The sequence below is a fragment of the Microtus oregoni genome, unplaced genomic scaffold (genome assembly GCF_018167655.1).
Source record: "Microtus oregoni isolate MIOR12 unplaced genomic scaffold, Mior012 000005F_ref0000423, whole genome shotgun sequence".
In the NCBI taxonomy this organism is placed as follows: Eukaryota; Metazoa; Chordata; class Mammalia; order Rodentia; family Cricetidae; genus Microtus; species Microtus oregoni.
Window position 1 is genome coordinate 20958263 of NW_024543064.1, and position 234590 is coordinate 21192852.

The following is a 234590-nucleotide window of genomic DNA, read 5'->3' on the forward strand; positions in this document are numbered from 1 at the left end:
GGACGGGTCTCAGGACTGGGGTCCAGATGCAGTCATTCCCCACATGAGGAAACTGAGGCCCGAGTACTTAGCATTTCACCAAGTGGTTTATGCCTTGACCAATAGGCTCTATGGAACTTAAAGCTCTGGGTTCCAATCCAGCCCTTGTAGGGATCATGTGACTTGGGTTCAAGCCTCTTGGAAGCCCTCAGTATGCGCGCGCGCACACACACACACACACACACACACACACACACAAACGAACATTTGTAATGATATTTGTTTGTGTTTTTAACAAATAAACCTTACCTGAAGATCAGAATGCAGAGCTAAGTCACTAGAGGCCAGGCAGTGGTGGCACACACCTTTTATCCCAGAACACAGACAACAGAAGCAGAGGAATCTCTGTTAATTTAAGGCCACCCTGGGTTACATGAAATTGATCCAGTATAAAAGAGAAACAGAGCTCACACAAAGGTGATCCTAGCATTTGGGATCACATACCTATAATCCCAGCACTAGGGTGGTGGAGAGAGGAAGATGAGGCAGGAGGAGACAGGAGCAACAGCCAGCCTGAAGAGCTGTCTGAGGATCCGCAGAGACAGCATCGCCCCTTCAGACTGAGGATTCGGCAGAGGTAAGAGGCCTCTCTCGTAGCTGGCTGCTCTGCTTCTCTGATCTCTCAGCTTTCACCCACTATGACCTGACTCCTAGTTTTTAGTGTAAGACCGATTGGAATTCGTGCTGCAAACATTCTTGTGCTTATTGAGAACTTGCCACTCGTGTGGTGCTGCAGAGCTAACAGAAGTCTGACCCTCTGGGGCCAGGATTGCTCCTCTGAGCGAGGACCATGCCCTTCACAGAGTGCCTGCTGCTTTGGTAAAGATGTATAATTGTCTGTGGTCACCACTCAGTGCGAGACAAAATGCTGTGGGACTCAGGGGACTTTCAGTTTCTGTGTTCTGTGAATTCCCCATAAACCGTGCCTCTCTAACACTCTGGACCTCAGTCTCTTTTTGTTCAGGCAGAAGGAATGTGGTGCTGGGCGGTACCTGAGCTTGCTTTCCACGGCTGCCATTCCATGTGTCTGGTGACAGGATAGGAATACCAGGATTCCCGGCACTGTGGGATCCTGGTTCGATGCCAGACTGGCCCTTTGCAAGGACTGGGAGAGATCGACCAAAGGCAGGAAGTCAACTTTGGGGTGTCATCCAGCTCCCTGGTTTGCTTCAGGCCTAGGTCCCTGAGCACGCTCCGATGAGAGGGGCTGAGGAAGAAGCGAAGAGTGTCTTAGGAGGACCTGGATGACACGGTCAACAGCCAGCACTTCCTGTATATCTTGTGCGTTAGAGTGTGGACATCCGCTCCGGATGGAAGAAGGTAAGAAAGAGGGAAGGGTCTATCCCTTAGGACTCCAGCAGGGAAGACAGGAATCCCCAAAAGTGTCAGAGAGGGTCGGGAAGCCAAATGGGATCAACAAAGAAAGGGCGCAGAAAGGAAGAGAACTGATTTCTGTAGAAGAAAAACGACAGCTCGGCCAAAAAGCCAGGAGCCAGATGTGGGCTTTCAAAGCATGTTTCCCTCCACCCTCAGACTGTGCGCCTGCTGCCCCGGGAGGCTGTTAGGGGGACTTTAGCTACCGTTTTAAGGGAGAAATCTAGAGAAGGCTCTTTGCACACATGGCAGCTTGGCACCTAGACCTTCTTCACCCCAGAGGCCCCGAGAGTCACAGGGCTGGCAGGTCTGTGACCTATGCTCTAATCTCAGTCTGTCCCTTCGTTGGTCCTGTCACCCCTACACCAAACAAATGAGCCAACAGTCTGGAAGTTTGCTCCCTGTAGAGGGGTTTGCTGCCAAGTGTAATGATCAGGATCTGGTCCTGGAGAGCCACACGAGGGATGGAGGAACCGCCTCCTGCATGTCTTCTCGCTTCACACAGTACTCTGGCACTGACTCGCGAGCACACAGGCCCCCTCCTTCTCCAGGAAGGACTGCTGGGGAAACGGAGGTAAGCGGAGTGGCCTGGGAGACTGGGAGATGCTCTCTGACCCGGTGATTCGCCTGCAGTCACGCACAGAGTTCCAGTGATCTGGCCCTCGTGTGTCACTCATGCTGTGGGGTGGCTTTTAGTGACGTCTCCGTCTGCTCTGAGCTGTACCAGCGCGTGTAAGTAACCTTTCACCCTTATTCCCACCAGTAACCCCGACAAACTCACTGGTTCCCTGTCTGTCTGTTGCCTGTCTGAGGGGAAGTAGACGGTTGTTCACAGTATCCTCTGGAAAAGGGTCACCCATCAAAGGTAGAGAGAGGTGAAACCATGGGGGCCCTTGTAGTCAGGGACAACCTCACAGGCCACAAGACCTCAAGGCTGCACGCAGGGACAACAGCCACGTCAACAGTTTCAGCAAGACATGAAGGTTTACAGACAGGAGTTGGCAGCTGCTTGGTGGCGGAAACAGGCCTGGCGAGATGGCTCAGCAGGTGGAGGCCACTAAACCCGACAACCTGAGTTTGAATCCTGGGTCTCACACAATGGAAGGAAAGAACCAGTTCCCTCAAGTTGTCCTCTGACCTGGCACACACACGCACCATACATAAACTCATGCACACGCATGCACGCATGTACGCACACACACACACACACACAAATAAGATGTAATTAAAATACCTTTTTAAGATGGAAAAAGGGAGTATTAATCTTATTGCTGAAGAGATGGCTCAGAGGTTAAGAGCACTGGCTGGTCTCCCAGAGGACCTGGGTTCAATTCCCAACATGCACATAGTGAGTGGACCACAATTGTCTGTAGCTCAAGTTCCAGGGGGCCTGATGTCCTCTTCTGGCCTCCATTAGGCACCATGCATACATGTGCTGCACAGAAATGCATGCAGGTAAAACACCCATAAACATAAAATAATAATAATAAAATTTAAAGAAAAAAGAATTAGTCTTAGGGGCTGAAAGCATGACTCGGTGGTAGAGGGTGTGTTTGGTAGACTAGGGGCCCTGGATTCAATTCCCAGCACTAATAAAACAAAACAAGAAAGAATGAGCCTCGGTTTTGTTTTTAATGTAATATTTTTATTAATTCCTTGAGAATTTCATACACACAGCCTTGGCTCTTAATCGTATTCACCCCCTGAGTCTCAAATCCTACCATCAGCAACAGGACCGTGGGTGCCAATCCTCTTTTTCTCCATGGTTGGACGCCCTCAGGATCTTCTCTGGGTTCTGAAGATGTCTGTCTTTCTGGCTGTAAGATGGAATAAGGAAACCTGACCTCCGTGTCAGGGATGGCATCAAGAGAAGTTGTAGTCGCTCATCTGCAAGTGCTCTGGAAAGCCGAAAGTACTTTGCAAATGAAAGTGGTTATTAGTTTACGGTTGTCTTTGTGCTCTGCTTCCCTCCTGGGGCTCACAGATGGAGCTGGACTGAACGGCAGCCCAGGAGAGCTGCCAAGAGGCAAGCCAGCTGCCGGATTTTCCATCAGGCAGATCATCTCTCTGGCAGGTGGGAGCCACATTCCCACGTACTAAATTGCTAATAGCTTCCCTAGGGAGCCTCCTTTCTGCTCTGACTCCTCCCGTGATTTCTGTTGCTCTGTGGCTGACGCCTTCTGATGCCCCCGGGTAGCCCCGGATTTCCCAGTTTCAGTTTTTGCTCCTGAAGTCAGCGGTAGGGTTAAGCCAAACCTAAGCCAAATTCTCACTTGACATAGAGGGCTTAGTCTGCTCTACACTGTAGCAAGGTGGAGACAGGGTGACATTTATGCCTACATTCCCAGCACTTAGGAGGCCGAGGCAGGGGTCTCGTTCATTCGAGGCCAGCCTGGGCTACATAATAAGACATTCTCTCATTTCAACCCCCCAAAAAGGAGTGGGGCTAGACTCAAGAATTTCCTGATTTGCAAAAGGAATGGTCCCCAGAAAGAGGGTGGGCAGGTGACAAAGCTGGGGAACTTTCCATACTTTGCTCTGGGAGGCAGGAGACGAGGTATTGGCTCACACACACCTGGCCTCTCTGCTGAGCTGAGCTGAGCTGAGCTGAGCTGAGCTGAGCTGAGCTGAGGTTCCAAATCCAGCCAGCCTAATGGTGTCAAATTCCTCAGAGCCACTCAGGAAAACCTGGAGATGAGAAGAGTGGGTTCCCTCTGTCTCTCTCTCCCTCTTTCTTTCTTTCTTTCTTTCTTTCTTTCTTTCTTTCTTCCTGGTACAACTTAAGGCCTCATGCTTGACGTCCCTGAATATATCCACAGCTTAGGAACAAGATATACGTAAAAGCTGCCTGAGCAGTAAGGAGACATAACCTCTGCCAAATGGAATGATAGAGGTAGATGCTCATGTCTACAGGGCTGCTTGAGGACTGAGTGACACCACCCACAATGCACTTCTCCATAAACAGCAGCCAGGAGGATTGCACGAGTCTGTGACTACTGGCAGGAGCCTTGTGAGTTCTTCTGGGAGCAATGTTTCAGAATAGTCCAGATGGCTCTCCTTGTGGCAAGACCCTGGAGACCCCGGAGGACCTGTGGACAGTTTGTCGCATAGTGCTGGGTATGACCCCGGGAGTGTGGACGCTATGTGCTCTCCTTGCTTTCTCTATGCTAGCCATACTGCCGGCCTGAATGAGTCACGGCAGGTCATGAAGTGTTGTATTACATGTTTGTATAACTGTTCTGGAAAGAATGATTTCAACCATAAGAGCTTAAAGAAATGCTGTTAAGTAGATGCTATCTGGAGTTAATAACAGGAGGCTGGGTGGTGGTGGCACACGCCTTTAATCCTAGCACTTAGGGGCAGAGGCAGGCCAGTGAGGTTAAGGTCAGCCTGGTCTACAGAGTGAGTTCTAGGAGAGTCAGGATTACACAAAGAAACCCTGTCTCAAAAAACAATAAAACAAAATGAAAAAAAGAGTTAATGGGAACATTCGAGGAACAGGGAATGTGGCAGAATCATAGAAACCCACAGTTCCCTCATTTCTAATAACGGTGCCAGTGCTCTAAGAAGTTGAGAGGGATGGACATAAGACACAGACAAGCAGAGCCAGCTACTGAGAGTAAGTTTCCAAGCTATGTTGCCTATAGGATAAATGGAAAAACCTGGTATCCCAAGAGGACATAGAGTAGGACAAAATGTAGAATGGATTAATTTAGTGATTAATCCATTAATGAATTAATCCATTAATCACCATGGCTGATGAGTTGTTCATGAGAACCCAGACCCTCCCAGATGCAAATGTTAACCACAAGAGACAAAACTGTCTCTTATCCTGCATGACGCAGTAACTACATAGACTGCCAACTGGGCACACTGTTCTATCCGTAGGTGCGCCTAGTCAGAAATGTTTCTTTGTAGCTTGCAAAACTGCTTCTGCATCTGCTGGTAGAGATACAAGGTCAAAAGGTAGTGGCTACCAGTGGGGGAGTTGGAGACTGAAGAGGAGAGAGGCAAGGAACAAACTGGTAACTATTGTAACCAGTTTTAGAAACTTAGGAAGTAAAAACCGGTTATAAAACTATTCATGTGCCGGGCAGTGGTGGCGCATGCCTTTAATCCCAGCACTTGGGAGGCAGAGGCAGGCGGATCTCTGTGAGTTCGAGACCAGCCTGGTCTACAGAGCTAGTTCCAGGACAGGCTCCAAAACCACAGAGAAACCCTGTCTCGAAAAACCAAAAAAAAAAAAAAAAAAAAAAACTATTCATGCAAACCATTGAATTTGTATGAATAAAGTCAGCTCAGGCTCTCCAGGGCCACCTGTTTGAATGACAACAGTAGTCACAATTCCTTCTTGACACTGGCTTCACACATCCATCCCAGGTCACTGAAGCCGTCTAGAGCAGGGACTCCAGCAGAATACAAATATGAGACTACTCTTTGGTTTACTTTATTATTATTACATTTGAAATGTGTGTGTGTGTGTGTGTGTGTGTGTGTGTGTGTGTGTGTGTGTGTACATGAGTGTAGGTGCCTGTGGAGGCCAGAAGATGGCATCAGATCACCTGGGACTGGGTCACATGTGGTTGTGAGCCACTTATGTGGCTGCTGGAAACTTAAGTGGTACAGGCTCTTAAGTGCTTTTCCGTCTCTCCAGCCCTCGTTCATCTTATTTTTTTTTTCTGTTCTTTCCCAGAGTCTTTTTGGAATTTTTTTTTTTTTCGAGACAGGGTTTCTCTGTAGGTTTTGGTACCTGTCCTGGAACTAGCTCTTGTAGACCAGGCTGTCCTCAAACTAACAGAGATCTGCCTGCCTCTGCCTCCTGAGTGCTGGGATTAAAAACGTGCACCACCACCGCCCGGCTCTTTTTGGGATTTTGAAGGTCTTCCTCTCTTGTAAGTACTTTACCCACTGAGCCATCTCCCAGATTCCACTTTGTATTGTTTTGTTTTTGTTTTCCAAGGCAAGGTTTCTCTGTTTAACAGTTTTGGTTGGTTGAACTCACAGAGTTCCACCTAGCTCTGCCTGCTGAGTACTGGGATTAAAGGCAGGCAGCACCACCACCTGGCAATTCCTTTTTTTTTTTTTAAATTTTATTTTCGAGACAGGGTTTCTCCGTAGCTTTTTGGTTCCTGTCCTGGAACTAGCTCTTCTAGACCAGGCTGGCCTCGAACTCACAGAGATCCACCTGCCTCTGCCTCCCGAGTGCTGGGATTAAAGCCGTGCGCCACCACCGCCCGGCCCAATTCCGGTTTTTTTAAAGAAGAAAAGAACTTGGGGCTGAGGGATGGCTCAGTGGTTGAGAGTACACTGCAGATTCACAACTGCCTGGAACTCCAGCCCCAGGGATGTGGCGCCCTCTTCTGGTCTCTGTGGGCACCTGCACTCATGAGCATGTACTCATAGATGCATACATGTACATATAATTTCTTTTCGGGGGGCTTCTGGTTTCGGATGGTTCTGTTATTTTGGCCAAGCCTCACGGAGCAGTGGCGGTGATGGAACTCAAGGGGAACAAAGCTGCTCACCTCGTGGTGGCCAGGATGCAGAGAGAAATGACAGCAGCTAAGCTAGCGGGGACAAAAATCTCTCCTTTAGAGGCACATCCCCACCGACCCACTTCCTCCCACTAGCCCCTCCCCCATAGCCTATCATGCTATGACTTCACCATTGATGAGGTGACTCCCTCATAACTCAGTCACCTCCCAGAGGCCTCACGTGGAAACCTTTCTGCCCGGGAACTGAGTTTTCAACACATGGACTCTCAGAGGACAATCCAATCTGTAACACCACGTCTATTAAACAGAAAGTTCTGGCTCCTGAGAAGTCTTAGGTCTGTATCAAGCTGCATCTGCTTTGGCCCTTCCTCAAAATGAGTAGCTTCATCTATTACCAGGGAGCACCCGAGAGTCAGGGCAGGCTGAGGTGGAAGGCCAGCAATGATCAGGGCCTGCTGAATGCAGCAATCTCAGCCTATAGGAGACTGAGGCAGGAGGATCATAAGTTCAAGGCTAGTTCAAACTACACATTGAGTTCTGGGCCAGCCTGGGCTACACTGTAAGAGCTGTGAAGGTGTTCCACAGCAATACTCTGTTTTCCATGCTGACGATGAAGATATACATGGAGAAGTCACACAAAGAAAAGGTGTGGGATGCTAGGACCGATAAGAAGGCCCGTGTGATGGTTAGCTCTCATCAGCAACTTGACACAGTCTAGGATCATCGAGGGAAAGCCTCTCAGTGAAGGATTGTTCACGTCAAGTTGACCTGTCGGGGGTGTCTTGATTACCTTAATCGATGAGGTAAGTCCTACTCTAAGTGCAAGTGGTACTTTCTGGATGCGGAAGGAAGAAAGCTTTGCCTACTTGGCCTCCACTCTCCCTCGTGCTGGCGAGTTCATCTACCCTGTGGCTGAAGCTCATTCCACCTTTGCTGACAATGGAGCCAGCTTGTTCATGCTTTCAGCCTGTACTAGTGGTCTTTGGCACCGGATGAAGACTCCTGAGGCTTCCGGACAGAGTGAGCTCCCCATCACTTGTCTCTCTGACGTGAGACTGTCATTGTTAGGGTGTAGCGGTGATATGGTGTTAGCCAGTCAGATCAATATCCTTTAGTCTGTCAGTTGGTTTTCTTCCCCTAGAGAACCTTGACCAAAAGAGCCTGACCTTGTTGGGGTGTGTGGGGTTGTGGGAGTGTCAGCGAGGAGTCTACAAAGGAACTTGTATCATTTACTTGTTTATTTTGAGGTACTAGAGATCAAACCTTGGGCATACCTGCTAAGCACACATTCTATCACTGAATTATATACCCAACCCAGAAATCAAGCCATTAATTTGAATTTGAATTACACATTAAGAGTGCATATTAAGAGCCTAGAATAGTGACTTAACCTTTCAAGTGTTGGAAAATAATTTTTAAAAGTCCTGATGTTGGAGGGGGAGGAAAAGCATGGTTCATTGGATGAGTAGGGAGGAGCCTCAGAAGTCGGAAGAGCCCTTCTCTCCCGTGTCCCAGTTTTCCCCTTTGCACTAAATCTCCGAATGTACCAGGCTGTTGGAAATGAGGATGGTGATTAGCAGCATATAGGATCACAGAAAGCTCTTGTTTCACAAGTCCTCAGATGGCTGAGTGGGAAAGCCTGCGCGTGTGTGTGCATGAGGGGTGGGGTGTTCTCTAGTTGACGGTGGGGCAGAGATGGCTGCTGAGTACGCATGGAAGTGTGCATGCTCAGTACACATGGAAGTATGCATGGAAGTGTGCATGCTCAGTACACACGGAAGTATGCATGGAAGTGTGCATGCTCAGTATACACGGAAGTATGCATGGAAGTGTGCATGCTCAGTACACATGGAAGTATGCATGGAAGTGTGCATGCTCAGTATACACGGAAGTATGCATGGAAGTGTGCATGCTCAGTACATATGGAAGTATGCATGGAAGTGTGCATGCTCAGTATACACGGAAATATGCATGGAAGTGTGCATGCTCAGTACACATGGAAGTGTGAATGCTGAGTATACAGGGAAATATGCATGGAAAAGGCGTGCACCACCACACTGGGAGATCTTTTTTGTTTGTTGAATCTTTGCAGGAATTTATATGCACCATGTGTATACAATGTCCATGGAGGTCAGAAGAAGAGGGAGTCAGAACCTGTAGAATCAGCATGGAAGTGTGCATGCTGAGAAGTGTGCATGCTGAGTATGCATGGAAGTGTGCATGCTGAGTATGCATGGAAGTGTGCAAGCTGAATACGCATGGAAGTGTGCATGCTGAGTACGCATGGAAGTGTGCAAACTGAGTAAACATGGAAGTATGCATGGAAGTGTGCATGCTGAGAAGTGTGCATGCCGAGTATGCATGGAAGTGTGCATGCTGAGTATTCAGAGAATGAAGAGTGTGGCCTTGGGGGGCTTCTGATATGTTCATTAAAATATATATGGGAAGCATTTTAACAAATATTTCTTTCAGGTGTGTGTATGTGAGAGAGAGAGAGAGAGAGAGAGAGAGAGACAGAGACAGACAGAGACAGACAGAGAGAAAGAGACAGAGAGACCTTCAGTGTCTGAGTCTGAGTCTCCTGGGGTTGGAGTTACAGTCAGTTGTGAACTTCCCAACAAGGATGCTGGGAACCACATTTGGTTCTTTTTCAAGAACAATGCTGGCTTTTGACTGCTGAGCCATCTCTCTAGCCCCTGGCTCTGTTCTTTCTGGGAAAGAATAGATGCCTTGATAAATGACTCATGGGGGAGGGGGAGGAACTTTCCCTGCTAACTTCTTTTTTTTTAATTTCCTTTTTTTATATTTATTTATTATGTATACAATATTCTGTCTGTATGCCTGAAGGCCAGAAGAGGGCGCCAGACCTCTTTACAGATGGTTGTGAGCCACCATGTGGTTGCTGGGAATTGAACTCAGGACCTTTGGAAGAGCAGGCAATGCTCTTAACCACTGAGCCATCTCTCCAGCCCCCCTGCTAACTTCTCAGAGCCCAGGACATTACCCAAGAGCACAGAACCAAGAAGCCCCAATATGACCTTACTCCAATCTACCTCGGGATATTTATCATTTCAAATGACATTTCTTGAGCACCCAATATGACCAGCCCTTTCCTGGCTTCAGGAGATCAATCAGACTTGGTCATGATGGTGAAAAGATCATATAGCAAAGCTCCCATATGGGATAATTTAGTGTCAATCCTCAGTTTTCTTATCTGTAAAGTGGGACAATAATCAGACTCCACTGCTGAGTGGTGATGCCTGAATAAAGTACTCAGCACAGTACTTGGATCAAAGTAATGATGGTGTTGGGTCTTAGTCCCTGTTCTATGTGAAGAGACACAGTGATCATGGCAGCTCTTATAGAAGAAAGCTTCTCGTTAAAGCTGGCTTACAGTTTAGAGGTTTAGTCCATTTCATCATAGCATGGCAGCACACAGGCAGATATGGTGCTAGGGAAGGAGCTGAGCTCTGCATCTGGATCTGCAGGCAGTGGGAAGAGAGAGTCACTGTGCCTGGCTTGAGCTTCTGAAACTTCAAAGCCCATCCCTAGTGAAACACTTCTTCCAACAAGGCCACACCTCCTAATCCTTCTAAGTGGCGCCACTACTCCCTCATGAACCTATTTGGGCCATTCTTTTTAGTTGACTTGTTTGTGGTTTGAGACAGGGTTTCACTGGGTAGCCTTGGCTGTCCTGGAACTCACAATGTAGACCAGGCCTCAAACTCACAGAGATCTGGCTGCCTTTGCCTCCTGAGTGCTGGGATTAAAGGCGTGTGCCACCCTCCCACCCCCCAAGCATGGGCCACTCTTTTTCAGCCACTTCCAGGCTTTCTTTTGGGCCACCAACCAGATCCCAAATCATGACTTGGAGACTTATCATTAGTTATGAATGTGAGGCTCTATCTTATGCATGTCCCATTAACTCTTGTAACTTAATTGGGCCTGTTTTTCTTCATCTATATTTTGCCGAAGGGATTTTTACCTTTACTTCATTCTGTATGTCCTACTTTCCCTCCTCCTCCTCCTCCTCCTCCTTCTTCTTCTTCTTTTTTGGTTTTTCGAGACAGGGTTTCTTTGTGGCTTTGGAACCTGTCCTGGAACTAGCTCTGTAGACCAGGCTGGTCTCGAACTCACAGAGGTCCGCCTGCCTCTGCCTCCCGAGTGCTGGGATTAAAGGCGTGCGCCACCACCACCCGGCTCCCTGCTTCTTCTGTGTCTGCCTGGCTGGCCCCTGGTGTCTGCCTCTATTTCTCTCTTCTCTTATCTCTCATTCTTTCTCCAGCCTAAATTCTTCCTCCTATTTGTTCTCTCTGCCCACCAGTCCTGCCTAGCTACTGCCTAGCTATTGGCTCTTTGGCTTTTTATTAGGCCAATCAAGTGTCTTAAGCAGGCAAGATGAAACAGCAACACATCTTTACATAGTTAAACAAATGCAACACACTTTTACATAGGGTTTTTTTTTTTTTTTTTTTTTTTTTTTTTTTTTTTGGACAGGGTTTCTCTGTGTAACAGTCCTGGCTGTCCTGGAACTTGCTTTGTAGACCAGGCCGGCCTCGAACATGTTCACCTGCTTCTGCCTCCCAAGTGCTGCGGTTAAAGGCAAATGCCACCACTGCCTGACTTCTTGTTTTGTTTTTGACACCTTTACATAGTTAAAGTACTATTCCACTGCAGTTTGTATAGCCATTTCATCCTTCAAACCTTCCCTTGACTGCCAGGCACAGCGGCTCACATCTGTAATTCCAGCACTTGAGGGACACAGTCAGGAGGATTACCACAGCTTTGAGGCTAACCTAGTTTATATAGTGAATCCTAGGGCTATACAGTGTGACTTTATCTTTAAAAAAAAAAAAGCTGGACAGTGGTGGTACATCTTTAATCCCAGAACTTGGCAGACAGATCTCTGTGAGTTTGGGGCCAGCCTGGTTCTACAAAGCAAGTTCCAGGACAGCCAAGGCTACACACATAGGGAAACCCTGTGTCAAAAAACAAACAGGAAAACAAAAGCTGTCTCTTTGGAGGGTGTTGTGGAAAGGCTCATGAAACTCCCAAGAAATAAAAATGTAGGAAGCCCAGCAGACTTATGACAGACCCTGCGCTTCTTGGCTCAGGTCACGTAAACAGCAAAGAGTTGCTGGGGAGAGGAGATGTTTAGTGTTGTAGGTGCCTGAGAGCTGCACCAGGGATTTTCCTTAAGTTGTCATCCATGACTGGGTGGGGCTATTCTTGGTGATGTAACTGTCCTAGGCTTTCCTACTCCGGTAGGTAACCCTGCACCCAAGCTCCTGTAAGGAATTAAACAAATAACCAAACTAGATTTGGATAGATCTTGCTTTTTTGGTCTGTCCTTGCCCTCTCAGTCTGACTAGAAATAGACTTCCCAGGCATGCAATAGTTTGGTAGAGAGAATGTTCTGGAATGGCTGGAACTTTGAGGAAAAGGATGGCTTAGGATCTGGGTTGGAGAGTGAGTGTGTGAAGTCAGTTAAGACCCTGCCCCCTTCATTTGCTCTTATAGTAGCACAAAAGGTCCTTAAGTTGGTCTTGTTTTTAAGACAGGGTCTCACTGGACAGCCCTAGCTGGCCTGGAACTGGCTGTGCCGACCTGACTGGCTTTGGATTCATAGAGATCCACCTGCCTTTGCCTCCCAAGTGCTGGGATTAAAGGCGTGCACCACCACCCTGGGAGATCTCTTTTGTTTGTTGAATCTTTGCAGGAATTTCTATACTCCATGTGTATGCAATGTCCGTGGAGGCCAGAAGAGGTGGGGTCAGAACCCCTAGAATCAGAGTACAGACTGTTGAGCACCACCACATGGGTGTTGGGAAACTGAACCCCAGTCCTCTGCAGGAGCAGCAAGTGCTCTTAACGACCGAGCCGTCCGTCTCTCCAGCCCCACTCAAGTTGCTGGTCTTAGATAGGGTTTCGATTGTTGTGATAAGAAGCAAACAGACAAAAAAACCAAAACAACAACAGCAACGAAAACCAACCAGGACCAAAAGCAACTAGGGGAGGAAAGGGTTTAACTGGTTTGCCCTTCCATGTCAGTCACAGCCCCTCCTCTAAGGGACTCAAGGCAGGAACTTGGAGGCAGGAACTGAAGCAGAAGCCACAGAGGAAGCTGCTTACTGACTTGCTCAGCTTGCTTTCGAATACAACCCAGGGGTGGCACCCCGCCCCCACATCTTTCATCCATCAAGAGAATGGCCCACAGACCTGCCTACAGGCCAAATCTGATGAGTCATTTTCTCAATTAAGATTTCCTCTGCCCAGATATGGCTAGTCAAATCGAGGGCAACAAACAAACCAACCCAGCACAGGGTCTGTAATATCCGGCCCATCACGGAGCTCCATTTTCTCTCCAGCTCACTTCCTGCTGGTGTCCCCGGATGTCTTCAGTCCTTAGGACTGGAGGTCCTTTGTATTTGTGTTTCCCTTTTTTTTCTAGAACGCTCATCCTGATTTATTCCATAAATTAATCTCCCCCACTTCTAAATTCACACATCACCTCAAGTGTCAGTTCCTTAGGAAATCTATCCCGACCCCGCCTTTCACTGCCATGCCCCCTTTCTCAACTAGGGCCTCATTAAGTGTGAGGTTTAGAGTTAATGCAGGCTTCCCCTCTGCACTGTAAGCCCCTGGGAGCCGTCCTTCATCTGATTATGTACACCAGTGTGCCTGCCTCTTAGGTTAGGCACCCTCGGAGAATCTGGGAGCTAATGAACGGGGCATAAAAAGGCATGGCTGATAATGGATGTTTGTGGATCGCTTTCCCTCTCTCTTCAGTTTCCACTTATCGCTGAAGCATTCTGCTAGCTCAGAGCACAGATCCGGACAGGAAAGTCGTGTTTCTAGTAACTCACACCCGACTGTCTTGATAGTCGTCGTGATCTATTTAGCTTGACGGGGTGAGACGCCAGTGACCTTGAAGGGGTTACTGCCAACTCCTATGCAAGTCCTTCCAGACTCAGGTGGGCCCATTTCCAGTGTCTCCCCTGGAGTTGTAGCTGGTTTTATGAACTCATTAGGATCCGACCGGCTTTGTTTTTGCCTCTCGGTCAGGAATCACTTGAATTGTTTTGGGAGAAGACATGGCGAGGAGTAGAGCGCACACAACACCGAGTATCGGAAAAGAAATCTGAGTTTTCTTTATTCCGTTGTCTCCATCTCCCCCAAACCCTATGAAGGCACCAGGGAAATTTTCATCTTGCAGATACAGAGACTGAACCTGAGAGCGCTTAAGCGACTCGCTCAAGGTTACTTCCCTAGTCTGTGCAGAGGCGGGAGGTGGGATTCGCATCCAGGTTCTTCTGACTCCAAAGTGGCACGGGGGTGGGGCGCGAGGTCAGTCCGGACCGGGGCGCCTGGAGCCTGCAGAGCCCAGCGAGGGAGCGCGCGGGAGGCCTCTCCTGCCCAGCCCCCGTGCCGGTGGTGCAGCGCCCGCCCCCGATAGCGGGCGCAGACTGGCGGCCGCCTCCGAGCCACGTGGTGCGGCGGCTCGGGGCTCCCGGGGCTTGGGGCGAGCGAAGCGGGCGGCCAGCTGGGCGGAGGGGGCGGGAGCGAGCGCTGCAGCCTGCGGCGTCGGGGCCGTGGCCTCCGCTGTCCGCGCGCCACTCGCTGGGTCCCTGCGCCCAGGGCGCACGGTGGAGACGGACGCGGCGGCGTCATGGAGCCGGTGCCCTCTGCCCGTGCGGAGCTGCAGTCCCCGCTCCTCGCCAACACCTCGGACGCCTACCCCAGCGCCTTCCCCAGCGCGAGCGCCAACGCGTCGGGGCCGCCAGGCGCTCGGAGCGCCTCATCCCTCGCCCTAGCCATCGCCATCACCGCGCTCTACTCTGCTGTGTGCGCGGTGGGGCTGCTGGGCAACGTGCTTGTCATGTTTGGCATCGTCCGGTGAGTCAGCCGAGGGCGCTGCGGGTTTTGTCCCTGGGTCAGTGTGGACACTACGTTTTGCAGACCCGGATCCCCAACCCCGACTCCCGGGTTCCTGCCTGTCCCGCACACAGAGGCCAAGTCCTTTGAGGTGAGGACAGGGCTCGAGTGTGTGTGTGTGTGTGTGTGTGTGTGTGTGTGTGTGTGCGCGCTTGCACTAGCCTAACTACATTTAATCATCCTTGACATTCCTTTGCTTCTGCATCAGAGAAGTGGGGTAGAGATTAGCCACACTTTGTGACCGTGCAATTTGACAGGAGGAGTGTGTGTGTGTGTGTGTATTTGGTTCTCAGGGAAACCTCACAGGGAGTTCCACACCCTGCCTTGGGTCTTCAGAGCATACAGTAGGGTCAGGATCCATTTTGTAGGGACCCTTCCCAAACCACCTTTAGTAGTCATCTTTTGTGGTTGTTTTGGCAGTGTGGGCTTGTCCCAAACCATCCATTTGTAATTCTGTATGAGATCGTATTTGAATTGTTTCTTGTCAAACCTCTAAAGCTCCTAGGTGAGGGAGCCACCCGGGATGGCTTTGGGCGCCTGTCTTTGCCCTGTTTGGCCTCTAGTAGCCCCATGGTTCCTGCCAACTGGTCGTGGGTTCCCTCTTCCCTTTCCCAGAGGCCATGTGGTCAGGAACTTCGGCTATGATTCAGGGCAGGCTATCCTCTTTGAGGCCTGGGCTACAGAACGAGTTCAAGGCCAGCTAGAGAATATAGCAAGACCCTGAGAGAGGCAGGATGTGGCTCAGTTGACAGAGAGCTTGTGTAGCTTGCAGAAATCCCTGGGTTCAATGCCCAGCACACCATAAACTGGTGTGGTGGTCCAGGGCTGTAATCCCAGCCCCAGGGGCATGGAAGCAGAAGGCTCAGAAGCCAGAAGTCAGCTCTTGTTACACAGAGAGCTGGAAGCCAGCCTAGGATAACGGACTTGGAGTAAATGGACAGAGCGCTTGCCCACCAACACGCAACAAGGAATACGGCTAAGTTAACGAAGTAAACCATTTTTAAATCAGGGCACAGTGATGGCAGCATGCAGACGAAAGGTTTGGTTGACCCCTCTGTATGCTGCTAAAGTGCCAGGGGCTGCTGGGAAGAGTCCTCAGCCACACCTTTGAGACTTAGGAGCGCTAAAGCTTGTCTTGTTTAGAGAGGTTCAGTATGTGTTCCTTGCCTCTGTTCCCTGTCTTGCTCAGATTAGGGGTTCAGATCTTGTACTCCCAGTCAGAAGACATTCTAGAAAGAGGATACGGTGCTGAGGTAAAGGTCACAACTGTGGGTCAGGTGGTACCCAGTTTCTACTGCCTCTTCAACGTGTCCTACTGATGTGGCTGTGGCCAAATAGCTCAACTTTCCTGAGCCTCGTGTACCTCATTTGAGAAAGTACTGCTGTTGGGAAGATTAAGTGGAGCGATGCAGGGAATGGCCTAATGGCAGGTCCTGGAATGTACTAGGCCTTCAGTGTGTGCTGGGGGCTGGGATTAGCCAGCACATCAGCAGCTTCTGCAGTGAGCAGCTGCTGAGGCCTCGTTGTCTATGGTTTCCTTGTTGGTCCCTCTCTCCTGTCCTGCAAGGGTACACATTTAGTCAGTCATCAGATTGTTGATGTTAATCATTGCCATGCCTGTCCAGTCTCAGGTTCGTTTTGTTTTGTTTCTAACACAGCCTTGGCTGGTCTGAAAGTTAATGTGTAGAGCCAGGCTGGCCTTGAAATCATCTCGTAGAGTCGCACCTGCCTTGGTCTCCCAAGTGCTGGAATTAAAGGCGTGCACCACCACTCCTGGCCACTGGAGCTTCTGATGCCCAGACTCTGAGCCCAAGCCTCCGTTGGCCTCTAGCTCCTAACAGCCATACTCCAGGGTTCCCAGGTTAGATGCTACCCCAGGATCAAATGCAGCTTTCTAGGGCTGTGGGATCCAGGGCAGGGAGGTGATGCCTGGACTGAGTGGTGAAGGAGGAGCTGCATTTGGTTTAGGGTGAGGTAGGGTGGAGCATCTTAGGCCGAGGAACAGCAAAGACAGAGAGAGGTCCGGTAGGGAGCAGGGACTTTCACTGGGGTCTGGGTGATCAGAAAGTAGAGAAGCTGCAGGACAAAGGCATAAAAAGCCGCAACAGTAGTGTCCTTCTCCCTGGGGTTATTAGAAGTGTCTGCTGTGTTCTGAGCTTCAGTAGGGCCTAGGAGCCAGTGATGAATCTACCAGCCTAGTGTTTGTCTTCCAGAACGTCCAAGAGGGAGCAGATGCTGCAGGAGCTCCGTGGACCCTAGGCAATAGAAGGAGTTGACCTGGGGAGGGGGGTGTGGGGAGGAGGAGTGAGAACTTGAGGAGAGTCTCGGAGACAGACCAAGGTGGATGTGTTAGGGACAGACAGCGTGCTGGGGCTCTGGCTGCTAATCTGAATGTGGAATTGGAGTCTGGACAGGTTCTTGGGCCCATGCTAAGGCCAGCGATGCTTTGGAAGTCAGGGGGATGTCTGTGGAGGGGGAGATCCGTAAAGAATGCAAGAGGATGCATTTGGTAAAGGGGCACACTGAATGGTCAGACAGTGAGTGTCGGGGAATTGGAGCCTGGTGCCAGGCAATGGGAGGAGCCCTGTGACCCTGTACAGGTAACCCAAACCCCCGCCTCCCACTTCTAGGGCCTCTCTCTGAAACTCAAGCCTGCTGGACCTAACAGGAAGGCAGAAACTAGACTGATGACTTTGGATGAAACCAAACAGGAGGAGGGCAGAGTGAGCAGCAGCAAGAGCCTGCTGGCCTGGCTCAGATTCTGCCATTTCCTAGGTCTTAGGATCATTCCCTGGGGAGCCTGTGTGACTCACAGACACAGCTGAGTGAGTGGGCAGAGTCACCAAGGACACCAAAGTCTCTCCTGAGCTTCTCCTGGGCTCCAGGGATTCTCCAGCCTGCACACAGTTCTGCAGCGGGGCTTTCTATTCTCATTCATCACCCAGGACATGGGCGCGGAGGCAGCAAGCTCAGCTGTGACGGGGCCTCCTGTAGCCAAGGCTGGTCCCAATTTGCTATGTGGTTGAGGATGAACGTGAACTTCTCATCTTTCTGTCTCGGGCTCACCAAGTGCTGGGGTTACAGACAAACACACCCCGCGGAGACTCAGTTCTTTGTGAGCCCCCAAACCATCCTTAACCACTTTGCCTGTGCTAGGCTTGAGATGGCACAGAGAGGGGAGGTCAGGGTGTACAAATCTCCGAGGCCTCAGTGGGTGATACCAGAAGCCAAAGCCCAATATCAGGGCAGACTGACGTTTCCAAAGAGAGGGAGCTTTAACAATACATACATTATTTCTCTCTGCCTCAGGGCTCTCCTCTGTGGAAGGGGAGGATGGTAGACCCTTGAAGGATCTGACTGTGGAGGGGAGGGGTAAGGCTTTCCTCTCATTCACTGTGTTGATGTTTATTAAGTTTCAGAGGAGCTCAGGGTGGATGCTACAGGAAAAGCTTATCAGGTCAATATTAGAAGCTTTCATTTATAATAAAGATAACTAGATAGTTACTTCAGGACTTAAGGAGATGTTCTAGCAGAGCTTGATATTACCCACAATCCTACTGCAGAGAAAAGCTTAGTCATTTATGTGCATTTCTTTACCATCTCTGCTTCTGTACACACACACACACACACGAACTCACAGAGACACAAATCCACAGACACTTACAAACACACACACACATGAGCTCACACAGAGAGACACAAACGAACCCGCAGACACAAAAACACACACACAAAGAGATACAAACACGCGTGCACACACACAAACACGCATGTGCATGCACACACAAGCTCACACAGAGAGACACAACCCCACAGACACATACAGAAACACACACATGCGGGCACACACATCTCTGCAGGAACACACGCACACGCACATGAACTTCCACAGAGAGACACGGACACACAGACACATACATAAACACACACATACACACACATGTCTTCATGAAATTAGGATCACGAAGTAAAATTAGGATCCGGGTATATGGATTTTGTAAGATTGTGTGTGTGAAGGTAATAGAAGGTTTTTACTCTGTAGCCTACACTCGCCTTCTAAGAGTTATCTGCCTTCTAAGGAGCCTGAGATACAGAATTGAAACCTTGTTTCAAATTAACAAGACCAAAGGGAGAAGAGAAACAGTTTTTAAAAAGCTGCTATGGGACTGGAGAGATGGTTCAGTGTTAAGAGCACTGGCTGCTCTTCCAGAGGACCCAGGTTCCATTCCCAGCTCCCACATGGCAGCTCACAACTGTCTGTGACTCCAGTTCCAAAGGATTCAACTGACCCCTCTTCTGGCCTCTGAGGGTACTGCATGAGTATGGTGCACAGATAAACTAGCTGGCACAAAACCCACTCAAACACAAAAGATAGGGGGCTGGAGAGATGGCTCAGTGGTTAAGAGCATTGCCTGCTCTTCCTAAAGGTCCCGAGTTCAATTCCCAGCAACCACATGGTGGCTCACAACCATCTGTAATGGGGTCTGGTGCCGTCTTCTGGCCTGTAGGCATACACAGACAGAATATTGTATACATAATAAATAAATAAATATTAAAAAAACCCACAAAAGATAAAAACAAATATTTTCAAAAAGTCCATGGATTTTTTGGTTGTTGTTTTGGTTGAGACAGGGTTTCTCTGTGTAGCCCTGGACTCACTCTGTAGACCAGGTTGGCCTTGAATTCACTGAGATCTTCCAGCCTCTGCTTCCTGAGTGCTAGAATTAAAGGCAAATGCCACAACCACCCAGCTGCTATTTTTATTTTTTAAGGATCTATTTATTTTATTTTATTTTGTGGGTGTAAGTATTTGCCTTCGTGAATGTCTGTGTACCATGTGCATTCCTGGTGTCCAAGGGGGACAGAAGAGGATGTCAAATCTCTTGAAACTGGAATTAACAAATGGTTGTGAACCTCCATGTGGGTGCTGGGAACCGAACCTAGGTCCTCTGCAACACCAGCAAGTGCTTCTAACCTCAGGGCCGTCTTTCCGGTTCTGTCACTGTAATTTTCTTTCATTTTTTAATTAGATTTATTTATTTATTTATTTTTACATGTGGGTGCTTTGCTTGCATGTTTGTATGTGTGCCACGTCCATGCCTAGTACACGTGGAGGCCGGGAGAGGGTATCACATCATCTGAAACTGTAATTACAGATGGTTGAGAACCACCCAGTGGCTGCTGGGAATTGGGTCCGGGGCCTGCAGGAACAGGAGCTCTTCAATGCTGAGTCATCTGTCCAGTGTAGAGGCGGTTGGCTAGGAGCTTCTTTTTAATTTTTATTTTCTTAATTTCTGGTGTGTGTGTGTGTGTGTGTGTGTGTGTGTGCGCGCGCACATGTGCCCAAGGAGGCCAGGAGAGGGCATCAGATCCCCCTGGAGCTGGAGTTACAGGCAGTTGTGAGCTGCTTGATGTGGGTGGGCTGTGGGAACTGAACTTGGGTCCTCTGAAAGAGCAGCATGGGTTCCTTAACCACTGAGCTAGCTCTCCACCCCCTCCCTAATTTCTTCTACCATCATGGCAGTCTACATGGCGTTCCCATGAGTATTTGGAATATGTGTGATTTGTATACCCCTCCCACTGTTTCTGTATAGACCCCCCCCCCCCCCGTCAGAGCCCTTTAAGGATGAAGTGGCTGCTGTCCTGTGGCTGCTGCCCTCTAAGGGGCTTCCTGTGGCGGAAGGGATAAAGCAGACCCCAGAAAGCCGCTGGGTGCAAATATGGTGTCCGAGGTTCAGACAGATGGAGAACAAAAGGGAAGCAAAAATTCAGGCCTCGCCCACCGCAGCTGGGATTGCAAGAATGAGTCTTCACCAGCTGTGACCTAAGGGCTCATCCCCTGCACACACACACACACCCTTGCCAGATGTCTGGACTTTGAGAGGCTAGGGCAAAGCATGATTTCATTAGACTCAGGATCCTGGGACTTTGAAATCAAATTGGCTCCCCAGAATATCTTCACAGCACCGGAAGGAGGGTAATCGCAGGGTAGAACAGACAGCCTGGCTTAAATTAGCGAGTTACCAACGTGCAGGCTGTTCGGTCCCGTTTCCAGTTGGAGGCTATGGGGTGGGGTGGGGTGGTTGCCTGTGTTCCACTGATTTATAGCTTCCAGTGCAGCTGCAGAAATCAACGGCTTTGTCTCAGGCTGGGAAGGCTGTGTGAAGAAGAAGCGGCTTGTCCCCCACAGCCTTCTGAGTCTCTGTGATGAGCGAGGAGAAAGAACTTCAGCTTCAAAGTCCTAGGGCGTCAGAAGTCCTACTCAGGAGCTGCCAGAGGTTCAGTGGTTAAGAGCCCTTGCTGAGCGGGCCGTGGTGGCTCATGCCTTTAATCTTGGTACTCAGGAGGCAGAGGAAGATGGATCTCTGAGTTTGAGGCAGCCTGGTCTACAGAGAGAGTTCCAGGATAGTCAGGGATACACAGAGAAACCCTGTCTTGAAAAACAAACAACAACAACAAGAAGCCTCCCCCCAAACAAGCAAAAACCAGAAAGCAACAATAACAGTCGGGCAGTGGTGGCGCACACCTTTAATCTCAGTACTCAGAGGCAGGGACAGGTGGATCTCTGTGAGTTCGAGACTAGCCTGTTCTACAAGAGCAAGTTCCAGGACAGGCTCCAAAGCTACAGAGAAACCCTGTCTCAAAAAACAAAACAAAACATAACAAAACAACAATAACAACAACAAAAAAACCCTTGCTGCTTTTCCGGAGGACACTTTCGTTCTTAGCACCAAACCTGACAGCTCACAGTACCCTGTAACTCTAGCCCCAGGGAGTCTGCCATGTTCTTTTGACCTCTGCAGGCTCCTGTACACATGTGTGAACACACACATCCACAGATACATACACACCAATAATTTTTTATTCTTTTTTAGGATTTTATTGTTTTTATTTATGTGTTTGAATATTTGCCCCATGTGTGTTCACACCACTTGCCTGTCTGGTGACGTCAGAACTCAGAAGAGCATCAGATTTTCAGAAACCGGAAGCACAGATGATCGGCAAGCCATCTTTTGGGTGCTGGGAATCAAACCCAAGCCCTCTGGAAGAGCAACCAGTGCCTTTTTGTTTTTTGTTTTTAGAGACAGGGATTCTCTGTAGCTTTGGAGCCTGTCCTGGAACTCACTCTGAAGACCAGGCTGGGCTTTGAACTCACAGAGATCTGCCTGCCTCTGCCTCCCAAGTGCTGAGATTAAAAGTGTGCGCCACCACTGCCTGGTTTGCAGCCAGTGCTTTTAAACACTCGGCTGTCTCTCCAGCCCTATACCTCATTTTTAAAAAATCTTAAAAAAACGGTAACATAAACCTCAGCTGGACTCACGCCTTTGCTCTACTATTTGGGAGGCAGAGGCAGGTGAATCTCTGTTGAGTTCCAAGCCAGCCACAACTACATACAGAATGAGACCCTGCCCCACAGAACAGAACCCCAAACAACTGCAACAAAGGAAGGGCATGTCTCCTTCCTCTGCAGAAGTAACTCTGTCACCAAATGCAAAGCTTTGGAAAATGGAGGACTGTGGTGGAGCACTTTATTAATTTAAGAAATTTAAAACTATGTTTATGTTTATTCAGAGGTTGGAGAGATGTCTCAGTGATTAGGACTGCTTACTGCTAGAGTGGAGGACTCGGTTAGGTTCCCAGCATCCACATGGGGATTCCTAACTTCTGTAAGTTCAGTGCCAAGGGCTCTGATGCCCTTTTCAGGCCTCCACAGGCCGCTGCACACACATGGTGCACATAAATTCACACAGACACAACACATACATACACATAAATTCAAAATTTTTTAAAGTATATTTTTATTGTTTATCTTGCATAGGGGATAGCATGCATTAAAAAAAGGAAGAAAGAAAGAAAGAAAAGAAAAAGGAAGCGGTTTTTGAGATGGGGAAATGGCTCAGCAGTTCAGAGCACTGGCTGCTCTTCTAGAGGACACGGGTTCAATTCCCAGCACCCATATGGTGGCTCACAATTGTTTGTAATTGTTTCAGGAGATTGGATGCCCTCTTTGGCTTCCACGGGCACCAGGTATGTGTGTGGTGCGCAGACATACATGCAGGCAAAACACCCATATACAAAGAACAAAAATTAATAATTGTGTTAAAATTTTAAAAACAAGATTAAAAATGTAGAAGAAGTGAGTTCAGCCGGGTGGTGAACCTTTAATTCCAGCACTCGGGAGACAGAGGCAGGCGGATCTTTTTGTGTTCGAGGCCAGCCTGGTCTACAGAGCTAGTTCTAAATGGACAGCCAGGGCTGTTACACAGAGAAACCCTACCTTAAAAACAAACAAACAAACAAACAAAAAAAGTGAGTGAGTTTTTTTTTTTTAAATATTTATTTATTATGTATACAATAGTCTGTCTGCATGTATGCCTGAAGGCCAGAAGAGGGCGCCAGACCTCTTTACAGATGGTTGTGAGCCACCATGTGGTTGCTGGGAATTGAACTCAGGACCTTTGGAAGAGCAGGCAATGCTCTTAACCACTGAGCCATCTCTCCAGCTCCGAGTGAGTTCTTTTAAAAAAAATTTTTTTTTATTGCCCGCACGCATGCGCAGGAACGGGCGCTTGGCGCCAGAAGCGAGAGCCCCTCGGGGCTCGCGGCCCCCCCCCCCCTCACCGGGTCAGTGAAAAAACGATGAGAGTAGTGGTATTTCACCGGCGGGATCCCCGTCCCCGGAGGACCGGCCTCCCACTTATAAAATTTTTTTGAGACAGAGTCTCACTTAGGTCACACTGCCCTCTGACGCCCTATGTAATGGGATGGACCTGATTTTCCTCCTAAACCTCCCAAGTGGAAGTCCTGGGACTGTTGCTATGTACAGCACAGCAGTTTAAGCAGTGCTGGAATGTATAGGGCAGTTCTGGGGGCTGTTGACTCTATCACCCAGACAGGTAGAATTTTCCTGGGGCAGCGCCAGCAGCTGGAGAGGCAGATGAACGGGTTCGGATCCAAGTCTTTGTGTTCAGCTAGCTGAGCCTGTTTTCTCATCCATGAGCCGGGTACAACAGGACAATGTCTTCATTGCCAGCAGGTGGGACTTTCCCATCAGCCGCTCTTCCTGAGTCTAAAGCCCACCTCAGTGGGCAGTGACAGACACACCGCCCCTGTCCTCCAGGGAGCTACTGTTCTAGTAGAGAAAAGATAGACAATCAGTTAGCCAGCAAAAGACCAGACTCAGGGCTAGGGACGTAGTTTAGTTGGGAAAATGCTTGCCTAGTGTCCTGGGTTCAAATCCCAGGTTGTTACCAGTCATGAGTGGTGGTATATAGTTGCAGTCTCAGCCCTCGGGAAATAGAGGTTCAGAAGGTCAGGCTGTGGGGGCTAGGCAAACACCATCCACTGTAGTGACATTTTGTTTGTGATCTAACAAAGTTGTGCAGAGCTAAGCCACTAGTTAGCCATAGAAGCCAGCTCTCAGGAGATAGAGGCAGATGGATCTCTGTGAGTTCAAGGCCACCCTGGGCTACACGAGATTGAATCAGTTTCTAAGAGAAACAGAGCTCACACCTTTGACCCCAGCACTTGGGGTCACAGGCCTTTAATCCCAGCACTAGGGAGGTGGACACAGGTGTGATATGGCTGGACAGAGAGAGAGGAATGTAAGGCAGGAGACCGGGGCTCAGTGCAGAGAGAGGCAGTCTAAGGATTCATAGAGACAGATGCAGCCTGAAGTTATGTAGAGACAGCAGCAGTCTGGGGATTTGTAGAGATAGGATCGCCCCTCTGGGCTGAGCATTGGTAGAGGTAAGAACTCTCTAGTGGTTGGCTGTTCTGCTTCCCTGATTTTTCAGCATTAACCCTTATATCTGACTCTGGGGTTTTATTATGAAGAACAATTAGAATTCATGCCACAGTCCACAGGCAATGAATCAAGGAAGCTAAAAACAGGCATGGCAGATGCTGTGCTGGGGGTGCAGCAGGTGAGCAGAGGCCCGCGGCTGGGAGGGAGTGTGTTCCGGCAGAAGGCGGTAACAACGATGCTTGCATGCTTGCGTGACCTCAGCACCGGGCCTGACCCCTACGGGAAGACTTGGTTCTGTGATGCCGGTGGGCTGCTTGTCCAACACTTCGGATTCAGGGACAAAGATTAAGTAAAGAGAGAAGCTGCAGCTCCTGGCCAAGCCAGATGACCCTGCAGGACCTGTGGGGGAGCATCTGCTTCCCATGGTTACAAATGCTTATCTTGCCAGAGTCCTGTGTCTGGTGATTTTCCATTGCTCTCTGGGGGAACAAGCGGAGCCACTAGATGAGCAGGTAGCTATGAGGCACCCCTCCTACTTCCTTAGACCTGGTCACCCCGGGTCACCTAGGGCAGCCTAGCAAAGCCCAGCGTGGTGGCAAATGCATCCCAACTATGCTTTCCTGCTCAGATGCTGGCTTAGAAAACCCAAGACACTGATTCTCCCTTAACCTTCCCAACACTCCTGTTTAGCAGGAACAATTTTGTATGCCCTTCACAGGCAAGGAAGCTAAGACTCACAGAGGAGAGACATTTGTCCCAGGATACCCTGCCAGTGTCTGATGGCAGAGCCCCCTTACTCTTGACATTCTGTCATGATGCTTTTATAACCTTGACCCCCACAACACAGCCCATGTGTGAGGAGACCCTAATTCACTGGCCCTGAGGTTAGCCTGAGTCCTTACTAGTTCTGCTTCTATCATTGAAAAAGAACCCGTGGGCTACCGTTCTGGGGGGCTCCAGTGGTTGTGGGGTGCGGGTAGTTGAGTCTGGTAGAACAGTTGCCGGGTTGGAAACCCTCCAGCAAAGCTGCTGCATTCCACAGGAGACTGATTCTTCTTCTAGGGGAAGGAAGATCTCAGTGTTGTTCTAAAAAACCGTAAAAACCGTATTTAATTCAATTTATTTTTATGGGGGGGGCATCTTCCCCAACATGGGTCAGAGGTCAGCTTTGTGGAGTCAATTCTTCCACCTTTACCTGGGTTCCGAGAGTCGAACTGAGGTTGTCGGGCTTGCATTGTTGGGAGGAAGGCACCGTTATCCTCCGAGCCATCTCGGAGGCCCTCAGTGTTGTTCTGGTTGGGGGAGGGATTCTGGTGATCAAGGTTAACTTATCCTTCACTCGGCTCAGCTGATGATGAAGTCCTTGCCAGCCAAACCTGCAGTGTAGCTGAGCTGGGGCACAAAACGAAAGGTTAGATGGTGCTGTGTGGCCTTGGGCAAGTTCCTTTGCTTCTCTGAGCCCCAGTCTCCCAGCCGCCTAGTTCTGGGGCAGTGCTCACTACCATTGAGTTTTGTCAAGATTAAATGCAATGATGTCATTCAGGTACCTCCCAGTTATCACCACTTAGAAGAGGGCGATGGAGTGACAGTGGTGAAGAACTTTCTAGTCTTGTCAGACGATGCCTGGCATTTAGAAACACTGTTCCCCTTTTAAAAGAGGTTCAGAATTTGTAGCCGGGCAGTTGTGACAGACGCCTTTAATCCCAGGACTTGGGAGGCAGAGGCAGGTGGATCTCTGTGAGTTCAATGCCAACTTGGTCTATAGAGCAAGTACCAGGACAGGCTTCAAAGCTACACAAAGAAACCTTGTCTTGAGGAGGGGAAAAAGAATGTCCCACCTCGTACTTGTCCCTAAGATCAGGCAAATACTGTGACTTGGAACAAGACTCCTAGTTGCCCATGACTCCCAGGAAGTCCACTGAGCAGAGAAACCTTGGGTGAAGGCCTTATGGCATATATATGGCAAATCTCCATACACTTGGCTTTCTGAAAACTGGGATTAAAGGCATGCACCGCCACACCTGACTGGCCTCACACTCTTCTGGTACTATAGGTGGGTGCCACGTGTCCTCCGGGATCTATTTTGGACATTCCCTATGCCCCTATCTTACCCTGTCCACCTCATGAAGCCCCCCTGCCCCTCCCACCAGACACCGTATTTGGTCGTTTCCACCATCTAAACACCTCACTCACAATGGGAATTTTCAGCAGGTGGAGCCTTGGGAGACACCTTCAAACAATAGCAGAAACAGAGACAAAAACTTGTGCTTCCCAGGTTGGGGAGATGGTTCAGCACCCACACAAATGCTGGTTGTGACAGCATCTTCTGTAACCCTAGTGCTGGACAGAGGCAGACAGGCAGACCTAGCTGACCAGTGAACTCCAAGTTCATTGAGATACCCTGTCCCCAAAACTAAGATAGAGAGCAACAGAGAAAGATCCTGGAATTGACCTCTAACCTTCACACGCAGATGGTTACGTAGATGGCAAGATTTTATAGTGGTATCCACACTCTTTGTTTCCCTCTTTCTGGCACCTCCTCCCCTTATGGCCCCTTCTCTGTTTCTGATTCCTCCTCCCCTTATGGCCCCTCCTCCCTTTCTAGCTCCTTCTCCCTTTCTGGCTTCCCTCCCTCCCTCTTCTGGCTTCTTCTCTACCCTCCTCCCTCCCTCTGGCTTTTCCTCCCTCTGGCTTCTCCTACCTTTCAGGTTTCTCTTCCCTTTTTGGCTACTCCTTCTCACTGACTTCTCCTCCCTCTGGCTTCTCTTCCCTCCCTCTGGCTTCTCCTACCTTTCTGGCTTCTCCTCCCTTTCTGGCTACTCCTTCTCACTGTCTTCTCCTCCTTTTCCGGCTTCTTCTCCCTTTAACTTCTCCTCCCTTTCTCCCTTCCTGTAGCTTCTCCTCCCTTTCTCTCTGGCTTCCTGTAGAGAACAGAAACTGCTTCCTCCATTCCTGTTCCTAGCTAGGTCCCTGACCCTAAGAAGCCATCGTTAAATAGTTCTTACCTCTCTAACTGGCACTTGGTTCCCTCTGTAGCTGCTGAGCTCTACAATAGAAGCCCACAGTCTCCAGATAAAAGGGAAGTAAGCCATGCTAGACAAGCAGGCTGCTGTCCTCCAGGGCAGCCCGTCTTCTCACTCAGTAACTCTTCCCTCCGGGGAGTTTTCTCTGATGGTTGGCAACAGTGACCGCTATGTCACCCATCAAAGCAGGGACCACAGATTGTTCCTTCCTCCTCCTCTCCATCCTTCCTTCTGTGTGCTGGGTATCTAACCCTGGGTTTCAGAAACATGCTAGGCAGTTGTCCATCGAAGCACACCTCAGCCTCCACGCGCTGTCACAAACACCCAAGTACTCGCCCATCTGTCTCTCTGTCCCTGTGAGCGGGGAGCAGGGTGGGGGAGTCTGGCACAGGCGGTTTGTAGGAAGGTCATGCCCTGTTTCTGGATTACCTGATTAGTTGTTTACCGCACTGAAGATCTTTCTCTCTCCATCTCTCCACACTCACACACATACACATGCACACACTCACACATGCATGTGAGCGAATACACACACGCGCACACACACACACACACACACACACACATCAGCCTGATATCATAGCAGCAACCTGAGGACCCAGTCATCCTGTGTTTTGAGATGCTCCACTCACTGGAACCTGGAAGCTGGGGCCCATAACCATGGCCTGGGGAGCCTGGCTGCCCGGCCAGCAAGTCCCAGCAAATCTTGTCTGCATTACCCTGTCTCGAAAAACCAAAACAACAACAATAACAACTGTCTGTCTTGCCTCCTCAGCACCGCCACGCCTGGTTTGTTCTCATGGCTCCTGAGGATTGAACTCAGGTCCTCAAGCTTCACAGAAAGCTCTTTACCAACCGAGTTGTCTCCCCAGCCCCAGAGTCCGCTCCCTTGGAGCTCCCATGGTGTCTGCATCCAGTCTACCTCTTATGCCCAAATCCGCGAAGTCCCCCAAAAGCCAACAAGGACACCGAGTCCTGTATATAAAAGCAAAGAGCCTTTATTTTATGCAAGTCTGCAAACTCGGTCTCTCCACATGTCCAACATATTGGAATAAATGGAGAGCCCTGAGCTCAGTTAGAGTTGAGTTTTTCTAGTAGTTAAGGTAGGGGTGAGGGATTTCTAAGGTTCAGGACTCCTGATTGGCTGACATATGTCTAGGGTGTCCTGGTGAGTTGCTGACAGGTGATCCTATCTACAGCAGTTGGAACATTAGGCATTTCCTTTGGATGGTCTGTTCTTGGGTGGTGCTCAGGTAGTCTCAGTTTGTGGTCCTTCCTGCAACCAGGTATTGGCTTCAGGGTAAACTACTGAGACTCAGGCCTCCATTAAACTTATCGATGGCTGAGTCCTACTCTGGCAGGTGATAATGGTTGGAAGTAAAGACTTCCTCTGGGTGATCTGCTCATATTTAGCTTATCATGGCTGGCTCCTACACACCCCACAGCACAAATCCAGCCTTCCTTAAACAGAATCAAGGATCGGAATGGAGAGCCCTTTGAGTGTGCTCTGGGTCTCCAGTGGAAGCTGGGCCTTCGGCCTAGTTATGGCTAAGTATAGCCTGGCTGGTCTCACCACTCATGTTCAACCCAAGGGCCCTTTTATTTCCACGTCCCAGCCATAATCTTCTCCTCTGATAAGCTCACTGGGCTTCATTATAATTAACCACTTTCCTTCCCCCAGCTCTGCCAAAACTGAGACAGCTAATTAATTTCTGGCCAAGTGCCATCCCTCTTAAATGGCGGGTGGGGACACAGCTTGCAACCCTGCTGCCCAGCCAGGCTTGTTTTGTCCTTTGGGAGAGCAATCACCCTTTGTCTGCAAATAGAGGAAGCTCCAGCTGGACCCCTGGCTGCTGGGGTTGCAATGTTGACTTCTTTGTTTCTCCACAGTGTACCCAGCCTTTGGGATCTCTGCAGTAACAGGGCCTCAGAGCCTTCATCTGTAAAATAGAGGGCTTTGACTCCACCCCAGGGAGGCGGTTAGGGGTAGTGATTAGGGAGGTGAGATTTTGAACCCCAGGGGCTAGAAAGCTAATTCAAGGCCTGCTAGACAGCTTTACCTCTCTGCCCCTTGGTCTCCATGGGATCGTGATGCTGCCCTCTCTGTGGTTTTGCTGGGTCTGTGGGAGAATGAGGGACCTATATTCTCAGCAAGTAAGCCTGTCCCACAGTTAAGAGTTGGCAAGTGGCTGGGCCATGGTGGTACACACCTTTAATCCCAGCAGAGGCAGGCCGATCTCTGAGTTTGAGGCCAACCTGGTCTACAGAATGAGTCCTAGGATAGCCACATTACACAGGATGGCCCTGTCTCAAAAAAAAAAAACAAACAAAACAAAAAAAAAAAGGGAAAAAAATCTACATGTTAGACACACACCCAGGTAGCTTTCTGTTCTGTTAATGGTCTATATATATGCACAGGCTTGGAGGACTGCAAGGTCAAGGGTAGCCTGGGCTACCAGGTGAAACCCTGTCTCAGGCAACAATAGCACATCTGTGTGCCTGTAAAAACAAAACAAACAGCTGGGCAGTGGTGGTGCACGCCTTCAATTCCAGCACCCAGGAGGCAGAGACAGGCAGATCTCTGAGTTCAAGGCCAGCCTGGTCTACAGAGCGAGTTCTAGGATAGGCTCCAAAGCTACAAAGAAACCCTGTCTTGAAAAACCAAACCAAATCAAAAAGCCAAAAAGCCAAAAACCAAAACAAACAAAAAAGCCCTCATTTCAAAACTAAAATCAAAGCAAGAAGCTGTTATGCCCACATCATGAGCCCCCAGAGACCACCAGATGTCCGAGTCCATATGCAAAAGTAAAGAGCCTTTATTGCAAGCCCGAGCTCGGGTTCTCTGCTCTGACACAGCGGTTGGATCGGGGAGAGTATTGAGCTCAGCTGTGGCAGGGTTTTTAAGGAGTAATGGATGGTGTGTGTGTGTGAATTCTGGATTCAGATGGAGGTTGAACTCCTGTTTGGACAGGAGCGGGGTAGCAGAAGTCTTGTCAAGCAGGGATTGGTACTGGCCTTGCTGCAAGGAAAGTGACAGCCTATATACAGGTCAGGTCAGCTATCCTTAATGCTCTGGAGCTTCTAGTCCTTGTTTGTTTCAATTCTGGTTGGTCCCCTGCAAGTTACAGTCTGTGTTTTGTCCTGGTTATTGTAAGGGTGAGGCCCAATCCCAGTGTTGCTGGTCTGCGGCCTGTCATGGCTGCACTGATGTTAAGTTAGGCCTTCTCAAAGCCTCCAGAGTGTCTTCTTTCAGAAGGTTAGAGGCCCAAACTCAAGGCATGGTCTAGCTCTGGGAAGAATCCTTCCTTGACTGGGCTAGTCGCTGCCAGTACTCACCACCATCCCTTGCTTGTAACTGTCACTCCCGTTTCCCCCTCCATTTGCACAAGGGCTGGCTCCTTATTTCTCGTATTCATCTCTGCGTGTGTCCTCTCTTTGGCTTATAAGAAGAAGGGTGGGGTACGGCTCAGCTAGTGAAGGAGCTTGCTGCTAAACCCAATGATGTAAATCCAATCCTTGGGACCCAGTTGGTGGAAGGAGAGAACTCAGTTTTGAAAGCTGTCTTCTGACTTCAACATGCATGATGTGGTATGCATGTTCCTCCCCAAATAAATAAATAAATATTAAAAAAAAATAATAGCTCAAAAAAATAGTTCAGTGGTAGAGACTGAGCATGGTCAAGATCCTGGGTGTTTTGGAATCTACAGCTTGGAGCCCCATTCCAGACCCCGCCCTCAGCACCCCAAGCAGCCCCTCCCCTTTCCTGGCCTCTTCTGGTACCAGGTACGCATATGGTGCACAGTTATACATGCATTCAGGCAAAACATTCATACATTAAAAAAAGAAGGCAGTGGAATACAGGACAGAGAGTTAGTGGACTCCTAAAAATGAATATTGTTTATCTAATATTTATTCTCTGGCCCTGTGCAGAAAAACCTTGGTGGCCTCTGAGCTGTAAACCACCAAGAATTGTACTGCTTTGTATATGAACACAGAAAGATGGCCACCGCATATCACTAAGAGGGTTATAACAGTCTTGGAGCATGCTCCCTTTCATGGAATGTGGTGTTTGCGTGTTGGCATGGTGTCAGCATAAGGATCTCTGCGGTATTAACACTGGTTTTCATACCTTCCTTCGGATAGGATTCTGGGTGCGAATATTCTCCAGTAAACAGCGGTTATATCTGAGAGCTGAAAAAGCATCTAGGAGGAATATTCATTGTAAATACTTCAGTGACCCACAGCGGGTTTGGTTGGGGGCGGGGCTTCTTACAGGCTGAAGCCTCTACATCCCGAGGTTCCGCAAGGTCGACTGGATAGTTTATGTTTCTGTTGATTTTTGGTCTCGTGCCCCTGTTTTGGAGAAAAACAACATCATTACCACCTCCATTTAGCTAAAAGGGCTGAAGAAAGAAGAGACCTTGGTTTGAGCCTTTAGTCTGTGGCTTCTTCTGAAGATTAAGGTACCTTGATACCTTCCCATTGGTACTCATCAGTGAATACTGTGTGTCAACTCTACCTATCCTTACCCAGACTGCTGGGGTCAACAGGAAGAAGGTCACAGTGCCAGTCTGGTGTGGAAGACAGACATCCTTATATATACTTATTCCACAGATCTGGCCTAGGCGCCTGCTCTGTAGGTGTGAGGCTCTTAGTGAAGAGAGACAAATGCTGTCCTGTCTTGGGATCTCATATTTAATCGACACGGAACATGTGAGGGACATGCACAGCCCCCACTGAGTGCTCAGGGGAGAAGCTAAATCCTGAGTTCAGAGGGAGCACCAGTCTTGAGGTAGACCAGTAGGCTGTCGCCACACCTCTTCTTCCTGACTGTGACCTCGACAGGTTCATTACCCGGCTTGATAAATTGAGGTCTGTAATTGCTACCCCATGGAGTGCTGTGGAGATTAAGTGATGTAAATGGCTTGTCTGCGTGCCTGGCACACAGTAAATGTCTAATAGATGTTTAGCATCTACTGAAGCAAACCAAGGCAGAGGCACTCCCGCTGCCCAGAAACCTCAGACATAGCTGAGTGGTTTGTTCTTAGTGGACTTTGTCCTCCTGGCCCCCTGGACCTGTCACTGTGCCTGTGACATCATTAACAAGTCTGGTCATACCTAAGCAGCTGATCTGTGAGCAGATTATCTCCGATTATCCAGAGGGGCCTGGAACATGTGAACGCCACCCGAGTCTGGACCCATGACCAGAGCAGGGAAACCCTGACAAAGTGGGCGGCAGTGGAAAACTAGGGAGCTGTGGGGCAGGGGATTTGAGTTAGCACTCTGGGGACCGTCTAGGTCTGGGTCTGAGTTCTCTCACTGTCCCGCTCCTAAGCCACGCATCTTTGAGATCTGCACAGCTCATCATGTAGAAAGAGAATGTCTTCCTTCCTTCCTTCCTTCCTTTCTTTTTTCTTTTGGACAGGGTTTAACTCTCTAGCCCAGGCTGGCCTTGAACTCTTGACAGTCCTCCTGCTCCAGTCTCCTAAGTGCTGGAATTACAAGCATGTACTGCCAATCCAGTATGAGGGTATTAACCCAAGGTTACAGTGAGGTGGGACAGAGATCAGGCATTTGCTGCTTCTAGCATAGTGTCTGGCTCATGAAAGAAAGAAAAGACACTTCAAGAATTTTATATTATTTGTTCATTCATTTATTATTTATTTATTTTGAGGCAGGGTCTTGCTATGTTGCCTTGACTGGCCTGGAGTTTACTTTGTAACTCAGACTGGTTTCAAACTCATTGAGACCTACCTGCTTCTCCCTCTCAAGTGCTAGGATTAACAGCATGCACTACTGTGGCCCCATCACTCCAAGAATATTGCTTCAAGAAAGCACCAGTCAATGGTGGTGCACACTTTTGATCCCAGCACTCAGGAGGCAGAGGTAGGTGGATCTCTGTGAATTCAAGGCCAGCCTTGTCTACAGAGTGAGTTCCAGGACAGCCAAGGCTACACAAAGAAACCAAAATAAAAGAGAGAAAGAGACAGAAAGAATGCAAATAACCCACTAAGTGGTCAGACCAGTCCCAAGAATGCCTTGTACTAGGAGAGGAAGTTTCTCCCATCTCTGGGCTCCCAGGGTCAGGCTCTTGGCACTCTGACTGGCTACCCCGAATTTGCCTGGGGAGGAAATCCTTCTCTCGATTTAGTGTGCGTGAGGGCAGGTTTTGAGTTGAGGAAACCCAGTTCCCCAGACTCCACGGACCTTTATGAAGTCCCTGTGGCTCTGGTTGTATGGATGAGCAGAGAGGTTCCCTCACAGAGCACACCCAGTCTCCATCTGAAGAAGAAAAAATGAATAGATACCCATCCTCCCAAATTACAAATAGAAGTGGTACCCATCCTCCCGAGTTATGAAAAGATGTGGTACCCATCCTCCCAAGTTACGAATGGAAGTGGTACCCATCTTCCCAAATTACGAAAAGATGTGGTACCCATCCTCCTGAGTTAGGCTGGTTTGACAGAAGAATGAATGATTTCCGGGCTCAGGAGGGAAGGTGCTCAGGCCCTTGGTATTCTAAGAGGAAGAATGCCGCGGTGGCTGTTCCGGAGCAAGTGCCCAGGCAGCTATATAATTCAAGATCAGCTAATGGGGATTTTTGACTTGAGGGAAAAAGATTTCCTAAAAGCATCGAAGAGTCAATAGTGGTTCAGACAGAGCTTTCTCTGGGTCTGGTCCAGTGGGTGGTATTTTTTTTTTTCCAGTGCTGAGGATAAACCCAGGGCTCTGTGCATGCTAAGTAGGTGCTTTACCACTGAGCCACAACCCAGCACTACAATGAAAGATGTTCAACATCATCACTCTTCTATGGCAGACTCAGTGGCTTGAACCACGTGACCAGGGAGCTGGTTCAGCAATTAAGAGCCAGAGGACCCAAGTCCAGTTCCCAAACCTCTCAACTGCCTATAACTCTAACTCTGGGGATCTGATACCCTCTTCTGGCCTCCTCATGAAACACACATACACCTACACATAAGTTAAATCTTTTTTAAAAAGCCCAAGTGCGGCCAGGTGGTGATGGTGGTGCGTGCCATTAATCCCAGCACTCAGGAAGCAGAGGCAGGTGGATCACTGTGAGTTCGAGGTCAGCCTAGTCTACAGAGCAAGTTTTAGGACAGGTTCCAAAGCTACACACCCTGTCCGGGAGAAAAAACAAAACAAAACAAAACTCAAGTGTATAAACAGACTTCAGTTTGTAATAGGGAACAGAAGGGGTGGTGTGGTAAAGTGGTTAGCAGTGCCCGGGCTTGACTGCCAGAGTTAAATGCCCTCTTGATATGCTAACCGGACACACAATCGGGAAAAGTCACTTCATCTGTGTGCTTTAGTTTTTCTTCTCGGGAGGAGGTCAGTATGCGTTTTAGAAGGTTCTAAGTGACAGAGATGCAACTGAACAGGGTAAGGTATGGGATTGATGGGGTAGGAGATTGGCTGTCCACAAAGGTATTAAGACCCTTATTGCCCTCTCCACCCCACCTATGCCCCTTGCATGGCCAGGTGATTGTCCCCTCCCCCTACAGGAAAGCAGGGCTTTTGCCCTGGGGAGGACTGGACCCAGGGTCAGCAAACTCAGAGCCAGAATGAAATGCCAAATGGAACCAGGAGGAGCCCATCAGCCCCTTCCCCAGCTCTGTAATCGTAAGTCCCTACAGGGTCTCATGTAGCAGGCTGGCTTCATGCTCACTATATAGCAGAGGATGACCTTGAACTCCTGATCCTTCTGCCTCTACCTCCCAAGTACCAGTGTCATTGCCCTGTGCGTCTATGCCCAGCTCTAGAAACGGATGCTTACATGTCCTCGGTGTGGCAGTCCCTTAGAACCAGTCCCCACAGGGCTAGTTTTCAGGATCCTCCCATGAATCCTCAGGCTCACAGCTGCCAGCTCGTTATTCAGCTTCTGCTCAACGACCGAATTTTAATCCAATCTTACCAGACAGTTGAAGGGACTCTCCAGGATAAAAGAGAGGCCAAAGCAGACAGGCCAGCTACAACAGTGAAGCAGGCTGACAATGCAGAGCGGAAGAAAGCATAAACCAGAAATGACCAGTGTCCCCGGAGAGTTAAGAGCTGTCACTATGGCCATGACACAAGAAGCTGTAACTGTTAGGAGAGAAGGAATAACGAGAGAAGAAAGCACTGGGAAGATAAATCACCAGAGTCTAAAGTTTTAACAAGTAAACAGAAAGTTCGAGAGATAACAAAACTGTCATTCTCTGGAGGCTATACCAAAGAAAGACCTTATAAGAAAGTTAGAAGGCCAGGGTGGGAGGTGGTTGAGTGTGCAACAGCGCTTGCTGTATAAACTGGAGGACCTGAGTTCGCATCTCGGGTGCTCACGTCGGAGCAGGGTGCTGTGGCAAGTGTACTTAGGCGGGAGGGAGGCAGAGGCGGGCAGGTTCCAGGGGCTTTCTGGACAGCCTGTCTAGCGGAACTGTGAAGCTCCAGGTTCGGTGGGAAACCCTGTCTCCAAAAATAAGGTGGAGATTGGTAGAGAGGAACCCCCGAGGCCAACCTGTGGTCTCCACACAGACATACATGTGTGAGCACCCCTTGCTCTCACAAATATCAGGAAGGAAGGAAGAAAATAAGTCAGAAGATCAATGCATGAGGCCTGTTTTATACAACGGGATATGAATCTGCAGACTGCAAATGAAAACGAGTCCCCCAAAAGCACTACATCACCAACTGGCAGACGACTAGGCTTAAAGGGAACATTCTAGGAATTTTAGGGTAAAGGGGTCAGATCACATAAGGAATCAGAATGGTTCCAGTACTTCCAGATGCTGCAAGGCAGGCGATGAGCGGCCTATGTACTCAAAGTTCTGATGGGAAATGATTTCCACCCACGAACATATTTACATTCAAAGGAATTAGAAATCAATATAAAGGCAATAGCAGAGAAGGTGATAAAAACTTCGCCACCTATAAACCTTTCTCAGAAGGTGGCTACAGGATGTGCTCCCCCAAAATGAAGGCATGAACCCGATGCAGGGAGACTTTGGATCCAGGAAACCAGGATAGGTAGCTGGTCTGAGATAGCATCCAGCCTCAGGTGCAAACAGGAGGAGGAAGGGTCTAGAAGGGAGCTCACAGGAAAATAAAGCAATACATAGATGATATGGCTAAATAGAGAAGCATTTCGCAGGTCTGATGAAGTTTAGCAAGATGCACATAGAAATAAACGAAAGGGGCATTTGAAGCCTGGAGCAGAGGTGCAAGCCCGTCACCTCAGCACCCAGGAAGTGGAGGCAGGAGGATCAGGAGTTCAAGGTCATCCTCAGTTACATCGAGGTCCAGGCCAGCCTGGACCAAAATGGGCTTTCAAAAATTCAAACTAATAAAGCCAGTGATGAAAAGGAGGCCGCTGACTTTAGGGGGAAAATCTGCACAAGGATGTAAATGGGCATGTGATGTCCTCTTTGATACAGAAGCAGACAGTTGGGTGTAAGTGTATATGTGATGTCCTCTTTGATACAGAAGCAGACAGTTGGGTGTAAGTGTATATGTGATGTGCTCTTTGATACAGAAGCAGACAGTTGGGTGTAAGTGTATATGTGATGTGCTCTTTGATACAGAAGCAGACAGTTGGGTGTAAGTGTACACGTGATGTCCTCTTTGATACAGAAGCAGACAGTGGGTGTAAGTGGACACGTGATGTGCTCTTTGATACAGAAGCAGACAGTTAGCTGTAAGAAGAATGTCAGTCCTGGGCTGCTGAGGTGGCCCAGCAGGTAAGGTGGTGCTGCCAAGCCTGACAGCCTCCACGCAGGTGAAATTAGCCTGCACGCATGGGCGCACCTAGAGTCTCAGCAGCTGGGTGAGAAAGTCGTCTGAGTCTACAAATTAGAGACCAGCCTGGGCAACATAATGAGACTCTCTATATAAATATTAAAACATATGATAATTACACAAACACATACACATAATGAAAAAAGCAAACCCTGGATGTTTTTTTCAAATGCTTATCTGGTTCTCTGGGCATAGAGAAGACTGAGCCCCCTGCAGGTGGTGGGGTCGCGACTCCTGGCTTCAGGAAGGACTTGGGTTAAAATGACAGGGTTTGAAAAGTGGAGCAACCCAGGACTGCATCATAGAATGCGAGGTCTGCATCATAAAGCTGGGCAGACTGTGAGGTGAGACACGAACCTTTGGTGAGTACAGCCACTGAGATTCTGGGGTTGTCATTGTCTTGCTTAGTCACATGCAAAGTCCAAGAAGTATTGTCTAAAGATGACAAATGAGAACATCATCTAAGCATCTTCTTTTACACTTTTTATTTTTGTAATTTATTTATGTGTTTGAGTGTCTTGCCTGCATGTATTTGTGCCATATGTATGCAGTACCCATGGAGGCCGGAAGAGGGCATCAGATCCTCTTGAAACTGTAGTTCCAGACAGCTATGAGCCACCATGTGGGTGCTGGGAATTGAATCTCTTGAAGAGTAGTCAGTTTGCTGTACTGCTGAGCCTGAGAAAGTCAGAGGGCAACTTGTGCAAGCTGGTTTTTACCTTCTACTATGTGGGTCCTGGGGATGGACCTCAGGATTTGAGATCTAACAGTCGACAGGACAGATAAAGCCTTCGCCGTGGATGCTGGCGGGGAGCAGGACGGAGGAGAGAGAGGACAGAGGATGGTGTTTACACTCTGACACTCTGCACTTTGTGTTACATTGGCAGCAATATGATTTTATAATTTTTTGGTGCTTGTAGTTTGGAAATTGGTCCACCAGACAAATGGTTCACAGAGGTGTGTCCCAGGAAAAATAGCTTGCTAGACAGCCCCACGTGAGGAATCCACACGTGACAAGACATGGGAAGGCATGCCGGTCTGCGGGGCTGCTGGTGGGGACTATGGAAGTTCACATAGTGGGTCACGCAGATCTGCCTTTCAGGGGTGACACCCCGAGCCCTGGTATAAGACATGATACTTGTCTGAGGGAGCCTGCTGCTTCCAGGGAACAGAATGGTCCAAATCCTCTAACTTGGGGAACCTAGAGAGGCCAGAGTCCTGGGAGTAAAGAGAATTCTGTCAGGGAGAACATGAGACAGTGGCGTGTGCTAGAAAGACGGAAGCAGCCCAAGAGAAGGTGATTGGAGTGGAGTTAAGTGGAGTGGCAATACACTTCACTGATGAGGATGGCAGTAAGTCCAGAAGTCCTGAGGGGGCGCTGGGCTTGACATGTCTGAGGAATAGCAGAAAGGTCAGTGTGACCCAGGACATTCGTCAGATAGATCCGGAGAGCCTGGACCCCAGAGGTAAGGTTGGAGCCCACTTATGGAACATAGATGGTGTTTTGGGGAGATCCTGGGGGTTGAGAGCAGAAATGGGGTGCGATTTGTTGTCTGGCTGGAGCAGGAGCATAAGGAGGCCACCAGAGCAGGGCGTGGCTATGGAGGACAAGAGAGAAGGAGGCCCTTCAGCCCCACGTAGACCAGCCCAGCAGCCTCGGCTCTCACTCACCAGCAGCCCAGCCCCCTCTGGGGATGGAAGGATCCATCACAAATCAAAATAGCAGGCAAAGAACAGCCTCGAATTGTTCCGTGTAAGAGCAGAGAAATTAGACGAGTCAGCTGTGGGCTCGAGACCGCCTCCCACACAGCTGTGATCCACAGCCTGATGAAGACACTTCCGAGACTCACAATTCTCCGAGCGAAAAGATTCTCTGCTCCAGACCCAGAGCAAAGAGTAGTTATTTTGGGTCTTGGAGGACAATGAGGGGAGTCTTTTTTTTTTTTTAACTAAAAAAAAAAAAACAAAAAAACCCTTATCTGCTGCATCACAGATAAGTTTTAACAGAGGAAAGTTTGGTTAGCCCTTCAGAAACACCAAGTACCAAGCAGGGCCTGGTGAGTGCAATCCAGCCTTTAATCCCAGCACTTGGAAGGCAGAGGAAAGTGGATCTCTGTGAGTTCGAGGCCAGCATGGTCTATAGAGTGAGTTCCAGGACAGACAGGATTCAAAAAACAAACAAAAAGAGTTCAGTGGGGGCTGGAGAGATGGCTCAGTGGTTAAGAGCACTGACTGCTTTTTTTTTTTTTTTTTTTTTTTGGTTTTTTCGAGACAAGGTTTCTCTGTGGTTTTGGAGCCTGTCCTGGAACTAGCTCTTGTAGACCAGGCTGGTCTCGAACTCACAGAGATCCGCCTGCCTCTGCCTCCCGAGTGCTGGGATTACAGGCGTGCGCCACCACAGCCCGGCGCACTGACTGCTTTTACAGAGAACCTGGGTTCGATTCCTAGCACCCATGTGGCATCTCACACCTGTCTGTAACTCCAAGATCTGAAACTCTCACAGGCAAAACACCAATGCAAATAAAATTAAATTATTTAAAAAAAAAAGTTCAAGGTTATCCTTGGGTATATAATGAGCTAGAAGCCAACTGGGGCTACTTGAGTCCTTATCTCTTATCTTTCTGCCCCATCCCCCAAAAAAGGAAAAGGAAAAAGATTCAGAGACCAAGGACTCCCTTCACCATCTCCGGAGGAATCTAGACTCCTGAATCCCACCTCTGATCTGCTGGACTTTTTTTTCTTGTGGTACCAGGGATCCAAACAGACACTCACTGTCCCCAGTAAGCTCCCCTGCAGCCCAGGTCTGCTAATCTGAGTCTGGAGTTGGGGTTTTTAATTCTTAATTCATTCTTAATCAGCACACCTTTACTCCAAGCAGTTATTTCTGAATGCAAGCGTCAGAATCACTTTAGTCGAAGCTTAAAGCCCATTGTGGGACAGGGAAAAGGAAACACAAAGAAACATCCAAACCCATCACCTGAGGTCACACAACCAAGCATGGTGTCACAGTGAGAACCAAAGGCCTCCTGACCGCCGCCATGCTCTCCTGTCAAGTCTCCTGTTCTTCTCTTTCAGTGTGAGTGAGGATGTTCAGTGGTGTCTTTGATTTTGTTTTGTTGGGAGAGGGTCTCAGGTAGCCTAGGCTGGCCTTGAGCCCTCTGTGTACCCAAGGCTAACCTTGAACTCTTAATCTTTCTACTGGACCCTGTTTCCAAGTGCTGGAATCACAGGTGTGACACCACCATACCCAAAGGCTTTGTTTCTTTGTTTTTCCAAGACAGGGTCTTGCTATGAAGCCCATGCTAGTCTTGAATTTGTAATCCTCTTGCCTCAACTTCCTGATAATAGGATTACAATGATGGGTACTCACTTTCCCCACTCTCAGAGACTTCCAGCTATAACCTGAAACATGAGGAATCGCTAATCCCAGCCTGCCCTTCCCTTTCTTACCAGTCCAAGGTGTAAGGGCGATTCTTACCTTGCCCCAGTGTGACTGTGGCTTTGTTTGTTTTGTTTTTTTGGAAACAGGGTTTCTCTGTAGCTTAGGAGCCTATCCTGAAACTCCCTTTGTAGACCAGTTTGGCCTTGAACTCACAGATCCGCCTGTCTCTGCGGGGATTAAAGGTGTAAGCCACCACTGCCCAGCAAGTGGCTGGGTTTTTATGAAGCCGGTGCTGCTCCAGAACAGCCTCCTCCATACCACCCGGTACCCAGCCCAGGCCCTGTACCTAAAGGACCACGACTGTATATGCTGGTCATGCAAGGGCTTGCTGCATCGTGGACGGCTGTCTGCAGCCCAGAGCGTGAAGTATGCTGGGAGTGTTCAGGGCGTCTCACACCCTGGGTTACGACGTGTGACGGTGAAGGTGGCTCACCTTCCTCACAGCGCGGGGACAGGAAAGGGAATGAACCATGGTATTCACAGTGGGATGGGTCCAGTTGTGTGGGGTTAGGAGGCCTGAATGGAACCAAGAAAGAACCAGAAGCCCCAGGCTACCACAGAGGACACTTCAAGGTGTAAGATCCCAGCAGAACCCCTCACTCAAAGCTGAGCAATCATATTCCCCAAAGACTAGGAAAATGGTCTAATTCCCAACTGCGTTCTATACAGATGGATAACACCCTGGGGTGGGTAAGAATGGACCTTTGTAAGTTGTCCTCTGACCTCTGCTGGGCAAGGCCTCTGATAGCCGAGCTGCACCCTGCCTGTGTCCTGAGTGTATAAATCCCTGGACTCAGGGCTGCATTATATATCCATTCTATAGATTCTATTCTATACATCCCTGGACTCAGGGTTACATTATATATCCATTCTATACATTCCAGATTCTATAGATTCTATTCTATACATCCCTGGACTCAGGGCTACGTTATATATCCATTCTACACATTCCAGATTCTACAGATTCTATTCTATACATCCCTGGGCTCAGGGTTACATTATATATCCATTCTATACATTCCAGATTCTATAGATTCTATTCTATACATCCCTGGGCTCAGGGCTACATTGTCTATCATCTCACTAAATTCTCACAACCTTACATTCCCTGACCCCGACCCCCTTCCTTTTTTTTTTTTTGGAGGCAAGGTACCATTCATTATGAGATTCTCCCTGGAGCTGGCGTTATAGGCAGTTGTAAGCCACTTGATGTGGGTGTTGGGAATCAAACTCAGGTCCTCATGTCACATTCATTGTCATAGGTAGCTCAGGCTGGCCTTGAACACATCATCTTCCAGCTTCAGCCTCCCCAATGCTGGGATCGTAGGCTCCAGAGAGATCCTTACCCGTCTGCCTCTGGGAGAAGGAGTGATGGTCAGCTGGGTGGTGCAGGGCCCCAAGCCCACCTTGGCTCCCAACCTTTTTATTTATTTATTTATTTGTTTGTTTGTTTGTTTGTTTGTTTGTTTAGAAAGGGCCTCATGTAGCCCAGGCTGGTCCTGCACCCCCAGTCCTCATGGGTTAGCTTCCTGAGGTGTTGGGATTGCAGGCTTTGACACCACACTGGGCCAGCCCCTTGTGTATTTTTGATGAATTCCCTCTACTCCCCCGGAGTAATGAAAACCGAAATCCACGAGGTGGGTAGTCACCCGTGCTCTTCCTTCTAAGGTACACTAAGTTGAAGACCGCCACCAACATCTACATCTTCAACCTGGCCTTGGCTGATGCGCTGGCCACCAGCACGCTGCCCTTCCAGAGCGCCAAGTACCTGATGGAAACGTGGCCGTTCGGGGAGCTGCTGTGCAAGGCAGTGCTGTCCATTGACTACTACAACATGTTCACCAGCATCTTCACCCTTACCATGATGAGCGTGGACCGCTACATCGCCGTCTGCCACCCGGTCAAGGCCTTGGACTTCCGAACGCCTGCCAAGGCCAAGCTGATCAACATCTGCATCTGGGTCCTGGCTTCCGGTGTTGGGGTACCCATCATGGTCATGGCAGTGACCCGACCACGGGGTGAGTGCGTGTGCGCGAGGAAGCTGCAACCGAGGCCCGACCACCTGTTGACCTCTGTGGATTTCCAGGGCGTTTATTTGGGCAAGTGGGAGGGGTTACAGAGCAGCGAAAGGAGTGGATTGGCTAGTGGGGTGGAGAGTCAGCCAATGCGGAGTGTGGATGGTAGACTGCTGTGAAGAGGAACGACTGGTTGGTAGGTTGCTGGCCAAAAGGAATCTATAATAGATTTACAGACTGGCTGGCCAGGACTGTGAATAATACCAGCCAGGGAGATGCATAAATGGCCAAGGTATGATTGTCACTGGCCATTCAGCAGCAGAGGCTATGGACTCTGCAGGCCCATCCTAAACTCCCATTTATCCCACTTCTGAAAACCACTGGGGGGGCTGGAGAGATGACTCAGTGGTTAAGAACACACACTGCTCTTTCTGAGGACCCGAGTTTGATTCCTGGCACCCATATCAGATGGCTAACAATTGCCTGTAACCCCAGCTCCAGGGGGAATCTCACACCTCCCAACCTCTGTGGACACGTGCATTCATGTGCCCATCCCCTCCCCCATACACATAATTAAAAGAATAAAAATTTAAAAAGAAGACAGTTGGAAGTTGGGTATCTAATACATACAGGGCTCTAATCCTGGCTCTCAGGAGCTTGAGGCAGGAAGGTCTTGAGAGACCAGCCTGGGCTGTGTAGTAAGAACCTGGAGAGAGGGACTTCTGGGAGGATGTAGTTCAGTTTGTAGAGAGCTTGCCCAGGATGCACAGAGCCCCAGGATCAATCCCCAGCACAGATCAGGTGCTGCATACCCATAGACCTTGCAAGAAGATCAGGAGTTCTTGGCTAGCTTTAGCCCGCCCTGGGCTACCTAAAACCGTCTCAAAAACAAAGAAAGAAAAATAAGGAGGAAAAAAATACCATTGTCCAAATGACCAAAGCAAGACCTAGAGAGTGGTCCGCAGGGAGTGGCTGACAGTTGCATCTCCTGGGGTATCTGTACTCGTCTCTGTAGCTGCTGTAACAAACATCCCCAACCCATGGAAGTTTATTTCTCAGTCCACTACAATCCACTGGGTAGGAGGATAGTCTGGGGGTAACCCAGGCTCCCAGGGAAGGTGTCCAAGTCTTCCACGCTTGCTGTCTGGTCAGGGCATAAATAAGGAAATCAGGGGCTGGAGAGATGGCTCAGAGGTTAAGAGCACTGACTGCTCTACCGGAGGTCCTGAGTTCAATTCCCAGCAACCACATGGTGGCTCACAACCATCTGTAATGAGATCTGGTGCCCTCTACTGGCATGCAGGCATGAAGGCTGAACACTGTGTACATAATAAATAAATCTTTAAAACAAAAAAAAAAAAAAGGAAATCAGGAGAAGTCTTAACCACTCTTCAGTGTTCTTGTCCATCCCTTCCTAGTGCTGACTGCCCACATGGCCCCACCATGACGTAAGGAAGGAAGGGTGCCTATGCATTAGCAGCCAACCTCTGAGCCCTATCTCCTCATAGACAAGGCAGGAGATACCTCTCCCCTTTCCCCTTCCCCTCCCCCTCCTCTGACTGAGACACAACGTGGTGATACGTGCCCATAACCCCAGCACACAGGTGACTGAGAAAGACCCTGAATCCGAGGCCACTTTATATTATTTATCCAGACCCTAATTGAAAGAAAACAGAATCAAGTCAGGTGGTTTAGTTCCAGCCTCCCAGGCAGTCACTGGATGGAAGTTGACCTTTGACCTAAAGGCTCCTGCCCTCAGGTCTCTCCTTTCTTTTGGTCCCTGGGTAGAAGTCTGTAGAAGCTTGATCCTCATGGTAGGGAAAGGGAAGAGGATTCATGGGAGATGCCGTAGACACCTTGACGGCCACAAGGGCAGATCCCCAGCGCCATTATACAGCTTTTGAGCAATTGCTTTTAACTGAGCAGCAGGGCCCATTGCTCAACGTCAGCCTTCAGTTTACGCTTCATTAACTGCAGCCTTGCTGGAAGCCGAGGCAAAAGGACCTCACTCCTCCCTCTCGGAGCACCATCGCTCACACGACACACTGGTCCTCAGTCATCCCCGGGGCTCCTGACAGCCTGAAGGACTCCAGCCCCCTTCTCATGACTCTCGGGCTGCAAGTCCACTGTGTGGCTCCAAGAGATCTGGAGCATCCCTTGGGTCAGCTTCTGGCCTGCATCAGAACCCTAAGACATCCTCTGAGACGCTCGTGCGGCCCAAGCCTGTTCTCCAGGAGCAGGATGCTTCCCTTCCTCTTTCTACAGTGCTGGCTGTTGGGAAGGGCTCTACTGTCTTATTTTGCTTTTGGACATAGTCTCAGTATGTACCTTTCCCTACCCTTGCACTTGGGATGCTCCTGCCTCAGGATCCTGAGTCACCGGTGGGACTGGAGGCTTGAGCTACCTTGCCTGGTACAGGGTTATTGTTGACATTAACTGAGATCTGCACATTGTCCTATAACCTCCACATGTGTATGTGGCAGATACACACAGAGAACAAATATATCTAACCATTACTAAAGAAATGTGCCTTTGGTAGTTAGCCCCACCGTAAGGAAACTTGAAGACAGCGAGTAATCTGCCCAAGGCCATACACATCTGGGCTGGAGTTAGACTCCTAACCCAGGCTTTTTTTTTTTGGGGGGGGGCAGGAGGGAATCTTATATAGCTCAGGCTAGCCTAGAAGTTAATGTAGGCAAGGATGGCCTTGAACTTCTGCTCCTCCCTGCCTCTATCTCCTGAGTGCTTGGGTTGTAGGCCTGGGCCATCAGGTCAAGTTTATACAGTGCTGGGAACTGAACCCAGGGCGTAGTGCATGCTGGGCACTCTAGCAACTGAATTACATCTCCAGCCCTAACTCACACTCAGAATCAATCATCAGTACTAACCAACCCCACTGGAGCGATTTTGGAAATAGGTAGGAGGGGAGTTGATGAGTTATTATTAATGTCGTCCAAGGACATAGGGGCTTACATACAGCTGAGAGAAGACACAGAAGAGGACCTCCCAGATGAGGAACAATCCTGGGGTCTTTAAGCATAAGAAGGAGTTCAGCAAGTAAAGGGACAATCTAGGCATCAATCATCTTGAAAGGGAACAAGCAGACAGGGCCCCTTAGGCACACAGACCTCTGACCCTTGTCTTTCCTTGTTTCCCGGTCTCAGACGGAGCAGTGGTATGCATGCTCCAGTTCCCCAGCCCCAGCTGGTACTGGGACACGGTGACCAAGATCTGCGTGTTCCTCTTCGCCTTCGTGGTGCCGATCCTCATCATCACCGTGTGCTATGGCCTCATGCTGCTGCGCCTGCGCAGTGTGCGCCTGCTGTCGGGCTCCAAGGAGAAGGACCGCAGCCTGCGGCGAATCACACGCATGGTGCTGGTGGTGGTGGGCGCCTTCGTAGTGTGCTGGGCGCCCATCCACATCTTCGTCATCGTCTGGACGCTGGTGGACATCAATCGGCGCGACCCACTCGTGGTGGCCGCGCTGCACCTGTGCATTGCGCTGGGCTACGCCAACAGCAGCCTCAACCCCGTGCTCTATGCCTTCCTGGACGAGAACTTCAAGCGCTGCTTCCGCCAGCTTTGTCGCGGGCCCTGCGGCCGCCAGGAACCCGGCAGCCTCCGCCGTGGCCGCCAGAACACCGCGCGTGAGCGCGTCACCGCCTGTACCCCCTCCGATGGCCCTGGCGGTGGTGCTGCCGCCTGACCTCCCGCTAAGCACCCCACCCAAGTGAAGTGACCTGGCGGCCACACCGAGCCCCCTGGGAGGCCCTGGCCACCATCTGGGCAGCTGGAAAGGGGCCTGCACAGAGGGGTGGCCTCCGGCAGGGACAGGACCTGAGGGATCCAAGGCTATGGGTTGGAGGGGTGGGGGCAGAGCTGGCAACTCCAGAGAGAGAGTGACACCTGAGGCTCTAAACTGGATCCTTTAGTCAGGCCTTTCCAATGGGGCAGAGCTTCAAGACTTGGGACAGCCACAGGCTCTGGCCTTTTGAACACCCAGTTTCTGTCCAAGACCTGAGAATTCCAGCTCTAGAAACCAGGAGGGGCAGAAAGGATGGTGACAGCGAGACTCTGGGCTTTTGTATTATGGGGAGCAGCCTCTTCTTAGAGAAGGTGAAGGGACCCAACAGGCAGTCAGGAAGGGCACTTTAGGGTCAGGAGATAAACGCACCCCATGGGGCGGGGCGGAGGTGGGGGGCTCAGTTTGGAGAAGAGAACAGACTCTCACCGCGTTATAACTAACCGACCGACTAAACTCGCTGAGGCTAGGTTCTGTTTAATTCTTTATATAAAGAATACAAGCTGGCCTGATGGGGCAGTTTTGTGTAATCCCAGTCATGCTGGAGGCGCAGGCTGGAGAGTTAAAGGCCAGCCTGGGCACCTGAGTGTCTAAAAATTAAAAGTAAAGAGGGTTGGGGGTGTAGCTCAGTGGCAGGGTGTTTGTGTGAAGTTCTGGGATCAATGAGACAAAACAAACAAAAAACCCTCCAAACAACAGCAAAAACAAACAAAAAATAAACCGTATGGGTGACTCTGAATTGAATAGCATCCACGGCCTGGCGACCCCGTGGGGCTGGGGACAGGTCGTGGGGCAGAAGCAGTGGCTCCGTGGATACTGGAGCAAGGCCCCCAGAATCAAGTTCTAACGGGATCTTTGAGGCTCAGGAAGGAGCGAGAAGGTTCCGGGACTCCAAAACCCAGCAAGCCCTAGTGTCGAGAAACGGAAGTAGAGCTAGAACAGCGGCTCAGGGTTTAGGTGCATTTGTTATTCTCACAGAGGACACAGATTCAGTTCCGAGCCCCCGCCTGGTGGCTCACAACCATCTCCAGTCCCAGTATATCTGATGCTCTCTTCTGACCTCTGTGGGCACCAGGCACGAACATGGTGCACATACATACATGCAGGAAAAACACTCATAGACATAAAATAAGTCTTTAAAAAAACATGTGGCCAGGCAGTGGTGATGCATGCCTTTAATAACGGGAGGATGGGGCAGGCCAGCCCGGTCTACAGAGCTAATTCCAGGACAGCTAGGATGGAACGCTGTCTCAAAATATCAAAAAAAACAAAACAAAACAAAACAAAAACAAAATGGAGCTGGGCATGGTGGCACAGGCCTTTAATCCCAGAACCTTGGAGGTAGAGGCAGGAGCATCTCTGTAAGTTCGAGTCCAGCTTGATCTGCAGAGTGAGTTCCTGTCTCAGAAAACAAAAGTGTGTGTTGGGGGAGACTAGACAGAGAGGCAGGCTTCTGCTTCCAGGTTAGTTGTGGAGCCTGTGGGTGGATACTTTTGGAGTTCCCAGGGCCTTAGTGTCTGGATCAGTGCTGGAGCCCAAAGACCCCCCTTGTTTGAGCATACCATGTGTGGCACCTTAGCGTGAGTGGGGGTTATCAGAACTACCAAATACTTGGACCCTTGATAAGAACCTGGAAGAATTCCCTCCCTTTCCTCCCCTGCCCATCTGATGTCTGGTGTTAGTGGCTCTCAGGGACTGGAGCTGCCCAAGTAGGAGCCAACTTTGAAAGCACTGAGGTAAGAAGGTTTTTTTTTTATAGCAATGACATCGGCATGGCCCTTTGCTGCCTCTCTGTTTGCCCCCTGGGTCTCTCCTCTGCCCTCGCTGCCCCCTTCAAGCTGCTGAGGGTGGACAGAGGAACGCATCCAGGCACTCCTGGATCCCAGCTCCCCTGGATGTCATTGTTTTCCTTGTCCCCCGCGCCTCCCCCACTGCCTGAGCAACCTGCCTGACTCCGTATTGAAGCAGCCTGCTGACATCCTTGTAAAAACAAATTAAATTCTCTTCCTTTTTTGGGACAGATGGAAAGAAATTGACGCCTTTGTCTCAAACAAAAAAAAAAAAAAAGGAGAGAGACAATATACCTCTTTTCTTCTTGACAGCCATTTCTTTGGAACAAAAGCTGGAGGCTGTCACTCCAGCAAGGACTGAACCAGCCTCCAGGGAGGCAGGAGCCCATCCTTTACTCAGTGGGAAGTCCCTAAAAGCCCAGAACCTTGGGATCTCCGTACCGGGATGCGGTGTAAAGGTCACCACTGACATCAGGCTGGCTCAGCCACCATAGCCCGCAACCCAGCCACATAAATGACCCTTGCCACCCAAATGGACACTATGACCAGAGATTCTGTTTGAGTGTGGTGGTGGTGAGGTGGTTACCATGCAAAAGACTACACTCGCTACTGGAGAGTAGCAGGGGAAGGGGACAAATACGCAGGGGCAGACTCCAGAAGCAGGTGACACAGGAGTAAGGGCTGTGTGTCTTCCTTGCAAGGACTCTAGCCTTGTGTCCCACCCAGGGCAGGCTGTAGAGCCGCTCTAGTTCCCTCATTGTTCTTGCCTGTGGAAATGAGAACTCACTTTATCTGTCTGTCTGTCTGTCTGCTTATTGAGCTAGTGTCTCATGTAGCCCAGGCTGGTCTTGGACTCCTGGTCTCCCAGCTGGAACCTCCGGAGTGTAGGTTTTAAAATCGTTTAAGCATTGATTGATTGATTGTGTCTCTGTAGGGGCATTGCTCCTGCCACAGCGCAGATGTGGAGGTCAGAGGACAGTTTGGGAGAGGTCGCTCTCTCTTTCTACCACGTGGGTTTCTAGGGATTTGAACTCACGTCATGAGGCTTGCCAGCAAGGACCTTTATCCACTGAGCCCAATTTAATTTTTTTCTTTTTATTATTTGTTTGCATATGTGTGTGTGTTTGTGTCTGTACACACTGGCAAGCTGTGGCACCCCCCAAGTGCTTAGATTATAGGCATGCGTTACCACATCCAACAAGATCTGGCTGCTTTTTCCCCCTTTCGGTACTAACAGACATTTGTCCCGGAATCAGCTGATGCTGGCCCAGACCATGTGTGGTCAAGGTGACATAAGCACATTGAAGTCTTCCTTCACTGGGCACTCTGGGCGCTGAGACTCAGAAATCAGTCAGCCATGCCTCTTCTCTCGGAGAGCTCCAGCCAGTGCTGGGAGGCAAATCACTCACAGGGGATTGCATGCCGGGGTGACAAGTAGTGACAGCCCCAGAAGGGTGTCCCAGGGAAGTGCCTGTTTAACGAAACACGTGTTTGCAGCAATTCTCTAGGAGGTGGCAAAGGGCCAGGGGGTTTTAAAGGATGCATAGGAGTTGGCTACCAAGAAGGCAGACAGTGGGGGAAGCATGGGTCGGTCCACATGCATGGCAAAACCACATGCTTTGAGCGGGGGAAGCCGAGAACCAACCAAGTGCCATGGAGCACCAGGCTTGGTGCCAAGTGCTTTGTGCACAGTGACTCAGCTTATCCTCTCGACAGCAGAGGGGGCAGAAGTAGCATGACCCCCCATTTGTCTGTTTGGTTTTTGGTTTTTCGAGACAGGGTTTCTCTGTAGCTTTGGAGCCTGTCCTGGAACTAGCTCTTGTAGACCAGGCTGGCCTCAAACTCACAGAGATCCACCTGCCTCTGCCTCCTGAGTGCTGGGATTAAAGGTGTGTGCCACCACCACCCAGCTGTTTGTTTTTGAGGCAAGATCTCACTATGTAGCACCGGTTGTCTTGAACTTGCTATAGAGACCAGACTGGCTTTAAACTCAGAGATTGGTCTGCCTCTGCCTCCCGAGTGCTGGGATTAAAGGTGTGCACCTTTATTGGTTAGTATCCCTATTTGATGTGAACATTGGGCTCGGAGAGGTCACGCTGATATTTCCTGAGTCTTAGACTGTGTCAGGAGTGGCAGGACTCAGGCCAGAGGAACTGTAGAGAAAATTCCCAGGTCCAAGTTTGCTGTGAACTGTGGGCATCATTGAAGTAGGAAGACATCCCAGCTACTGCTGGAACTCCAGGATGAGGCTTTGGAAGACTTCACAAAATGGGAGAAAAGGGCAATTTCCCGTGAACTTTTGTTCCTCCGTAAGTTCTCCAAATCTCTGCTTTTCAAAATGTACCATGTGCGGTGGATTTTTAGAGCTGAAAACTGACAGTGTAATTCTAGACTATCACAGGGCGCTTCCTCCCTGAAATTTCCATTCCTTTCTCTCCAGGAGGTGGGAGGAAAGATTCTGCCTTTGGTTTAAAAATGCCCTACAGTTTCAGGCTCTTCTGGATGTCCTAGAACTCCCGATGAAGGCTAGAATCTGAAGTTGGCTCTCCCTATCGGAGCCTCAGTTTCCCTACCTGTAGAGTGGACTTTTGGAGACAGTCTGTGAGGACTGATTAGGTAATGTATATGTAGCCATAGGGCCTGCCACCCAGCAAGGTGCTGTGACTGGAAAAGCGGAGCTGGAGTGGAAGGTCAGAGCCCAGGACCCAGAGGGTGCATTCGTTTCGAGAGTGGAGAGAGGAGACCGGGAATCTGGCTGGGGGACCCCCTTTTCTCCTAGCTCTGGAGCCCCCATGGAGAGTAAGAAACTACTGGAGCAGCAGAAAGAATAAGGGGAGAATTGCTGTCATGGAAACAGGAGGAGGAGGGCGTTCCCAGAGAGAGGGAGAGATGGATAATGTCAAGTATAATAGAGAGGACGGGGGTGCAGAGGGCAGGAAGGTGATGAGAGTAAACCAGAGACCTCAAGTTTAGTTTCCTACATGTCCTGAGTGAACCCCAAACCTGGCTCCAAATCTCAGCCCTAACGTTAAATAGGCCCATGAACTAGCAAAGGATTTGCCCTCACCAAACTTCTGTTTTCCCCTACATCTAAGACAAGAGAATGAGTAATCCCTCATATGGTGGCTGGTGTCTAATCAGCCTCTTGGGTTGGTTGAATTCATGGCCACTTGTAGCAGCTGGGTCTTAGGCAAGTCACGTCACCTTCAAGAGTCCCTTCTGGGCATTTAGATACTGCAAACTGAGTGCCTGCAGAAGTTCCTGGCACATAGTGGACCCCAATACAGATTCTAGCGATTCTGTGGGTACCAGAGCTGCCTGTTGTAAGGAAGTTTGCTTGCCTTGGAATTTGAAATGCCTGGCAAGTTGGAGATGGGCGTTGGATACCTGGAGCATTGCTGGAGCAGCAAGTACCCCGGCCTAATACCTCCTGGTCCCAAAAGCCAGTCTCCAGCTCCCAACATCAGCAACAGATTCTGAACTTAGAACTGCAGAGCCATACAAAGCGAGGTCTGGAGACTCTAAACCTAGACAGTGAGGTGGGTCCTGGCCTCAGTGCTTACATACCAGCCGTCTACGGAACAGGGTAAGAGCAGATACTGCTCTTCTGGAGGACCTGAGTTCAGTTCCTGGCACCCAAATCAGACAGCTTACAATTGCCTGTAGTTTTAGGGACTCTGACCACTTCTGTCTTCTGCACGTATCCCCATATATGTAGTATACACTTACAGAGGCATATACATACATACATACATACACGAACTCTATGCATGTTCCCCCCACCTTCCTTCATTTATTTATTCATTTATTTTGAATCAGGATTCCATGTAGCCCAGGCTGGCATCAAACTCACGAAGTAGCTAAGGTTGACCTCTAATTTCTGATTCTCCTTCCTCCACCTCCCAAGTGCTGGAATTATAGGTGTGTCCAACCACGCTAGCTCTCATTGGTCTATTCACTTTTTATCCCGTGATGCTATACAAGGCACTAGGATTCATTGTTTATCCCATGGTGCTACGGGAGGCACTAGGCAGGTCATCCTAGCTGCTAGGAATGATGTGAGAAGCTGGGTGGTGGCGGCTCATGCCTTTAATCCTAGCACTCAGGAGGCAGAGGCAGGAGGATCTCTGTGAGTCTGAGGCCAGCCTGGTCTGCAGAGTAATTTCCAGGACAACCAGGGCTACTCAGAAAATCCCTGTGTGAAATAAATAATAAGACAAGCAAAACATAATAAAAAAGGAGGGGGCTGGAGAGATGGCTCAGAGGTTAAGAGCATTGCCTGCTCTTCCAAAGGTCCTGAGTTCAATTCCCAGCAACCACATGGTGGCTCACAACCTTCTGTAATGAGGTCTGGTGCCTCTTCTGGCCTGCAGGCATACACACAGACAGAATATTGTATACATAATAAATAAATAAATAAATAAATAAATAAACCCAACCCTGAAACAGACAATAACTATAAAAGAAGCTTCCTGGCAAGTGAAAGGAAAAAATGGGCTCAGGACCCCCCGGGACCACATTCTCAGAAGAAAGGAGATTTAGTCATCCTAGAGGGACAGAAGGCAGGGAATAAGAGACAAAGACAGGAGACAGAGGATGAGGGAGAAGGGGAAGGGAACAGGAGGCAGGGATATTTGTCCCAGAGGGACAAAGGACTGCTTCAGGATAGAGAGGAGACAGACGTGGCACTAGGGAAATGGCAGTTTATAGAGGTACAAGGATAAACCTGTGTTAGGATGAGGTGCTTAATTTTAATTGGGCATGTTAATTAGGGTGGCCAAAGGGGGCTTCTGATTGCTGGACTTCAAAACTTTGATAGCTGGACCTTGGTAGTCAACTCAGGAGGAGGAAGTGGCCAAATAAGGGAATAGACCTTGGTGACCAGCTTTAGGAATGTTATCTAACAGTTTTTTAGCAAGGCAGAAGGAATCTGGGAGAAGGGCAAGGCCTGCCAGAGCCATGTTTGCCACACTCGAGCTGGCCAGAGTCCCTTCAGTGAGGAATCGAGGCGATTTAAAAAGGTGTGAATGAGAAGCCTTGCATGATTTGGTCATGGAAGCTTCTAGCAATCATAAGCGGCAAACGCTCAACAAGTGGGTGTCTTTTACTACCTTATGTTTAAGAGTTTCTAGACCAACCCTTGCTTCTCTCCTTCTCTCCTCTCCACCCCCTTCTTTTCTTGATAAGATCTCTGTGTAGTTCAAGCTGGCCAGGATTCGAGATCCTCCCAAATTCTGGGATCACAGGCACGAGCCACCATGCCCTGCCACCTCTGTTTCTCAGTGCTGTGGGCAGGTTAGCAGCAAAGGGCTTTTACTTGTAACTGTGTCCTTGGGGAAGCAACTTCCAAAAGGATTTCCCCTCCTGTGCCTGTGTTCCTGTCCTCTTTTGTCCCTTCCTGAGACCCAAGAATGAGGAACAACCTAGAGGGAAGAGAGGTCGCTGGTGGCCTTTGGCTGAACAACTTAGTCACAGAGACGGAATCTCTTGTAGGCATCCATGCAGGAGGTGACACCCAAGATGGAGGGAGGGAAACATGGTTTTACCTCATTGTCCTCTACTTCCTTGCTGTTGGGCCTCTCTCTCTCTCTCTCTCTCTCTCTCTCTCTCTCTCTCTCTCTCAGGGCCTCTGCATGATGGAGCGGTAGAGATCGAAGTTAAAGGATTCCAAGGATTCCAGGACAGGCTCCAAAACCACAGAGAAACCCTGTCTTGAAAAACAAAAAAAAAACAAAAACAAACAAACAAACAAAAAAAACCCCAACAAAAAAAAAAAAGGATTCCAAGGAATCTGCCATCCTGAGAGAGAAATGAGATCCCCCCCTACCACTTGTTCCTTGACCCTCCCCCAAATCAGACAACTATTGGTAAAAATCCCGTATACTTGTCCAGAGATGGAAGAGCATGTGGGGGGTGGGATGGGGTGGTGTTTGTCATTGACATTGTCCCATTTGAGGGTGAAAGAGGCAGATATGGCAGAGACAGAACCTGCCTCATACTCTTGGTTTTCCATCTACCCCAGATACCATCCCAGTACTAACATCCAACTTCTGTTTTCCGAATAAAGTTCTCCACACTTGCGCCTCTGAATCTTCCTTTCTGTGCTTTGTGTTTCTGTGTGTGAGGTAAAGTCCCACTATGTAGTCCTGAATTCACAGGAACCTGCCTGTCTTTGCCTCCTGAGTGCTGTCTTTGTCTTGTTCTTTTTCTAGTTAGTGGTCTATTACTAGTGTTTGTGTATGTGGGGAGGGAGTTTGTGCCACGGTACACGGTCGACTTTCCAGCCAACCTGTGCAGATCTTGTCTGCGGGACCTGGGATCTGAGAACCTGAAAGGCTGAATAGTCTACTGCTGTCGGCAGCCTGACTTCAGTTCCAGTGCAGTTTATACACCGATGTAACAGAGAAAGCAATGGGCTAAGGGAGGTTGTTTGAGTTCAGAAAAACATGATCAGAAAGAACATGTAAACAAATGTCAGTTAGCACATACTAAATATTAACAGAGCAGCCCTTGCCCAGAACGTTCTCAGGACAGACAATTTAAACATAATTGCCTGGAAACAACCTAGATGCCCTTCAATGGAAGAATGGATGAAGACAGTATGGAATATATACATATTAGAGTACTACTCAGCAGTAAAAAACAAGGACTTTGTGAATTTTGCATGCAAATGGATGGAAATAGAAAACACCATCCTGAGTGAGGTAAGCCAGACCCAAAAAGAGGAACATGGGATGTATTCACTCATATTTGGTTTCTAGCCATAAACAAAGGACATTGAGCCTATAATTAGTGATCCTAGAGAAGCTAAATAAGGAGAACCCAAAGAAAAACATATAGGCATCCTCCTGAATATTAACCTTCATCAGGCGATGAAAGGAGACAAAGACAGAGTCCCACATTGGAGCACCGGACTGAAACCCCAAGGTCCAAATCAGGAGCAGAAGGAGAGAGAGCATGAGCAAGGAACTCAGGACCACGAGGGGTGCACCCACACACTGAGAGAATGGGGATGTTCTATCGGGAACTCACCAAGGCCAGCTGGCCTGGGTCTGAAAAAGCCTGGGATAAAACCGGACTCGCTGAACATAGCGGACAATGAGGACTACTGAGAACTCAAGAACAATGACAATGGGTTTTTGATCCTATTGCACGTGCTGGCTTTGTGGGAGCCTAGGCAGTTTGGATGCTCACCTTACTAGACGTGGATGGAGGTGGGGGTTCCTTGGACTCCCCACAGGGCAGGGACCCTGATTGCTCTTTGGGCTGACGAGGGAGGGGGACTTGATTGGGGGAGGGGGAGGGAAATGGGAGGTGGTGGCGGGAAAGAGACAGAAATCTTTAATAAATAAATAAATAAATAAAAAGAATACCAAGTGCTTACTGTGTTTTGCTGAGGAAGGATTTGGAATAGTCTGTCTTCTGTTGCAATGTTTTGTTTTATTTTAAAAATAAACACCATTTCTTTTTCTAGTAAAAAAAAATAAAAAATAAAAAATAAATAAACATAATTGCCTGGCATATACTATAGATATCTGGGAAAACATGAACACAAGACAGAAGGCCATATCAAGATTCAGGGTACACTGAACAGACTGGGTTCTATAGCTGTGTTCTCACATCCAACAAGAGTAAACATGTCTTATAAACTGAATGCAAATGTCACAGTAGGTGCGAAATCACACCCAAGAACAATCCAGGGAACAAAACCCTGAGGTAAAAGGCCCTCTGCCTTTTTTCCTGGAGTTTCTCTCACAGCTCCCCAAGTTGTTGTTCTTGTTGTTGTTGTTCTTCTTCTTCTTAAAGATTTATTTATTATGTGTACAACATTCTGCCTCCATGTATGCCCACACGCCAGAGGAGGGCGCCAGATCTCAGTACAGATGCTTGTGAGCCACCATGTGGTTGCTGGGAATTGAACTCAGGACCTCTGGAAGAGCAGCTAGTGCTCTTAACCACTGAGCCATCTCTCCAGCCCCTTCTTCCTCTTTTTTAGTTTTTCCAGACCGGGTTTTCTCTGTGTAACAGTCCTGGCTGTCCTGGAACTCTTTCTGTAGACAAGGTTGGCTTGAGCTCACAGAGAACCACCTGCCTCTGCCTTACAAGTGCTGGGATTAAAGACGTGCGCCCCCAGCACCCAGCTCCATGGGTCATTCTTATGACCGTGTTCTGACAGTACACGTGTAGAGATCAGAGGAAACTTGATGGGGTTTGTTTCTCTTTCTGCCCTTACATAGTGGCAGGGTTTTTTTTTTTTTTTTTTTTTTTTTTTTTTGTCAACTTTACATGAGTTAGTCGTCTGGGAAGAGGGAACGTCAAGTAGGCAAGGCTGTGGGTCATTTTCTTGATGTGGGAGAGCCCAGCCTACGGGTGGTGAGCAAGCCACGGGGAGCAAGACAGTAAGCAACAATCTTCATGACCTCTGCTTCAGTTCCTGCCTCTAGGTCCCAACCCTGACTTCCTTCCATGAGACACCAGCCCCCTGACACCCTATATCCAAGGACTCTGGGATGTTTGGGTTGGAAGCGTCACAATGGAGCAGGAATGGAGCAGGGAGCTCCGTTTCAAGTCCCCTCCCCTGGGAGTCGCGTTGGTCCAGACTCCACCTCCAGGAAAGCCCACCAAGCAGTGACCTCTCCTCAGGGAGGGTCAGGACCACTCCCACAGGCTATTTAGGCCACCACCTAAAAAAGGAACACATGGTCTCCGGGTTTTGCGTGGTCTCCCCTACTCTCTGTTCCTTGCCATGCTTTCCTGGGCCACCTGGGGGCGCTGCATTAAACGTGGGCATTTTTTTTTTTCAGTCTAATTTGGTCTAATTGGAATCATTTGCATCGGCAGAGGGGCTTGTCTTAAGAAAAATTCCTAATAGTAAGCAAAAAAAGGAAAAAACAAACAAACAAAAAAACCTTTCCTCTCCAAGCTGCCTTTGTCCCTGGTATTTATCACAGCCATTGAAAGCAAACCAGGGCACACGGGCTCTGGGGATTGAACTCGGGTGTCAGGCTTGTGTGGCAAGTGTCTTTGCCCACTGACAGTCTCTTGGTGGCCTCCTCTGACTCTCCTTTTATTCTCCTTCCATGGTCCCTTGTAGGAGTCAGCCATGATAAGCTAAATAGAAACAGACCACCCAAAGGAAGTTCTTTACTTCCAACCATTGTCACCTGCCAGAGTAGGACTCAGCCAAGTTTAATGGAGGCCTGAGTCTCAGTAGTTTACCCTGAAGCAATACCTGGTTGCAAGAAGAACCACAAACTGAGATTACCTGAGCACCACCCAAGAACAGATCTTCCAAAGGAAATGCCTAACGTTCCAACCTCTGTAGAAAGGATCACCTGCCAGCACACACTCACCAGGACACCCCTAGACAAATGTCAGCCAGTCAGGGGTCCTGAACCTCAGAAGCCCCTCACCACCACCTTTCCTTCTATAAAAACCCAATTCTAACTGAGCTCGGGGCTCTCCGATTATTCCAATACATTGGACACACGGAGAGACCGAGTTTGCAAACTTGTATAAAATAAAGGCTCTTTGCTTTTACATACGGGACTTGGTTTTCTTGTTGATTTTTGGGGGACTTCACGGATCTAGGCATAACAGCTTTATGACCAGGCTCTAGTGAGGTTGTGGCAGAGATGCCAGATAATGCCCGGGGATGCAGGGATGCCCCCAGGACCCTCCCTAGCCCGATGGAGGACAGAGACACCACAGGGGTCTCTGTAGGCACTCCCAAGAGCCTGACCCCGGCCCTGTTCCCACCCTTCTCTCCCATTCTAATCGAGGTCTCTTTCCCTAGAGCCCTGCCAAGCCCCCATAAGCTTCCAGGGCGTCCTTTCTCCCAAACTCCTCCCTTTCAGTCCCTTGGACACAGCACCCTCTGTGTGGCCAAGGCAGCCAGGGCAGCATGGGTACTGGAGACGTTAAACCTGAATACGCCAGGAGAAAGGCCAAATCCACGACTGTCCGATCAGAGCAAGCTTTATGTTAGAGATGGTCCTGGGACTGGCCTGCTGCCTGTCTCACCCTGAGTCAGGACTGCTTAGAGAGCAGCCCTGTAATAATAAGGGGCGGCAGGGCTGCGTCCCCCACACCCGGCCGCCCACATGGCTAGCTTATGCTCCGAAATAACAACACACAAACTGTATTCTTTTAATCACTGCTTGGCCCATTCTCTTCTAGGCTAATTCTCACATATTAATTTAGCCCATTCCTAATCATCTGTGTGTAGCACCCCAAGGTGCGCTTACCGGGGAGATTCTAGCCTAGTCCATCCTGGGTTGGAGCTTCATCCTGGGAGCAGGGCATGGCGTCTCTCTCAGGCTGCTCCCGAGAGGAGAGCTGTCGAGAGTCTGACCTCACTTCCTCTTCCTCCCAGCATTTTGATCTGTTTACTCCACCTACCTATGTCCTAACCAATAAAATGGGCCAGGGCAGTTCCTTTATTAGCCAATGACCTTCCTCCATCATTTCCCCTTTTTCGGTTTAAACAAAAAAAAAAGGCTTTAACATAGCAAAATTACATATAACAAAACAGTTATCAAGTAAAAGTTACAATAATCTTTATCATAACTAAGGAAAACTATAACTATAACTAACTATTCTTAACTCCATCAAAGACTCCAGAAAGATACAATACTACCTAAGCAAACAAGAAAAAAGCAACTTTTAAAACTCTAGACATGACAGAGACATCTTGCTGCCTGGACAGTCACCCAAGGTTCCTCTGTACTGTTGGGGCATCCATCTTCAGCCTTCAGGCCCATGGTATCCAGCAGACATTTCCATAAAGCAGGAAAATTCAAAGTCAGTTCAGTCACTATCTGTTGTGTCCTGCAGAATGTCTCGCAGACTCTTTCAAAATGAATCAGGAACCCCGAAAGATCATCTCACCTTAGGCAAGTTCAGTAGTCCTCTCTCTGCGGGTTCTCTGTGTCCAGTTTATGCAATAGTCCAAGCAAGAGCAGTTTCTTGCCCAAATGGCTATCAAAACTCCATAACGAGCCTCTTCGATGCCCATCTTCCTCTTGAAGTAGATTGGTGCTGCCAGGAGCAGAGTGTCTCATTGTCATGAAAAGTCCTCAGTTATTAAAACATTAAATGTCCTATTCTGTAATCTTTGAAAGACATGAAGAATGTCTATCTAAAATATATCTCTATATATCTAGAAAATCTAACTAACATGACTACAAGCTTTACTATTATCGATGATTATCCATTAACAACCTATATTTCTTAATTATACAGTACATATTTAAATGAACTACACAATCACAATACCTTAATCAAAATCAGAAACACTTATATATATAACAAAATTGACCTTAAATCTCTTATCAATAAAGCAAAATCTATACTAATGTAAATTATTCATATCTATATCATATCCCCCTTTAAATGTAAAAGGACGTTTATAAACCATATTTGGGAACATGGGCGCAGTTTTTTCTCTCCAAACTGCTTCCTGCTGAATGGGGGCGTCGTTAATTAGGTCTTTCATGGTATAACCTGTGTGCTAGTTTCATCTCAGTTGGCAGTTGAGCGAAGCAATTTTCTGAAGATGTTCACTGCAACCCTTCAGGAGGGCGTGGTCCATCATACCAAATCGGAATAGAAGAAATGAACAGCGTCTCATCCTCTGTGAAAACAAAATAAGAAACTCCTTTCCAAAGTATCATATCCTTAGATCCAAATTGAAAATATCTATGTTGGATTAGTTCAGCAGTATTTATAAATAAATATCTTTTAGTAGCTGTTGCTCCTTCCTCAGCATACAAACAATTCAAAGAGAGCATAATAGCATACAGTATCAAGATTCTCTGTGTATTTTCCATCTTTGTTCGTTTTATTTTAACCTCTATTTTGTTTATTTTTACTTTTAACTTTTTGCTTTTTGAGATAGGTTCTCTGTATCTTTGACCTGAAGTAACTCTGTAAACCAGGCTGTCTTTGAACTCTCAGAGATCTGCCTGTCTCTGCCTCCCAGGCATTCGGGATTAAAGGTGTACACTACTACACCTTGAACTCACAGAGATCTTTTTGCCTCTGCCTTCTAGGTACTGGGATTAAAGGCGTGTGCTACCACACACAACTCTCTTCCTTTTTTTTGTTTTTTACTTTAAGAACTTCAACTTTTAGTCTGCATATATTTTTAACACACTGTAAACCTTTTAAAAATTTTCTTTGTCTTTGAATCTCTCTTTACTGTATATCTCTCTTTTTCTGACCACATGAATCTTTAATTTACCAAGCAATCTCAGTAGGACTCAAGGCGTGGCTTTGCCAGCTGGATCCAGTCCATTCCTTAGCTTTCCAGCCTCATGGCGGATATACAGGCTGTAGCCATGTTTACTGTAACAACTGTATGGCATTTCAAGGTCCCTGCCAGCAAGTGAGCTACAACAGACAACACTCACGTCCTCTCTTGGTAGCCGGCCCTCCTGCCTTAAACAGTCAGAGTTTGCCCTGGCAGGACAGCCCAGAAAGCCAGCATTTTTAAACGGCACAGCTTTTTTCCTGCTACGGCTGAAAACCGAAAAGCATGCGTTCAGCTTTTCGTCAACACCATTTAAGTGTTTCGTGGCAGGACCTCTTAATGAGCTGCAGGCTTTGCAGCTAAAGCTGAGTCAGGAAGCCTCTCTTAGATGAGGCGCTTGCTTGCCTCTAGCAAGCAGAGTAGAACCGAGAAATTGCTGCTACCAAGAAACCAGGCACAATGCTTTCACTTTGTTCTAGAATTACTTCCCAAGCTGTCTCAGGCTTTATGTGGAAGCAGTTGTCCACGTGGGCGCCATATGTAATAATAAGGGGCGGCAGGGCTGCGTCCCCCACACCCGGCCGCCCACATGGCTAGCTTATGCTCCGAAATAACAACACACAAACTGTATTCTTTTAATCACTGCTTGGCCCATTCTCTTCTAGGCTAATTCTCACATATTAATTTAGCCCATTCCTAATCATCTGTGTGTAGCACCCCAAGGTGCGCTTACCGGGGAGATTCTAGCCTAGTCCATCCTGGGTTGGAGCTTCATCCTGGGAGCAGGGCATGGCGTCTCTCTCAGGCTGCTCCCGAGAGGAGAGCTGTCGAGAGTCTGACCTCACTTCCTCTTCCTCCCAGCATTTTGATCTGTTTACTCCACCTACCTATGTCCTAACCAATAAAATGGGCCAGGGCAGTTCCTTTATTAGCCAATGACCTTCCTCCATCACAGCCCCTTACTGGCTTTTTGAGGTCCCTTTTGTAGGGAAAGGTTGAGAAGAACGGAGAACAGCTGGAAGCTGTTTGCAGGGGCGGGATAACCGGCTGTTAGAAAAATCCAATGGAAGGTGAGGATAGAAGCAAGAACACACATCATGTGGAAGGGGAGTCGTGTGCTGTGGGACAGGTGGTCACGGGTGTAGATTAAGGTGTCTTGAGAACATATGTTGTAAGACAAAGGGCAGCCATACATCACGGGGTCATGAGTTCAGCATGGCAAAGGGTGGTCACACATAATGGGGTCACAAGTTCAGTGCAGGCTGAAAGACGTGCTTTGCAGAGTGCATTAGGTATAGGAAACAGAAACCTATTCTTGTAAGGTATGGAGACTTAACGATGTGGTTCCCGTTCTGGTTCACAGAAACCCTGCGGGAAGAGAGCAGTTCTCTTCTGCCCCCTTCCTAGTTCCCAGAGGACTGGTTGTTCCTACTGGTTACTAAGTAACTCTGGGACAGACTTCCTCCTTGACCCAGATCTGCCTCTCCATCACCCCTGACTCAGCCTTAGGGGCCTGGGTAATGATGTCAAGAGTCCTCAGTGCAGACTGCAGGGGAGCCAGCCCAGGGCGGGGTGGGGCTGTTTCCTTGGCCTCACCTTGCTCAAAGAGACACTCTGACCAAGGAGATGTCACAGAGTCCTGTGAGCTCTTCCTGGAGCCACCCCGTTCCCACCAAGGCTGGGAAGAATAGCTCCGAAGGTTCATGTGAATGTGTACGTTTGTGTGTGTGGCAAGTTTGAGAACATGTAGGTGCTTACGCAAGCGTGTGTGTGCAGTGATTTCTCTGTGTGCCCTGAGTGAGATCGTGGCTGTATGATGACTCTCGGATGAAATGATTACCTAGATTGTTCCAGTAGAATAAAAACTTGGGAGTCAGAAATTGAGATAAAAACCTGGTGAGTCCAAGAACAACAAAGAGTCCATTGGTAGACCCTCTCTCCATGTTTTTCCTGATCCACCAGCACTGGAAATTCCCCCGGAATACCTCTTCTCACTTCCTGTCCCTCTCTAGCTGACTTCCTCAGTCCTCCAGCAACTCCCTAAGGATCCTGGTCAGCCAACCGCTGACTTTGTCCTTCGATTCAAGATGGCTTTATTGGCACAGTGGAATGGCTTATGAACAATTCTGCAGCAACACCAGGCCTGTTTCTCTTCTGTAAAATAGAACAAATAAAACTTTCCTTTTTAATTAGACAGAAAAGGGGAGTTGATGTGGTGTGTCTTCCTGTATATGTGTTACTTTTATTGGATAATGAATAAAAACTGTTTTGGTCAATGGCTTAGCAGTATAAAGCCAGGCGGGAAATCTGAATAGATATATAGAGAGAGTAGGTGATGTCAGAGAGATGCATGTAACTGCTGAAGGAGACAGATGTCAGAACCTTACCCCGTAAGCCACAGCCTTGTAGTAAAACATAAAATAGAAATGGGTTAATTTAAGAGATAAGAGCTAGCTAGAAATATGCCTGAGCTGTTGGCCAAGCAGTGTTATGATTTATATAGTCTTTGTATGATTATTTGGGTCTGGGAGGCCAGGAATGAAAGAGCAGTCCCTGTTTACAAAAACCATGTCTCAAAATACCAATAAACAACAAATAAATATACAAAAAAAATAAACATGGTGTTCTGGAGAGATGACTTAGGTGTTAAGAACACTGGCTGTTCTTGCAGAGGATCCAGGCACAATTCCCAGCGCCCACACAGTGGCTCACAGACACCTCCATCTCCTGTTTCAGGAGATCTGATGCCTTCTTCTGACCTCCACAGGGACTAGGTACACAAGGAAAACAGACATACATGCAAAGCAAAACATTCTCATAATAAAAGTAGATAAAATATATTTATATATTTGCATATTTTATATAATGTGATTATATATGTAAATATACATATAACATTATTTAAAACCATGTGCTTATTATAGAAACTTGAGAAACCTGATTAAAAAAGGAAAATAGGAGAGGGACATATCAGTAATATTCACTATTCCATTAACATTTGGGTATGTTCCCTTACCAGAGACACCCAGGGGTTTCCAGGGGACCCTAGGACCTTCTGGAATGGGGCATGAACTGCATCTTACTGCAGGATTATGAACCTTCATCAGATGTTCCAAAGGCACAGACAGGGCCAAAACCATCCAAGAGGTGCTGCATCACACAGTCACATAAAAACGCACACACGTCCTGGACCATGCACACACATCCCCAGACTCTGCTCTCACACTAAGATTCACTCTTGGCCCCAGGTTGTGTTTTTGCTCATTGACACCTGCCCATGAGTGCTGACACTATAGACATGCCTATGCACTTTGTACCTCACCTCTCGCTGGGCACATGCTCACACACCTGTGTTGGTACACTTAAACAGTCCAACAGTCTTCAGTGACTAGAAGACGTGTGAACATTGCTGCCGGAGGACGACTAACTTCACAGGCACTGCTGCCACCTAGAGGCCACATCTTGCACTTGCACTCCTTTTTAGTTTTTCCATTCTGTCCATAAACTTTGCCTAATCTGCGCCTCATCCTGTTGGTTCCTAACAAACACATTAATTGAATGAACTAAAAACACTCTAGTTTTTCCTGTGTTTTTGGTAACAGGGTCTTGTGTCTCAGGCTGTTCTTCAATTAATTTACTGTGTAGCCTAGACTAGCCTTAAACTCCCGACCCTCCTGTCTTAGTGTCCTAAGTACTGGGATTATAGGCATGTATCACCACACTCAGCAAAGCACTATTTTAAATTATCTGTCCATCCATCCATCCATCCATCCATCCATCCATCCATCCATCCATGTGTGGATGTGGCTATAAACACGCTACATGGCATACATGCATGATGTTATAATGATGTCCCCTATTTTCGAGCTTTCTTCTGTAGCCCAGGCTGGCCTCAAATATTATATGTAGCTGAGAGTAGCCTTGAATTTTTGATCTTTCTGCCTCCATGTTCTTGGACCTGGGTCACAAGCAAGAACCATCATACCTGGCTTTGCATGGTGGCTAGAAATCAAACCTATGGCTCGTATCCAATGATAGGCAAGCATTCTGCGTATTGAACTACACTCCCATTCCAAACCTATGACTCGTACTCGATAGGCAAGCATTCTGCGAACTGAGCTACACTCCCATTCCTGGACCCCATTCTTTCATTTTAATTTATTTTTATCTTTATGTGTATGGGTGTTTCGGTTGTTTTTTTGTTTCTGTTTTTGCTTTGTTTTGTTTTGCCTGTATGTATGTTTGTGCATCATGCTTGGTGCCCTTGGGAGCCAGAACAGGGCATCAGATCCCCTGGAACTAGAGCTGTAGATGGTTGTGAGTCACCTTGTACTTGTGGGTGCTGGGAATTGAACCGGGTCCTCTGGTAGAGCAGTTGGTGCTTTTGTTTGTTTGTTTGTTTTTAAATTTTTTTTGAGATAGGGTTTCTCTCTGTAACAGCCCTGGCTGTCCTGGAACTCCCTTTGTAGACCAGGCTGGCCTCCAACCCACATAGATCCATCTCCTGAGTGCTGGGATTAAAGGCGTGTGCTGCCACCACAACCTGGCTGCAGCTGGTCCTTCCTTCCTTCCTTTCTTCCTTCCCCTTTCTTTCTTTCTTTCTTTCTTTTTCTTTTTTGGTTTTTTGAGACAGGGTTTCTCTGTTTAGCTTTGGAATCTGTCCTGGAACTTGCTCTGTAGACCAGGCTGGTCTCGAACTCACAGAGATCCACCTGCCTCTGCCTCCGGAGTGCTGGGATTAAAGGCAGCAGCTGGTGATTTTAACTGCTGAGCTCTCTCCAGCCTTCCAAAATCCATTATTTTGTATTCTACTTTAAGTGGAAATTTTGAAGGGGGAAAATTGTTGTTGTTGTTGTTGTTTGTAAGTAACTGAGGAGAGCCTTCAAGTCCTGATCCGCTTGCCTCTACCTCCTTAATTCTAAGATTCTAGACGTATCTCACCATGCCTGGTTTTATTTGGTCAATCGCGGAGTTTAGTGCCTCTGAGGCAAGCGTTCCGCCAACTGAGCCACATTCCTGGTCGCAAAGTGAGCATCTGCACCAAATGGGGAGATGGGGGAGGATGGTGCTCTGAGCAGAAGGAAGGGGCCAAGCTGAGAGTGTCTGCAGAGACACAGGAAGCTCAGCCAAGATCTCCTCCCCTAGGTCAGGAGGTACCCAGAGGAGGATGAGAGCGGCCAGGAGGGATGGTTTCCCTGGAAGGAAGCTGCTTCCTCCAGCTCATTCAGTCAACCACAGGCATAGCTTATGGCGAGCCAGGCGCTGCTCTCAGAGAGGGAAGCAGTGAATGAAGAATGAAGCCGACCAAGCCAAACCCCTGTCCTCCACCCAATGTTGGGGCTCCCAATGGGCTCCTTCCTTCATGCCCTAAGGACTTTGGGGGCCTCTTGAACTCTTTACCACCTGACTTTGCTGAAGGGATGGAGGATCCAGGAAAGAGAGTAGAGAGAGATGGGCCAGGGACTGCAGGGACGGTTTGATCCCCACCATCTGGGATGAAAGGTGAACAAAGAGAACCTTGGGCCTTAAGTCCAGCAGATGGAACCCAACCATGGTCCTGGCATGATCTATGAGCTTGGTCCAGTTTTTTTGCTCTTGCCTGGCCTTGCTGTTCTCATTAAATTTTTTTAAAGATTAATATTCATTTTACTTTATGTCCATCATGTGTGTGCTTAGTCCTTGAGGACATTGGATCTCCCAGGACTGGAGTTACAGATGACCTTGTTCCACCACGTGGGTGCTGGGAATTGAACCTGGGTCTGATGTAAGAGCAGCCAGCACTCAACAGCTGAGCCATCTCTCCAGTCCACTTTTCTCAATTGTTAAAACTAAGAGCTGATTTCTTTACTGGGGCAGGGAAGAAGAAAAGGGCAGGCAGAGGACATAGATGGCTTCCCTACCCACCCTTGCATGCCTGCCCTCCTCCTGCTCCCTCTGTTTCCTGCTAAGGCTTCTGTGGTTAAGAATTTGACAGGCTGGGCCAGTAAGATGGCACAGTGGACCGCCGGGTTGTAACGTTTAATCCCAACAGAGGCAGGCAGATCTCTGGGTTCAAGGCCAGCTTGGTGTACAGAGTAGGTTCCAGGACAGCCAGGACTACACAGAGAAACCCTGCCTCACAACAGCAACTGCACCAGCAACAACAATAACAAAAACCTTGGGTCCTGTGGCTGGAGAGGTGACTCAGCAGTTAAGAGCACGGGTTGCTCTTGCCGAGGACCCAGGTTCAATTCCCAGCCCCCTCATCAGGCCATTCACAACCACTCCAGCTGATCCAATGCTCTCTTCTGGATTCTGCTGGCATCGGACACACATGTACACGCATAATTAAAAGTTAAAAATAAAACTTAACAAAGCCCCTCAGGTCCTAAGTTTACAAGACAAGCACTGTACAGATCATGCAACCTCTTAGCCCCCCTATTTTTTTTTTTAGGACAGTCTTACCATGTAGGTCAGGCTGGCCTCAAGATCCTCCTGCCTCAGTGTTCTGAGTGCTAAGCAGTACAGGTCCGTGCCACCATGTCCAGTTGTACTCTTTCTTAGGGGGAGGAAGTGCAGGCGGGTTCAGGGTGTAGTTTAGACTGATATTAATATTAACTTGATGGCAGTCCTCCTGCCTCAGCATCCAGAAGTGCTGAGGTTACAGATCTGAGACACCATGTCTGGCTGTATTTTTTTTTCTCCTTTTTTTTTTTTTCTTATTTTAGACAGAGTCTCGCTGGCGTCCTATCTCTGCCTGGAACTCGCTGGGTAGACCAGGCTGGTTTTGAATTGGTAGTGATCCTCCTGTCTTTGCACCTGGCTGCATTGTTTTCCTTAAAGAGGCCCATAAACAAGCTGCCTGCTCCAGAGTCTGGGCTCCGCCTAGTGAGTCATCCCCAGCCCATCTCCTTCGGCCTCCTCGCTGTCTCTCTAGTACGTGACGAAGCCCAAACCTTAGGCCTCTTGCTTGCCAACCACGTGCTGTTCTCAAGCTAAATCCACCGAGGGCTCTTAGGGAGGAGCCGAGGAGCAGGATAATAAGCTTTGTTTGTCGAGATAGGGTTTCTCTGTGTAGCTCTGGCTATCTGGGGACTCGCTTTGTAGACTAGGCTGGCCTTGAACTCCGAGACCCACCTGCCTCTGCCTCCCTAGTGCTGAGGTTAAAGGCCTCTGTCCCCGTTGCCCGGCAGGATAATGACCTATATTTAACGACTCTTAGCAGGTTGTGTGATCTGGCTATGCAATCCAGGACAGTCTTGCTTGAAAACCACCTCCCCCATATAACCCGTACCTCTATTTTTATAAGGTTGAAATCACTGCCACTAATTCCTGGCAGCCCGGATGGCTCACCTCTGTACCTCGGCGGCATCTCGACTTGCTAACACTAGGTGGCGCCAAACACCGTCTTTCCTTCTCCTTGGATTTTTTTTTTTTTTTTTTTTAAGAGCCGGAATCGCAGCTGTTTCCCATGCACTATCAAATCTTTCCCACTCTCCCAACAAATCAAGATGCTGTCTTCCAGTTCTGCTCAGGCTTCTTACTGACTGTGTTGGGAAGAAGGTCACTTCGCTCCATTTATTCATCCATAAAACAAGGTGCCTCGTGGCACGAGGGGCTGAGGCACCGGGCATCTCCAAACCCCCAGGCTTGTTTCAACAGGAGGTGGTATCTTCCACCGACAGGGGTTTTCCTGGCAGTATTGGCACCAGCCCCACACTGCAACAAAGCCAGAGAAATTCTTGGACCGAGTGGCCTTTTAGAACCTTCAGTGTTGGGGCTGGAGAGGTGGCTCAGCAGTTAAGAGCACTGATTGTCCTTCCAAAGGACCCAGGTTCAATTCCCAGCACCCACATGGCAGCCCACACTTGTCTGTAACTCCAGTTCCAGGGGCTCTATAACCCTCATACATGCAGGCAAAACACCAATGAACATAAAATAAATATATAAAAAAAGAACCTTCAGTGTTTGGTGGTAGGGTGAGAGGTGCCCCAAACACAATTGCCTGGGGACACCCCCACTCTTCCATCCCTGCCTTCCCTATCCTAGCCCTAGGCTGGGGCAAAAAAAAAAAAAAAAACATGCTTAACTTTTTCTGTATTTACGTCATCTTCCATCTGCTTATCTGGAGTTTTGTCCTTCTGGAAGAGTTGACCCCATACCACGTCTCCCTTCCCCAATGGCGGTCACCCCCCCGCCACACACACACACACACACACAGAGTAGTCTGTGAGTGGTTTCACTTCAAGGACTGCCCAGCCATCTCCAAATCTGTCTTTCTGGGTCCGGACCTGGCATCTGAAACCTTCTCTACATTGGTCTCATGGTTTGTTCTGTTTTAAGGCTCTGCCAGCCTATGTTTTGTTCCGGGAACACATATTTTTACTACTGTCCTATCTTTGAGTCTGTGCAGGGTACTCCTCCCCGTGGAATGTACTTTTCCATCCCTATGTAGTAAATTCATCCTACAGAAAGCAGCGGGAAGGTCACCTCCTCCAGAAAATGTTCTTCATCCTACAGATGGGGCCACACTGCCTTCCCAGATCTGAATACACATTTGTTTAGGGCTGTCCTCTCTGGAGCCATGAATCACCGCAGGGTTGTGCTTCTCCCATAGAGAGTAACTTACAAAAGCTTTCTCTTCCAGTGGCTGCGGTTGGGAAAGACAAACAGGGTGTGAGCGCTGTTACCTCATTTGATGAAGAAACAGTCTAAGCAGAAGCCACAAGCCTGTGAGTGGCAGAGGCAGGATTCAAACAGCAGCTGATTGGAGCTGCTTGGCTGTCTCGGGCCTGCGGTTCCTCTTTCCCACCATGCATTTGGCCTGGTTGAGATCCTCTTTCTACCCTTGGACCAAGCAGGGTCAATATTTCTGCTTTTGAATTAGTGGGTTTTTGGAGACAGGATTTTCTGAAAGCTTTTCATCTTGAACTCAGTGTGTAGCTAAGCATGATCTTAAACTCCCGATTCTTCTGCCAGTGCCTCCTAAGTGCTAGGATTGTTTTTATGTGTGTGTGTGTGTGTGTGTGTGTGTGCTGGCCAGAGATTAACTTGAGGGGTTGGTTCTCTCTTTCCATCAGTGGGTCCTGGGCATCTACCTCAGGTTTGGTAGCTGGGGCCTTTACCCAATAAGACATCTTGTGAGTCCTTGTGGCAGGTTAAAATTTTGTTTATTTATTTGGGTTGTGGTTTTATTGTTTGTTTATGTTGAGACAGGGTAGAAGAGGCTTTTGAAATCCTTTCAGGTAATTCTCCTGCTTCAGCCTCTTGAGATACTATATGACTAGAGACCCAGGGCATGATAGCCACCCCCCCCCCCCTGTAAGGGATTAACTTTCTGTTTGTTTGCTATAGGACTTCATGTGCCACCCCAGGCTGGTCTTGAACAGATTCTCCTGTCTCAACCTCCCAAGTGCTGGGTACTGTAGACATGCTACCTTGTCTGTTTTGGTATGCGTGTGTGTGGGGGGGGGGGGCGCTAACTTTCAGTAAAATATTTAATGAAGTTCTATTGAAGAAACAGATGTTCCCATATATGTCCATCCACACTTTACCCCTCCCCCCTTTCCTGATCACTTTATCACCCAGCTCAAGCCCACTTGAAGCTGAGGACAGCACCCAGGCTCTGACAGGATAAGAAGGCTCACATATTCTCAGAAGGGGAGGGCGGCCGACACAAACAGGTCCCTTCTCCTCCCCCCAGCTTATCAGTTGCTCACAGGCCCCAGCAGACTGGGCACTCAGCCTCCTGGAGGAGGAAAATTGCCCCCTGCCTGTCACCGGCACAGTTATTTCAGAACTGTGTGACTTGACGCTGTCACTTCGGCTCTCTGAGCTCCAAGCACTTCTGACTGGAAGAATCTGATGCTGTAAAAGGAGCAGATGACATAAAATACCAGTGATGAGTAAATACGAGCTGTTCCTTCAGGAGATCGTCTCTCACGGGGAGCCTCTCTCTAGGAAGGCCGTGGAAGCTATGGATACCCTGGAAGAGGCCTTGACAGCAACTTCTACCCCCGCAGAGTTCCTGAGGAGGTCCTGGTTGTCTACACAGTGCCTCAACAGGAAACACACATGGATGGCTGGGTACAAAGGTCCCAGGGGCAGGACAAAGCTCTCCAGGGCCAGGCAACATAAAGAGTCGTCCCTTTGTGTATAAGCTCACACGCACCTGCCCCCAGTCCAGCCCCAGCCCCAGGACACTGACAGCCAACACAGAAGTTCACATTCTCCTCCGTGTTCCCCAAGTACAAACGCACACACTCGCTTATCAGGCCGGGGCAGATGCCGTCTGTGCTGAGTCACCCACTGGCAGCTTAACCCCACAGCGCTGGAGCCACGTGCCCCAGCCGAGAGGTGGGGCCTCTTGCAGCCCTTTAGAATAACTCCGGCCACCCCAAGGCTGGGGTTTTCCTCTCCTCGGCCCTTCGGTTGAGTCTGGGAGAGGAGGCAGTTGGCAGGGGAGCCCTTGTTTCCTGAGGCCAGATTAACGAATTCATAGCCTGTTTGCTCTTTCTGGCAAGCATGGATACACGTGAGAGCAATTAAAAAAACAGTACTGGATCCAAGATTGAATATTTACATACGTAGTTTTCACTCCCAATCAGCACAGTAATTCTACCTAAGGTTGGTGCTACAGCATATTTTGCCCCAGAGGGGAAGAGGTTTTACCAACACTCAATGCTGAGTTAAGCACGGAGTCTAGCCTCCACTGTCCGAGTTTCTAGCTTTGACCAATGGCCAGCACTGTCCTGCATAGGCAGGGGAGCGGAGTATCAGTCAGCTTTGGGGCCTGAGGGTATGTATGCCCCAGGTTTTCGTACAGCGTTCCTACAGCTGGGACTGAAACACATCTGGACTTCTGGTCAGAGGATTTCACAGGCTTCTCTGGTGCCCCAAGTGAGTTTCTTCCATGACAAAACATTCATGTCACCAAAACTCAGGAAGTTTTTTGCCCTTGGTGATCCCCAGTTTCCCAGTTTGCCCACACAACAGACTAACTCACCAGGGCCATGATTTTAGGATTCTCTGATTCCTCCACATAAAAGGGGGATTATGTTTGTCCTCTCCTAGGTGGGAATCCTAAGGCAGATTTGGCCTTAATCTCATGAACAGCAGCTTTTGAAACCCTGGGGTGGGTTAGTTTGGATGAATCCACGCTGGGAGCCAGCCAGCTTCCTGACCTTGGCACTATGTGAGCGAGGGCAGGTCTGAAGGGCAGGGGAGAAGAGGGTCTGAGGCCAGTGACCACTTAACCCTTCCAGGGTGGCAGGGGCAGATCGTTAGAAGAGGGTAGGTCCCTGGGAAGAGGGACAAGGTGGGCACAAGGGAAGCCAGAACTCCAGTTCACGAACACCTTCTTGGGCCCCAGGCTTGCGACTGGCATTTAGCAAATATCACTCATTCTCAAGAAAACATCCGAGGATTTTTAGTTGAGGAAATTCAGATTCAGAGAAGTGACTTGCTCGAGGGCACCCAGAATGGAATAGTGAGACCTGTGGTCCAGGTAAGTCTATGTCAAGGTCACTCTCCTAACTCCCTTAGAATAACCTCCAAGCCAACCTAGCAGCCTTAGGGTTAGCACCACGTTGCAAATTGCTTTATACTTTTGCCACATGACGTCAAGGACCGCAACAGCCAATCCAGGAACTCCATGCTTCCCCTCCCCTAACCGCTCTGGGTCTATCAGGAGCTGTCCTAGGCTGGGCGTCCCGGTCTGGCCGCACCTGCAGCCCCCGCCCCTTCCCGGTTGCGACAGCCGGGCTGTTTTGCTGGGGCCTGCCCGCCGCCCCAAGGATTGGCAGTTGTCTGCACCAATTAGAGGACCTCCCGAGGGGAGGGCGGGGCCTCGCATCAGAGTTGCCCTGTCAGTGCAGGTGGAGGCCCCCGGCGGGGCAAAGTGGCAGGAACCTCTTAAAGGGAGAGAGCCGCGGAGAGCGAGGACGCGGCCCGGCCCGGCCTGGCCAGGTCCCTGCCAGGTCTCTGCCTTACGCAGCTCAGGTGAGCCTGGACCGCCTTAGGGGGTGGCCCCCGGTGTCTGGGAGGGACAAGGTGCAGGACCCAGAAGCTCACTCCCAAGGGCCCGGGCCATCCCGGGAGCAGCGAGCCGAGGGTCACCGGATCCCCGGCGTGGGTGCTGGAGGTCCTGGACTCATGCTCCTAACTTGAGGTCCCCAGAGGTTCTGGAGTCTCAAAGTTGAGGGTACGCGGAGCTCGGGAGACGGCGTGCAGGAGCTCGCTCCGGAACTGGAGTCCTGTCGTGGGTGTCCGCTGCGGGTCTCTGCGCCGTGGCGCAGCCCCAGGCCGTCCGGCCAGCCCCGCCCTGCGCGCCCCGCGTGCTCCTGGCGGCCCAGAGGGCGGTGGGAGGGGAACCCCGGGAGCCCAGCTCGGGTTCTTACGTAACTAACTCTGAGTTTCCGGACCCCGGGACCCGCGAGGTGCGACCCTGGCTCCGCTGATCAGGGTGGCCCTCGGGTCGCCGCCCGGACGCACGTACTCGCGTCCAGGCTGGGACTTCCTCCGCCTCGGGTCTCCTAGTCTGCTCAGGGCCAGGCTCCTACGTTGCCGTCTCTGGGTTCTCTGTCTTTCATATTTCCCTGTCTGCTCTCCGTGTTTCCCTAAGAGTTGTGTTGCTCTCCAACCCGCACTTCCCCGCAGGCCCCACCTCTTTGGGGAGGACCGGACCCCTTCAGCCCTGCAGGCTGGAGGCGGGGACTTGCTCCGAAGGACCCTAGGTGGAATCTGCTGAGACAGACAAGGGAGGGTGGTGTAGTTAGTTGTTCCAGCGCCCTTGGAGTCCCCTGGGAGGGAATGACTGCATTTAAGCGATAGCCGCTTTTCTTCCTCTGGAACCTTCTCCTAAACGAAGAGGCTTTGGGAGAATGTCTGGTTGGGATGGGCTTTAGGGCAGCTGGGAGTCCGGCCATAGTTGCTTGGTGCCAAGTCAGAGTCGGGTCCTCAGCTACTGAAGGGGAGAGGGAGTGGCCAGAGCTCTGTCTCAGAACCCCTTCTCCCCCAACACGTTAGTAAGTTCTTGTCCCCACGTTCCCATCCGGGTCACAGGCCTGGAGGTGGATGCTGGCAGGAGGTTGGGGTGGGGAAGGGAGGCCATGGAGATTGGCTTGGGGATGGAGGAAGTAGAGAGGTAGAAAGAACAGGCTTGTTTAAGGAGCATTTGCTGGGGTTACTGCTTGCCCTCAAGGCCCTCCTAAGCCAGAGATCTCGGAAATAACTTTCAGTGTCAGCCTGTGGTACTTGCTGCTGTTGGGTGCACAGAAGCAAGGTGTGATAGCAGGTGTGAGGTGGGAGTGGGGGAGGGAGATTGTAGATGGAGGTGCAAGGTCGGGGAAGAAAGGGACCCGGAAACCATAGGGAACAGAGAGGGAGGGCAGCATCAGTACCACACGGATTTTACTTGCGGAAGAACTAGGTTTGAGTCCCAGTCCAGCTGTCACGTTGTGACCTTGCATAAGTCACTTCCCCTCTCCCAGCCCCCTTAGCCAATAATCTGGACCTTACAGGCATTAGCAGAGTCAAACGAATCAGAAGGTATGCAGGGCCAGATTGGTGGTTGGTATGAGAACACCCCAGTGTGGGGTGTTTTAAGAAAGGGATGGAGTGGGGATCCCTTAGGTTTCCCTGTGTACACAGGAGATTTAGTTAGTGCTTGCTAGGTCCCAGCAACATGGGACTTGGGTGGAGCGGCTGGTTGTGTGGGTGGCACCCCCACACCCCACTGTCTCCTGATCAACATGTCCCCGTACTGTCTAGACCAGGCTGACTTTCCTCTGTGTAGGCCCTGGGTGCCAGTAGAAGCTCCTAGGACCTGATTGCCCCACCTATAGGTCAGTGGGTGTGAGGGTCTGGTAGAGCCAGCACCCGCTCTGCAGAGTGGACCCTGGCCAGGAGCCTGGCTGGCTGGGTTGAACAGGAATATCCCAGGCTGGCTGGGAAGATGCTGACTCGGGGCAGGCCCAGCACTCTGTGAGCTGGAACTAGGCCCAGTTAATAGGACCCGGGTACAGGGTGAGACAGAGGCTATGGTGGGAGTCAGGAGAGAGGATACAAAGAGAGAGGCCTAACAGGGACCCTTAGCCTGAAGCCAGAAAACCTCATTGGCTTGTTTTCTAAGCCTCCTGAGTTCCTACTATGTGCCATACAGGTTTCCCAGCAACAGAACAGGAAAGGATACTCACATAGGCTTGGCTGCCAAGGTCGTAGTGACTGAGATCTGTTGGGTTTGCAGACTGGGTTCTTATGACAGGGATGTGTGTATGTATGTGTGTGTGCATGTTTGTGTTGTGTGTATGTGTTCAGAATTTCCCCGGGGCCTACAGTTTATCATAGGGCAGGATTCTATCCTTTCATGGCCTGTGGGTCAGGTGCTTTTCCTCCTGGATCTCAGTTTCCCTCTAGAATATGGAGATGGAAATGAGCCTAAAGTCTCTACATGTCTTCTAACACCATTGCTACTGTTTCCTGTACTCGTGACTTTTGACAATAGGAAACGATCGCACCCCATGAACTGGTTTAGAACATAGACTCATAACAGTGAGGAGATAGAATGGGGTTGGACTGAGGTTGTGTGTAGCGAGGCCACATACCCTGTTTTGGGCTTTGTTCTTTAGTTAAATAGGACCATTGCCTATTAGCTGTTCTAAGGGTGTCGCATGTAGCATTAACTCATTAAATCTTTAGCACCCCAGGAAGCATCACCCTTGTTTCCTAGGAGTTCATGGGGGCAAATTGATTTGACCAAAGCCACACAGCTGTGAAGTGGCTGACTTAGGGCCAACTGCAAAGCCCAATCCTCCCTCACACAGCAAGTCTTCACTTCTCAGTACTCCGTCCATACCGAGCTGCTGCCATTCCTCAGTCCTAACCTACTGAAACCCCTAATGGCTTCTGGATGGACCTCTGAGCTCTGGGATGTTTCAGCTGGGGAGCTGGAGAAAGAGAGAGGAGACACCTACATCTCAGGGTCTAGGGGTGTTTATTTAGAGGCCATATCTACTCAACTGTCTGCTGCAAGAGCTGGACATTGAAAAGTAATCTTGGGTCTATTTTTACCCCAATTTCCTCATCTATAAAATGTGGATTTGAGTGAATGCAGACATCCCTTGACGTATAGGTTAGTGGCCATGGTCAGCTATAGAGATAGACTGGGGACATGGGGCTAATGACTGAGCCTGGAGGATGGTTTCAGGAACAGTTTGCATCCTAAAGCTGGCTGTTTGACAATGACAGTTCCAGATCAAAGAGTTCCAAGGCTTGCCTGGGCCGTGCAGCTAGTTCTGCTGAGACCAAGCGGGAGAAGTCAGGGAAATATAGAGAACACAATCCAAGGAGACATGAGAGCTTGATCACTTCCATAGGCCGGGAGACCCATATGAGGCCACCAAGGGAGAAGGGGGGCCTTTCACCCTCTGTCCTTGTCTGTAAAATGGGAACAGTATCCAATTTCACTAGCACCGTGTTCTGGGTGACTGACCAAACTGGAACATCTGTAGAATTGGGAGCATATGGTGGCTGGTCATTTTTCAATCTGAAGTTGCAGTCCTGGGTGTGTTTGTGGGGAGGAGCACTTGCCACAGCCCTGATGGGACTTCTCGTGGTGGGGACATGCTGGAGAACACCCTACGATCAACTGCAGCGTTTACAGAGTCTTCGCAGCACCCAGGCATTGTGCCCAGACTTCACTTTTTGTTATCTCCCTCGTCCCCAACAGTAGCATTCCTCTTAGGGAGATGGTGGCCCCACCCACGCCAGGTTTCTCCAAAGCCCTTGTCCATAGCCCTTTGTAGTCATCGGAGCTACAAGTTATAAACAAATTGTATGCCAAGTATCGTTCGGAAAGTTTTTCAATATGTGAACTCTTAGATTCCTGCCTAGACCTAAGCAGGGGATCTGGGCTACCCTCTATGATTCAGGTAAGTAAAGGAGGTGTGGAGAAATTAGGAAACCCCCTGGATGACACCAGCATAGAGCTGTAAATGAGAGAGGCAGTATTTGACCCCAGGTCCTTAAGGTCTCCTCGATGCATGCATCACAGCAGGAATTTAGTAAACTTACACTTCCGTGCTGCACCGAAGGTTCACAGGGGTAAGACTCTGTCTGACCAGGCCCCATTCCCAATACCTGGCACCTGGTGCTGCTGTGGATACCCATAGGAGACTGGGCCCAGGGCGGCCTGATGAGCTCAGGGTGGGTTGTCACATAGTAGCTTCCTGGATAGTGTCTGGTCATCCAGAGGCACACTGGGGTTTGGGGGGCAGGTGCCGTGCTGGCCCGGGTCTAGCTGATCAGGACGGTTTGTTGTTTGTGCTGTGTCTCACTTCTGTCCTTTGATTCTATGTGCCGCTGTGACGATGGCTCCACTGTCTCTCCCCAACTGGCTGTGTGACCACAACGGCTACTTCTGGGTGAGTACTGCTTCTACATAACCGGCTGCACTGTGCCATTCTGATGCATGTATGTGCCTCTGAGGCCACTGGGAGGCAGAAGAGGCCAGGGCAGAAGTACAGAGAGAAGGTACTCTCTGGAGTATAAGATACCGAGTCGTTTCTTTCTTGATGCTTGACATAGTGCGTAGTGATTTGGGTGACTTGATGAAGACCTAGAGGGCTTTAGGGCAGATGGCTCAGAATAGAATCCTTATTCTGCCACTTACAAATGGATGGCTTTTGAATCACAGTTTCATTTCTGCAAAATGAGAATATTGATAGCCTTCTATGTCTATGTATTTGCTCCTATACACAGACCCCACCAGAGCAGGGGCTTGTTCATCTGTTCCATGCCTATGTTTCTAGCACCAAGGTCTGGGTGTAGTAGGTCTCAGTGGACATTTCTGAATAAATGAAGACATTTGTTGAGGCTCTACTACCACCCAGCCATGTGCTGTGTGTTGGACTAAATAGTTAATGGATACAAAATATTCACCTTCTTGGAGGCTCAGAAAGTTTAAGATGGATACAAAGTGTCCACTATCTTTGAGGCTCAGAGAATCTACGACCCTTATCTCATCACCACAATTGTGAGTTCCTTAGAGGCTGTGAAAAGCAACTGGACCTCCTGGGAGGGTGTGGCAGAGCCTTTAGATTTCCTCTGATGGGAAACTTCCCAAGGGGCAGTTGGGAAGACTTGGGTTGAAGGGAGGGGGGTGTGAAGAGAGATTCCAAGGTATTATCATTTTCCTTGTGGTGTACCCTTGGACAAGTGGTAAACATTTCTGGATCTTGTGGTTTCATCTGTGACAGACGTATTACAAGACTTTTCCCCCAGTGGCTTTGGGAAGGAGCAGCCAGAAGCAGCCCAGTATGGGGCTGATCAGTTATCTTTGGCTTCCTCTGCCTTAGGCTTCTTTCGGAGAAGGTTTCAAATAAGTGTTCATCCATTATTCTCCTTACTCCCTATTTTAACTCTTAGTAGCTGGACTAGAATCCAGGGGTCAGGAGTCCCTGAGTGCCCCTCCCCACCCCGAATACGGACTGGGCTCTGCCTGGTGTGATTCACTATGCAACTTGGCTCTGTGTGACTTGGCTCCATCACCCTTCTTATCCTTGGTTGCCTGGGCTCTTCCCTTGGAGAGCTGCTGGACTCAAACAGACAGGTAGATAAGCATTAAATTAGCATTACTGGCCATTTGGCTTTAGCTGGGGAAGGCTGTAGCAGACTTTCTTTTGGATCACCAACCAGTTCTCAAATCATGACATGGAGACTTATTATTAATCACGAATGTTCGGCCTTAGCTAATGCTTGTGCCACTAGCTTAGAACTTAAAATTAACCTGTTTCTCTTCATCTACATTTTGCCTCAGGGCTTTTTACTTTTCTTTCAGTCTGTATGTCCTACTCTGTGTCTGTCTGTCTGTCTGCCTGCTTCTTGGCCCCAGGTGTCTCTCTCTCTCTTTCCTTCACTCCTCTTGTTCTCTCTTGAGCCTAGACTCCTCCTCCTATTTATTCTTTCTGCCCACCAGTCCCATCTATCCCTCTACTGACTAGATATTGGCCATTCAGCTTTTTATTAGACCAATCAGGTGCCTTAGGCAGGCAAAACAGCACATCTTTACATTGTTAAACAAATGCGGCATGAACTAATGTAACACAATTTTACATTGTTAAAGTAATTTTCCACAACAAAGGGCCCTAGAGAATTTTGTTTCCCTAGGTGTAGGTGTCCTGAGAAGTTTAAGTTATCTGCATTACTGCCAATTGTCTGGTTATTTGCTGTTTTAGTTTAATCCTTTAATTTTATAGTTTTGGTATTGGTTTTTCGAAACAGGGTTGCTCTGTATCTTTGGAGTCTGTCCTAGAACTCGCTCTGTAGACCAAGCTGTCTCTACCTCCTGAGTGCTAGGATTTATTTTAATCTTTTTATTTTAACTTATTTTTTAAAATTTATTCCTAAATTTTAAGTTGTATTATTATCGTGTGTGTGTGTGTGTGTGTGTGTGTGTGTGTGAGAGAGAGAGAGAGAGAGAGAGAGAGAATATATGTGTGTGAATGAGGGAGTTTGGATGCTTCTGTACCACAGCACGCATGGGAAGTCAGAGGACAGGTTTTGGGAGTTGGTTTTCTTTCCTGTGGATTGAACTCAGTCCTTAGGCTAGTGCCTTACCAGCTTGAGCCATCTCTCTGACTGGCCCTATCTATTCTTCCAGACAACACAGTACCTCTTGTCTTCCTCCCAGTGACCCAGGACTGTAGAAATTAGCTTGATTCCGGAAATAACCAGGCTAGTTAAAGGATAAAACAATTTTATTTTTATTTATTATAATGGGAAAACTAAAGAAGCAGAAATGAGAAGTCCAAGCTCCGCTGTGCCTCGCGGGAATCACAGAGAGGGTGCACCTGGGCCTTGAGCCAAGCCTGTTTTTTCTCTGGTCCCAGAAAGTCACACCTTAACTTAGCCCCACCTCTTAAAGATAATTGGTTAACAAAGCCTCCCCATCATGTGACCCTTTTTTCCTACACAAAATATTGGTTTTTATTTTATGTGTATGCATGTTTTGTCTGCATGTATGTCCATGTACAACATGTGTGTCTGCTGCCCTCGGAGACCTGAAGAGCGTGTCGGCCATCTGGAACTGGGATTGCAGACAGTTGCTGGCTCCCATATGGGTGCTGGAAATCAAACCCAGGTCCTCTGAAAGAGCAGCCAGTGCTCTTACCCCCTGAGCCATCTCATTGCCCCTAAAGGATCAGTACTGTGTCTCTCTATCCGCTTCTGATGCCCAGCTCCGGGCTGGTGGGAGCAGAGCTGCTGCTTTAGGTTCTGAGAGGTGAGATTGTAGAAAGCAGGAGGCCATTGGGCAGCATGGGGCTGTGGGTCAGTCAGACAGACAGACCTGGTTGTGGGGGGGGGGCTGTAGGTTAGTCAGACAGACAGACCTGGCTGTGGGGGGCTGTGGGACAGTCAGATAGACCTGGCTGTGGGGGCTGTAGATCAGTCAGACAGACCTGGTTGGGGGGGGGCTGTAGGTTAGTCAGACAGACAGACCTGGCTGTGGGGGCTGTGGGACAGTCAGATAGACCTGGCTGTGGGGGCTGTGGGACAGTCAGATAGACCTGGCTGTGGGGGCTGTGGGACAGTCAGATAGACCTGGCTGTGGGGGCTGTGGGTCAGTCAGACAGACCTGGCTGCAGAGGGCAGGGGGCTGTAGGTCAGTCAGACAGACCTGACTGCAAACCCAGTACTGATTGCTTACTAGTTGTGTGACCTTAGGCAAGATAGCTTCTTGGAGCCTCAGTTTCCTTATCTGTTAAATGAGGACTATAAAACAGCTCCTTCCTTGTTAGGGTTCCTGTGAGGGTTAAATAACCAGGCACACAATGGGAACCCAATAAAAGGCGGTAATGGTTGTTATTATCACAGTTATGAGTCTGGGCATCCATTCCGGGAGTGTAAAGATGTCTTTCTTGGGACAGGAGAAATCGGGTCTGGGAGGGCACTGCTGGGAGCCAGTGGTTGGCAGTCTAGCTCGACAGGTTCCTAAAGGCGCTTGTAGGGTAAAGAGAAGGGGGTGGCTTCATAGAGGTAAGAATGTGCCTTCATGGCCGGGCGGTGGTGGCGCACGCCTTTAATCCCAGCACTCGGGAGGCAGAGGCAGGCGGATCTCTGTGAGTTCGAGACCAGCCTGGTCTACAAGGACAGGCTCCAAAACCACAGAGAAACCCTGTCTCGAAAAACCAAAAAAAAAAAAAAAAAAAAAAAAAAAGAATGTGCCGGGGCTGGAGAGATGGCTCAGAGGTTAAGAGCACTGGCTGCTCTTTCAGAGGTCCTGAGTTCAATTCCCAGCAACCACATGGTGGCTCACAACCATCTGTACTGAGATCTGGCGCCCTCCTCTGGCGTGCGGGCATACATTGAGGCAGAATGTTGTATACATAATAAATAAATAAATCTTTAAAAAAAAAAAAAAGAAAAAAAAAAGAAAAAAAAAAGAATGTGCCTTCATGTCCTTGCCACCTCGCACCAGCTTTTTCTGGTGCGTACTCTGTGCCAGGCCCTATGTTGGCATGGGGCCAGAACTGACTCCATGTGGATTCTTTCTCCGTTCCTGGGCAAGCTCAGCGTCTAGTTGGGCTGAAGTGCCCCAAAAGCGCCAGGTCCAGCCCTGACTGTCACTGAAGTGTGAATAGGTGTTCTTAGGCAGAGACTAGGAGGAAGAAGAAAGGCCATTCCTCCCGGCAGGAACTGTACATGCCAAGATGTGGAGCCAGGACCAGCACCTGGGGAAATGTCCCTCCAAAGACAGGCTCGGGAGAATTTGAGGCCTGAACTCAGGGCAGTGGGAGCCCTTGGATATTATACAGGGAGAAGAGAGGCAGGGCCATCTGTTTAGGGGAGGAAGGCTGAGATATTGGTCTGGGAACTGTGCCACGCAGCCGCGGGAGATGTCAGGTCTGTGTAGGAGGCAGGGGCGGGGGACGTAATGATGGACTACAGTGGACAGGCAAGTGAGGACTGAGGAGAGTGAGGCTTTGGGGTCTGGGGGTTGATTTGGATGCTTTGGCCGAGGGAGACAGGGCAGACAGAGCAGGGATAGGGAAGGAAGCCACTTACTTGTCTGGGTCTCAGCACCCTCCCTCTCCAGCGCTGTGTCTGAGCTGGACACAGAAGCTCAGTTTCCTGCCACCAGGACTTATCCTCCTATCTCGGGGAGTCCTTTGTATGATGCTGGTGGGGCTGGCAGGGATATGTGCTCTTGGGTGTCAGTGCCTGGCAAGCTCTGTGTGGTACAGAGAAGCCCTGGGTTTCTAGACTTGTCCACGCCACCCTGTCTCTTACCCTCCTTTTTCTCGAATGCAAACATATAAAAACCTATTTTGTGTGACTCTCAGAGACAATAAATCTCTGTGGTGCATGGGCTTGGGTTAGAGACTTGGGGCCCAGATGACTCCCATGAGTTTCTGTCCCTTGGGTGCACAGTGAGCCCAGAGCACCAGTGACTCCTTCTAGGAACCAGAGGAAGGAATGAAGAGCTAGACAATGAGTTCTCTAGGTGGGCGGTGGAGGGAACCATCATTTGGGTGCTGTGCACAGCGTGAATAAAAGGCTTCAGCCTGGAGAATGTGCTCAGGGTGGATAAACACTGTGTGTGGCTGGGGCAGAAAGGGACAGGTAGAGATGAAAGATGAAGCTAGGAAGGGAAATGGGGTCACGCTATGTGGGGTTTGGGGGCTGACTTCTGTCTCTCCACACCTTCCTGAACCCCCACTTGCTGAGACAGCCTAGGCCTTTTTTTTTTTTTTAACACTGTATTTTCATCTCTCTGCTTTCCCCCTTCCAATCTCCACCCTGAGTGACTCAGTGGTTCCCTTTGAGACCAATGGTTTGGGTTCTCTGCCAGCCCCGACACTGACGAGCTATGCGGGCTTCAGGCACTCTTGCCCTCTTTGCATCTTCGTGTCCTTGTCAGGGAAATGGGGACGTGCTGGCCTTCCTCAGAGAGCAGGTCAGACTTCAGTGGGTGACCCCTGAGAACTGGCTCCGTGTCTGTCCTGTGTCACCACACACAGGAGCTCGAGTAGAGTAATCATGGAACTTCTCCACCTCCTTGTCCCCACCCGTGGCTTCCCCTGTCTGCCTTGGCAGCCATGCTGCTCCCAAAGGAAGGAAAAGAGTAAGAAACAAGTTTAAGTCTCGGGGGGGGGGGGGGTCCTGGCCTCCTGCCGGGCTGGCTGCCTTCCTGCTCCTTGACCCCCTTTGGACTCAGGCCAAGGACTCTTAGTCCTGAGGCCTGGGCACCCTCTGTCCCTTACCCTAGATGACCCTCTCTGGTTGGAGGCCAAAGCCAGCAGTGGTCCGGAAACATGGACAAACATTTAGGAAATTTGTAGCTTTACTTTTTCCCCTGGAAGCTGATGACCAGGCTCCTTCTCTTCTGGCACGGGGACAGGAGTTAGGTGAGAGGTCTGTGTCTCTGAAGGTCATGGCCAGTGCAACCCTGGATCCTCCGACTGGTGTGGAGGTCAGTGTTCCTTGAAGGGTTTCAGCTCTCTGGAGTCCCTGCTCTGGTCCCCAATGCATATGTGTGCCCTGGCTCTGGCTTCATCTCTTTGAATCTCAGTTTCCGCTGCTGTGGAATGGGTCTGATCTTGCTTTGAGGATGGCTGATGGTGAAAAGGGAGGGAGCACCAGTAACTCCTTGAGAGTGGGCAGCTACTGTTGTTGTTGTTGTTGTTACAACTACTGCTTTGTCTATTTGAGGCATATTCTGACTATGTAGCCCAGGCTTCCCTTCAGCTCACAGCAATCCTCCTGCCTCAGCTTCTTGAGTTCTAGGATTACAGACTTTTACCTCTTAAACTTATACCCTATCCCATCTGGGGTTTAATATGGTTTCTTTTTTTCTTTTTAGATTTGATATGTGTATATCTGGTGTGTGTGTGTGTGTGTGTGTGTGTGTGTGTATGTATGTGGTATAAGTGCATGCCTGTATGTGTGTGTGTGAAGGACAGAGGAGGGTGTGGGGTATCCTATGTCACTCTCCATCTTGTACCTTTGAAGCAGGGTCTCTCTCTGAGTGCAATTGTTCATCTAGGCTGGCGACCAGCAAGCCCCAGCGATCCTCCTGTCTCTGTCCCATATCGCACAGGACTGGAGTTAGAGGAACACTCAGATCATGCCCGTCTTATTTTGTGGGTGCTGGATATGAACTCAGGTCCTCATGGCTGGGCAGCAGATGCTCTTAACCATTGAGCCATCTCTCCAGTCCCTCTTCTTAGGATTTTGAGACAGGGTCTTGATATGTATTCTAGGTTGATTGGTAATCTCTTCATAGCTTAGGCTATCCTTGAACTCACATATTTTCCCTTCAACCTCCTGAGATTACAAGCTTGTGCCACCGTGCCTGTCTGATGGGTTTCTTATTAAATAAATGGAACCCGATGAGCCAGTTTTGAAGCCAGAAACTCAGCATCTTAGCCTTCTCTCTCAATTGGCTGGGATATCATTGCTTCACCCACGACAGTTTCTCTTCTGCAGCCTCCCCTGATAGGATGCCACTGCTGCACACTCATTGGAAAGGCAGATAGTAGCAAGGGTCCTGCCCTGCCAGGTCTGGGCCAAAGGGACAGAGATAGACTGTGAGTTCCTTGGAACCAACCTCTGGGAGTAAGGATGACAGACTTCTGCAGAGGTTAGGAAGGCTCCAAAGAGAACATCTGGCCTGCAGGAGGGTGGAAGCAGCATCAGCTTTTGTAGCTCTTCCTCTGCCAGGATTTGGGGGTCACCAGCTTCTCTGCCTCTGCTTTGATTTCTACAAGAAAGGGTATGGAGTGATCACAGGTTCCTGATACATGATAGGTTTAAGAGTAGATTCCTGGGGGCTAGAGGTATAGCTCAGTTGGTAGGGTGCCTGCCCAGCATGCATGAGGGTTAGAGTTCCAGCATCTCCTGCATCACATGAGCCCAATGGGACACAGTGGCACAAGCCTGCGATCTCAGCACTCCAGAGGTAGAGGCAGGAGGATCAGAAGTTTAAGGTTAACTTCAACTACATAGTGAGTTTGAGACCAGTCAGAGCTACAGGTGACCTTGTTTAAGTCCCAGCCTAAGGCCTGAAGAGATGGCTCAGTGATTATGAGCTCTTTTTGCTCTTACAGAGGACCTGAATTCAAGATTTCCAGAACCCACAAGGTGGTTCGGAACCCTCTATAACTCCAGTTTCAGGGGATCCAATGCCCTTTCTGACCTCTATGGGCACCAGGACGTGGTACCCATTTATCCCTCCCTCCCACTCTCCCTCCCTCCCTCCCTGAAACCTTGCCTCAAAACAAACAGACAGACAGACAAACAAACAAACCAACCCCAGTTCCACCACTCACTTGCATGGGGCCTCATTGCTTGAATTCAGTGAGTCTCAGCTGTCCCTGTTATCAAAGGGAAGCAGATTAGCGCCTTCCCACAGACGGGTGTTTATGTAATCCATGTAAAGTGGCTAATCCAGGTTGACACACTGGGGTGGCTACTGTGGCTGTCCAATAACTAGCAGAAGAAAAGGCTACCCGGAAAGCAGTTCATGGAGTTTAGGGAGCATCCCCTTAGTGGCATTTCTCTATTCATTTTTAATTCTTTTTATTTTTTGGTTTTTCAAGACAGGGTTTCTCTGTGTATCTTTGGAGCCTGTCCTGGTCACTCTGTAGACCAGGCTGGCCTCGAACTCACAGAGATCCGCCTGCCTCTGCCTCCTGAGTGCTGGGATTAAAGGTGTGTGCACCACACTCACCTAAACACTGTTCTTTCTCTGAACCTTGACACCAGTTCCCTCCCTCCCATACCTGTTCTTCTCCATATCGCTTATCGCACTAATCTTTTATAGATTATTTACTTATTGCCTGTTTTCCTTCATTGGAATGTAAGCTTGCTGATGGGGCTGGCTTTGCCTACTCAGTGTTTTACCTTGTCCCTAAAAGAGCATGCGTGGCACATAGCCCGTGTTAATAACTGTCTGTGTATTGATGAGCAGATGAAGCCTTCCTTCTGTGTAAGTTTCAGATGCACCAGATGTGTAGTAGATTCTCAGTAAAGGACCACACGAGTGTTTATGACCCGAGGAAGGAGTGCCCATTCCCCTGTCCGTTTGCCAGGTGATACTTTGGCTCGGTCAACTCTGAGGCCCCTTTGCTCCTGATGTTTTCTGCCAGGGCATCAGTTTCAGTTGGCGTGTCCAAGTCTTTTGTTACTAAGTCTGAGCTATGCAGAATTTCTAGTTGGGGCTGTTTGCTGTTGGGCCCACAATGGTTATTATGTCATTATTGGTAATTAGCACGCAGGCCCACATGATGAAGTTTTTGTTTTTCAGCAGAAATCATAGCAGACAGCTGCGCTACAGAGTGGGGACCCAGCTCCCAGCTCTGAGCCATCAGCTTAGGGAGATGAAGATGGAGGTTTCCAAAGCGGGAGACTCATAGGTCACCAGCTCAGCTGCTGTCTCCCTGAACAGTATCCTGTACCTTTCTCCCCAGGACTCTCTGCTTCCTGGGCCTAGCCTGGTGTAGCGGGGGTTCTCACACTCCTATGGTACTGATTGGCTTAGGGCTTTCAGATATACATGTTCAGATGTTCGGGATTCAGCAGTTATGAGTGGAGAAAATACCACTAGGTTTAAAACCAGGAATGTGGAGCTAGGGGTGCAGCTCAGTGATGGAGCCCTTGTTGCGTAGACACAAGGCCCTGGCGTGGGTCCCCGGCACTGTAAAAAAAAAGGCTGGCACCTGTGGGTATCGCTTTGTGGTTGAGAATACATGCTAGTCTCATAGAGGATCCGAATTCAGTTCTTAGCACCCATTTCCAGCAGCTTATAACCTCCTGTGACTCCAGTTTCAGCTTCAGGGGATCTGCATCCTGTTCTGACCTCCAAAGGTACGAGCACACACGCACATGTGCACACACAAATCTAAAGAAACACAAAACTGGGGCTGGAGAGATGGCTCAGTGGTTAAGAGCACTGGCTGCTCTTCCAGAGGTCCTGAGTTCAATTCCCAGCAACCACATGGTGGCTCACAACCGTCTGTAATGAGATCTAGCGCCCTCTTCTGGTGTGCGGGCATACATGGAGGCAGAATGTTGTATACATAATAAATAGATAAATCTTTAAAAAAAAAAAAAAAACCCACAGCGCTAGGAGCCTAGTTAAGTCTTCTTAGCTGTTGACTTGCTGGGCCACCGCAGGCACAACGGTATTTCTTATGAGCTGGATCAGGGTGCCTGCTTGGCTTCACTGGGAGAGAGACAGGAGAGTAGCATGGACAAGGGACTGGATAAGTCATACAAGCAGTTACAGTCCTTCCTGCTGTGAGGATGAACCATCTGATTTCAGTTCCTGAAGTTAGAAAATAGGGTTATTTATGCCCTCTCCAGAGGTGGGTGGGAAGTTCCCTAAGCGTGTGAGCCCAGCACTGAGGCTTGTCTACCTTTGCTGGAGTTATTACAGAGCCCACCGTGGGAATGACTAGTGGACTAGTGGCAGGGCGGGGCTGAAGTGGCCTGACTAGCTGAGGGATCTTGGGCAAATTTCCTGCTTCTGCCTCGTCTATAAATGGGAGGAGGTAATCCTGCCTTCTTCAGGAGGTTGTTGTTGAGGCATAGTGACATTGCATATAACACTTTGACGCTGAGGTTGACACATGCCACCCCCAGTTTATAGATAAGGAGGTGTGGGAAGGTGACATAGCATGTTGATACTGCAACTTTGGTTTGAACCCAGTCTCCTTGCTCAGAACCCCACAATCTTTTTGCCTCTTTCTGCTGTCGTTGTCACCCACATGTGCGATGGTGCTGGTGGTTGTTACTGTAGTTCTAGGGGCTCAGCTTGCTCCTGCTGGCGTGCCCAGACCTGCATGGAAGAGGAGCTCAATGTGGGTTGCTCACTTCTGGAGTCTTTTGCCTTGACTGGAGGGTTCTTTCTGTGTGGTCTATAACAGGTTTAAATTAAAAGTCAAGCTGGGTTGATACCAGCCTTCAGGGCCCAGAGGCAGGTGGATCTCTGTGAGTTTGAGGCCAGTCTGATCTGGCCAGACAAAGCTATATATTGACACCTTGTTTTAAAAACTGACTCCCCCCCCCAAAAAAAAAATTCCCAAAATAAAAGTTCTGGGGCTGGAGAGATGGTTCATTGTTTGAGATTGCTTCCTTACTGTTCTTGTAGAGGACCAGGGTTTAGTTTCTAGCATCCACATCAGTTACCCCAAAGCTGCCTGTAACCCCAGTTCCAGGGGAGCTGACCCTCTTCTGACCTCTGTAGGCTTCCATGTGCATGTCATGTACATAAACTCATAGGGGTATACATACGTACATACATACACACACATAAATATATTTTAAATATTGTTTTTATTTATATGAACGTTTTGCCTGTATGCATGTTTGTGCACCATGTATGTGCTTGGTGTCAACAGAGTCCATAAGAAGGTGTTGGGTCCCTAGAACTGGAGTTACAGATGGTTGTGAGCTACCCTGTGGGTACTGGGAACTGAGCCAGGTCCTCAGTAAGAGCAGAAAATGTTTTTAACTGGTAAGCCATCTTTTCAGTCCCCTTAAAAATTTTTTTCTTTTAAAAAAGTCTTACTTAGGGCAAAGTGATAGTATATGCCTATAATTCTAGCACTTGGAAGGTGGAAGTAGGCAGATCAGAGTTTGAGGCTGGCAAGACCTTACCTCAAAAAAAAAAAAATCAGGTGTAGTGCAGGGTGGTGCATATTATAATCTGGAGACCTCCTGTACTCCTCATCTGATCCTCCCAGCCACCCTGTGAGACAGCCTGGTAAACAAACCCCCTCCATCTGACTGGGGAGGGAGCCAGAGATCTGAGGAGGTGGTACCGACTGAATATTTGTGTCCACAGAATTCTTAGGGATGGTGCTTGCAGATGTAGCTCTTGGATGGTAGGTTGAAGACCATGAAGGTCCCTCATGAGAACAAATGTCAGAAAAGTCACTCTGCCATGTGAGGACACAGGAAGAGGGTGTCTGCAAGCTAGAAAGAGGGCCTTCACCTATGCTGGCATCCTGATCTTGAACTTCTAGCTTCCTAATACTTGAGAAAATCCATCCAGTTGCTTTAACCATCTAGTTTATGCCTGTTCCCCCTCTTCTTTGGGGCTTGGTGTTGGGGATTGAACCCAGGGCCGTGATGTCCCTGACCAGTGCTCTGCCACTAAGTGACATTTCCAGCCCCATTCTTACTGCTTTTAATAATAAATTATCTTTAAGGCTTTTTCCCCTTGCTAAACATTTTTCTATTTCTTTATTACTTGTGCTTGCTGCTGGGGAGGTCAGAGGAAATTTTGTGGGAGTTGTTTCTCCACTTCCCCGATGGAGGTTCTGGGGATCCAACTCAGGATGTCAGGTTGTCTGTAGCATCTTTACCCGCAGAGCCGCCATCTTGGCGGCCTCAGGTTTGTCTGTAGCATCTTTACCCGCAGAGCCGCCATCTTGGCGGCCTCAGGTTTGTCTGTAGCATCTTTACCCGCAGAGCCGCCATCTTGGCGGCCTCAGGTTTGTCTGTAGCATCTTTACCCACAGAGCCGCCATCTTGGCAGCCTCAGGTTTGTCTGTAGCATCTTTACCCGCAGAGCCGCCATCTCGTTGGCTTCAGGTTTGTCTGTAGCTTCTTTACCTGCAGAGCTGCCATCTCATCGGCCTCGTCTCTAAGCTTCTTCCAGCTCAGGTATTTCTCAGCTTCATGGCTCTAGAATCGAGCTTGCTCTCCAGCTCTGAAGATGAGTAGAGGTGAACTTGGGAAGAAGTGGTGTGTGGAATGCTGCCGTAAGATGTCCTTTGAGTTCTGTTGCCACTGTGCCATGACGGCCAATACTTTAGAAGTGACTTACCCAGAGTCACGCAGTCAAATTCCAGCAGGTTGAGGTTGTAGGCCTTTCTAGGCTCTCTTATGGCTTCCGTCTCCCTCTCCGACACACCCCCAGTCACACCGTGGAATGGCTTGGAAACTGAAGTTAGCTGGATGCTCTCTTGGTGGCTCAGGGACCGTCCTGTACCTCAGTGCTGGAAACTCTTCGAGCAAGTCAAACAGCCCTTTCTGGATACCCAATCAATCCCTCCTGCTCCCTTTATCTTCTTCTTTCTCTCTTGTTCTTGTCTCAGTTGAGGGCTGGGCCAGGCCGACTTTACCAGTTTTAGAAGGGCCTCTGTGAGCAGGTGACACGTGGCCCTCTCTCTGTCCCCGGCAAACCTCTTAGGACAAGGGAGTTTCCTGCTCTTGGGAGAGATATACAGTGAGTTAAGCCTCAGGGAGCTGGAGGCTTTGCTGGATCAGGGTCACTGGGCTCTTTATGGCTTTGGGAGAAGAGGATTGGGAAGGGTCACGGGAGGTCAGACCCTCCCGGTTCCTTTTTCAGGTGTCTCAGAGCTTCAATCAGAAGCACAGCAACAGTCTTTCTCTAGGGGCTTGGTTAGATGTCGGTATTTCCCATTCACGTCATTGCTTTCTTTTGTTTTTCTTTGCGAGACAGGGTTTCTTTTGTGTAGCTCTGGCTGTCCTGGAACTCACTCTGTAGACCTTGAACTCACAGAGATCCACCTGCCTTTGCCTCTCAAGTGCTGGGATTAAAGACATTGTGCCACCACCACCTGGCTTAATGGCTTTCTTGAGGGCAATTTGAGGACGGTGGCATAAATTCTAAGCTGTAGTGTCTTCCCATGGAATCGACACTAATAATTCTTTGAAGGGTCGCGAGTAGCTAAATGCAGTAACGTACACACAACTTTCAGTATGCGTCTAATGCACTATAAACCCCTCATAAATGTAGTTGCTTTTTTATTTTTAGGTTTGGGGGATGTAGAGGAGTTGTGGCAAAGACTATATGGCACAGGCTGGCCTTGAACTCACTTTGTGCCCTCAGATTTACAACCCTTTGCAGGCGTGTGCCACTACGGTCGTTTGTTATTGTTTATGTGTGGCATTGGGGACCAAAGCCTTGTGCATGCTCAGCAAACATCCTGCCACTAAGCTACATCTCATCCCCAATTGTTATTTCTTTTCAGTGGTAAAATATTATTAGTATTATTTTTAGTAGTGTTAATTGAGCCAATGGCCTGTGCGTGTTGTGTAAGCACTTCATCACTAAGTTATTGCCCTAGTGCTGCTTTTGATCTTGAGAAAGGGTTTCTTTCATTAAGTAGCCCAGGAAGATCTTGCAATTTTGATCCTTCTGCCTTAGTTACCTGAGTAGCTGTGATTATGGACCTGCACTAGCAGTTCTTGCTTGAAAATAAATCACCTTTAAGGTCTCTTTCAGCTCAGCTATCCCTAGGTTTTCTGGTTGCAGAATTTTTACTTATAAATGTTTTGAGACAGTGCTCACTCTATAGCTCAGCTGGCCTCAAACTCATTATCTTCCTGCCTCAGCCTCCCCCGTGGCAGAATTACATGCAGATAACACCGTGCCTGGATGGCTGCAGAATTTAATTTGGTTTCCAGCTTTGTAGAGTAAATATAGCTAGACTTTTAAAGAAGCTGCCAGCAGAGACCTGTAGTAAGGGTTGGAAAATGTGAGTTCAAGCTTGGACTCCGTCATCATTGTGCCGTGTGACCTTGGGCAAGTGTGCTGTAGTCTTTGAGACCATTTCTCAAAATGCTCAAAAGTTAGCAGCTTGGGCTTGTAGTCTCTAAAGGCCTAATTAGCAATAGGTGTTGGTGAGCCAGCCCTGAGGTTGTGGCATGGGAGAGCTGCCCCCATTATTCATCTGTCTCGTGGTGGCATGGGGGGGGTGCCCCCCACTTCAATGCCTGAGGCAGATGGGAGAGCTGGCCCTGAGGTCATAAGAACAAGGGAACTGTTCCTTCCCCACATTGGCTGCAACAGTTGGGAGAGCAAGCCCTCCGCTATGCCTGGGCAGCACAGTAGAGCTGCCCTTGAAGGCATGGGAGAGCTGATCCCGAGGGCTGCCCCATGCTCATCACTGCAAGGGGTGAACTGGCCAGGGCAATGCTGGAGAGCCCGTCTTGGTGGTGAAGATGATGCGGGAGAGCTGGCGGGCTGACCAGCCCTGCAACTAACTACCCAGTCCCAGAACCAGGGTTATCTATCGGTCCCACAACAACCACCCCATCTGTGATCAACTGGAACCCAGGGCTACAGAATCTCCATGACACATAGGGCAGCAGTAGGATGTCCAGGGAGAGTCCCAGGGAGGACCCAGCATCAGTGGTGCAGCAGAGACAGGGGCCTTGAACAAGACCTTTGAGGCTTTTTGATAAACACCTGTGTGTAAAAAATATATGGATAAAGGGGAAGTAAACAATAGGGGAACCGCTGGGCCACCGGTGGTGGTGCACGCCTTTAATTCCAGCACTTGGGAGGCAGAGGCAGGCAGATCTCTGTGAGTTCGAGGCCAGCCAGGTCTACAAGAGCTAGTTCTAGGACAGGCTCCAAAAAAGCTACAGAGAAACCCTGTCCCAAAAAATGAAAACAAACAAACAAACAAACAAAAAACAATAGGGGAACCTAGAGCACAACCTTTTAAAATTCTGTTTATTTATGTGTGTGGTTGTATGTGTGTGTAGGGCAGAGGACAATTTCTGGGAGCTGCTTACTTCTACCATATGGGTCCTGGGAATCAAGCTCAGGTCATGAGACCTGGTGGCAAGCACCTGCATCTGCTAAGCCATCTTGTTGCCTCCTCTCCTTTTAGCGGGACTCCTAAAACTGGATTGTAATCCCAGTTATGATTGTGTGATTAAATAGGTGTCATGAAAAATTTGGCAATGTAGGAGATGTCTGAACCTTTAACAACCAAAAATCAGTTTCAAAATCAGATGTGCCAGGAATTGGAGCGTTGTTGGCATCACTTGCCCATGAGCCCGTGTTACAGTGTGTGACTTCACCCTGACCTTACTGTAGCCTTGGCTTTGAACATCTGACAGATTTACCGTGCCTATGCCATGCCGCTGAGTGTTGCCTAAGATGCCTGGGCTCAGACTTGAGACTTCAGTGTACAATAAACTGCAGTATTTTGAATTATCCATACTAAGTTTTCTGTTCTTATAGAAACATTCTGGTTTCATTACAGAAAGCAAAGGTTTTTAATATTTTCCCACATCACTCCTCAGGCTGTAAAAATCAAATTAGTATGTCCATATGCTTATAATTCCAGCACTCAGAGGCAAGAGGGGCCCTGCAAAGGCCAGTGTGGTCCCCCAACCTCCAAATCACTGTTTGGATTGGATTATGTTTTAAGGTGTGTGTGTGTGTGTGTGTGTTTTTCCTAGACAGGGTTTTTCTGTGTAGCCCTGGCTGTCCTGGAACTTGTTCTGTGGACCACATTGGCCTCAAACTCACAGAGATCCATCTGCTTCTGCTTCCCAAAGACTGGGATTAAAAGTGTGTCTTGCCATTCTTAGTGATAGAAAACTTTTAAAGATGTTTTTTATAAAGATTTATTGTATTTCTTAGATTTAAAAAAATTATATGTGTATAAGTGTTTTGCCTGTATGTATGTATGTATGCATGCATGCCTGGTATCTGAGGTGGTCAGAAGAGGGCGTCAGATCTGGAACTGGAGTTTTTGAGCTGCCATGTAGGTGCTGGCAACTAAATCCAAGACCTCTGTAAGAGCTACAAGTGCTCTTAGCTACAGAATCATCTCTCTAGTCCCAGATTCATTTCATTTCTAAAATTATGTGAGTGTGTGTGTACACATGGATGCAGGTACCTCCTGCAGAGGTCAGAAGAGGGCATTAGATCCCTTGAAGCTGAGTTACAGGGTTTGTGAGTCACCTGACATGGGTCCTGGGAACCAAATGCTGGTCATCTGCAAGAACAATAAATGCTCTTAACCACTTGAGCCATCTGTCCAGCTGCTTAAGAGAAGTTTTAATTAGAAAAGTACGTTCTGTCCAAGAGGTAAAAACAGGCTTTGTGTTTTTGAACATGAAAGACAAGGTATTGTAGAAAGTTACTGCATCTGATAGCTTCTTTTGTGTTCTTTCAGAAAAGATGGGAACAGGCAGTCTTGTATGCTTTAATTAAAAGAAGTAACATGCTATGTTTAATGTACCCTTAAAAAATAATTATAGCTATAATTTAAACAAAGGGACAGTTGTCAGGGATCATTTGTAAGAGGAGAAAACGGGAAACAAACCTAACTTTATCACAAGAGGGTTAAGTAAATTACAGAACACCTATAGCATTGTTAAAAAAAAGATGATGATTTGAATGTTTGCAATCTATTGTGAAGTAGAAAGTCAGCTCCAAACAATGCATTGTAAACAAGTAAACAAATAAAAATCAACCTTCGCTGCCCAGCACTCAGGAGGAAGAGCAGATCTCTGTGAGTTCTAGATCAGTCAGGGCTACATAGGGAGACCTATGTAGCACAAATTCTCGGTGTTTTGTTTTTTGTTTTTTGTTTTTTTTTTTTGGTTTTTCGAGACAGGGTTTCTCTGTGGCTTTGGAGCCTGTCCTGGAACTAGCTCTGTAGACCAGGCTGGTCTTGAACTCACAGAGATCCACCTGCCTCTGCCTCCCGAGTGCTGGGATTAAAGGCGTGCGCCACCATCGCCCGGCACAAATTCTGACAGTCCCCAGAGGGCTGGAGAGATGGCTCAGAGGTTAAGAGCATTGCCTGCTCTTCCAAAGGTCCTGAGTTCAATTCCCAGCAACCACATGGTGGCTCACAACCATCTGTAATGAGGTCTGGTGCCCTCTTCTGGCCTGCAGGCATACACACAGACAGAATATTGTATACATAATAAATAAATAAAATAAATTAAAAAAAAAACCCAGAGTCAGATATAGGAGTTAATGCTGAAAGATCAGAGAAGCAGAGCAGCCAGTCACTAGAGAGTTCTTACCTCTACCAATGCTCAGACGAAAGAGGTGATCCTATCCTTACGAATCCTCAGACTGCTGCTCTCTCTCCCCGAAACCACAGACTGCTTCTCAGACCGAATCCCCAGACTGCATTCTCAGACTGACTGCCTCAGACTGCACGGAGCTTCTGTCTCCTCCAGCCATATCACTCCTGTCTCCACCTCTCTAGTGCTGGGATTAAAGGCGTGGGATCCCAAGTGCTGTGGTCACCTTTGCCTGAGCTCTGTTTCTCTTTTAGACAGATTCAGTCTCATGTAGCACAAGATGGTCTTGAACTCACAGAGATCCATCTGCTTCTGGCCCCTGAGTGCTGGGATTAAAGGTGTGTGCCACCACTGCCTGGCCTCTAAGGCTAACCAGTGGCTTAGCTTTGCACTCTGATCTTCAGGCAAGCTTCATTTGCTAGATAACAAACAAAATGTCACTACAGAGACCCAGTCTCAGAAACACCAAAAACAAAAATACTTCAGGCTGAGGGACTGAGGAGATACTCAGTGGGTGGAGTGCTTGCCGTATTTGTGTATGCACCTGAGTTTGGTCTCCAGCACCCGTGTAAGAGCTGGTGTGTGTTTGGAGTCTCAGTGCTGAGGGTGAGGTGGGGGCTGTAGAGGCAGAGACAAGCAGATCCCAGGGGCTCCCTGGTCAGCCACTTTACCTAAAACAGTGAGCTCCAGGTTCAATGAGAGACCATGTCATAACAAAACCAAACAAAGATGGGAAGATAGAAGAAGACATCTGGCCTTCACAGGCACAAACAAGCATGCATAAATGCCACACACAAAGAAGAAAAGTGTACTAGGCTGAGGCATATGAAATTGGTGATACTTAATAATTTTTAACCTTGGGGCTGGAGAGATGGCTCAGAGGTTAAGAGCATTGCCTGCTCTTCCAAAGGTCCTGAGTTCAATTCCCAGCAACCACATGGTGGCTCACAACCATCTGTAATGGGGTCTGGTGCCCTCTTCTGGCCTGCAGGCATACACACAGAGAGAATATTGTATACATAATAAATAAATAAATATTTAAAAAAAATAATTTTTAATCTTAAAGTCAGCAGTTTCCTATTATTTAATTTAAGACGTATAAATAAAAATGTGTGTGTGTGTAAATATGTCTGTATGTGCCCATGTGTGAAAGGTATTCACAGGGAAAGTCTTACATCAGGACCTTGTGGTAGTTATATTTCTAATTGGTGACTTATGGTGATTTATATTTCTATTGATCCACACTTATTCTTAACTGTATTTTCTTTCTTTTTATTTTTTTTCCTAGACAGGGTTTCTCTGTGGCTTTGGAGCCTGTCCTGGAACTAGCTCTGTAGACCAGGCTGGTCTCGAACTCACAGAGATCCACCTGCCTCTGCCTCCCGAGTGCTGGGATTAAAGGCGTGCGCCACCATCGCCCGGCCTTAACTGTATTTTCTAAAATTCAGGCATTCCTAAGAAAAATATTCCCTTAGAAAGATATTCCTTTTGTATAATATTAATTTCCTTCATCCCAGTGTCATTTGTTTGATTAATTGTTTGTGTTTAAAAGGCCTAAAAAGCCAGGCTTGGGCTGCTAGTTACCCAGGAGGCTGAGGCAGGAGAATTGCTTTAAGTGATAGGCCAACCTGGACTATAGAGTGAGACAGTATCTCAGTGGCAAGACAGTTGCCTAGCAGGATGGTGGCCTAGCATATGTGAGCCCCTAGTTTCAAATAAAATAACTTAATAAATGGTGGAAGTTTGATGGCAAGGAGAATACGGGAGGCGTGTTCTGCTCTCTCTGGGCCTTTAGTGCCTGGGCTGGTTTTTACTCCGTAATGACTGTTCAGAACATTTTGCCGACGTACCCAGCTTTTCAAAGCCCGCCACAACAGATGAACATTCTGCATGAGCCCCTATTGCCAGGGCTTCAGACCAGCTGTGTCCCTAATCCACCCCCGTCCCAGATTTGAGCATGGGTCAGACTCCAACTGCCCGCCCCCCTCCAGTCTCATCTCTTCCAGGTCACATCTCCCCTCCCTGACTCTCCCCACTGGCCATTGTCTAATTTCACTATCTCATTTCACCCTCTTTCATGCAGCTGGTGTATGTGTTTGCTGGCGCTCAGTTTGCAATGGGGAAGGATTAAGACCCTTTCACGCTGGTTTTCTTTTTTTTAATCTCAGAGCTCTTGACCGCTCCTGGGGCTAACCGGCAGCTAGCAGGGTCTATATTCCCTAGAAAGGAGCAGGGCTGTAATGGAGGTAGTGATGGGGCTCAGCTGGCAGACGGGATGGAGATGGTCCTGAGGGACCCTATCCTGGGCCTTGAAGCATGGCACAGCCACCGCCCAGATGTGAGCATGGAGCCAGAAGTGTTTCTGCCTAGGAAATTAGCCTCAGAGATGGTGCTTGGGACCTTTAACCTTGGTACCCAGTGGGAGCTTCTGCAGGGTGAGCTGGGACTGGATGTCTGGTTCAGCAGATGGGCCCAGGAGTAAGGCTAGTTTCTTTGTCTTCTGAGTGGATGCTATTTATATCCCTAGTCCTCATTATTGGTTGAGCTCAGCCATACTCAGAGATCAGACACATGACAGGCGATGGAGTATAATAACAAGAAAATCTCTTATGTGCAGATGCACGTCACAGACACTTTCATCTCCAGGCTAAGAATGAAAAGCCAGAGTTGGAATTCATTGGAATTCATGGTTTAGAGATTTCTTTCCTTCTTTCTTCTTCTTCTTTTTTTTTTTTTTGTTTTGTTTTTTTGAGATAGGGTTTCTCTGTGTGGCCCTGTCCTGGAATTCCCTCTGTAGACCAGGCTGGCCTTGAACTCACAGAGATCTGCCTGTCTCTGCCTCCCAAGTGCTGGGATTAAAGACATCCACCACCACCACCCAGTTGACTTAGAGATTTTAAAAGACCAACAGATTTTGGTGTGGGGTTACACAACACTCAGACTCTAGGAGTGATTTACATCTGCCTTGCTTCTGTAGCCTAAGACCTATCCGTCTTTTCAGGGTGATGATTACTAAACACTACGAATACTGCAAGCATCCTTATATGTGCTGTGCCATTGGCTAGCATACAGAGCCTTTAGCGCCACAAGTGTGAATTTCCTGGATAACGTGGTAGGAGAGGAAATGATCTGTCTGGTGGTGGATTTTCAGTATCCATCCTTCATAGTACCAGATTTTCCTGTCTGGGAGGTAGAAGAAGCCTTTGGGGCTCAGAGGTGGGAGCCCTGGAACTTTCCAATCAAAAGCACAGCTAAACCTGGAGGGCTCAAAGCAGGGAACCAAGGTATGTAAAAATGGGTGCTCCTTGGCCCAGACCCCTTAAACCGTTTGGGTTCTTTTTTTTTAATATTTAATTATTTATTAAGTATACAATGTACTGCTGGCATGGAAGGCACCAAGTCTCATTACAGATGGTTGTGAGCCACCATGTGGTTGCTGGGAATTGAACTCAGGACCTCTGGAAGAGCAGCCAGTGCTCTTACCCTTTGAGCCACCTCTCCAGCCCTGGGTTCTTTATTAATAAAATGAGGACAGTCCATTCACTGGTTCAATAAATATTTAATATGCCTGCATTACTCTGTGCAATAAACAAGAAGGACAAAGTCCCCGTCCTCTCCAGCTTAGTCTTCTGGATCCAGTTTGAGAGATTCAACAAGTCTTCAGTAGATAAGGCTGCAGGGGTAAATGCTATGAGAAGTGCCGTGATTAAAACAGAGAAGGAAGCCAGGCAATAGTGGCCTGTGCACGTCTTTAATCCTAGCGCTCAGGAGGCAGAGATAGGTGGATCTCTGAGTTCGAGGTCAGCCTGGTTTACACAGTGAGTTCCAAGACAGGGTTACATAGAGAAACCCCGTCTCAAAAAAAAAAAAAAAACTAAACCAAAACTGAAATCAAAATCAAAAACAGAGGAAGGATGTGTGAATGGGTTGTTTTAGTTAGTCAGGTGGTTCTCAAGGGTTTTATGACTTATACTGTAGAAATGAGCTCAAACTTGACCGCAGTTGAGTGTTTCTCTGCCTGCCATGTGCTTCTTAGTTGGTATTTTCATCTCTAAGAAGTAGTATAATTAACACTTACCTGAGGTCTTACTATGTCCTAGGCACTGTTTGCACCCTGTACATAGTTTAATCAGTTAATCGATTAATTAATAAATTGTTACAATAACTCTATGCGGTGGGATTGTTGTCATCCCTCCTCTTTTATGAGACAGAGTCTCGTGTAGCTCAGGCTGGCCTCAAACTTACTGTGCATGGAGGCTAGCCTTGGATTTGTGTTACTCCTGCTGTCACTTCCCAAGTGCTAGGGTGACAGGCATGTCACCACTCCCAGCCTTTATTCTATTTTTATGGGTTCAGAAACCAGGCACAAAGAAGGTGAGACAATTAGGGAGGGCTGAGCCTGAGCACTGAACCTGAGCAGTCTGATCCCAGAGGCTGAGCTGAGATTGTGAACGGCTTTGATTCTCCAGGAGTAGGCAGTCTCTCTGGCGTGTGCAGGCTCTCGGGTCACATTGCCTGGCTTCTGATCTCCGCAGGGCTAAGCCTTTCTGCTTTGGTTTCCTCATCTCCGAAATGAAATAGCAGGACCTGTCTTATCTTCTAAGTATGTGCCGGCAACAGAACCCTCTTTCTGCCTGTGGGGAGGCAGCCCTGTTCAGACATCAGCGTGGCGGGAAGTAGAAGGGTCAAGCAGCCTCTGAAACTTCTAGAGAGAAATACACTCATGTGCACTTCTCAGAGCAACCCCGAATTCACCTGGAGGCCAGACCGTGGAAGCTAGATTTTGAAAATAATTTTGTGGATGCCAGGCAGAAAAAGGAGAATCTTAAGTGAAGACGGAAGATAGGTGAGCTCTTGGCGGGGTCTCAGCACTTTCAGGTCTCGCATAGCTGCCAGGAGAGGTGAAGTCTTACTGAATGTCAGGGTTGGAAGGGAGCCTAGAGACAGAGGGTCAAGGTAGTAGATAGGTAAACTGAGGCTCAGAGAGGGGAGTGACTTACCTGAGGTTACTAAAGGCTTGAGGGTGGGGCGTTCTTTTGGGGGTAGTCTGGTCAGCTGAGCAGCATCTATGTGAATTCTGCTTTCCCTGAGGCCCCCAGATCTCAGCTTCTTCCCTGGCCCTCCATGGGGTGGAAAGGTCTCACCAGCGTTCTGGTCACTAGTTGCCCCATTCTCTACACGGGTTCTTCTGGAGCCCAGAACCTGGGGTCTCCAGCGCCAGACCGGGTTCGATTTGCGCGTGCGCACAGCCACCAGACCCTTGCTATCCCCCCCCCCCCTTCTTCCCCCCCCCCCACCTCTCCTTACCGCTCTAGGGGAGGGGGAGGTAAGACGCGGGAGCCCGAACAGGGCCTCAGCCAATGCGCTGGCGGGCCGCGGGCCCGGCCCCCTCCTTCCCTCCCGCGCGGCCCAATAAGAATTTACTACAATGTTGTGGCGAGCCGGGGGGGAGGGGCGCGGGCGGGCCGCGGGCCGCGCCGGCCTCTGCTCGCCGAGGAAAGGCGGGAGGGCGCGCGCCGGGGCTGCCTGCTTGCTCTCTCCCTCCCTCGCTCGCTCGCTCGCTCGCTCCCTCCCTCGGCCGGCGGGTTTAGTCAGCCCGCCTGCAGCCGACGAGCAGCAGAGGGCCGGAGCCTCGGACGCCGCCGCCGCCTCCTGCCATTGTTCGTCGGGCTGAAGCTGCTGCTGGCGCGGCCGGGAGCCACTGGTGAGGCGAGGCGCGCGCGCGCGAGGGAGCGCGAGGCGAGCCGGTGGGGGGCGCGGCGCTGGCCCCGAGGGGACGGTCCGGGCAGCCGCGGAGCCGCCGCAGCCTTTGTCTTCAGCCCCCCCTGCAGGCCCGGGTGCCGGGGTGCGGGCTCACACGGAGAGCCGGGGGGCTAGAGGCAGGGACACGGCCTGGGGAGCCGGTGGGAGGGGGGCGGCGGCGGCCGGGGTGCTGCTGTGGAGAGGGCGGGGAGGGGGGAGCGCACTGGGCCTGGCGTCTCAAAGTTCAGCCTTGGGTGTCTTCCCGCGGAGGGGTCCTCGGCCCGTGCCGGCCTGTCAGTCACCGCGCGGTGGGCGGGAGCCCCGGCAGGAAACCAGGTGGGCAGCGGTGCGAAGGTGCTGGTGCCTCCGGGGACCGGGAAGCTGGGCAGACGAGTCAGGCGGCATCCGAGGGCGCGGGGCGCTTCGCAGCGTTCCCAGGCCTTCCAGAATCCCCTCGGATCTCAGAGCCCGCCGGATCCGGTGCCTTGCTTCGTGATCTTCAGGGGTCCCAGCGAGCCAAGGGTTAAAGCTATTCTCTCAGCTCCGTGACCTCCTTTTTCAGTTCGCGCATCTGTCGGCTTGGAAATCGTTCCCGGCTTGCTGGGCTGCCTGTACCTGTAGCGATCCTGGAGCTGGGCTCGCCCTCTTACTTCATCTCCAGGTGGATCCTCCTGGAGGGAGCTTCTGCCCAAACAGGGTCGTCCTCCTCGGGGACGCGCGTTCTTTGCAGACCGGAAGCGGTCTTACCTGGAACAGATCGCTGGCGGGCTGCTTTGGGGTCACACGGCAGCGACTGTCGTCCTGTTGGCCCCTGAACTGTCCCCTACCATAAATGACTAGCCTGTGGAGACTTGGGTTTTTTTTTTTTTTTTTGTTGTTGTTGTTTGTTTTGTTGGTTTGTTTTTGTGTTTTTCAGAGATGCTGAGAGGTTTTTTTTTTTCCTTTTAATTTTAGTAGTCCGGTGATTTCACAGCTACTATTTTGTTCCTTCTGTTTTTAGGGAAAATTGCAAGAAATGGTTCCGTTTGTGTCCTGAGGGCTATTAGAGCAGGTCTGTGCTCTCTTGGGGACCCACTGTACTCCATGCAGTTGCTCAGGACTGTTCTCCCTGTTCTTACTCTGGTAGAAAGATTGCAGTTGGTTTGACCCTTTTAGTGAAGTGGATAGACACCACACCCTTTATGTAATTCTTCTCATCTTAATTTTGCTCTTTTTTGAAGAAGTTTCTACTCTTCACTTTCCTAACCTTTTTCTTCTCTCCCTTTTTGGTTTTTGAAATGGGGTTTCTCTGTGTAGCTCTGGCTGTCCTGAAACTCGCTCTGTAGACCACGCTGGCCTCCAACTTAGAGAGATCACCTGCCTCTTCCTCCTGAGTGCTGGAATTAAAGGCATTTGACACTGTAGCTGGCCACTTTCCTTATGATTAAGATAGCTATTGTTCAGATGCTTTGGGATGGACGTACTGCATGTCTTTGCCATTTTAAAAAGTAAAGCCAATGTTGACCCCAGGCTCAGTATAGTAACCTAATTTTTCTACTAATGAAGTCATACTCCCGCCGGGCGGTGGTGGCGCACGCCTTTAATCCCAGCGCTCGGGAGACAGAGGCAGGCGGATCTCTGTGAGTTCGAGACCAGCCTGGTCTACAAGAGCTAGTTCCAGGACAGGCTCCAAAACCACAGAGAAACCCTGTTTCGAAAAACAAACAAACAAACAAAAAAAAAAACAAATGAAGTCATACTCCCCCTACTGTATAAGTGCAGGTTTAGAAATAAATACTTAAAATCTTTAGACCTCACTAAAATTCTTTCAGCATTATACCAGTGTTTTATATCAAATAGGTACATTTTGTCTTCAGTTTGAGTTTAGATTTTTCGTTGGTCTTTTTAAATTTTTTTTTCCAGAGCTGAGGACCTAGGCAAGCTCTCTGGTAGTAAGCTAAATTTCAACTTCTACTTTTTTAAAAAAATTTAATTTATGTGTATGGGTGTTTTGGCTGCATGTACGTATATGCAAGACATGTCTGTTGCTTGTGGAGGTTAGAAGGCATCGGATCCCTTGGAACTAGAGTTACAGTTGTGAGCCACCAGTTGTGTGCAGGAAGTTGAACCTAGGTCCTTTTCAAGAGTAGCCAGAGCTCTTAACTGCTGAGCAACTTTTCTCCTTCCTTCCTTCCTTCCTTCCTTCGTTCCTTCCTTCGTTCCTTCCAGCAGTCTTGCTATGTAAATCAGTCTAGCCTCAAATTCAAGATCCTTCTGCCTCAGCTTCCCAGTGCTGGGATTATGAAAATGAGTGTGTCACCACACCTAGCTCAACTCTAACAAATTGAAAATTATGTATCCAGCTTCCCATCATCTCATCCCTTAGTTCGTGGTTGCTCAGTGTGTATAGCTGTCTTGAAACAGGGTATGATTGCATAGTTTAGGCTGATCTCAAACTCAGTATAATTGCTGATTCTTGGCCTCAGCCTCTTTAATAGGATTAAAGGCAGAGGCCTCTACACCGAGAGGTTTATAGTCTTCAAAATTATTTTATGTCTGTGAATATTTTGCCTGGTGTACCTGTGTATGCCTGGTGTTTTTGGAGGTCAGAAGAGGGGGTGTCGGATCCCCTGGAACTAGAGTTCCAAATGGTTGTTAGTTATCATGTAGGTCCTGGGTCTTGAACTCATGTCCTCTGCAGGAGCAATAAGTGCTCTTAACCATGGAGCCGTCTCTCCAGTGAGGGTGTTTATGGTCTTTATTTCAAACAAATTCATACTCTTAAGTGCATACTTAAGATGCCATTTGTTTTGCCTTCCTCCTGCTCCTAAGAAAGCTTCAGAGTTAAATTGTTTGGGAGAGACCCTGTCTAAAAGCCATGAGATTCTTGAATTCTGCAAGTGCTTTTAATATGCTTGCCATTAGATTGTGATATTCTTCTGCCTGTAGATTTTGGTGGGATGGGTAGAGTTTCCATTACTGTTTGAATATACAAAATTGGTGATCATGACCTGATTTCATAGCTCTGGAATATCAGTGGCCATCAGGGCCTGAATTTGGTTCTGAAGTCAAGAGTAGCATATGTTTAGACCACAGACTGTTTCCTTGTTATCTAAGAAGCAGGCTGGTGCCCACTGTGGTGCTGCCAGCGTATTTTTCCAAGAGTTACTGGGTTGGCGATTAGTCAAATGCGTATTCAGAAGCGGATTCATCGCCACCTCTCAAGGATTTGTTTTTCCTCCAGTTGCTTGGACACGACATCACTTACCTTATTTTGTTTGTGAACTAAGCAATAATAATTTCAATTACTCTTTTCTTACGAAAAACTTCCCTTTTTTTCCCCTCTGAATAAAATCTGCACAGATGAAATTTTACAAGGATTTCCCCTGTATTGATCAATTACAGGCATTATTTTTAAAAGAACCCAGCATTACTAGATGGTAGTTGCTGCGTTCATGGTAGCTTTCAGCTAGCGGTAAGGCCGGATGCCAAATCTATGTGTAGCTTTTTGTTGTCAGTTATACTTCTTGATGCGTCACCTACACAGTATGCTCTTTTCCTGAGCGAGTTCATGGTGTGTCAGGTAAAACGCAGTGTAACCAATACTCTGGAGAGCACACAGAGTTGGATTAGCACTTTGGCTTCCTCTGCTGCTGTTTAATGAGTGCGTGGTGAGAAGGATAAAGGAAGAACCACAGCAGTGAGTACCGTTCAGAGTTTAGAGGCCTTGGGAAGGAGAATGCGTGTGATGATCTCATCTAGAACAATCTTGCTGATCCTTCAAATACCAGTTTTAGGAAAGTGTAGTAGGAGAATCAGATCATGGTTAAGTTTGTTTTCATTTATTTTTCTGAGTGTTTTGTTTTTTTGAGATAGGGTTCCTCTGTGTGTTGTCCTGACTGTCCTGGAACTCGCTCTGTAGACCAGAGTGGCCTCAAACTCACAGAAGTTCCACCTGCCTCTGCCTCCCAAGTGCTGTGATTGAAGGCATGTGCCACCACCTCCTGACTTGAATTATTTTTATTTGAATAAGATTTCAAACATCTTGAAGTGTTTAGAAAAATGGGTAATTATTTGAGAATAAGAAAAATGCCATGTGACTCGTATAATGTCAAGGACGGCTTGAGAGAACTCTAATATCTCTAACCCATTTGTCATCAGCATCCGCCAAAGTAACTGAAAGTGAATATGCAGCCTGAATAGAGAAATTGGAGTGTAATGTGCAAATATTCCCTCTTTACAGTCAGAGTGCTTCCTTTGATGTTCTTTCATTATAGAAATTCTAGCATCATGTTTACTCTACTACATTGAAAATTTTATTTTATTTTATTTTATTTTGGTTTTTCGAGATAGGGTTTCTCTGTGGCTTTGGAGCCTGTCCTGGAACTAGCTCTATAGACCAGGCTGGTCTCGAACTCACAGAGATCCGCCTACCTCTGCCTCCCGAGTGCTGGGATTAAAGGCATGCGCCACCATCGCCCGGCCTGAAAATTTTATTTTTATTTTATATGTTTGAGTGTTTGCCTGCAAGTACATATGTGTACTATTTGTGTGCCTGGTGCCCACCAGGGCCAGAAGAGGTGTTGGATTCCCTGGACCTGGAGTAACGTGTTCTGAGCTGCATTATGGGTCCTGGGAACCAAACCAGAGTCCCCAGTCAGTACTTTTAACCACTGAGACATCTCTCCAACCCCTCATTTTTCTATTTTTTATTCTACTATTTCACTTATGAAAATCAGTTCTGTTTTTCCAATTATCTCTTTATTATCTCCAAGATAAACCCATGTGGATTAAATTAAACTTTGATTGTTTATTGGGCTCTCATTCTTTACCTTCCATGGCTATGGGTTCTTTGAGTCTCTTCCTTTCAGTTAATCTAGGCTCTCACCAATCATTCTTGATTCCCATAATTTATAATTTATATTTCCTATAAAGATTAGAATTGTTTTTTTGGCTATGTGACTTGGAGCTTAGATATGGTTACAGTAATCTTGACAGAGTGAATTTGAAGGGGAAAGATTGTTTGATGAAATGGGTAAGAGCTATGACCATGAATTTATATTGATAAAATAGATTGGAAAAAAAATCAGTAGCCTCTTTATACTTTACTCTCTCTACTATGGCATTTGTGTGGGTTCTGAGGATCCAAACTCAGGTCCTTATGCTTACGGTGAGGGCTTTAACCAGAGAGCCATCTCCCCAGCGTGGCAGCAATTGCTTATACGCCAGATATGTCCTATGAAACTAGTACTTGCCATGAAATCTTAAGGGTTGTTTGAGTATATCACTTTATAAAGAAATACTATTTGACTTGTGCGTCAAGCATATGTTTCACTTTTTTTTTATTTTTTGTTTTTTAAGACATGTTTTCTCTGTAAGTATGTGTTTTAATTTGCCAGTTTGAAGTGCGACATGTATTCATTCACGTGAAGGATATTTCACCTTGGTAATGCACTAGGAACATGTTGTTGATATTCACCCTCTACTACTACGTTAGTTTTTAGCCATATGGACTCACAGGCAGAACTGTCAAGGGCTCCAAGGATTTAAGCCCTCAAATTTTACCTGGCAACCATTTCAGCATGCAAGAGGGACACATGAAGTCAGCCTTACAGTGAAGGCTTTCTCTTTCGCTTTTCCCTTCCTTTCTACCATCCACTTGCTGTTTCTTGCCCATTTTCTTTTAAAGAAAATGATTCAGAGAATTGATACTGTTGCTAGCTTACTACCTGCAGAGTCCTGCCAATCCTGATAGTATTATGCAATTACATAAATCCTTTTTTCATAGTGTCATATGATATTGTATATATGCCCTCCCACACATGTGTCTTTAGAGTAATTTTTTTTCCATCTGGTATTGAAATGAGCTCTTTGTTAGGTTATTTTTAAATCTTCCAGCTTTCTTGGCATCCTCAACACTCAGAATAACACAATTGCTCTGGGAGGCGAGAATATCCACATAGTCTATTAGTAGCTCTTTCGGTGGAAATGGAAGCAGTGTTTTATTTTTAAAATCATACCCTGTGTTCCTTACAGGCAAAACATAGGCATTTTATGTTTCCATAGTCTCTGGTAATTTTGTCAGGTAGAAAAAAGTCGGTTGTTACCAAGTAGTTAAAAGGGATGTACTTATGGCAAGGCAATGATTCCAAAGCTATTTTAGTCTCTGAAGGTTTATTGGTGTTCTTTTGAGCTCTTGCAGCATTTGCATATTTGCTAGATATGTCATATGATGCTGGTACTCACCGTAAGACAGTCAGCTTTTAGAAAGCAAAGGATTATCACTATTGCCCCTTCCTGTACCTCCCTCCCCAATGCAGATACGGTTTAATGCATTAGCTAGACTTACAACATAGGGTGCATAGTATGATGTGAATGTGAGGATAATTAAGATTTATGATCTGTGTTGTAATTCTGTTTCTAGATGCGTATTTCTGTCCTTCCTTCCTTCCCTCCTCTGTCCTTCTGTATGATATCTTCTTGAAGTTGAAGAAGTCAGGTACTTTATACTTCCAAAACATTTTAGTGTACATTTCTGAAGAATAAAGCTATTACCTTACATAAGCGAAACCCATGGTTATATGCCTAAGACAGTAATAGCATTCCATAATATCAGTCAATACCTAGCCCAAATTTAGATGTCCCTAGTTAGATTTTTTTAAAAAATTATTTATTGGTGGTGTGTATATCTATGATGCGTATGTGTGGGTACATGCACAGAGGCCAGAAGACAGCTCTGTGGAGTCAGTTCTATCCTTTTTCCATCTTATGTATTTTCCAGGGATTGAATTCAGGTTGTCAGACTTGTGCCTTTACCCACTGAGCTATTTCAGCAGCCCTCGTTAGATTTTTAAATGTAAATATTTGATCATATCTCCCTCATTTCCTTTAATCTAGAACAGTACTTACCCCCCCCCACACACACACACTTGTCATTAACTTTGGTAAGTCCTGGTGCCAGCTGATTGTAGAATGTTCTATTCTGAATTTGCCTGATTGTTCCCTTAAGGTTTTGTTTAATTTGTTCTTCTATTTGCTTTGTTTCCTATAAACTAGAAATTTATCTCTGTAGCTTTGATTAGACGTAGGTTAAACATTTTTGGCAAGACTTCTGCATGATGTGTTCTTTGTTTTGAATCATATCAGGAAGTTCAGAATGTCAGGCTGTTCCACAATTAGTGTTGCTAATCTGGCCACCTGGTTAAAGTGGTAACCACTGTGGAGTGGTGTATGCTTTAGTATTTGTGGAGAAACTTTGACGTTGTAAATATCCTGTTCCCAATTACCTGTTCTCATTGGTTTTGGGCATCTATGGATCCTTGGAGGTTTACATATATTGTTGGCTCTTAGAAATGAATCTGGAGGATTTAAATTAGGAAAGAAAAGAAAGATAATGAACTCCTTTTGCTGTTCAAGTACACGGGTTTTCCTGTGCAAATCTGATTTCTTGTACCCCTACCCCCCCCCCCCCGATTTGTTCCTAAAATTAGAGGATTATATTGGAGTGGAACATAACCACTGGGGTTCCTAACATGTAGGCCTAAAGGTTCTCAAGATACGTCATGAGGGTGTCTTTTTCTCTGAAGCTGGGTTTCCAGGTGGTTGTGAGCTATCTGACAAGGATACTGGGAGCTAAACTCAGTGCTCTTAACCACTGAGCTATCTGTCCAGCACCTGGGCGTTTTGCTCTTGATTTTTGTTATTTTTTTGTGTGTGCATGATGCTGAAGATCAAACCTCTAGCATCTTGTGCGTGCTAGACAAGCAGTCCACCTTTGAGTACATCCCAAGTCCTTGATGTTTTGAGACAGGGCTATGTAGTCCAGGCTGGTCTTGACCTGTGGTCTTCCTGTCCATCACCCTGAGTGCTGAGGTTATAGGGGAACACTAACACCACACCTTGCTTATAGGTTACATTTTAGTGAGAGGGTACAGATAAATAGTAAGTTGGTGATAAGAAACAAGGCATTAGATTTTACTGAGGAATGGGGAAAGCAGAGTAAGAGAACAAAGAGTAAGGTTGGGGGGGGTTAATAATTTAGATTATAGAGGTCAGAGATAACATTTCCGAGGTGTCATTTGAGCAGAATTCTGGATGAAGTAAGGGGCATCTGGAGGACCAGCAGTGTAGGCAAGGTTTAACATGAAAAGGATTAAGCTTATTTGGTGTGGTCTTTGCAGTTTTCTCTATTTTATCTATATAGTGTATGTTTACGTGTAGATGAACATAAACACTAGCAAATGCATGGTGTGGGTGGAGAGGTCAGGTTCTTTCTACCATGGGTTCCCGTGGTCAAGCTCAGGTTATCAGGTGGAGCCATCTCACTTTCCTTGTTTGGTGTGTTTGAGAAACATGAAGTTAGTGTGCACAGTGAGTCAGAATGATGTAGGGTGAGCGTCGAGTTCAGATGTCATAGGTAGGAAGGGTAAGCCTTTCAGTTCTCTGTGTTCATGTCTTTGCCTGTTAACGTAAGCAGGGTTCTTGGAAGGGTTTTGAGAAGAGGAATGGTGTACTCATTTGTTCACTGCATATTGATTATCCATGATGAGCAGGATCCTGTGAATATATGTGATCATAAAAGAATGTAGAAGACATGCTCCCGCCCTAAAGGAGTTTAATGATCTGGTCTGACAGAGTAGGACTGATTGGGCACCTACACAGAGGAGTGGGAGTGGCACACACATACAGAAAAAGCAGAGTCAACCTGTGCTAACATTTCTGGCTCTTCTCTGGCTCAACACATCCCCAACAGGATTCACTGGGGCCTATTTAGTATTTATGATTGCTTAGTGTGGTCCAGGCTCCGTGCTGGGTGCTGTGTAGATATAATGTAGATGTTAAAGAATTATGGGCTTTGGAGTTAATGCTTTGTTTTAAATTCTAGTATCAGTCTTTAAGTAGCGGGCGGCCATGGACAAGTTAATTCATATCTGTAACATTTTATTCATTCTATAATATGGGGATATTCTATACCTTTAATGTTGTTATGATTAAATGAGCTAAAGGTAAGATGTTAAGTCTATGAGTATTTACGTTTTTGAGGTGCTGACACATGCTAGGCACGCATCCTGCTGTGAGCCACACATCCTTTGTCCTGTGTGATGTTCTTAGAGTCATGCTGACATAGATGCTGGTCAACATGACTTTCACAGGTCATTGGAGTGTTACCAATCCTGCTTTACATTTTAGGTAGCAAGTTAAAAGTTCAGTGACTTGCTTAAAATTTCACAGTTGAAAATTGGCGTCAAGAGGGAAGTCTTACTAGGACCCTTTTGCTTGCTCAGCACGTCTATGAGCAAGTGGGGGATAGGAGATTTGGATATAAACCTTTTCCTGTCAAAACTGATGAGTTCTTAGTAATTGCTATCTTATGAAAGTTATTTTCTTTGCTTGTATTTCTTGTGTAAAATGAGGATGACATCCTTATTTTAGGTAATACACGTGTAGTATATTAAATAAATGCTATTTCTCTTCCCTTTGATAAACTACGACCTCATGGACATGAGGGTAGTAACTTCCTTTCCTTCCCTCCCTCCCTCCCTCCCTCCCTCCCTCCCTCCCTCCCTCCTATTTCTATCCTTGCTTCTCTCCGTGCCTTTCTCCCTCCTTCCCTCCCTCCCTCTCTCCTTTCTTCATTCCTTTCTCTCTGCCAGAGTTTCATGTACCCCTAGACTGGCCTTGAAACTTGCTATGTAGTTGAGGGTGACTTTGAACTCCACATCTCTTTCCTTCATCTCTCAAATGTTAGGATTGCAGGTGTTTGCCATCATTCTAGGTTCATATGTATGTATGTATGTATGTATATATATGTATGTTTGTATGTATGTATATACACACACATATATGCACACATACATCTGCATGTTTGCCTGCTCGCCAAAAGAGGGTACCAGATCTCATTACAGATGGTTGTGAGCCACCATGTGGTTGCTGGGAATTGAACTCAGGACCTCTGGAAGAGCAGTCAATGTTCTTAATCTCTGAGCAATCTCTCCAGTCCCCTCTTTTAAATATTTTTGACTAGTGTATTATTACTGTAGTTGTGTGTGTGTGTGTGTGTTTGTGTACATGTGCATGATGTCTGCATCTGTGGAGACCAGAAGCAAGCTTTGTGGCATCAGTTCTCTTTCCATCTTTATATGGGTTCTGGGATTGAACCCAGGTTTCTAGGCTTGCTCAGTTTACATTCTACTTGTACCTGTTTCTACTGAAATTGGATACCTGTCTGTATAATTACTATATGTAAGTATGTAATACAGTTATATAAAAAGCATTAGGTTTTGTCTAGTGTTGGTCTTTGGTTTTGATTTAGACTCATACTGAAATTTTTAAGCTCTCTTTTGAGTGTTAGCCTGTGCGCGAGTGTTCTAAAGACCCATTTCACAGCAAGCCTGGCTTCATAGCTTCATTTCCGGGTTGGTAGGATACAGTTATGCGGTTGGTGTCTCCATTGTTGCTTTTATCTTTTGAAGCAGATGTGAAAGTAAACACACACACTTGAAAAACAGGAAGGCGGTTGCTCTGGGAGGGTGCTTTTCACGGCAACTTTTACTCAAGCCACGTCATCTTAAGAGTCTCGAATCTGTTAGAAAAGATATGGTGCCTCATTTTTAAAAAGTAAATATTTAAAGAAAATGCAGTTTAATCAAGTCATGAACGTACATATACTTTCGCTTTTTACACATTTTGGAGAAGTAGTTAATGTTCCTGTTTTAAGTTGAAACAGAGAACTGAGATGATTTTTCTTCATAGTGCTGAGTATCAGACTTAGGGCCTCTTCTGCTAGCAAGACCCCTGACTCTCTGCCCCTGAGCTATGCTCCTGCCCTCGATTATATTAGAACCACCCTAATCGTAGGTTCTCTTTCTGCTTGGAGGAGAAACTTTCAACAAGGAAATGTGGAGTTTTTGACTTTTTAGGATATCTGTTCTGGTGGTATTGTGCTTGAGCTTGAAGTACAGCCCTTAAGACAATATTTTTCTACTCTGGGTCTTTGTTCCTAACATAGGGAATATCATATTGAATGCTAGCTATAAATTCGGTACTTCCCTGCAGGCCTTCTGGACTAATTAAGTATTCTATCCTTTTCTTTATTTTTTGAACCAGGGTCTCACTATGTAGCTCTGGCCTGTCTGGAACTTACTATGTACCAGGCTGGCCTCAAATTTACAGATCTCCTTGCCTCTGCCTCCCCAGTGCTGGGATCAAAGGTGTGTGCCAGCTACCACATCCAGCCAAATATTTTTCTTTGATATCAGTCCACAAAGAAGTTTTATATATATATATATATTTATTTATTTATTTATTTATTTTTGTGTGTGTGGTGTGTGTTCATGTGTATACATGAGTGTGGAGGTGTGTGGGAGGAGGGTGTGTGTGGAGACCCAAAGTTGACTTTGGGTTTCTTCTTTGATTATTCTGTATTTGTTGAGGCAGAGTCGTTTGGACCCAGAGCTAGCCAGTTCCAGCTAGTCTATAGCCAGCTTGGGGATTCCTTATGGCTTGTGCTTAAATCACAGGTGGCCATCACGCCTGCCTTGCCTGCCTTTTACATGTGTTCTTGGGATCTGAACTCAGGTCCTCATGCTTGCATAGCAAGCACTTTGTCCACTGAGCCAGTTCTCTGGTCCCACAGAGAATTTTGTACTGCTTTATTGAAAAATCTCTCTCCCCCTATCTTCGTCTTCTCAGGACGACTCTTTCCCATACTTTCTACTGATAGTACTTTGAGGATACGTTTGTTGTTATCTTGTTTTTTTTTTGAGACAGGGTCTCTGTCTATCTTTGACTGTTTTGGAATTCACTGTATAGAACAAGCTGGCCTCAGACTCAAAGATATCCACCTGCCTCTGCCTCCAGAGTGCTGGGGTTAAAGGTGTGCGTACCATGCCTGGTCAGTATTTTGAGGGTAATGTGATGTTGGAGCTAGTAAGGATACAGGTTTTGGAGTCAGACATGGGTTTTCAGTAATGTTATGTTTTGATAGGAAAAAGAAAGTTTTCTACTGTACTGAATGAAACGATCATCCAAACTTGGCTTTGAAAGCGTTTCTGCATGTAGGGCAGAGTAATTGGAGATCATAGTAATGACTTTTGTTCCTAAAGATTCTTCTTCCCCTGGGGAGTTCCTTGCTGACCTCAGGGAGTGCAGCTTTCTCTTCCATTTTCTGTCCCAGTGGAGAGCCTTCTCTTAAAACTCATGTAGTCCACAGCTGAGACCCGCCTGGAACATTCTGTGCCCATCTTATAGGGTTAGACTTTAGAGATTTAACGGAGAAGCACGTGCAGTACTAATATGGCTCTCTGTAACGTGGCTTAGAAGGAACACTGCCCTACCTCTGGATGTGCTTGTCTTTGGGATATTTCCCTTTCATGGCCTGCAACGCATATCTGCTTTCTGGGGGAAAAACCATTTTCCCCTTCGCTCTTGTACACATCCTTTATCCTATCTCCCCCACCATGCTCCTGTCCCAGTCTTCTGCATGCTGTAATTACAGGTCTATGCCACCATACCTAACCAAGAGTTTTATATTCCGTAGAGTAGATCTTTTTCAGACATATGATATTGTTCTTTTACATTCTGTGTCTTGTCTTTTCACTCTTTTGATGGGAGCACACTTCACCTCCAAGTCAGGAATTGAATTCGGAACCTCAAACATGCCAGACATGCACTTTATCCCTGCGCTACATATCCCACCAAGTGTATGTGCATGTGAGGTCCTTTTTTACAGTAAGGGAGATTTTATATCTGCTGCTGTTTCCTAGCTCCTGCTTTTTTTTTTTTTTGCTAGTTCCCCTATACTGCCAGTCTTTGTGTGCAGTGCTTTTTAAAGACCTTAAGGTTTTTCTTTAATTTTTTTTAACCACAAGTCCTTACCTTTGCTATATAATGAATCACTTCCAACTTAGTGACTTAAAACCTTTTCGTGATCCGCAGTCAGAGCCATGAAAAAGCTTTGTGAAATGGCTCATTTCTCCTTTGTGGCACAGGCAAGGGTCTCCATTTCAGTGGCTGACCTGAAGCTGGAGCATCCACGATAGCCTTACCCTCTGTGATTCTGACACTAGATGGGCAACTTCATTACAGAGCTGTGATTAATTATACCATTGGTCACTGGCTATTAACCCAGGCTTCAGCTGTTTTCCTCTCTCAGGAGGTTGAGGGGTAGGACTAAAAGTTGGTCCCTCTGTAAGCAGCCCTCTTCCCAGGCTTTTCCAGGAGCCCTGACTGTCAGTTATCTCTGTTGCATTGAAATGCTACTCACTACTGGGAATTTCAAGAATTTTAGGAGCTGGAACAGAGAGCAAATGTGTATTTCTTTTTATATCACAGCACCATACTAGGTAACATGTAGCTTTATGGATTTCATTCTCCCAACCTTTCTTTTATTTGTTCCAGTGCAAATTCCTTTAAATGTCATAGGATATCAGTGTAATTGACTGGCAGAGAAACATTGCTTGCATGCTTAAGCGAGTGCCGGCTTCAGCTCTGAACGGCAGAACAAACAAATTAAGGTGTTACTTTGGAACCGTCCCTTTATTCCAGGGAATAATAATTTAAAAACTAACTTTAAAGCTGAGAATATCATTCTATTTTTAAATCTTTATGTTTCTGTGTAATAGTTTGCTATCTAAAATGATTCTACCTAGTAATATTGTGAATTAAATTGACTCTGGGTGTGCTGTATTGTCCTTATGAATGTGAAATCCCTCTCGATACGTAGATGTCTGCTGAGAAACATATGCAGACAGTATTTTGTTTTACTATTTTTATTTTTTTTTCATTTTTTGGTTTTTTGAGACAGGGTTTTTCTGTGTATCTTTGGCTGTCCTGGAACTTGCCTTGTAGATCTGGCTGGCCTCAAACTCACAGAGATCCACCTGCCTCTGCCTCCTGAGTGCTGGGATTAAAGGCATGCGCTACCATATCTAGCCAAACACTATTGTAGATACTGTGTATTTCTGAAGGGAATCTGAGACATAGTTCTTCTCCCTTTTTTGTCATATTTGCACATACATGCACAGGTATGTATGCATGTGTGTGTGTATGTATATCCATCCATCCATTCATCCATCTCTCCCTCTCTCTCTGTCTCTCTCTCTCTCTCTCTCTGAGAGAGAGAATATATATTCTTTTGAGACAGGATATCGTGTTATTCAGGTTGACTGTGAACTTACTGCACAGCCAAGGATGACCTTGAATTCCATCCATAGGCTTCCACCTCCCAAGTGTTTCCACCATTCCTGACTTGTACTTTTACCATATTGGTAAAGGTGGTGTGCATATCTCTTTAAGGATTTCTCTGTCACATAATGGAATTCAGCTAATTTTTATTTATGACAATGACTAATTAATATTTGCAGTTTAGAATTAGAAAAAGTTTATGTCTATGTTTTTATGTGTATAGGTGTTTTGCCTGTGTCTTAGTTGTTATTCCATTGCTGGGGTGAAACATCATGACCAAGACAACTTATAAAATAAAGCATTTAATTAGGGACTTGTCTACAATTTCAGAGGGTTGGTCTGTGATCATCATGGTCAGGAGCTAGGTGGCAGAAGCAGCTGAGAGCCCACATCTCATAGGGAAGCTGCAGGCAGAGAAAGTGTGAGATTGGGCCTGGCATGGGTTTTTGAAACCTCAGAGCCTACCCCCAGTGATACACCTCCTCTAACAAAACCACACCTACTCCACACTTCTTAATCCTTCCCAAACAGTTCTACTAACTAGGGAGCATATATGAGCCTTTGGGATCTTTCTCATTATAGCCAGCACAGTCTGCATGCATGTGTGGGCACAGCATGCTTGCCAAAGAGGGGGTCAGAGTCCTTGGACTAGAGCTGCAGCTGTTGTGAGCTACTGTTTGTGTGCTGGGAACTGAACCTGGGTCCACTGCAAGAGCAAATGTTCTTAACCACTGAGCTATCTCTCCAGTCCCTTAGTTCAGAGGTTTTAAGTTAGTGGTTTTTAAAGAAGTTGTGTCGTGGATCCAGACACAGCACACACAAGGACAGAGATAAGATACTATCTTATCTCTGAAGGACAAAAGGAATTTTATAACTCTAATGAAAAAAGGTTTTGAGGGCCAGTAAAATATAATAGTTTTATGTATTTAATGTTTTGCTTTTGTTTAATTTAGAAAACAGCCTATATGTTATGTGTTATTAGACTATAATGTGTGTTGACAGCTTAATATTTTCAAGTTTAATTGTTTTGTAAACTCCTTAGCTATGTTTGACACAAAAACAAAATAAGTTTCCTTTCAGTGCTACAAAATCCCGTTGGCTTGTTGGTTTAGATCAGCATCTAATAGATTTACCAGAACTGGAGTAGTGCCTTGGGCTGCTATTATATTTGTGAGTCAGTGTCCCAACTGTAACAGGAGAATTAATAGTGTATGCTATATAGTTCACCATTGAAGATCTGTCCATGTCTTTTGTAGATGGAAGTTTCTGTTTAACCCAGTCTTCTTTTTGGTTTTTCGAGACAGTGTTTCTCTGTAGCTTTGGAGCCTGTCCTGGAACTAGCTCTTGTAGACCAGGCTGGCCTCGAACTCACAGAGCTCTGCCTGCCTCTGCCTCCCAAGTGCTGGGATTAAAGGCATGTGCCAACACTGCCCGGCTCTCATAATTCTTGTCTATGTTTAGCCATGTGGCTTGGTACCTTTTCTCTCAGTAAGGCATTCTTAGCTTGTTTCCTCTGTGTCTGGCTTGCAACTGAATCTCTGCCATTCCTCTTTCCGGAATTCTTTTGGTCTGGTCACCCCATCTATACTCCCTGTCTGGCTACTGGCTAATCAGTGTTTTATTAAACCAATAGATGTGACAGATCTTTACAGCGTACAAGAGCATTATCCCACTTCTGCCTTTCAAGAAGATATTGTAAATGAATGTGATAATAAAAATATCACCACACAGATTAGGATTTTTATTGACTTGTAAAATTTTATTCCTTTAATAAGTGTTTGTTGCCCTTTACTAATAGATGTAATGTTATTATGATAGGAAAGAACCTTAAGATTGACCTATTTCAGTTTCTCATTCAAGACATGAATCTTGCATGTTTGTCCAATGTGGACATAATTTAAGATAATTAGGCATATGATGAAACTTTGAAATATTTGACATTTTAGACTCTGCTTCTTTTGGTCTATTGATGCCCATTGGATGATATTTTGTCTCATGCCTCTACTCTCAATATGTAACTTTAATCAGGAAAAATAAAATATGAATATAGGTAACTCATTTAACTCTCACAGGACTGTTTTAAGGTTCACTGTCTTAAAACAACAGATTTGACTTATTGAATATATTTATAAGACAGATGGAGTGTTAGCCAATACTTGAGGTATTTATGTTTTTAGCGTGGAATGAAACTCAGTGAGAGGAGAGAGGTGGTGAGGCCCACATCCCAGCGACAGACACTGTCTGTAGAGTGAGTGTGCAGAGCGAGGTGGGCTGCATAAAGGGGCAAAGGAGAAAGCCTCATTATTCGGGAGTGGGAATGGAGCAGCTGCGGCAATGCAGAAGGGAGGCCAAATTAATGGGTCAGTGTAACTTGAGATTCTTTGCTTAATTATGAATCTTAAGTAGGCCTCCTTAATCCCTTAAGGATGAATGGCTTTCTTCTTGTTAGATGCAACTGGGGAATTCTTCCAGTATTTGAGTGCCATTAAAAATAACAGTTACTGTAGATACACAAAGAATAGAATGGGCATTTCAATGGTTAATTTAGGATATTTTATATTAATTTTTGCTAACTAGCTAATTTGTTTCAGTTTGTTAGTTCACTGAGTAGAATGTATTTTGGTGAGCTACAAATTGAAACATTGTTTATGGTTTACAAATGGAAGTGTGTTTTATGTTTTTTTAGACCTCCCAGATTCCTTGTAAGATATACTTGCAGTAATTGTCACATGTACTATTCATATGTTATTAGAAGTTATATTTACTATATCTCAAATTATGTGGGAATTTTATTCCTCCAAGAAACTTAATACATCATCAGAAAATAAGACAAATCAATAAATAGTTCTTGAAAAGCTGCTGAGGACAGTACTGTCTGTCTTCCACTAAGTGATGAGAAACAGATTATTGACTCTCTGAAGCAATAAACTGATGGTAGCAAGAATGGATGTCATTTCTTAATGATTTAAGTTGACAATACTCCTTTATACTTTTTTTATAACCTTATTATATGACAGTTAATATATTGGAAAGGAACAAAGCTGGGTGTGGTTGCACACCTGTAATCATAACACTCCAGAGGCTGATACATGAGAACTGGAGTCAAGACCGGCCTGGGCTGTGCATCTAAGCTGTTTTTTAAAAAGAACATATGGAACATAAGGTATAATTTGGGAAATATTGCAACAGAAGAGAGCCTTACAAGCCCACATCCAGCTTAAGAACTGGGGCATTACCTCAGTACTGTCCACACTGCTGGACCTTTTCTTAACTGCTCGGGTGTTTCCCCCTTAGAATTAATGGCTGCAAAGCACATATATTTTATATTACTTTTTTTTTTTTATATCTGAGACGGGAGGGTCACCGGATCCTAAGACTTTAAAGCCATCATGAATAATATGTTTAACTCCATCTCAAAAAATTGCTATGTATTATTACATATGGACATATATGACAATACAACCTTAAAAATATGTTATCTAGGAGCCAGTGTGATGGATCAGTAGCTAAGGATGTTTGCCATCAAGCCTGAGACCTAAGCTCAGTCCACGTGGTAGAAAGGCCCAGTCTCAACAAGGTGTTCTCTTACCTCCACGTGTGCACCGTGGTGCTTGCACGTTTATGTGTATGTGTACACAGACACACAAATAAACGTAAAAAAATATACTCTCTAGTTTCTCTTTTAAAACATGATTCATTTTATGTATGTGTACATAGCATGCTTGAGTGTTTGCCTACCACGTACATGCAGGTGCCCTCAGAGCCTAGAAGTGACCATCAGATCCCCAGACACGAGTTACGGGCAGTTGTGAGTGGTCCAGCGTAGGTGCTGAGAATCAAACCCAGCTCTTCTGAAGGAGCTGCCATTGCTCTCAACTGCTGAGCTGTCTTTCCAGCCCACCGTACATGACTGCTGGCATCTGTGTCATGCTTGCATGCATGTGCCTGTGTGTGTTTTCTCTAAGGGGATGCTTAGACTAGTTGTGTCACAGAGTGCGTGCTCAGCCTTACTAGATCATTAGAGAATGGTACTAAGTGTTAGTTCTCTATTTGGTACTCAGAACAACTCACCCCATCAGCAGTTCAATGCAGCAACTGGCTCAGAGATGTCATGTATCCAAGCCACCACACAAGTAGCAAGTGGCTGAGCAAGTTCAGATCCGTGTTTGTTTTTGTAAGTTGTTCTGCCTTTTTAAGTGTGGTTTGGTGTTAGAATAAAAGTGTAACTGCGGTGCTTTTTACTGAGCGTATTTGAGTCATGGATCTATTTTAGAGAGCGAACTCTATGTGAATATTAATAAGAAAAACACTTTCTTGGAAGCACGAAGAAAGCTCTAGTCTTCTAAAATTACACTTTATGAACCTTAACATATGGCTCCACTTCTGAAGGTCCCAAGATGGATGCTCACATCCAGACAGCCATATGTGCTCTAGGCAAGAAGACCTTAGGGGATAGGGTAGAGGGCCAAAGGGCAGTGACTTCCATTTATAGCCTACTGGCTGCTCTGTCATTAAGGACAGCCTTTTAGTGGGCGAGGTTCTGCTTTTAATTATATGGACAGGCATCTCACATTTTCTGCACAATTATCGCAAGGCTAAGTGAAGAAATAACTCTTCAGTTTGCTCTGGATGGCATTAAAGTTACTGGTTTTAATTATTGAGGAACCAAATTATGTGAAGCCTAATCAGCTGAACCTGATGAGCATGAGTCTGTCCCAGATGAAATTTTAATTTATTTACTCTCCCAGTGCTTAGATGTAGATGCAGCGACTCCACAGGAGAGTTATTCCAGAGCAAAGTGGTTTGATGTGTATTGGGGGGTTGAAGCATAGGCCGAAGAGCACAGTAGCAGAGCAGAAGCTAATCAGGAGACTTGCAGAGTGGTTGGCCACGAATGTGATGTGGCTTGGTCAGGAAGAATTTGTGTTAGGAGGTCTAAAGGGGACTGTTTTTTAACAAACTAGGAAGTAGCTTGAGAATTAGTGTTATCTTCAATGGTACCTTGCCTCCTCACTGATAAGGGGGTGCAGGAAAAAGACATCTAGTTTGTTTAGGAGATGCAAATTAGGATGTGATTAAAAGAAAAGAACACCAAATCCTGAAGTCCAACTGAATTCTGTAAGGAGACCTGTGCTTATATGACAAAATAAGAATTCTCCCTTGGAGCAGCTTGCCTGCCAACCCAGCTTCCGTCCTGCTCCCCCGTGGTCAAAGGAGAGAACTGACCCTGGTTAGTTCTCCTCTGCCCTTCACATGTGCAATAAAATGTAATTAAAACTGTTAAAAATTCACTTCTCTTGAATAGTATCTTTTTTCAGTTACCAAAATAATTCATGTTCATTGTTGTAAATCTGAAAAATACAGAGAGAAGACTATCTCTCCACAGGAAGATAACCAGTGCTCACTTGGTGTGTTCTTTCTGCAGAGTATTTGCCAGGGGGTGGGATTCTGGGCTACACTCAGGGCCTCTTTCATGTTAAGCTTGCATTCTGCCACTGGGCTGTGTTTTTTGAATGAACATGCTCTATCCATAGTGATAGTGTCGGGTTATGAATTATGTCCACTAAGTACATCTGGAAGAAAGTATTTCCCATTAAACACTGTTAATCTAGAAATTTTTCCTGCTTTGTAAATTTCTTATGTAACGTGAGGCAGAGATAAAGAAACTGAGGTTTTTCTTAGGACCTTAGCTGTGCTATATCTTCATCATCTCAGGATTGGTTGGTGGAGTGGCTCAAGAAAGAATGAGCATAAGTATAGGAATCCACAGCTTTTTAGTGGGCCTGGCAGCTGGGGTCATCAGATGATGATCTGTACACGCCTGGGTACTAGGATGGAAGTATACTGACCTGTATTTATTGTCTTAGAGAACGAAAAGGCAAAGCTGAACAGCTCCAGAGAATGAGCTTGAATCATCTCCCTTATTAAAGTCACATGTGTATTTTTAAACGTTAAAAGCCCTAAATAGCTTTATTTTAAATATTTCCCCAAGTCTGTATTTCCTGAGAGACATGAGGCAAATGCTATCATCACAGATTTTTTTTAAAAACATTTTAAAATATTTATTTATTTTTAAATATTTATTTATTTATTATGTATACAATATTCTGTCTGTGTGTATGCCTGCATGCCAGAAGAGGGCACCAGACCCCATTATAGATGGCTGTGAGCCACCATGTGGTTGCTGGGAATTGAACTCAGGACCTTTGGAAGAGCAGGCAATGCAACCTCTGAGCCATCTCTCCAGCCCCTCATCACAGATTTGTAAAGCGGCTGGGTGAAAGGTTGGGCAGTAGTTGTGTGAATCTTTAATCCCAGCACTCAGGAGTCAAAGGCGAGAGGATTTCTGTGAGTTCGAGGCCAGCCTGTTCTACAAAACAGATGCCAGGACAGCCAGGACTGTTACACAGAGAAATCCTGTCTCGAAAAACCACACACACACACACACACACACACACACACACAAAAAAAAAAAAAAAAAAAAAACCAAAAAAACCCCAAAAAAACAAACCCCCAAACAAAAACAAAACAAAAAACTTATAAAGCCAGGCAGTGGTGGCACATGCCTTTAATCCCAGTACTCAGGTAGAGGCAGGGAGATCTCTGTGAGTTAGAGTCCAGTATGGACAAGAGAGGAGTTTCAGGACAGCCAAGGCTACACAGAAAAACCCTGTCTCAAAAAACCTAAATAAATAGATAAGTAGAGCAAACTTACGAAGTTTGAAGTTTTAAACATGTACAAAACCTGTACGCTATAATCAGTGACGTGTTCTCATCACCCAGCTTTGACAGCAACCAGCTCATGGCTAGTCACCCTTTTTTCTAACCACCTGCTTTTCTTCTTATATAGAAATAAATTTTAGACATTTTACAAATTTAGATTAAATAATTTGCTAGTTCCCTAAAGGTCATTACTTTTCTCTGAGACAAGGAAGTCTCACTATGTAGCCCTGGCTGGACTGGAACTCAGAGATCAGCCTGGCTCTGCCTCTCAAGGGCTGGGACTACAGATGTGCACCACTGTGGTCAGTCTGACAGTTACTCTAGAAATAACCTTACAGAGCTGTGCATATAACTCACTTGGTAGAGTGTTTACCTAGCGTGCTTGAAGCTCTGCACTTGCTTCCCAGCACTACATAAAAACAGCACTAGGGAGATGGGGAGGGAGGTAGAGGCAGGAAGATCAGAAGTTCAAGACCATTTTTAACTATAGCAAGATAGAGACCAGCCTATGTTACCAAACCCCGGCTAGAAATAAAATATCATATTACATCATTACTACCATCTTTAACAAAAAGATAATTATTTACCATCATTATGGTGTTCAGATTTCTAGTTGTCTCATGACTTTTTGTGGTATGCTTGAATTACAATTCAAATAAGGTCTCCTTGTGGCAGGTGGGTGACATATATTTTACGTTTATCTTGTTCTAGAAATATACCCTTCTCTGGATCTCTTTCTTTTGCTTATGTTTGTTGAGAAACGAGGTCATGGCTTGGTGTAGCTCAGTGACAGAGTGCTTGCCTAGCTCAAGGTTTCTTTGCATTTCCTGTAGATTGATAATTGAATTGAGGCACAATTCAATCATTTTTGTTGTTGTTTTTGTGACAGGGTCTCACTCCACAGCTCAAACTGGCAGTTCTCTCGCCTCAACCTCACTGGTATAAAGCTGAGTCACCTTGCCTAGCCTGAATTTAATCTTGAAGTCATGAAAGAAAAAAAAAAAAAATATATATATATATATACACACATACATATATATTTCATCTCAGGGGGTGCAATTATGTCCTGATTGGAGAAATCCTTAACATACTGGCTTTAAAGTTCTTGGCTAATCAGGACACCGCGTTTTTTAAAAAGAGCCCCAATCTAAGAACTTGCTCAATCGACATGGTTTCCAGTGAGATCACATTAGTGCTAATTTAATGATTAAGATGAAACCGAGTGCTTTTAAATAAGAACATCGTGCCTTCAGTGCACTGTGTCAGTTAAGTCTCATTTTCATCTTAATGGAGTTAGTGATGAATAGGTGTATCCTATAGGATGAAAACCAGGATTCTCAAAACTCACGGGGATTGAAGTAGCTTGAGGCTGTGGAACAGTGTTCTGAGCATCACTCCCCATCCCTCATTCAGGGAGTTTTGTTTCTAACAGGCTCCCAGGTGATGTTGGTGGTTCTGGTTAGGGGGCTTGAGGGGCTGGTGTTAGAATCAGCTTTTTAACAAAAAAGTTCTTAAAGATGCTAGGCTGGGGCTACAATGAATCTGATGCATATTCCATGCTGAGAATCACTGTTACTGTCAAAATTTTTTCCCTTCGTAATTTCTAAGAAAAGCTCATTCATTTTCCATTTTAAAATATTCTAGACTTTTGATAATGTGGCAAACAGGACAGGCGATTAGCAATGATTCATTGTTTTACAGTGTGCTGTCTGTTGTTGTAGGAGGCAGAGTAAAAAATGCCAGATAGTAAAGAGCTCTTGGCACCTGTATAACCAATATTAATGTTCTTGTTTGCTGAAAAGCATAATTGCTATTTTAAGATTATTAATTATTCTCAAACAGAAATTAAAATTAGTTTACTTTGAGGTTGCTTTTCCTTAAAGAAACTTTAGCATGAGAATCTGAACTTCCTTTGACCTATCAGTTAAGAGTGCTCTATAGTTTAGAATCTTACAGATTATATGTGACAATTGTGAGATAAGAAGTTTTAAGTTCTTACCACATGGTGACGAGCGTCTGTAGTCCCAGCATTCTAGAGGCTGAGGCAAGAGGATTCTGATTACTAGGCCAGACTGGGCAGTGTAGCAAGAATCCTGTCTCAAGCAACTACGAGCAAGACACTAACCAACCAACCAGACAAAAACAAATTTTAAGGTTTTGAATAACAATTTCTAAGGAAAGTCTCCAACCTAAGGATCACCCATTAATACTATTTCTTAAATTACTTGAGGCAAATAATTTGTATCCCTTTTGGTCTGAACTCACTATGTAGATCAGCCTGGCCTGAAACTCCTAGAGTTCCTGTCTGTGATTCTTGAGCCTTGAAATTAAAAATGTGCCCCACCACACCCAGCTAGAAATATTTTCATTGCATTTAATTTTTTTTTTTTAAATTTTCTTGTGAGTGCACACATGTAAGTCAGAAGATAGTGGATGGGAGCTCTCTCCTGTCATGTGGGTGCTAGGGCTCCAGCTCAGGTGTCAGGATCGGTGGCAAGTGCTTTTACCACCTGAGCCATTTGGCAAGTTCCCTGATTAATACTTGTTTTATACTTTGTGCCTCTCAGTTTTAAGAGTTAAAAATGTTTTGCCAAAATAAAGAACACAGAAGGGTTAGGAAGCTCTTGTATTTAGCGCGTCTGTCCCTGAGTGGGGAGAGGACTCAGACACTGCTTCAGTCCAAGGGGCCCAGTCTCATGAAGTAATTTCCAATTTTAATTCCCAGCCTTAATTAGCAAGCATTACTTATGTAGATTTCTTTGCAAAGTAAAATATTTTCTGGATCTTCATATGACAGTAATAATTTTAAAAATTACTGTTTAATAAAATTTATGATAGACCCAGTACATGTCAGTAACTCTTGTAAGTCTGTTTTGATTTTATTAATCACAGCAGCATCTACATATACTTGAGAAATAGTTTTGCAGATTGAGCATCTCTAACCCAAAAATAAAAAGTCTGAAATGGTTCATAATCTAAAACCTGTTGAATGATACATTTTGACACGACATGTGGAAAATCTACCCCAACTACTTATGGCATAATATACTTAAAATGCAAGCACATCGAAAATACTGTGTAACACTATCTTTCGGCTGTGCATAGAAAGTTATATGTGAAGTTAACTTCATGCTTAGACTTGGGTTCTGTACCAGGGTAATTGTCTGTCTGTCTGTCTACGTACAAATTTCCCCACCCTTTGAAATCTGAAAACTTATGATCCTAAACTCTGTATATATTGGAGTTGATATTCAGGTTATAGACAGCATTGGGGCACATGACTTTTGAACCCTTTGTTATAAACTGAAAAACCTCTAAGGGTCAGTAATTTTTACTTGCAATGAAGTAGATTGGTTATTAGTGTTACTTGTGGTACGCTGGCCGTAGACTTGCACAGGGAGTTGATGATGGACACACAAATGAAGGACGTTTCATTCATATTTCTCTAGTGAAGGGGAAGGCTTGTCTTTCCATCAAAGTTCTTCCTATAAGTTAGATGCTTGGCAAAGTAAGTTGTTGGCTGATTTTCCTTTATAGTCTCATGGTTATTTTTCTGACTGTCTGCAGGTTACTGAAGGAATGTAGATTAGGACTCTATTAATGGCAGGCTGTGGAAGCTTGATGTTGGATGAGAGAAGAGGCTGGGCAGTAAGGGAATGTGAGACAGGATCTGGAGTGTGCATATATATATATATATGCACACTCAGGTACACACATGTGCTTTGTATGGTTTTTGTTTGGGGCAGTATTGGGGATTGACCTCAGCATTCCACTTCTGATCTAAATTCATCTTGCTGTTTGTTTAACTATCTTTTGAAACACATTTTTAAAATGTCTACTTTTTCTTTTTTTACATTTGCTTGTCTATTTATTTATTTATTTATTTATTGTGTGTGTGGTGTGTGTGTGTGTGTGGTGTGTGTGTGGTGTGTGTGTGTGTGGTGTGGTGTGTGTGTGGTGTGGTGTGTGTGTGTGGTGTGTGTGTGTGTGGTGTGTCTGTCTGTGTGTGTGTGTGTGTGTGTGCGCGCGCCAGCATGGCATGGTGCATCTGTGGAGGTCAGAGGACAACTTGGTGGTAGTCAGTTCTTTTCTCCCACCATTTGAGTTCCAGGAATTAAGCTATCTTGCCAGTTCTGGAAGCACTATTAATTGTCTATCAACAGTGACTTTGCCAATATATATATAAAACTATTATGAAACAAACACTAGTTTTGAACTAATTGCAGGATAATTTTCCTTGACAAATGTGGTTTGCTTATGAAGGTTTGTTTTGGGACTGAATTCATAATTTTACTCAGTCTCAAATGAGTTGTTTCCCTTCTTGCAATTGGATGCATGTGCAGTAAGAGAAAGGGATGAATCAATCCAGTCAGTGTTATGAGCCAGTTGCAGCTGCTATGTAAAGTGCCCTTCATTAAGTTATTAAAATCCTTTGAAGGCTTGCTTGTGCAAAAATATTCCTAATTTGTTAAGAGCACACATGACTGTGTGTGCACACATGTCATTGTTCAGTAGGCTGCTCATTATTAGAAAAGTATAGATCCCTGTGGGGTACTAATTACAGCTTTGGCTGGGAAACTGCAGAGAGGCAAATAACAAAGGCGAGGGAAATAGAAGGAGGAGAAGGGAGAGATCCGGGCTCTGCTGTTTTACACCTCCAGCATAAACGAGACACGCTGTGAGTAAACACAGCTGTATGGAAAATCAGTTCTTAAGAATTGAAGTAAGAACTGCCAGTTCATTCAGCAGATTTGAACTGCGCGTCCTTAAGAGACGGGTGTTCCCTTAAACTGGAGAACTGTCGTGGGTTGGTTCTCTCCTAGAAAGTTGCTTGACAAATTATTGTTTTAAATGATCAGAATTTCTTTTTCCCTTTTTTTTTTTTTTTTTTTTGGTTTTTCGAGACAGGGTTTCTCTGTGGCTTTGGAGCCTGTCCTGGAACTAGCTCTGTAGACCAGGCTGGTCTCGAACTCACAGAGATCCGCCTGCCTCTGCCTCTCTTTTTCCCTTTTAAAAAGACTATTTGTTATTTTATTTGTATGGGTGTTAAACTGCTTGTATATCTGGGTATACAATGCCCATCAAAGTTAAAAGAGCTTGCCTCACCCCCTGGAACTGAGCTACTACACACAACCGTGAACTGTGCTGCAGGTTCTGCCAGAGCAGCAAGTGCTCTTAGCCTCTGAGCCATCTCTCTTGACTTTTGAGTTGAGTATACTTTTTTTTTAAAAAAAAATTATTATTATTTTTTTAATGTGCACTGGGTTTTGCCTGCTTGTGTGTCTGTAAGGATGCCAGATTACCTGGAAGTGGAGTTACAGACAGTTGTGAGCGGCCATGTGGATACTGGGATTTGAACTTGGAGTGCTCTTAAACACTGAGTGCTCTTAACCGCTGAGCCATCCCCTTGAGTTTAAGATTTTAAAATATCTTCTATTTTAGAATTTGATGGGTTTGAAAAACTGTCGTGTTTGAATAAAACCTATTGTGTTTAGACAGTGGAGTACTGTACAACGACTGAAGAAACGAGGTGGATATTTATGAAAAGATGTTCACTTGTCCTAAGTAAACAATGACTTAAGTGGAGGGATTTATTCTGATAGGAAGGATTATAGGTTTCCTGGGAAAGACAGCATTCTGGTTAAGCCTTGAAGGTATTAGCATGCCTTGAGGGAGAGGAAGGGATGGGTATCACAAGTACAGGGGTGTAAGGACCCCTAGTAGTTTCAGCTGGGGCTGCTGGTGAGACTGAGCTAGGAAAGCTAGGGCACATCGCAGCAGTGGGAAAACACCTGGAATCTTAGCTGCAATTACTACAAGGTCTTTAGATTTTGATCTTTTAGTACACATTGGATAACCGTGTGAAGAACAGAGTAACAGAGGGCTAGAAAGATGGTTCAGTGTTTAAGAGTAATTCTCAGCCCCCACATGGGTGACTCACAACCACCTGTAAGTCTAAGCCCCCCTGGAACTCTGAAGCCTTCTCTGGCCTCTGTCTCCACCCCCCCACCATACACCATGCTTGTTAATAAAAATACAATCTTATTTATTATTTAGATACAGGATCTCTCTATAGCCCTGGCTGTGCTAGAATTACCTGTGTAGATCTGAGACCAGGATTTGACACTCTTTTCCTGCACAGACATACATGCTGGCAGAACACGCATACACATAAAGAAAAAGAAATATTTTTAAACAAAAAAGAGGTGTTACCTGGGTGGTGGTTTAAACACACCCTCTTCGAGGGCACCAGGTACACACATGGTACACACATGTCAGGAAAAATGCTTATAAAGGTGAAATTAAATAGACACTTTTAAACGGATGTTCTCACCGGGCAGTGGTGGTGCACGCCTTTAATCCCAGCACTCAGGAGGCAGAGGCAGGCAGATCTCTGTATGTTCAAGGCCAGCCTGGTCTTAGAATGAGTTCCAGGACTGACTTCATAGCTACTGGGAAACCCAGTCTCAAAAAAACAAAACAAAAAAAACCCTACTGTTCTCTAGTGCCCTTTTCTCCTCCATTCAACATGTCTGTCACTCAATACTTCTTTTTTTCTCCCAAGACAGGGTTTCTCTGTGTGTAGCTCTAGCTGTTCTGAAACTCACTCTGTAGACCAGGCTGGCCCCCTAACTGGCCTCAAACCTGTCTCTCAGGAATACATAGGTTAACATGACTCTGATACCTTCACAAAACAAAAACTTTAAAAATCAGTGTTATAACAATGCAGATTAGTGTGGTCAGGCGTGATTCCTCCAGTCCAAGTTCAGGGAAGCTCTGAGCTTAGAGGAAACACCAGCTCATTTTCCCTTCTCGAGAAGAACACACGGCATCCTGTACATTTATAGGTTTTATGCCAAGATGACTTTAATGTACATATTTTTCTTTTCCTTTTTTTGGGGAGTGTGGTGGGGAGTGACAGGGTCTCACCATGTTGCCCTGGCTGGCCTAGAATTCACTCTGTAGATCAGGCTGGCCTCAAACTCACAGAGTGTCTCCAGAGTGCTGCGATTAAAGGTGTGGGACACTACATCCAACATACTATTTTTTTATGTTAAGTATTAAGATGGTTTTGTACTTTTAAAATTATTTCATTTTGTGTTTGTGTATGTGCAAACTTGTACATGTGGTGCCTGCAGAAGCAGAAGAGGCTGTGAGAGTCGCTGGAACTGGAATTGTAGGTGGTTGTTAGCCACCCAAGGTGTGTGTGTGTGTGTGTGTGTGTGTGTGTGTGTGTACGTGTGTGCTCCTCTGCAGGAGCAGTAAGTACTGTTAACTGCCGAGCCACCTCTTGAGCCTCGGTTTTGCTCTTTTCCTAAATGGATTTCTCTAGTTATTATTGGGGGGTGGTCTTCATCATCATTCCCCTCCTCCTCTTTCTCCTCCTCCTTCTCTTTCTCCTCTTTCTCCTCACTCCCTCTCCTCTTCTTTTTTCCTCTTCCTCTTTCCTGTCTCCCCCAATCCCCTAGGATTGAGATGTAGCTGGGAGTTTGGTTCAGCATGCACAAGCCCTGGCTTTGAAAAAGCTTTCTCAAACATAACAAAAATAAACAAAATCCCAGGAGCCAAAGGAATACTTACCTCCTTTCTTAAAAAAGGAAGGGCCAGGCGGTGGTGGCGCTCGCCTTTAATCTCAGCACTTGGGAGGCAGAGGCAGGTGGATCTCTGAGTTTGAGACCAGTTGGTCTACAAGAGCTAGTTTCAGGACAGGCTCCAAAGCTTCAGAGAAACCCTGTCTCGGAAAAAAAAAATGGATCTTCCCACTTCAAATGATTTATTAAGAAAAAAAAATCCTTCACAGGTGTGCCCAGTCATTTGGGTTTTAGTTCATTTTAGATGTAGTCACACTGACAACCAAGAATAGACATCATACCCATTTTGTATATATGCTACATTTCCTTTATCCATTTATCAATTGATGGACACTCAAGTTGTTCTAGATTTTTGAATATTTCAAGTCATACTATTATGAATATTCATGTACATGTTTTTGTGTGAATGTATTTTCAACTTGAATATATCTGTAAGAGTAAAAGTTCTGGGTACTGTAGTTACTCAGTGATTAACTTTTTAAAGAATTACTGCATATGGTTTTTCTTTTTTTTTTTAGATTTGTTTATTTATGATGTAGTATATAGTGTTCTGGCATGTATGCCTGCAGGCCAGAGAGGGCACCAGATCTCATTACAGACGGTTGTGAGCCACCATGTGGTTGCTGGGAATTGAACTCAGGACCTCTGGAAGGTTATCCAGCAGTGCTCTTAACTGCTTAGCCACCTCTGTAGCCCTACATAGGTTTTTTCATAATGGCTGTACCCTTATAGTCCTAACAGTGGTGAGTGTATGAGAGACCAGTCAACCTCATCAGTACTTATTTTTCTGATAGTTTATTTAAATTAATAACCATTGATTACATTTCCCTCACAGACAATTGTGAGCTGCCTTGTGGGTGCTGGGAATTGAACCCGGGTCTTCTGGAAGAGCAACCAATGCTCTTAACTACTGAGTCATCTCTCTAGCCCTAGATCTAGACTCCTTTGCATGTAGATATTCTGATATTGTGTCAGCAATTCTGTCACTAAATGTATCACATTTTCCCCATATTTATTTATTTTCTGTATATGAGTGACCTGTCTTCATGCACACTAGGAGAGAGAATCAGATCCCATTACAGATGGTTGTAAGCCACCATGTGGATGCTGGGAGTTGAACTCAGGACCTCTGGAAGATCAGAGCTATTTCTCCAGTCCAATGTATCACATTTTAAATTCCAAGAGTCTGCTTGAAGTAAGTGAAGAGGAAATGCCAATGAATTATTATTAGTAATAATAATGATATGAAAATATTTTTTAGATTTATTTTGTTATTTATACATATGTGTGTGTGTGTTCATGTGCACATGAGTGCAGGTGCCCGCAGACTCCAGAAGAAGTCATCTGATCTCCAGGAACTAGAGTTACAAGCAGTTTTGATGTGCCCAGTATGGGTTCTGGGATCTGAACTCAGGTCCTCTACAACGACAGCAAGCATGTTCAACTGCTGAACCATTTCTCCAACCCCAATAATGTGAAAATATTTTAAAATGAAGGCTTTTATGGAACATAAACAATCAAAGGCAGATTACTAGATTCTATTTTTGTATTCTAATCAGAAGATAAGGGCTGGGCATGGCGGTTTATGGTACTAATCCCAGCATTCCGGAGACAGAAGCAGGCAGATTCCATGAATTCAAGGTCACCCTGAAATACAGGAGACACAAAATACAAAAATCTTCTGCTACTTTACTTTTTATCTGGTATTGAATCTTTAAATTTTTATATCTAATCTGTCCAAACTATACTACAAATCTGAATCCCAAAGCAGCACATTTTAAAGAGAAAGTATATTTTTGCCAATATAGAAAATGAGAAACAAGTATGCTTTAGTGAGTCAGAATGAATTTACTAAAACATATATTTGTCATTTGTTAATATAGTCTGTAAAACTTAATCTTATTTTCCTCTTAGAATGATAGCTCATTTAATCATGACAGCGATCCTCTAAAGTACAATACTGTTTCCCCAAATGAAAAGACAGAAGTTTAGAGAAGTTTAATGTCCCCAAGTTCCCAGTTTAGGAGAAACTGATGAACTAGGTCTGTAAAGGCAGAAAGGATTTATTTCATTTTATTCAGCGCTTCATTTATTCATTATTTCTTTAGAGCCTTCAGGCCAGTGTGGCGGAGAGGGCATGGCAGAGAGGGCATGGCAGAGCAGACCTGCTATGTCGCTGCAGCCAGGAAGCAGGGTGGTGGAGGAGAAGAGGGAGAGAGAGAATATCTGTGGTAGCTGGCTTTCCCCCTCCTCTCTTTTATTTTTATTTTTTTAAATATTTATTTATTATGTGTACAATATTCTGTCTGTGTGTATGTCTGCAGGCCAGAAGAGGGCACCAGACCTCATTACAGATGGTCGTGAGCCACCATGTGGTTGCTGGGAATTGAGCTCAGGACCTTTGGAAGAGCATTTATGATAATAAAATGGCATTTTATAATTATTTTAAAAGAAAAAATTTGAAACTTATTTCCTGCTGAGATTTGGTTTAGAGAGTAATGCGTTAGTCTGGAAACTAAAATGGAAAGAAGGCAAGACGGCTAGGTGTGGAATGAGGTACCAGGGTTTCTGAGTGTCTAGTGTGGCTCATGATCTTGGCAGAACTGAACTAAAACCTCATGTTTTCAGAGCACATGTAAATGAGGTGTGGCCTGGAGGTCAGGCAGGAATGGCTAGCCTGCTTCTCTGTGGACTCAGGTTCCAGGCAGATGACCAAGAACCACATCCCTGTGGAGCCGAGTGCCGCTGCCATTGGAGGGGATGCTCCTCGCTCTGCTCTGACAACATCTTTGTTACTGGAGGGCAAGAAATGATGACTGGCAAGAACTTAAGTGTCAAGTGTTATGTTTCTGTGTGGGATGGCATATTAATGTCCTTCTGCTGCCATACAATAAACTTAACAAATTATGTTGTAATTAAAATTTAAAAAGTGTTTTATAGCTTCAGTATATCAACTTTGGGTTTCTTTTGAATTCTGCCTTACTGGTTTTGGTTCTGTCTTTCTCAAGATGGTTTTGAATTATGACTCAATCCTACTAATTATACCTTTACTAAAAGCTTGTAGTATAGTAGTGAATCTGAGATAAAATTCTGCAATTGCTGAACTTTGAAGTACAGTTTTTCTAAGACTAACACTATATTTTAACTTAAGGTTAATTATATTGACTTGAATTCTTTGGTTGCAGATTCCTCTTTATATTGCTAGGTTGGAAAGGGAGCAGGTAATTTTGTCTCTGACCTATGTCAATGTTCTGTTTTTCCTTTAAGATGTAGTATGAATTTGACCTTCCTTTCTCTTTTTCCTCTCCCCTCCCTCACTCCATCCTGTCCTGCTTTCCTTCCCCACGTTGCCATTTTTAGCAGACTGTTTTTCTTTTTGGTGTTTTTTGTTGTTGTTGTTTATTTTGAGATAGGGTTTCTCTACAGAGCCCTGGTTATCCTGGAATTTACTTGTAGAGTAGGCTATTTTTTCCTTTTAAAAACACTTATTTTTGCCTTGTGGTCGTGATGCACTTGGGAGTTAGAGTCAGGTGGATCTCTGAGTTCAAGGCCAGCCTGGTCTATAGAATAAGTTCCAGGACAGCCAGGGCTACACAGAGAAACCCTGTCTTGAAAAGAATAGTTTTTTTCCTACACTTACGTATATATGCGTACCGTGTGCAGAGGTCAGAAGAAGACATATCGGATCCCCTGTAACTTAGTCACAGAGGGCTGTGAGCCAACCATGTGGGTGCTGGGAACTGAACCTGGACCCTCTGCAAATGCAGCAAGTGCCTTAAGTCACTGAGCCACTTCACTATTTCGTCTTTTCTTTTTATATAAACTTCTTTTTTGTGACTGTTACATATTTGTGTGTGTTCAGGGAGACGTGGATGTTTGTGGAGACCAGAGGTTGACACTGTCTTCCTCACTTTCCTATATTGAGATGAGGTGTCTTACAGGAGCCCAGAGCTCAATGATTTGCCTAGCATAGCAAGCCTGCTTTTCCTGGGAATTCTGTGTGTCCACTTATTGCTTAGAACTCAGCCTGTGATAATAGAGCCCTCTCCCCTTTGTGAGTTTTTTGAGACAAAGTCCCACTCTATAGCACAGGTTTCTTAGAACTCATGTTAATCTTCCAGTCTCAGCTTCCTAAACATTAGCATTATAAGCACGAGCTCCTATGTCCAACAAAAGAACCTTTTAAAGAAGGAAAGTAATCATCAAATTTACTTGGTAACTTCATTGGATGAGGTTAACAAATAGCAAGTTACTTAAAATATCCCAGCATTTTACTATCTCACATCTCCTCCTGCATTGTATCTGGTGGCAGTCTGCAGTATGTTTATGTTGAGAGTGAGAGAGAGAGCTGCTGCGCCTTTTCCAGTCGCCAGAGTTGCTTCTGAAACAAGCCTCGGTCCTGTGCAGGTTTCTGCTTTACCTTGTACTGTTACAAATCACAGCGAAGCATCAGCTAGTGATCTGGTTAAAGTAAACTTTACCAGTGTAGCAAACTTTGAGGACTTTCTCGAGTTTAGAAATTTAAAAATATCTTTAGGATGAGTATTCTTTGTCAGAATCAAGTTTACAAAAGTAGCACTTTCGTTTTTGTGTTTTCTTTTCTTTCAACTTTTCAAGATGGGGTTTTTCTGTGTAGCTTTGGCTGTCCTGGAATTCTCTCTGTAGACCAAGCTGGCCTTGAACTTAGAGATCTGTGTGCCTCTGCCTCTGCCTCCTGAGTGCTGGAATTAGAAAAGGGCACCCACGTGTTTTGTTTTCCTTTGAGATCACATAAGAGAGTAAAAAGTTCTGTAGTCTCTGCTAAAACCTCTTTGTAGCTAGAAATTAGGCTGCTATTTATCTTGATTTTTTTAAATGTTATTAAGAATGTTATGCCAGGTAGTGGTGGCATATGCTTTTGATCCCAATGATCAATGTGAGTTTGAGGCCAGCCTGGTCCACAGAGCTAGTTCCATTACAGCCAGGGCTATTTAGAGAGACACTGTCTCCAAAAAAAGAAACCAGCCAATAAACAAACAAAGACCCTTCTGGGTGGTTTTCCTTCTGTGTTGGGTCTTACAGGCTAAATTATTGCTGTACTTTGTTCATGTTTTGCTGAAGCGTTTATATGGATGCAGCATCTTCTAGAAATAACAGCATTAAAGACCTATTGTCGGGGCTGGAGAGATGGCTCAGCGGTCAAGAGCACAGACTGATCTTCCCTGACTGATCTTTGGGTTCAGTTCCCAACACCCACATGGCAGCTCACAGCTATCTCTAATTCCAAGATCTAACACCCTCACACAGACATACATGCAGACAAAACACCAATGCACATTTAAAAAAAAGGGGGGCTTTACTGTCTCTGTTTGCTCATTTGTTTTTGTCAATGTGACACAAACTAAGAACTACCTGGGCAGAAGGAGCCTCACCTGAAGAACTGCCTCCTGCCAGCTGGCCTGTGGGCATGCCTGTGGGGGAGTTTTTCTGATTAGTGATTGGCGTGTGAGGAGTCAGCCCACTGTGGGTGGTGTTAGCCCTGGCCAGGTGGTCCTGGCCTGTATGAGTAAGCTGGCTGAGCAAGCCAGAATGCAGCATCCCTCCACAGTCCACCAGTTCTGCTTCAAGCTCCTGCCCTAAATTCCTGTCTTGGCTTCCCTCCATGAATGGACTAACCTATAAGATATAAGAAACCCTTTATACCCCCAAGTTGCTTTTGGTTGTGGTGTTTATCACAAGAGAGATTCAAGCTAGAATACTCTGGAAAGAAAGAGATTGGCCGTTGTATTGATGTGGTTTTCCCAAAGGTCACTTATCTGATAGCCTCAGCTAGTCACCTTATAATGGAAACCTCAGTGGGGACTTATGAGGTATTTGAAGAACTAAATCAATTTTCATAAAAATTCATGCTCTGGAGGCTTTCCAGAGATGTGACTCAGTCTTTCTGTTCTTAGGACTTTCTCTTAATTTGGACACAATTTTAACATGGCTGGCTATTTGACTTCTCGGTTAACGGGAGATTAGTGTGTCAGAACAGGAGATGTTGCAAGCTGCTTGTTGACAGGTGTCCTTGATAGCAGCAGTCGGCTAGCGAACAAACAGAACTCTCAAAGGCAGAGCACCAGCCACTCCGAGAACCTCGTTCTCTCTCTAGGACATCAGTTCTGCATAGTAATTGAAGCCCACAGTGATGACTAAATTAATAAAGTTTAATTATGTTCTATAGATTTAAAAAAATCCCAAAAGAAGAACCTAATTATAAAGACTTCCACCGAGAATGGCTAAAATAACACATTTTGAGACTTGGAGAATGCAAAGTCATTCTATGAAAATGGCTTTGGGTGTTTGGGTGCTGTCTCAGTTCTTCCTCGGCTTACAGGCTGGAGATATTCTTCTCAGAAAGCCAGAGAATTAATACATCTAGGATGTACCTAGACATTTTTTAAGTACACGCTCAAGTTCTACAGAGAAATATAGGACTTTTTTTTTGTTCTTAGAAGGAGATGAGTAAGAATCTGTTTATTTAAAACCTATCTTTGAATGAGTTGATCCAACGGTATTAGTCACCATAGAAATGACTTAAATTAAAATCAAGTTTTTGAAAACAGCCTGTTCATGCTGAGTATCACCCTTGATTCATGCAGTATGGCAGATAAGTCTTAGAGAGTCATTGAAACTCAAAATAATTTCAAGAGGAAGGAGGGAGGGTTACCTTTTTAATTTTGAAAATCACATTGATGTGTCTCTCATTTTTCCACAAGTGCTGTTTAGTGCACTTAAATTGAATTATACAGGAAAGATATTTTCCTGTGGTTTGGAGAGAATTGATTTTACTGGGAAACAGGCTGTTTTCTATCATATTCTTAAAACTTCAATGTTTGAGCTTTTTTTTTTCTGTCTGAAAGACTTTTCCAGGATTGCATTTTCTGAGAAAAGGCCTTTATCTTTTTTTTTTTTTTTTTTTTTTTGGTGGAGGGGAGGTGCGTTGTCTGTTTGGTTTTGGTTTTTCAAGACAAGGTTTCTGAGTAGCTATGGAGCCAGTCCTGGAACTCACTCTGTGGACCAGTCTGGCCTTGTGCCTCTGGAGTGCTGGGATTAAAGGCGTGTGCTACCACTGTGGTGTGTTTTTGTTTTTTCTTAATTCTAATCTATTTGGTAACTCTGACTTCACAATGTAAACTTCTAAAATACCCCATTCGTTTTACCACTCTAATGGCCCTTTTGTTTCCTTTCCTACCTTTCTGTTTGTAAAATGTTGGCCCTGGGAGAAAGTCTTGAGTTCAGTTAATGTAGGTGAAGCCCCACTTGGTGGAATCCTTTCTCTGGCCTCTGTCACACGTGTCCATTCATCTACTGACTGAATGTTTTTGGTGATAGTCGAGTCTCCGTGTCTGCTAGTTTTACAATCCAAGCATCTCCGAAAACGGGAAAAATAGCGCCCGTACTAAACTTTTTTCCTCATTACTCTAAACAGTATAGCACAGCAGCTGCTAGCATCACATTATGTGAGGTTCTGTGAGCTAACTATAGGTGAGTTAACACATGTAGGAGGGCTGGTGAGTGTGCAAAGCACTTGCCTTGCATGCCTGACAACCCAAGCTCCACAGTCCCACAGTCCCAGAGTCCACAGTGGAAGGAGAGAACCCAACTTCTCAAAGTTGTCCTCTGACCTTCACCCACTAACAGTAATAATGTAAAACTTTAGAATATAGGAATCATGAGAGACTTGAACATCTGTGGATTTTGGTTATCATTAGAGAATCCTAGATCCCATCTCCCATGGCTAACAAGGGATGGTTACAATAAACTGATTTCCTAAGTAGACCACTTAATTATTAAAAGTAGTTGATTATTAGGATATTTTTGTTTTTAATGTAAATAAAAACTGTCTTTATAATTTCCAGGAACTAGTGAATTCTTCCTGGAGGAATTACTTCTGTGTCACCTTTAAATTCTACTATTTTGTCTTTTCTTTGGTAAATGCATTCTCTTTGAACCACCAGAACCAAATGGGTGTTTGAAGTCACAGCATAATTGCTGTGAACGGAGGAGTTCTTTCCAGAGGCGCTGCCTTCTAGTTACTGGGTGCCTGTAACATTGTAACATTCGTAAAATGCATAGTGAATTGTCGAATAAGTTCCCTGTCTCCACAGCCTTAGAAATGTAGCTGAAGAGCTCTGTCTTAGAGTTGTATTTCTCTTGTGCTCTGTTCATCAAGACTTCAGATGTTTTTCTTATGAACTGTTGTCATATTGGAGATGGTGAGGTGGGCAAGAGCCAGATCCTGTAAGGGGCTGTAGATTGAGCTAGAAGTGTAGACTTGACAAACATGATGGCAGTGGAGATGGACCACCTCTCTCTGTGTCCCCAGTGACCCTCCATGCAAGTAACAGAAGGGGCTGGGAAGGACAAGAAAACTACAGGGTGGCACTTAGGCGAATGGTTTGACTAATTACTTACTGAGCTAGGAACAACAAGGAATTAAGTGCCATTGTACTTTCAGATAGTTGTGAGATCTCCCTCTTCTAGTTTGGTTCCATTGCTGTACGTCTTTTGTTTGTTTTGGTTTTGGTTTGAGACAGCATCTTTCACCGTGTATCCCAGGCTGAACTTGAACTCAGGTTCTCCTGCTTCAGCCTCCCATGTGCTGAGATTACAGGCCTGTGCCACTGCGCTCAGCATGCTGTGTCCTAAGTCATTATTAGTGTGGGCCAAGGGAAATACATTACAAAATGCATTTAGGATCGGACCTGCAAGTGCGTATGTTGAAGATTAGCACTGAACTGCGACCAAAGCCGGGGAGATAAGGGCAGCAGTGATTTTTAAGGCTGGTTTCAAGCTTCGCACATTCTCTACCCAGTATTAGTTTCAGCTTCCCAAGGGATTCCCATTGTGGGCATCCGCTGATAACCTGAATTTACACAGCTGTGTGTGGAGTGTCTCTTGGTCTCCACTTTGTTCACGTCCCCATTCAGAGATCTTCAGAGACTTCCCTGTTTTCAGGACAAACTGCTCAGCATAGCCAAGTCTTTCCGCACCGTCCTCTCTTTGTGTCCCTGATCTCATAGAAAGGGAAATTTGTACACGTGTGTGGGTCTTCAGACTGGAGGCACAAGAAATGATGTGTTCATTTAACATAGTACCTACCGCCCTGGGGCAGAAGCATCCAAGCAGCCACGTTTTTACAGACAATTACTAGCCTGAGAATTTACAATAGAGTTGCCACTTCCTGGTTTATTAAAATTTTTATTAAAGTACAGGTTGACTTTGAATTGAAGCATTTTCTTTTAAGATTTTGAAAAGACTGCTTATCTGGGAAATGAGGATGTCTACAGGATGGTTATAAGATAGCATGGTGAACATTAAGAATAATGTGTGTCGTCAAGTAGCTAATAAATGCTTGCTGCTGCTATTACTTCAATTGAAATCTAATCTTAAATGATAGCTCTCTTCCAACTGTACTTCCCACTTCCCTATTGTGATCTTATTCCAGCCAGTCTGGGGATCTTGCTGGTTCCTGAGGACTTACACGATTCTTACTAATTCCTCTGCCTGGAAGTCCATTTGTTCATGCTCCTCAGGTTTTTTTCTACTGACGTCTGGATTCATCCTTAACTTAAAAGCCACCTTCTTAGTGTCGCTTTTCTTGTCACTCAAGTTGTGAGTTCTTATTTTAGAGTGTTCTCTGTTACTTTATAGTCCTAATTCCGCTCAGAACTCCTTGTCAGATTAAGCAGTGTTTTACCTTTTAGTTTTAGTTATTCATGCATTTCTTACCTACCTTTGAATTGTGTATTAGAGACCCAAGCCAAAATCTCACACCTGATTAGCACTCAGTAACCATGGGTAGGTAATCTGTGAGCTATCTGAAGAGTAAGGAGATAATTAATGTGGACAGCAAGGAAAGCTTTTATAAATGCCACCAAATAGTATTGTTCTCATAAAGTTTTCTACCTACAAAGCATTAATGGAACACCAACTGTATTAATTTAAGAAAGATTTAAAAAAAAATGAAAGTCCTCATTTGACCTTCTCAACCAGCTTAGTATGGGGCCATAACGATCTGATTTCCCTGAAGATAACAGACTCACACTGTTAGAACAAATGCATCTTTGATTCCAGCTGCCGTATACTTCTTAGGATTTGCAGGATTAAGATTGAGTCTGAATGGGGGCTCATCACTTTGTCTTCAGTGTTGTACGGATTTTTTTTCCCCTTTACAACAATCAAAAGAGCTCTTTGTGACATGAAGTAAATAGATACTTTCCTTCGGGCTTTGTATCCAGGATGAGAACAGCACCATTCAGTGGTGAGTCTACAGAGGGTGTCCTGGTTCTGCTGCTGACTGTATCTTCCTTCACTATCCAACCTCTCGTCTGTAACCTGAAGAACCTGATTGCGTGTATCACTGATTTGCCAGGACAAGTTTGAGCTACTGAAAAATGATTATTTATTGAGCTGAATTGGTGGCATGCTGGCACTGTTAGTCCCAGTACTCAGGAGGTAGAAGCAGGAGGATCAGGAAGGAGTTCAAGGTCAACTTTGGCTACCTACACAGTTTGAGGATAGCCTGGGTTATATGAGCCTTTGTCTCAAAAGGCCAAAAACAAATTATTTGCTTACTTGTTTAATTTTTTGTTTGTTTTTAGAGACAGGATTTCTCTGTGTAGCCCTTGCAGTCCTAGAACTTTATAGATCAGGCTGACCTCAAACTCTGTCTGACCTACCTCTGTCTCCTGAGTGCTGGGATTAAAAGTGTGGGCTACCATACCCCATTCTTTTTTTAAAAAATAATACGTTCAATTTTGTGGCAGAGTATATTGATTCTTTATTAATCGTTGTTATTCCGTAATTCTTTGAATGTCTTAATCATTGTGTCCTAATGGTGAGGAGATTTTATGAACGGGGAGAGATAACCAGAATGCTGAGTCTGGGCAAATGTCGTGTCTGCATGGGGAATGTGGCAGGGCCACGCTTCTGTGGTTAGAAAAATTCCAAGGCCTGATTTTGGGTTCTAAAGAATGTGAATGGTTCTGTTCCCGTGCTCAATAACATGGGGCTTTGTTTGCTTCTTGTATTGGCTTAGCAAGCATTTGTTGAGTAAAGCTTTCCCACCGTACATTTTCCTCTTCCTGGAAGTGGCTCTTTGCTGTTTGTTTGCTAGGCGTTTTGAAGTTACCTTCCTACAGTGACTGTTTGTGGGGTTTGTGCGTTGCTATTTAAAGTGTTTTTAGAGAGCCAGCAGCACAGGTATCAAACTTGATAGGAAGACAGACTCTCAGGCCATATTCCAAGTGGATTGAACTCAAATCTGTATTTTAACAAGATCACTAATTGATTCTGTGCAGGTTGAAGTTTAACAAGCACACAGATAGCACATGGACTGTTACTGTCTGTGCGTGTGTAACAGTTAGAGTACTTACTTGGTACTTTTCTGATATAGCGATATCTTTGGAAGATGATTCTGTCTTTAAGACCAGAAGAAGAAAAAGCCCTAAAACACAAGAATAAATACTCTGTCCACTCAAGTTCAGGACTATCAGAGGCTAAGTTGTCTTCATGCGTGCTGAGACTTTCCCGACAGGCTTGCAGTGTTTTGAAGGTCTGTATGAGAGAAGCTGGTGAACAGTCTTCTGCGTCAGGACATTTTAGCGCAGAGATGCTTTCTGTTCCCTTTTGGTCAGGCAGATGTGGAGCTGTGTGTGCAACCCACAGACAATAGCGTGTCATCCTCAAGTTCCTTGCTTAGTTTTGCCAAGAGACTATCACGGTGTTCTCATTAATCTTGCACAGTAACGGAGTTCAGCATCCAGATCCTTTCTTCCTTCCTTCCTTTCTTTTTTGGTTTCTTCGAGACAGTGTTTCTCTGTGTATCAGCTCTGGCTGTACTGGAACTCACTCTGTAGACGGAGCTGACCTCAAACTCATTGAGATCTGCCTGTCTGTGCCTCCCAAGTGCTGGGATTAAAGGCATGTTCCACCCCCAAGTGCTGGGATTAAAGGCATGTTCCACCACCACCCGGCTCCAGGTTTTCTTTCTGTGTTGTTTAATTACTTTGAAGTTTAAGGAAAAGTACTTTGGGATCTATGTGTTTTCTGTTCCTGATACTATTTTATTTCTCTTAAATTACAGGTGTGCCTCAGGAGCAAATAAATAAATAAATAAATAAATAAATAAATAAATCTGAGTGTTGATTGGCCAGTGCTTTGTGCAGTGTTTACAAAGACCACATTTTGTATTGTATTAGCTCAGAGTCATTTTAGTGGCTTAGTAAATGAGAATAGATTTATGTCTTTAAATATCATAACTTTAAAAATACTATTAATGTTTAAAAATAGAGTTAGTGTTCTTCTAAGGGCTTTCTTTTTATAACTATGCCTTCATTTATTTCAGCACCATTTGTAGTAGCACAACCTACTAGCTGTGTTGGCTTGGGCAAGTTTACTCTTTCCCAATCAAGTATTAGCCATTCCTGACCCAACCTACCGTCCAGGATGCTATGAGATAGAGCACATTCAGGGTATTTCTTGAATTTAAATGTCCTCAATTACAAGATCAGATGATTCATGCCTTTTTGGGAGGATGGGGTTATTGAAAGACTTGAGGTAATGTAGGTAAGACCCCTAACATGACTCTGACACAGGAAACAGTACCCAGTGCAAGCACTAGCTGCTTCCTCTTTCCCTTGATCTCCTCCATGTGTGCGCAGTTATTCTAGGTGTGGCTCTTGCTAAAACAAGATTCCCGTTGCATTCTTCTTCCATTGTATCAAAGCTGAATGGAGAGAGTAAACTTCTTTATGACAGAGACCTTGTTTTGTTTACTGTGGCATCTTTGGCGCTTAGCCTTGGTCCTGTACTGAGTGCTTGATGGATGAGTGAATATGCTTGAATAAATTTAGAGGGTGCCTTTGAAGTTTATAGACATCAGATGTACTCAGATAAAATTAAGTCATTAAAAAAATTTACTCGTCCAGTGAAATGGCTCAGTGGATAATGGCATCTGACTAGAGTTTAATCCCGGAGACCATGGCTGGAAGGAGAGAGCTGACTCCCACAAATTGCCCTCTGACATTCACAATAAAAAAAAAAATGAGCCGGGCGTGGTGCACACACTTTAATTCCAGCACTTGGGAGGCAGAGGGTTTCTGAGTTTGAGGCCCGTCTGATCTATGTAGTGAGTTCTAGGACAGTCAAACCTACACAGTGAGACCCTGTCTCACAAAACACCAGCAACAACAAAAACAAACTAGCAAACAAAGAAAAAAAAAAACCCTAAACTTTCATTAAGTAACTGTGAAGATGGGTCCATCAGAAAAGTGCCTGCTGCCCTCCCTACAATCAAAAGAATCATAGTTCAGATCCTCAGCACCCAGGAAAAAAACCTGAGTTCAGTGTCACAGTAATCCCTAGTACTGAGGAGACAGAGCTAGTCAGCTCCCTGGAACTCATCGAACAGCCAGCTTAACCAAATCAGTGGACTCCAGGTTCAGTGAGAGACCCTGTCTCAAAAACATAAAGTGGAGGACGATTGACAAAGATACCTAAAGTTGACCTCTGACCTCCCTTATACACACACACACACACACACACACACACACACACACCCTCACATACGTACACCATACACACAAACACTTAGTAGCTAGTCTATGCAGGTACTGTTCTAGCCATTGGGTGTGCAAGTGGTAAAATAGACTCAGGGGCTGTATAATTGGTTCAGTGGTTAAGAGTATTGCTTCACTTGCAGAGCTCCTGAGTTTGATGTGCAGCACCCACACTGGAAGGGCTTAAAACTGACAACTGCCTGTAACTCTCGCTCCAGGAGATCTGACCCCCTTCCTAGCTCCCTTGGGCACCTGCGCACACACATGTATATTGACACATACAGAGATTAAAGATAGAATGGATCTGTTTAAAAAAAAAAAAGACCTACAGTCTTATCCTCACGAGATCCTGTGTTTTCTATGGAGAGAGGGTTATATGGAGGAAGGGCAGTAAGCGCGTCAACAGGGCTGTGGTGTGGCAGGGCTGAGAGGCTGTGTTTGGGAATGAGGGCTGCCACTTTAGTTGGAGTGCTTGGGAGGCCTCTCTCTCAGAGACTTGACCTCTGAACTGCAGCAGCAGTGGCGATGCCCTTTGATTCTTATCGTGAGGCTTGAGTAGCGGTGCTGGAGCTTTGACATCAAAGGGCTAGAGACCATGAAGTTTCAAATATGTGAATCAACACTGGCTTCCTAAGACTTCCCCCACAGCGCTTCTCTGACTTCTCACCCCCAGTATAATGGCTTTACTTCCTACTTTCAAAATTGCTGAGCATTCAAAATCGTGTTTCTCAGAAGAAAAGTTGTTTTGAAGAGCTTAAAATCAGATGCCTCTGAGAGAGGTTGGTGTTGCATCGTGAAACCTAAGGGCATCTTTTGTGTGGTTGTTTTGGCTGCATACTTATTCTTGCTGTTGTCAACTCTGCTAGCAAATGATCAGAATTCTGCACTTGCTCCTCCTAATGGAGAAATCTTCATGCTAAGAAATATGAGGAAGGAAAACAAAAGAGATTTGCGGAACTTAATAATCCAATCGTCTCTGGAGTATGGGATTCCTGCAAATCTTGCATTTTCGATTCACCCCGTGAAAGGACAGTATCCAGATAAGGCCCTGTTTTAGGGAGCATGAAGGCGTATTTGCTCTGTGCAGCTCTAAGCCTTGAATTTAACTGGGGTATGTTTCATTACGTGGCCTTGGTAGATACTATTTTAAGCTAGTCTTTCATAACTTAAGGCATTAATAGTTTATCCAGGATGTATAGGTAAAATATTTTTGTGCTTTAATGTAAGGTCTTCTGTTTAATGGATTGGAAGTCTGTTGGTGATCAAATACAAATATATTACTCTTTTGAGGTTTTGGGGTTTGGCCTTTAGCAAGGTGTTTTGCATATAACAGTCCCCCCTTCTCTTCCTTCTAATAGGGACATCATGACAACAGAGAAGAGCTTGGTAGTTGAAGCTGAGGATTCTCAGCACCAGCAACAGAAGGAAGAAGGTGAGGGAGCCACAAACTCAGGCCAACAAGAAACTCAGCTGGAAGAGGCTTCCCAACCGGCAGCTGAGGGCGCTAATCAGTGTGAGCCGAAGCTGAGAGCATCCAATGGGGACACTCCGACGCATGAAGACTTGACCAAGAACAAGGAACGGACGTCAGAAGGCAGAGGCCTGTCACGACTGCTCTCCTCATTGCTCAAAAGGCCCAAGTCTCAGGTTTCTGAAGAAGAAGGCAGAGAAGTAGAGTCAGATAAAGAAAAAGGTGAAGGCGGTCCAAAGGAGATAGACTTTGGAACCAGCCTTGATGAAGACATCATTCTAAAGGCCCCTATTGCAGCTCCTGAGCCTGAACTCAAAACAGACCCATCTTTGGATCTTCATTCACTAAGCAGTATAGAAACACAGGTAAGGCATTCGCCTGTGGGGGAGAGTATAATGAAGATACATTATATCTGTACTTTTCATAGAAGAATATTTGCTATTATTTTTTATGAGTCAGTTGACTTAGGCATTGATAGTGATAAATAGCATAAGGAGTTTCTGCTCTAAAGAAATTAATGTAATCAGTTGAAACCTGACTTAAAAAATATGCTCTATAAATCAAAGAAATGAAGGAAACTATCAGATGAGTTTATTCAGTCCATGTATCATCTTGCTGTAACAACAGAACAAATTTGAGTTTTAATGAGAGAACAAGAAAGAAGTGAGGTGGTTCCGAGTTCATTTTGGTGGAGTTAGGGATGGGATAGTTACCAGCCAGTGTGGCCCTTTTGTGAAAAATCTCCATTAATTCATGTGATCAATCTGAGCCATGCCTGCCCTATTTGGGCTCTATGCTAGGGAGCGTATCACTGCAATGGTAATTACGTTCCAAATGTAATGGTTTTAATTTTTTTTATCACATTTATTTATTTGTGCATGTATGTATGTGCATGTTTGAACATGCATGTATCATAGTGTACATATGACCAGAGGACAACTCTGAGAAGTCAGTCTCTTTTTTCCACAGTGTGGCCTTCAGGAATCAAACTCAAGTAGCCAGGCCTGGCAGCACTTGCTGCTTCCTGATAAACCATCTCATTGGCCCCTCCTGTAGTGTTTATTCATACAGGGCTTTAACCTTGCCACAGTGTAATTAAACATAAGTTGTTCTTTTCTCCAAAAAACACGTAAAAGCACAACTAGCATAAGTCAGACTGTCTTCTGGGAATCTTACTTGTTTACAGCCTTGCTGCTTACAAAGAGAGTTATTTTCAGATTTTACTTCTGTAGCTTTTGAACATTATCTGGATTGTTAAGTTCTGTATGTGCTTCTGTGAAAGGTCTAAAGAGGTATATAGTTTCATTAGGATTTTCTAAAATTATTACATGTGTTTCTGGAAATATTACTTGTGTATTCAGAGTGTCAAAGGCTGATTTTAGGATGAAATTATAATAGGTACTCGCTGTTAGTGAAACAATATTAAAAACAATACCCCGGGTTGGATAGGAGACTCAGTGGGTAAGAAGGCTTGCTGCACAAGCCTGGTGACCTAATTCAAATCCCTAAAACCCCCATGAAACAATTAATGTGGTAACACAGATCTGTAATCCCAGAATTTCTTTGGAAAGATGAGAGTGGAGACAGGAGTGTAGCATAAATTCTAATTGTTCTTAATAATCAAAACTACATACCAGCCTGTCGGCCACCTCCTGAATTTAATACAGCAGGCAAGCAATTCAATCTTTTTCTTTTTCTTTCTTTCCTTTTTTTTTTTTGAATAAATGCCAACCATGTATGGTTTTGGAAGAAAAGAATTCATAGAATTTAGTTAAAACTCATTTCAATAATGTGTTGAAAGAAAGAAAATAATCCAGTATGACTTCTAATCCCAGCACTTAGTAGACTGAGGCAGGAGAACTACAGGTTTGAGGCTAGTTAGCTGTCTTTAATAATAATAACCCAAAAATGTAAGAAAATATATGCTAAACTTGTTAATGTAGACCAGGCTGGCCTCAGACTCACAAGAGATCTACCTGTCTCTAGCTCCTGAGTGCTGGGATTAAAGGTGTGCGCCACCACTGTCCAGCTTCTGTTTGTGTTTTTATTGGTAGGGTTCTGCTTACTGTAGGTAGGAGTGTGTAACCTGTTTTGTGAATGTCTTTTCACTGACTTGGTGTGGTGGATGTGCAGCCAGCTCAGGAAGAACACAGAGAGGATCCGGAGTCTGAAACGAGGGAAGAAGGGATTGAAGAGTGCTCCAGGGCAGGCGTGAAGGAGGACCCCGAGTCAAAAGCGGAGAGAGAACCCGAGGCTTCACAGAAGCCGGTCAGGAGGCACCGAGACATGCACTGCAAGGTCTCTCTGTTGGACGACACAGTTTTTGAGTGTGTGGTGGAGGTGAGTGTGTTTTAATCCCAGAGTCAGAGCTACAATCGCTTTGTGTGGTGTGTGGGGCTAGTAAAGATAAGGCCCACTCTGAGGACCATTCTGTGGACAGAAATGTTAACAGTGACTTTCTGGAGATGAAGTGGTGGAAAAATGGGAGTCTTATTTTCTCCTCCCTGAATCTGTCAAGGTCTTGAGATTTAAGCATGTGGTTACTTTTATAATTTTAGAATCATTTTGTTTTTCAAAAGATTTTGTGTGTGTGGTACTTCTCTATGACCAGATTTCCCAAGGTAGGCTGAATTTCTGTCTGATACTAGGTCCAGCTATCCCCATAATTATGTTTGGAAATGAAATCTCTAGATGTCTCAGGGTAAAAGCACCTGCAATTCAGTTGTAAGTTCAAATCCTTAGAACCCACACAAAGCTGGCTGCATTAGAATCTGTTATTCTTGTCTTCCTGCAGTGAGGTGTGTACAGAGACAGGAGAATTCCTTCAAGTTCATGGGCAGGTAGCCTGGTGTGGGCAGAGACAAAATGAGAGAGGTTTCAAATAAGGTACAAGGCAAGGGACTGACACCTGAGGTTGTTTTCTGAGCTCCACATGCATGCCATGGAACTCAAACACACATATATACATGTTATATACACACACGGGGTGGGGACAAATAATTAACATAGAAAGTAGTTATGAGGCTGGAGAGATAGCTCAGAGCACTTGCTGGTCTTGATGTTGCAGAGGACTGAGTTTGGTTCCCAGTACTCACAACTGTCTATCACTCCTGTTCTGGGGATTGGGCACCCACTTACAGCCTCCTCAGGCACCTGCAAACATGTGGTGTACACAATTTCATGTATACACAAACACACATTCACACACACAAACACACACACACATAGCTTCTGTTTAACATTTCTGTTCCCCCGATCTAAGCCTCAATCAATCTGATGTATTTTTAGTCCCATGAAATAGACTATAGAAATATAAATCATATAATGCCATTTCTTTTTTCCCAGTTAGAAGGAGACTGAAATATAATGCCATATCATAAAATCTCTAATGTTTTATGAAAGAATCAGTAATTGAATCAGGATTTAACAAATGTCAGTTAATCAGCTTCTTTCTTTGTTTCTTCAGGATGAACTAAAACATCTGTTAACTGTTGCTTTAATTTGCCAGTAGTTGCCAGTTGTGCTGTGGTTGCTATATGCACAATTATTGCAAGTACTAGTAGCTTTTATGGACAAAACATGTCATTCATGTGTTTGAGTTTTATTATTACTGATCAGATTTTGTGCAACTACAAATGTATCCAACCACAAGCATTCTAAAGTATTATGTATAGAGTGTGTGTGTTTGTGTGTGTGTGTGTGTGTGTATTCTATATATAATACTGTTGTTTTTGAGACAGGGTTCTCTGTGTAGCCCTGGCTGTTCCAGAATTTTATTTGTCCAGGCTGGCCTCGAACTAACAGAGATCCGCCTGTCTCTGCCTCCCGAGTGCTGGGGTTAAAGGCGTGTGCCACCACTGTCCAACTATATTTTTAATTTTGTAGTTGTTGTTGAGATGGAGAGTCATGTAGTTCAGGCTGGTCTTGTCATGTAGCCTAGGATGATCTTGGATTCCTGAATCTCCTGCCTGTGTTACCCAAGTGCAAGGATTACAGGCGTGTGCCACTATGCCTGACTCAAACATGTTACTTCTATGACGAGAAAATATAAATATTTGTTCTGATATAGGTTACTGAGGCAGTCCCAGGTGGTGGTGGTGCACACCTTTAGTCCCAGTACTTGGGAGGCAGAAGCAGGCGGATCTCTGTGAATTGTGAGTTCCAGGACAGCTAGAGCTACACACCCTCTCTTAACCCCCCCCCCCAATAAAACCAAAAAACAAAAACAAACAAACAAACAAACAAACAAAAAAGCCTCCAAAAAAGACAAACAAAAAAGAATCTTAGATAGGAGGATCACAGAATAAGACCCTGGTTTAGGGGTGTGATTTTTTTTTTTTTTTTTTTTTTTTTTAGTGGAGTGGAGAAAGAGGGGAGGTGGGATTTTACTTAGCATTGTGGCTATTTCCAAAGTGCTGTAATAATATGTTCTGTTTATAAGCTGACATATCCAGGAAGAGGGGTTTTCTTATAAATCATGTTCTATTTAGACTAAGAATGTATTAATTACCAAAGGTAAAAAAGGAAATTGGAAAAGAACATTTTTTGAAAAAATTTGGTGATGAATACAGGAATAAGAACCCTTAACTAGGGGCTGGAGAGATGGCTCAGAGGTTAAGAGCATTGCCTGCTCTTCCAAAGGTCCTGAGTTCAATTCCTAGCAACCACATGGTGGCTCATCTGTAATGGGGTCTAGTCCCCTCCTCTGGCCTGCAGGCATACACACAGACAGAATATTGTATACATAATAAATAAGTAAATAAATATTTAAAAAAAAAGAACCCTTAACTAATGTTTGTGTATCTTCACAGAAACATGCTAAGGGACAGGATTTGCTTAAGCGAGTTTGTGAGCACCTCAATCTGTTGGAGGAAGACTACTTTGGTTTGGCTATTTGGGATAGTGCAACCTCTAAGGTAAGGAGACTGCAATATAAGCGCTGGCAATTTTAGTTCTCATGTTGGTAACAATGTCTGTGCCTGGCTTTTCTCATGTTGGTAACACTGTCTGTGCCTGGCTTTTCTCATGTTGGTAACAATGTCTGTGCCTGCCTGCTCTTATGTTGGTAACAATGTCTGCCTGCCTATTATCATGTTGATAACAATGTTTGTACCTGCTTCTCTAAGGCACTGGAAATTTTGTCCCAGATTTTCCTTCTTTTCTTTTTTAAAGAGATTTTTCTTTTTAAAAGAGATTTTCCTTCTTTTCTATTTCAAAGAGAGAACATTACAAATGTGCTTTTTTCATCATCAAGAGAAAATACCTACCATGCTTATTCCTACAATTTTAATGATAAGAAAATTGAAGTTCAGCACGATTATCCATATCAAAGTTGTACAGCCAATGAGTGGTGGAAGAGTTAAGATACCTGACTCTTATCCTTCACTGACTACAGCATTTGCTCTCAATTATAGTCTCTGTCTACCGTCACGCTCCCTATAATTAATGCTATTCCTTTATTTTAGACCCTTCAGTGATACAGGAATGACATTAATTATAGGAAATGTGACTATAGACGGAGACTGTAATTGAGAACAAATGCTGCTTTATTTTAAACCCTTCAGTGGCCAAGTGGTGGCACATGCCTTTAATCCCAGCACTTAGGAGGCAGAGGCAGGCAGATCTCTGTGAGTTCAAGGCTAGCCTGGTCTACAGTGCAAGTTCCAGGACAACTAAGGCTATACAGTAAATTCCTGTCTTGTAAAATAAAAAAATAAATAAATAAAAGATTTAAACCCTTCAGTGGCTTCTACTTGCCTAGAACTTAATGAAGCCTGGTTTCTTACCACAAAGTACGGTCTCCATGTTCTGACCCTCACGGTACCTTTCAGTTTTACCTCTGTGCCCAGGTAATGCTGAACTGCACAGAGTAACTCTTTTGTACTTTTGTGCCATCTAATTATTTTCATCTTTGACTGATTTATATTTCAAGACTCAGACTCTCCAGGTACCTGGAGAAACATTTCCTAAAATTCCCCTGGATCCGTGTTCTGAGATGCTCTGAGCTTCAGCATAGTGCCATAGTTATTTATACCCAGGGCAAGCAAATTGTTGTTCATCGATCATCTCTCATTAGTGACCTCTCCTTAAGTGCTATTTTTAGTCTTTTTTATAACCACAATGCCATCCACATGAAGTCATTTATCAAAGATTTGTTGGCTAAATAAAATACAGAGAATTTTTTTTTTTTTTTTCAAGATGGGGTTTCACTGTAGCTTTGGAGCCTCTCCTGGAACTAGCTCTGTAGACCAGGTTGGCCTCCAACTCACAAAGATCCACCTACCTCTGCCTCAGGAGTGTTGGGATTAAAGGTGTGCACCACCACTGCCTGGCGGGAATTAATTTTTTTAATGTAGTTTTATTTCATGAATGCTGGTGCTTTGCCTGCATATATGTCTGTGTGGGGGTATCAGATCCTGTGGAACTAGAGTTATAGACAATTGTGAGCCACCTTGTGGGTGCTGGGAATTGAAACCCTGTCCTCTGAAAGAGCAACCAGTGCTCTTAACCACTGAGCCATCTTTCTAGCCCTGAGAATTGAATATTTTAAATTGAGCATAGAAGTATACATATTGATTTTGCTATTATTAGAAAGTCTTTGTTTTGCTTTTGATCTGTTTTTAACCTTGATTTTTGATCGTTTTCAAAACATAAATTGCTGGGTGGTAGTGCAGCACGCCTTTAATCCCAACACTCAGGAGGTAGAGGCAGGCGGATCTCTGTGAGTTCAGTGGCAGTTTGGTCTACAGAGTGAGTTCCAGGATAAGCTCCAAAGCTACACAGAGAAACCCTCTCTCAAAAACAAAACAAAACAAAACAAAAAAGTTATAAATTACATGAATTTATTTTGTGGGGGGTGCGGTGGTCAGAGGATAACTTTTGTGAATTGGTTTTCTCCTTTTACCACAAGAGTTTGGGATTTGACTAAGGCTTGGCAGTGGTGCTTTTACCTGCCGAGTCATCTTACATCATAAGCAACTACTGGTTCTGAAAGATAGCTCAGACTTTGAAGCTCCAACATGATTGACACAAATCTGGATTTGCTTTTTCGGTGGGGATTTTGGCCCCAGTCTTATATTTGCTCTTGGGATTTCTGGAAGGAAGAGCTGGAAAGTCTCCTAAAACAGTGGAGAATATAGAGCACTCTGCTATGGGAGCAGACACCCTCTCCGATGAGATAGAAAGTTGCCATTAGTAAGCATTTGGGGTTGTATATAAACTGAGGGTTTTCAGAGGTCCCACTAGACTTAGCATTGGTGTTTAATTCCCTTGCCTTTGGACCAAAGGAGAGGCAAAGAAAAAAACATTCAGATACTTCCTTTACGACAAGGCTCAAACATGTATGTGCTTCATTTTTATGTGTGTGTCTGTGCAAGTGTGTACATATGTATGCATGTGTATAGAGGCCAGGAGGTTGACACTGGGTGTCTTGCTCTTTTGCTGTTTACCTTATTTTTGAGGCAGGGGCTCTCAGTGGAGGTGGAGCCCCTGTCTTTTTTTTTATTTTTATATACTGGTTTTTATATACTGGTCAGTCAAGTATATAAAAGCTCCAGGGATCTTCTTGTCTCCACACTCCAAGCACTGGGATTGCAAGCATACACAACCAAGCCCAAATTTTTATCTGGGTGCTGGGAATCAAGCTCAGGTCCTCATGCTTACAGGCATTTTACCTCTTGAGCTATCTCCAGTCACGTATGTAATTCATTTTCATACTGTAAAATAGCTTCCTATCAAGTGGTATTTATTAATAAATATTCCTTAGTCTTCCATGTTAATTGTGGGGGAATATAAAAGGAAACTTTCCTCATTCTTATGCATATAGTTTGTGGTTTTGACTGTCTATAACTGCCAAAGTAGTAAGTATATAAGCAAGTGTAAAAATTGTAGTGGTTGAGCCTGTCCATTTGGAAGGTTTTCTGTTTCGTCATTCTGTGTTCCATCTGTGTTGGTAAAAGGTGAGGAATGAAAACCATACTTCCTCCACCCTGGAAATTACTAAAATTCAATTTTAAATCTTTTGGATGAGGGGAAGAAAGAGTTAGTTAGGTAAGAATAGGGCATCTGGAATTTTGTTAATGTTATAATTCTTATGTGTTTGCTCTGTGACTTCATTTATTTGTGTGTGTGTGTGTGTGTGTGTGTGTGTGTACTGGTGGCTAAGCCTGGGAACTTTGCACATGCAAGTATGTATTCCATCACTGAGTTTGTACCCAAAATGTGTATGTATCTTACAGTTTTAAATATTTTAATAGTTTCAAATCTAATGTAAATAAGTTGGGTGTAGTGGTACATACCTTAATCCTAGCCCTTGGAAAACAGGCAGAACTCTGAGTTCAAAGCTAGCCTGGTCTACATAATGAGTTCAGACCATTTAGAGCTGCAAAGGAAAAAAAAAAAAGCTGTTTTAGATAATACTAGAAATTTAGGTGTTTTGTCTTTAAACATCTCTCATTGAGGCCTTTGAAGGATTGTTAATAGTGAAACTTTTTCTAAAGTGCCAGCATCTTGCAGGGGATGTGCAGGTTGAAGAGGCCTGCTGTGGTGATGTATAGTGGGGTTGTGGAAGAACAGAGAAGGGGGAGAAACATTAACCGTGCACCAGAGGCTGGGCTGACATAGAAAATTTGAACAAGACTGAAGGTGAGAGGAGAAAATAGGATTTGGATGATGTCACTCACTCACTGTCTAGATCTTTGCTAATCTTTTCCTGACACTATAAATAGTACATGCTATTTCTCATTTGCTGTTACAAGCAGGCTTACATATGTGAACAGCTCTGTAAGATGGAGAGTGGGACAAAATTTACACCTTAGGTATGGAGAGTCTCTAGATGCTCAGCCAGGACATCCTGGAGCACGGATTCAAACCAACCTTGGGTTCCCATCTTTGCTGCTGAGAAACCGCTATGCTTTGTAACATTAACGCAAAGGCTTCCAGGGGGAAATGGAGGTTCAACTGGAGGCCTTTTCCCCAGGTAGCCAGGGAGCTGAATTGCTTGTGTGTTCTGGAGCTCCGTGTGAATGCCTTTTCTTCTTTTTACAGACATGGCTGGATTCTGCCAAAGAAATAAAAAAACAGGTTCGAGGTAAGTGGACACAGCCCTCTTATGGATCTCTCTTTTTCAGTTGGGCCAGAGGATCCCAGCCATCACTGGCTGTGAGTCAGTCACTTGAGAGTCCTGACTGTGGCAGACTGCTTTGAAATAGGGATAAAGCTTTTTCCTGGAAGGGCCGATTCCATAGTAGAAAAATATACTAGAGGTTGACAATACTGAGATGTAGGTCAGATTTTGACCATAAAAAAGACAAAACAAAAACCAACTGGGCAAAGTTGGAAAAGTAGGACTAGGTGAGAGTAAACAGAAGGTTGGAAAACAACAAAAATGAGAAAATGAAAATGGGACTCAGTTCTCAAAATGTCAGAGACGGAACTGTGCTAGCCACCGGCAGGAGTTTGCTGCTGGATCTTGGTCCTTTTAGTGCTCTATGCTGTTGTGTTCTTTTAGTGTTCTAGACTCTTGTGTCTTTTTTGTCTCGGTTGTGTGCTTTTCTGGGTGGTAATGAAACCTGTGTGACCCTACACTACCATGTCTAGGCCAGGAGTCTCCTTTTGTCTAGCGTACCCACACCGTGTATGCTGCAAAGCACACTAGTTGCTTAGTTAGCTGTGAGGTTACCAGATAGTCTATCACAGGCTTGTGTTAAGTAAACCTTTCGTTATTTAATAATGGCCACGAAGTACCAGAGTAGTGATGTTGGCAATTTGGTTAGGCCAAAGAGAAGTTACCCAGTAGTTCTTTAAGTGAAAAAGGTAAGTTCTCAAATTCGTCGTATTTATAGGGTTCATTACTCTTCAAGATTGTCAGCATCCGGGCTGGAGAGATGGCTCAGTGGTTAAGAGCACTGGCTGCTCATCCAGAGGTCCTGAGTTCAATTCCCAGCAACCACATGGTGGCTCACAACCATCTGTAATGAGATCTAACGTCCTCCTCTGGCGTGCGGGCATACATGGAGGCAGAATGTTGTATGCATGATAAATAAATAAATCTTTAAAAAAAAAAAAAAGATTGTTAGCATCCATGGGTGGCCCTGGAGCACATGCCCTGAGATAGGGAAGGTGGTGCTTGTCATCCTTTTGTAAATCTAAGGAAGGAAAAATGAAGGAAGACTTGTTTTCCACTGGTCATCTGGCAGTGGAGCTCCTCTCATAGCTTGAGCATATCGTACTGTTGCATGCCCTGCTCGGACTGCTGTTCTGGTGCGAAAAATGTGCAGATTAGTAGTTCATAGCCCCAGACCCAGTGAACTCATTGAGATGGCACATCTTTTTTTTTTAATATTTATTTATTTATTATGTATACAATATTCTGTCTGTGTGTATGCCTGCAGGCCAGAAGAGGGGACCAGACCTCATTACAGATGGTTGTGAGCCACCATGTGGTTGCTGGGAATTGAACTCAGGACCTCTGGAAGAGCAGGCAATGCTCTTAACCTCTGAGACATCTCTCCAGCCCGAGATGGCACATCTTGACTAAAGCTAGCTAGCTATCACTGTAGCTTCATTTATTTCTGAAGAACCTTCAGGAAATTTGGTGATTGGTACTCATCCTGACGAGTGGATTTTAACTCTTTTGTCACCCAATGAGAATTGTTCACTTGTTTCTTGAAACATTTCTGTTACCATGAAACGTTTTTCTTTAGCCCTTGATAGTGACTGTTTTAGCATTCTTTTATTTCATTTTGTTTTTGTTTTAGCATTCTTAAAATAGAGAAGCAAAAAAAAAAAAATTCCCCTTTGGACTGACTGGCAACTTTCTACATTTGTTCTTCACTGATAAAAGCTTGAATTTATTATTTTATAATTACTATTTTTGTTATTACTATTTTGAGACTGGTCTCACTAGATAGTCCAAAGCAAGCTATAAATAAATCTACATACCCAAGACTCTATTAAAAATAATGATGAAAGTCTTCCTACCGTATGGGGGGAAATCCATAAAAACTTTACTAGTGAATCAAATATATACTGTCAGGAAGCATGTTATAAAGGGGTTTTCCTTTTTAACCTTTTCTTCATATAATTAGTGTATACTCGTGGCAATTTTATTTTGAAAGTTTTATTGTGAGTATACATGTATGTGTGCACACGTGCTTGTATGCAGAGGTCAGAGAACAGCTTTGTGGCGTCAGTTTTTTCTTCCACCTATACATGGGTTCCAGGGATTCAGTTCAGGTAGCTAGGCTTATGTGGCAAGCACTTTTACCTGCTGAGCCATCTCTGTAGTCCCCATGAATAATTTAAACATCATCAAATCTAATCAATTAGATTGGTATAATCTGTGTGATATTTCTAGGCAGATAGGAATTTTTCAGAATGTTCCCAGGAGAGATACATATCTGGGTTTCAGCTACTTGAGGGCCTCTCTCAAAACAAGCAGACCAAAGCAATTACGCTGTACATGGTTTTAAAACTCAATTATAAAAGTAAATGTTACAGGTATACAATATAACATTTAAAGGTGCAAACGAAAATAGCACAAGGTGAATCTTCCTACCCTGCCTTAGTCATGCAGTTTCCTTTTCTGGCAGCAGCCATGGCAACTAATTTCCTGTCTTCCTTCTAGACAAGTCTGAGTGCATTTAAATACATACCCATGGTCGTGTCTACTTAAATATGTGACTCATCTTTCTGTATAACAGGGTATTGGTATCTATGTCTGCCTATCTCTATCCATCCATCCGTCCATCCATCCATCCGTCCATCTATCTATTCCTCCATCTATCTATATTTTATTGTTTTAAAAACAATGGTCACATATACTATATATAAATAATTATATTTTTGTGTATTTTGGACTACTCTTGTTAGTTTCCTATTGCATTCATGTTTGCATTTTTGGATATATCTCTGTATTCGCTAAGTATCTATGGATTTTTTTTTGGTATGTGTATGAGTCATTGTTTTTGTAGAGGTACACGTGTGTGTGTACCTGTGTATGGAGGGCAGGGGTCAACTTTGGGTCCTATTCCTTGGGCACTGTCTACCTTGTTATTTGAAATCCCTGAAACTCACCAAGTATGCTAGTCTTGCTGGGCAGTGAGCTCCAATAATCTGTTGTCTCCACCTACACAGGGCTAGGATTACAAAAGTGTGTTATCATGTACAGTCTTTTTTCTTTACTGTGGGTTCTTGGAACCAAGTTGAAGTTTCCATGCTTAAAAGGCAAGTGCTTGAACAACTGAGCTATCTCCCCAATCCAGTTTCTTAAAAGTAGGGTAAAGTTCAGGACTGGCCATATAGCATAGTGATAGAGCACTTACCTAGCATAAACAAAGAAAAGAAAAAACACCAGAGCAACCCCCCCACCCCAAATTTAAATTGTAATAGAATTTCAACAAAGAATGGAGGCCATGTAACAAAGCCCATGTTCCCCATCCATCCAGAATTAACATGCGTTAGCATTTCTGTTTGTCAGCAGAGAGGAGTTTGAGCTCCTTGGCTTTCTTTCCAGTCACATCTCCCCTGCCTGTAGAAGTCTTCTGTCAGCTGGGGGGACTTTCCAGTTCTGTTTCTGTCCCTTTCATAGTCATCCACGTGCAGAACATACAAAGTTGCTTTGTCCTGCATTGTGAAATTTCCTCAGAGCCAGCTTTTTGTATCTTCTTCTAGGCTTATCTGCCTTTTTTCTCCTGTCCACTTGACTTTAAGGTTCTTTATTTTCTTGGTTCTGGATGAGGGCTCTCTTGCTGAGTCAGGCTAACCACCCTCATCCTAAGGCATGCCAGGCAGCTCACAACTATCTGTAATTTTGGCTCAAGTGCATCCAGTAACCTCTTCTGGCCGTTGTTAGTAACTGCACACATGCAGCACACACCCATAGAAATAATTCTTTAAAAGATTGATTAGTAGGGCTAGAGAGATGGCTTAGCAGTTAAGAGCATTGACTGCTCTTCCAGAGGACCCAGGTTCAATTCCCAGCACCCACATGGCAGCTCATACTACCTGTAACTCAAAATTCCAGGGGATCCAACTTGCTCACATAGACACACATGCAGAAGAAATACCAATGCACATATTTTTTTTTAAAAAAAATTACAAAAGCAGCCAGTTAACTTAAAATTATTAATAAAATGTTTTAACACAGTTTCAGAATTTTAGAAAATTTAAACAAGGGATAGTCTACAGGCAAGATATGCTTACACCTTTTCTGTATGCTGAAAAATTAGATGTAATTTACCCAAATTACATTTTAAAAAACCTTTAGCCCTTGTACCCCCCTCCACTTTTTCCACAAAGGTCACTACTTTCTTGAACTTTGAGATAATTATTCTATTGAATTTTTGGGAGTGTTTTTAATTTCTTCTGGATTTTTATTATTTTAAAATATGGCTGTATTAAAACCATTTGAATGCCATAAAAATTAAGTGACTTGTCTTACTCAGCATCATTTGTGAAACTTACATTCATCAGAAAGAAATTTCACCCAACTATTCCTACCCTTACTGTGAGTGACATCTTTATGTTTTCTTTTATATCCACTTCATATTTTTAGTGCTGATATTTCCTCCACCAGAATGGTTTACAATGGATCGTAACCTACACTTAAAAAAAAAAAAAAAGCTAAACAACCCTGACTTAGGATGTAAACCTGGAAATAGGGCTTAGCAGGCTATCTGGAAGTTGAATGTCTTGTTCCCTCACTGTTCGCCTTGTTCCCAGGAGACAGAGTCTCTTCACTGAAGCTGTAACTAGGCTGGTGGTCAGCCTGCTCCTATGTCGGTGCTGGGGTTACAAGCATGTGCAGCCATGTCCAGCTTCTTAGCATGGCCTCTGGAGATTTGAATTCATACTTGTGTAGCAATTGCTCTTATTTGCTAAACCAAACTTTCTTCAGTGCCAGGAAGCCATTTAAAAAAAATTTAAGCTGGGAGGTTTTAGCGCACGCCTTTAATCCCAGCACTCGGAGGCAGAGGCAGGTGGGTCTCTGGTCTACAGAGTGCATTCCAGGACAGCTAGGACTATGTAAGAGAGACTCTGTATTGAAAAACTAAAAAAAAAAAAAAGCTGGAAAGATGGCTCAGCAATTGTGGTCACTTCCTGCTCTTCCAGAGGACCCTTTGGTTCCCAGCACCCATACCAGGCAGCTCAGAACCACCTATAATTTCGCTCCAGGGGATCCAATAACAATTTCTGGCCTCTGTGAGCAGCTGCATACATGTGCGTGTGTACATACACACCATGCATGTATAGAGAACGCACACAGATAGAAGTAAATCTTTTAAATTATTAATAAATTTTTAAAATAACTTCAGACTTATGGAAAATATTAAAGAGAATAGTATAAGAATTCATAGGAGGCCTGTACCCAGATTCCTCAAATATTATTTTGCTGGATTTATCTTATCTTAAATTTTTGTTTCTTTTACATAATTGAATTGTGTGATATATGTGCACATGAACTTTTATTTCAGGTAGTGTTTACATATCATAAATAAATATCTTCAAAATTGCAAAAGAGCACCTATTGACTTCTGATGGCCCAGAGCAAAATATTAATCACATTCCTAAAATAAGTTCTATGAAAAAGTCAAGATGCAGAATTGTTTCTTCATATAATTTTGCCTGTGTGGTTCTAATCCACTATAATGAAGACTGCTAAGGCTAAAAGATAAACGAGGTCTTCTAGCTTTCCTAGGTGAATTCTAAGCAAGGTAATAGTGTTTTAAAACAGAAAATGTTGAAAGATTTAAGGGGAAAAAAAATCACAAATTTAGACATAAAAACAAAACTCCTGTTGTCTTTATTTTTATAGGTGTACCTTGGAACTTCACATTTAATGTGAAGTTTTATCCGCCTGACCCAGCACAGTTGACTGAAGACATAACAAGGTAAGTTCATTGGCACGGAAATCCAGAGCTGTATTCTTACCATCAGCTCTGGGAATTTCTCCACTCAGAACAGGAGAAAATGTTAAATGGTTAGTCTAAAATACAGAGTTTCTGGTGCCTTCAAACCAGGCTTGCAGATGCTGAGCCTGAAAGGCTGGAACCTAGCAGGAGCCACTCTGCTTACCATGTGTTACACCACGTAGTACAGTGCAGGGTGGGCGGGCTTCTCTTAAACCACACCCCCCTGGCAAGACCTACTTGTTTTTCTGTATTCCCATAGGGTTGAAAACAGCAAAATCACATAATAATTATTTCTTTATCTCTCCTTTAAACCGTCTCCTTGTACTAACCCCCCCCCTTTTTTTAAAAATATGGAACGCTTCACAAATTTGCGTGCCATCCTTGTGCAGGGGCCATGCTAATCTTCTCTGTATCATTCCAGTTTTAGTATATGTGCTGCCGAAGGGAGCACTACTAACCCATTTTTGAGTCTATTTAATTTATTGCACAAACCTTTAATCCCAGCACTCAGAAGCAAAGGCAGGCAGATCTCTGTGAGTTTGGTCCAAAGAGCAAGCTCCAGGACAGGCTCCAGAACTACAGAGAAACCGTGTCTCGGAAAACAAAAACCAAAACAAAACAAAAAAACTATTGAGTTTTTAAGAAAATTATTTTTGATTTTATCAAAGATGAACAAAAACTAAACGGAAGAGTGCTGTATGTTGAACAATACTGCTCTGAGCATTCACACCTGTGATGTCATCAAGGAACCCTCTTCATAGTAGATACTTGGCAATATTTGTTAAATTGAATTTCTGGGTTGCCAAGAAACTACTTTCTCAATCTGATTTTGTTGTTGATAATCTGATTTCTGAGGAATTTAATCTCTAGGATTCAGTTTTCATCTCTCTAAAATGAGGGAGGGGTTGAAGCAATGGTTTGGTGGTTAAAAGCCCTGGTTGCTCTTCCTAGTGACCCAAGTTCAATTCCCGGCACCCACATGGTGGCCCACAGCTATCTGTGACCTAGCCCCAGGAAACCCAAAGCCCTATTCTGGTCTCCATGGACAGTGCATGCACATGGTACACAGAAATATGCAGGTAGAATACCCATTTGTAAAATAAAAATACAGGAAAATATAAATGATGGAATAATTTAAACTCCTAAAATCTGATGATTAAGTGCTGTGAAAAGCCTATAGCATTTTCTAAGGTTACTTTGTGTAAAGTCATTCTCAGTTGAGATGTCTTCTCCTTCCCTGATAAAACTTTATTTCATTTTTATGGTATACATGTGTGTGCATAATACTTAAGCGTGTATACTCACCGGGTGGTGGTGACGCACGCCTTTAGTCCCAGCACTTGGGAGGCAGAGGCAAGCGGCTCTCTGTGAGTTTGAGACCAGCCTGGTCTACAGAGTGAGCTCCAGGACAGTCAGGGCTACACAGAGAAACACTGTCTCAAGACCTCCACCCCTACTCCCCCAAAAGAGTATGTACTCAATAAAATAATTTCTTTACCTCCTTCAGATGTTTCCTGCTTTTCCTTTTTCTAAACTGCTTTCCAACTCTGTTCAATATAGTTATTGAACTTTTTATGAAAATATTTTAAATAAAAGGAGGAAACAATTTCGCAATGACTAGCCATGTGTCCCCTGTCCTATACTGAACAATTATCTTGTTGTGTTTCCTTAGCCTCTTTCCTTCTCTCTTCTTTCTTCCCCCTTTCTTCTTTTCTGTCTGTCTGTATTGTGTTCTTTTGTTGTTACTGACATTTTCACATCTGTTCTTATTTTGGATATAGGTATTATTTATGTCTTCAGCTTCGGCAGGACATCATTGCTGGACGGCTACCCTGTTCCTTTGCAACCTTAGCCCTCCTCGGCTCTTACACCATCCAGTCTGAACTGGGAGACTATGACTCGGAACTGCATGGCGTGGATTATGTTAGTGAATTTAAACTGGCTCCAAATCAGACCAGGGAACTTGAAGAGAAGGTCATGGAATTGCATAAATCATACAGGTGAACATGTCTGCAGATGTTCTGGGTTTATTTTGGCCATGAGTTTAAACCCGTGACTTGTTATTGATTCATTGTTTACCATAGGGATAGTCACCCTGAATTCATTTCCCTTTATTGTTTGACTTTGGGAAAGACATTCAAGCCCTCTGACTGTTTTTCTTATCAGGGTAATGGAAAATTTTTTTTGTTTGTTTCTGTTTTTGTTTCCAGGTTTAATTTGTGTGTGTGTGTGTGTGTGTGTGTGTGTGTGTGTGTGTAAGAAATCACTTAGCACAAGGCCTTCACATAGTAGGTGCTCAGTAAACAGTAGCTATCACTATTATTGCTTTAACTTTTCCAGGTTTTAGACATATGCTATATTAGGTGCCTTAAGAGCCTTAGAGCAAGAACTTCTGACTTAGGTGCTGTGCATGTGGGTGGATTCAGAGGGTCATGGTACCCTTGAAAGTATTTTCTAAAGCCACATCTTCATCTAATTCCCTGATTTACTGCTTTTAATGAAGTTAATTAGTAACGTTGGGAGGTAGCATACCATGACCAAGAGCAAGGCCTATCCTTGGTTTGAGGCAGGTTGAGGTCATGCCTCTGCTTTGTCCCTTCCCTTGTGAACTTAAGTCCCTTCAGTTTTCTCTGATCTGGTTCCTAGAGTGTCTAATTGAGATTATTACTTTAGAAGAAATGAGGCAAAGAATAAGTTTAGAAAAGAGAATGTGTGTGTGTGACGTATAAAAACCCAGTAATTGTTATCTAATACCAAAATGAGCCCCCCCCCATTGTATTTCTTTCTCCTTATGCCTGTTTTTTATTTGAGTGACTTACCGTAGTTAAATTTCACAAACTGCTTTAGTCTGATCTTGACTTTGGTTGACGTCACATTAGCATGGCATCCTGAGCTGTGTGAGCATGCACTGTGTTACAAAGATTTAAAAGGTCAGTTTGTTCAAAGAGAAGTCCAAAGCACGGTCTCTGGAGCTTGCTGCGGTAGCCACAAGAATTCTGTCTGTCTGTGGAACTGTCCTGTTCTCTTTGAGTTTGTTCTTTCCCTTAATATGGCCTGGTTCTGACTGTCTTATTGCATTTAAGGTTCAGATGCCTTAGTCATGAAAGCCATAATTTCATTAATTGATTGTATGTGTGTGTGCGTGTGTATATGCCTCACACATGTGTGTTCTGGAATGCATGTGTGGAAATCAGAAGATAGCTTGCAGAAGTGAGATTTCTTTCCATCATGTGGGTTCCAGAACTCAAACTCGGGTTTTCAGACTTGATAAGTGTCTTTACCCATACGAAGGAGTGTAGTTTATAGCCCGTGTGGCAGTCATCTTATGTGCCACCCAGCTCTCATGGGATTACAGTGTACTTTCACATTTGTTTATCTTATGTGTGTGGATGTTTGGTTGCATGCATTATATGCACTATGTGTGTGCCTTGTGCTCATGGAGGTCAGAAGAGGGCACTGGGTCACCTTCAGAACTGGAGTTACAGAATGTTATTAAGCCACCAGGCTGGTGCTGAGAATTGAACCTGGATCCTCTGTAAGTGCTCTCAACTACTGATCTGTCTCTCTAGCTCTCGAAATTTACTTCTACATTGGGCTTATGCTTCCTAAGGTACTAATGTGTGAGACTACTAACTCAGAGATCCGCCTGCCTCTGCCTCCTGAGTGCTGGGGTTAAAGGCGTGCACCACCACTGCCCGGCTTCTGATGATACTTTTAATAGTTATTTAATCACAGTAGGATTCAAATTTGGAAGGACTTTGTACAGTCTCTCATCTAACGCTTGACTGTTCTTTATACCGTTGTTACATAATCATGATAATTATAAGTCATCGGTTATAATCGTCTCTTCCTATGTGCCAGGTAGTGTGCTAAACACTTTATGCTCAGTGTCACACTTAACCTTTATAGCCACCTTTTAAACTAGCCAGCAGATCTAAAAGCGTAGTCCACAAACTGCTCCTCTTCAAAAGAGGTCTCTGAACTCAGAATTGTTTCCATGGTAGTTCTAAGTTATTTGACTTTTTCACTGTGTCGAAGGAGCTGAAGCACAAACTAAGGCGCAAACCTGTTCTAGTAGCCTTATTTCTCGCCAGTATGCAATAGAAGTACCCATAATCCTAGCCCTGGGAGGTGGAGACAGGAGGATGCTCACTAACAGTCACAGAGCTCCAGGTTCAGGGAGAGACCCTGCCTCAAAAGGTAAGTTGGAGAGCAATAGAAGAGGACTCTTGACATTGACCTCTGACCCCTACGTACTCACACGTGAGCGGGAGTGCCCATATGCACATACGTAATGCATAGACACACACATGTAAATTAAAAAAAAAAAAAGGCCAGTTCATTTAAGAATTTTCTTACAGGGACCTGTGAGATGGCTCAGTAAGTAAAGATACTTGCTACCAAACTTGATAACCTGAATTCAATCCCTAGATCCCACATGGTAGAAAGAGAACCAACTCCTGCAGATTGTTCTCTGACCTCCATAGAAGTGCTATAGCGTGCATTTGTGTAAACAAATGAATTAAAAAATGAAACAACAACAACAATAACAAAACTAACCAATCTTCCTCCCTTCTTTCCTTTCTTCCATACTCTTCATGAGTATGAGTGGCCAGCAGCTCTTCGTCCTCCTGCCTCTGCTCCTGAGTGCCAGGATTATGAGCATTGCCTCGCTATGTCCAGCAATTTGAAGAACAGTCTATTTTAGTTTAGATGCCATTGTTAAACCTGGAGCTTGAGCACGCCAGGCAAATGCATTGTACACCTGAGTTTCGCTCTCAGCCCAAGACAATATTGATTAAATAGTTTAAAAAAGTGTTCATTTTACCAAATCTTGAATGTATTTTAGTTAATGGTCTATGACTTAATGAAATGTACTTAAAGCATCCCTCTGCCTGCCAATTCAAGTACAACCGTGTACAGCAGCAAAAGCATCATGATTATATTGTGGGCTGAATGAGTTCACCACCGTTTTTCTGTAACACTATTGGAAAAAAAGATCAACAATCTATAATCGCTCACACTTGGTTATTTGACATACGTTTTAAAAAAAGGAATGAGCCAGTACTTTTAGAAGAAAAAAACTAAAAGTTTTTTAAAAAACTAAAAATCAACCTTCAAACAAAAAATAGCATTTAAGACTGTTGTACTGGTACACTTGCATGATGCATGTACTCTGGAGGGTGAGGTGGAAGGCTCATTTGGGTCAAGGATTTTAGGACCACCCTGGACTTTTCCATGAAGCAGGAAGTTTCAAAGATAATTCAGCCTATATTGGCAGTTTGTCAGTCACTTTCTTCTGTATTCCTGCAGAATATCTGGCAGACTCTTTCATGAAGCAGGGACCCCAAAGGACTGTCTCACCTTTAGGCAAGTTGAGCGGTCATTTTCCTATGGGTCCTGCATGTCCAGTTCATACAGCATAACATCAAGCCATCCAAACCAGAGAAGGTTTTTTTTTTTTTTTCTCCAAATAGCTAGCAAACTCCATAAGGAGCCTCTTTGTTGTCTATCATCCTCTTGAAGTAGTTGCTGCTGCCAGGAGCATATGTGTCTCATTGTCATGAAAAGTACTAAGTTCTTAAAACATTTTAAATACCATATTCTGTTAGTCTTTGAAAGGTTTGAAGAATATCTAACTGAAATATATCTCTATATATCTAGAAAGCCTAATATGACTACAATCTTGGCTATTATAGATGATTATCTATTAACCTTTATTTCTTAATTATACATTTTTAAATGAACTGCTCAGACACAATGCCTTAGTCAAAAGCAGAAATACACATATAACAAAATTTGCCTTATACATATAACAAAATTACAAATATACATATAACAAAATTTGTATCAATAAACCAATACACTTACCTCCTCCTCATGTGTTGAAGCACACTTACCTAGATACGTAGTTTGAATATGTATATCCAAATTGATGTCCCTTAGAGTTGAAAAGTGAATATAGTGGAAAATTAAACTGTATGTGTGACAGAGAGAGAGAGACAGACAGACAGAGAGAGAAATGTATGGAGATAACATGTATCTATGCAAGCATCTTTGGAGACTGGTACCGTCGATATCTTCCTCTATTGTTCTCCACCTTATTGTGTGAGAGATGTTTTTGTGTGTGGTGTATGTGCACATATGCATGCATAGGCGCCTGTGTAGGCAGAGCTCAGGAGTGGCATCAGGTGTCCTTCATTTTCTCCACTTTGTGCCATTGAGATATGGTCTCTCACTTAGCCTGGAGCTCATGTTCTCTTTACTAGGCCGGCAGCCAGCAAGTCCCAACAATTCTCCCGCCTCTGTCCCGCTCAACCGGGGTTATAGGTGTGGATGATATCTTGCTTTTATTCACATGGATGCTGGGGTCTGAACTCTCTCTGCACCTCCTGCTTGCACAGTAGACACTGAGCCAACTGAACCATATCTTTACCAGCCTACCAGCTCCTGTCAGCCTCACTGACGGTGGAGCTCTCTGCATTAATTGGCCAGGAAGACTGGCATCCTCCTGCCTCTGCCTCTTCAGCACTGGGATTATAGGCACACAATGCTGGCCTTTTCTGTGGGTGCTGGGAGCTCGGGTCCTCATGCTCGCACAACAAGCAGGGAGCCATCTCCCCAGCTCTAGAGGAAGGCTTCTGTTGTGTGTTTTATTTAATGTTTTAAAATTTGTGTATGAATTTAAGTGATCTAACCCCCCCCCCCCAAAAAAAATCTGATTGTGTGGCCTTGCCTCCCTGAAACTCAATACATAAACCAGGCTGACCTTGAATTCAAAGAGGTCCTTCAGCCTCTGTTTACCTAAGGCTGGGATTAAAGACCTGTGCCACCACCTCTGGCTATTTCTCTTTTTTTTAAAAAAAAAAAAGTTTTGGGAGTGAGGGTAGGGGTTGAGATGGTCTCATGTACCCCGTGCTGACTCAAACACCTTGTCCTTGTGCCCCATCTCCCAAGTACTGGAATTCCAGTTCTGTGCCACCACTCCTGGCTACGAAGTATTTTTTTTTTTGTATTTTTATTTTATGATCTGTATGTAGATGGACCATTGAACTATTAGAAAACTAAAGTTCCAGTTAGTAATAAACGTTTATAGCTTACAGAGCAGTTTCACAAACATAATCTCATTTGATTTTGATAATCACATTTCATGTGTTTACCAGAGACCAAAAAAAAATCATTATTTATTCCTGTGATGTACAAATAGACATTATTATGATTCTTCCCTAATAGAGGGAACTGAAGGAGATGAGACATGACTCTAAGGGCAGGATTCCAGTCCACAGGAGGTGACTTGAACCTACTGCCTCTTACGGAATTCTAATTTGCTGGTGACATTATCTGGGTTCTACTTACCAGCACATAATAATAGGGACAACAAAAACAATATAGCTGAGACTAACCTCACGTCGCTTACATGGAAAGATGTATGCAATTACAAAAGTTGCCCGAGGTGTTTGAATAACTTGCATACAGATTTCCACCCCCTTCGTTTACACTGTCAATTAATAGATTCAGTTTAATCGCTTTAGAGCTTTTGAAACATTTATTCAGGAAAGCTGGGGTGATTTTTTTTTTTCTTCTCCCTTTGATGGCTCCAAGAAACCCTTTGTTCTTTTTAGTAAAAGACAGATGGGTTTGGCAGAGGCCTTTCCTGGTTAAATGAAGACGCCCCTGCTGCTTCCATAACTCCAGGCAGTCTTAGGGGAAGGCTGCTTGTCCCGAGTGGTTTCTCCTTGGGGATGCGACTGCCTTGCTGTTACTGTGAACCATCGTAATTGGTCCAGATTGTGCAGCATTATGAGTGATGTCTTTGTCTCCAAAGCTAACAGAACAGCTCAAGCACATCCTTCGAGAAGAAACTTTTAAAGGAGAGGCTGGCACAGTGAATGCTTACCCAGTGCGATTGATTGTTTTCAAACAAGTTCAACTCATTATATGGCTGGCAGTGAAGACATCTTAATAACAGAAAACAGTCCCATTTTCAGTATGCTTCTATTAACCCCTTATTTGTTGAGATTAGTGGGCAGGACACCATCTGTTACCAGAAAATTTCTTTTCATCAAATCTGCTCCCATTAAGAGTCCCAGTTAAGTAACATTAGCTTGCCCTCCAGTTTAATTTCCATAATAACTCAATTCAGGGTATAGAGAGAAAAGGGTAGCTAAGAGGATCTTGTAAATTTTACTGGGGATTTAATTTGGTCATCTCCTTGGTTAAAAAAAAAAATAGTAGGAGGAATTCATGTGTGACACAGAAAAAGGCTGAAGAGGGGGGCACAGAACTCCGAATGGATGGGGTCGCTTGAAGCAAGTAGTTGGATAAGAGTTTGTCTTTCCAATAGCTTTTGGGTGACATCCATTTTTTTTTTTATTTTTTTTAAAACTTTTGTTTTCTAAGACATATTTAAATTATTTAGACTCACATAGTGAGAAGATTCTCATTCCATAACTGCTTTGAGGGCTCAATTCTATACATACATGTTGGTGTGTGTGTGTGTTCATATAAAACACAGTGAATATTCAGTTGTTTCTGCTGTAAATGCTTCTGCTGTGTCACTGAATTTTCTGTTTTTATTCTGCCAAAGGTCCATGACTCCAGCTCAGGCTGACTTGGAGTTTCTTGAGAATGCCAAAAAGTTATCCATGTATGGAGTTGATCTTCACAAAGCAAAGGTAGTGATAACTTTGCCTTTAACATGTGTGAATTTGCATATGACACAGACCTATTAATGTATATGGTGCATTTGTTTTATCCCTCTTAACAACATTTGTTTATGATGTTTTATTTATTTATTTTGTTTTTAAAGACAGCGTTTCACTGTGTAGCCTTAGCTATACTGGAACTTTGCTGCTCTGTAGACAAGGCTGGCCTCGAACTCAAAGATTGCTTGCCTCTGCCTCCCAAGTGCTGGGATTAAAGGCATATGCCACCACTGCCATGCTAGAGAATAGCTTCTTAAGGTTTTTTTTTGGGGGGGGGGGGCGGGAGGAGATTGTATGCCTCTAAATATTGAAAAATGAATTGTATTCTTTAAGCGGGAAGATTGTGTGCTATATGAATTCTATATCAATAAAATGTTTCCTATTTACAAAAAATTGTAACAAAAACATGTAAAGATAAAAATATGAACATCAAAAGGAAAATAAGTTATATTTTCTAAAATAAAGTTACATTTGAAAATACAGACAGTCAAAAAATTAAAGAAAATACAGAGAGTCATCAAGGGATATTTCAGTTTCACAAGCAATGTTATCCAAAGAACCACGTGGTTGCCTGCTAAATATGCAGATTCCAGAGCTCTGCCCAGATTTATAGGCTGGCTCAGAAGCGGCTCTAGCTCCAGACTTAATGTCCATTCAAATGGTGCTCATGATGCCTGAGTCAGAGCCATTTCCCAAGGCCAGCGATTTAAGTGTGGTCTCTGAGTCAATGGCATTTAACACCATCTAGGAACTTGTTAGAAATCCATGTTTCAGATCTCTCCCAGAGTTACTAATCAGAAGGTGGGGAGGACCTCAGCAGTCTGTGACGAGCTCTCCAAGTGACTCATGCACTCTGGCTGAGCCGTAGCTCTTTGGAGAGCCACTGGGGTCAGAAATCAGAAGCATGAACTTTCATCAGGTCGTTTGGCTACTAAAATGGCTAGGGGTGCTGCAAAGAGATGATCCAAGACTTGTTTAGAGGAACTGGTAGCTGTGATGTAGAGGAAGCCACAGCCAGTAAGAAATAAAGGAATAGAGATACCTAGCCACGAAAGGGAAATGGGGCTAGAGATAAAGTTCAGCTGATGGAGCGCTTACCTAGTGTGCGTGAATTCCTGGGTTCAGTCCCCTGCGGTCATAAACCAGATATGCTGGTGCTTGCCCATACATAAGCCCAGCCTTTAGGAAGTAGAGGCAGGAGGATCAGAAGTTCAGGATCATTCTTGGCTATTTTGGAAATTTGAGGCCAGCTTGAAATACATAAGACCCTTTTTCAAATAAATAAATGTTTTAAAGTAAAGAGATTTTCATCATGGCTTCCAGGCATAAACCCAATGACATAAAAATAGAAATATGGAAACTACAGGGAAATCTACTTTTTAGCTCGGTGTGACAAGTTGTTTAGCAGAACTTTTCAAAGATGTGATAGGCTTATCTCAGAGGATGATGAACTCTCTTTTGCTCCATTTATTCCAGAATAAGCAGAACAGTCACTTAGTAGGAATTTAGAAGCATCCAGGCATGAGGTCATTCAAGCATCTGGTCTCTTCTTAGACCTGTGGATGATTTTCCGGGTTCTCCTCGTCCTAGTAAAATGTCATTGCACGGCCGTGGCTTTCTAAAGCCCTCGCTGTGCTCTGCATTGCTCTGCACAGGGCATTGTGCCTCCCGTGCCCCTGGAGAGTGCTGTTAGGACCCGTGTGTCAGCTCTCATTTCCTAGTGGAGGCTGGCGTCAGGAGTGGATGGAGTCAGGTAACACGTGCCCTTTCAAAATGTCGCAAAGCAATGTTCCTCCCAGTAATGTCATCAAAAGAGAAAGAAAGCTAACAAACTGGTTCAGTGGGTAAAGGCACCTGGTGCCAAGCCGGGTGAGACCCACATGGCGGAAGAAGACAGCCAGCTCCGGCAAGTTGTCCTATCACCTCCACAAGTACTTTCATTGTGACAGGTCTGGGCCCACCCATAATTAATTAATTAAGTTTAAGTTTTAAACATTTTTATGTTTATTGGTGTTTAGCCTGCATGCATGCCTATATGAGTGTGTCAGATCCCCTAGAATTAGAGTTACAGGCAGTTGTGAGCTGCCGTGTGGGTGCTGGGAATTGAACCCGGGTCCTTTGAGAAAGCAGTCAGTGAGTACTTTTAACCACTGAGCCCTCTCTCCAGCCCTTTTAAAAGAAATTTAAGAAGAGGAAGATAGTTGTAACCTGTGGCCTTTAAAAATGTGAGAGGGTGCTGGGTGGTGGTGGCACACACCTTTAATCCCAGCACTCGGGAGGCAGAGGCAGGTGGATCTCTGTGAGTTCGAGGCCAGCCTTGTCTACAAGAGCTAGTTCCACAACAGGCTCTAAAAAGCTACAATGAAACCCTGTCTCTGGGGCTGGAGAGATGGCTCAGTGGTTGGGAGCATTGCCTGCTCTTCCGGGGGTCCTGGGTTCAATTCCCAGCGGCCACGTGGTGGCTCACAACCATCTTTGATGAGGTCTGGTGCCCTCTTCTGGCCTGCAGGCATACATGTAGACAGAATATTGTATACATAATAAATAAATATTTTTAAAAAAAAAAGAAAAAAAAAGAAACCCTGTCTCAGAACAAAACAAAACAACAACAACAAAAAACACAAAACAAAACAAAAAAGCATAAGAGGGCATCTTCTGGTACATTCTCAGCTACATGGTCTTGGAATTGAAGCTGGATTTCTTTATCTGTGTAATTCTTTTAACACCTTTAGGTAATTATAATTTTCCTCTGTACTCATTTTAGGAAAAGTAGTTGGGAAGCATTTAACTTTGGGTTTGATTACTTAACTAGATAAATAATCATATAACTAATTCAGGTGCAGATTATTTTCTTTGAATTATGTGATTAATTATTTTTTCTCAATAACTAGGTACATCGATATAATGCTTTAGTGTTCTTTCTAGGCTTAGGGACAGTATTTATAATTTATACTTAGCATCAAGTTTTTTTTACTGTCAGACCTCTTTGATAATTTTCTACAGTAATAAACACACACACATCATAGTGGACAATGTGGAAGTTTTTCCACTCTACCATAGAGATTTTGGGGCTTGTGCTCAGGTTGTCAGGCTTGGTGGCAAACGCCCTTATCTGCTGGACCGTCTCGCTGGCCTAAGAGTGATGACTCTTACCATGGTGCCAGTAGGATCACTGAAGTTGTCTTCTGAAACATAATACTCCAATGGAAGATGACGATTTAAGGTTTTTTGTTTTATTTTGTTTTTCAAGATAGGGTTTCTCTATGTAGCCCTGGCTATAAGAGCTTGGTCTGTAGACCAGGCTGGCCTTAAACTCACAGAGATCTGCCTGCCTCTCCCTTTTGAATGCTGGGATTAAAGTTATGGGCCACTACCGCCCATCTTTATTGTTTTTATTGTATGCTTTGTAGCTGTTTTGGGTTGTTGATCTCTTCCGATTATTTAATAACAGGCAACAGTGTGTCGAACACTTCACTCAAGTGGAATCTGATACTTCTCTTTTTCAGGACTTGGAGGGAGTGGATATCATCCTAGGAGTCTGCTCTAGTGGCCTTTTGGTTTACAAAGAAAAGCTGAGAATTAACCGCTTTCCTTGGCCCAAAGTGCTGAAGATTTCTTACAAACGTAGCAGCTTCTTCATCAAGATCCGACCTGGAGAGGTACACAACTTAAGTTTCTTTTCTCCTGAACCAAATGTAGACTGAACCATCCCTTCTAGCTGGGCACAATTAGCAAATGCTCACAATCCCTCTGCATGTAATCCTGGAGACTGAAGCAGAGGAAAACTGCAAGTTCAGGCTGAGCTTGAGTTATTCGGAATATCTTGTCTTAAGAATGAATGAATTACTGGGTGGTGGTGGTGCACACCTTTAACCCCAGCACTCAGGAGGCAGAGGCAGGCCGATCTCAGTGAGTTCGTCGAGGCCAGCCTGGTCTACAGAGTGAGTTCCAGGGATAGCCAGAGCTACACAGAGAAACCCTGTCTTGAAAGAAAAGCAGTGAATGAATCAATCGAATATTTCTTCTTCCCATTTCCCATTATGTCATCTAAGAAGTACTCATTCAGCTAATCCCAGCACTTGTAAAATGGGGGAAATGTAGCACAAATAATAAAAACCCAGAGATAGATATTGGGGTTCAACCCAAAAACCAGAAAAGCAGAGCAGCCAAGCCACTAGAGAAGTCTTACGTCTACCAAGGCTGGGCGACTGCAGTATAAGCAGACAGAGCCTCTCTCTCCTTCCATTTTATATTCCCTCTAGTGCTGGGCTTAAAGGTGTGAGGTACCACCACCTGGCTTTGTTCTGCCTTGGTCTTGTGTAGCTCAGGCTGGCCTTGAACTCACAGAGATCCCTCTGCCTCTGTCTCCCAAAACCCGGGATTAAAGGTGTGTGCCGCCACTGCCTGACCTCTAGTTACTTAGCTTTGCCATTCTGATATTCAGGCCAGCTTTATTTATTAAAACATAAATAAAATATCACTGTAAGAAAGGATGATCAGGACTTCCAAATCTGTACACACAAGAACTGTCTGTAACACCTAGAAAACAAAACAAAACCTGTAAAAACAAAACAACAATAACAAAACCTCAGTAACTAGTGGTCAAATTTCATTTTAGACCCATCAACTTAGCCTTTATATTGAAGTACCATGGTGGTGCAACAGAAACTTGTTTAAATCAGAGTTTAAGGTTGTTTTGATTTTACGCAGGATCTCTGTTAATCTGGAGATTTATTTAAGTATGTATGTGGGAAGGGTATGTGTATGAATATGTACACATGAATGTAGATGCCCCAGGAGGCCAGAGACACTAAATCCCCTGGAGCCAGAGCTGCAGGCAGTTGTGAGCCTCCTGACATGGATGCTGGGAACGGAACTTGGGTCCTGTGCAAGGGCAGTATCTGCTCCTAACCCCTGAAGTCCTGTGCTTATGGAAGGTGGCTTTGTGTGTGTATATCACCATCTGCTGGTGAAAAGTGGTACCGTCTCAACCTGGACATTCTGGATGTGCCTTGAAGAACTGTTTCATACCATCATCATTTACCTGTGCAAGTGCCTATCAGTATCTTTCCTCCGTTAAAATCCTGGAGTCTCAACAACAAAGACTTTTTCAAGACAGTGCCTGACTGTGTAGACCCAGCAGGCCTGGAACCTGCAGGATCTGATTGCCCTGTCTGCCAGTGCTGACATTAAAAGCATGCGCCACTGTGCCCAGCTAACCAATAAATGTTTATTAAATAGATTTTTTTTTGTGCCAATGACTATTCTATGGGCTCTAAATATAACAGTAAGTAAAAAGATGCCATTCTTCAACCAGCTTGCATTTTAATGCAGGAAAGGAGAAAAGTATACATGTATAGAAATATTGATACACGTGGGAAATCCTTGGCATTGAAGTCTCAAATGTCCGTTATACAGTAAAATGCGTAATTCTTTCTCAAGGCAGTTGAGAACAGCAGGATTCTGCGAAGGAGAGTGCTGACTCCAGCAGAGGTCTGTGCCATTTTGTAGCTGAGTGAGCAGACAACTTGGAGCGCAGTTTCTTCATGTATGGGGTTCCAGCTGTAGTATTTCCTCATACTGTTGCTGGCAGTGGCACACCCAAAAGACGCCTGCTTCCTTTCCATCTCACAACGTGGGCTTGAGGTGGAAACAGGCCAGACCAAAGCATGTGTTTGTAGTAGCGGTCGCGGTACCGGTCTGAAAGGCACTTACAGGTCAGTTAATCAGGAAAAGAAGGGGCTGGAGAGATGGCTCAGCAGTTAAGAGCACTGACTGCTCTTCCAGGGGACCCGAGTTCAGTTCCCAGCAACCACATGGCAGCTCACAACTGTCTGTAACTCCAGGATCCAACAACCTCACATGCATACAGGCAAAACACCAAAAAATAAAAATAAATTAAAAAAAAAATGGGGAAGGAAAACTTGTAGCTATCCAAGAACAAGGAACTAAGTGTCAGAGACTTATTGCAAAATGTGGTGACTGTAGGTTACAAATGAGTGTGTCCTTGAAAACGCTGATGGTGCACTAGCTCTGATTTCATAGGCAGCCGGTGAGGGCTGCATAGTGAGACTCTTCCTTAAAAACAGAAAAAAGAAAATAAGAAAGTAAATCTGGTTTGAGACAAATGTTTAGCTCGCATTACTAATTCCTATTGCATAATAATATAGACTGGCTGGAGAAATGACTGGCCATTTCCTTCTCTGATTTTTGAATAATCTAAAAGTTACAGGTGCAGGTGTGTGCCTAAGGAAAAGCAGTTCCAACAGCCAGAAGAAGAGCTGAATGAAGTGTCTCAGAAGAACCCCTGTATATTCTGTGTTCTGAAAAACAAAAAAGATGCATAAGTAATAGAACACATGTTTCCTGCCCTTTTTGCTTTAGAAAAAGTCTCACACTGAGCAGATTTCTTTTAGTTAGAAAAAATATTTAATGTAAGTTTTTTAATTTTTGAGAATATTGTGTATGGATGTTTTGCATGCATGTATGTCTGTGCATCACATGCGTGCCTACTACCCATGGAGTTCAGAAGAGGGTGTTAGATCCCTGTGGTATAGAGCAACAGTTGGTTGTGAGCCACCATGTGGATTTTGGAGATGGAACCCATGGAATCCTCTGGAACCACTAAGCCATCTCTCCAACCCGAAGACATTCTTTGTATTTAAAAACATCTCTTTGGTGGTATCATATTTCCCTGGCTCTGTATCACTGTCATCAGATAATACTTAATGTTCTGTGTGTTTTTGTATCTTTATAGCAAGAACAATATGAAAGTACCATTGGCTTCAAGCTTCCCAGTTACCGAGCAGCTAAGAAATTATGGAAAGTCTGTGTGGAGCATCACACGTTTTTCAGGTATTGTCCTCACCAGTGGTTCTCAAGCATGCGTTATTTGTGCACATTTATTTTGAGCCTGCTGTTGAAATTGTCTTCTCTGTGGGGCTGCCATTTTATTTAGCCCAGGTGAGACTGAGTCAAGGAAACTAACCTAGGAAAGTGAATCTAGCCCCCCTCTTTGGTTGGAGAGCACGCCTCAGCATTCCCACAGCGCCTTTCCATGCACCATAAAAGGACAGCAGAAGTGAGGCTGAGAACTGGTGCTTGCTAGGGGCTCTCGTTGCTTTCACAGCAGCTGAACTCAGTCCTGGGCTTGGGTTGTTACAGTCCAGCCTCCTAATAGCTTTGTTAGCCTTGAGCAAGGAACTTCTTCCTGGGATGTTTCAGTATCCTGTGTCTGTAAAGCGATGAAAACATTTCAGGGATGCAGTGTAAATCCTACAGTGCTATCAGCCATTTTGAAAACCATAAAACCTTATCTATAGAGACCTAACAATGTTTTAATATAGGTCCCTACTAAACTTATTCTCTGGTTGTTTGAGATATGGCATACATTTAAAATAAGTATTGCTTGACTAGAAATCTCTTAACCACAAGAGTTTGGTTGATATTTAGTTTTATAGCCACAATAATAAAATAACACAATTGTTGTGATATTTTTTCTCTCCTAGACTGACTTCTACAGACACCATTCCCAAAAGTAAATTTCTTGCCCTAGGATCTAAATTTCGATACAGTGGCCGGACTCAGGCGCAGACCAGACAAGCCAGTGCTCTGATTGACAGGCCCGCCCCGCACTTTGAGCGGACAGCAAGCAAACGGGCATCCAGGAGCCTTGATGGAGGTTTGTATTAGATGTAATTGAGATCCTTAGAGAAAGAGAAAGGAAGTATAAGGGGTTTTTGTTTGGTTGTTTTTGTTTTTGTATTGTTTAGAGACAAGCATTTTCTGTATCTCAGGCTGACCTCAAGTTCCTTAGCCTCCTGTCCTGACCTCCTGAGTGCTGGGGTTACACACTAGCCACCGTGCCCAACTGGCAAGTCTGGTTCTTTATAAGAGAATCCCACTGTCTCTGGTTTACAAAGAACCTTGGTGGTAAAGTGATAGTGATGCTACTGTCTAATTCAGGCCTACAAACCACGCGCGGGGCTGGTGCTGTGCACCTTTCGTCTTAGCACTCCTAGCACTTGGAGGCAGAAGCAGGTGGATCTCTGTGCCAGCCTGGTCTACACAGTGAGTTCCAGGCCAGCCAGGGCCACATAGTGGGACCCTGTCTCAAAAGCACACAAACACAAAACCCAACAACTGAGTTAAGAAATCCAGCTCAAGAAAATGTGAGCTGAAGTTTCACTGCAGGTCAGCAGTGGATGAATACCAATAGACTTATATAAGTATTTAACTCATTTTTACTTTGTTCAATCCCTTATTTTGCACTTCCTGTATTCCCTGGAGATGCTGCCGTGGATATCAAACATGGCCTCTGTCTTCATGGAATTTTCATTCCGTGGGTAGAAACAGAAACAATTAAAACAGGTAGAGTGCAAAATGTCCCCCGGGTGGGGACATGGAGGAGTTGTTTCAGATTAGGTAATCCAGTTAAATTCAGAAGGTTCCCCAGAAGAACGTGAACTATGAGAAGTACCTAGCAATCCGAAAGCCTAGATGAACCGCTCCAGTCGAAAGAGTAGTGAGTAAAGGGAAGAATGAGCTTGTGTCCCTAGACCTTTCTGTGCCCGAGGAAAGTGTTGTGATGCTGATTCAGAATCACCGTGTGTGGTTGTTAAGAGCATGAAATGTGGCTGCTGCCGAGGAGCTGAGCTTTCAGTTAAGAAAAAAATCAAAAACTATGTGGGACAATTGTCTGAACAGCACAGGTGTAAATTCTAGTAATTTAGGGGAGAGGAACATGGGTGAGAGATGGTGACAGCTTGCTTAGGTGTTGTCCTCCTCAGTGGAAGGCAGGTAGAGATTCGTTTTGGAAGTAGGGCTGACAGCACTGCTAATAAATTAAGTATTGGAAATGGCAAGGAAGAGAAAATCAGGTTTTATTCCTGTGTTTGACCAGTTAGTGGAAGAAGGGACTGCAGAAGGGGGCAGAGTCTGGAATGTAGAGGTGAGGTTTCCATTTGTGTTTTCACTCACTGTCCATACCTTTGTGTATTCTTGTGATACTACCAGAGAGCTCATCCCTTACCCAGTAGGCCCCCGACCCCCGGTTGAACTTCCCTGTGAGGAGTGAGATGTCGAAGCTATTTTTCATTATGAAAATTGATGGTGGAAGGTCTCTGTGCCCTGCAGAGACACGCACAGAGAGTCTGTCTGACAGCACTTGTCATGGCCTTCCCACCACGGGGCATTTCAGAGGTCCATAGACACTGCCCGGTGTGACATTTCTTTCACATGGCCAAAATTAAAAATTCAAGTGCTAATGGTCTTTGGTAATTTAAGCAAATTAGAAACCTTTATTTACAGAAACCACATGTATTGATTGCCTGTATTTTTCTGCAGTCAAATGTTTTACCACTTAGCTAGAACTAAGTGGTTTTTTTCAAGTTATGTATTTTATTTTAAGTCATCCCAACTCGTATCTTTTCTTTTCTTTTCTTTTCTTTTTTTTTTTTTCAAGACAGGGCTTCTCTGTGTAGTCCTGGCTATCCTGGAACTCGCTCTGTAGACCAGGCTGCCTCAAACTCAGAGGTTCTCCTGCCTCTGCCTCCTGAGTGCTGCGATGAAAGCCGTGCACCACCACTGCCCTGAAACTTTATACTTTTATTGAATCCTTTTTTTTTTTGATTTCTTCAGATAGTTGTCTACTGGTATTTATCATTCTTTCTTAGCTTTAGAATTTAAGCAATTCACCAAAGTCAGAAAGCTATTTGGAAGTAGAAACAGAAGCCAGGAGACGGTCCTCTGAGATGTGTGCTTTAAAAATAAGATTTATTTTCAGTTATGTGCGTATGTGCTTGTGTGTGGGTGTGTAGGCATGAGTGTGGGTGCCCTTGGATGTCAGAAGAGGGTTTAGGGCCAATAGATTCAGGTGCAGCCGCTGTGATGACAGAAGAGTAGCAGCCAGGGCTGTTACCCAGAGAAACTCTACCTCAAAAATCAGAAAAAAGGTTAGGGCTGAGTGATGTCGTGATTAAGAGCATGTGTGGGGCTATTGCAGAGAATCTGAGTTCAATTTCCAGCCCCCACATCAGGCAGCTCACAACTGCCCGTAACACTAGCTCCAGGGGATTCCAAACCTTTCTGGACTCTGTAGGTACCTGCACTCATGTGAACACACCCCACCACTCACACGTGTGTGCGCGTGCGCACACACACACACACACACCAATACACACAATTAGGAAATAATGGCACTTCATCCAGGTCTGCTTCTGTTCTTGTCAGCCATCAGTGGCCTGACAACTGAAATCTTAGAAGTGGAAGACACTGACTTTTTAAAGTTAAGTGTTCTCTATACAGACTCCGGAATTGTTCATTGCTAAAAACGAAGTAATAATGTTATTGTTTATCTTTTTTGGTGCAGAGGATCAAACCCAGGACCTTAGGCATGCTTAGCAAGTGCTCTGCCATTGAGCTATGCTCTATCCCTGAATTAAAGTGTGTGCTGCAGTACTTGTGCTGCCCAGTGCACGTGGAGGCCAGAGGGTGACGTCAGTGCCCTCCACGCTCACACTCCGCCTTTATTTTGAGACAGAGTCACTCACTGAACCTGGAGCTCCCCAGTTGGATAGGTTGTCTGGTCTGTGAGCTCCATGGGTCTGGTCCCCCACCCAGGGCCAAGTTCACAGATTGCGCTTAGCTGGCGCGTGGGTGCCGAGGATCTGAAATCAGGTCCTTACGCTTGCACCACGCGCACATTACCACCAGATGAGTTGCCTCCGCAGCCCAAGCCAAAGCATCCTGAAGACCAATCACTAACATACTAATAAACTTTAACATTTATACTTTAAATGAGCAAATTGTACAATATGCAAATTATATCCCAAGAAAGCTTTTTTTTTTTTTAAAGAAAACCAACCCCTACCATATTTATTGTGATCTATAGTTTGCAGTATCCTTACTGTGAAAATGAAGAAAATTTGCCTTTCTTCAAGGCTTCTAAGTGGTATCTGTCATTTGAATTATATGTCACTATGTGTATAATTAATTTTTGCCCTGCATATTCTTTAAATAATACTAGCCTATAAAAAATAAATATGAGGATTGAAGTGTGATGTTAAAAGTTACTGATATTTAGAACTCACAAAATATTTTTTTTATCTTTTGTGTATTCTTTCCCCAACGCTCCTACAGTTAGAATCTTCCACATTCCACAGGCGAGGAAACTCAAGTCTCTTTTCCTAGCACCGCTGTGTGTGACTGAGGTTCACATGTGCTGTTCTGGGTTTGGACCTTGCCTGTTTCTTGCTGCTTTTCTTAGTGAGGGATAATTCACTACAACTGGTGTTTTCCAGTTTCTGACCTGTCGCCACCTCAGTGTCTGACCGTCTGTTTTTGTGTTTGCGTCTGCGTTCCCATACACTGTAGGAATGCTGAAGACATAAATCACTCGGCTCTGCGGTATTAGTATTGGATTAGAACCAGATTCGTGTGGCAAAATAGCACATGGTGCAAGCAAGGGCTGTGCTTCTGTGATTCCCGGCAGAGCTGAATTAATTCTTTGGGAGGAGGTGTGAATACACATGTACTATGAGGCTTTAGCACAACTGTGAGACAAATATTTTGTCATTTCCCTTGTTTTGTTAGGTTTGCTTTGCCATCTGCCAGTCTTGCCTTGACTAGCTGAGAGCACGCATTAGCAACAGGGACTTGCAAGCGGCCACAGATCTGTCATTGCGAGATGAAACTGGCTCTGTGTTTCTGCTGTTCTGCTAGGCGTCCTCTGAGGAATTCTTTCTCTGGAGATCCTTTCGGGATAATAAGCATCTCTCTCTCTCGGTGTCATATGTGTAAGATAGGTGTAGCTTTACACCTTTCAGTCTGTTCCAGCTGAAAGAATTTCTTTGTTTTGCTTCATTGTTAAAGTTTATAAATCTAAATGTATCAGAATAAATTATGTTCGGCAGTCTGAAGAGGAAGGAAAGTACGTGATAAAATTGTGAGGTTTCATTGAAAGTTAAAGTCTCAGTACAAGAAAGGATGACGGTCCGTTATCTGGAATATTAAATCAGAGCGGTCGGGACGGCTCAGTGGGTAAAAGCACTTGGCATGCAAGCCTGGCAGCCTGGGTTCAGTCCCTGATCCCAAAGTGGAAGGAAAGAGTTGATGTCCTGGAGTTATGCTCTGACCTCCACACACTTGTCCCCCATGCCCACAGACACACTGGTAATAGAAATTAAATGCAATTTAAAATGACATATTAAAGCTCAGTGTGATAGCGCACACCTTTAGTCCCAGCACTCGGGAGGCAGAGGCAGGCAGATCTCTGAGAGATCAAGGCTAACCTGGTCTCCATATTGAGTTCCAGAAGAACCAGGTCTATGGAGAAAAGACCCTCAAACAAACAAAATAAATCATGTTTTAAAAACTGGCTCAGTGGTTAAGAGCATTGCCTGCTCTTCCAAAGGTCCTGAGTTCAATTCCCGGCAACCACATGGTGGCTCACAGCCATCTGTAATGAGGTCTGGTGCCTTCTTCTGGCCTGCAAACATACATACAGACAGAATATTGTATACATAATAAAAACATTTAAAAAATATTTAAAAAAAAAACTTACTTTCTTAGGTAGTGTCTAATTAGTAAAGTTTCTGACTAAATATATGGGTATTTTCGTTTAAACCCTAAAAGAAAAAAATGAAGATTAAAAATTAAAAATAATGACTGTTTCTTGATTTATTTTGTGCTGTTGGGGGTGGCACACAGGCCCTCCTTGCTAGGCAAGCAGTCTGTTACTGAGCTGTAGTCCCAATCCCTGTTTTGAATTAAGTTACCTTATGTATAGACACCAAATAGTTCAAACCCATGCAGCAGTTCATTATGTGCCGAAGTTTTTATTGTCAGCCTGTATCGTTTATTCTCTCCAAAGTGATCTAGACAGGCTTCTCCCCTAACGAGGGTTTCTCAGCCTCAGCACCCTTTGTCTCTGTGCACTAGATGTCAGCACCTCCTTTCTCTCTTCTCCAACACTGTCAGATGTGCTTGGGGGAAAAATAAGCCCTGGTTGAGAGCCAGTGTTCTAATACTTTGGAGAACATTTGGGAGGGGGGGCTCGATTAGCTTATTCTTTGTTTTGAATGAAAGAAGTTTTTGAATTAATGTTAGTCAGATGATTTATTAAAGGAGAATGTCTGGCTCAAAGATTTGCCTGCACACACATCAAACAGTAGTAGTAGTCCTCGTCTTATCGGAAGGGCCATTTATCAAGTTATTCTGCAGAGATTTCACAGAAAACAATATGACAAAAATAAATAAACAGATTTCATTTCCCCCCCTTAAATTAGATGCTTAGGTTCCTGACACCATCTAAAAATAAACAGATACTTATTTCAAAAAGGCTTATCGCGAGAACCATCCTGAATCCACACTTTGGTTTTGCTTCTTTTCTTCATTCTGCCCCCAAACTCAGCATTTATGAAGTAGTCATTAAGATGTCCTAGTTTCTCTGTTGAGGAAGCCTTTTTTTGTTGCCATAAACTACCTTGAAAAGCACTAATGGTTCATGTTTGCTTTCATTCTATATGATAACTACAGAATTCTCAGTTTCACCCTGTGACTGAAGGTCAGGACAGTGACATGTGCCTTCAACTATTCTTCCTTCTTTTTCTCACATAGCAGCAGCTGCTGAACCCACAGACCGAAGTCCTCGGCCCACCTCTGCACCAGCCATTGCTCAGAGTCAGGTCACAGAAGGGCCAGGGGCACCTGTTAAAAAAACACAGAAGGAAGATGCAAAGGTTGAAGTGAAAGGGGAAGAAGAACCCCCTGAGCAAGCTGAGCCAGAGCCCACAGAAGCGTGGAAGGTATGTCTTAGGTACCTCACATCAGTTAACGCATCTTTCAGAGCAACTGAATCCTGCAGATTCCCAACAAAGTTGCTTTTTCTTATTGTTTCTAAAAGAAATGGTTTCTCATCAGCCTCTTGTATATTTTTATAGAATTTGATTTCCAAAGAATAGATACTGCATAAAGCACGTTTATATAGTTATTTAAATCTTTTCTAAAAATTTTAGGATTATTTTTTTATTTTCTGTGTATGAATGTTTTTGCTTGCATTTATGTGTGTGCACAGTGTGCATGCCTGGTGCCCTCAGAGGTCAGAAGAGGGCGTTGGATCCCTGGCGCTAGAGTTGCAGTGTGAGCTACCATATAGGTACTGAGACTCAAACCCAGGCCCTTTGTAAGATCAGCCAGTGCTCTTAACTGCTGAGCCATCTTCAGCCCAGCTCTTTAGACAGCACACAGCCAGTTACGAAGAAGATCTGCTGCACTGAGGACCCCCAGTCCCTGCACTGAGCTGAAAAATCACCAGTTAGTTAGCAGATCTCTCAGAAACTGTAACCGGGTTGGTCTTTTCTATATGTTCAAGCTTTGAAAATAACGTTTACACAGTGCTAGCTTAGGTCTGTAAAAGTAGATGCAGGTCTCCCTCGTGAAGGCACTGTGAAGAATAGCCTTCATAAGAATGGCGTGCGCACCCTCCCCCAGCGCACACCTTTAATCCCAACACTTGGAGGCAGAGGCCAGTGGATCTCTATGAGTACAAGGCCAGCCTGGTCTATGCAGTGAGTTCCAGGACAGCCAGGGCTGTTACACAGAGAAATCCTGTCTCAAAAAATAAAATTAAAAAAAGAAAGAAAGAAAAAAGAAATTTTATGTTAAGGCCTTAGGAAAAGTGCCTTCTCTTTTGCATACTGATAACATCAGACCTGTTCTTTTGGAGCCAGATTAATATCTTATTTAACATAGAACGGTGGGCAGCTGATAATTTTTTTTTTTTTAACTGTTCAATATGGCAATCAGGTTCTCTGTCTTTGAGTGAATGAATGGTGGGTATTTGCTTCTTCGTAACCAGCCTGGTGTTCATGACGTTAGTCTTCAGGCTCTGTGTGGCCTTGGAATACCTGCGTGGTTTTTAATGTTGGAATATATCAGCTAGCACTTCTGTGTTGGCGGTTAAAGCTATCAGGGGCTCTTTCTGAATGGTTGAGATGCCCCTGGTCTTCTGATAGCTCTCACTAGTTTTCCTTCTGCCCATAAAACATACAGGTACTTCAAAAGTAGGTTAATTTGACTCTCGGCTCTTTGGCAGAATGAAATGGGCTTTCTATGTTTCCCAGGCTAGCCTTGAACTCCTGCACTCACGAGAGCCTTCTGCTCTATTCTTCCTGGTAGCTGGCACTATAAGTATGTGCCACCGCTCCCTTCTTTTTGGCCTTAATTCTTTTATTTATTTATTTATTTATTTATTTATTTATTTTTCTTTTTGTTTTTTTTTTTTTCGAGACAGGATTTCTCTGTGTAACAGCCCTGGCTAGCCTGGAACTCAGTCTGTAGACCAGGCTGGCCTCAAAGTCACAGAGATCCGCCTGCTTCTGCCTCCCAAGTGCTGGGATTAAAGGTGTGCGCCACCACTTCCCAGCTATTAGCTTTAATTCTTAAACTGAAGTAGTGGCTCTGTTTTCTGCTGCTAGATTACTAAGGACCCAGAAGGACGTTATTGTTTAAAAAAGGAACGTAAGCTTATGAAATAACTTAAGGCTAGTATTTGCAGAGTATATATAATTCTATAAAGACATTTATGTCTGTTTTAATTTGGACATGGTGGCATATGTCTGTAATTCCAGATCTTGGGAAATGGAGTTGGAGGCCAGCCCAGGCTACATAGTGAAACTCGGTCTCAAAAACAAACTGAAAACAGACATCTTTCTTTTATTACTTAAGGAAGGTTAATCTCAGACAAATGAACTGACTTGTTTCCCGGGATCTAGAGCAGAATGACCCAGTTCTTAGTTACTCTGTAGTTAAAAGTGTCGTGGTTGGATGTGCGTGTATGTTTGTTTGGCAGTATTGCAGAGTCTAGTGTTACCTGGTGTTATTTATATTCAACCTAGGGGAGATAGCACAGTGGCATTGTTCTCTAGAGCAATGCTGCTTTGTATGAGTTAAAGAATGTGCCAAAATCACAAGTTGATGAGGTTCTGTGAAAAAATTATTTAACCGTTAGAAAAGACAATTCAGTTTCTAAATTTGAAATACATGGTGCTTCATGCAGTACTCACTGTTTCCTCGTCACAGTCAGGTTTTAAAATAATGACTCCAGTTTCTGGATGTAAGGTGGTTATTTCTAGAGGTATTCCAAAAATACACAGACGTCCCTAGGATAGTATTTTTCTGCTATTACTAAGCATAAATCCTGCCCATCTGCCAAGCACGTGGTTCCAGCTTCCAGAGAGGAGGCTGCGATGTTGGATGCTGCAGCCGAGGTGGCAGTAGTTGCATGGGTCAGTTACAATTTGTGTGCAATTTACTTTGCTGCCGTCTTTATTGATAATCTGAAGAGTAAAATCATCTCCTTAAATGTATTGATTAGTTAACAGACTTTTACGTTGACCTGTTTAGTGTCTTACATGCTTTATTACATGTGTTTTAGCTATAAAAACTATTTATTTATATCATGTGTATCACACATTTATATCTTTATTTGGAAATCTGTTCTTAAGTTTGATTTAAAGTACTTCTAGGGATGGGAAGATGACTCAGTGGATGAGGTGTTTGCTTAAGTTCAAATCCTCAGAGCCCTCATAAAGAAGCCAGAGGCGGGCACTGGAGAGATGGCACAGTGGTTAAGAGCACCGGCTGCTCTTCCGGAGGATCTGAGTTCAATTTCCAGCACCCACAATGGCAGCTCATGACTGTCTATAATTCCAGTTCCAGGGCATCTGATACCTTCACACCACTGCACATAAAAATAAAGTTAAATGAATTATGTAAAAAATTCATGTGAATTAAAAAAAAAAAGAAGAAGAAGAAGCCAGAGGCAGTAATACTTTTGTCTATGATTTCAACACCCTACCCGGAGAAGGGAGACAGAGTCAATATGATAAGGCACACACCTCAGTGGACAACCTGTCCTAAGCAAGGTAGAAGGTAAAAACTGACCTCCACACTAGTGCTGTCGTACACACATACACACACGCGCGCGCACGCTTTCATTAAAGTACTTCCAGGTCATAAACAAGAACATATGGCTTAGTATTAAGACTAGATTATTGCTTTAGTGGGTACTTTTATATATACATAAGATTTAAAATGCTTTTTCATCATTGGAATGATTAACTCAGTTTTCTATTTTATAATTTGGCTATCCATATTACCTCTTCAGCCTTGACACCATGATGATGAACTAACAGATTGCACTGGGAATAAAACCTTCCCTGCTGTGGTGATCATTTTTCAGTATATTTAACCCCCAGCTTCATGATGCTGTTTAACTATTCATGGAAGCCTGCTAACCTGAAATGTTTCACTATTTTATTTCTTAAATGTAGGTGGAAAAAACCCACATCGAGGTCACAGTACCTACCTCAAATGGTGACCAAACACAGGTTTGTGCCAACAGGCCTTTCCCCGTAGACCCCTCAGTTTTTTAATTCTCCCCCATTCCTCTTTCATTAAAAATAAATAAAAGGTTCAAACAAACTTCAATGAACCAATGTTTTGTCTGTTTTTTTTTTCTTTATTGAATTGTGGCCAAAACAGAAGCCTGCAGAAAAAGCTGAAGATCTGATAAGAATGAGGAAGGTTAGCCAATTTCTGCTTTCACACAGCTACGCCACCATTTCACCCGTGCTGATGACAGCGTGTTAAACAGACAGTGGTCCAGCCCTTGATTTTCCTCATCAGGAATTACTCTGGAGAGCCAGGATGTGGAGAACCTTTAAACAGTGTAGTTGTGATGTGTATTTACACATTAGAACCTGAGACTGTTGACGGGTTTTATGAAAGTCAGTTTTCAGCAGAGGAGTGTCTTGATAAAATGCAGTCATGGGGGGCAGACCTTTCTTTCATGTTCAGACCCTACCAAAACTTTCCCGATGCCATCACACTATAGGCCCGTGAGCATTTTATACACAGTTATCACAAGAGCCACCACAGCAGCACCGTCTCGCATTAACAGTATGGGTTTAGCTGCTGCCTGCTTCTTTCCCAGCCTCCGAGTGGGATGAACCAGTTCTTCCTGGATATTCTTGTTACCTGATTGGATACAGAACACTGTAGAGATCCAGATATTGCCGTATTCATAAGTATAAAACTCTCCAAAAAAACTAAGTTCTTTTTACAGCATTTCTCCACTCCATGATACATGGTGTCCAGAGCTTTTGAGATAAGCATATGGGCAATATCCAAATAGTTCAATTTCAAAAACAAACACCGAGCAGCTTATTGTGTTAGGAGCTGTGGAGCCAGGAGCACTGTCTTTTTAAATGACATCATCACCACTTCCATCGTTCGCAAACAAGGTCATCCGTTCTTTCTGGTAACCATGCTCCCTGTGTCCATGTAGTTCCGTGACCATCTCATGTTGGCATATGTTGCATCACAGACATTTACTTTTAACTGCTTTTTTTGTTTGTTTGCCAATTTGCAGTTCGTTCCCCCGCAAGAACAACATTTTAATTTTTTATGCTTCTGTTTTTCCCCCTTTCATTTTCACAGAAAAAGAGAGAGAGACTAGATGGTGAAAACATTTATATCAGACATAGCAATTTAATGTTGGAGGTTTGTATGAACTTGAAGCTTATTTCAGTTGGTTGCCTGGAACCTTCTGCATTCTTTGCTGATCCCTGCATTCTATGCTGCGTTTGGTTTTGCATGACACTGCATGTGAGATTTCTAGGTGTAAAGAGCTTTTGCATGCTGGTAAACATGAAGATACACAATCACCTCTCCTAACTCTTAGTTTCCATCTCTCATATGATCTAGAAAAATATATGATTGGAGCTGTCTCTCCCTCTCATGGTTCTGCTGGTTCACCCCCTTTCAGAATGTTCAAACATCAAGTTTCTTTAATTTTCCAAGAATATAAACTCTAAATTTCCCAAGAAATAAATTTGCAGTGTTTTTTTTTTTTTCCCTGAGCTGAGAAGAGTATCAAAAAGTGAGGGAACGTACGTGATCACGATTGGTAAGGGCTTACTCGTATTGGAGATAGCAAAAATTACTAAAGAAAGTTGAAAGGAAAAAGAAAAATCAAGAAAGAAAAGAGCCCGGTTTTTGAGGGGTGGTTACTTTGGCTTAACAGTAAAAGCAAGCTTGTGAGTGGGATTTTTTTTAAAGATGAAAGCACTGAAGCCAGGAAATGTCAGTACTTTCTCTGTGGCCCCAGAGCTGGTAATTTGGGAAAGCTGGGATTTGACGTAGGTGTTTTATGATTTTTAACAACAGGTTTCTTCTCAGAAAGAGTAGCATAGAGAAGTGCTAAGGTCTGTCTCCGATTATGTTCAGCAGGGACCAGATTTTGACCTCAGCTCATATACTCAGACATATCTGGTCTGGAACTGCACACTGGATATGGGAAGTAAAGCCAGTTTGGAGATTAGAGGAACTCCGTGAGAAAAATTAAGGAAATTAAGTGGAGGAAAGGAAGACCAATATAATTCGTCCGTCAGGAAAACTCCTGTATAGCAATTGAAGACTATATAATATAACAACTCGAGGCAGAACCAGAAGAAATGAGTATAAACTCTTCTCTCACAGGGATTAACTTCCCTCTGAAGGAAACAACCACTATGGTCTCTGCTTGCAGGAAGCTCACAGTGTGGGGATCTGAGTGGGGGGGGGGGGGGAGGAAAGACAGTGAAGAGCAATGCAGAGCTACAGTCAGTTAAGGAGAACTGTAGGAGGTAAGACTGTGCTGTGCTACAGGCGGTCTACTCTAAAACAGGCATGGTCTCTACGGAGGGAGCATTTTCATAGCCTTCTTGTCTTCCTCTTGAAGGCATTGCAGGTGTATGCCAGTGTAGCCAGTGAGATAGCATTTAATTGCGACCTGAAGAAAAACTGTATTAAATAGCTCCAATCTGAAAGTTTGAAGAAATTTTAAAAAACTAGATCTCTGGTTAGGCATGGTAGGACATCTTTAATCCCCACACCTGAGGGGCTGAGACAGGAAGATCAAGGAATCAAGGTCATTCTCAGCTCTCTCTATATTATAAGGCCAGTCTTAAAACGAAAACAAAACAAAAAACCAACAAGAAAACAGCCTGGGCATATAAAAAATAGATTTCTCATTACTAATATGCCTGTAAAGATTATTTAATATCATTTTATTTTTGATATTTTTTGGTAACTATATTTTGAATATCTGCTATGTAAGGTACTTGTATAAGGTACGTTAATACAAATAATGAAAATTCTGGGTGTCCTTTATTAATTGCATATTGAATGATGGACACAGTGCCAAGTGCCTTAGGTATATTTGTGTCATATAACATAACATTCCTAAGTCCAGACTCTTATTACAAACTTGAAAAATGGATGTCTCTGTCTTAGCCCATATCTTTGGGATTAGGAAGGACAAGACATGTCCAGTGATCCCCTCTTCTCAGTGTGACATTTCCTCACTCAATACCCACATTCCTGAACCTGCTGTGCCAATCATATATTTGTCATTAGTTCCACGAGGTGTGTGGTGGCTTCTGAGACTCACAAAACTCCTGTGTTATGCTGTGTTTTTCTTCTGGAGAGCCCTGGGAGGGGATTTCTGAATAAGTGTGTGTTTGGAATTTAAAACTACTAACTGCCTTTTGAGAACATTTTACGTTTAACGAAGTGTTTGGTTTTATTGCTGCTAAAATCATAAGATGACAGCCCTCAAAAATTATCTAACCTGAACATAACCTGACATAATTTGACCCTTGTTCCTCAATTATTGCAAAAAGTGCCCCCAAGAAAGTTCTCTCGCGTTATCTATCCATCTGGCAGGTTTTTTTTTTTTTTAAGCCTCCCTTCCTCCCTTCCTCTCTTATCACACCCTCACTAATGCTTTGTTCTGGCACAAATAAGGTCGAGTTCATTTTTAGATCTACCGCCTCCTCCTCCAGCTCCCAGAGAGAACCTGTAGCAAATGTCTATGACAAATTCTATTTGGAACAGGTCCCTTTGAGATCTTAATTTTATTCTGTGCCCCCACAGGTTTCCAACAAAGCCAGCTAAGAAGGATGGAGAAAGCTCCCTCAGAAGTTATCAGTTTTATTGAAAAATTTATTTTTCTCGGGATCCAAACCAATCAAAAGCTAGGCAAGAAGAGTTACAAATCAGCGGGCTCAGCTCAGGCTGGCTCAGAATTGTGCTTGTCACAGCATCTGTTAGTTGGTTTTGTTTTGCCTTGTTTGTGCTTTTAATCATCATAAATGTGTTCAGTTGTTCTGAGCCAAAACAGATTTACTATCAGTTAGGAGCTGGGTCATACTCTCACAAGCCTGATGGGTGTCAGTTGCTCAGTCCAAGACTGAGTACTGAGCTCCTGCATGCTGTTTTCTTCAGCTCGTAAGGATACCCTCCTCGCTGTCAGCTCTAACACAGGCGTTTCCCCGGGGAAGCTCATGTTCCTGAGATACACTTACGTTTCTTCTTAGTAAGCAAGAGATGCTCCTTGTGGGGAGCTACAGTTACTATTGGGGTTAGTCTTCTCTTTGCGCTCAAAGCAAATACACATGGGTCAGGTCAGTCTTGCAAACAGAGAGAAAAGAGACTAGTTCATGAGTTTCTGAAGGAGCAGCTCCAGAGTCCAGATGTCACTGGAGTTCCTGGGTTTTCTGTTGTTTTCTCCTTTGATAGTGGTTTGGAGAAAGTTTTCGTTAGGATCTTTCTTGCCTGCAGGGGGGGAAAACAAACTTGTAAACACGTTGATCAAAAAAAAAAAATTATTTTGTTTTTATTTTTTTCCAAAATGAAATTATTTCCCACAATGCCAAAAATAGATGAATCCCAAAGTTCACACAGGGTGAGGGGAGATTATTTAGCATCATGCTTTTCTTAGATACAATGCTTCCCTGATGGGAAATAAACACAAGATTGTTTTGTAGCTTCAGGCCCCAGATATTGTGACCTGAAACTCGAACTTTTGAGGTTTTCTTTTTGTGTGTGTGTGTGTAAGTAAATGTGTATTGTTAGACAAAGAACATTTGAGTCTTTGTTTTCAAGTTAAATTTATCAGACTCCTTTTCATCTGATGTCCTTTGTAAAAAAGAAAATTATTATGTATCTCTAACGAGAAAAATCTGAATGTGTCTTAGCCTATGCTTTATTAGCCTTAGTTTTGACCATCTCTCCCTAGAATGTTACCTCAAAGAGCTCTTCATGTACCTCTAGTGTATTATTTTAAATTATCAAGGAGAAAGATGAGACGCTATTGATGGTCATTAGAAGCCCTTTTGTAGGTGGTGTTGACGATCAAACCCAGGGCACTCTACCAGTGAGCCACTCTCCCCAGCCCCAGTAAGTCCCTATTTTGAATTGTATTAAGAGAAGTGAAATGGGAAAACATAAAGTTTTTATATTGTAGGGAAAATGTGAAAAAGAAAATATATATATATATATATATATATATATATATATATATATATATATTTAATTGTAAAGTGTGAGGACCGAAGCTCAATGCCTAGAACCCATGCACAAGTCCTGGGCGTGGGGTTGCATACTTGTAATCCCAGAGCTGGGGAGTGAACGCGGGAACATCCCTAGCACCCCATGGCCCGCCAGCCTCGCCCCTGATAAGCTCCAGGCCAATGAGAGACCGTGCCTCAAGAGAGGAGGACAGTGTTTCTGAGGGGGGTACCTGAGGTTGACCTCTGACCTGCACTTACACATGCACAAGCCCAAAAATCTCCAAAGTCACTTTTTTAGCATTAGTAACAATTGATTTTGGAGGCTGGAACTAGGAACTTTAATAATAAATTCTTGAATTAGAAAAGTCTTAGTAATAGAGAAGCAAAGTATTGCAGCGGACAGAGAGGGACTCTGCAGTGTTGCAGCTCACCACGAACAGCAGCTGGTGGAAGCTGAGGTCATTTGTCATGTCCGTCATTCATCGGTTTCCCTGTTGCTATCTCCATCCTGCCTGAGCTGAGCCTAAGTTAGTTCTTATCAAGCTGAAGCTAACTGAATCATGGGGTTACCTTTTCAGGATGAGGAGGTGGAGATCTGATTTTGCATCCTTTATGGCAGAGGAGTTACACAATCAAGGAGCATGCTCTTTGTGGACAGTTTAACCTCCAAGAGCTGTGGGATTGTGATGCTTCACTGCTGCCAAGTACAGCACTTTGTTTTTAAAAAGAGCGAAAGAAGAAAAGGGGCAAACAGTGTTGTGTATTTATAGTGCTAATGTAGTACGGGCCAGTACCATCTGCCCTGGATGTGGTATTTTCTACCAGGGCCCAGTCTCTGATAGGTTGCCCTTGGTGTGTGTTGTCCCAACTATTTATTGTTTTCCGTCTTTGTTCTTCCAACTGTAGGATTTAGACAAGAGTCAAGAAGAAATCAAAAAGCATCACGCCAGCATCAGTGAGCTGAAAAAGAACTTTATGGAATCGGTACCCGAACCACGGCCTAGCGAGTGGGACAAGCGCTTATCCACACACTCGCCCTTCCGAACTCTTAACATCAATGGGCAAGTCCCTACTGGAGATGGAGTAAGTCCTTTGTCCACATGTCTGTGAGGCTGAAGGCAATAAGTATGTTAGCTATGTGTGTTAACACTCTGTATCTGGAAGCATAGAGCTAAAGTTGGCTTTGGTGCCCTCGCAGTTCGTTGCTGCTATGAAACATTAATGACAACACTCCTGATAATTTACACAGCTCAGCTCAATTGTGGGAGTCCTTTAGAATTACGAGTGGATGTCTAGGCTCTGAGAACTGCTTGAAGCTGCCTGCTTCTGGCTAGTTTGTGTTTATAAATTGACTTTATGCCAGTAAAACTTTGTTTATATTCAAAATGTGCCTTCCAGGACCAGTTAGCTAAACTTAGTAAGGTCACAATTGGAAGGGAGTAATATTTTTTTTTTAAAACTTTATTTGAACATTTGTACAACTTAGAAATGTCTGGAATGATTGCTCACAGTTATATAAGAAACAAGGAGGCCCTGAAGCCAGAGAATGTAGAACACTCAATTTCAGAAAAACAACTGATGATTTGTCTTGCGTAACACCAGACCTTCAACCAGCTGTTTTATGAGACAGTTACCATCAGAAGAGGCCAGAGGTCCCTTCCAGAGTCTGTTCTCTATTATTATTATTATTTTTTTCCTGCTTTGGAATCCCTACCTCAGAATAAATAAGTCTGTTTAAAGGTGATATCTTGTCGAACTTAGATCTGAAAGGTCTTTATCTCTAGCCAGTATGCCATTTGTATAAGCAGTGACCATAACTTCATGACTGATTATATATTTTTTAATTATGTGCTTACTTTGCACCTCCCAACAATAGCAGTTCTAGATGAGAAAGGCAAACTAGTGTGCCCATTAAAAACCTGAGATTTAGCAGGCCTGCCCCTGTGACCCACTCCTTGTGAGGTTGAGACAGAAGGAGTGCCTGAGTTTAGGATTTTGAGGTAGACCTGGATAACATAGTGAGATTCTCTCCCAAAACAAAGCACAAATTGGTATAATTTTTTTCAGGCTTCTTGGTAAACTATCCAGTTAAATCATTTATTACTTAGTTTCTGTAGCTGCAGATTAAAAATTCTTCCAAGATAACCTTTTTTTCTTCTTCAAATTTAGATTAAAATTAGCTAACAGTTTCACAAGTGAGGTGGGAGGACACCTCAGAACAGGCAGCTGCATAGTTACCGAGGTGACGAGATACAGCTGCTCCCATGCGTTGTCCTCTTAGACCCTGTTCCCAGACATACGTGTCCATTAGTTTTGTGTTCTGAGTCTATAGTGTGCACTTTAAACTGGGAAAATAACCCCTTCTGGGTCAGACCATCACTCCGAAAAGCAGATAAGTCATTTTGATGTGTCCTCAGAAATAAGACTCATCATAAAGGTCCAAGGATAGTTGCGGTTTGATTTGACTGAGAGGGTCTGGCCAGCCAAAGCTTAATGAAATGTTCTCAACAAGCTGTTTGTCTTGTTGGTCCTGCTTACAGAATGGTGTTAAATGCCCTTGCTGACTTTGGTGTCTGCATGCGAGTGGCTTGTGGCTATCTTGTCTTTCACCCCCCCCACACACACACACACCTGCATATTTTTCTAGTTCTGTTTTGAACTCTGAAAGTAACTTGAAAAAGTATCTTGATGCTGGCTCAGATGTCATTGGGTACATTTGTATTGGTCTCCATTTTCAGAAAACAGCTTGTCTTCACTTAGAAACCCTTTAGAAATCACCCGAAGGCCAATTTGGGGATGGCAGTGCCATTCTGTAAACTTGAAAGACATGACTTCTTATAAAGTCACATTGATCCCTGAGGGGTACTCAGATAATTTTAGCTCTATACACATATGTATATTCCCTCTGAGTGAATAATGGGACAAATGACTGTACTGCTTTAATCTTCTGTACTGGGACAACTCTACGGTTGGGCATGTCTTTTTCCGGTCATGCCAGCGTTTCTGTTCTCTGGGGACACCTCTCCTGCCTTTGGCAGCACTGTTGTTGCATTGCACGGCAACTGAACCTCGTATGATTTGTGTGTGACCAGGTGAAGAGAACGTCTGCCCTCCCCTCGGGAAGAAAGGTTGGTGGGCCCGAGGTAAAGCTGCTGCTGTGGCTGCACTGCTCACTAGAACCTGCCCCGGCCATGGCTCTAAGCAGAGAACCCAGAACAGTGTTTTTCTTTTGCTACACTAGTAAATCCACACCCTCAGCCTTTGGCCTGACACATCACACTTCCACTGCTGCAGCATCTGCAGTTTTCAATTTGCTTGTTTCGGCGCATGGCTGGTTGAAAAAGCTGCATGAAAATGTTACTATGTACTCAGAGAGAAAATGAATTTAATTATACCCTATTCTTTTTATGTTGTCTTTCTTCTCCCACCGTATTTTCATTTAAAAATCATTATGGTTTTGCATCCTTCCTTTTTCTTTTATTCTTTTTGCTGATCAGTCCCCTAGCTGCTTTCTCCCTGGTACATATCACTTAGGGGTGTGCAAAGAACCAGTGTTCAACTTCCAAACTGACCAGAGAAGGCTGGCTCAACTAAGAGAGCTCAGAGCCAAGTTCTTCCTTTCGTAGATACCATCTGCCTTGACTGCAGATAGCAGAACACAGAGATGCAGGGGGAGAAAAGTCTCAGCTGGCCAATTGGGGGTGGATCTTTCCTTGAAAGTTTTCAGAAGTATTGACTAAGAGTATAGTCCCTCATGATGATCATTACTATTTTAGTCAGGATTTTGAGGCTGTGCAATAGTTGAGCTCTTGTGGGAATGTATTTTCCTTTCTTTTCTTGTTCTTCTTTGCCCCCGTCCCCACCCCAGGGTAGACCTATTATACCTGGAGGCATATTACAAATTTTTATACATTTTGTTCTTATTTTGCAGTCTTTACTACTTCTGTTTTCCCTGAGCAAAATCTAATTCTCATACTGAGCTATGAGCATTTCAAGTCTTTTTGAAGAGATATGAAAATTGCTCTTTATATTCTACCATTCTATTTGTTAGTAAAAGTAACTTTACTCTTGGCAAGAATACTTCATTCTTGACATTGCCTGATCCAGCAATTATCTGCAGCACTAAAGCAATTTAAAGCAACCTGGAATCCATAAGTGAAAAAACAAAACAAACAAAATGTATGAGTAACCAGAAATGAGGGAATAAGTGATAGCAAATGCAGGGAAGTCAGTGACCGTTTGAGCTCCTGAGGCTCCCATGCCAATTTATTCAAAACATTAAATTTTAATTTAATTGCATAGTTAAACCTTCTGGGTTATAGAAATTGCTAGGTAAATTGCCAATGTAAAGAGAAGCTAAATTCAAGAGCATCCAGAGATCTTTCCACACCTTTGCACATCCCCGAGTGTCACTTTTAAGCGTTTTCCATCTGTCATTTTGTTCATCTTTCTCTGTCTTTCTTGATCTTCTACCGTGAAAGCAGACACAGGAGCGTGCTCTGTTAGTACAGGGTGAAGATAGAACTAAAAGGCCAGAGAGATCCACTGAAAGAACCTTGCCCCAGCAAGAAAATGAAGAGAGTCCTCCCAAGGTTTCTATTCCAATCCCCGAGGAACACAAGGCTCTCAAAAAGTGCCACCTCTACTCTAGTGCTTTCCCGTCTCCTCGTGTTCCTTTCATGATGTCTTTTCTCCTGGTCCTTGCGCTGGCTGTCTGGTGGCTGATCTTTCTGTGATTGGAAAACAGGGTGCTCCTCTGACATGTCAAGACTAAAACCATTGAACTCTTGTCTATGGCTTGAACTGTGTAATTGCCTACATTATGCCTCTGGTCTTGATCATTCACTGTTATAGGGACCTTTTCTGGTCATGTTTCCTGTCAATAATAAAATGTGGAACTTTGGAGAGCACATATTGTGAGGAAAAAGGAGTAGCAATGGATTGTCCAAGCCAGAGTTCCTGCCCCAAAGTCAACACTTAGGCAAATCAGACTGAGGCGCAAGGCAGGTGGTACTCACTGAAAAGCTACCCTGCATGCTCTTCCTGTTAACGGTTGCTGTGTCCTCCTTTCCACTGTTTCACAGAGGCTGGGAAACCCTAAAAACATCTGATGGACTATTTTCCCAGCCCCATATAGCCATTCATGTGGCATGGGCTCCGTAGTTTTAAGAAGAAATTCAACCTCCCAACCTTTCAAAAGCCTTAAAATGATAGTTTGAATCCAAAAATCCATAACCACTCCTTTTCTTAGAGTGTCGAATCCGTGCATACAAAGGTCTTTTCTGAAAGGGGCTGTGGCATCTGCAGCCTTTTCGTCAGTGTTTATGAGCTGCACAGGAGACAACTGTATCCTACCTGAAGTGCGGAAGAATCACACAGAGGTTAAATGCTGTCTTTTCATATGTAGAGTTGATTTAGTTTAGGGAAACGGTGCTGGTGACCCTTGGCTTCCAGCCAGGGCTGAAAATTTCAGACTACCTACCTTTTAAAGTCCTGGAGTACAGATTAACTCAAGATCTGTATGTAAACACACTTTTCAGTAAATTAAAATACTATTATTTCCTTATGGCTAAAGTAATTATTGTTAGGAGCTATGTTTAGCTGTTATAATAAGCTTAAAAGATGCGTTGTTTCCTTATACTTCAGACATGTTCTCATACTTGTGTTGAAATCAGTTGTTTCTAATCACTCGCCTTGAAAGCTACGCTTCTGTTGTGACATGCGTACAGCTTGCATGTTGATTATGAGGCTTCCCTGAAGTAACGGTGAGCACGCCCTCCTCAGAGCACCGCTCGGAAGCCAAAACTGGTGGGCTTTCACCTTACCGTTAACCTCGCATGATGTTGCTTGCTTTCTGTGGCGTTTGAACGCCTCAGTCTGGACAAATTGTTAACTTTGCAAACTCTGTTTAGGACTGAGTTGCTAGGGTCATCGAGTTGAGACTGTTACATTTTGTATTACTTCTTAGTGCTTTTGGCTCATGAAGTGTTTCTGAAGATGGCTTTGCCTTTGAAACGATGGAGGGGGAGGGAGGAAGAGAGAGAGAGAGAAACAGTAAAACCAAGATTTTTGTTGTTCTTCAGTGTTCACTAGTATTGATCTGCTGTCTTCACAGACGACATGATTATCAGATATCTACTGAAAACTGCTATTACTGTCATTATTGGAGTTAAAAAAAAAACTGGAAAAAGAAGCAAGGACCAGGCTAGATTTAAAAAAAAAAAATCTGAATATATATGGTTTGTGTCACAAGTTGTTATGTCTATTTATAACAGATATTTTGTAAATAAGCATATTTATTGATTCACTCGTAAGAAAAGATTGCAGAGCCACCTGAAGTGCTGCAAAACTGCTTTGCGGGGAAGATCTGATGATCCTAAGTGTGAAACAGATGCTAAGATTTCCTTAATGAAACAACGAATGAAACTAGCGTTGGTTATGTTACTGTAAGTCTTTTTTTTAGGAATTAAAAGGAAATAATCTTAAAATTTTATCAGTACTTTTGTAACTTTCAAATTATATTTCCTAAAGTTCCAGTTTTCATCATTGTACACAACTTTTTATTAATTATTGTAAACGTCACCCTGAATTTTGTTTCCTTTTATATTGGAAGTATTTCAACTCCATTAAAAATTTAGTGTGAGCCAGCGGTGCTGTTCTGTGATCTGAAGTGTAACAGGGATGCCCAGAGATCTTTGCTGAGTGAAGCTGCTAAGAGCAGGGTGCCAACTGACCAGCGTGGCTCAAAAGATAGATCTGTCATAGTTTTCAGGACACGCGTCCTCTTCCCCCCCCCCCCCCGCTTCACAGGCATTCCAATTGCTGGATATCACTTTACCCTGGACCGGCTTCTTAATGGCAGATCCAGAAGTAATTTGGACTAAGGATATTTACACTGACCTGTGTAAAGTCTGGGGTTTTTCCTGTGGGTCATTTCCAGAGTGACTTTTAAGGGAGTCGCTTAACCATTTGGTGCCCATATTTCCAGCTAGTTCCTTACCTAAATCTACCTCATGAGGACGAACCTCAGCATGTTTCAGGAAGTGATGCCGGTTCCATCCTCAGTCTTAGATGTGCTAGGAAGATAGGATTTAAGGAAAAGGCAATCATATACGACCCTCTTGAGAGTCTTGTTTTTGGAAGTAAGCGAACAGCCATGTTTGTTTCCGTCTGCTCTGGCACTTAAAACTAGTGGAGTTAAAAATGCCGTTCCAAATTTATCCGTCTCTCAATAAATTCAAATGGTATTCATGGAGTAGAGCGTGCTTGGGAATAAGCCCAGCTTCTGTATTTCAGACCTGTTTTTTAGCTGTTTGCTTATGGCTAGCGTTTGTAGTATGAAGTATTACTACTTTGTTTACATTGTTAGCAAAAGTTTGAAGGGGGCTTCCTGTTGAGCAAGGGTAAAAGCTGGAACTACCCTGCTCTCATCGGAGAACCTAGGGCTTCTTAAGTCACTTCTATAAATAAACCCACAGGGCAGTCTATGCCTTCGAGATTCAGTTGTTTTTAGAGGTTATTACCAGTAAGAATGTATGCTTACACTTCACCCACTGGCCTTTTGTTTAGAAAGGATAAAGCTGCCCCGCTGTTGCTCCACAGAACCCTACACAGCTTCCCTCCTTCCCTTTACACTTCATACAGATGATCAACCCTGAACTTCACAGTGTTCTCCACACAGAAACTTCACTTTTTTATTACATCCTAACTACCTGTCCCATCGTTTGTGACACCCAGCCAGTGTGTTGTCTGCTCTGTGGGACTCCGCCAGCCGCCTCCTCTGCACCACTCTAGCATTAGTGAGCCTCTCCTGCCTGCCGCTGTCACCGCTCACACCTTAGGATCCCCTTGTACTGCTGCAGCACCGCTCACACCTTAGGATCCCCTTGTACTGCTGCAGAGGGAGAACCCCACTGGTGCTGGGCTGGGCGAAGGCAGCTGAGTGGTTGTGAAGGTCTGCACTTGGGTTAGGCTAGGAGAGGACAACGGTGACTGTGACTCCCGGGTTAAATTCAGGGGGATTTTATTTGATAAATTCCTATCACCACTGCACCTTATTTCCACAGGTCAGTCATACGGGCTAAAAATGAAGTAACTTTAATAATCGTTTAACTGTATGAACAGATGACAGCTTGTTGAAACGTTTTTCCTCATCTTTGGTGACTGATATTCTAGGTGGTTATCATCATGCCCCTTCCTTTACCATAGTTAAAGTCCTCTTTTGGGGAAATAACAGCTAAGTCTAAGATTAAAAAGTGGGAAGGGTGTAGAACCCCAACTATGTTTTCTGGTCCCCACATTAATAAAAGCAGTTAGCCTTGTGTTTCTTTCTCTGCTGTCTCTCAAGAAAAGGGGGCTTAGCTCATCACAGAGCGTGTGCTTAACATGCAGGAGGCCCTGGTGTGACCCCCAGGACAGTGAGAGACAGAGAGAACTGGGTGGTGGGAGGGGGAAGGGAAAGAGAAATGGAGGGGAAACATGAGTACTTCCTGCACTCTTCTGTGCATTGCACGGATGCAGAAAGATAGCATCTCCGGGTTTTAGGGTCTGACAAGATCTTAATTCAGCCTCTCCCCTACAGCATTTGACTCTCAGGTGCAGTGTCATTCAGAGGTTTAGAAACTAGCCTTGCAGCTTGTGCCTCAGTATCTCCCAAGATAGATGATCGCGTTTTTGGACAGCCGATTTTATAAGTCACTCATGCATTAAGTCACGGTGTTTCTCCACAGCTTAGTTTATCAATCTCGAATGCAGGGATTGTAAAGAGTTTCTTATTAAGAGTGGGGTGCGGTTGTGCAGAGCAGGTAATGCAGACATTCGGGAGGCTGAGGCAGGGTCGTCCGCTGAGGCCAGACTAGATACCATAGGGAGACCTTGTTTCAAAAAACAAGAGAAAGAAATTTCTGGCCTCTACATGAAAGTTCTTGTTAAAGTTAAAGGGAACTCTCTCATGGAGTTAATCTTAGTCATTGCCCTTTGAGGGTTGCTGTCTGGGTCAAAGGTGAGCCCTTGGTTTGTTCATCTTTGTCTGACATCTGTCACCTTTGTATCCCAGGTGCCACCTTGCCTTGTATATAACAAATAATCAGTCTGTTGACTAAATTACTAATAGCAGATGGCAGTGGATAAATGACCTGGACTCTTGTATTGAGATAGATTTGATCACTGTATGCCTGATCAGTACGTGTAGGGAGCCAAGAAAGCCAGGGCAGAGCCTTCTTTATCAACCTTCGGTAGTCCCTGTCTTACTTCAAGGACCTCAAGTTGGATGCCCCTATGGCAAATGTTGATCTCTCTTGTTAGCATCTGTCATTTGGTTTAGTTATCCTTTCTCATAGCTAATAATCAGCTATTTTCACCCCAGAATATATTGTCAAGATTGCTCTACATGCTCATCTTGGAGTATGATGTCATAAAGGGAATGTGTGTGTTTATCTGAAATGCATTGCTGACATCAATCTGATACATATTTCTTATGTTTTATGTTATAAAACCGCACAAACTGTCAGATCATCACGAGTTTTGTACGTTAGGCCGCTGAGTGGTTCTCTGTAGAGTGATGGGGGTGCCAGGCCTTGCAGGCTGTGTGGTCAGCTCTGCTCAGCTCTGCCACAGCACAGTGAAAGTTACAAAAACGACAGCAGGAGTCATGTGGTTGCACACCAGTCAGACTTCACTGGACACCGAGGGTTGGTTTCTGTACAATTTTTATGCCACTAAATATTTTCCCTACCCATTTAAAAACAATCTATTCTTAGCTGATGGCCATACAAAAACAAAGATCGGTTGGAATTCGGTTAGCAGGGACTAGTTTTTGGATTTCCCTCACAGACTAGAAAGCTGACTGGTTATTTTTGTTGTTGTTATTCTGCCTTGGTACTGTTTTGTTTGTGGCTAGAAATGGGAAATTGGCACCAGGAGCCTCTTACCTGGAACATGAAGTCCATGAAACCACCGTGCCCGTGTCTGACTCATCTTCCAGCGTGCTCTGTGTTGACTGAGGCCTGAACAGACTTGCTGATGCCCATCCACCCTCTTTGTTTTGTTTGGGGTTAAAGGATCTGTCTCAATTTTCCCATATAAAATAAAGAAATAGTAATTCCTAAATACACCTTCTCTCTAACCAGATTCTAGAATTATGTAATAAGCTTGTGTTTTGGGGTTTCTATTGCTGTGAAGAGACACCGTGACCATGGGAACTCTTTTTTTTGTTTGTTTGTTTGTTTGTTTGTTTTGAGACAGAGTTTCTCTGTGTAGCTCTGGCTGTCCTGGAACTCACTCTGTAGACCAGGCTGGCCTTGAGCTCACAGAGGTCCTCCTGTGTGCTGAGATGAAAGGTGTGCACTGCCGCCACCACCACCTGGCTCCACAGCAGCTCTTATAAGGAAACATTGAATTGGGACTGGCTTACAGTTCAGAGGTTTAGTCCATTATTGTCATGTTGGCGTGCATACAGACATGGTACTGAGAGGTAGCTGAGAGTTCTACATCTGAATAGGCAGACAGCAGAAGGACAGTGAGACTGGGCCTGACTTGAGTGTCTGAGACCTCAAAGCCAGCTCCCAGAGACATACTTCCTCCAACGAGGCCACACCTCCTAATAATGCCACTCCCTTTGGACCTATAGGGACTATTTTCATTCAAACCACCATAGCATGGTTTTAAAAACATAATAAGGGGGGGCTGGAGAGATGGCTCAAGAGGTTAAGAACACTGGCTGCTTTTCCAGAGGTCCTGAGTTCTAGTTCCAGCAACCTTAACCATTTATAATGAGATCTGGTGCCCTCGTACATGCATGCAGAACACTGTGCACCTAATTATAAATAAATAAATAATCAATCTTTAATGGGGAAAAAAAAAGAAAACATAACGAGGGTTGGAGAGATAGCTCAGCACTTTAGAGTGCTTCCTGCTCTCCAGAGGACCTGAGTTCAGTTCCCAGCACTCATGTTAAGTGGTTGTGCCTGCCAGTGACTCCAGCTCGAGGAGGAACCCAATGCTCACACCTGCAAGCTCTGCAGATGCCACGCCCACTTACACATGTGCACATAATCAAAAATAAGCCCCTCTTAAGTGAACTGATACCCCATTGAGCACTTAGTGCCCTTCTGTGTTTCAGACAGTTGCATAAATTTACGATTAGCCCTTGAAGGGACATATTTGCTTTTCTAATTATTACTGTCAAAATAAAATACTTTTTGATGAGAAGTCCCTGATTTGGAGTCTACTGGGGAAGTAGTTTGTTGGTGAGTTAGCAGAAAATAATGTCCTTTTGAGAGTCATTGCTCCCTGTAATTTGACCTATGTAACTGCTTGTTGGAAGTGTTTAATAAACCCCAACCCCCTTTTTTCTTTCAGTTTTCTTGTCCAAGATCCTTTGGCCCTCATACTTACTTAAATAGTTTATTCATTACCAGTTTGGTGTGTTATTAAGCCTAAAGAAACCTGCTATAAAATTCCTCTTTAGGGACATTTTCTCTGATGTTTTTCTCACGTTAATTGCTCAGTTACTGTGTAGATTTATGATGAATGGCTCTCACTGCAAGTCAGCTTCTGGTTGCTAGTGATTGTGATGGAAGTTAGAGCTGGTGACATTGGACACAGGCAGACCCAAAAGAGATGGGAGGGAAGAGGAACGTGTGCTTCAGTTGATCGCCTCGAGATGCCTGCCTAGAAAATACTGTCAGCGCCCACGCCCAGTAATTGTCTTTTGCTTACTCCTGATACAGAGGCAACTATTTGCATGTGTTCAGTCCTTAAAATATTGTTTAAATCACTTTGTGTTCATTTGACTTATTTGTGTCAGGTTTTAAAAATAATTTTTTCTAACTAATTTAACCCGCCACAGTAACGTGCAATTGTCACATTTGATTATGCTGATTTGCCTTTTGTGTTTTTTTAAGAGCCCTGAATAAATTAGCAGTTATTAACCATCCAGTATTGCCACTCTGATCAGACTGAAGAGGGGAGGGGGTGTGCTGTGTGGGTGTGAAGAAAGCTTATTCCTCTCACACCGAATTAAGACGCATTGTCATTCTTTACCTTGGGCAAACCCTCTCGGTGTCACAGCTCTGAATCGTATTGTGTTTTTCTGTTGATGGCTAAAAGCACCAAACAATCCACACTTTGAAGTGGTCTGTTTACCAGCTCAATATATATTATATATATAATATATAACCTGCGGTTATGTCTAAATAACAGAAAAGTGCTGCTGTGCTCTCTCTGAGCCGCGTTCCTCTTCAGAATTTGTTGAACTTGTTAGCACAGAAAGCCATTTCATTACTGCAGGATTATTTTTGATGGAGAGGAGCCACAGATCGCTAGTATCTAAAAATAATTTCTGTTGCATTTAGTTCTGTGGAATCAATATGCTGTTGTTTTCTAGACATCAAGTCGGGGTATAATTTTTTAAAGTGTTTGTTAAGATTTTAATCAAACCAGGAGTGGCGGCATACACCTGTAAGCCCAGCACTTGGGAGGCGGAGTCAGGAAGATCAGCAATCTCAGATCAGCTTTGTCTACACAGTGAAGTCATTGCCCATGTGAGCCCCTGTCTCTTAAAAGAAAAAAAGAGAGAGAGACTTTAATAAGTTTCTGTGAAGTCTTGCTCACAAATTTAATGTTGTTCCATTGTAAATGACTGGAATGTCTGCGCTGTTTCTGGCCTCTTCCTCTCCTCTTCCGTTGGTCTATCCTGACCTTTCACAGTGTAACATGGTAAAACTGACCACCCCAGATTTCTGTTTTCTCAGCCGTGTTCCGCATAACCTTTAACATTTGCTTAAGCACTCCGACTTCTGCAGATCTGCCCAGGTGTGAGGTTCTCACGTGATCTGTGGAGTTCATGCGGGTGAGTGCAGTACAAAAGCAAAATTTTCTATTAGCTAATAGTTAAAATTTTGCATCAGGCATGGGTTTTGACGATGTTTGCTTTTGCAGTCACCTATTCGGGGATAATCTAATAACAGTATCATTTAGAAAACCATACAGACTGCATTTGGGGAGGCAGAGGCTAGCTCAGAGCCATGCCTCGCAGGTTCGAGGTCAAAACTGAAGAATTCTTGTTATTGGCGAGCTTCACCGCCTTCATTGAGAAAGAAAGGCCGTGTTGTGTGTTCTTATCCTAGAAACAATTTTATCAAGTTAATAAAATAACGGTACGAGGAAACGTCTGCCCAGGCCAGCTCTTTTACCCAGATATAAGCTTTCTGTGCAGTGACCCTTGAACATGACTGGGTCTCGTGGGGACGCTAGTGAGCACTAGAGCTACTTCCAGCACACAAGCTGTAGACACAGTGGGGAGGAGCATTGTGTGGTAAAGATGAAGGACTCTAAGTCACCTCCTCTAGGCACTTTAGCTCTGTTGTTAGTTTATCCCCGTCTGCAGGGTCCTCACTCTGGTGTCCCTTTGAAAGCTGCTGGCAGCCTGAGTTGTCATGTGGTGGCAGCTTCTGTTTACAAGCTTTCGGGGGTGGGGACCAGGGATGTTTTTCTTTTCTGTAACTTTTGTTCTTTCTTCGTTTGTTTCCTTTTTTGGCTGAAGTATGGGCTACTGCTGCTTGCCTTGTCATCTTTATGTGCTGTTTACACATGGCTTTTTACCAAAGAAGCCGCTGCCACATCTGATTTATCTTTTATTGCAAGTGCCCATTGAAAAGCGATTTTGAAAGTGAATGTTGCTTTGTTAATTCCCAGGTTGATGTTCCTACTGGTTATTGTACAATCAAGGCAAACACTGATATTTATAGTTTCACAAAATAGGAAAAAGATTATAAATATTTATCGTGTTAATATATAGTGACATATGTTGTATTTTTTTTAAGCCTTTTCCTGAGGCCTTTAAAGTCATTCTCCCTTGAGACATGAACCCTTGCCATGTTTTTGTTGAAAGGGAAGAATGCAGGAAGAGCACTCGCAGTTAACTGATGTTATCAGGATTGGAGTCTACATTTTTTAGCTTGCATGTTGCAGACCATCTGGGAATCTCACATTGTTGATAATATTTGTGACTGTAATATTTATTGTTTACTTTAGTCAGGAACCAGGAGCTGAACTCTTCTACTCGGTGTCTTCCCACTGTGCTTAGCAAGATAGCCTGGATTCCTGCTGGTTCTGTGGCCTTGGCAGTGCAATGCATTTCTTATTGGGTTTGCAAATCAAGGGTAATGTGCTCCTGGGGGTGTTGTGTCTGCGTGAACCTTCTACCCCCAATCCTCCTGTCATCTCCGTCATTCCCCTTTCTTATCAAAGCTTGTCTTTTTAGGACTGGGGAGCTGACTCGGTGGGTGAAATTCTTGCTGTGCAAGCATGGGACCTGAGTTTGGATCCTGGTGCCCACCTAAAAAGCTGTGCATGGCAGTGTGGCACTCGTAGCCCTGGTGCCTGGGTGAGCAGAAAAGGGAAGATACTATGACAGCCAGCTCTAGGATCAGTGAGAAAGGTGGAGAGCGATTGAGCAAGACACTTCGAGTCAGCCTGGGACGCGTGCACACACAGGTCTCTCTGAACCTGACGTCAAGTCAGCCTAGGACTCCGTGCACACACACAGGCCACTGTACCTGACTTAAAAAGCCTAACAAATTTCTTTCCTCTTAACATAGAGATGTGTTTAGTGTATCAACAATTTTCCTTGAGGTATTTGTGTTTCAACAAACCACAAGTCATGGCAGATAATATTAACAGAGTTTTTTGTACCATTAAGTAGGCACTTAAGTCTGAGTGGTAGTGGCGCACGCCTTTAATCCCAGCACTTGAGGGGCAGAGGCAGGCGGATCTCTGTGAGTTTGAGGCTAGCCTGGTCTCCAGACTGAATTTTAAGGTAGATAAATCCTGTCTTTAAAAAAATGTAAGTACTTAAGAAGCCAGCCTTAAGGTTTTTTTTTTTTTTTGACAAACTACAAAACAAAATGAAAGTCTTTGGTAGTGTTTTAATAACCATAGTAGGCTTGGTTACAAATCTAAGGCATTCTTGGAGGATATTATCTTCAGAAAGCAAATGTTTGGGTAATTACAATATAGAAAGATATGCTTTGAGGCTTGGAAACAGCAATGAGCTAATTATTCATTAAAGTGGTGGTAGATTTTGTGACTAAGTCAGTACTATCCTTCTGGATATCGAATACTCATAGAAGAAGTAATCTTTTAAAATAGTAGTAGTGTGTTGGGTGTGGTTGTGCATATGTTGGAGGGCAGCTCTGTGGGTTCGCTCTCTCCACTATACACGGGTTCTTAGGTTCACTGGGATTGGTTAGCTGACCTCCTTCCTTACTACCCCTTGTTTTGAAGAAGTGTCATTATGTCAGCTGGCATCAAACTAACTAGCTCAGGCTGTTCCTGAACTCATGAGCCTCCTCTCTCAGGTTCCCAAGGGCTAGGATTGCAGGCATGACCCCACATGTGGCTAAAAACCGTCATTGTTAAGTATTTGAGGACTCAAACAGCACTGTCAAGAGGAGGGTAGTCTTTGAAGAGAGCATCCTTTGCTTCCTTCCTTCCATCATTTTGGCAGCCGGTGGTGTCCTGAGGTGGAGACTGAGGGCGTCTCTGAAATCACCTGACAGGTTTCCGAGTGTGGCTCTGATCTTCACTTGTTTCTCTCTATAGAAAGGAAATGAGATGATGTCAGGCACATTTCTCCCTTCCATCTGGGACAGGTGCTGGGTTTCTATCACAGCCCCGCAACCTAAAGGCGATACCGACCTTTACCAAGTAGGGAACAGGTGACAGAATAAATAAACACGGGAGAAATTACCTCGATTCTTCAGGAAAGCTTGCTTAAGTAGCAAGATCTTAGAAAGGTTTTTCAAACTGTGATGTTGGTTTGGTTTTTTAAGACTGGTAGCTCTGTAGACCAGGCTGGCCTTGACTCGACGCTTGCCTGTACCAAGTGCTGGGATTATTCATGTGCTTAAAACCAGCTGGATATTGCCAGTGCCTTTTACAGGTATCTGGCCGATTATTGTAGCCTGCTTCTTCCTACGTGTCTCCCAGTAGTCCAGATAAGCAACAGCTGGACCTACAAACACCTGAATCACATAAAGCCTCAGTTTTGCCTTTCACTGTGGATGGTTCAGACATAGCCATATGTCAAATCATATTTCTGGCAAGATCCCTTCGTAGTTTCTAGGCTAATTTGGTTTCGTGCAGTGGTGCAGTGTTACATAACAGTGGCCTGTGCTGATGGTCGTGGCCACAGGCAACAGCTCTGTCCGTTAAGATTCTTCACTGACATTAGATGCCAGATCATGGGCTTCTCTTGTCATGAGACTTTATACCCCCTGGCCAGTCCTATCTTCTGTCTTTTCAGACCTCTTAATGTTTAAAAATGTAATGCCAGCCACTGAAATAGGTCCTCTATGGTTCTTTGCACTGTTGTCGTGGTCATTCCATGACGCAGTCAGGCGTGGCATGTCAGTCTTACTCAGGGTGCCGCTTAATGCTGTGGGAAGAAGAGGCTCTCGGAGCCAGGGCAGAGCTGAACGTAAACCCCAGCTCTAACTTGCTCAAGCTCTCCGTTCCTTCATTTATAAAATAAGGATAATGATTACCTCAAAGTGAGATTGTAAATGAGGGTCAGGGAGGTGGTCTAGCTGGGAAAGCACTTGCTGTGCGTGCGTGAGGACCCGAGTTTGCTCCCTAGAAACCAAGTAAAAATGCAGATGTGGTGGCATGTGCTTAAACTCCCAGCAGAGTGATGGAGACAGGGGGTTCCTGGGCTTGCTGACCAGCCAGCCCAGCTTAGTCAGCAAGCTCCACACCAGTCAGAGACTTTCCTTCGTCTCTTCAAACCAGGTGAGCTTGAGTGGAGCTAATGTGTGAACACAGAGACAGGTAGGCAGGGTAAGTGTTACTGAATGAAAATGACGGGCTAGGGGGCTGGAGAGATGGCTCAGTGGTTAAGAGCATTGCCTGTTCTTCCAAAGGTCATGAGTTCAATTCCCAGCAACCACATGGTGGTTCACAACCATCTGTAACGAGATCTGCTGCCCTCTTCTGGTCTGCAGACACACAGAGATAGAATATTGTATACATAATAAATAAATAAATAAATAAATATTTTAAAAAAAAGAAAAGAAAAGAAAAGAAAATGACGGGCTAGGAGGTGGCTCCGGGAATAAGGAGCCTGCTGCCAAACCTGACCACCAGAGGTTCATTCCCGGGACCCACGTGGTGGAGTTATCCTCTGACCTCCACGTGTAAGATATGCAGGTACACACCTACACACTTGTACACAAGTACATAAATACACGCTAAGTAAAATAAATGTAGTGCTTAAAAATGGTAGTGAACATAGGGATAGCGTGGGAGCTGGCTCCGGGTTCTGACCTGGCTTCTAGACAGTGCTATCCTTTATCAGTGTAGAAATGAAGGAAGTGGCTGGTGAGAGGGCAAGGCGGCAACAGAGGAAGTTTAATTTCGGGCGTGTTACACTCCTCATACCCGGGGGATGTACAGTAAGTGGTTTTCTGTATTTGCCCTGAGATCAGACAATGGCACCAACCAGAAAGGTTGGCTTGGCGTTAGGGTGCAGCACGCGACTGACCAACCCAACTGCTGCTGGTCTTCTCTTTATGACAGCTAGCACGTTCTAGGCACTCTGAGTATTTATTGTTGACATTACTTTCACTACTTCTTGAACCTTTGATTGCTTCTATTTTTGCTTTAGGGAAAAAAAAATCAACCTGTTTAATTTTGCTCAGTAGTGCACATCTCAGTCCAGAGGCCAGCCTGGAGATGCTCAGCAGCTAAAAGCACTTGCTGCCAAGCCTAGTTTAGTTCCCAGGACCCGCAGAGTGGAAAGGAAGAGCCATCACCCCTGACCAAGGGCATCCAAAACCAACAATCAAAAAGAGGTGCTAGCCTAAGCAGTGTTTAGCTAGCAAATAACATCTTGATGACAGTTATCATTTCTGCAGACTGACACAGATTGGCCTGCCAGGCGTGGTGTTGCAAGCCTGTAATCCCAGCACTTGGGAGGATTAACCACTAACTCAAGGCCAGCAAGGAATACACAGTGAGGCTGTTTAAAAACAAACAGACAACAACAAGATTGTTCGTTGTTCAGTTGTCATAATCAGCCAGCCTTCCAGTTGTAGGGAGATTGTGCAGAGAAGTTTTGCTACCCCTCGCATGTGAAAGGGCTTGGTCCTTCCCGGAGCTGGGATGGGTGAACAGCTTGAGAAAGCCCATTTGTGAGCTACTTTTGGTCAACTCCTTAGGGAGAAGAAAAAAATAAAACCCAAAATCTTGTGAGAGAAGGACACTAGAAAATAGTCCAGTGTGCTCATAGCAACGACAAATCTGTTCTGTGTCCTCTAGTCCAAGCACATTGGAGCTGCCCTGCTGATTGGTTGAATTACGTAAAGTGGGTTGTTCCCTTAGAATTGCGAAATGTTTTCATAGATGTTATTATATTTGATCCTAAGACCTCTACGAGCCCAGCTAAATGTTAGTCTCATTTTAATTTGAGGAAATTCATACGCTATTAGCCAAAATATTTTTTTTAAATATTTATTTATTATGTATATAACATTCTGCCTACATGTATGCCCACATGCCAGAGGAGAGCGCCAGACCTCTTTACAGATGGTTGTGAGCCACCATGTGGTTGCTGGGAATTGAACTCAGGACCTTTGGAAGAGCAGGCAATGCTCTTAACTGCTGAGCCATCTCTCCAGCCCTAGCCAAAATATTTTATGTGTCTGTTCTACAGACAGCTGAATTTCTCCAACCGCTCACTTCTCCTGCATGCACTATATAGTACTCACAATCAGCTAATGACAGATGCCCTCGTCTGACTCTGTGCAGCTGTTCCAGATGTGGAGATGGCTCAGGAGTGAAGTGGACCCAGAGTTCAGAGCCTTAAGAGGGATTAGTTTATATTCAACACAACATGGGCTGGTTTACGGGAGAAGAGCACGGTGATTTTTAATTATAATCAGAAAGACAGATGGTAGGTAGACAGACGATTGATTGATTGACACTGGAATGTGTCAGCTGGTCCTAGCTGTGTCTTTTCTCCTGGAATGCCTTCTTTAAAAGACCCCCTTTCTGTCGCTACATTCCTATATTAACATGTGAAGTGGTAAAATGGTCTTTCTGAGGTTTGAGGCCTGAGTAGACTTAACTCCAGACAAAAGAGAATCTCATAGCAGCCAGAATCAGGGACACTGAAGACTGCTAGAAAGTCAGGCTAGAAAGGGGAATGAATGTGTGGGAATCTTAAGCTCATATTAGTTTATATTTGTCAATGCTTAACTCCTTATGATGAACTGCTTCAGAGCTACTAATTTAAAAAATGACATTGCAAAAGCTAAATATGTACATGTGTGTGCACATATACATGCATACATGTCCATCCTGTGTGGCCAGGAGGGAACTCTGTTTCCTATTGGAGCGCTGTGTCATTCATCTGTGTAAAAGTGTGTCACTTGCTGGTCATTTCCCTTCCCTTGGTATCGGGCCTGACATCAGGATTGGGACCGAAGCTATCCATGCAGCATGGACTCAACTCCAGTCCCCTTGCTGACAAAAGTCTACACTTTAGCTTCCTCTGAGGGGCCAGGATGATATGTACGGTTTGGAGATAGAAGAACTCATCGAGAACGTGTTTTGATTAGCTCCCAAGTTACATTGTCTTTTGGGTTACTGAGCCGGTGAGTAGGGGTAGCAGCTAACTCCTTCGGGTACGAAAGCACATGCTGTCTGTTGAGGGCTGTGGACATGAAGCACAGAACACTGTGAGGTGCATTGCAATTGTTCTCATATTAGCAGTGGTCCAGAAATAGGGCCAGAGTCGAAACTGCCTAAGCTCTTGATACATATATGAATAGCAGTTCTTCTGACCATCTTTGGAGCGAAGGGGTCTGGTGATGAATAGCGATAATATGTTTGAGACTTCTTAAAAGTCATTGCTGATTCTCAGAGTTCCACCCTTGTTTCCCCACTTACTCATCTTGCTTTTGTGTGTGTTCGTTCATTTGTAGAGTGTTAATGACATTCGCACAGAGGAGGTGGCTGTCGTGACCAAAGGGCCATCCACCTACCCTGCCTCCGAATGGGAGAGCCCCAAGCAGTCAGTGGTCCCTAGTCAGAATCTGGTGACCACCCCACCGGCGTCTCCTCAGAGCTATGGTTCTGGCTCCCTCTCCATAAACAGCAAGGAGGCGGAAGAGAAGGAGCAGGGGACAGCTGGCTATCATGATGCTCATGAGATGCCAACAGGCCCAAGTGGGGAATGTTTAGGAGTGGAGGAACAGCCCAATTCCATAAGTTTCCCAGTAACTCCAGCTTCCTGCCAGCTGCAACATGGTGGGAAAAAGGCAGAGAGTAGTGAAGAGCCAGTTGCACCAGCAGAGACCCTTGAGACCCAGAGCGGATCCTCTCTTGACTCTCGCGTGGGTAACCAGGTCCCCACGCTCATTCGAAGTTTCCAGGTAGTAACGGATGTGACGATCAGTGACACTCTTTGGGAGAGGGCCGGAATCTGTGGAGGAGGTGGCAGCGGTGGTGGTAAAGGACATGGCCTCTGCAGTCAGTCAGAGAGGAATTAACTCCAACTAGACACGGTTTCCTCTTCTGATGACTTAACAAAACTCTTGGGAGTAAATTCCAGCTCTTTACCTTCGTGGAGCTGGTGTAAGAATGCTCCTCTCTCCTCTCTCAAGGATGAGCTATGGCAAGAGATGCATTACTCCTGTGGGGAGGAGCCTTCAGGGTTCTGAGACCACGCTCAGACATTGTCCAGTGTTCTGTACTAACATTTGATTTTAAATGAGTTTTATACTGCTCTACTGTGTAACCCACCACTTCCACTGCCCCCCCCCCCGGGGGACTCCGTGATTATAGGCACTAACTCCTGCACTGAGGTGAATGGTCCCTTAACCTTATCACAATCCAATGGTAGCTTTAGGGTGATTGGTGTCCTGGGAGAGGTGAACAGATGAGCAGGAGGGTCTGTACCACCCCACTAATGGCTCGTTCTTTTGGAATTTTGAAATTAATCACCAGGTGGTGGGAGAACTGATTTTTTTTTCTCTTTCTGGTTTTCCAAACACTATTTCTTCTCAGTGAATCCAAAGTGAATGTCTGACATTGATTTGAAAGAAGTTAATGAATTCCAAGGAAATGCGTTCCAAGGCCTCTCTGCTTCGTGTACGCTTGTACTCGGTGGAGAAATGTGCCTGGTTTTCTTAATTATAATATCCAGTCACAAGGATGAATGAAAGTGATTTCTATTTGGCAAATAATTTTATATTCAAATTCTGAAGGTCAGTCTAAAGTGTTTTATATTACCGGTCACAAACTGTCTGGTGTTATAGTTTTCCATTAAGCTTATGAACATAATTACAGTGATGCCACTTGGAATGCCCTTCTCGAGGTGTGACACCCTGTGGGGGCTTCTTGGGGATCGTGTCTTCGGAGAGTAGCTCCAGCCTTTGATCAGATCAGTGTCAGAGGTTCAGCTCCCCATGCCCTGCAGGAAGGTTTGGCCAACTCTGTTTCCTTACTGTCCACAGCCTCCCCTGGTAAAGACTCAGACTGTCACCATCTCAGACACTGCCAATGCTGTGAAAAGTGAAATCCCAACCAAAGATGTTCCTATTGTCCACACTGAGACCAAGACCATCACCTACGAGGCTGCCCAGGTAAGACTGACACTCCAGACACTCCAGAACAAAGACAGGCTGAAGACAGTAGATGGTTTCTCCCTTCAGGGCCCCCATTTACTGTAAGCACAAGGGCGTCCCAGTGAGCACTGTGGGCGCTCAGGTAATCAATCAGTGTACTCACCATGCATGAAGACCTGGGGTCGGTCGCTAAACCACACAAAACTGGGTCTGGTTTGGGCTGGGACAATGGTTCGCTGCACAACCTGACCCTGGACCCCCAGATTCTCCTATTGGAAGATTCAGGCCCGCTAGTCTGACCTATGGGTCAGTGAAAGAGCCTGTCTCAAATATAGGATGAAAAGCACCTGAGGACTGGAACCTGTGGTGTACTCCGACCTCAACACATGTGCACCTGCGCCTGTTTGTGTGGGACTGGGCGTGGCTGGCGCACACCTGAGGTGCCAGCACTCTGGATGTGGGAACAGAAGGATCAGGAGTTCAAGGTCATTTGAAGTTATACAGCGTGCGCCTGCCTGGGCTGCATGAGACCCTTTCTCAAAATAATTTATCTTAGGGGCTGGAGAGATGGCTCAGTGGTTAAGAGCATTGCCTGCTCTTCCAAAGGTCCGGAGTTCAATTCCCAGTAACCACATGGTGTCTCACAACCATCTGTAAAGAGGTCTGGCGCCCTCTTCTGGCCTTCAGGCATACAGACAGAATATTGTATACATGATAAATAAATAATTTTAAAAATTATCTTAAAAAGGAAATAAATGCAGAACGTCAGGGCTGAGGGTTTTAACTTGGTGGAAGAACATTGCACTTGACATGTGGGCAACCCCAGTTCACTCCCCACACCAAAGAGCAAATGAAGTTGCCACAGGTCTGACTACGTATGTTCTCCACCCAAGTCATCTGGGAAAGTTATTCTAATGTGAAGAACATGGGCTTTGGGTCAGATAAACCTGAGCACGGTTCTGCTCGTCTGGGTCCTAACTTGGGCACGTCATCACGCCTTGACCAGCCCTGCCCACAGTGTTAGTGTCCATGTCATGGTATTATTGTGAGGGTTCAAATTTTTTTTAAGTCTTTCACTTTCTAGTTACAGTGAAACTTCATTGTTTTTGGTAATCTGACTATGCTAGAATTATGTTCTGTTGAATTCTCTCTCTCTTTGTAATTAGTCACAGAAAGCAAAAAATTAATCTTCTCTGAGATGAGCTCTTAATTTACTTCCACATGTTTATTGAGTTTTATGTGTTAAGTCAAAGTGGTGATGTTAGGGCAGACAGTCCCCACCCTCTCTAGGGGACATTCTAGTAAGGAAAGAAAAGTTGCAATGAGCCCTGCCACACCCAGACACAGTGACCCACAGTGGAACCCAGGCAGGGGTGACTGGGAATTTGAGCCCCCCATCCCCAGCCTACCCTGAAAGACCCTGACTGGAAAAATTAACAGTGACCAAAAATGAAAAAGGAGGAAGAAACCCATGTAAACAAATATCAGATACTAGAAAGTTCTGTATAGAAGCTGAAATGGGTAAATAGATAATCCAGGGAGCTAGGGTGTAGCTCACTGGTAGAGCACAGCATAAAGGGGCAGCCATGAAACTCTGGCTGGACACTGAAGATCTCAGTCGGTCTTCCTGGTACCATGAACCCTTGGGAAGCTTGGAGGATAAAGCCTGTGCTTTGTAGTTAGACACAGCATTGTGTGTCCTGAAAGGGATATACTTATGCATAACCTCAGACAAACTCCCAGCCCATCCATTCCCTGGCTCTACCCCTGCTGCCGCAAGATTTGGAGGAAGTTTAAGTGAGATGGTGTCTGCCAAGTGCCGGCCTCTCCAGAGATGCTCAGTCTGTATCTGTGCGCTCCCCTCCGCTCTCTTTGTGGTCGAGAGAAATTAATTTGGTGAGAAATAAGTTGCTTTCCGTTGTTCGGGGGTAGATGGTAAAGTAGCATCATTAAAGCAATGGCCTTTTAAAGGTGATTCCTAAAGCTGCAGGTGACTGTATTAAAGTAGGGACAGGCTTGAAGACGAGACTGTGACAGATCTGGGGGATGATTATAAGAACAGCAGTAAGTGTCGCCTTCGGAAATGAAGAGAAAGGCCTGTCAGTCAAGAGAGACGGAGAAAAGCTATCGAGTAGGCCTTGGCAGGGGTGAGAACTAAAAAGGAAGGGAAGAAAAATTGCCTCATAATTGTATACGCCATTAGCCTGGGGATGGGAATCCAGGCTCCATCAGGGATTCTGCGCCTTCTTAATCTTCCCTTTCCCCACCCCCAGTACCTCAGAGTCTGGATGAAATGTGGTTCTGCTCATAAATGAAATAACGCCAGTCACAGTGTTCCATACCTGAGGTCTCAATTACTCAGGCGCTGAGGTAGGAGAGTTAGCCTAAGAATTCAAGGCCAGTCTGAGCAGCACCATGTCTTTTTAAAATAAAATTGAAAGTGCTTGCTTGTTCTGGTGACACAGGAGGAGGAGGCAGTCATCTACTGCGTGTTTGCTGTAATACCCTTTATGTGTGTACCCGTGGAGACCTGTGCAGCTCTGACTGCCCACCTACCTGCTGATAACATCTCTCACGGCCCGTCACCATCTTTTTAGCTTCTCGCTCATGTCATTCTTAGCTAATCATAATAAACAGCCTTAGTCCTTGTTTGATTCCCATATAGATTAGCTGCATAAACTGGCATGTGAGATAACTTAAGCCCCTCCCAGCAAGAGGAGCCCTTACAGTAACAGTTTGCTGTCAGCAGTGTCACTAACGCCTGTGGTGCGTGTGTCCTGCGTTCTCATGAGTGGACACTTTCTGATTCATTTGCTCAGTCCCTGGCTCAGTTGTTGGAGGTGGAGCTGTTCCCTGGCTGGCTAGTACAGTCTTTCCTGTTTCATCCTGTGATGTCGCTCCCTCACACCCCAGCCACCAGGAGCCCTTACTCTCCTGCCTTGGGTGTGAAGAGCACAAGCTCTGGGGAGAATGCACTGACTCCTTCGGCAGTTTTAAGTCTTGAGTTTTCTCGCTGGAGCAGGCGAATGGTTCTGTCCCTTCTGTTGCTTTCATAGGCCGGCTTTACGAAAGATGCTTTAATGCCCCTTTGGGACTGTGGGATGTTGCCCCTGTGTAGCTTGGAGCTACTCTTCAAACTGTGCCATACTCCTGCCTCTTTCCGCACCACTCCAGTTGCTGACCTAGTGCTGAGAAACTTGTATTCCTCAGCATTTGGGGAGCAAGGGGGCCACAGTGTCTCACTGCATAGCCCTGGCTAGCCCAGAAGTTATAAATCAGGCTGACCCCAAGCTCAGTGATCTGCCTGCCTCTGCCTTCCAAGTGCTGGGATCAGAGGTGTGCACCACACCTGTCTTCATTCAACTTTTTGTTTGTTTTGAGACAGGGTCTCACTGTAGCTCTGACTCTCCTGAAACTCACTCTGTAGACCAGGCTGGCCTCGAACTCACGGAGATCCGCCTGCCTCTGCCTCCCAAGTGCTGGGATTAAAGGCACGTACTACTACACCTAGTTTTAACTTTTATTTTTAGTGTGTATGGGTGTTTTGTTTGCATGTATGTTTGGGTACCACACATGTGCTTGGTGCCCAGGGAGGCCAGAAGAGGGTGTTGGATTTCACTGGAGTTGGAGTTACAGATGCATGTGAGCTGCCATGTGGGTGCTACGGAAGGATGGCCCTATCAAACTTAGATCCCCTGGAAGAGCAGCCAGTGCCCAAACCACCCTGAGTCATCTCTCCAGCCCCATTTATCCTGCTTGTTAAGAAAGAACCTGTTTGGGCTGGAGAGATGGCTCAGTGGTTAAGAGCACTGACTGCTCTTCCAAAGGACCTAAGTTCAATTCCCAGCAACCACATGGTGGCTCACAACCACCTATAATGAGATTTGGTGCCCTCTTCTGGCCTACAGGCAGGATACTGTATAAATAAATAAATCAGGAAGGAAGGAAGGAAGGAAGGAAGGAAGGAAGGAAGGAAGGAAGGACGAACCTGTTCCCAGGAGAGTGGTTCTGCTTATTAGCTGAGAGGTCGCGTGAGGGAAGTAGATGTTTCAGCAGGAGAAAGAGCTGAAGAGCCACGCTGCACCTGGGGGTCTCAGCCCAAGGCCTCCTGAGGGGCTGACTTGTGTGTGCTTGTGTGCTTTCTTCTGCAGACTGAGGACAGCAATGGGGACCTGGACCCTGGAATCTTGCTGACAGCTCAGACCATCACATCTGAGACCACAAGCAGCACAACCACGACTCAGATTACCAAGGTAGCAGAGCTTCCGATGGCATCTGAGCTAGCTGCTGTACCCTAGATAGAGGGGACCAATATGAGCAAAGGCTGTCAGCTCTGTCCCAGATGGAAGGACCTAATGCCTTCCCCAGAATTCACCTGGAAAGCCACGTTTAGTCTCTCATTGCACATCTGTCCATCTTGCTGTGAATAGGGTCTAAATGTCAGCTTGGGGTGAGGTATAGCTCAGTGGAAGAGCACCTCCCTATCACGTACAGGCTGTGGGCTCCATCCTCAGTATGCGTGCACACACAGGCATATAGGTGTTTTGTTTTTTGAGGCAGAATTTCCCAGTACCTTTGGAGCCAGTCCTAGAACTTGCTAAGTTCTAAGACTAGGCTGACCTTAAACTCACAGAGATCCACCTGCCTCTGCCTCCTGAGTGCTGGGATTAAAGGCGTGCACCACCACCTGACACACGCACACAGTTTAAGGGCAGAGATTGTTGATATAGTGCAACCATATTTTCTGAGCTAGAAGCCAGATTTCTGATCTGATGAATCATTTTTTGTTGCATTCTGAGGCCATGTGAACCATAATTTGGAGCTGAAATGCTCAAATCACTAGAACACTTTATAGGAAGCAAGGCAGACAAAATGTCAAAAGTCCGAATTATCCTTACACAATCAGGCAGTCCATGTTTGCTGTAGCACTAGAAGAAATGCGCTCCCTTCCTTCCCCTCTCCACCCCTCCTTTCTTTCTCCCCTTCCTTCCCTTCCCATCCCCTTCCCTCCCTCTCTTCCCCACTTCCTTCCTTTCGTTTCCCATCCTTCCCTCTCTTTCCCCCTTCCTTCCTTACCTTCCCATCCCTCCCTCTTTCCTTCCCTCCTTTCTTCCCCTCCACATCTCTCCCTCTCTTTACCCCTTTCCCTTTCCTCCCTTTTTCCTTTCCTTTCATCTCATTCTGTACCCCGACTAGCCTGAAACCCGCCGTGTAGCCCAGGCTGATCTGGAGCAGCGGTGTGCACCCCCACGTCTGACCTGTACTCAGTTATAAGGAAGAAATCTAGAAAGAGGAAGTTTGGTTGGACGTTATCATCAGACACAGATGTGAGCCGGCTCTGTGTGTCTCAGTCTCGGCTTTCCCTGTTTGTCCTCACTTGAGATTACTGAAGGCTCTTTTGACATTAATAATGTGAAATGCTTTAAAATAGGCAGTTCCAGTTGAAGCTGAAAATAATCAGGTGAAAATATAGACGAACAAAAAGGGGCGCCACTCTTCCTTCTGGGCTTCTGTAGTGTTTGGGACGAAGGGAAAGAAAGTGGACAATGAACTACGTGGTTTTGTGCGTGTACTAGAGTCTCATGGGGCAGGGGAGCAGGACACTCCTGTTGGCAGGTCCTACCCGTGCTGAGATGTGGTGAAAAGCTGTCCTGGAGAGCCAGCATCACAGTGCTCAGTCTGAGCCACATCCTCACCATAACAAACATTTTGAAGGGAGCTTTTAGAACTACCTGGGCTGTCTTGCTTTTCTTTCCCGCTGTGTAATGGCTTTCTCTTGGCCCCTTCCTTTGGTTGCAGACTGTCAAAGGTGGAATTTCTGAGACCCGGATCGAGAAGAGAATTGTGATAACAGGAGATGCTGATGTTGACCACGATCAGGTGGGAATGCAGGAGGGGCCCTGATGGGCACAGCAGCGTCTTCAAACATCTGCCTTAGCTCTAGGGAGGAAACATAGAAGCCTGAAGGGGCGAGGCTGTTAGTGGGGTGGACAAGCAGTGCATGGGCCTGGTGGCCACATCTGTAGTCCTAGCACTCAGGAGGCTGAGGCAGGAAGTTTACCACGGCCAGCCTGAGCTACACAGTGAGATCCTGTTTCAAACAACAAAAAGTAAGTGTGTATACAGGAGGAGATGGTGGGTGCATGTGGGCTCCAAGTCCATGGATCCCCAGTTGTTATTCAGGGGTGGTGGTGACACAGAAACAAAGAGGAGGTGCTATCCCTGCCCCAGAGTGCCACAGTAGCTCAACAGACAGCAGGAGGAGGGTAAGACACCAGGAGATGTGGTGTCCTGGATCTGTTGCCAACTTGCTGTGTGACCTTGCGTAGATCACTTTCCATCTGATGCTTTCCTCTCTAAAAGAGAGTGGGTTGATCCAGATAATTCCCGGGCCCTTCTGGGTGCTAAAACTCTATGTTTTTATGTTAATTAGGTGCTAATTGTGTGCTACAAGCAATTAGCAAATAATAAGGTCAGAATTAATGTTCCTAATTCACTGCTGGGTGCTGTTGGAACAGTGAAGCTTCCGAGGAGAGGGGGTGGAAGAGCCTGGTGGAGGGGGTGGGCCTGCCAGAGCAGCGCTGGCCTCCGTTGGTGTGCCAAGAACAGGAAGAGGGGCTGCAGGGCTGGGACACACTGCTGTGGATCCTGTGCTCAGGGTCTCAGAAGCAAGGCCGGAAGCCCAGGTAGGGGCCTGTGCCTGGGTGCTGAGCTCAGTGGGTCCTTCCTACTGCCAGCCTTCCACCTATGGTTTAAGCCCCGCTGCATTGCCTGTGATCTCTGACAGCAAGAGCTGTGGAGTAGAAGGTAGAGAGTAGGACAGGCCTGCACCCTGACTCCGCCCGTCTGCTGTGGACACCCTGCAGCCACTTTGAGCTGTGCCTTTACCCTGTAAAATGAAGATCCTCATGAGTTAATGTCGTGATACTAGACGGCTCAGAGGAGAGCTCCTGGGACCCTCGAAGACTCTAGGAAGGTGGAGGAGGTGTGGTTTGCTCCTGCTTGGGAGGGTGCACTTTAGAAAGAACTCTGTTGAGAAAAAGCATAGTCCAGGCTTTCATAGAGAGAGGCGGAGCCTCCAGGGAAAGGACGTGAGCTGGGCGCAGAGAAAACCTATGTAGCAGCTGGATCAGGGAAGAGGAGCAAGGGCCAGCAAAGACAGCAGGTTTTGTGGAAATCCAGATCCAGAAGTTGTTGTCTACTCCCCGTGACTGGCTGGGGGTTGTCCTGAGGATCCATCAGGCAACCGGCTCTAACAGGCTACAGTGGTGTCACAGTAACTCAGAGGCTCAGACTGGCACCCTGGAACCTAAGGGACTCTGACAAGAGAGCATCAGATTCAAAAGCCCGGTTTCCCTCTCAGAAGCCCTGACTCACTGGGCTGTGAAGATTAAGTAGATGAATGTGCTTAAGCCAGTGCACAGGATGCCACAGGTCAGCCTGTCTTCCTGCCTGCCTTCCACTTTCGCCAGAGAAACCTGTGTGCTCTCACTTTCCTGGCCTGGCTCTCCCTGTTCCCATATTGAACACGTTTTGTGCCCTAGGTTCACCACCTGAACAAATCTTTTCACTCCTAAGATCGCCTGTTTCTCTGAAGAAAACATCTGCCCTTCCTTGCCTTTTTATTCCAAGTCCAGTAGCCTCCTTTGCAGGGCAGGGCAGGGCAGGGCAGGGCAGGGCAAGGTGCTGGTCCACTCAGGCTGTACAGTGTGCTGCTCTGGTACTGCCATCATCACAAATAAAATGCGCCAGGTTTCTCTGTCTGACCAGCTTTGCCTCTGTCTTTCACAGGTCCTTGTACAAGCCATCAAGGAGGCCAAGGAACAGCACCCAGACATGTCAGTGACCAAGGTGGTCGTCCACCAGGAGACCGAGATCTCTGAGGAGTGAGCTCAGGTAAGGGTGTTCCTGCTGGGATGGGGGATGCCACCATCTCAGCCAGAGAGAGCTCTCAGGAGCTCTGGACACTTGGGGGGCCCCTGACCCCAAGACAGGTCCACACTGGAACTCAAGAAAGTAAAGGCAGAAGCTGCAGTTAACTATGTGGCTCCAACCAGAGCAGCTAGGTCATAGGTGTCCTTCTGCCTTAGTGTGCCAGCATCACTGGGTAGGAGGAGATACCTCAAACTTGGGTCTGAACGGTCACCCACCTCTGGAGTCCCCTGCACTCGCTGTTATTGGCTCTTGGCAACTCCAGGATCTGTGGGCCAGAACCAGGGAGGGCTAGAGAACAGAGCTGAGAACAGGGCCTTGACTTCTGGACAAACGCACGGGGGGGTTGTGACATGCACGAATCCACCCAGATGAATACCTAAAGTGGATGCTGGGTAGGATAGCCAGTGCGGCTCACCATGTCACGGCCAGGAGAACATGGTGGTGGTGCTGGAAGCTTGCTCCTTTGTGGGGGTTCAAACTCGTGCTTTTCTTCCCTCTAGGGACTGTCCTGTCCCGGTCCCCACCCCTCCCCATCCAAGAGAAGCCAGCATATCGTAAAGAAGCCAGCCTGCAACAGTCAGACTTTGAAGACTGTTCCACACCACAGAAAACCAACTTGATTTTCTACTGGAATTTATACCGAGACTCTTCAGATACCACAGCTGTTTTCTATATTGTGATACAGAAATTGTCAGCTTTTCAGTCTATGAACTGTTTTTAAGACATTTTGGGTTTTTTATGGGGTGGTTGGTGACCCTTCAGCCTCTCCTCACTCATTTCCAACTCAGACCCTGACAGGATCCACAGACTTCCTGAGAACCCTCCAGAGACCCTGTCAGCCGTGAGGCCAGAGCCAGCTCATGGGACCTCCTGCTCCTTCTGCAGCTTCCTATCCTGGATGACACAAAAACTTCATGCACCAGTGAATGTCAGGCAGGGCAGACGACCTGGTCACAGACGTCCCTTTGCAGGGTGTTTGGTGAGGCAGGGACCTCATCTGAGCACCTGGTGTCACACACCCTACTTCTGTTGGGAGCTGTAGGTCAGAGACATCAGTTGCTTCAGGTAGAACTAATACTGTGAACATTTGAGTGCATCTGTGTGGCCTTCACCTCCCCAGCTGTCCTGTCCCTCGTCAGAAACAACAGCTTCGCCAAGTGTTCCCCAGCTCCCGTCTCAGGAGACCAGAACTTACGGAAAAATTAGGCACTCTTAGCCAAAAGTGCCGGTGGAACATTTTTAGTTGTAGTTTGGGAAGGAAAAGTTAATGAGGTTTTAAAAATCAGGTCTTGCTGTTCAGGAGCGCGCTTCACCCAGGGGAGTGGCGCCCTTACCTTGGTTGGACCCCACGAAGAGTGCTCCCAGCCTCAGCCGGGCCGCCTCCTCCACGGTAAGGGCTGTGGCTCAGGGAAGAGGGTACGCTCTGTGCCTGAGGGTGCCCTCCAGGAGCAAGGGTATTGCTTACCTCCTGGTGGTCATCCCTGAGTGGGGTGGGTGTGAGCAACTCTGCTCATCCCCCAATGCTTGAGATGTCTGTTGGATTTTTTTGGACTTTATTTCATTGTGGATTTTGGATTTGGTTTCCTTTTTCTTTTTTAATATTGGTTTTGAAAAGGGAGCCTGATGTCCCCAATTGGTGGTGAGAATTTGTGGCCTTTTTTTTCCCCCTTTTCTCCAAACAGGGCCTCTGTAATCCTCCAGCTTACTTCCTACAAACAGATCTGCCTGGGAAGCTTCGTAGACTCCTAATTCTAGGCTAGGAATGAACTTCATGAGGGTTGACAGCGGGTCTCTGGCAGCACTGGTTGAAGGACAGTGAGCCAGTGTAAAGAAGGGAGCCACAGCAGTCCCCGGCCTCCTGGCCGAGAGTTCTTTACACAGACTCAGCGACTTTGAACGGGTTTTGAGTGTGCATTTTTCTTTTAGCTCCTGCGAGACTGTTAGCAGCTTGCTCTCAGGAGGGAAAGCCTTGGGTTCTGCTCCCAGATACAAACCTGCAGACTGTGGTACGGGGCCTGGTGGGACTGAGCCAGAGGAGGCTGTGCTGGGAGTGAAGTTAGCATGGTCTCCAGCTCTGACACCCAGGAGGAGGAAGAGAGGGGCCACCTGCCCACTGAGCACTGTGCTCTGGGCTATCCTCATCAGGACCTCAGACCTGGGTACCTGACCTCTGCTCCTCTCTGCTGCCTTTGTCTGGAAATTGGACCAGAATTCTGACATCCCTCCAGGACTCCTCCCCCTCCTTTGCCGGCTCTGGCAACAGATCTTGGGATATAGTAATTGTTTGGATTTTTTTTTTTCTTTCTGCAGTTGGTGTGAAGTACAGACTCTGTCCAGGTAGAAGTAGTGAGGGGGAGGGGAACCCCATCTCCAGGGTCAAGGACTTGGCAGGAATTTCCCCAAAGTGACTCAGGCAAGCACAGTTAACAAACCCAACTGCAGTTTTATTTTTACTCCAGAAGTAAGCTTTCCTTCAGACCACATGAGATCTCTGCCACCCACCCACAAGGCGAGCCCTATATTCCTAAGCTGAGGGCCCAAGGAAGCTAACTCCAGGGACCCTCCCCCAGGCCAGCAGTATATTCTGGGGGATGCTGAGCAGCTGGGGCCAGCGGGCTGCGGAGTTATGGCCTAGCCAGCACCTCCAGTGCTGATGGGAAATACAAGCCCCAGGCTGGTTGTTTCTACAAATCTCTCTCAAATTATTATTATTATTTTGATGAAAAAAAATGAAGGAGCTTTGTAAATTTTTCTAAAAATTATGAATCATATCAAGTAGTTGTTTACATTTGACAGAATAGGAACGCTGGCGGTAGAGCCAACTGGAAAACCCTAGGTGAGAGAGGCAGTAGTAGGCCTGCCGCCTGCACCTTTCATAGAGACAGATGTGGCTGAGTGTTTTAGCTAAGTGTTTGGTCTTGCTTCTTGTATGGCATTTTTCAATAAACATGACAAAAAAAAATACTTTTCTGTGAGGACTGGTCCACTTTAAAATTTCTAACAAAAGCATGGAAAAAATTAAAACCTGGGAAGGGAAGCCACTATATGTGTGCTAAGCTGCCCACACTGGCCACAGTGCAGCTCCAGGCACTGCTGAGAACTGGCGGGTGCCTTCTGCCAACTGGGGGAGACTTTGCAGCACGGGTCAGATGAAAGTGAGACGGACCTGTCTCTGTGGGGAGCTGTCTGACCCCAGGGGCAGGGCACTGGCAGTAGTGAGCCCTGCTGGGATAGCCCACGTGGCTGGAGGAAGAATGGGCCTGAAGTGGCAGTTAGAGGAGCAGTCACGGCCCCAGAAAGCTGCAGGGGGTCTCTGTTCCACTTCATCTCCCACCTTCCCCCTGGAGGTCCCACCTCCATCACCACTGCCACCTTGGAGGGAGCCTGTCCCAGCCTGAGACATCCCAACCTACCACTGTTGCCTTTGCATCTCTGGATGCTCCTGGCCTAGCCTGCAGCCCCTCAGGTACCTGTCCCGGGGCTAAGGCCACATGGGCTGAAGAAATTCCTGAGGCTGAATCATGCTGGTGTCCACATTAACACATGCCCCTGAGGCTGGCCGGTGCAGCTGGCACTGCTCTAGACACATGCAGGTCAGGAGGCTGAGCGGCTGCTGTCACCGCAGCATCCATCCTAGCCTCAGAGGTGACTGAAGCAGCTAGTGGACACTAGACTTCTGGTGTCCTGGTCCCATGGTCCACGCTGGTAGCCTCACAGCAAGTTATCCCTTGAACCTCAGACCCGGGCCCCCAAGTCTCCACCCAGTTTGGCATAGCCCCCCAGACTGAGTCTGTCCAGCCGTGGCCAACTTCGGTGGGCACAGTCCCGAGCAGCTGGGGTCCCCAGGAGCAACTCCCCCAGGCCCAGGTCCAGAGACTTGGAGTGCTCAATGCAGGAACCAGAGGGCTGCACCGTGATGATCACGTGGCCAGTCTGAGTCCGAGGACCCCAGGGTGGTGGCAGCCCCGGGCCCTTCAACGGGTAGCTGTGGAGCAGCGCGGGCAACCCAGAGCGAGGATTGGCAGGCTCGGACCGAAGGCTGCGCACCGACGGGACGGGCGAGGGACCCCTCCTCGGGGCCAGATCCCAAGTCTCAGGCTCCGCGACGGTGCCCGGGGACCCAGGCGCCGGACTGGGCAGCAGCGCATCCCAGCCGGAGCCGTCGGGCGGCCGCAGCGCCTGCGCCCTCAGCACGCCCCGGCGGAGCCGCCGCGTCTCCAGGTCCCGGTTCTCATAGAGCAGCGTGTTGGCACAGATGAACACGAACAGGCCGACGCCCATGATCACCGGCCCCAGCAGCCGCAGGCGTTCGTGGGGCCCGTGCGCGCGGCCGGTCCTCGGGGCGTGGGAGGCGCGGCCCGGCCAGTAGCCCGCCACGGCGATGCCCATGCCCACCAGCACCACGAGCGCGCCCAGCGCCGCGAACGCCCCCGACGGCGAGCGCAGCCGCAGCCGTGCCCGCACCCGCAGCGGCTCTGGCGGCGAGCGCGGTCTCCGGCGCCGGCCCAGGCGGCGGCCCAGGCGCGAGACGCGGCCCTCGGGGCTCCTGCGCGCGCCGCCGTCTCCGGGGCTCCCGGCCGTCATCGCGCGCTCGTCCGGGCGCTCTGCGGGGACAAGCAGAGAGGCAGACGGTGACCCGACGGGCCGGGCTCCGGGGGAGGGACGCGCGGGGCCGCCTCGGTCGGCCGCTTGGAGATCCCTGGCGGCCACCCCCGGATTTTCCCGCGGCCGCAAGGCAGGGAGCCGCCCCCGCTCGGGTTTTCCGCAGCGGAGCTGGGAGCCAGCGTTGGCCAGGCCCGCGGGCGGAGCGCAGGGAGGGGGCTGCGGGGCTCGGGTGCAGCCGGGGCTGCGGGGCTCCTGCAGCCTGCGCGCGCTCCGCCCGCCCGCACCGGCACCCCCCTCCTCCCGAAACCGCGGCCCGGGTAAGTACCTCCCGGGCTCGACCCCACCCCCGCACGTGGCCGCCCCGAAGTAACCGGGGGAGGGGGCGCTCGGACCGCCCCGGGGCTGCGGGTCGCGCGCTCGCGCCCCACCTCCCCCCGTGCTGCGCTGTACATACCGCAGCGTCGGCCGCCGGGGGTGTCTCTGACTCCGGCTTCTGCTTGCTCGCCCACTCCTTGCAGACTTCCTCAGCCAGCACTGGAGCTGCAGCAGGAGAGACTTGAGCTAGACTCTGGGAAGACCCGCTCTGGCCGAGACCAGCCAGTCAGAGCAGAGGAGGCAGCGGCGGACTTTGTCCAGGATTCTTTTCCACTCCTCCAGAAGAGGCCTCCCCCTTCCCCCACGGCCGGGCTAGGACCGGGGCTGGAGGCAGGGGACTGCCAGTGCAGGACGCAGCTCCTCGCGGGACAGACTGTCCTCCCGGATCCTTCGTCGGCCCAGGCAAGGCTGTTCCCAGATTGCGGTGTTTCCGATTCGGGCTCCCGGGGATGAATCATCCCCCTTTCCCGCCGCCTGGCCTCTTTTCCAGCCTCCTCCGCCCGAGGCCTCCGTGGGCCGCGTACGGGCCGGAGCAGCACCGCCCAGGGGTCGGGGCCGCACGCTGGAGCCGCTCCAGGAGGCCGCTCGTCGTGGCCCGGGCACCGAGAGGCCGCGGGGCAGCGGGGATCGGAGCGTCCACCGGCTCTCGGCCGGAGACGACCCCGGGGTCCCGATGAGAAGCGGCCTAGCCCGGGCCTAGCCCGGATCGACCCCCGCCCAGGGCCCCGCAGGCCCGGCCCCGACCCCCACGACCCCCTGGCCGGCTCCAGAAAGGCCACGGGGTGGCTGAGCCCCGCCCCGGACCCCGCGACCCGCCTCCGCCCGCGCCCTCGACGGAAAGGCGCCCGCCTGGCCCGGCCCCGCCGACGGGCGCGCGGCCAGTTTCCATGATGCCGACTCGGTTCGGGAGCCCCCGCCTGGGATTGATTAGTCCGTGGCCCGCGCTAATGAGAGCCGGCTGCGCGCGGCCCGCGCCCCTCTGCCCCCGAAGACCCGCATCCCCCGGCCGCGGAGCCTCCCAAGGTGATCTGGAAACCTCCCGCTCCCTGTGTTCTCGTGCGGGCGCTAGCCCCGGAGGCATCTCTCTGCTGACCCCAGCTCCGTACTCACTCGCTGGGCCTCCCCGATCCTTCTGTCTTCCCGGGTGTTCCCCGACCTGGGCCACAAACCCAGCTTCACTCGCAGCGGCCTGTGCGTTCTGTGGTCTCTGAACCCGAACCTCCACCAGCGAGGGACTTGCTAACCCGAGCACACTCCTGTCGGGCTCCCAGCTCTCCCCTGCCCTGCAGTCCTAGTTTAGCTCTGCCCCCCCCCCTTTTTTTTCTCGGTCTTCATCTAGAATCATCTTGGTTTCCACCCCTCCCCCGTAGCCACTGTCCTCCCTAGGCCACTCCATCTCTTAGAGTCCCAGTGGTCTGGCACCGCCTGCCCCTGCTAGGGGCGGTTTGCACGGAGCATCCTACGAATCCGACTTAGCTGAACGCCAGCTTCCTGGTGCTGTCCAAACGGTTTCGAGCCCTCTTGTTTGAGCATGCCCCGACCCTCTCACCTGGCTGGTGTGGCCGAAACTCCCTAGGTCCCCAGCCCCTCTGAGCTCTGGCCCCAGGCCTCAGCCAGTTCCTGGCTCTTCTGTCAGAAACACCGATTCCCCTCTCCACCTCACGCTCCTGCGGGGCTCTGGGCCCTTGCTCCAGCCCCTGGCCAGGCCTTCCCTGATTGGCGCTCTCTGCACACAGGTGAGCCCCTGGATTGCTCTGGGGACTGGATGTCTTTTCCTGGGTCCTTGCCGGCCTTGAAGTCCGAGGGGCGAGGCTATTTGTGCCCTGCTTCTTCCTGAAGCCTTGTACTCAGGGGAATGTGTGTCCCAGCTGGCCCTCCATGCTGGAGGAACATGTGTGAGGCCTGTGTCTTCCCCCACTCCTCCTGTTCTCCACGCTGGGGCCCTGCTCAAGGGGAGGAGGAGGAGGGAGGGAGGGAGAGGGAGAGGGAGAGGGAGAGAGAGAGAGAGAGAGAGAGAGAGAGAAGAAAGAACACCTAAGCTCTCCCCGGCTCAGTTTCCCCATCTTTATAAGAACAAAAAACAACGCCACGGAGTGTTTTCAGAGTTGAAAGGAGAGCACATGTTGAACACCTGGCCCAGCGCGCATGCCAACAAACAGCCCGCCCTGCCCTGCGACCGCGGGCTTCAGGCGGGGTCTGAGCTGTGAAGGGTGTGGGGACGGGTCCCTTTCCCAGGTGTAAACCCCTCTGATTCTCTTCGGAGCTCTGGAAAGTAACAAGTGGGGAGATAAGGAACCCGGGAGGGGAGGCAAACATTCCTTCCCACCGGCCTCCTGCAGAGGGACCTCCCAGCCTGACGGTTCCATCCTGTCTCTGCAGATGTGTGGCTGGCCGGTGGCCTGTGTTGGGACAGTGATGCTTCCCAGGCAGTCTGGATCCCACGCAGTTCTGCCCTGACCTCTGTGTGACCTGGACGCCTTTCCTTCTGGACCGGGAGAAGCCTGGATGGATGAGGTGGAAGCTGGAAACGCGACACCATCACCCTGAGACCGTGGGGGGGCGGGGTGCAGTGCACACCCCCCCACACACAGTTACAGAGAAAGACGGACTGATGGACAGGCACAGCCCTACCATACTCAGGTCATGGAATCTCTCTCATCACTTTAGAAAAGCCTGCCCCATCTCTAGAGGGCACAGCTGATGGCTCTATGGTCCCCACTCCTGGTGACTTTAACCCAGAGATGCCTAGGGCTCTTTCAGAGCCACCCAGGGGAAGGAGTGTGGTTCTCCGGCTTTGCAGAATGGCTGTAGGGGAATCATAGTTCCCTCTGTCAGCATCTACCCTGCATCCCTCACCAGCAGTGTTGGGGTGGGAACAGTTCAGTGAGCCGTGTTTCACAAGGTGAACCCAGAATCCCAAACCCAGGCTCCATTTCCTGAAGCAGAACCCCAGACATGGGTAGTGACTTGCATAGGGCAGCTCAGCCAATGCCCGGCAAAGCTGGGATCCAGGCTTCTGAATTGCAGTTACATCCCTAGTGCAGGCCTTTAGAGGGTAGTGGCTGTGTGCCGCGTAATTCATGCCCCCTCTGGAAGCTCTACCCTGGGTGACATGGGCTTTCTAGGTGTCCTTAGGCTGCTGGCATAGCCTAGGGAAAATGAATGTGGGCTCTGTGGCTCCCTGAAGCCCAGCGAGGAGGAGGAAGAGCCTGGTTGACCCAGGAGTCACTGAACAGGACCGTGTGGCCACAGCAGCTTCCACAATAGTGCCTGGGTGGAAGACTAATAGGCTCCCCGACTGTCACCTATATGTCTGTGTGTGTGTGTGCGCGCGCGCGCGCGTGCGCGCACGCGCACGTGCGTGTGCTCACGCGTGTGTGCTAGCAGGGAAGGGAGGGGGTGGTAATCGGGCTTGCCTATGGTCACGTGCCAAAACAAGGACGTGTGACACCCAGGCCAATCAGTTTGGCTGTTGAAGAGCAGGTGCTTCCCGCCTGGGGGCGACAGACTTTGTCCCTCTAAGACTGCGGGTGCAGCAGCTGACCGGGGGGTCCCATCTAGTCCCTCCAGGAAATGGTCCGCTCCGCTCTGAAGACCCCAGGAGGCCTGGCCGAGCCCTGCTCGGAAGTGAAGTGCCCAGAAACCTTATCTGCTTGAGCGCCAGTCACCTTAGCAGGGGCACCACCTCAGTCCTGAAAGTTCCACCTGGGCCGGTTCAGAGCGGACATCTTCTCCCCCCCCACACACACCAGAAGGAAGGTAGGAATCCAAATATGAGCAAGGGCTGGGAAGAGATTTCTCTCAAAACCCTGGGAGTGAGGGGGCCTACAAATGACTGGATAAGCTGATCTGCCAAGGGCTTGGAACAGGGCCGCTGCCTGGAAATGTGGCCACAGACACTTGCTGACCTCCGTTGGTCTTCTCCAAAACAGGTGTGTCCCTGAGGTCCTCCCCCTCCTCCTGAGTGCTCCCAGCTCACAGGTCCCAGCAGGAACTTCCGAAACAAAACCAAAGAGAAAATTGGCTATGGAGGGGGAGGTGTTTACGTCTCTGGGCCTGGGCTGCAAGGTTGGGAAATGGCATTTATACACAGGCTAAGCCGTTGAAAGGAGCGGGGCAACAGGTCGTCCGCCCACCCTGGCCTGGTAGCTCTCTGTGTGCTGTGAACCTCCATGGTGCCACGTGTAGCTGTTTCCGGGATTGTTTTTGCACAGGGACTGGGAAAAGCAAGGCAGAGCGCTGTCTCCCGACTTCACAGCAGGGCCCTTTAGCAGTCGGGGCTGCTGGGGAGGCTGCAGGCTTTTTGCTCTGCCTTCCCTAGAGTGTGGCACTTGCCTTTGTAGTTGAAGATCTTTGCTGTCCCTTGTCCCCAGGCTCCTAAATCCAGCAGAGGAGTTGGGGACCCCAGAGGACAGCCCGGGATTTCGTGGGGAGCTGGGAAGTGAATTCTAAGACAACTAGGAGTCAGCCACAGATACCTCGGACGTGCGGCAACTCCTTTTGGTGGCAGTGAGCCCACAATGAGGCAGTGGGCTCCTTGTCTCATGGGAAGGGGGCTCTGGACCCTCAGCAGGGCAAGAGGCGCCCAGCCTGAAGGGGGCGGGGTGGAGAAGGTGTGGGGTGCCCCCTGGCGGCCAGGCTTGGCCCTGCCCGAGTGTGCCTGCTGCCCTCGTTGGTGCCCACGTGTTCTTGCTGATCTGCCAGGAACACCCGCCTTCAGGCCTCATGTGTGAACTCCCTGCAAACACCCTGCTCCCCTGGAGAGGTCAGAGCAGATGTTCATCCGGGTGTATGCCACATGCAGCTTACGGCCGGCTTGATAGTGCTCTCGGAGGCCAGAGAGGGCTGCACCGCTCGCCTCCCTGAGGTTCCCTCCGGAAACTTGGGGTTAAGAAGTGCAAAATCACCCCATAACGACAACTACATCCCACCGCACTGAATGGGTCCACTCAACCATTCTTCCCTGTCTGCTTGCGTGGACACGGCCCTCGCTTGGGCATCCAGCAGGCCCGAAGAGGCCCCTCTTTATTAGACAGGTCTGTTGAAGGTTGTGGTGACAGCCACCAGCACAGGGGACAGAAACCCACTCGCAAGTCCCCCTCATCCCTGCACAGCAGCTGCCTGGTGAACCTTTGCGTCCACAGCCACGCCACTCATTTCACAGGGCAGGGCTGCAGGCCACAGTGAGACCCTCATGGGTGTCACTGTCCTGATGTCAAGGCCCTGAGTGGCGAGATGGTACTCAGGCGGCCTCCAGTGTGGACTGAGGTGGGAGGAGAGAAGGCCGCTCTGCCCAGCTCTGAACCCATTCCTGCAGGTGAAGCGGGTGCAGACACGGTCTGGACCTCAAGTCTGTGTGAGTCCACAGCCCCCTCCACACTGAGCTGGCAGACAGCTGCGGCCGGGAGTGTTCAACTTACCCAAGGCCATCCAGCACGAAGGCAAAGGCAGACTCACCACTCAGTCTCAAGCCCTGCCTGCAGAAACTCAGCACACCATTTGCCCAGGGCCAGATCAATGGCCTCCCCGCCCCCACCATACTCTCAGGAAGTTCAGACCCCTTATTTAAAAACTGTAGGGGAGAGGAAAGAATGTCCCCGGAGGGCTGAGGTCCTAGAAGGGTCTCCCCAGAGCTCAGCGATGCGGAAGCCTGTGCTGGCTGGTCCGAAATTCCCCTGCCTACATGTGTTTCCTTGTTATGGGCTGCGGTCCACATTCCTGGTTTGGAAGAATCACCCATGATGCCCCAGGAGGCTTTTCAAAACATCTTCACCAACTCATCTTCTCTTGCCAGGAGATGCTGGAGGGCCAAATACGAAGATGAACGAAGTCACCGAAAGTTCCACAGTCAACTTGGATGGTAGGTTCCTGGTTCACTCCACCCCACCCCGGGAGCTACCGGATCCTGCGCGGCGGGTCGGGAGGGAGGCAGCTGCCACGCTCTGCTGCGGCGGCTGCGGCACGGTGCCTGGATTTACGAGCCGGCCGCGTGGTGGGGCTTGGCTGGCCTCCCTTCCCCAGGTCGGTTATAAATCAGGCCCGCGTAAACGCCTTTGTCCTGGGCAGCTTTTCTCTGCCCTCTCGGGATTAATGTCTAGGAGGCAAGAACTACCCCGCTTCTGCCAAATCTGATTTTCCTCTCGCCCCCGGCCTGGTTTGTGGTTCTCGTCCAGCAGCAGCAGTTCACAATCAGGTCCGCAACCCTGGTTCATGACCGGGGTCAGGTGCCGCGCACACCCACGGTGGTTGTAATTGGCGTCTCTTTAGAACAGCTCAGGCGGTTCTTCACTGCACTAGAAGAACCGGGGTTGACTGGGAGGTGAGGATTAAAGATAAATGCAAAGTCCTGTACACAGTGGCCAGGCAGGGAAGACCTGGCCCCTCTCCTTGTGTCAGCTCCTCCTGAGAGGAGGATACCCTGGTTCTACTAAGATAGGGTTTTTTGTTTTGTTTTGTTTTGTTTTAATAGCCCCTGTTCAGTTTTAACAATCCCTACGTGTGGAACTGGCTTTCATATTTTGGGAAACATCCAGGGGTCTTCCTGACCTAGCGTTTCTTCATCCCCCTTCTAGGAGGTAGCCTAAGGGTCTGCAGGGGCTTTGCAGGGTGTCAGAGTTGCAGGCACCACCCCAGCCCCCAGCCTTACCCCACTTGGAGTAGGCCCTGCTTCACCCTTTTTGCTGAAGCTGAGGGGAACCAGGGCCTTTTCTAGCTCCTACCATGGCCTGACTTCCTCCTGCTCTCATGAATGGCCCTCTATCCTACCCACTAACAAAGGAGACCTTCCAGCTTCCACAGGGACCAAAGAGGAGCCTTAAAGGCTGGTGATGAAACCGGACGGTACAAGACTTGCCTAGCTTGTATTAAACTCTAGGTCTGAAATCTCAATCTCTCTCTATGTCTCTGTCTGTCTCTCTCTCTCTCTGTCTCTCTCTCTCTCTGTCTGTCTCTCTCTCTGTCTGTCTCTCTCTCTGTCTGTCTCTCTCTCACACGCGCGCACACACACACACACACACACAGAGAGAGAGAGAGAGAGAGAGAGAGAGAGAGAGAGAGAACCTTCTTTCTCTTAAAACTCAGCTTCATCCAAGAATCTGAGACATAGTTGAACATCGGATGCTTGTGTAGAAGACCCAGGTCCATGTTTGGTGGCTCACAACTGTTTGTAAGGCTAGTTTCAAGGGATCTAGGGATCTGACATCCTCTTTTGACTTCTTTAGACATTAGGCACACACAATAAACTTTTTTTTTAAAAAAAATCAGCGTCATCAGGGTAGTGTCGCCTTCTGTCACTGAAATGTGTCCTGGGAGGAAGAAGGATGTGCACTGTGGACCCTGCTGACTTGAATAATTCAGTTCTTTTCTGGGCATGTCATGTGTAAACGTCCCTGTTTTCATTTTTCCTTCTCCTTTCTTTCCCATGCCCTCAATGTGGTGTGTAGAGGCCGCGATTGAATAACCACACAACACTGCTGTGGGGGGCTGCAGACCCCTGGCCCCTTCCTTGACTTTCTTTGCCTGCCTCAGACCCTTTGCCTGCTGGAGTGAACTGAGCAAAACAAATTGTTTACCTGTGTTTGCAGCTGCTCTGAGCACGAGACCTTGATGGCAGGAGAGGGGTTTCTGGTAAGTCTGCAACTGAACGATCCCGAGAGCTGGGGCGTGGCCAGAGCCCAATATAAGCTGCCCCTGTGCACAATAAAGTTGACGTTCTTGTATCGAGAATGGCCCGTGTCCTCATGTCTGTGTGTGTGTTTTTAAGTCTCCAGCTTAGTTACCCAAGGCTCAGGTACCACAAGATCAGGAACCAGGGAACCCTGAGAGATCACCTCAGGAATGGTGAGGGTGGATTGAAGACGGGTATGTGTCTGTGTGGTTTTAAAAGAATGGAAGAAAAGAGTAAGTTTTTTTTTTAAAGAGACAGAGTATAGACAGACAGATTAAAAGGAGAGAAGATGGAACGTGTTCAGATGTATGTTATTGCATTGTCTTTTGGTTGGTTGACTGGAGAAAGACATTTTGATTCTGGCAACCGCTAAGAAAGGTATCTTAACTTTAAAATATGGGTCCAAGGATATATTGCTTTGGAAAAGAGGTTCTGCTTTTGTTTCCACAGAGGATGAGAACCTGTGGAATCATTCCAGACTCATGTGGTTTGATGGACCAAAACCTCCTGAAATGCCATTGTGAATACCCCCAAGGTTATGCTGCTCATAAACAGCAGGAAGTAGTTTACAGAGAAAACCAACACCCAAATTCCCTAAACTATTATTTATTGGAGGAAGTGGGGCTCGGGAGCCTGGCCACCATTGTGGACCCAAGGAATGGAGGAGCTCGGGTCCCTTCTGCACTTCCCAAGTGCGAGCCTGCTTCCTGGAGTCCCCGCAAGAGAGGTGGCAGCTGGAACTGAGTGTGGCAAGGGCAGCAGACGCCTGTGAATTCTCACAGAGAGGCCCAGAAGGCAGCAGCAGGGCGAGGAGGTGGTGGTTCCTGTAGTAATAGGAGCGGCGGGGCTGCGTTCCCAGCACCCCGGCCGCCTGCTCAGCTAGCTTATCCCCCAAAATAACAACACACAAACTGTATTCATTTAAACACTGCTTGGCCCTTTAGCTCTAGCACTTACAGGCTAATTCTCACATCCCGATCAACCCATCTCTAATAATCGGTGAGAACCGGTCTTACCGGGAAGATTCTAGCCTAGTCCATCCTGGGTCGGAGCTTCATGCCGGGAGCGGGGCATGGTGTCTCTCTCAGGTGTCTGCTCCCGAGAGGAGAGCTATCGAGACTGAGCTCACTTCCTCTTCCTCCCAGCGTCCTGTTCTGTTTACTCCTCCCACCTATCCTCTAACCAATAAAATGGGCCAAGGCAGTTCCTTTATTAGCCAATGACCTTCCTCCATCATTTCCCCTTTTTCGGTTTAAACAAACAAAAAAAAAAGGCTTTAACTTTAACATAGCAAAATTACATATAACAAAACAGTTATCAAGTAAAAGTTACAGTAATCTTTAACATAACTAAGGAAAACTATAACTATAACTAACTATTCTTAATTCTATCAAAGACTCCAGAAAGATACAAAATTACCTAAGCAAACAAGAAAAAAGCAACTTTTAAAACTCTAGAAATGACAGAGACATCTCGCTACCTGGACAGTCACCCAAAGTTCTTTTGTACCGTTGGGGCATCCATCTTCAGCCTTCAGGCCCATGGTATCCAGCAGACATTTCCATAAAGCAGGAAAATTCAAAGTCAGTTCAGTCACTATCTGTTGTGTCCTGCAGAATGTCTCGCAGACTCTTTCATGAATCAGGAACCCCGAAAGATCATCTCACCTTAGGCAAGTTCAGTAGTCCTCTCTCTGTGGGTTCTCTGTGTCCAGTTTATGCAATAGTCTAGGCAAGAGCAGTTTCTTGCCCAAATGGCTATCAAACTCCATAAGGTGCCTCTTCGATGCCCATCTTCCTCTTGAAGTACATTGGTGCTGCCAGGAGCAGAGTGTCTCATTGTCATGAAAAGTCCTCAGTTATTAAAATATTTTAAATGCCATATTCTGCAGCCTTTGAGAGATATGAAGAATGCCTATCTGAAATATATCTCTATATGTCTAGAAAATCTAACTAAAATGACTACAAGCTTTACTATTATCGATGATTATCCATTAACAACCTATATTTCTTAATTATACAGTACATATTTAAATGAACTACACAATCACAATACCTTAATCAAAATCTGAAACACTTATACATATAACAAAATTGACCTTAAATCTCTATCAATAAAGCAAAATCTATACTAATGCAAATTATTCATATCTATATCATATCCCCCTTAAAATGTAAAAGAACGTTTATAAACCATATTTGGGAATATGGGCGCAGTTTTTTCTCTCCAAACTGCTTCCTGCTGAATGGGGGCATTGTTAATTAGGTCTTTCATGGTATAACCTGTGTGCTAGTTTCATCTCAGTTGGCAGTTGAGCGAAGCAATTTTTTGAAGGCGTGCACAGGAACCATTCAGAAGGACGTGGTCCATCATACCAAATCGGAATAGAAGAAATGAACAGCGTCTCATCCTCTGTGAAAACAAAATAAGAAATTCCTTTCCAAAGTATCATATCCTTAGATCCAAATTCAAAATATCTATGTTGGATTAGTTCAGCAGTATTTATAAATAAATATCTTTTAGCAGCTGTTACTCCTTCCTCAGCATTCAAATAATTCAAAGAGAGCATAATAGCATACAGTA

General features: G+C 45.8%; 3 protein-coding genes and 1 non-coding gene across 32 annotated transcripts; 2 read left to right on the top strand and 2 right to left on the bottom strand.

The window, feature by feature from the left end:
* The first annotated feature begins 14423 nt into the window (after positions 1-14423).
* Oprd1 (opioid receptor delta 1) lies at positions 14424-47766 on the top strand. The gene is made up of 3 exons (XM_041651954.1): positions 14424-14804; positions 42517-42866; positions 46028-47766. Exons 1-3 carry the CDS (start codon positions 14578-14580, stop codon positions 46567-46569), a joined length of 1119 nt encoding a protein of 372 aa, XP_041507888.1. The 5' UTR covers positions 14424-14577; the 3' UTR covers positions 46570-47766.
* A 24805-nt stretch (positions 47767-72571) lies between these two features.
* Positions 72572-221804, top strand: Epb41 (erythrocyte membrane protein band 4.1). Of its 28 annotated transcripts, none has more exons than XM_041651392.1 (22): positions 72572-72687; positions 143688-144148; positions 145917-146123; positions 148595-148699; positions 152829-152871; positions 158599-158674; positions 160477-160695; positions 167283-167370; positions 170907-171059; positions 174158-174255; positions 174909-175081; positions 181018-181205; positions 184734-184790; positions 184945-184986; positions 185902-185964; positions 190704-190880; positions 209783-210232; positions 211316-211444; positions 215578-215679; positions 217226-217306; positions 219218-219322; positions 219862-221804. In XM_041651392.1, the coding sequence occupies exons 3-21, from the start codon at positions 146070-146072 to the stop codon at positions 219314-219316; spliced, it is 2397 nt and encodes a 798-aa protein (XP_041507326.1). In that variant the 5' UTR covers positions 72572-72687; positions 143688-144148; positions 145917-146069; the 3' UTR covers positions 219317-219322; positions 219862-221804. The 28 variants fall into 28 exon arrangements, with proteins under 28 accessions (XP_041507326.1, XP_041507340.1, XP_041507320.1 ...); XM_041651382.1 differs by lacking the exon at positions 72572-72687 and adding an exon at positions 100045-100210 and having other exon boundaries at positions 143671-144148; positions 181021-181205; XM_041651381.1 differs by lacking the exon at positions 72572-72687 and adding an exon at positions 100050-100210 and having other exon boundaries at positions 143671-144148.
* Positions 159040-159146, bottom strand: LOC121448992. Its single transcript, XR_005974452.1, has one exon. It is a non-coding gene; the product is annotated as a U6 spliceosomal RNA (small nuclear RNA).
* On the bottom strand, positions 221785-226265 carry Tmem200b (transmembrane protein 200B). Of its 2 annotated transcripts, none has more exons than XM_041651413.1 (3): positions 225891-226265; positions 224421-224506; positions 221785-223965 (listed from the first exon to the last, which is right to left on the bottom strand). In XM_041651413.1, exon 3 carries the CDS (start codon positions 223943-223945, stop codon positions 223097-223099), a length of 849 nt encoding a protein of 282 aa, XP_041507347.1. In that variant the 5' UTR covers positions 223946-223965; positions 224421-224506; positions 225891-226265; the 3' UTR covers positions 221785-223096. The 2 variants fall into 2 exon arrangements, with proteins under 2 accessions (XP_041507347.1, XP_041507346.1); XM_041651412.1 differs by lacking the exon at positions 225891-226265 and adding an exon at positions 225452-225874.
* Positions 226266-234590: the final 8325 nt, after the last annotated feature.

Bases quoted from the DNA above. Each gene is read 5' to 3' on its own strand.
- Epb41 (XM_041651381.1), top strand. From the start codon at position 143,678: ATGACAACAGAGAAGAGCTTGGTAGTTGAAGCTGAGGATTCTCAGCAC. The intron at 152,872-158,598 runs GTAAGTGGACAC...TTATTTTTATAG, and splicing joins AATAAAAAAACAGGTTCGAG to GTGTACCTTGGAACTTCACA. The intron at 185,965-190,703 runs GTTTGTATGAAC...TTCCAACTGTAG, and splicing joins ATAGCAATTTAATGTTGGAG to GATTTAGACAAGAGTCAAGA.
- Tmem200b (XM_041651413.1), bottom strand. From the start codon at position 223,945: ATGACGGCCGGGAGCCCCGGAGACGGCGGCGCGCGCAGGAGCCCCGAG.
- Oprd1 (XM_041651954.1), top strand. From the start codon at position 14,578: ATGGAGCCGGTGCCCTCTGCCCGTGCGGAGCTGCAGTCCCCGCTCCTC. The intron at 14,805-42,516 runs GTGAGTCAGCCG...CTTCCTTCTAAG, and splicing joins GTCATGTTTGGCATCGTCCG to GTACACTAAGTTGAAGACCG. The intron at 42,867-46,027 runs GTGAGTGCGTGT...TCCCGGTCTCAG, and splicing joins GGCAGTGACCCGACCACGGG to ACGGAGCAGTGGTATGCATG.